General features: G+C 44.0%; 4 protein-coding genes across 9 annotated transcripts; 2 read left to right on the plus strand and 2 right to left on the minus strand.

Moving 5' to 3' along the window:
* Positions 1–7596: 7596 nt before the first annotated feature.
* PPP1R3B (protein phosphatase 1 regulatory subunit 3B) lies at positions 7597–28785 on the minus strand. 3 transcript variants are annotated; one of them, XM_084835055.1, is made up of 3 exons: positions 28581–28785; positions 27262–27362; positions 7597–11776 (listed from the first exon to the last, which is right to left on the minus strand). In XM_084835055.1, exons 2-3 carry the CDS (start codon positions 27264–27266, stop codon positions 10885–10887), a joined length of 897 nt encoding a protein of 298 aa, XP_084691181.1. In that variant the 5' UTR covers positions 27267–27362; positions 28581–28785; the 3' UTR covers positions 7597–10884. The 3 variants fall into 3 exon arrangements, with proteins under 3 accessions (XP_084691181.1, XP_084691183.1, XP_084691180.1); XM_084835057.1 differs by having other exon boundaries at positions 28417–28785; XM_084835054.1 differs by lacking the exons at positions 27262–27362; positions 28581–28785 and adding an exon at positions 13416–13810.
* Positions 28786–76021: 47236 nt separating this feature from the next.
* Positions 76022–190865, plus strand: TNKS (tankyrase). Of its 3 annotated transcripts, none has more exons than XM_084835058.1 (27): positions 76022–76985; positions 89938–90162; positions 92478–92573; positions 107772–107808; positions 108467–108542; positions 118915–119009; positions 121515–121581; positions 125813–125999; positions 128978–129099; positions 130158–130249; positions 130336–130414; positions 146033–146204; positions 148103–148182; positions 151465–151610; positions 154307–154472; positions 160999–161218; positions 161400–161509; positions 162813–163001; positions 165606–165843; positions 168179–168303; positions 174500–174620; positions 175405–175502; positions 176962–177036; positions 178445–178550; positions 180078–180264; positions 180955–181111; positions 185222–190865. In XM_084835058.1, the coding sequence occupies exons 1-27, from the start codon at positions 76433–76435 to the stop codon at positions 185306–185308; spliced, it is 3906 nt and encodes a 1301-aa protein (XP_084691184.1). In that variant the 5' UTR covers positions 76022–76432; the 3' UTR covers positions 185309–190865. The 3 variants fall into 3 exon arrangements, with proteins under 3 accessions (XP_084691184.1, XP_084691185.1, XP_084691186.1); XM_084835059.1 differs by having other exon boundaries at positions 168179–168261; XM_084835060.1 differs by lacking the exon at positions 185222–190865 and having other exon boundaries at positions 181001–181095.
* A 10382-nt stretch (positions 190866–201247) lies between these two features.
* DUSP4 (dual specificity phosphatase 4) lies at positions 201248–215188 on the minus strand. The gene is made up of 4 exons (XM_084835063.1): positions 214657–215188; positions 207875–208011; positions 204400–204619; positions 201248–202336 (listed from the first exon to the last, which is right to left on the minus strand). The coding sequence occupies exons 1-4, from the start codon at positions 215054–215056 to the stop codon at positions 201951–201953; spliced, it is 1143 nt and encodes a 380-aa protein (XP_084691189.1). The 5' UTR covers positions 215057–215188; the 3' UTR covers positions 201248–201950.
* A 563-nt stretch (positions 215189–215751) lies between these two features.
* Positions 215752–284943, plus strand: LRRC14B (leucine rich repeat containing 14B). Of its 2 annotated transcripts, XM_084835061.1 has the most exons (3): positions 215752–216013; positions 279116–279912; positions 282689–284943. In XM_084835061.1, the coding sequence occupies exons 1-3, from the start codon at positions 215849–215851 to the stop codon at positions 283332–283334; spliced, it is 1608 nt and encodes a 535-aa protein (XP_084691187.1). In that variant the 5' UTR covers positions 215752–215848; the 3' UTR covers positions 283335–284943. The 2 variants fall into 2 exon arrangements, with proteins under 2 accessions (XP_084691187.1, XP_084691188.1); XM_084835062.1 differs by lacking the exon at positions 215752–216013 and having other exon boundaries at positions 278942–279912.
* Positions 284944–288358: the final 3415 nt, after the last annotated feature.

Below are 288358 nucleotides of genomic sequence, written 5' to 3' on the forward strand. Positions count from 1 at the left end.
ATCTCTTTTTCTTTTCGGTTAACTTTACGTCTTTTGCAAACAAGGAGCCTGGCTCGACTGCCAAGATCCATGGAAAAACCCACATCGGTCCCTCTCAGAGCAACACTGGGGTCTAATGTTCCTGACCCGCCTCTACAGCAAGCCCCATGGCAGTGTTTGCAAATGTTTGTCCTCATGTGACCCAGAAACCAAAACACAAGGCCACTGACAGAGAAGTGCATCCTGGCTTCAGAGAGCAGGAGGGAGTCAGAGTTCTGTCAGAGAAATGACTCTGGAATGTGGGTGCTGGTTTGAATGCAGCCATGATTGCACAGATACGTAATGAAATACTTCTTGATCCAATCCTGCTCCTGGCACTCCAGGTGGAGGCAACGGTGAGAAGTGCCTGTTATCAGCTTCGGCTGATACGCCAGCTACGCCCCTTCCTGGAACATGTGGACCTGGTAAGGGTGGTGCATGTGCTGGTAGCCGCTAGGCTTGATTTCTGCAATGCGCTGTACTTGGGGCTGCCTTTATATTTAGTTCGGAAACTTCAACTGGTACAAAAGATGTTAGCCAGGTTGGTCTCTGGGACACCCCGTGGAGACCATATTACACCAGTTTTAAAATCTTTACACTGGCTGCCAATTTGTTTCTGAGCAAAATATAAAGTGTTGGTTCGTGCCTTTAAAGCCTTCCATGGTTTAGGTCCAAGGGCCTCAGGGACTGCCTCCTCCCCTATGTCCCAGTCCGCCACCTAATGTCCTCTGAGGGCTGTCTGCTGCGGCTGCCTAATGTGAGACTGGCAGCCACGTGCAAGAGGACCTTCTCCTTTGCCGCCCCTCAGCTGTGGAATGGCCTGCTGGCTGAAATACGCCTGCTGACCTTGGAGAAGGTTTCTAAGCAGGCGTTAAAGGCGCTATTATTCCGGCAGGCCTTCCCTTTTTAGAACTCTTGTTCCTTTTGCTGACTTTTGTATACTGTTTTTAAGAAGTCTTGTTTTATTGTTGGATTTTTAAAAAATTGTTTTCAGGTCAAAGTTGTTTTTAGTTATATGTTGTTTGTATATTTTGTCTGTATGCTTTTATGTAAATGGCTTTTAAACTTTGTATATTGTATTTTAATGTTTTAACTTTGCAAACTGCTGAGAGAGCTTCGGCTAATCATACATAGAGCAGACCTATTTAAATCAGTGGGATTTAAGTTAGACTAATTTAAACCCCACTGATAGCTGTGGATCTACTCTGACTAAATCTGGATCCAATCTAAAATGTATTAGCAAGTTGGAGAAAACAGCCAATCATCAGTCCAGGACATCACCAGCAGTAAAATCAATAGATTCCCCCTCATATGTTCTCTTCTCTGCTCCTCCTGGGACAGTGAGAAACCATAAGTTAAGAAGATATTCTGTTGCCCTTTCTTCCTTTGCCTTTAGTACACACTGGAGGAGCAAAAATGATGGAAGTTACACACAGTAGACATGCTAATATAGTACATCTAATTTGTATTTGCATGCAAATTACATTACCTCCGTTTGAAGGTTTGATATGGCAGCCCTATTTGGAAGACAAAGCTAGAGGCCTTCCCGCAGCTGCTGCAACCAAACTAATTTGACTGGATCCCTTTAGCATCAAATGTGAGTGCTGCACCCTATTATACACTTTAGATGTTGACCCTGTGCATTTAGTGATTCCTTGGAAGTGGAGTCCTTCCAGGGCAGTTTGGAGGTAAAAATATGCAAGTTGTCTTTATGTATTTCTCTAGTGCCATCAGTATATATGCACAGTGTTTTCCAGTTTCCTTTACGTGCCAAATCTATTGTGCATGTGTAATGCCCGTTTCCCCTTCATGGATCACTGCCTTGTTGTGGCAAAGGGGCTTGCGTAACTCAGCGAAGCCATAAGCTATGCCGTGCAGGGCCACCCAAGACGGACAGGTCATGGCAGAGAGTTCTGACAAAATGTGGTCCATTGGAGAAGGAAATGGCAACCCACTCCAGTATTCTTGCCAAGAAAACCCCATGGAACGTATCACAAGGCTAAAAGAGATGATGCCGGAAGATGAGCCCCTCAGGTCGGAAGGTGTCCAATATACTACTGGGGAAGAGCAGAGGGAATTTCCAAGTAGCGCCAGAAAGAGTGAAGCGGCTGGGCCAAAGCCGAATGGACACTCAGCTGTGGATGTGTCTGGTGGTGAAAAGAAAATCCGATGCTGTAAAGAACAATATTGTTTAGGAACCTGGAATATCAGATCAATGAATCAAGGTAAGCTGGAGTTGGTCAAACACGAGATGGCAAGATTGAACATCGACATCTTGGGAATCAGCGAACTCAAATGGACAAGCATGGGCGAATTTAATTCAGGTGACCATCATATCTACTACTGTGGGCAAGAATCCCTTAGAAGAAATGGAGTAGCACTCATAGTCAACAACAGGGTGGGAAAAGCAGTATTGGGGTACAATCTTAAAAATGATAGAATGATCTCAGTACGAATCCAAGGCAAACCATTCAACATCACAGTAATTCAAGTCTATGCCCCAACCACTGATGCCGAAGAAGTTGAGGTTGATTGGTTCTATGAAGACCTACAACACCTTCTAGAACTAACACCAAAAAAAGATGTCCTCTTCATCATAGGGAATTGGAATGCTAAAGTAGGAAGTCAAGAAATCACCAGGATAACAGGCAAGCATGGCCTTGGTGTACAAAATGAAGCAGGACAAATGCTAATAGAGTTTTGCCAAGAGAACACGCTGATCATAGCAAACACTCTTTTCCAACAGCACAAGAGGCGACTCTACACATGGACATCACCACATGGTCAATATCGAAATCAGATTGGTTATGTCCTTTGCAGCCAAAGATGGAGAAGCTCTATACAGTCAGTAAAAACAAGACCTGGAGCTGACTGTGGCTCAGATCATGAGCTGCTTCTTGCAAAATTTCGGCTTAAATTGAAGAACGTAGGGAAAACCACTAAACCGTTGAGGTATGACCTAAATCATATCCCTTATGAATATACCGTGGAGGTGAGGAATAGATTCAAGGGATTAGACCTGATAGACGGAGTGCCTGAGGAACTATGGACGGACGTCCGTAACATTGTTCAGGAGGCAGCAATGAAATATATATCCAACTGAATGCAGAGTTCCAGAGAATAGCAAGGAGAGACAAGAAGGCCTTCTTAAATGAACAATGCAAAGAAATCGAAGAAAACAACAGAATGGGAAAGACTAGAGATCTCTTCAAGAAAATCGGAGATATCAAGGGAAAGTTTTGTGCAAAGACAGGCATGATAAAGGACAAAGAAGGCAGGGACCTAACAGAAGCAGATGAGATTAAGAAGAGGTGGAAAGAATACACAGAAGAACTATACAGGAAAGATCTTAAAGTCCCTGATAGCCATGAGAGTGCGGTCATTGAACTTGAGCCGGACATCCTCGAGAGTGAAGTCAAGTGGGCCTTAGGAAGCATTACTAACAACAAAGCTAGTGGAGATGACAGTATTCCAGCTGAGCTCTTTAAAATCCTAAAACATGATGCTGTTAAAGTGCTGCACTCAATATGCCAACACATTTGGAACACTCAACAGTGGCCACAAGACTGGAAAAGGTCAGTTTACATTCCAATCCCAAAGAAGGGCAACGCCAAAGAGTGTTCAGACTACCATACAATTGCGCTCATTTCACATGCCAGCAAGGTTATACTCAAAATCCTACAAGCTAGGCTTCAGCAGTATGTGAACTGAGAACTACTGGAAGTACAAGCTGGGTTTCGAAGAGGCAGAGGAACTAGAGATCAAATCGCCAACATTCGCTGGATCATGGAGAAAGCAAGAGAATTCCAGAAAAATGTCTATTTCTGCTTCATTGACTACGCTAAAGCCTTTGATTGTGTGGATCACAACCAACTCTGGCAAATTCTGAAAGAGATGGGGGTACCAGACCATCTTACCTGTCTCCTGAGAAACCTGTACGAGGGTCAAGAAGCAACAGTAAGAACCAGACATGGAACAACCGAGTGGTTCAAAATTGGGAAAGGAGTACAACAAGGCTGCATATTGTCACCCTGCTTATTTAACTTATATGCAGAGTACATCATGAGAAACGCCATGCTGGATGAATCACAGGTCGGAATTAAGATTGCCGGGAGAATTATCAACAACTTCAGATACGCAGATGATACCACCCTAATGGGAGAAAGCGAAGAGGATCTCAAGAGCCTCTTGTTGAGGGTGAAAGAGGAGAGTGCAAAAGCTGGTTTGAAACTCAACATTAAAAAAACTAAGATCATGGCATCTGGCCCCATCACTTCCTGGCATATGGAAGGGGAAGAAATGGAAGCAGTGACAGATTTTATTTTCTTGGGCTCCAAGATCACTGCAGACGGTGACTGTAGCCATGAAATTAAAAGACGCTTGCTCCTTGGGAGGAAAGCTATGGCAAACCTAGACAGCATAGTAAGAAGCAGAGACAACACCTTGCCGAAAAAAGTCCGCATAATCAAAGCTATGGTTTTCCCAGTAGTAACGTATGGCTGTGAGAGCTGGACTATAAGGAAGGCTGAGTGCTGAAGAATTGATGCTTTCGAACTGTGGTGCTGGAGAAGACTCTTACGAGTCCCCTGGACTGCAAGGTGGTCAGATCAGTCAATCCTAAAGGAAATCAACCCTGAGTGCTCATTGGAAGGACAGATACTGAAGCTGAAGCTCAAATATTTTGGCCACATAATGCAAAGAGAAAACTCTCTGGAAAAGACCCTGATGCTGGGAAAGACTGAAGGCAAAAGGAGAAGGGGATGGCAGAGGAGGAGATGGCTAGATAGCATCACTGATGCAATGAATATGGACTTGAGCACGCTCCGGGAGAGAGCGCAGGACAGGAAGGGCTGGCGTGCTATGGTCCATCGGGTCACAAAGAGTCAGACATGACTGAACGACTGAACAACAATGCCCGTTTCCAAGGGCCTCAGAACGTGGGCTGAGTAAGGGGGGCGGCATGGAATGGAGAGTGGAGAGGTCGGTGTGAAGAAGGCAGTTGGTGGCCAGGAGAAAGAGGAGGCAGAAAGAGAGTAAAGGAGGAGAAAAGAGAAGAAAGGATAGAGAAACCAGCGGTGTGGTGGTGAAGGAGAAGGAGACAGTCTGCAGCTCAAGGAAGAGTGCACCGCCACACAAGGACAAGCAACCAAGGACTCGAGAACTGGGATAAGCAACTGTTGTTGGTCCAGCAACGATAACACTGCTCTTCACAGCGAACTGTGGCTTGAAATCAGAGTTGAACATATTTGGTTCATAGTTCTGTTAATTGTTTTCTTAATGTTATTATTCATCTAACTTTCTTAAGTAAATAATGTTATTTATTTGCCTCTGCTGTGATTGCAATCTGCCCCTCCTCATCCTACTTATAAACCAAAAGAAAACCTGAAACATCACACATGAACCACCTGACTCCCAGTGCCCTTGAAAAGGTATTATGTGGAATGCTGATTAAATTCAGAAGTGGGCGGAAAGGAACTTAATTTGAGTGAGTGCAGCTAAGGCACTTTGTGACACTTGCATAAGGGAAACAGGGGGACTCACAGCTGGTAGCTGCTGGTTAGCGGTAGTGTATATGAATGTCATGCCATTGTGCCTTTAGAGTGCTGGGATGGGAGAAGCAAAAGATGTCAAGGTGCCCATCTGTCTAGAAACTCCATCCTCTGACCTGGAGCCCCTTCCTTTTAATCTCGAGTGCATGATGTGTAGGGATTGCAGCAGCCTGAAAGGGAGGAGGGCAGCCAAAGAAGCACCACGGACAGATGTGCACGGGGGAGTGCCTGATGAACCCTGCACAGGCTGCACTGTGTCTTCACAGACTACTGTGCAGGGATGTTCCCTTCCTGGCTGCCACCCTGGTCACCTACGGCCACAGACAAGAGGGATCTTCTGTGTCTCATATGAAGCAGCCTTCTACTGATTCAGACCACTAGTCCATCTAGTCCTGGGCCAGCATCAGAAGTTGGCATCACTGGGCACCTGCCAAGGCCCCAGTGGAGGGCCCATTGCCAACCCCTGGAATCTTCTGGTCCTGTTTCTCCTTCTCCTTGCTGTTAGATGCTGACTCACCTGCTCCCTTGGGGTGCTTCAGCAATGAGAGGAGCAAGGAAAACAAAGGAGAAGCCACCTCTGCGCTCTTGGTCCTCTCCCTCTGGGAGTGAATTGGGCCAAAGGAAGCAGTGTGGCAAGCAGGAGCAGTGCCCAGGAAGGCCTACTGAACTTGTCTTGCCCAAAGTCACCTTAAAACCTGGAACCAACCTCAGTCAAGCTTAGTATGGTTTATACTCCCTGGCAGCTGCTCTTTAAGGCCTCAGGAAGAGGCCTTTCCCAGCCCTGCTACTTGAGATCCTTAAACATGAGATGCCAGCAGTGACTCCACCTGGGCCCTTCTCTGTATGAAGGATGTGTTCTAGTTGCTCCGAAGGGGAGGAATACGCACTCTGCCCGCGGGTGCTTTCATCTCTCCTTCAGATATCCTAGGGTCGAGCATTGGCATTGAGAATGTGCCAGGTCTAAGCCCTGGTACAATACAAGCCCCAGATGTGGGTGGTCCAGATTACAGAATCCCCTATTGAGAAGAGGTAGTGAATAATGAGAGCAGAGGGTGATGATTCACAACTGTCTGTGAACTGCCACAGAATTTTCTGTGTAGACAACCTTGAGCAGCTTTTAGGTTTGTATTAGATTGAGACCAGGATCATAGAGATCACTTGAGAATTTGCAAGGTGTAAACAGGTGCTCCCATATGCTCAAAACACTGCAGAATCTAATTTTCAGTGCAACTATGACAAATATTAAACTACCAAAAAAACTCCAAGTCTCCTAAAAGTTTCACTTGGGATTAATGTTTCCAGAGTCATAGAGCACAAATCCAAGTGTGTGTGCACATGTGTGCGCACGCGTGTGTAAAAGGAGTAAAGCATCCATCGTAAACAGGTCCCAGAAACAACCTTGCCAATAGAAGAGGTGGAAAAAGAAACCCCTGAAGGACAGGGGGCACAAAGCAGTTCTGACCTCAATCTAATTACGTTACTTTTAGTCTTGGCTTCTTGCCATCATCATGTGAAACTCAGTGATGATCTGTCATGCACAGCAATGCTGGCTTTCAATGAGATATTGTTTTCCCAAAAGATGGGTGAAAAACAATGCCGTTTGCCTCCTTCTGATTGTCAGTCAAGTGATAGAAGACACAGACAAATAAGTGAAGAAGTTTTCCGTCTCGTCACTAAGTTCTCATCCCATTGTGCCGCGGCTGGTACTATGTGCCTGCTCTGTGACTGCAGCTTGGAGGGTCTTGCTTTGTGCCAAGGGGTCAGACTAGATGGTCTTTGCTACAGTGAAATATTCCGTGAAGCCCAGCCAAGACAAACACAGGAGCGCAGGAAGCCGCCTCACACCGAGTCAGACCGTTGCTCCGTCTGGGCCAGTATTGCCAACACTGACAGCAGCGGCTCTCCTGGGTTTCAGGCAGGGATTCTTCCAGTCCTACCTGGAGATGTTTGGGATTGAACCTGGGACCTTCTGCTTGCAAAGTATGTGCTCCACCACTGAGCCACAGCCCCTCCAAGCAAGACACAGTGCCTCCTTGTAACATTTTATTATTTGATGTCGGATAAAAACAAAACCATTGCGATTTTTCAGAAGACACTACAGAAAATAAACCCACTGTGATTGTAAAGTGCATTTTTCAGTTGTGTACAAAATATCGTAAAACATGCAAGGCACTCTGAAGCGTAAAATGGAAGACATTATTTCCCAGTTACATTCATACAAGAGACATCAGAGACATCCAAGCAGTTAGTTTTAAAAACCACTAGGAGAGCTGAAATGAAAGTGCATTTGGGAGAAATATTCCAGGGATACATTTCACAGTATTACCTCTAGCCACTACCTGGAACGTTACACACACACACAGCCACACACACACACAGACACACACACTTACTTGTCCCCACCTCTCTAGGCACAATTTAGAATAATTTCACAATAAACTACTGTCCTGAAGTCACCTGAAGCTGGCTCCACATGCTACCAGAGGAAGCAACCCGAGCCACAAAAAGATATATTTATGGAAGACACCGGATTCTAACTTTTGAATAGAACAACCGAACTGATTTATGTACCGGCTTTGCTGGAGTTCTTCACTTCCAGATTGCTTCCCCAGTTAGTTCAGTCCTGGGTCCAGTTCCTCAGTATGTTGGTTTTACATGTAGTGGGTAGATCACATGAGCCAGGCCTAAATCTTAAGCCTCGCTTCACACATAAGATTCTTGATGCAGTCAGGGCATACGAGATTAAGGCACACTCTTGACCCAACCTCATATAAGGCCCACATATAGGGGAAAGTGTGTAATTCAGACCCTGGTCAATGGGTAAAGTCTCCTTGAATAAAAAGAAAAGTTTATTGGTTAATTGCAACTCAACTTTTCTACTGAACAAATTTAAAACATTTGACATCAATATCTAGGGCAGTTATTACAAACAGCTCAAGATTGCCATTTTGTTGGGGTTTTGCATTATGACTTCTACTCAAAAGTAAAGTGCAAAAATGGCGTACTTTCCCTACTAAGGTCAAGATCGCTTCCTCTATCACTCCACTGGGCTTCAAACAAACCAAAGCATTCAGCTGGATTACTTTCCCATAACAGAAAGAGCAAATAAATACAATAGAGCAGCATAGCCTTCAACCTCTTCTCCTCATAACAGGCTGCTGGAAAAGCCCATTGCTACAGAAGCCAGTATTCCAGATCAGCAATGGGGAGCGCACTGGGGGGAGGAGTGGAAGGGCTTCCAGCTGCTGATCTTTACTCTGCAAGGATTTGGGTTTTTTTTAAAAGCATCGGCTCACTTGGATACTTATGCTGAAATTGCCAATATGCAGATGTTTAACAGCTCTAGTTACCTTGCCAAGTACAAATTCAAGTTCAATGTATGCAAACTGAACACATGAAATGACATGACCCATTAGAGCGAGATAAGGAAATGCTGGCTTTTCAGCATTTTAAAGCTAATAATGGCACACTGAGAGCCTTTCCCATATTTGACTACAAGCGGCCATGCCAAGACAAGGCTCTTGCATCATGCTTAGGAAAGCCTGCATCAAGCTCCCTTTGTGGAAATCAGTGTCACTGCTGCTGATCTAAGAGGCACAGTATTGTATGGACTCCTGCATGTACCTTCCAAGTCAAGCGTAACTGAATTTGCTCATGTTTGAGTTGCAATACTCCACAAGTTAATTTCAGATATTTGAGTTGTCAAGTAATTCACTCGTGGTGGTCAGAAGGGATTAGGACAAACACATTTTGCCCTAGGCCGTGCACCCACAGTGCTGTGCCAGGCCAACTTTCTGGTGAGCTGGATTTGCAGCCCAAGAAAGAATATCTGAATGACTTTCGTTAGTGTTAAAGAAGTTACGCTGAGGGCTTTTAAATGCAGGTCCCCAATGAACCACTACGATTTACTGCAGCTGTCTACCGTAATTGCCAAAGGGCAAAGAGTTATTTAGGAAAAGAAACAATGATGAACTTTGTGGAAAACTACCAACCTTGTTTTGGATTGTTTTGCTTTGGGGGCAGCGAATGGTCTACTGTCTTTGGCTGTTCCCGCCGCTTCTCCCCTCACCTTTTCCCAGTCTACAGGAACGTAAGAAGCTGTCTTGTATCAGGTCATACTATTTATCTAGCCCAGTACTGTCTCCACTGACTGGCAGGCCATCTCCAGGATTTGGATATTCTCCAGCCCTACCTGGATTGAACCTGGCTTGTGCACTGCTACTGAGCTAGGCCCCACCTACTGCGGTGTGTGAACAGTGGGGTGGCTAATGGAAACTGGATGTAATGGATATTCTTTATATGTGATAAAGCTTTATTTGATTGTGTCAGTAACATCCAATTCATAACCACTTTATAAAATTCATGAAACAAAAAATAGTTTTAAAAAAGTTCTCTAACCAGACAACTATATCCACCAGACCCAAAGGAAGGTATATTATATAACATGGAGGCATGAAGAGTTAGTAAAAAAAAAATAGAAATCTTTATTCTTCACACCCCTGCCTCCCAACCAAAGATGTTGTCAAGGCACATGAATATGATAGCAGCCCCTCACCTATACTAACTAACACTTACTCTGAAGCTACACAATTACATGACTGAGCTACACAAGGACTCTTCCATTTCAGCAACTGCAAAAAACAAATTACACATATTGTACTCGTTTAGAAATAGAAAGCCACAGGCAGAATAGTGAGTAAGCAGCCTGGCATCTTCCCCCACATGAAGGCACTTCCTAAAATGGAAGGAGCAGAGACATAATTTAGCTAGAATTATAGCCGCTTCCATTTGAAAGTTGTGGTCTCACAGATCAGGCAACCTGATTAGGAAAAGAATGGGAAAATGTAAGCAAAGGTCACATGCAGGCTGGCTAGTCTCTCCACCATTACTCCTTGTCAGACACAGAACAGGTTTTTTAAGATGTGTAGCAAATTTAGACTCAATAATGCGACACATTGAGAGATAAAACTTTCCCTGCACAGCTCACAATACTGTGAGGTACTTCAAGACAACATGTAAGCAAAACTGCTTGCACCGAAGTTGCGAATGCTGAACTGGACCAGGAGACTTGGCAGCACTGTCCTCAGACAACAGGGGCATCTCCCCCTTCTTTTAGCCATTTAGATTCATAACAACCAGGATGATACAGAGACATCCATTTTTAAACCCTCTGCAGTCAGGAGTTTCAGAAGTCCTTTTGTTTCAGTTTCTGTAACTATAAACACAGACCTCCTTTGGCAATTATGACATTGCAGCAGACTCCCCAAAGTTTTTTTTTAAAATCCTGCACGGTAATTACACAGACCATGTATTTGATTCAGTAATAAGGCCCACGTTTTTCATAGCCTGAATAGCTTGGCCATTCAGGAAACAGGCCGTAGGAACACCTCGGGCTTCCAAACTGGTCAAAGGCAATTCCAAAGCCAGGTTCGTCCTGAGGCTGAGAAATCTCCCGAGCAGATCTGAGTTCAGACCGTATGATCCGGTAATTCAAGGCTTTGTTGCTGTCCCAATACACCTTGCCATCACACTCGTAACACACTGCAAACTCTATCCTTTCATGGGGTTGAACTCTTTCTGGCAAGCTGACATCGAAAGAAAACGTGTCCTTATCTGAACCTGCGTACGTGTCTTTAACATATTGGCATGGGTAGTCCGTGAAGGTTTTCCAGGTATCAAATGTCATCCGGATCTTCACGGCCTTCTCAAATGCAAGATTCCTGACTTTTACTGTGCCTGTGATGGCTTTATCTTTCAACGTGCAGTTTTCAAGACAGACATAGTCTGCTTGGAGCCGATTCCGGAAGTCCAAATAATCAGCAGAAGGCTGTACAAAATCCAAGACAAAGTCATCTCTGTCCACCGTTGTCAGACCCACAATGTTGTCTATTAGTTCTGTGATATTAAATGGAATATCTAGGGGGTTATCAAATTCTGAGAACACTTTGACCACTGTTAAAGCCAAGCCCCTACTGTCTGCAAAGGACACCCTCTTTTTCACCCTCTTCCTCTGCAGGGCTTTTACCTCAGCTCCCAGTTCATTTAATTCAGTACTGCTGTTCAAATGGATGCAGGGCCGCAAAGGCTTCTTGGGCTTTGGAGCTATTTTGCAGGCAAAACTCTCTCGTCGCAAAGGGGGGGTGCGCAGGCAGAGCTGCATGGCTACATCCACTGCCATTGTGGGCTTGTGAGGAAAAGAGTCCAGTATTCTGGTGGGGAGAAAAGAAAAAGAGGGCCATTTCAGAGATTATGCTGCTACAAACCCAGGTTTCAGATACACAACAGCAAGCCACACCCCATACCAGTTTGCCGATAAAGATACATGCGTGATACACAGTTTTACAAAAGATGTGTTTTGTCAGATGCACACGTCATATTTCTAGATGCTTCTTAAAAAAAAAAACAGCATAAAAAGGCTCTTAGGTATGACGGAGATGGTATGGACAACTGAATGGAGGAGAATCAAGAGTAAAACAAAACAAAATCAAATATCAGATTAAAAAACAAAAGATCTCTCCAGATATATTATGTGCCTATCTTTAAAACTAATTAACCCAGTTTAAAATGAAAACTGAATAGAATACAAACATCTTAATGTCCTTATGCATTATTTTGCAAACATACCTGAATTGGTTGTAGAGTTTGACAGCATCAGAAAGTTACTTTCCTGAGTGCTTAACCACTGTTTCTGGCTTGTGTATACATATTTCTTTTTGATTGGTATGATTTACTCATCAAGTTTTAAAAAGTGAATTAATCTTTTTTTTAAAAAAAAAAAAACCTGAATCCATAGTCCTCCAAATTAAAGCCTGTTTTTCTACAAAAAAGAATGAAACTGGAGGTGCAGTTGACTTTTCGAAATTAATCAACATATCATGTATTCTATTTATTTTCATGGATCTTGATGAGTATCTATGACACTAGCACGGAGAGTGATTGTTCATCTCACAGAGAAGCAATATTCTGTTCAGTAATTACAAGTTTTTACTCCTGTAAAGTTTGGTTCACATGTAGCACAATCCTAAGCATATTCACTCAAAAGTAAATCTCAGAGTTCCATTCAATTTACTCCCAAGAAAATATGTACAAGCCCTACAATGCAGACCTATACGTGTCTACTCAAAAATAAGTCCATTGAGTTCAATGGGGCTTATTCCCAGGTAAGTGGGTATAGGATTGCAGCTTCAGTCTCCAAATTATTAATATTGCTTAATATTCTTGGTACAGAGAACCAGAGAGAAAATTCTACAATTGTTCCTTTTGCCTCTAAGCAGATATAAAGTTCTGTAGTGAAAAAGGTATGGGCTGAATAACCAAAGTGTTTCAAATTGTGCCCTCAGGTAGTAGAAAGGCTCTATTTAACTGTGACCCAATATGTTTTGATTGTTCTGGCAACCAACTGGAACGCATACTTGTTCAAAAAGATGTGAATTATCAAATGGAGAAAAAGTGATGTGATCCCAAATTTTTCTTGATTTAAACCATTATTTAATTCACTAAAATTAAAATGATTTCAAATCAATGGACATTGTACAAACCCCTGCTATAATGTAGAACCATGCAATAATTTCGTAGGCAGCAATCTCAACCCAGACTTTCAACGTGGAAGACCCAAAATTCAAATATCTGCTCTGGCTTTCCCATATTTCCCTACATGTCTGATGAAATGCAATTGTGCACCTTCCCCATCCCTAACACCACTAACGCCACCGCAGAATAAAAAAAATAAAAATAAAATAATGTAAACATTCTTACTGAGATCCTTCCTCTAAAAAACCCCCAACTCCTCACTCAAAAGCATTCTCACAAAGCAAGTTGTCGAGCGGCATATTCAACAGCGTTGCTCACCCTGTAACCCAGAAGGTGCTGGATTGAAACCGCATTCCAGTCTGCAACATTCTGCACTGCTGGTATTCCAATACTCCAATACTGCTAGAGCAACAAAGCATAGACTGTCTCAGACAACTGAATGAAGAATAATTCATATGCTGCATGAGGCAGGGCTTCCTTCTGAAGCAAGTTCTCCACGCCCTAAAGTTCTGGAAACTTTCTTTGTACACACACAAACAGGAAGCTGAATAAACAGAAGCGATAACCAGCTGCACTGACTTCTTGAACTTTGCTGGAAAGGAAGCCACAGCAGACACGCACCCTGACACAGACACAGCTTACAGAAATTGAGTCATTTCAGGAATTTGCATCTCCTGAAACAGATCAAGAAATGAAGGCCACATCACTGCATTAATGAAGCCCCACCGCTGAATTCACTTCCGTTTTGGTTAAAACCCTGCCTGAAATCCAAGATTGAATGATTAAATGACCAATCACGAATGCAAAGAAATTCTGCCCACCAGGAAACTACCACACTCCTGCTGCAGATGTTACTACTTCCTAGGCCTGTTGGCACACTATTAGCGTGGTGATACTTCGTTTCAAGTTACAAGCAGTAATCTTTTGGAATTTGTCCATGGTTCACTTCTGAATAATCTATATGTCAGAGCAGTGTCATCATGCAGTACTCCAAGAAATGCTAGCAAATTCAATTTATGTAGGTAGGTAGACTGCCTCTCATTGTGCAGAAATATTTCAGACCATATGACACCATATGCTAGATTGTTACAAGCAGCTTAAATTTCCATTCAGTATGCAAAAAAAGAGTAAAATAAGGGTACAATCCTATGTATGTTTAGACAGAAAAAGTACTATAACTCCCAGCATTCCTTAGCCAGCATAGGAACTATGTACAAGATTGTGCCCTAAAACCCTCTCAGCAACCAGGTCCCAGTGACATGCAGAATCATAAAAAGAATATGGCCCCAAACACTGGAAATTGTGAAGGAAGCATGAAAATTAGTGTCTTCGCCCAAAATTAATCTAGGCTAACTTGGTGCTGATCAGGTGGCCGGGCATGCAGAAAGGTTTGGCAAGCAGTTGTAATGACTACACAAACACCACATCTTTAATAGTGAGGGAAACAAAGAAAGCCAGTGTGGTGTAGTGGTTAGAGTGTTGGACTAGGACTCAGGTTTCAAATCCCCACTCCCAGTCACTGCCTTTCAGCCTAACCTACCTCATAGGGTTGTTGTGAAGATAAAATGGGAGGGCAGAACCACACATGCTGCCTTGAACTCCTTGGAAGGAAGGTGGGATATAAGTGTAGTAAAAATAGTAGTCCTGGTGAGTATGGAACCCATGCCCAGTTCTTAGTCAAGCCAGATCAACTTCCTGCTTGCAGTTTTCGAGGGATGCATCTGACCATGGTTGCCTTATTGGTTTGCCATCACAAGGTTTATTTGTGTTTTATAACTATACCATCAGTTTAGATCTGAAGAGGAGGGTAAAAATAAATAAATCAGCAAATAGGATCCCTGCATTACAGTGGTAAATTGGGCTGCTACCCTTGGAAGCCTGATCAGCCAGTTCATTGCATTTAATTATAATAAACCCAGGAACCCAACCAAAACAATGTAATAGCCTCCAACAGATTCCCCAGCCTGGCACCCTCCAGATATGTGGAGTATGTTTCCATTGACCATTCTGCCCAGGGACGATAGGAATTGTAGTCCAGGGTGGGGAAGGCTGCTCTAGACCATCAGCCTTCTAGAGAATGAAGAGTCTCCAGCTACAGGAAAAAATGGAAGGCAAGCTTAAGCCGATCAAACTGAAAACTAGCCGTGAATCACAGTGTCCACATACATGGCAGATTTTTATAAGCCCAGGAATTTAGCCTAATTCAAAGCCAGTGAGAATTCAGAAGAACTTTTTGCAAACAGGAAGCTCTCTTCATGTACGTAATTCTGACTAACATGCCACAGATAAAGCCAACAAATGACATCTGACATATTTTGGCACACGCATTTTGTGGGATAACCAAACTTGTGCTCATTTCTGCTCCGCCTGATGCTGCCTTGACAACTGGGGTCTCAATACCACAGATCCTCACAAGGGGTCGTTGCGATACTAATGCAGCTGATCTGCACTCTTCTTTATATTGGTTTAGATGCCAGTTTCGAAACTGGGAGCCTTAAGATTCCCTGAAACCTTAAAGATCACTAATGGCAGACAAGCTGCCCAAAGACCGTTTGCCCACCACTATGCATGAAAGGCAAGTTGTTCTAGGCTGTATTCCCCATGGATGTGGAATGACAGCGAGGCCCGGCACACACTGTGTGCACTCCAGAACGTACTTCAGAAAATTCTGGAACATGTGAGGGTTCCATGGAAGATATTCATTAGTTCCTCAGCACACTAACCAAGTGGAAAAATTTCCTGAAGGTAGAAGGTTTGAAAGCCACCATGTTCAGACACTGCTCTTCACTATAATGCAATCAAATTGTCTGTACCTAAAGCTGATTTGACTGGGAAAAACTACTCAAGCTCACAGGTTTTAGAGCTGGCCATCTTTTGCACCATGCATTCCTGCGATTCCACATCCTGGCAATTTCTAGTATAGCCGTACACAGACACCCCCCCCCCCGCTCCGGATGCCACGTCAGACCCTCCTAATCAGCCTTGCTTCGATTTGGACCAATTTGGACCCCCTCCACTTCGACTCCGTTCCGGATCCAAAGTGAGATTCGGCTATCCAGACCACTCGATTTGGGCATTTTCCCATTACCTTGCATGGGAAAACACAAATGGCCATAGCTTTTTCAGTTTTCATGATAAATACATGAACCCTGGGGACCTCTCTGCTGACATGGAGAGGATCCCACCTGCCAAATTTCAGACAGTTCAGCCCAGTACTCTTTGTGCTAGTTGCAGATGAACTTTGAGTTTTTCCACAAAAACCCTCAAAGCAAAAAGCTACACCTCTCACTGCCGTGCTGCCACCGCCCCCCAACTGCTCGGCTGTCTATGGCCATGTTTTTGTCCATGACAACGGAAGGAGAAGCTAATGGAGGAGTACTGGATTTTAATTTAAAAGGAATCAGCTTTGCTGCATTGTGGTCCATGCAGGGCTCCATGAGCAGGTTCCCCGCACCAGTAAAAATCAGTTCACAGAACATACTTCCTGGTGGGGGTTGCAGTGAACATCTTCTGACTGGCAGGGGCTGCTCAACCAGTAAAAGAGGCTTTCTCCTTTCCCCTGAAAGTCCAGATGCACCTGCATTTCAGGAGCAAGCCTCACTGAGGACAGTGGGAGTTACTTCTGAGTAGACAGACATACGCTTGTGCTGGGAAAGAGAGCAGTAAACACAAAGTAAAACGAGGATCCAAAAAATCAAAAAGGGATCCTCCTGATTTCATATGATTTTTAAAGGGGGGGCCCCCACAAAACCACCATCCAATCCCAATGCATATCTGCCTCCATGGATTGAAGCAGAAAAATCATCGATCTGCCACTCGTGGGTGCAGCCATGGTGGAAAAAATGGGATTTGAGGCAGGGATCCTTAGAGATCCTCATGATTTTTACAAGAAAGATACCCCCAAACACCATCATATCACACATCCATGTCCACAGACAATGACAAAAAACATAAATTTGGAGGCTCCATGTTATAAAGCCATGGATAAGACACCCACTTCAATATGGATACTCAGAACACTTGGGTCCCCCCTGCCCACCCACCCCCATCAAAGCACAGAATTCATCTTTGTCCAAGTATGCACACTAAAAATCCCAGATCTGTTGCTTCCCATCAGATCCCAGACCTTCTGCTTCACCTCAAATGGTATGAAAAATCATATGAAATCAAGAGGATCCCTGCCTCGGATCCCTGTTTTTGTGCCATGGCTGTGCCCATGAGTGGTGGATGTGAGATTTTCCTGCTTTGGTCCATGGAGGCAGATGTGCTCTGTGACTGGATGCTAGTTTTGGGAATCTCCCCTTTAGGAACCATATGAAATCATGAGGATCCCTTTTTGATTTCATGAATCCTTGTTTTACTTTCTTCCAACACAAAGACGGAAACCAGCCCCCATTTTAACCCTCAGGATCTCTATAATGAAGGGGCACTGTGCCTTGTCAATTGAGGGGGTAAACTGCTGGTGGAAACATCCCCAAGGGCTGCTAGCAGTCTCCTGCTCACAAGGAAGAAACAGCTAGCAAGCAGCAGGGACATGCACCTCACCGCCTCCTCCTGCCTGGGCAATTCACAGCGCTTTGTGTGTATAAGCCTATGTGCACATAGACTTCCAATCACCACGTTTTTTAAGAACATGGCAATTGCAGAGGAGGAACCGGTGATCACAGCGGGGGGGGGGGGGGCTTTCCTCACATCTCATATCCCTCAGTAACATCACCAGAATGATCTCTGTCTCTGAAACACAACCGTTTTTCTCCAGTTATTCAATCTTCCCTTGTCCTCCACCACTGTCTCTGATTGGAGATTGCTGGGTTACGTTCAGCCCTGATTTGACAACTAGAGTTGCCGTTCGCCAAGGCTTCCTCCCTCCTCCTCCTCCATCCTTTGCTGAACTTTCTGAAGTTGATACTTTTGGCACCAGGCTGTCTGAGTTGCTCAGAACGAATCACCGAGTCGGACGAGGTGCTTCATATACAAGTTGCTTCACTCCGGGGTGCTTCGTTGCTATTCTGCTCCACTTTGTACCACACAGAGGCACCACCAAAACAGCCTGCTTCAACTTGTTATTCAGGCTTCGGACAAAAGCGGTGCACATCCCTAATTTCTAGTGTCATACAGATACCGCCCCCCTCCCCGGACAAAGCACTGATCAACTGCTACTGGACAGTTCACCGATTCCTTCCTCACAACTCACTGGAACTCATCCAGTTTTGCCCAAATTGAAATCATAGCCAAATTTTTTTATTTGTTAAAAAAAATAAAGATACCTGTGTGATGTTAGGATGCATATATAAAAACAGAGCTCTCATTCAATAAAAAGGGTGAGGTTTTATCTTGGCAGACACCAAACAGATTACCTTGTTTGGAATCCATTTTTAAAGATGTTGTGGGAAAGAGGCCCATTTTGCTCTCTGAAAGCAAAGAGCTGCCTGTGAATAGATGGAATTCTGGTGACCCAGGGTCTTGCCTGCAATAATTTATCTCCAAACTAAACTGCAATTATCTATCTCCAAACTGAATCAGACTAGCATGCTACTTTTGCTTTTATTTCCTTATATGCCCAATTTTATGTTCTAGTCAGATTACAAGGCCACGTGAAATACTTTTGTTACAATTAACTCCCAGCCCAAATGGAAGGTTTTGCTCTGGTTCAAACTTTGCACACTCACTCTCAAAAATAAAACTGCATTGAGTTATTTCTGCTGACAAGCCTAAAGAATGAAGCTTTACACAGGAGTGGCCTAGAACAAAGTTTGTTGAAGCTTTTCTATTTAGAAGATTTCTAGATCTGGTAGAGTAACTAAGCTAGTAGACGGGTTCATTGCAGAAGTCTGCAACACTTCAAAGAGAACACCTGTGTTTACATGCACAAATGTTACTTGTATGCTGCCCTCAGTTTCTTTGAGGAAGGGTGGGATAAAATGTAAATAAATAAAAATAAAAAGAACAACAAATTAGCACTGTCACTTTCTATAAAAATAGCTGTGAATGCCACTGAAGCAAAGGCGAACTCTAGCAGCCCAGTTTTACTTTAGCAAGTATTAACACAACACATATTTAATACACAATGGCCAAGAACTCAGAGGGTCTCCATAAAAAAAGAAAGAACTAGCCAAATTCGCTGAGGATAGATCTACCAATAGTTATTAATCATGATAACTAATGGAGTCTCCATGTTCAGAAACAGCATACACACACCTGAATACCACATACTGTGGAAAAGACAACAGGGAAAGCAGTCACTTTCACACCACACTTGGGAGTGCCCAGAGGCACCTGATGGGCTGCTGTTGAAGCCAGAGGGTAGTATCCGATGTTAACCCTACATAGAGGAGAACCACTGAATGAGACTTGTCAGTCACAACTAACCTAAGTCCCATTCATTTCAATGGATCTACTCTACATAGGACTAACATTGGATACTACCCAGAGAGCTAGACTATATGGACCCTTGTTCCGTCCTAGTAAGGTAATTCTTATAATTGTATTCTCTGTCTCAAGTCTTTCTTTTTTCTTACAGAAAATATTAGCAGCTTCCAACAGTTTAAGTGCTTCCAACAATAGCAACACAAAGGCAAAATCAGGCTCCTTTGCCTTTTTCCCTTTTGCAGTTGGCAAAAGGCTCATTTCTCTAAATTAATTTTTCCCCCTTGAACACTTTACCCAATCCTCTGCTACCACCAGACTTCCTCTCACCCAGTCCCCGTCACCGACAGTAAACCCTTCATCAACTCTTCATTTCCGTTATGATGAAAGAACAATTTCTCAGCTTTCTATAACCTTAAGACATGGGTGGGCAGAAGGAAGATTGGGATCTACTGGTAGATTTCTAGGCGATTTCCAGTAGATAAGCAAGGATTTCCGACACCCAATGGTTTAAGAATAGCAATAACAAAAAACTCTCTCTCCCTCCTAAAGTAGGCTGCTAAAATCAAGAAACCTACAGGAGTAGATTTTGCGTGTGAAACAATCTGTGTGCAAACTCCAGTTCTGGTAATTGGCAATCAGTTCTTAGTATGTGCTCAGATGCACCCTTCTTCCTCAATTCTGTGGGTGCCTTCCCACACTACTACTCTGCATCTGGTTTCACTTGGTGGACTTTGGGTTTCTAGTGAAAATTATTATTAATAGCATAGAGAAAGTGGCTAGGGAGAGATTTTTCTCCCTCTCATAAGGCTAGAACCAGGGGTCATCCCAGGAAGCCGATTAGTGGGAGATTCAGGACAGATAAAAGGAAGTAATTCTTCACACAGCACATAGTTAAACGATGGAATTCTCTACTACAAGATGTAGTAACGGCCACCAATTCGGATGTTTAAAAGGGGATTAGACAAATTCATGGAGGATAAGGCTATCAATGGCTACTAGTCATGGTGGCTATATATTACCTCCAGTATCAGGGGCAGTATGCCTATGTACGCATGTTGCTGGGGAACATGAGTGGGAGGGTGCTGTTGCACTTGTGTCCTGCTCGTTGGTTTCCCATAGGCAGCTGGTTAGTCACTGTGCCAACAGAACACTGGACAAGATGGACCTTTTGTCTGATCCAGCAAGGCTCTTCTTTTCTTACGAAAAACAACATAGATCCTAAAGTCTGCCAACCCCTGCCTTAAGCCACAGATACTGCAGATCACACAACAACTTAGTCCAGCCTGGAACCCTCCAGATGTGTTGGGACTACAACTGACCATGCTGGCTGTGGGTGATGGGAGTTGTAGTCCAACACAACAACAGGACATCAGGCTGGGGAAAGCTAGCTTAGCCTTTCTGGGGGCCTAGTCATGAGGTATGCGTAGTAGTTGTCATCTGAGGAGTGGAGATCCTGAGCTGAGGCGACACCAAGTGCGCTGCCTGCCCCAAGCTCATGTGGGTGGGAGAATTCTTACCCTTCCCCCCGGCCAATGTTCAATTACTGTATTGACCAAAATCTAAACTTTAATTCTTGGAGGTTACCCTGCATCAACAAAAGCATAATGGAATTGGTGATATGGATAAGTCTAGAGCGCAAGAGGAAGAGTGTCTTAATCAAACTGATGTTGGCTTAAAAAAAAAAAAAAAGCAAAAGCACGGGGCAGGATGGCTTTATGACCAAAAAGGTATTATAAGAGCATACAGATTAATCCTGGTCAGTAAATGCCCCAGCCATCTTCTACGTTATAAAAGATGGCTGGGGCATTTACTTGACAAGGATCAATTCAAATAATAACTTAATATCCAATCCCAGGAGTGCAAGCTGAACTGAAGATCAGCTTGCAGCCCGTAAGACAGGACAATTCATACATTACTTGAGTGGAATGGGTACTTTTGCAGATTTCCCCCAGAAACTGATTCTCACAATATGCTTTCCACAGTAGCATCAACAGCCCCAATTGAAGAGGATGCTAATGCAAGAGATGTACACCATCACGTGGCCTACTCATATAATACAAAACATTCTTGACTTGTTAGCATGGGAGCCAGCCATGAGGGAATGGTTCAGCCTACCACATCATAATAGTAACATGAACTGAAAGGCATCCAATTATAGGAAGTGACCGACACCGAAGGTATCCTAGCCACTGACGACCAAACTCTCAAAGTAGAGTTGCAAATAGACAACATAAAGGAACAAAGCAAAACACACCGTTGCTAAAGTATCCAAAGCCAGATCTATTTCTTGCTCTGTATGAAATAAGATTCTTTAATCGTTACAACCACAGCAATGAATGGGGAGCTTAATAAGCCGGATCCTGATATGTACACACATGAAAATACATTCTACTCATTTTAAATGGCACTTACTTGCCTGTAAGTGTGTTTAGTATTACAGAAGACATTTGAGCACCACTACAACCATGAGCCAATCAAAACCTAAGCAAAATTAAGTTAGCCTTAAAAAAAAGGCCCCCTTCATGGATCACTGCCTTGTTGTGGCAAAGGAGCTTGTGTAACTCAGTGAAGCCATAAGCTATGCCATGCAGGGCCACCCAAGACGGACAGGTCATGGTGGAGAGTTCTGACAAAATGTGGTCCACTGGAGAAGGAAATGACAACCCAGTCCAGTATTCTTGCCAAGAAAACCCCATGGAACGTATCACAAGGCTAAAAGAGATGACACCGGAAGATGGGCCCCTCAGGTCGGAAGGTGTCCAATATACTATTGGGGAAGAGCAGGGGGAATTTCCAAGTAGCGCCAGAAAGAGTGAAGCGGCTGGGCCAAAGCCGAAAGGACACTCAGCTGTGGATGTGTCTGGTGGTGAAAATAAAGTCCGATGGTGTAAAGAACAATATTGTTTAGGAACCGGGAATGTCAGATCAATGAATCAAGGTAAGCGGGAGGTGGTCAAACATGAGATGGCAAGACTGAACATCGACATCTTGATAATCAGCGAACTCAAATGGACAAGCATGGGCGAACTGAATTCAGGTTACCATCATATCTACTACTGTGGGCAAGGATCCCTTAGAAGAAATGGAGTAGCACTCATAGTCAACAACAGGGTGGGAAAAGCAGTACTGGGGTACAATCTCAAAAACGATAGAATGATCTCAGTACGAATCCAAGGCAAACCATTCAACATCATAGTAATTCAAGTCTATGCCCCAACCACTGAGGCTGAAGAAGCCGAGGTTGATCGATTCTATGAAGACCTACAACACCTTCTAGAACTAACACCAAAAAAAGATGTCCTCTTCATCATAGGGGATTGGAATGCTAAAGTAGGAAGTCAAGGAATAACCAGGATAACAGGCAAGCATGATAGATTTTATTTTCTTGGGCTCCAAGATCACGGCAGACGGTGACTGTAGCCATGAAATTAAAAGACGCTTGCTCCTTGGGAGGAAAGCTATGGCAAACCTAGACAGCATAGTAAGGAGCAGAGACATCACCTTGCTGACAAAGATTCATATAATCAAAGCTATGGTTTTCCCCTGTAGCAACGTATGGCTGTGAGAGCTGGACTATAAGGAAGGCTGACCGCCGAAGAATTGATGCTTTCGAACTGTGGTGCTGGAGAAGACTCTTACGAGTCCCCCAGACTGCAAGGCGGTCAAATCAGTCAATCCTAAAGGAAATCAACCCCGAGTGCTCATTGGAAGGACAAATACTGAAGCTGAAGCTCAAATATTTTGGCCACCTAATGCAAAGAGAAAAGTCCCTGGAAAAGATCCTGATGCTGGGAAAGATTGAAGGCAAAAGGAGAAGGGGACGGCAGAAGATGAGATGGCTAGATAGCATCACTGATGCAATGAATATGGACTTGAGCACACTCCGGGAGAGAGCGCAGGACAGGAAGGCCTGGCATGCTATGGTCCATGGGGTCACGAAGAGTCGGACACGACTGAATGACTGAACAACAAAATAAAACAGGCATATTTGCATTCTCGAAAGGATGACATATATGAAGGTTATTCCTTTTTATCCTCACAACAACCCCGTGAGGTAGATTAGGAGAGAGACAGCATAAGAACATAAGAACAGCCATGCTGGATCAGACCAAGGGTCCATCTAGTCTAACTTTCTGTTTACACAGTGGCTGACCAGCTGTCGACAGGAAACCCACAAGCAGGACATGAGTGCAACAGCACCCTCCTGCCCATGTTCCCCACCAACTGGTGTACATTGGGTCCCTGCCTCTGATACTGGAGGTAGGACATAGCCATCAGGACTAGTAGTCACTGATAGCCTGCACTTGTGGTAGGAAAGATGCTACATCTTGTGGTAGCAAATTCCATAGTTTGACTATGCGCTGTGTGAAGGAGTACTTCCTTTTACCTGTCCAGAATCTTCCACCAATCAGCTTCATGGGATGAATCCACTAGGTTCTAGTATTATGAGATATACTAGACATGATTACCCAGTGAGCTTCATGGCTAAGCAGGGATTCTAACTCAGGTCTCCCTGGTCCTAGTCCAAACATGTTACCCTTCCCCAATCTGGCATCTTTCAGATGTGTTGGTCTACAATTCTCATAATCCCCAGGTAGCAGGGTTGCTGGCCAGGGATGCTGGGAGTTGTAGTCCAACACAGCTAGAAGACACCAGGTTGGGGAAGGGTGCACTACACTAGCTTGGAATGGATGCCTCCCACCATATCCTGCAAGAGAGGCTTTGCTCACTGACTCAGCAGGTCAGTGCTCCAGGTCATGATCTGCCTTGGTCACATGCTGCCCACCCCCCGTTACATCAGAGGCAGGCCCTCCATAGGAAGATCCAAAGCACAAGGTGCCGTGGCCGAATTCTCACAAAAGAATGCGAGGCCCTGCTTGATGCTTGAGCGGGCTGTGGCACCCTGGCTGTGGAAAGAGCTCCCTAGTGAGGTTCGCCTGGCACCTACACTGTATTCTTTCTGGAGCCAAGTGAAGACCTTTTTATTTTCCCAGGCATTTTAGCTTTCTAGACTTTTAGCTTTGCTGTTTTAAATCCGTATTTTAAATCCCTGCATTGCTGCTAGGTTTTATTCTGGTTGTATTGTTATACTGTGGTTTTAATGTTTTATATATTTTATATTGTTTTATTGAGTGCTCTTTGGTTTTAATTTTTGTGAACTGCCCAGAGAGCTTCGGCTACTGGGCGGTACAGAAATGAAATAAATAAAGTAAATAAAAAGCCCTCCCTCACATGCTCCTCCACCGTGCGACTTGGAGCACCGACCTAGTAAACACATGAACTGAGTGAACATATGAACTGCTTCCAAACTCTGGAGGGAGCACTTTTATTTCACCGAGAAGTGTCCAAAGAGTCGTATCTGTCTCCTCTATATTTTGGGTAGATTGATGCTTTCTGGGAAGCCAAGAGTAACTGAGAAAAATATATACCCAAAGTCAGACTTCAGAGTATTCTACCGAACTCAAGGCTGAGCTGAGCAATGAGCTTGCACAATCATTTCGGAAGCCAAGACTACTCATGACATTGCACTGGACATGCTTCAAACGGAAAGGGGAATATCCCAGTTAAGTCCAGGGGCTATTGTAGATATAAGAACTGCTTTGCTCAATCAGACTAGCATCATTTGATTTCCAGCAGCACCAGCCCAATGCCTCTGGAAAGTTCCACAAGCAGGGCATGAAGGTGGCAGACAGCCTTCCCCATTTGTACACAGCAGCCTGGTTCATATGTAATGACAATCTTGAGTACAGGTTGACTTTATTTGTGAACCCTACAGTATAGCTTAACTATGGGTTGTTAACCATGAACAACCCAGGAAGACAAGCCATGGTTTGTTAACTACAAACAACTCAGTTCACAACTCAATAAACCATGGGTTCTCTTTCTGGTTTGTTCATGGTTAAAACCTGTAGTTAAACCATAGTCCAAGGTTCGCATGTAACAACAACCCATGATTCAACAACAACCCAGATTCAACCCATGCTCTGGGTTGTCATTAGGTGCAAACCAGCCCACCATCTAGTATTCAGGGGGTAGACTGCCTCTGTACATGGAGGCTCTAATTAGGTATAAACAGCTAAGAACTGCAGATAATGCCAAAAATTGTGCACCCCTTTCAGATTTCTCTTAGAGCCAAAACAGATGCATGCGTGTTTATTAAGTAAGTGTTCTCCAGTTAGACTATAAAGCGGGAGGGAGCAGGGGTTACCTTCTAACACTAACAGGGGCATGAGTGGGATGGAAGCAAACCCCATCCTCATCCCTCCATTACCTCCCAGCACTCCACTTCTTTATGATGTCTTATCCCTGCTGTATTGGAGCCAGGCTGGGGAAAAACATTGAAGCAGCGAAGCACTGGGAGGTAAGGCAGGGGAAGGGTGGGCTTTGCTCCCATCCCCCTGTTTGGTGGTGCAGTGGAGCCAGGGCTCACAGGGGCAGGGTGCTGGCATTTCTTTATTAGCAGGGATGCTGATATCATCTGCCACCCCACTCAGAAACCCCTGTTCCCTCTGAGCTTAGCTGCAATCCTCACAAGAGCTGGGGGGAAAATAGATTTTCCCTCCAAAAACTGTTTGTTCCCTGTTGAAATGCAAAGTATTTGGAGGGGTGGGGGGCCTTAGTCTTGAATGGGCAATTAAGACCCATTAGCTCTACAAAAGACCTGATCCTAGTGGAGATGAAAACTGCCAGAACTGGTTTGTTGATATGGGTCAAGAGGGCTGCCTGTATTTTTGTGTTCTTCTTGGCTATGGGGACTGTCATGAGCACCTGCACTTCAAAATTTACCACTACACCACTGGCCCTGATCCTCCATTTAGCATTAGAAGATCAGAACCTAAGAAGAGCCCTGCGGGGTCAGATCAAAGGCCTATCCAGTCCAGCATCCTGTTTCCCATAGTGGCCAACTAGACACCTGTGGGCATTACATTCTTCCCTCCCACTTTGCAGCCAGACTGGGAGGTGCGTGTTTAACAACCACCCCTGTGTCTGGTCTGGCCCTCAGAAGTATGAGAATGAATGAAAAATACTAGCATACAATAGAAGTTACTGAAGAAAATATAAGCTCACTCTCTCTGCATGAAAACTCTAGTGTTTTGAAATGGTAGCATCCACTAATAACTATGCAATCTCAGTTAAATTACCAGTCTTGTTTAAAAGTTAAATATTTATTTTATTGATATTTACTAAAAATAGTCAACTGTGTAGAATTACGTATGGGTCATGCAGGGGGCACATGCACTCCATCACCCCTCCCCCTCCAATAAAAACAGAACTACACAGCACAAAACCCACCCTCTCGGGCATCTGAAACAAGGGCTTTGGAAACTGTGTCACATCCAACTGGGACATACCCATACTACAGATGTGCAGCCTGATGCATGTTTACACAGGAGTACGTTCCACTGCGCAAAGGATTGCACCCTAAAATGGTTTAATAGTCATTTCTGCTTCCCATGATCTGTGACTCCGGGATGTAGGACTACAGATACTGAACAGAATTCTCAGCACCTCATCCAACTACCAGAATTGCCAGAATGCTTTGGGGCAATCCATAACAGGATAAAATTTTGTTATTTAGACATGGTTCAGTTCTATCCCTGCCCCTGCAATAACTTTTTAAGGCTGAAAACCTATATCCATTTAGCACAGAGTAAATCTCATTGAATTCAATGGGACTTACTTCTGAGTAGACACCTACAGGATTGTACTGTAAGTAGCCTTGGAAATATCAGAAAACGGACTCTCAAAAGATTCCTTCTGTTTGTAAAAAAGAGTAGTGCTATGTTTTACGTACCTCATAGGGACAAGGGAAGTCAGCTTTAAAGATGTTTTGAGGTGTTGGGAGCCAGAGATGTGCCAGGATTTCACATCCTACAACAGCTACAGATTCATTACCTAAAACAACAAGACATGGTGTGGTAAGACATCTCCTAAAAACAACTGCCAGTCCTCACCCTCTGCTCCTTTATATGCACGCCAAAGAAAGCCATCGTCCAAGCTGTACAGATAAAATATCTAGAGAGGCACCTCTATTCACACACCCAGCACACACACCCTTCACCCAGCAGAAGCGGATCCAGTGGGGAACTGTGCCTGGAAGAAAGACTGCAGGTTCGATCCCAAAACAAACTTTCTTCGGAATTAGCCCTACTTAATTCAGTAGGACTTACTTCCAAGTGAACAGTCCTACGCACAAGGGGTTTCATAGGTTCAAAGCAGCATAGAAGCATAGTCCTTCTGAATTTTAAAAGTTTATAGTCCTCATGGCTTCAAGCAAAAGCAAAAGAAGGTAACTGTAGAACAATTTGCACATTAAAAACCGCTGCCACAGGAATTAATTTAAAATGTTTAGGAAGAAAATGTCATTAGGTGCCTCCTCCTTAAAGACAAGATAAAACACATTTAATTTTAAACCCTGCCTTCAGCGTCCCGGTAAGGCAAAGTTCTTGCCCGGGCGGGTGAACCCCGGGCGGGCTACAGAGGAAATCCAGAGTTGAAGGTGAACAGACCTCTGATCCGCAGCTTGTAAGGTCGCTTTTGTTCACGGGTGACGCCTCCGCGCCTTTAGGTCCACAGAGAAACTAATGCATCCCTCGGCCGCCTCCCACTCCCCATTCCAGGGATCAAGCCAAGGAAGGCGAAGCGCCTCCGCTCTCCCGCTGTCTCGCAGAAGCCAGGTGCACAAGACATCAGCCCCGCGGGATTCACGCGATGCGTCGCCGAGTTAGCTGCAAGTTTGCCAGCTGAGCAGGGCTCCCCTTACAACGCGATCCACCTTGAGTAAATTCCGCCCGTCTCAACAGAGCTCACTCCCCACTAAGAGTGCACAGGGTCGGAGCCCGATCCTATTACGGTGACGCGGGATACGCAGAGCCTCTCTTTTTCCGCACGCACGCCCACCAGGTAAACGTGCCCAGAATCGTTACAGCCCACTGCTATGCATGCTTACCCGGAAGAAAGATTGCACCCTTAGCTACGATACCTAGGCCAAAAATGCTCTGGGACGGCTCATTTCGGGGCCGACCTCGGAAGCAAACGGTGGGGAAGAGATCAGCTCAGCCCATCCCGAAGCCAGGACACCTGGCCAAGTTTTCTCCAACTCCACCTCCGTACCTGGAGCACTTCTGCGTGTTTGGAGCCCCAGAGCCACCGGCTCTTTGCAAACAGCAGCTTTTATAGCCTCCCAATTCGGATTTGCCTGCAGAGCGAACGGCACTGGCAGCGCTAAGCCGCTCCGCCCTGCCCATGCAACCTCTCCCGGGTCATTCAGCTCCGGTTCCAGCGTGGATGTGCTTCGATCTCGTTACTTCTTAAGAATGTTCGTTCCATCGCGAACGCTCCAGCAGGGGAGGAAGCTGCGCCACAGCCAATGGGCGCGCTCCGAACCTTCCCGGCCAGCCAATGACGGCAGAGCTTCCTCGTGAAAGAGCAGCAGCCTGGCACGTGAACACCAGGCTGGCTATGTGGGAGTGACTGGAACTCCAACAAGCGATAAAACGCATCTGTAGCGCACGGCGGGCTGGAATGGGATGGAAGGAATTGAGCACCCCCGGACGGAGGGAGGAGATGGCGCTTGTTGCCGTCCTCCGTTCCCTCCCACAAGGACGGCGCTCCTGCGGCTGAATGTCCAGCAGTCAACTTTTCTTCCAGCCTAGCCCAGGCAGTACCATACCCGTCTTGGAAGCCTCCTGTTGCCACCCCCTCTGCACACACGAGGCCTCCTAGGTCTAGGAGCCTAGTTCAAGGAATGCCCTCTGGGCTCTTGTAGGCCTCCTTTAATTTTTATTTATTTTATTACTTTTTTATCCCACCTTTTTTCCCTCTCACAAGGACCCCAAGGCCTTCTTCCTCTCCATTTTATCCTCTCACAAAGACCTTCTCTCCATTTTATCCTCATAACAACCATGGTGAGGAAGGTTAGGCTGAGAGTCTGTGACTGGCCTGAAGTCACCCAGTGAGCTTCATGACCGACTGGGGACTAGAACCCGGATCACCTGAGTCCCAGTCAAACGCTCTAACCACTGCACCACACTGGCTAATTTTTCAAAGCTTTTAACACACCCGCAGGGTGTTAACCCTCCCAGCATGTCACAGGCCTCAGAAAGATGTGAAGAGGTCTGGTGCAGCCTGCGTCCAGTGACAGATCACTGGTGCGGCAACATCACACAGCCCTGCAGCACACTGGAGAGACCTAGACAGAGAGTTCTCTGGACAGAGGGACCTAGATGCATTAGTAGGCATTTCTGTGCATGCTTGGAGTAGCTTGAAGAATCTATTCTGGGTGCTGCAAACTACTCTGGGGTTTTGGCAGGGGGACAGATTAATTCTATGCTTCCTCCAAACTTCTTCAAGGAGAACCCAATGTTCCTGCCTATCATTAATTATCTCTTGATGTCAAATGATTAGCATGCACGAGTAAATCAGTCCTGTGTTAAAGAGCTGTAATTGGCAGTGGATTCCCAATCCAGATACACGCAAGATGGTATACAAGCTTTTTCCTGCTCCCATGCAGGAAAAGATCATGTGTGAAGCAGTGCTACTGTCCATCTATTCTGCTGTCCGGCAGGAGGAGGAGTATCTGAAAACCTAAACATTTTTCTGTTCTTTCCCAGCCCCTAGAATAGCTCAGCTAAAACATGCTGAGCCCTAAAGCGATTCGTGAAAGTTATTCCAAGGCTTCATTTGAGCAGGGCTCAGCCTAATTTTTGTAGGAAATAAAAGCAAATTATGTGTTGTTTTTAATTCTAGGGCCTTTATATATGCAACCAATAGCAAATATTAAAGTGCCTCTAAACGTATGCAGAGTGCTTTATCCTTACTCACAACCACAAATAGGCTGCATACATATGAGATGAAAGGATAGGCCTTCCAAACTGAAATTTGTGGCTTTGATGCAGGCTTGTGCCTCAGTTGGTACCTCTCTTTTTATTTTATTTTTAAAACCTGCCAAAGGGTGAATACACAAAAAATAAAGGCAGGACTGTTTTCAATACTACATCCAAAGCAGGATGTAGGGCTTCTATAGCATGCTGCCTCCCTGTCTGAGAGTTGCAGACAGAGGAACTTTCTTCTAGTCCTCAGCCACTCTGGAGTAGATTGCAGCACCCAGAATGGCCCCTTCTCCATGTCCTCTTCCTCTGTTCTCTCCTGGGTTGATTTTAGAGAGCAAGCTCCTATCCTCTTGTACATTGTAAAAATTCATCCACATGGATGGTGCTATATAAATAACTATTTCATCATCTTCACCCCAGGCTGCTGAAGAACCTAAGTTAGAAACCCACCAGTGCAGGAAGCAGTAACAGAAGTGTTCAGGCTAGAAGATGAATGATCCCCAGGACAGATGCACTCTATAGAAAACCAAAGAATCATCAGTAAGATGAACAAATAGCAGGGCTGGCCTGACCCAATAGGTAGTAGAGGTTGCTGCCTGGGGCAGCAGAATTCAAGAGGAATAGGAAAAATGCTAGAGGGGAAATATAATTCTTGCAAATCCAACTGTAGGGACCACAAGGACATGGCTGTGTAAGAGTGCCACATTCCCAAGAGATTCCCAACTTCAGCCTGAGCAGGGCGTATGGGGAAAGGACTACAATTAAGAAAATTATGCATGAAGGGAACACCACAGGCATCTCCACCTATGTGGTGCTGGGTTAGGAGTGGGGGATGAAGTTAATTTTTGCCTTAAGCAGTAAAAAAGTTGGATACGACCCTGACTAAAGGTTATTTTCAAATGTACCTAGAAGGCCTTGCAAATAGCTGCTCACAGGGCAGGATACTTGCTAAGAGAGAAGACAATTCTGTGCTGAATAGATTTGGTGCAGCTGCCTGCAAAGGTTTGGATATTTGGGAGGCAGGGTGTCCAGGTTCAAGGCTTGGCTCTCCTCAGCTCTGCTCATGCACATTCTCCCTCTCTCGTTCTGTGTGTGCGTTTGCATGTATAAGAAGGTGTGTGTGTGTGTGTATAAGAAGGATCCAATGTTGTCCAACTGCAAGTACTATTTGCATTGCCCTAGCAGAAACCAACACTTACTCAATGTTAATAATACTTGCTAATGCAACAGGTTTCCTGTGTGTGTGTGTCACACACACACACACACACACACACCAGCAAAATGTGCTAAGCTTAGAGAATATAAAAAGAGAGATCCCTGTCCCGAGGAGCTTACAATCCAAAATAATTTGACATTATGACTGGGTTCGGATGATTGCTGGGGTGAAAGAAGCCATTGTAGCTTCTTCCCCTGCCCCATGTGACTGCGATTTGCATAATGACCCACAATGCAGCATGGGTTCCTATGTCATTTGAACCTGGTGTGCGCTGCAGGGGTGGCTTCTGACCCATACCACAACCCATGGCTTGTAATAGGGGTTGTGGCATGGGTAAGAAGCCACCCCTGGGCTGCATCGCAGGTAATTATGCAAATCATGGTTGCATGTGTGGGGGTGGGGGAAGAAGCCACAATGGCTTCTTTAGCCCCCATGATCATCCAAACACAGCCTATGTCTCTCATGTAAGCATCTGCAGGATCACTTCAGTAGCCTAACCCAGGAGATGCCAGCAAAGATTGCATTGAAGAGAAAAGCAAGTAGAAGTCAGAGGACAGGGTGGACAAGTCAAGAAACAAGTCAAGTTCAGGGACAAGAAGACTGTAAAGTAAATAGGGAATGAGGGTAAGAGCTACAGGCTGGAAAAACAGGACAAGTAATCTAAAAACTAGGCAAGCTGGAGTATGCATGAGGTTCTGGAGTAGAACTGGATCAAGAATAATGTGCTAATTCCAAACAACTTTTCTCTTTCGCATCAGCTCTTTCAGTTATGAAACCAAATTTTTATCAGACTTTCAGGCCACTATCCAGGCTTTGGAATCCAGCTTGTTGTGATCTGGCCTTGACCAATTAGCTTCACTGTGTCTTCCGATGTTCCATCCAGGTACGATTGGTGTGTACTGTTGATAGTGTGCGCTGCCCTTTGGACAATGAAAATACCAGCGGCAGTGTGTTGGGATGGTAGGGTGATCCCTATGGTACAGTAAGGCCCAAACCGTATGTTACCTGCATGCAGGTGGGTGAATCTTTTTTCTGTTTGTTTGTTTTTTTAACTGAAAGCAGCCTCTGAGTTTCAGCAGCTGCTTAACCCTTTCCATTCAGGCTCTTCCCCCCCCCCCGTTTTTTCCCCCAGCTTTTTTTTTTTACCTTTTGCAGGGAAAGGATTAAAAAACAGGCAGCTGTATCTTCTGCCCCACAAGGCCCAAAGCGGCTCAGTGGGCAATTTTGAGCAGAAAAATGGCCAGAAGGGAAAGACTAAGCAGCCCCCCCTTGCTCCATTCTTCCACTGAAACTCAAAGCCTCTGAGGCTCCTTTCTGTTCGAAACAAGGAAACATCCAAGAAAAGACATACTGTGCTGCATGTAATGTGTCATATTTGGCCCTAAGTTCTAAGGCTGCCTTCCCCAACCCGGTGCCCTCTAGATGTGTTGAAATACAACTCCCATCATCCTAGACAGTATTGCCAATGCTGACTGGGGTGATGGGAGATGTAGTCCATTTCTGGAGGGCCAGCCAAGGCATTCTTTGCCATATGCAGGAATTATGCTTCCTTGTCCTGAAAAGCATTTGTGCCAAAGCCAACGTTTTAAGTGGCAGTATGCGCCAGTGATGTCATGCTGTAGGAAATCTCTCTGCTGTGCTCCCGGGGATGCTTGTAATGATGGAGATTTTTAATGGTTTTTGAGGTCATCTGTTGTGGCTGACTAAAAGGTAAATTGCATTACTAGGCCATCATTCTTCTCACTGTCCAGAGGTCATTAACCCCAGCTAGATTTCTGATTGTGCTCAGAGGTCACAATGCTCTCCTAATTTGGCTTTAAATGCATGCCCTCCTTCTTTTGCATAACCTTTTGCTCTGGGAGAGAAGTATTTATTGGCAACATGGCATAGATGGGCCCACTGGCAAATACTTCATATTTCTTCTGATTGCAAATAGCTATGGTTGCCAACTATTTTCCCGGCAGGTCTTTTGTGCCATTTAATAGATCCATAAATTCAACAGTGGAATCCTTTCTCAGCATGGAAATGAAGTGACAGAGATGAGAGAGTCAGTGTAGTGCAGTGGCTTAAAGTGGACATTGGGCCAGGAATTCATGAACTCACTAGGTGGCCTTAGACAGGACACTGTTCCTCAGTTTCAATCTGCAAAATGGGAATAATAATACTGATTTATTTTACTGGGTTGTTGTAAGGACTATTGAAAGAGATAGTGCATGTGACAGGCTTTGAATATTCTCTAATGCTATATAAATGATTATTATTGGCTGTTAAAGTGCTTCCTCATATTCAGCTGTTCAAGGTATAGAAAACCTGGGGGGAAAATGCTGGCTACTTTACAAGTAAATCAACAAAAATCAGGACATGCCTCACCAAAAAGGAGGACAAAAGAGGACACTGATTTGCGTAATATTTGCATATGCTAATTTATATGGATAGATGCAAATTTGGAAATAATTATTATAATTTAAATAGAAATACAGTTCATCTCACCATAATGTGGAGGACTGTGACCAGGTGACCTGTGTGCCTGCTCAGTCTGCTGCCCAGGGCTCCATCTACATGAGCCTTTTACTCCAGGGCGGTTGTGAGTTGAGGTCCCTTGGGACAAATGATGCAGGTGCCACTTCGTAGCCATCCATGGTTTTCTCTTGGAAAATGCGGATTTCCAAGGAGGCGTTTTGCTGTGACGTTTTTCATTTGCTGCGGGTTTCCTGTGGTTGCAAGCTGTCTGTCCCTTCCCCAAACCAACTTCGCATTTTGCTGTGGGTGTGTTGTAGGCAAGTATAGTGCTTCCACCACTCTGTGACGCCCCTTTACTCCCCCTGCCCCTTCGCAGATGCACAGTTACAGAGGCACAGAGAGGCGTTTTCATTTATTTAATCACACTTTCGCACATTTTTACAGCTTCGTATCTTCGCAATGGTTGTTTTGGACTCAGGGCCGGAGGCGGGTCTTGGGGAAGGACCAACTTTGTTCCGGCAAGCATTTCAGAGCAATGACTAGGCACGTACTGCTCATGCTTGTGAGTGCGAACCATCGCGAGAGTCTCAGGCTGGGGAACTGACAAACAGATGATACGGAAATGAAGGGACACAGAACACCCTAATTTTACCTAATGAGGGGCAGAAAGACACAGCAGAACCCCTAAAATACAAAACAGCTACTGCAGTGTCGCACCCCCATGCTCATGGGACTGCACAGCTGCGCATTAAAGTATAATGGCAAAAAAGGGCACGGCGGAGTCTGTTAGGGAAGTGCCCAGTAAATTGTGAGTGTATCGCAGCAGAAGCTAATTTGAAGCTGCAATGTTGTGCAGTTGCGATGGGGTAGGGGGTGAAAGTGGTGCCATGTAGATCGGGCCCAGGTGCTGTGGATGGGCACCTTCAAGGCCCAGCTCTGCCTTCTGATGGCTCTTTACCTTTAAACTGGATTTGGGCTGGACAGTCCTTCAAATAGAGGATGTCTTCAAAATAGAGAATACTTGCCCGGCAGTCCTTCAAATAAGAGGACTATCCTCTGTAAAAGAGGACACATGGCCACTCTATGTTACAGTGTGACTTACAAACCTGGAACTCAGGATTACTGAAGGGGAAATAAACCAGTGTTTTAACCCATGGTTTGAAGTTCCTAGGTTTTCTAAACTGGATGCAAAGCGGAAGCTCCCAGGTGACCCCAACCAACCAGGTCAGTATTGTCACCTTTCTTGCTGGCAAAGGTTTCTGTGTCATTAACAGCCACCTGACGAAGTTAAACTGGTGCAGCTTCTTCCAGTGCAGCAACGATGCTATGATGTGAAAGTTGCATCTGCTGTTAGAGGAAAGGCGCTTCTCCCAGGAAGCTACAAAAACCCATTCCTGTGCCTGTTTACATGCCCAAATGAGCAGTCTGAATGAGTGTGCCATATGATTGGATCTCCAAACCCAAAAACAGCACTGGGAGGGCCATAGCTCAGTAGCAGCTTCCCATACGTAAGGGTTCAAGATCAGGCATCTCCAGCTAAAAGGATCTCAGGGAGAAGTGCTGAGAAAGACACATGTGTGGCAGATCTTGGAGAACTGCTGGCAGAGAAGGTGGACAATCAGAACAGAGGACCAGTGTGGTGTGTAGTGTAGAGAGTGTTGGAGGAAGATGAGGAGCAGGGAGACCAGGTTCAAATCCCCACTGAGCTGTGAAGCTCTTATTGTATGATCTTGGGCTAGGAATCATCTCTCTGTAATCTCTTCACAAGGTTGTTGTGAGAATAAAGGGGGGAGGGTTTGGATGCTGCTTGAGCCCCTTGTAGGAAAAGTCAGATATGAATGTAAGACCTAATAACAGAGAGTACTGGGCGAGATGGATTTGTGTGCTGACCTTGGTTCCTTGGAGGCAGAGTGGGATACGCATGTAATCTGAAAGAGGAAATATCTTTCTGCCCTCCTTGACGGATTTGTTGTGCTCTGCTGCTGCTTTCTGCTTAATGCTTCCACCCTTCCAAAATGAAGAGGGGACTAAAGTTCCTTCACATCTGGCCATGACCAACCAATATTTGCACATTTCATCACAGTTAAAGAATTATCAGTTTAGATGGATGGGGAAATAAGATAAGAAGGTAGTCTTGAGATGTGGGAAGATAGAGATCTCTAAAGGATTGAGTCTTAAGTCATAAGCTACCAAAGGGCTATCTTGGCCCCTGGTTCTTCCATTATTTTATCAATTTTTTTTCTTCAGTCAGGTATATTTTATTTTATAATTTCTTGGCCTAACTCTCTGGATCTGTGCAAACAGTTCTCTCTGCATTGCATCATTGTGAACAAGCGCCTGCTTTCTGAAATTTGGCAGCTATTTAAAGGATGAACAGTTCAAACAGGTGCAATTACCTCCAAGTCACTGGATGTGACTGGAGAATAAATTTACATTGTTTAGGGTTTTATTCCCCAAGGTCTGTACTAAATCGGTATCTACGTGGAGGCTGATAAGTTAATTTTAAACAGGGGTTGCATAATATGAGAGTGGCTTTTAAGCAAACATTAGTCAGTTCTGGAAATGAGCTGGGCTTGCAAGCTGGAAAATCAAATATCAGCTTGCTCTGAGGCTTAGTGAAGGCAGCAGGCCAGGCAGAGTGGCACCTTTGCAGCTTCTCATTGACCTGGTGTCTGCAGTTTTCTAGCACACAAAACCACATCCAGCCACTGGATACAGCTAGTGGGGTAAAGAAAACCAGAGACATCTGACACTGGACAGCCATGGCCAGCACGGTTTATGGACAACAGCTTCTGAAAAGAAGCAGGCTACCCAGGCAGTGAAAAGACATTTCAGCAGCAGTACCCTTAAACTTGGCTGGTTCCAGTGGAGGCAGTTGAAGTGGAAACCTGCTCTTGATGTACAAATGATTAGTGATGTCAGCCTTTCCCACCCTGGTGTCCTCCAGATGGTTTGGACTTCAGCTCCCATCAGTCCCTGCTAGCATGGCCAGTGGTCAGGAATTCTGGGAGTTCTAGGCCAAAACATTTGGAGGATACCAGGTTGGAGAAGGCTGAGTTATGGCATTGCTTCCATTGAATCTTGTAAATCTTTCTCATACCACTGGGTATACCAGAAATACACTGGAAAAAGAGGGAACTAGCAGGGCCTGCAACAAACTGTTGCAGTACAGAGTACTCCTGTTTCCATTCTTTCTTCTGCCGGGTTTCCTCCCACCCCACCCCCTGCAAAAAACAGCCAGCCAGCATTCCATGGGCACTGAACACGATTAGTCCTTATTGGGCTGTTCCCCCCCCCCACACACACACACACATACACACCCCTTAGGGTTTAATTCTAAAGGGTTTTGTTTTGGGGTTGTTGTTTTTTTGTATTTCTGCAAACCTTGGGATAGCCTGCTGCTATCTCATTTTTGTGTTAATGGATCCACTTTGGCTACATAAAGACTGGCACTCAAGAGTACTGAGATTGATTATATGAAAGACAGAAAGACTAACAACAGAGTATTTTTTAAAAATATATTTAGAGTGAAACATTTTGGCCTCCACCCTTGTCAGTAGCTGCGCTGCTAAATGGATACCAGGAGTGGCAGTTTGGAATGCCTAGAGATAAAAGTTCCTTAAAAGAAAAAAAACTGGTATAATGCCTATGAATTGTCCTCCAGATTAAGGCCATTTGGATTAAGAGTTCTGAGTCTGTAGATCACAGCTTTCCAAACTGTGTGTCGCGACACATTAGTGTGACGCCGGCAGTGTGTAGGTGTGTCGCACGAAAATTGTGCGGAAGGGCACCGCGGAGTTCCCTTACTCACGTTTGCTTCGCTTGGTCCCTCCCCCGGAACTTCCTAAAGCAGGTAATGTTAAAGCAGCTTAGCTGCTAAGGGCTTAGGTGCTTTAACATTCGCGTGGCATCTTGACGCAGGACGCACGTGATTGGCGGTGTTGGAGCGGTACGGCAAGGAGTGTGGTAACACTGGCTGCACGAGGAGTGTGGAAACGCTGGTTGCACGAGGAGTGAGACATATATATTTACACCATTTTTGTTGGACTTTTGCTTCTCTACTTCATGTGTTTTTGCAGCTGAGCTCCTACCTGGACCTATGTGTCCTAATATGTATTATAAATACTTTAGTTAATTTTGTTTATTTTTCACATTTTCTCCTGGTCCTATCTTTATCTCACCTTATCGCTGTGGGAGTGGAGCGCAGGTGCAGTTATTTTCATAAAAAAAAAACAGAGAAAGATAAGCGCTAAAAACAGTCCTGTTATTTTCATATTTAGTTAATGCTAAAACCTACAAATAAATTTGCATAGATTTATTCATTAAATTGCAGTTGAATTACCCGTAAAATGGATACCTTTCTAATTAAGAAAAGGAAAGCTGGTGAAGATGACGTTTGCAATGAACAAAATGTAGCGGTTATAGAGGAAGCTACAAGAATCAACTGTTGAACGGTCTGTATTAGTACGTAAGAAGTGTAAAGGAACAATTTCCAAGCTTCGTTTATACAGTAAAGATTATATGAAACTGGGATTCACATTTTCTGGTAATGAAAACAATCCTTGTCCCCAGTGTTTAGTTTGTGGGGATATACTTGCAAATGAAAGTATGGTACCAAATAAATTAAAGCGTCATTTTACCTCAAAACACTGTCATTTGTCAGAAAAACCAGTAGGATACTTCACTGAGCTTTCAAAATCTATAAAGAAGCAGTCTGCATCATTCACAAAGAGAATGAAGACATCAGAGAAAGCTCAAAAGGCAAGTTACTTGGTTGCTAAAATAATTGCCAAAAACAAGGACCCACACTCTATTGCTGAAACCACCATAAAGGAATCTTGCTGTGCTATTGTTCGAACAATGTTTGGGCCTGAATTTGAGATAGAAGTTAATAAAATCCCTTTGGCAGATAACACAATCGGAAGACGTATTCAAGACATGTCTGATGACATGAAGCAGCAAATGAAGGATATTTTTCAAGACGATAATATGATCTTTACATTGCAATTAGATGAAGCAACAGATGTCAGTGGGTTAGCACAATTATTGGTTTTTATACGCTTCATTCATACTGACGGAATTATTGAGCAATTCTTGTGTTGTCTAGAACTTCTAGAACTTCCAGTGAGAACTAGAGGTGAAGATATATTTAAAACTTTTGATTGCTTCATGAAGGAAAATAATTTGCAATGGTTAAATTGTGTAGGAATATGCACAGATGGCGCACCCTCAATGGTTGGTTCAACAAAAGGTTTTATAGCTTTAGCAAAGAACGAGAATGAAAATCTTATAATTACTCATTGCTTTTTACATCGCGAAGCACTAGTCGTGCAAACCACTGGAAATGAATTAAGAAAAGTTTTGGAAAAAGTGGTTCAAACGGTCAATTAATTAAAAGTAGACCTCTTCAATCAAGATTATTTGCTCATATTTGTGAAGACATGGGGGCAAGGTTTAAAAAGCTTCTACTACACAGAGAAGTTCGTTGGCTCTCAAGAGGTCGAGTGTTTTGTCGTGTATATGAATTGAGGGAAATGATGCTTAAACATTTTGAGGAAAATCAGCAGAATGAATTCTGCGATCTAATTCAAAGCAAACTTTGGTGCACAAAATTGGCATATCTTGCTGACATATTTGAACATTTGAATAAAATAAACACCAGTATGCAAGGAAAAGGAGAAAATATCTTAACAGCGGTAGATAAAATTTGTGCTACGAGAGACAAAATAGCAATTTGGAAAAGGAAAGTGAAAGAAGGAAATTTTGAAATGTTTTCCAAAACTGCTGAGTGCCAGCTAAAATGTGATATCAGCTCACTAATTGTTGACCATTTAACATTGCTTGGAGAGAAAGTTCATCATTACTTCCCAAATGTTGAAATCCAAGACTATGATTGGATCAGAAATCCATTTCTTTCAACTGCAATGAGGAATTTTTCACTTATTGAAGAAGAAGAATTAGCTGACTTAAAAAATGATCGAAATCTGTTAATGATGCATGAACAGGGTGACTTAGACAGCTTTTGGATTCACATTTCAAAAATGCATCCAAACATAGCTAAAAAAGCATTAAAAATTCTTCTGCAGTTTTGTACTACATACATTTGTGAAGTATCCTTTTCAACGATGGCAAACTTAAAGACACTGAAACGTGGAAGCTTAAAAATGCTTGATGATGAAATGTGAGTGTCTTTATCTAATATTCCACCAAATATTGAAAAGCTGTGTTCATCCCATCGACCTCATACATCCCATTAAAATGGTAAGTAGTTATTGGTGTTATTCAACTTTTTAAAATTCTTGCACATATTTACATACTGTTACTCATAAATGACAACAATGTATGTTATTATCTTACAAATCATATATTTTTAAAAATATAAATGAAAGGTTTTCATGAGATATGTTGTATCCCCATACATTTCGTTATTACAATTTATGTATGTGTCCGTATCTCTTATAACGGGTTAGTTTAACCTCCGGTTTGCTAGTAAAACTGAGTTACCATGTCACGAAATGATGCATGTCTAAAAAGTGTGTCACCAACACAAAAAGTTTGGAAAGCTCTGCTGTAGATCCAGACGCTTTCCCTTTTGTCAAGCATGTCAATGTCTTTTGTTTGTTTTGTTGGAAGCAACTGCAAATCAGAGAGACTATGTGCAGGAGAGTTGGAACGTTTTGCAACAGGCTGCTGCAGGGTTATTGTTGTTGGATTTTTTGTAAGAATCATAGCCTCCCGTGTGGGAGAGCCCACTACCTCCCTAAGTAATTGGTTCTATTGTCATATTGCTCTAACAGTCAGGAAGTTTTTCCTGATGTTCAGCCAGAATCTGGCTTCCTGTAATTTGAGCCCATTATTCCGTGTCCTGCACTCTGGGATGAGATGGAAGAGATCCTGGCCTTCCTCTCTGTGACAACCTTTCAAGTACTTGAAGAGCGCTATCATATCTCCCCTCAGTCTTCTGTTCTTAAGGCTAAACATGCCCAGTTCTTTCAGTCTCTCTTCATAGGGCTTTGTTTCCAGTGCCCTGATCATCTTGAATGAACTTTAATGATTCATCTGATCATTAAAGTTCATTCTATTGTTTTCTGCCCAGCGCTCCAGTCTATCCAGATCACTTTGAATTTTGTTTCTGTCATCCAAAGTATTAGCTATCCCGCCCAATTTTGTGTCATCTGCAAATTTCATCAGCGTTCCCTGCACCTCCTCCTCCAAGTCATTAATGAAAATGTTGAAGAGCACGGGGCCCAGGACTGAGCCCTGCGATACCGCCCTTGTTACCTCTCCTCAGTTTGAGAAGGTCCCATTGATAAGCACTCTTTGAGTCCGATTCTGTAGCCAACTGTGGATCCACCTGATCGCTGTTTCATCTAGCCCACTTTGAGCTAGTTTGCTCATCAGGATATCATGGGGCACTTTGTCGAAAGCCTTGCTGAAGTCAAGGTATATTAGGTCTACAGCATTCCCATGGTCCACAAGGGAGGTTACTTGATCAAAAAATGAGATCAGATTCGTCTGGCAGGACTTGTTCTTGACAAAGCCATGTTGGCTTCGAGTAATCACTGCATTGTTTCCAAGGTGCTTACAGATGGATTGCTTTATGATCTGCTCCAGAATTTTCCCAGGGATTGATGTCAGACTGACTGGTCTGTAGTTCCCAGGTTCCTCCTTTTTACCTTTTTTGAAGATAGGAACAACGTTAGCCCTCCTCCAGTCATCTGGCACTTCACTCATCCTCCATGATTTCTCAAAGAGAATAGACAGCGGTTCTGAGATCTCTTCTGCCAGTTCCTTTATGACTCTAGGATGCAGTTCATCTGGCCCTGGAGATTTGAACTAATTCAAAGTAATTAGGTGTTCCTTGACCATATGCCTGTCGATCTCAAGCTGCAATCCTGCCCCTTCAGCCTGTACTTTGCCTTTGCCAGCGGGGTCATAGACCCTCTTTTGGGAGAAGACTGAGCCAAAGTAGGAATTGAGCACCTCTGCCTTTTCTCTGTCCTCTGTTATTGTTTTGCCATCCTTATTTAATAGCTGAACAACCATTTCTTTCCTCTGCCTTTTACTATGCACGTAGCTGAAGAAAGCCTTTTTGTTGTTTTTAGCATCCCTCACTAACCTCAGCTCGTTCTCAGCTTTAGCCTTCCTGATGCCATCCCTGCAATTCTGTGCTACCTGCCTGTACTCTTCCTTTGTTACTTGGCCTTCTTTCCTATATGTGTCCTGTTTTGTTTTCAGATCATCTCTGAGCTTTCTGTGAAGGCACACTGGCTTCTTCTGTTGTCTTCCACCTTTTCTTCTTGTTGGAATTGTTTGTAATTGTGCCTTGAGAATTTCCTTTTTTAAAAGCTCCCACCCATCTTGGACTCCTTTTCTCGCTAGCATCGCTTGCCATGGGACCTTACTGATCATTGTTCTGAGTTTATGAAAATCAGCTTTCCTAAAATCCAGGGTACGCATTTGACTACACTCGGCTTTTGCTTCCCTTAGAACCAAGAACTCAAGTACAACATGGTCGCTTTCCCCCAGAGTTCCTGTAACTGCTACTTTATCTACTAAGTCATCTCTGTTGGTTAGGATCAAGTCAAGGATAGCCAATCCTCTAGTTCCTTCCTCTACTTTCTGTAGGAGGAAGTTATCCTCCACACAAGTCAGGAATTTCCTGGAGGGGCCATGTTTTGCAGAATTTCTCTCCCAACCAATATCAAGGAAACTGAAGTCCCCCATTACTACTACATCATGCTTCCTTAAAACATTGGCTATTTGCTTTTCAAAAGTTTCATCCTCGTCTTCTCCTTGATTGGGTGGCCGGTAGTAGACTCCGACTATCAGGTTCCTTTTATTCTTTGCTCCATTTATTTTGATCCAGATGCTCTTGATGGGGCTACCAAGCTCATCCTTCTGTATTTCTGTGCAGAGATATTTATTTTTCACATACAGTGCAACCCCACCTCCCTTTCTGTTCCTCCTGTTCTTTTTGAACAAGTTATATCCTTCAATTGCTGTATTCCAGTCATGAGAGTCATCCCACCAAGTCTCAGTTATACCTATCAAGTCAGTTATACCTATCAAGTCCTGTATTAAGAGTTCAAGTTTGTTCTGTTTGTTTCCCATACTCTGGGCATTAGTATATAGACATCGAAGACCATGTGCTTCATAGTCTGGCTTCCTTCCTACATGTGCTGAAGACTATTATTGGGTGCTATTAGAGCTGTTCCCTCCGTTGCAGTGCATGAGCCTACATCCATTGTTATTTATTTATTTATTTATTACATTTATATCCCACCTTTTTTCCTCCAAGGAACTCAAGGTGGCGTACATAATCCTCCTCCATTTTATCCTCACAACAACAACCCTGTGAGGTAGGTTGGGCTGAGAGTATGTGACTGGCCCAAAGTCACCCAGTGAGCTTCCATGGCCGAGTGGGGACTAGAACCCGGATCTCCTGACTCCCAGTCCAGCACTCTAGCCACTACACCATGCTGGCTCTCTACACCATGCTGGTTCTCCCCAACTTTACATCTCCCTTACCCGTAGGATTCAGTTTAAAGCCCTCCTGATGAAGTTCTTCATGCTGTGGCCAAACACATTCTTCCCATCCTTTGTGAGGTGCAACCGGTCCCTTGCCAACAGCCCATCTTGCAGGAAGTATAGTCCGTGGGCCCAGAATCCAAATCTCTCTCGTCGGCACCACCTTTGTAGCCAGTCATTCACCCCGAGTATTTTTCGTTCCCTTTCTATCCCTCTTCTAACTACTGGAAGTATGGATGAGAAAACTATCTGGGCCCCAAAGTTCTTGAGTTTCCTTCCCAAAGCTTCAAAGTCTGACGTGATTTCTTCATAGCTCTGCTTGGTGGTGTCATTTGTTCCCACATGGATGAGAAGAAAGGGATACCTGTCAGTGGGCTTTATGAGTGCAGGCAACCCTTCAGTCACGTCTCTAATTCGTCCTCCCAGGAGACAACATACCTGGCGAGTCCACGGGTCTTTGCAGATTTGCATATTGCAGATTTGCATAGATAGATAGATGGATGGATAGATGGATGGATGGATGGATGATAGTGATGATACTGCCTCTGATCATGGAGGCTTCTTTATTTCTTTTAAAACATTTCTATCCTGCCTTTTGTCACTTGGGCATCCAAGCCATTTCATAGCTAATTTTTCTTAGGCTGCAGCAGTTGCCTCAGCAAATTATTTTCTCTTTTCCCCCCTCAAAGAACAAGTTCAGACTCAACCCTATGCATGTTTAGACAGAAAAAAATCCTACAACTTGGAGCCGTGGGACTTTTTTCTGTCTAAACATGCATAGGATTGTGCCTTTAATATTTTGGAAGTGAACCAGATGCAGGAACAGCAAGGTTTTACATTTTATATTGTATTTTATTATGTATTTTGTGGTTTAAATTGTTGTGAACCATCCAGAGAGCTTTAGCTATTGGGTAGGTTTGGAATGGAATGGAATGGAATGGAATGGAATGGGATGGGATGGGATGGGATGGAAGAAAGAAAGAAAGAAAGAAAGAAAGAAAGAAAGAAAGATGTTTCTGAAAACTGTAAAGAATAGGAGTGAGATTGGTTATGTCACTAGTGTGGCACAATCATGAAACTCCTTAGAAAACCAGGAAGAACAGTGACATTGCTCCTTCTTTTAACAGAACAGAATCAGGGCTTTTAACAGAACAGAATCAGAAGGTAGGGCTAAGTCAGCAAGCATGCCCGAATGCAGAAGACAATGTCGCTGTTCCCACACCAACCAGCCTTTCCAGTAGTGTTATTTAGCCTATGGAACTCCTTGCCCAGGAGGACCTGTTTATCCTTGATACTGCATGCCTTTCATTGCCAACTGAAAACTTTCCTGATAATTCAGGGCACTTTCAGAGGCTTTTAAGCTGGTTCCAATGGAATTGTACAGGGGGTCCAGATGATGACGCCCTCCACTTTAAATTCTCCCATTTTTCCCACCACTTCTTCCACCATTTTTTCTTTCCACACAAAAAAATCTGTAATGGAGAAAAAGATGGAATAGCTCCATAATGTCTTTTGCCTGGTAGCATGAGGTGACCTCCAACTGGAAGCATCCCCCAATATTTTGTAGGGACAGTGGGGATGATATTTGACTGGTCTTTTGAAAATTAACTGCCATTGTTATTTCTTTTGTTTCCACTTTGTATCTGTTTTACATTGGCTTTATAACTGTTTTTTGCAGGGCCGTCTCAAGGTATTTTGGTGCTCTAGGCAAGGTACAAATTTGGTGCCTCACCCCAACGCTACCTCTATTAATTCCTGAACAGCATGAAATGGGTTCATGGCAGGGGGGAACACAAGTTCCCTGGGATATTCATATCCTCTATTTTTAATTTCTTTAACATTGCAACATTTATCAGTGTCACTGTTACTATGAGATGCTTTAAACATTTGTTTGTAACACAGTATATGCATCCTTTAAACCAGTGGCGTTCAACCTGCCCAGACCGGAGACTGACCTGACTCCCAACCTGTAACATTTATTTATTTATTTATTTATTTATTGCATTTATACCCCACCTTTCCCCCTCTCGCAAGGAACTCAAGGCGGCTTACATTATCCTCCTCCTCACCGTTGTATCCTCACAACAACAACCCTGTGAGGTAGGTTGGGCTGAGAGTCTGTGACTGGCCCAAAGTCACCCAGTGAGCTTCCATGGCCAAGTGGGGACTAGAACCCAGATCTCCCGGCTCCCAGTCCGTCACTCTCACCACTACACTACACTGGCTCTCAAGCCTATAGCACCCGGTATTCCCAGGCGGTCTCCCATCCAAGTACTAACCAGGCCTGACTAACTGGTCCAATGCTCTCATTGGCTGAGCACTCCGCCCCCCCAAGTTAGTAAGCTGACAGTTCACTGCCTCTTACACTAGGGAAAATAAATATTGTGATTTAAATGGTATGCATCTGCAGCCTGAGACTGGCCAATGCAGCACTTTCCTGTACTGTGTGCCATGGTGCCCTGGATCTCTTGGCACCCTAGGCGACCGCCCACTTTGCCTCATCCTAGAAACAGCCTTGTTTTTTTGTACACTGCACTGTTGCATTGAGTCATTTATTGTAGAAATGTAATTCAAGGAGCATTATAAATACATGGTTCATTATTTAATCCAATTTGGAGCAAAGATTTCTTCATAATTTCAGTGGTCCACAAGCAGAAATCTCTAAAAGCGTGCTCAAATGTTACAAAGATGCTGTAAGTCTCCAGTGTTCTTTCATCCAAAGGAAAAGAACCCCAGTAGAGCTATGTCTGGAACATGTTGGTGCTTGAGGAAATGGGAAGCACCTAACAATGCCTTTATTAGGAGCAAACCAAAACCAAAAAATAGCGTGCAAGCTTTCGAGTTCATGAGAACTCTTCTTCAGGCTGGATGGTAAGCAAAACAAAAATAAGGAGGGTGAGAGAGAGTGCTAGTTGGGCATGCTGGAAGGCCTCTAGCTGCAATATGCAATAGTCTTAAAATGGAATGGAGGTGTTTTGCAGAGTGAATTATGATAGACTGTGCTTGGTACAAAATGATTTCAGGTTGCTGCAAAGCATGCCTAGACAAATAAGTAGTGGCTACTCTTCCTCTAAAGCTTTTATAGTCCTTTGTGAGTTCGGGTTATTTTTTAATAAAGGCATTGCTAGCTTTACTATCCCCTATGGAATCCTACAACACAGAATGGGGGGTAAATGCTTTCCTGACATGTGAAGTCACTTTAATTATTTACAGTAGGGCACACAGTTTGATCTAATAACTGATAGCGCAAATACTTTGCGTAAGCCCTAATGAGATAAATGAGGCTGTACTGTGGTCGAGTGACATTGGGTAGGATTCTGTTGCGATCGCACAAGCAACCACTTGAGCAACAGGGCTTTCATGCTTCTAAAACTAACCCACCCGAAACCAGCAGAAATGCTCATTTCCAGCATGCAGCAGGGTGATCCTGATCTGGAAACGAGCATTTCCACTTGCTTCTGGGGTTATTTTTAAAAGCATGAGAGCCCCATTACAAAAGCATTTGTTCGCACAAACGCACAAACGCAATGGTACCAGCAGAGGCAGAGGGCATTTCTACACCAGCCTAAAATCCTGCATTTAAAACAAGGCTTCCTGCTTCCGTTTTAAATGCAGGATCACCACTGACTCCCTTTACACGCGCGTCCTCCCCCACCCCCACTTCTCCCCGTATCTGAGTCTTCCATTATCTTTCATTGATCTGGCTCCTCTTCTTGCCTCTTTGAGTCTTTTCATGGAAGAAACTGAAGCGGAACACAACGGGGTAATTTGATAGTTCATTATCTGCAATCTATTGAAAAACGGAACAAAGGGCACTTAGTGCAGGAGACGCCTTGAAAGATCACGGCGTCGTGTAAAAAGCCTACAAACTTCCATGAAGGAGCAATCTCAATCACAGGATAAAAGCTCCGTGTGATGAAGCCCAGAGTTGAATGCTGCCCATTGTTAGAAGTAAAAAAGAAGAATTTTTTTTTGCTACAACTATTCATAAAAGTTTGCCAATGACTGGCTGAGGCAAAGACATGCCTGGTATGAAGTCAAACTTACCTCTTCAAGTACTGCAGATGGCAGCATATTCATCCCATATTAGTATTTCCAGTAATATGGATTGTATCCATTGTTTGTCATACTTAGAGTAGACCCATTGAAATGAATGGGACTTACATTAGACTAACACTGGAAACAACCCATTGTTACAGCTGTTCAATCAACCATGACTTCTTAGACTATTGCTATTTTTATAGCACAGAATGAACAGTTGATATTTTATCAATGCCAACTAACAATTAAGAGAAGTTTACCTGATAGTTGGGAATCTTTTGGCTAAGATACCAATAAAAGCTTGGGAAAAGTGACAAAAACCTCAGGTAAAGTGAAGAGACAGGTGAGGGGGCAGGTATCCCACTTTACAAAGGACAATCCTCTATTTTGGTGAGCTGGCACAGGACAGACAGTCCTCAGTTTGAAGGTGTCCTCTATCTGAAGAGGTGTCAAGTCCAATTTAAAGATAAAGAACCCTAAGGAGGGAACTTGGATTACCCATCAACATTAGCACCTGGATAACAACAGACCGACCAGGCACACAGGTCAGCTGATCACAGTCTTCCCTACTATGGTAAGATGTAATGTATTTCTATTTAAATTATACTTATTTCTAAATTTGCACCTATACATACCAAACAAGTGCCCTCTTTTTTGGTGACACGTTTCCTCTTTTTTGGCAATGCATAAGTGGCCGCTCTAGCAGGGTTGGGGGAGAGAGAGAGAGTTGTGAGTGAACTGAAGGTAAAGCATTTGGGGTGTGGACCTCTGCCTGGGGTTCTGATCTGGGGTAAGCGATCTGCTGTCTTGTAGAAGTGCCTGTTCAATTCTACTTATGCTCTCCTTGAACATTTGTAAACAAAGAAAATATTACAGAGACACAATATGTTGCTTGTGCTCTCTCATAGAAAGGAAACTAAATCCAGGTAACTGCGCCTCTGAAATTTCTCACTGCTCAGGGCAGTGAGGAGCACATAACTATATCACGGCTTTTCTTTACTTTGGACAATAAGGGCTTGTCTCTTGCCCAATCTTGGCAGCTCCTGCAAATTTGGGGACAAATCCTGTGGAGAACAAAGGATTATAACCAACGTTCTACAGGCAGTAAACTGCCCGAACTAGCCCTTTGTCCCTTATGATGAAGCCTTAGCCTCATGGATGTACCCTGGCTCCTTGCCATCTGTTCTCACTTCCTTAGGATTCTCCCCTCACACTTCTTTCCCTCATGAAATTTCTTGCTTACTCTTGTGCACCTTTCCTTTTCTCTCGTCACTTCTCCATGTTGCTATTGCCCTTCATATTTCTGTCAAATTTCAAAGCAGCGCTCTTGAGAAAGATGATATGATGGAGAGGCTAAAGCTTAGTGGTAGAGCACATACTTTGCACGCAGAAGGTCTCAAATTCATCTCCAGTTCAGGGATCTCAGGTAGCAGGGTAGAGTAGGCCTCTGCCTGGCATACTGTCAATACTGAGTTAGATGGATCAACAGTCTGTCTGAACTAGTATAAGGTAGTTTCATTAGTTCATATGATGCATAAGAACATAAGAAACGCCATGCTGGATCAGACCAAAGGCCTATCTAGTCCAGTATTCTGTTCACACAGTAGCAAACCAGATGCCAATAGGAAGCCCATAAACAGGACATGAATGCAACAGCACCCTTCTGCCCATGTTCCCTAGCAAATGGCATGCAGAGATATAGTGCCTCTGATACTGGAAGTAACATAAAGCCACCATATATAGTAGCCATTGATAGCCTTATCCTTAATGAATTTCTCCAGCTCCCTTTTAAAGCTGTCCATGTTTCTGACCACCACTACAGTTTTTGGTAACAAATTCCATAGTTTATGCGCTGTGTGACAAATTCTTCCTTTTATCTCCCCACCATTCAGCTTCATTGGATGAATCCGGGTTCTAGTATTATGTGAGCGGGAGAAAAACTTCTCCTGATCCACTTTCTCCACACCATGCATAATGAAATACACTGGTATCATGTCTAGAACTTAACCTCTTGTCACCACTATTTGCCTCATGTCCTCAGATTCCTTCCTGAAAATATCATTTCAGGCATGGATATCTGCCCTACATCTTCTGTAGTGAAGATATATATACAAAGAATTATTTCAGCTTCTTTGCACTCTCCTTATCCTCCTTTAGTACCCCTTTAACTCCACTGTCATCCAACAGTCCAACTGCCTCCCTAGCTGGTTTACTGCTTTTGATGTATTTAAATGATTATTTATTGTTGTCGTTGATGATATTAGCTATTTGCTCCTCAAAATATTTTTTTGCATCACTTATCGTTTGCTTGCATTTCCTTTATGCAAGTTTGTGTTCCTTTTTGTTCTCCTTATTTGGTAAGACTTCCAGGTTCTGAAGGAAGCCTTTTCTCTAATAGCTTCCTTGACACTGCTTGTTAACTTTTCCTGACCTGTGTTAGACATTGTAGCTCAACTCCTATTATTGTGGTTTTGAGTAATTTCTCAACATTTTGGAGAGATCTAACCTTTCTCTTTCAGCTTCCTTTTCACCAGTTCCCTCATTTTAGAGAAGTTTCCTCTTTTGAAGTCAAATGTGATGATGTTGGACTATCATGGCAATTTCCTACTTATATGTAAATTAAATGTGATAGTACTGTGGTCACTGTTTCCAATCAGTTCAACAATACTCACATCTTGTACTAGGTCCTGGGCAGCACAGAATTAGGATTAATGTAGAATTAAGTCTAGGGTCACCTCCCCTCTGGTCAGTTCCATGAAAAACTGTTTTAGAGCACAGTCATTTAGGGTATTGAGAAATGATACCTCTGTGTTGTGACCAGAACATATATGTATCAGTTTATGTGAGGACAATTGGAAGCCACCCATTACTACAACACTTTCTCCTTTGGATGCCTCTCTTATTTTGTTCTCCATCTCAAGATCACCCTAAGCACTTCGGTCAAGGGAATGATAGCATGCCCCTAGTACTAAAGTTATGTTGGGGGCTTGGTATTGTCACCTACAGTGATTCTGTGGAGGAGTCTGTTTCTTTTAAGGTTTCTAGGTTTTTGACGCTATTGACATACAGAATGGCATTACATCAAGTATGGCCTTCCCTGTCCTTCCTATAAAGTTGGTATAGGAAACCTTATAACCCTGCAGGTTGTGGAGGATTCTTGTTAGCCTCTTAGGGCTGCAGATCCTCTTTCAGTCAGAGGGCTGAATTCCATTTCAGAGAAGTGCTGGGTGGCCACAATCCAGTGGTGAGTGGGGCTGTGGGCAAAAGGGGCAAGGCCAAAGCAAACTGGGCATGGCCAAAATACCCAAAAAAAACTGTTTATTTTAGCTTAAAGCTCTTCCTGCCAGTAACTAAGCTTCACGAGAGGCATTTCAGCCTTTACGAATGGGGGGAAACTGCACAAAAGTTGGGAAACCACCAAACAAGCAGTGGTTGAGGGAAAGGGGGTGGGGCCTTTTCAGGAATCCCAGAGGGCTGTATTTGGCCCTCTGGCCTGAGGTTCTGCACCTTTGCTCTAACCCCTGAAACCGGGCATACCTATATGAGAGAATGATTTCAGTGAAAGATTCAGAAAATCCTCTGTAATCACTCTCTTGCATACAAGAACAGCACCATTTGTCACAAGATAGCTAAATGCCTCACGCAGCATATGAGGTCATCAGTAGGTACCCCATTGCAATGTCGCTGGAGCCCAGCAATGCACATACAATGCAGGCACAGGATATGCAGGGAAGGGAAGGGAGAGGCAGGTGAAGAGCCTGTTCCAGCGGGACTGTCCCTTCCTTCCCTCACAGGATTTCTACTATCCACAGCCCTGTGGGATGGCTCCTTTCGTTATTTTTAATATTGTTTTACTTGTAAGCAGCCTTGGTAGAATTTTATCCTGAAAAGCGGGATATGAATAATTGTAATAAATAAAAAATAAATAATGCTCAGACCAGTGGAGGCTGGACCCTATCCCAAAAATGGGTTCATCACCTTGGATAGCACCTTTAGAATTCTGGCTTGTTCTGACTGGAACCCAGGATGCATGCACAGCCCCACCAAAATCGGAGCCACCAGCCTCCACTGGCTCAGACCTGGCTCAAAGTATATACTGTACTATACAATCTATTATGCAGCCTGTGATGTTATTCAGGATCACATATGCAGGTGATGTAGTGTCTAGGCTGCCCACGTAGAATCCAGAGTGAGAGTCAGGATAGCACTGATGACAGTGGGGTGGGGTGGGGTGGCTGGCTGGCTGGCTGGCTGGCTGGCTATGTTCCCACTACTGAATTAATACAGTTTCTAAATGTAGTCATAGCTCCCCACCCCTGCTTTTACGCCTGATATGTAGCATACTGAAAGCTGGTGACCATCTTTCCACTGATATTATAAAGCAATCAGTCTGGAAGCACCTTGAAAACAATGCAGTGATTACTCAAAGCCAACATGGATTTGTCAAGAACAAATCCCGCCAGACTAATCTGATCTCATTTTCTGATCAGGTAACCTCCCTTGTGGACTGTGGGAATGCTGTGGACATCATATACCTCAACTTCAGCAAAGCTTTTGATAAAGTGTCCCATGATATCCTGATTAGCAAACTAGCTCAAAGAGGGCTAGGTGAAACAACGATCAGGTGGATCCACAGTTGGCTACAAAATCGGACTCAAAGACTGTTTATCAATGGGATCTTCTCAAACTGGGGAGAGATAACAAGGGGGGTACAGCAGGGTTCAGTCCTGGGCCCAGCGCTCTTCAACATTTTTATTAATGACTTGGAGGAGGAGGTGCAGGGAATGCTGATCAGATTTGCAGATGACACAGCATTGGGTGGGATAGCTAATACCCTGGAAGCCAGAAACAAAATTCAAAGCGATCTTGATAGGCTGGAGCACTGGGCAGAAAACAATAGAATGAACTTTAATAGGAATAAATGCCAAGTTCTGCACCTAGGAAAAAGAAACCAAATGCACAGTTACAAGATAGGTGATACTTGGTTCAACAATACTGCAAGCGAGAAGAATCTTGGAATTGTTGTCGATCACAAGCTGAATATGAGCCAACAATGTGATGTGGCTGCAAAAAAGGCAAATGCTCTTTTGGGCTGCATTAATAAAAGCATAGCTTCAAAACCCTGGGAAGTACTAGTTCCCCTCTACTCAGCACTGGTTAGGCCTCATCTGGAGTACTGTGTCCAGTTCTGGGCGCCACACTTTAAGAAGGATGCAGACAAACTGGAGAGGGTTCAGAGGAGGTCAACGAAGATGATCAGGGGACTGGAAACAAAGCCCTATGAAGAGAGACTGAAAGAACTGGGCATGTTTAGTAGCCTTGAGAAGAGAAGACTGAGGGGAGATATAATAGCACTCTTTAAGTACTTGAGAGGCTGTCACAGAGAGGAAGGCCAGGATCTCTTCCATCTCATCCCAGAGTGCAGGACACGGAATAATGGACTCAAGTTACAGGAAGCCAGATTCTGGCTAGGCATCAGGAAAAACCTCCTGACTGTTTGAGCAATACGACAATGGAACCAATTACCTAGGGAGGTAGTGGGCTCTCCCACACTGGTGGCATTCAAGATGAAGCTGGACAGCCACTTGTCAGGGATGCTTTACCTTGGACTTCTGCACTGAGCAAGGGGTTGGACTCGATGGTCTTGTAGGTCCCTTCCAACCCTACTATTTGATGATTCTATAAAACAGCCTTTGGGCCATGCCTTTTATTAGTAAACAGGATTTGGAGTGCCCTGTGCACTAAGCTATTAGTTACAGGATGTGCAAATCATTGCAGCTTCCTGCATGACAAAGCAGCAATCATAAGAGGAAGAGAGGTGAAATTGAACTCCAAAGAAGCAACTATGGCTTACAAAACAAATGAAAGCTTCCTCAGGCTTGATAAGAGAATGTGATGGAAACTAGCCAGAGTGTGCAGTGTAGAAAATTGTGTTGCCACATGATGTCTGAAAATACCAAACTGAGGAGTTTCAATGGCCATTTACAAAACATTTTCTTCAGTGAATACCAATCTTGATTTTCATGGTGTTCATTAACCCTCCTTGTCAGGTAGATCAGTATTAATGTTGCTTCTGGTTTCACAGTGGGAAAGCCAATGTTCAGAAGAGCCTAAAGCATTTGTAGATGCAGCAGGAACAGTTTTGGAACTGTCCTCACCGTGTTCTGTCCAAATCTATCCTTTCTTTTATCCTGGGGTGAGATCTGGGGGGGCGGGGAGATTCAGTCTGCAGCTTTTCAGAGTATTCCAGTTTAAAGCGGGGAAGTGAACTGTGAACAGTGCCGTTTGGCTAGTATTTGTGACATCACAAAGACGTCACAAACAAGAATCCTCCAACAGCTACTCTAGGTTTTAAAAGTGTTTGCAATTTTTAAATAAAGTGAAGGGTGAATGTACCCATCATTTTACATGTACTGCTTATAGCATTTTAAAAAGGTGAATCGCTTGCCTGAAGCTTGGAGTGGGGAGGGCCAAGATCAGTGGCTTCATTGATATATATGTATATGAGTCGAGTGATGTAATCAGATTGAAGTTAGGCTCACACCACAGGAATCCACTGTGAACATTTCATAAAATGTTATATCTTTACCCTAAGAACAGCCATATTGGGCTGGATCACAGATCCATCCATCCATCCATCCATCCATCCATCCATCCATCCAAATATTCTCTTTACAACAGTGGCCAAAAGCAGTAGCATCAGGCTGTTTTAAGATCACAGGATGCAAATACAGAAGTCTATTCTCAGTGGTTCATCCCCATCTCTAATCTTTAACATATTAAGAACACAGTAAGAAGAATGATGTCTTCAGTGTCCTATACACTAATTAGTCTAGCATTGTTTTTTTGCTTTTGTCTTTATATAAACAACAATTATATTTTGTCTATTGACAAGTTCCGTGGCTTTTAATGGTGAGTTAAACTTGTGCTTAATTATTTCCCACTGAAACTGAACAGACTTAAAAGGGTTTAACTTTTACCTGGGTTTGCCTAATACTCTTCACTATGCCTGTCCAGACACTGTGAAGAATGTTGTGGGAAAGTTAGTATTTCTTTAATGAGGTTCAGAGCTGGTCCTACTATTACATAGAGTGAGGCAGCTGACTCAGGCAGCTGATTTGGGTGTCATGAAAGAGCAGTAAATTGTTAGACAATGTATTATTGAGTTTTTCTACACAAGGCTGTTAATCCACTGTATCTACTTTCAGTTTCGTCACAGAACTGAGATCTGAGCACTACACGAAGAGCGTTTCTTTTCTTGCTTTTCTGCTGCATAATCTCTAGGTGGCACTGTGGTATAGCGGAATAGCGCAAAGGCACAAATGGAAATAGTGTTTTCCTTTGCTTTTTAAAAATAATACTGAATTTTCTCTGCTGTAAAAAAACTTGCTGAAAGTATTGTATAAAAACAGAAGCAAAACTGGAGGGTCATTACGTTGTCTAAACAACCTGTAAACAACCATGATGAGCACACAATAAATGCTCATGCAGAAAAACTCATTATTGAATTTTACTGCCAGGGAGGGGGAAGATGCTTGTTGGATTTTTTTTTCCCCTCAGATGCCAAAAAACCCTCGACTAGCATTGGGTATTATGCACCTTGATGGTGGTGGGGAAGAATCATTTGCTGCTCTGCCTCAGGCAGCAAATATTTTGGCTGCCTCTGTGTACTGAACTGGACAGCTAAAACCCAGAAGCAGAGCCCAAAACAGGGTCACTACTTGGAATTACTGGGAGAGCTTTGGCTATTGGGCGGTATAGAAATATAATAAATAAATATAAATTAAGATATTAAGTGTGGACTTTACCAGTTCCTTCTGGTATGTATTGTGACATGTCACAATCTGGTAGAACAACCACCAGACAGAATTTTAATTCATCACTGTGTGTCCCATCATTCTAGAATGGAAAAAAATGGATCTGCTAGTAAATTGAGACTTGTTTGGGGGACCACGGTCCTTGAAGGGGCACCTGTTCCCATATCGCTCCCATGGACCTTCAGGAGAGGTCATTCTGCAAGGACTGCCATCTTCTCAGTTTGGCAGATGATTAAAAGGGGCGAGGCCATTCTCAGTGGTGGTGCCTTCCTTCTAGAATTCCTTGTCTAAAGAAGTCTGATAGGCCTGCTCATGTCATCTTCATAAGTAATGCTAGAACAGATGTGGGTTGCCGCTGAAATAGCAGCTCCTTCTTTCCATCCCATGTCGACAGATACTCTCAACACATGACATGATGTCATCACACCATGAGTTTCCCCAACTCTGCATCATTTTATTGGCTTCTGGTTTCAGAGGCAAGGAAACTCCCAGTATGATGCTGTCATGTCATGCACTGAATATCCTTGGGGTGCTGCCAGATGGAGGGCTCACAGCGCTAGCAATAAGGTGCCAAATTAATTTAGGGTACAGTTCTATGCATGAAAAAAAAGCCCAACAACTCCCAGCATTCCCCAGCCAGACATGTTGGGAATTGTAGGACTTCTTTCTCTCAAAACATGATTAGGACTGCACCCTCACAGACTGCTTCACTATATCTAGAGAGACATCTCAAAGGGGTTTACAACATACAAAATTAAGATATAAAATGTCCACAGTTAAAACATTCAAAAATAGCAAATAGAAAACATCCCAGCTAAAAACATTTAAAGTTGAACACAAATTGAACAAATACCTCAATTAAAACATTTAAAATTAGAGAACACACTCAACAAACTGGGCAGCATGATCAATCAGGAAAGGCCTGGGAGAAAAGGTAGGTCTTTAACTGGCGCCTATAACATGCCACTGTTGCACCTCTCACATACCAAGGGGGAGGCCATTCCACAAAGTGGGGGCTGCTATGGAGAAAGTTCGCTTCTGGGTGGCTGCTGAATGGCAACCTGCAGGCTGCAGTACCACCAGCAAGGCCTCCTCTGTTGATCTGAGTGATCGAATGGATCTGTATTGGAGAAGGCAATCCACCAGGTCACCTAGTCCCAAGTTGTTCAGAGCTTTATATACCAGCTCCATAACTAACAGGCCGCCAATGCAGCTGCTTCAACACTGGTATAATATGTGCATGGCCAGGTGTCCTTGTCAGTATCCTGGCCACTGCATTCTGCGCTACCTGCACCTTCTGGAGCAAGCCCAAGGGTAGTCCCACAGATAGTGCATTACAGTAGTCTCAACATGAGGTTACCAATGCATGAACTATAGTGGCCAGGTGATCCCTGTCCAGGAAAGGGGGTAGGTGGCATACCAACTGAAGTTGGGAATAGTTGCTCTTCACCACAGAAGTCACTTGGGCGTCTAATGACAACAATGAATCCAGGAGCACCCCCAAACTATGTATCTGTTCATTCTGAGGAAGTGCAACCTCATCTAGAACAGGCAAACTCCTCAGTTCTCTGACCCAGGAATCACCCACTCCGAGAGTCTTTGTCTTGTTGTGATTGAGTCTCAGTTTGCTGGCCCTCATCCAACCCATCCTGTGACCAGACCAGTTCAGAAGATGCACAGCCTCTCCTGATTCAGTTGTCACAGAGAAATAGTGCTAGGTGTCATCATAATGACCAAATCTCCTAATGCCCGCCCCCAGGAGCTTCATATAGATTTTAGATCATTGGGGACAAGATGGTACCCTGCGGCACCCCACAGCATAGCTGCCAAGGTGCCAAGACACGGTCACTCAATGCTACTTTTTGGAATCATCCCTGGAAGTGGGAGCAGAAGCACTGTAAAACAGTGCTACCAATTCCCAGCTCACGGTGATGATCCAGAAGAATGCCATGGTCAACAGTATCAAAGGCCACTGAGAGATCAAGCAGGATCAGTAGAGTTGCACTCCTTCAGTCTCTCTCTGGCAAGTTGTCATCTGTCAGGGTGACCAAAGCCAATTCTCTCCCAAGGTGCGGCCTGAACCCAGACTGAAATGGGTCAAGGTAATCTGTGTCCTCCAAGAACATCTGCAACTGCACAGCCACCACCCCCTCAAGCACCTTTCTCCAAAAGTGGGTATTAGCGACCAGGTGATAGTTGGTATAAACCTCTGGATGTAGGGAGGGCTTTTTCAGGAGTAGATGCACCACTATCTCTTTCAAGGTGGCAGGCACCCCTCCATCATGCAAAGATGCATTCCTCACACCCTGGATCCACCCGGCCAACACCCCCACCCACCCCATAGGCACACACCTAGCTTGAATAAGCCAGGATGGGCAAGGATCAAGTGTGCATGTTTTAGGCCAAATTGCTACAAACGCCTTGTCCACATCCTCAGGTCTCACAAACTGGAACTAATTCCATATAATTAGACCAGATGGTACATTGGATACTTCACCAGTTACTGTTCTAAAAGCAGCGTTCAAATTGGCATAAAGATGAGCAATTATAGGGAAACCAGGAGAATAAGACACAGGGCTGCAACACCTCCTTCTACTCTGAGACCTTTTTGCTTAGATTGTTCCATTTATTTCTCTTTAACCTTTGGCTAATTTTATCACTGCTACTTTTCATCCAAACTTGCTGTTTAAATGGTTTAATTTGTGTTTTAGATATCATTTGAATTGTATTATGAGCCCTTGTAAGGCTAGTAGGAAGGGTGTGTGGTGTGTGTGTGAGTAGATATTCATGGCTGTTTGCCACCTATCACAGAAGGAGAGACACCCCCCCCCCCGCTATTGCTCATAAAAGTTTCATTCTCCATTCCTTTGTGGATAAATGGATACCTCATCCTTTTGCTTTGCCACATGGCCAAGAGTGTTAGTGTTCAACACAAAGCTAGGGGCAGTGTAGTGTGGCATCCTCTTGTTAGAGTGTTGTGATAAACTCTGCTCCCTATGTTGGTGTGTAAGGGAATGTCAATTGCATGCTTGACTTGTGAGTGTCCTGCTTGGAACCAAGTTCATGCTGCTCTAAATCATGCTAGGGACAGGAACATTTCTCAGCTTAGACTGTCTGGGATTTATCATCCCCCGAAACAGCTATCTAGACTTGCAGCTCTCTGAATCATCTGGGTGTGCCTTATTAGACATTCCCACTGGACGCTGGTATTGAGGCTTGCGACATCCAGAGCTGCAGGTGGCTCCGTTGATCCTAGTCCTACCCCAGTTTTTACCAGCAGCCCAGGTGTAATGATTCCTGATCCTTGCATATCTAGATGTCAAGCAGTGACTTGCAGACCATGTTTTCCAAAATGCATTAGCTCCCTTGACTTGTATGGACAAAGAAAGAGGTTGCAAACAGTAACAAAGTTAGGAGGGGGAACACACCATCAGTGGTTGACAGGGATTGGAAAGGTGGGCAAGTGGAGATTTAAGAGATCGAGGTGGTGATCCACTTGGAGGTTGTCCTAACCATTATTGCCAGCACAGGCATCGGTTGCCACAGAGACACTAGTTTTGATTGCATCTTGCTAGCATATAATGTGTGCTCTAACCCTGAGACAGAGAGCAGTTACTAAAAGTGGTGTGGGTATTCATAAATAGAGATTTCAGTAGCAACAACAACTGAGGCTTGCAAGAAAATTTTGTAATGTAACATTATTATTATTACACTTATATCCCACCTTTTCTCCTTTTGCAAGGAGCCCAAGGCAGCTTGCCCAATCCTCCTCCTCTCGATTTTATCCTCACAACAACCCTGTGAGGAAGGCGAGGTTAAGAGTCAGTGACTGGCCTGAAGTCACCCAGTGAGCTTCATGGCTGAGTGGAGACTAGAACCTGGACCTCTTGAGTCTCAGTCCAACACTCTAACCACTACACCACACTGGCTCTCTCTTGTTCAGGGTTCTAGCCAGCCAGCCAGCTAGCCCACTTGCCCACCCATGCTTTCCTCCAGGATACTTTATAATCTGCATAAGAGCTTTTCTATATGAGACATTTATTGTACACTCATGGTTCCTTACTCTTGGATGTTTACAGGTTCTTTAGATGACACTGTGATCCTCCAGTTTTGCTTCAGTTTTTTCAGAGCACTTTCTCAGGTTTTGTTAGAGTGGGGGAAATGGAGTATTATTTCTGAAAGCACTGTTTCTGCTTGTGTATTTGCACTTCTCCACTATCACACAGCTCCACTATCACACAGAGGTAATGTAGCAGAAAAAACAGGGAAGGAAAAGCTCTTTGTGTAGAGTTCAAATCTCAATTCTGCAATGAAACTAAAAATAGATACAGCAGTTAGCCTCATGTAGAAAAGCTCAAAGCGACGCTCAACATTCTATGGCTATTGGGCATGCTCAGTCCTGATTGGGTTGGGGTTGGGGTTGGGTCCCCCCCCCCCCGCCGCCTTTATGTTTTATGTTTTACTTTCTCGTACTTCCAGAAACCTATCCATGTTGATACCTCACTCTTGTTTCTTAGTCAGGGAAAGAAACATCCCCAGCCACCCACCCACCCCGCCTACTGGTGACTGAGCATGCTCAGTGGCCACAGAATGTTGAGAATGTTGGTGGGGCAGCGGGGATGGAAACAGGGAGAGGGAATGAAATGGACTGTCCTGGAAGAGGCTTTGCTGCTTGGCTGGAACCCTGAATAGTAGCACTCTGCAGTTTAATGTTTTGTTATAGGCCCTGTTTGTATTACAAATTGGCAAAGAAGTTGAACTTTACAGGAAATAATGAAATCTCTTCTGGGCTGGCTCATTAAGGCTGAACAAGATGGTCAACCACATTTTTTCCTTCATTTCTTTGGTCAGACTTATTCCATTGGTGCAGGAGAGTTCTGTTGGATTCAGGTTTTGAGTGCAAAACTACTCTTGGATGCAACTGGGTTCCAGATTCACATACCTCCATGCTGATTCAGCATTGCTTATCTAGTTCCCAGGAAGCCTGTAAACCAGCTTATCAATTGGCATACATTGTCCCTTGGTGCTGCCAAGTCTCACTGAGGAATTAATCTCTCCGTTACTCTGCCCAGATAAAAAGATACCTTCTGTCCTTAAAACTAAAAATCAGCTGTTACAAATTACTTACACTTGACATGAAAGTCATATGGTTGAAAGAGACCGAGTTATTTCTTTAACAGAAATAATCATGATTCATGACACCAACCCTGATGTTTCTGGCACAGTTCTTTTGTAAGAATGTAACCCCACCCTAGTTATGCAAGAGCACTCTAAATTATAGGTTTTCTGCTTCCTTGGCTGATATTTGGAGGGAATATCCCTTCAGGGGGGAAAACAGGCTGGTAAAAAGCAGTACTGCTAAACATGGCAACTTTTTCTCAGCTTTCTATGGATCTCCTTCATATACAGTGGAGGCTGGTGGCTCTGATGTCAGTGAGGTGGTGAATCCACTCTGGGTTTCACTCAGAACCAGCCAAAACTCTATAGGAGCTATCCAAGATCACACCTGGTTCTGACTGAAACCCAAAGAGGATTCACTGCCCCACTGACATCAGAGCACCATCCTCCCCCTGTCCATATGTTTGATTGATCATGGGAAGGGTGATAGCTCAGTAGGAGAGCACATGCAGAGGGTCCCAGGTTCAATTCCTGGCATCTCCAGTTAGGGCTGGGAAAGACTCCTGCCTGAACCCCTGGAGAGCCACTGCCAGTCAATAGGCAATACTGAACTAGATGGACCAAAGGTCTGACTTGGTATAAGCTCCCCATCTCCTTATATTGTTCCTAAATGTCTAGTAAAAGAAGTTGTGCAATGTGATGTCATTGTCATAAGAGATTCCCTGCCTCCAGTCCTGTTCCACTTCATTGGCTGCTGCTAAAAGTGGGCAGGAAACTTGGAGAACAATGGCCAGTGAAGGCTGGTGGGGCTGTGAATCCATTCTGGGTTTCAGTCAGAACCAGCCAGAACTCTAACAGAACTATCCAAGGTGCTGAACCTATTTTGGGGGTAGGGTTCAACACCTTGGATAGCTCCTTTAGAGTTCTGGATGTTTCTGACTGAAATCCAGAATGGATTCATAGCCCCACCATAATCAGAGCCACCAGCTTCCACTGACAATGGCATGACTTCACACATCTTCTTTTCCCTGATGTTACTGCGGAGGCACAGCAAGGAGCCATGGGGCTGCTGATCTTAGCATTCCTTATAATGGGTTAGGATGATAACTCCCATTATCCTGACCATTGGCCATCCAGCAACATCTAGAGGGCCCTCAGTTTCCCCTCCACCTTATATGTCTAGTTTTGCCCTTGGCTGCATCTGAAGAATTGTTGAGGCCACTTTAAATTGTCCCCAGTTTCCCTCCCTCCCTGCACACCAACTGATAGAAGCCTGTAATTTTCACAAATCTCCATAGCACTTTGAGGGCAACACTTCTAAGATTTTTAATTTGGAAAATAGACCCCAAAGAAAAGCCTCCAATCCCCAAGCTCTGGAGCCCATTTAAAAGAAAGCCTCATTCTGAACTGTATATCAGACAATCCCACAGAAGCTGGTCCATTTTTTCATCCACTCCACAAACCTCTCACAGAGGGGAATCAGATGTTCCCCAAACAGATTGCTATGTAAAGTACAGTGTCTACTCAAGACCTAGAACATCGCAACCCGTTGAATCTGGCCATGTTGGTCAAAAGTCCTAAAATCATCGAGGGCTGGGCAGAAAGAAAAAATTATCCTCTCAACAAACCCACTTTCCCACCAACTGGTTTCTGTCAATCCAGTTTGATTTCATACTGGACCCAGGTTTTAACCTCTGAAGGTGACAAAAGAAGTCTGATATCAATTACATCATTCTCCAATGCTTCCATGGCTGCTTGATCAGCCAGTTCATTACCACTAATACCCACCTGAGCAGGGATCCAGCTAAACCCAGCTGTAAGCCCCAGAAGATACAGTTCACAATTTAGAAGACATGTCTTGTTTACTAACTGACATGTGCTTCCTGTACTTCCTTGCTGGGTTGCCAAAAAACCTGACAAAGAATCAAGAGAATTACAAGCTCTCAACTGATGTCCCTAATCCATTCTAATGCCAGCATAATAGCTGTCAATTCAGCTGTCATTAAGGAAACCTACTCAGATAAGTGATGTTTTTTCTGTACCCCCTGAATTCAGGAACACAGAATGCAGCAGCAACCCCCCCATTATGGATACTTTTCAATCCATCTATATAGCTCTAACAGTGACTGCCCCATGTTAAAGATGAATATTCTAGAACTGTGTTTTTACGTTCAACACTGCCTATACTAGATTTCATTGCACAGCTCACACCCACAAGTGGAGGCAACCATAACCAAGAAAAGAAAGGACATACAGAAGGCCTAGCGGAAACCTGGTTCTGTAACAAATGGCCAGCAGGTAGCTAAAGCCAACTGAAGCCTTATGGAGGCTGACAAGACCTGTAGTGTGGTCTGCTCCTCCGCCCCTCCTGGAGTTGCTGACTGGATTGTTAAAGGGCCCTTGCCTGATTTTGTAGCCTAAGACTTCTGCGAAGCTAGAGAGATGGCGGATCTGCACGGGACTCATTCTCTGAGCCAGAGGACAATGGTAGGGCTGTATCCTCTGGCTGGGAGGACATGGCACTGGCTGTCCTGCCCCCGAGGGAGTAGCATGTGCTTCGTCCTCATCAGAGTCATTCTGCTGCACACTGGAAGGCCTGATCCGGGGCCCTCCCAGGTTGTTCCCTGCTGGCTCCTCCAGTCCCTGCTGGCTTCTTGCTGCTCCCTCTCGCTGCTGGCTTCACCAACACCCCAGCACTTGCTTTCTGATGACTTATCTGACTCCGGCCCCCAAAGCTGGCTTACTGCTGCTCTTCCTAGCCCCTCCCACTGCTCTCCCTTGCCCCCCAACTGCTCTCTTGGGCTTCCCCACCCCCAGCTTGACAGAAGTGGCAGGAGTCCCTTTTTCATTTTCCATCTTCTTTTTTTGATGGCTGGGTGCACTGCAGAGGAAAGTATTAACGGGCAGCCACCTGCCATCTTCATTTCCTAAGAATGTCTCTGAGCCCCAGGTATGGCCCAGAGGCATTCCTGGGAAATGAAGATGGCAGGGGCTGGAGGCCCTCACTTTGCTTTGAAGTGATCCCAGCGAGGACACCAAAGAGGACCTCTGGCCACCCTAGTATTTATAGCGCAATGGTATTTTTATAGAAGCCTTCATGTTGCCTCTCTGTCCTAAGATGCAGAGTTTTCCAGACTTGTCTCATCTAATAATAGCATTCAATATTATTGAACAATGAGGAAATGTTTGTACTAATATTGCTCAAACCCAGCTTGGGCAATCAGAATGTGCTCTGTGAACTAAGATGCAATGCACCATTTTGGACTTTTAGCTTCTTGGATGACTTTTCCCAAGGGGCTGTTCACACAACACGATAACCCAAACTCAGTGGTTGAGTGTGGGTTGATGTTGAACCATTGGTTGTTTGTTGAACCGTGGGTTAGCATGTTGTCTGAACCCAGAACATTTTCTGCAGGGTGGCTTGTTAACCACCCTGAACAACCCAACAACAAACCATGGGTTCTCAAGGTGGCTTGTTTGAGAAAAAATAATCCACACTGCATGGTTAACAAGCCACTTGTGGAAAATATCCTGGGTTCAGACAACACACTAACCCACAGTTCAACAAACAACCCACACTCAACCACTTAGTGTGAGTTAGTGCATTGTGTGAACCCAGTCTATGTCTGGGTGACTTCACCTTGACAATGTGGCACCCCCTAGAATACATATAATTAGTTAATGTGGGCTTGAGCAATTCACAAATGCACACGTACCTTTCATCAAGTCATATCTGTAAACGGTTTTATAAGCTTCCGCTGCTCAATCAAGGTTAATGCCATGGTAGCCATAAAGGAGAAATTAGGGCTGCAGAAATAATTGTCTCTATATATAGCAAGTGAGAGAGGTTTAAAAGTTGAAGACAGATGTAACATTTTAAGAGGAGCAGATGAGGTCTGATAGTGCCTGATAGTTAGAATGAATTTTTATCCCTCTATTTATATATCAACCAACTGAGGATAACACATTGTACATCTGATAAAGTGGGGTCTGGCCCATGCAAGCATATGCCATGATACATTTTGATATGCCTTCTTGGCTTGGAAAGAAACCCATGGGCCCAGTATTCAATATGCATAGGAATAAACCATTGAGAAATTTTAGTGTTACACATATGCAGTACAACAGCATGCATCAGCTTTGCTGTAGTCAATGGGAGACTTGTCAATGTAATTTTGGTAAATCACATATTAACTGGCCACTATTTGTAGATTTATCATTTGTGCTTTTTCTAACAGAAGTAGCAGTACATCGTATGGGCTGATGTGCATCAGGCGTTTTGAAAATAGGGCACCACTTTTGAATGTGGAGTTTGTTGGGAGCTGTAAATAGCTCAGGTTAGTTTTACAGACTTTACCAGCAGGCTATTCATAGAAAGGTATTTTAGCCACCCATGGGGGAGTGCTGTTAAGAGTAAAACCCAGTCAGAATACCAGTGATAACAGCTGGGAATGGCACATGCTACTTTCCTTTGGAGTCTTTGAAATACTTTATGGGTTGTCCTCCTTGCTCCATCTTAGAGCCAAATCTATGTATTCAGATACATTGCAGGAGATGAGAGTTTCTTGGATGGCATCATTTCAGACTGCAAGCAGCCCACTGGTTACTTGTATGTTTCTGGGCTAAATTTAAGAAGTTAGTTCTTAGCATTAGAGACCTACATGGCCCGAGTCTGGGACTACCTGTGGGAGAGACTTATCCCATAAATACCTCCCCATTTGTTGAGGTCCAGAAGTGGCTTCACTGTTCCAGAGGCACGATTTTCCTCAACCCTGAATAGATTTTTCTTGGCAGTAGGAAATGTCCAGGGATGGGAGAGCTTGCTCCTTGCTCCACTTCAGGGCCAGTACAGCCAGAGAGGTCACTGGCAATGGTGAGGGAGGGAGGCAACTCCATTGAGCTGTATGAGGAGTTCTTCCCACAGAGAGACCTAGATATGATTACTATCTGCTTCACTTGTGGATTTGGCCTGGGGGAAGTGGGTGCTTCTGCAGAGAGGTTTCTCTGTGCCTCACCAGCAACACTGAGACAAAAGCCTAAGTAGACACCAGGAGTTGTACCCAATGAATTATATCCAATGTTAGTCTAACTTATGTCCTATTCATTTCAGCACACTTTAAGTAGACTAACCTTGGCTGCAACCCTGAAGGAGTTTGTTGCTTTGTCCTAAGGTGGAAGTTCTACTTCTGGAATCCAAACCCTGGTTGGATTGTAAACAACTTTATTCAAACATATTTGCAAGATGCCTTGAAGGCTTACATGGCGCTAAATAAATAATAATAGTACCAGCTTGATAATGGACTCACACTTGTGGAACTCTCTGCCACTTGGATCTGCCAGATCCAGGAGCTTGATCTGTTCAAGCAGGCAGTTAAATAAAACTTTTTAATTTAAGTGTTTTACTTAAATTAATCACATGTTTAGGCAGACATTTGATATTTCAGAGATTACAGTTTATTTCTGCTGCTGCATATATTGGATTATTCCATCAATCGTGTGTTTTTAATACATTCATTATGTTTATAATGTTTTGTTGAACACCACTTCAAGGATGTTTTGTCAAAAAGCAGAAAATGATTAAAATAATTAAATAAATACATGATAAAATAAGACTTCTTAGTTATGCATAGGATGGTGCTACGTGTAAGGGAATATACATATTCGTTTATTCTTGTTTGTATTTTAAAATGTGTACTACCCAGAGGGTGTTATAGCAGTGGATGACAGAGAAACGGGGAAGGCAAGATAGTCATCTTGGCACTGTTTCCCCTTCTGGCCTGTCCTCCAGCCAGAGTAATTCTGGTGGCTTGGCTGCAAATCCCTCAAGCTTGAAGGTGCTGCTACCGAATGCCAGGCTAGACAATGGGAAAGTATCTACCATCAATTATCTCATTTTGGAGGAGCATGCCCATCTGTTCTGTATCAGTGAGACCTGCTTGGATGAACTTCCAAACGGGTGGGTGTGAACCTCTTCCAAACTTGTTGGCCTGGGAAACAGATGCGCCATCAAGCATAGCTTGAGGAGTGGGGAGGGGGGTAGCTTTGGTCCATCAAGATTCCATCTCTCCGGTCAGGTATCCTACTCAATAGCCTGCCTGTTTTGAATGCCTGTACTTGATGTTGAGAATACAAGATAGGATGTGGATTCTGTTGGTGTACCATCCACCCAGCTGCCCAACAGTCTTCCTGCCCAAGCTGACAGAGGTGTTCTCAGCTGTAGTGTTGAGAACCCTATGGCTGATGGTCTTGGAGGATTTCAGTATCCATGCAGAGGCCTCCTTACCTGGAGCGGCTCAGGGTTTCATGGCTGCTGTGACAATTAGGGGCCTGGCTTAATTGATATCAGACCCAAAACATGTATCTGGGTATGCTTTGATTCTAGCGTTTTGTTCAGGAATGGGGAAGATGGTCCCTGGGTGGGGGGCACCTTTGGTGGCATGGTTGTAATGGACAGGTCATTACCTGATCAAGTTGGACCTTCAGGCTGTGTGTAACCTTTAGTTACTCTTAGCCGGTAACGAAGCCAGCTCTCTACTCTGATGGATAGTTAAGGGTCTGGGAGTGAATCCCATTGAACTGAGTCAGCATGCTTTGGCCTGGGCTGCAATTTCTGAGCCAGCATGAAACAAATCATATGTCTTGCTATGTAAGTACTCTTGAATGACCATTTAGAATTTAATTTTGTGGAATTCTGATCTCAAAGACATTTGCCAAGGGAACGACAGATTTGTATGCTCTGGTGAAGGATGGAAATGGGGAATAATAAACCTTGGGGGCAAAAGGAAATGTATAACTAGGGCAATACACATCTAGACTGCAGATGTGAAATATATCCTAGAAAGCAAAATGTTAAGTCTGCAACCCTGTACCCACTTACCCAGGAGGAAGCCCCACTGAACTCCCTGGGGCTCACTTCTGAGTAAGTAAGGGGATTGCACTGTTAAGGTGATTTTCCCATAATTTCTTGGCTAGCGACAGGGAAGTGATGATTGTGTGTGCTTGAGAAGGGTGGATTTGGGGTGGAGAAAAGAGGCAGAGCAAAGGTCATTCAATAAAAATTCTGAGCTGCATACAAAAAGGCAGACCCAGACAAGGTTGGACCATCGTTTATAAATGCATCAGGGACTCTAACATGCAGCATGAATGAAGGGAAGGGATTGCCTGAGCTTTCACCGTGCCTACGCTAAAGGAATGTCTCAAGTTGCCAATCCAATATTTACCTTACTGTAACACCCACAGGCGTCATCATCCTACACTCTATGCAAACACGTAGCAAGGACCAGCCCATGTTGAGAATTACAGCCTTTTGAAGACTGGAATTGCTTGGTATATAATATTCCTGTTGTAAAAAGTGAGAGAGTACTCTCCTTGCCTAAAGTGGGGTGGGGAGGGAATATGTCAGACGATCAAAAGAATAACTCCTACATTACTTGGGAAACTGATTAGGGGTTAATGATACGGAAGTCTGCTGAGAAAATTATCCCAGAGTATACTTGGGAAGATCTAGTGCTTCCATTAAGAACATTCATGTCTTTGTTTGTTTACAGTGAGAAGATCATGTGTTTTGATGGATGCTGTGAACTAAGAATCAGAAGTTGAAAAAACAGCATGTTACTAGGGGTGTGTTTCAGAGTCAGCTGAATTCTGAATTGAATCGGGCTGATCCAGACAGATTTGGGTGATGTCCGAATCAAAGCAGTGCTCCTCTGAAGTGGATTGAATCCAAATCCTGAGCACTCCTGACAATTCGGGATTTGGAGGGACACAGACTATGTGTCTCCAAAAACTGATACATTTTCCCCCAACCTCCCCATATAAGGAAAACACCAGGGTGGGGTGAGGGAGAGGAAAGGGTGTAGTTTTGTGACCAGCACCTCTAGCTTCTAATCACAATGAGTGGTTTTATTAGGGTTGTCCAATCCCAGTGTTTTGGGGGAGGGATGGTGAAGTAATATATTGCAGGAGTGGTCTTTGCTAGTTCTCTCTCCCAGGAGCAGGAACATTAAAAGAAGCTTGTCATATGCACACGCATACACGAACTATGGAGGGGGATAAATGTGACCATTCCTCTTCCACAAAAAATGCCGCACCTATCCTTCTGACATGTTGCAGTTTTCTTAGCTAGAGGCACCTCTATGCTGTATATCATTTTCATAACCATTGCCTGCAACAAAAATATTTATTTATTTATTTTTACAATATTTATATACTGCTCCACACCAAAGATTTCAGAGCGGTAAACAACATAATAAAAGAATAAAACACCGTATTAAAACAATGAAAACATATTAAAAGAAACAGATTCCGAACTTAATAAACCGTGGCTAGTCACTCAAGGAGGTGACCAGTTGAAATAACAATGTCTTCAAGAGGCGCCAAAAGCAACACAACTTTGCCACCTGTCTGACCTCCAAAGGCAGGGAGTTCCACAGGAAGTGGGCCACTACACTGAAGGCTCTTTTCCTGGTGGACTCCAGCTGGACCATGGGTCCATGTGGACCAATGCCCTCTGATGACCTCAGTGACCAGGCAGGTTGGTAAGGGAGAAGGCGCTCTCTCAGGTATCCTGGTCCCAAGTTGTTTAGGGCTTTGTACACTAGCACTAATACCTTAAATCTGGCCCGGTAGCAAATAGGCAGCCAGTGCAGTTATCTCAGCAGTTACATGCTGAAAAGGGGCACCTCCTGGCAACAGCCAAGCTGCTGCATTCTGCACTAGCTCCAGCTTCCGGACCAGCCTGAAGGGCAGCCTCACATAGAGTGCATTGCAGTAATCTAGTCTTGAGGTTACCAATGCCTGTACCACTGTGGGCAACCTATCCCTGTCCAAGAGAGGCCATAGCTGAACCAGCGGAAGCTGGTGAAAGACACTCCGAGCTGGCAAGGCCACTTGGGCCTCCAGCAACAATGATGGATCTAGGAGTACCCCCAGACTACGGACCTGATCTTTCAAAGGGAGTGCAACCCCATCCAGAACAGGCAATGAGCCTATCTCCTGGACCTGGAAAACACTCACCCACAGGGCTTCCATCTTGCCAGGATTCAGCTTCAATTTAATGGCCCTCATCCAGCCCATTACTGAGTCTAGGCACTGATTCAGGACTTGCACAGCCTCTCCTGATTCAGATGTCACAGAGAGATATTGCTGAGTGTCATCAGCATACTGATGGCGTTTAGCTTCAAATCCCCTAATGACCGCTCACAGCAGCTTCATATAGATGTTAAACAACATTGGGGACAAGATGGTGCCCTGTGGCACCCCATAGCTCAATTGCCAAGGGGCCGAGGAACAGTCACCCAGTGTTACTCTCTGAAATCGGCCCCGTAGGTAGGACCGGAACCACTGTAACACAGTGCCTCTGATACCCATCCCACGGAGTCGATCCAGGAGGATACCATGGTCAATGATATCAAAAGCCGATGAGAGATCGAGCAGAATTAACAGGATTACACTCCCCCTGTCTCTCTCTCAATAAAGGTCATCCATCAGGGCGACCGAGGCTGATTCAGTCCCATAACCAGGACGAAACCCATATTGAAATGGGTCTAGATAATCAGTATCCTCCAAGAGCACCTGCAGTTGGTCCGCCATGACCCTCTCAAGGACCTTCCCTAAGAAAGGGGTATTTGCGATTGGATGGTAGTTGTCTAATACCACTGGGTCCAGAGTGGGCTTCTTCATAGGGGGATGAGCACATCCTTTTGGGAAACGTCCAAACTGTAAAGGCTGCCGTTGCACAAAACTCTGTAACATCTGAATCCATCTGAAACTTGGCAGGCTTGATCCCCTCAAAAGGGGCAACAATACCTGCAACTTTCATCCAATTTTACAAAGAAATTAAAAAGTTATTGGTAGTTAGCTTAAAAAAAATCAAAATATAAAGATGTGTAGCATAAAATCCCCTGGATATGAAATCTGGCAGGCATAGTCCCTCATGGGACTTTATACCTGCAAATTTAACTCAGTTCTGGCAAATTTTCCCAGTTCTGGGAAAAGGTTATAGTCATTTGTTGATTTTTAATGGTAGTCAATGGAAGGCATGAAGATCTGGATTTCTGAATTGAGATTTGGATTTCCAAATTGGGCTCCAAACCTAATCTTGTGGTTGATTCACAACTTCACTTGTTACAGATCAGGGAGGGGGATAACTTTCTTTACAAGGGTTCCCGAAGAATTACTGACAGGTTGCCACCAGTCAGGTTAAATCTCCTAGCATGTCCTAGTCTGTACAGCTGGGGAGTTAAGGCGTTCTGCTAAGGATCCCTTTCTTCAGCCTGCTTTAGGAAAAAAATAAAAAGACAACTGCTTTGTATTTTCTTGCCCAGAGCCCAGAAACACAAAACTTAAAAAAGAAACCTTGTGAAAATCCTAAGAACACAAGTAGTGTGCAGTCTTTCATATGGGGAGGGTTTTAGTGAGAAATTTCCCTTGAAAATAATGTAGCTAAATTTCCAAATATAAAAAGGAGTTTATTTGGGAAAAGGGGAAAACAGGAAGAACAAAGGAAGGCAGCAATCAAACACACATAATTTCAAATAAAATCAATAAAGTTATGAGTGTGCTATGAGATGACTGCTAGTATATCATGAGAAATAAATGAATTAAAGTCTCCTTTGAGTCTAAACCATCCACTGAACAGGCTGCCCTCTGTGTGTCTGCATGATTTACTACTCTTGCCTTGCCTCCTTCCAATCAGCCTCTGACTGGGGTGGGGATTCTGCAAAAATTACCAAATACTGAGTGCCAAATACTACCAAACTACCAAATACTGAGTACCATTGAATGTCAGCTGTCAGACATTTAATTCCATTGCAACTATCAAAAACTGTGAAATATCTGTAATTGAAGGAAAATGTCAAATATTACAATTTCATTGGATGTCAAATTCCAATATTAAAAAATGTCAGAATATTCAGAGACTATCTCGTGAATTTATTTAGCCTCAATTGTTCGCACCGGACAATTTGGGGGAGCAAATCATGAGAGAAAGACAGATTACAATCTAGTCTGAAATTACTATTTAATAATTTTGAAACGAATCGATGGGGAAGAGGCCATTAATATACATGCTGTTGAGAAATCTTATTTTTTCAGTATAAAACTGAAAAACATCATGTTTAGACTAGGAGGCCTTTTGGCTGGTGGACTACCCCGAGTGCTGGCATGTTTCTGGAATTCAGCTTAATGTATCACTGTTTTTCCTTCCCAGTTTAGAGCTGCAGAGCTGAGTGCTGGTTTTACAAGATATCCCAGGACCTTTCATGCTTGGAAGGTCACTTGACATTTTAAAAAAGGGCCTCCTTCATTCAGGAAGCTGAATTCCAGCTCCAACGCTGCTAGCTAGGCACAAAGAGAAAAGCAGCTTCGGAGGCATTTTTGTTCTGAAGCTCCGTATCTTGACTTTCTGCTATTATCCTCCTCCTCCTGTGTAACTAACACTGACCAGAGTGGGACTAATTCTTGGTTTAAGAGGGAGGTATCGAATCCCCACTTGTTAATCAATGAAGTGAGATGATAACCTCTGGGAAATTTCCCAAACTATGCTTTTCTGGGCTGCCTGTGACCAGTCCAGGGCACTTTAAATTGTCCCTCACTTTCAGTTTTCTATAAATATCCTCCCTAACAAAAGGCAGATTCATTTCAAACTGATATTTTCACGCAGTTCCCTTGGCCTGGACAAGCCATGTGTAATAATATGGGATCCCAAAGAAGAAAGAAACGCATATCCTCTTTTAGCATGAGATAGGCCAGGGCACTCTTCTAAAAATATATACTTCATCATCATAGGCATAAGGATACCTGATCTGTTATTGCCAAGTTAATTGAGAAGAGCTAGAAAAGCAGTTTTCTTTGGTCTTCCCCTTATTAGGGTTGCCAACTTTTCAACTGGCTTCTGTAGCTCTGCCTTTAAAAACAGCTTGATCTGCAGGAATTAGCAGGTGATAGTGCTTATCTCCAAGAGACTTTGACAAGCATCTCCCATTCATTCCTGCTGATCAAGCTGCTGTCAAAAGTGCTGCTTCTTCTCTGAACAGTTGGCAACACTACCATCCCTTCAACTTGTTCAGGTGCTGCCCCGCAAGGCAAGGCAGTATCTTGATAGCCCATCGTTGATAGCTCCCTTCTTCCTCTCGCTCAGGAAGTGTTAGGGCCCCCAAGTTGCTTAGCCCAAATTCCTGCAGCTGCCTCAGAACCATAGCCCAACCCATTCAAACCTGGACTGTCCACAACCTAGTCTTATGCACACAGCAGCCCTTGGTTCGGCCATTGAGCTGGGCTTTGAGCTAATTTCTCCACTTTTCCAACATTCTGGGTGGTTTACAAAATTATTTTCCCCTACCCCGTCTTGTGTGCGTAGGATGTGTAGGTTTTTGGTGATATATAAACTGGTTAATTCCATCCTGGAGTTCATATATAGCGGCTGTTAACAACCAGCGCACTCCCAAAAGGAACTAGTCTGCATACATTTTTATTCGTATGTGTTCAGTAAAAATTCTGCTATTTTGGAAGAAACGTGTGTGTGTATCATTGGGACAAATCTGCCAAGTTGTGCTGTGGCAAGGGTGCAGAACCTCTTTCAACCCAGGGGCCAAATTCCATTTTGGAGAAGCTCTCAGGGGCTGCATTCCAGTGGTGGCAAGACCAAAGGCAAAGGGGTGGGGCCAAAATGCAACCCCCCTGCCTATTTTAGCTTCAAGTTCTCATTGAGAGTAACTAAAACTTAGGAGAGACATTTCAACCTTTTAGAAGGGGGAAAAACTTCACAAAAGCTGGGAAACCATCAAACAACCAGTGTTTGGGAGAATAAGGGTGGAGCCAGGGGAAAGGGTATGACCTTCTGGGGAACCCCGGGGACCAGACTGGCAACCCTGGAGGGCTGGATTCAGCTCTCAGCCTGAGTTCCGCACCCGGCCGCTTCTGCCAATGTTAAAAGGTCCCTTAGAGACATGCATCTCTGAATGCCTATATGCACTAGCATGTTCAGAGAGGACATTTGTTAACCATTGTTCAATGAATGCTTGAGGGGATAGCTGGCCATACTCTTCCCATACCTATGTGCCTTCTGGCCATGTCCACACTGTTGCATATTGAACATTAACATGTATACAGTGTACTGGGTGACCGTAGGAGGTTTATGAGGCATTTTTCATTTAGAAGATCAGTAATGGCAGACAAGCTTCCCTGAAAGACAGCTAGCCCGTCACTATCCATTTTCTCCTAAAATATTTGGTGTATTTTAGGGTGCCCTCTTGGTTCACAGTGAGATCCAAGAGGCCTGGCCAGTGCTCTGAATGGACAGAGTATTCCCCCTAGACATGCCCCAGAATCCTGGCAGACATGCAGGAAGTCCTCAGCAGATGAGTTAATATGGAAAGGGTTCCCTGGAGGCCGAAAGTTTGAAAACCACTGTCCTAGAGTAACATTTCCCCACCCCGGAAAGATTGCTAGGTAGGTATAGGCTAGAAAATGCAGTGAGGCTGCCCCCATGTGGTCATCTAAATAATATACTCAATAATTATACTGATATTCCTAGAGAAATTTGACAGCATCACACACATGCTCCAACTTCTCTGATTGGTGAGAAGTCTCAGGGGTGCAGCGCTAGCTGGGTTTGGTTGCCTTTGGAAAGAGGTCACTGGAATCTTATGGTGTTCTATAATATTTGGGTTTATTTGCAAATATACAGTTTGGGCATGGGTGGAGGCACACATCTTAAACATTCCAGCAGACAGTCAAAGTCCACTGCTCCTACATCAGATCTCCAGAGAGAGGGAGAGATAGAGAGACAGGCAGAGAGATGGCACCCCCGAATCTCAAAAACCTAGCTCAGGTGTCTCTCCCCCCAAACTCCAGTCTGTTCCCTTTCACACACACACAGGTTTAGATTACATTATGCTTCCTTGGAAGGGGGTGAAATGCATGCTCCCTTTCAGGAGACTAAGGGCGCAATCCTATGCATGTTTGAACAGCAAAATGCCCTACAACTCCCAGCATTCTCCAGCCAGTTGTAGCGCTTCGTTCTGTCTCAACATGCATACGATTGGACCCTCAAGGAACATCTCTGTGAGAATAATTAGCCAGCCATCCTCCCTAAGATGTACCTGGCAACTTTACCAAGACTATTCACTGAGTCTCCAGCAGTATTTCTGGCTCCATTAACCCTCTCATGTAGAAACCCCCAAGTATTATAGTAATGATTAGCCTTAGAATGCCAGAAATGGAATCTGGGATGCAAACAATTCTTTGCATTCTGGAATAAGAACTACTGAATGATTATTGTCTTTGAAAAGCACTAAATGGGATCTGTCTTGCCCACAGGCAAGGCCTGCTAGAAAGCCTTTTCCAGATAGAGAATAGTATGTGTGTGGCAAGAGTCCCAGACCTTGTGACCTGGCAGCTATTAACACTGGCATCTACCTAGGAATGGTGAGGCGCTATGTTATGCCTCCCAGAGAAGAGGCCTGAACTCCTTCGGGGAGATGCCCAGCTACAGGAAGCAGATGGCAAACTTCTACAGGAACAAAAAGGAAGCCAAGTTTTGGAAGCAGAGGAATTTCAACAGGCGGGAAAACTTTCAAGATTGCACATGTCTATGGGTGGCTGTCTAATTATTTTCAGACATTTCTGTGTTCCTGGAGATGGGGAAACATGGGTCGTGTGTGCTTGGAAAAAAGAACAATCATATAATAACAGCAAACTGCATTCTCTGACTGACAGCCTTATATATCCAAAATGGAGGCAGTGGACTGTTGTCTGATATCAATGAGGTACTGGATGCAGGCAAACATACTAAAATTTCCAGACAAGTTGGAAGTTGTGTTTAAGATATGTGAATAGATCTTCAGCCTTTTATGGATGTAGTTACACTTCCCTTTAGGGAGCAGGTTCATAGTCTGCCATTGTTTCTGGAGCAAGCTTTACTTTTGGGCAAATAGGTGGCAGTTGTGACCAGAACTGCTTTTGCATAACTTTGGTTCACGCACCAACTATGACCTTTCCTGGTGAATGCACATCTGGCCACAGTTACACATGCTTTGTTTCTTCCAAGTTTGATTACTGTAACATGTTGCACATGGGGCTGCCTTTGAAGACTGTCTGGAAACTTCAATGAGTACAAAACATAGCAGCTAGACAGCTGACAAAAGTTTAAAAATATTGATTGTGTAACATCTCAATTGGCTCATATACATCGGCTTCCAATTTGTTATCAGGCCCAATTCAAAGTAATTAATCACTTGGGTCAAATATTTCCTCTGCTGATATGAACCTGCCTCCATTGGGCTGTGTGGGAGGCCCTACTCCGGGTCTCATGAGAGGTTTTGTTCGTGCGCAAGGAGGACAGAGCCTTTTCAGTCGTGGTGCTACGGAATTCCTTATCTTGAGCGATTCAGTTGGCTGTTTTTTAGCGCCAGTTAAAGACATCTCTGTTGAGGAGGTGTGGGCTTTTCGGTAATGCAGTTTATCAATCCCACGATAGCTGTAGTTTTAATTGTTCTGCTGCTTTTATGATTGTTTTTGTCTTTTAATTTTTTTAACGTATTGTTTAGAGTGCGATCCTACGCTTGTTTAAACGTACAGCAGTCCTACAACTCCCAGCGTGCCCCAGCCAGCTACGCTGGCTGAGGCATGCTGGGACTTGTAGGACTTTTTTTCTGCCTATAAACATGCATAGGATTGTGGCCGTAATGTTTTCATTGTGAGCTGCCTTTGTGGTCCTACTGCAGAGCTGGAAGATGCATTTTTTGCAAACGCCCAGGCCACCCCGCTGTCCCCGGACCGATTCTAGGCCCCGCGTAGCGAACCAGTTCCTACCCTTCCGTCGCCATCACAACGCCTGACGTTACCTCCCGCGGGTCGGGCTGTGATTGGCCGCGGGAGCCGGAAGCGAGGGCGGGTACTTCGTCCCCGTTGCCGCAGTGACAGGACCAGAGCGCTCCTAGGAGCTGGGAAATGGCGGCGGCATCATCATCATCGTCGTCGCGTCGCTCGCAGCAGCATCATCACCACCCTCACCCTCCGCCTCATCACCCGGCCCAGGCGCCCGTGTCGCCGCCGCGGAGTCCCAGCCTTTCCCCCACCGGAGCCTCCCCTCAGCCGCGGCCCACTCTGGCCGGACCCGAGGGCGAGGCCCCCGCGAGCAGCGGCCGGGAAGGGGCGGCGGCAGAGAGGCCTTTCTCCGCGGAGAGTGTCGGCGAGGGCGCTGCGCCTCCCCAGCCGCCGGGCTCCGGGGCCAGCAGCGCCGCCAGCAGCAGCAGCAGCTCCGGCTCCTCGTCGTCTTCGTCCTCCTCGGCTGCCTCCAGCCCGGCTGCCGCTGAGAGCCCCGACCCGCCCCCTCCGCCGCTGCAGCCGCCGCCTCCGCCCGTGGGAAGCGGCGCCTTTCGGGAGCTGCTCGAGGCCTGCCGCAATGGGGACGTGACCCGGGTCAGGCGCCTGGTGGATGCCGCCAACGTCAACGCCAAGGATATGGCCGGGCGGAAATCCACCCCTTTACACTTCGCTGCAGGTGAGAGTCCGGGGGGAGGCGCAGGGGCAGCATCAGGGGTTGGCACCGGGAGGCAGCTGCCTGGGCCGCGGGGCGGGGGGTGCCGCCAAAGCAGACCCCTGCTGCTGAGGTGAAGAGACGACCACATATGGCCGAGGGCCGTCTGGGATGAGTGGGGCCAACTCCTCTGCTGCGCCCCTGCCTGTGTGGGTGGCAGCATCAGTACCTCCTCTCCAGACTCAGAGGGCAGGTGGCATGGGGCAGCTGCTGCTCCGTTGCAAAAGCCAGCAACTGCGTTATGATGGCAAGGAACAGCCGCCTCAGATCACATATATTTCCCTTTCCACTGGGAGGTTCAGTAAGAAGGATCGGGCTCAACCAGGTTGCCCAGAGAGTACATAAATGAGACAAAGTTGTGACTGCTACTTCCAAGAGCAGCTTTTGTTTGCTTTCTCACCCTCTGTCTCTGGGCTGCACCAGTGCCCACTGACACACTGCCCCGGGGAGCAGGTGTGTGAGCATTAGGAGGTGGTGGTTGCTGGCTTTGTAGGGCAGCCACCTCCCGCTTTCACTTGTTTTCCCATTCTTTCTGGGTGGTACACTGGGGAGGATTGGGCCTAAGAGAGCAAGAGGTGGCGGCAGCAGTGACTGCTCCTTGGAAGAGTAGCCGGTGCCTCTGCCCTCCTTCTCTCTCTGAGGATCGAGCCTTTCCAAGAGTAAATGTTAGCCCTGCCCAGTCACTCATCTTCTCTCAGTGGCACAGCAGGGAGAAAGAGTGAAGATTTTACCAGCAATATTGCTCAGAGAGAATGCTAGCCCACAGTCTTTCTGTGGGCTACATAACAAGGAGGATTGGGCCCACTGAGGGGGCAGGGGGAGGACAGGGAGCCCTAAACTTGTGTGAAATTTCCAGTTCACAGAAGAGAAGGGGTTGTTGCAGCAGCCCAGTAATATAGAGGGTGTAGTGTTGGTTATATATGATACACTGATAAGTTGAAGTAGTACTTCTGGAGGTCTTAAAGTGGTATGGGAGGCTGACTTAGGTGTATCTATATCAGATGTAGATTGGGAAGCAATGTGGAGCAAAGCTCCCCTGAAAACAGTTTTGGTCTCCGTAAGACAGTCCATGCTCAAACTAATACACAGGTGGCATTTAACACCAGTAAAGCTACACTACATTAATAAAATATTCAACCCACTGTCTTGAAAAGGATGCAGTGAATGAGGTACTCTTATTCACTTGTAGCGGTCTTGTCCCTTTGTTAAAAACTTCTTGGAAGGCAGTATTGCCTCAAATATTGGAAATAACATGTTAAATTATATCATATTATCCTCCTTGCTCCTTTTGTTGATATTTACAAACACAAATATTCTCCAGAAGATCTGGTCACACACCTGTTAGCAACGGCAAAGATGGAGATAGCAAAGACTTGGAAAATGCCCTTGGAATAAACAGTTGGAAGTTGATTTACAATAAATGTAGATACTGCTCCTACAGAAAAGTTGACTCTTGGAGCAGCAGTAACAACAACAAAATAAAAAGTTGGTTAGCTAGAGGAACAACTTAAGTAGGATGGATTTCTGGTGACATAGTTCCCTTTAATTTATTTTATCAATAAAAATGTCTTGCACCCTACACCACCTGTTACTCAAAGTTTTCTCTGGAAAGACACACAGCTTATTTCATGTAACACCTCTGAATTTATTTTCTTGGCATAGTGGTGGTATAACAGCTGATACTTCAACTTTTTGAAATGTACATCTAATGTGCAGTGATATTTTTGTTAGATGTTATAAGTTTCCACATTCTTGTTATATGTACATAGTTTGAAAATCAAATAAAATTCATTTTTAAAAAAAGATGGGGTAAAATGGCAATATGATTTCTTGAGTTTGTGGAAGAGAAAGGAAGCACTTTCATGAGTCTGCTGCTTTGATGTTGTGCTACTCATGTGAATAGTTTGGCTACAGTGGAAAAGTCGCTGAAGACATCAAGACTGGATCATTGCTATGTGTTCTGTGTGGGGCTGTCCTCATGGTCAGTAAACTACAGCTAGTGCAGAAGCAGCAGCTCAGCTGTTGCTGGGAGCTGACCCTCTTCAGCATGTAACTCCTTCGCTGAGAACTGCACTGGTTGTCTGTCTACTAGTGGGGCAGGTTTAAGGTTCTGTTACTGGTATACAAAGCCTGAAACAACTTGGGAGCAGAGTATTTGAGAGAATGCCTTCTCCCTTACCAGCCTGCCCCTGGTCACTAAAGTCATTGGATAAGGCGCTCCTAGTGGTTCTGCATGGACCTGTGGTCCATTTGGAGTCCGCTCAGAGTGGAGCCATAGTAGTGGTTCCCTCTCTGCGGAACTCCCTGCCTGCTGATGTTGGGCAGGTACCGATGTTGTTTTGTCTTCGGCATTTGCTGAAGATGTTTCTTAATTAAACAAGCCCTCCCTGATTGACTAGCCATGATTTTATTGTTAAAATTTGATTTTAAATGTTTTAATGTTGTATTTTGATTCTGTTTACTTCTTTTCTTGTTCACGGCTTGGGAATTCTGTTGGATGTAGAGTGGTATATAAATATTGTAAATAAATAGATTGTTCACACAAGCAGTTATTCGTGGATGTGAATGGCTAGTTGTGAGAACTGACTTAGAGCGAGCAGTGTTTGCAGCTCCCAGCTGGGTGTATTCTTGTTGGCAGATTTTGGTTTGCTGCTGTGTAATGTGAGAATAGCCCTAATATTCACAGCACTAATGCTTCTCTGTTCTCTAAAGCACTGTTTATCATAGTTATAATTATGAAGATTTTAAGGTTTTCATGAGAGACATTTCAAAGACAGATCTACATCATATACTTAAAACTGGCTGTAAGGGAGGGTGGTCACATATCTAATCCAAATCTCAGTGCTTGTCTTGCCAAGCCACAGTTCCCAGGATTCTTTTGGAAAGGCATATCAGTTGTTAAACTATTTTCATTTATTTAAAATTATTTTTAGCTATTTAAGGGTGGAACCCTACCAAGGCAGCATACAAGATAAAAGAAACAGTACAAAACAATACAATTCAATGAAAACAGTGATTACTTTTTAAAAGAACAGTGGCCCAACAATTAGAAAAAGACCAACAAACCAGTATAAAACCAGTATGTTTGTATTAGACCCAAATGCACAGATTTATCTTGTGCTGTTTGGGTGATATCCAAAGATATGAGTGGACTATTTGGATAGAGTCCAAAGACTCCCCCCGCCCCCCGTATGCCCTCATATTTGCTCTGATAGGCACCACAGCCCCCTTGAGCAGACTTTGGGGATGTGCAGGGGGTTGCAGTGGAATGGGGAATCCATTCCAGCAACGGTATCTGGATTTCACTCTTTGTGTTGTACATGAATGTGGAAGATAATTTTATTCTAACTGTATATAAGGTGACAGGATTAGCCCTTTTAATTCTCTCACATTTATTGTTGGGGTGATAGTTGCACTGTAGTTATTGCTTGACTAGTTGCTAGGTCAAAGATTCTGTAATTTTCTCAATGTGAGGATGACATTAAGAAATCAGTCTTCTAGAAGGTATGGAGGTCCATGTTTTGCTGTGAATGAATATTTCTTCAGAGTTAGGGTTTGTTATGGTGATGTGTTGGAAAATGGTGTAATTAAAGTAGGGATGGATGGATTCCCTACCTGCTGGCCCAGGTGGGAATCCACCCTTGGCGGGAAGCAATCCGTCCCTCCCCCCGGAATCTGTCCAGGCCGGCTCCACTCCGCGGCAGTCCTGCAGAGGCGGCTGCCAGGTCTGCATCACTGGCGATACAGCCGGCCGCCATTGCCACGCCGTATCGCTAGGCTAACTCCTGACGCAAATGGCGTCCACTATGCCATTTGCGGCCGTAAAGCTGTTAGTTTAACCTAAATGCAGCCATTTACGGCTGCATTTAGGTTAATCTAACAGCTTTACAGCCACAAATGGCATTCACTACGCTATTTGCGTCCTTGTTTTTTCATGCGATAGGCTACACAAATTATATTTACTTAGATATTTGCATATCCTATCGTGTGAAAAAACAGGGATGCAAATGGCGTAGTGGACGCCATTTGCGGCCGTAAAGCTGTTAGGTTAACCTAAATGCAGCCATTTATGGCTGCATTTGGGTTAACGTAACAGCTTTATGGCCGCAAATGGGGTAGTGGATGCCACTTGTGTCCTGAGTTAGTCCAGCGATACGGCATGGCAATTGCGGCTGGCCGAATCGCCAGCGATGCGGACCTGGTGGCCGGCTCTGCAGGGTTGCTGCATGGAGGAGCTGGCCCGGATGGATTCTGGAGGGAGGCAGAGGTGAGTGCCCTGTTCCGCCACAGACTCCGGAGGCCAGATTCTTTGGAATCTGGCCTCATTGGGGTCCGTGGCAGAATTCTCCACCATCCCTAAATTAAAGTGTGTGAAGCAAGAGAGTCTGTTAGTCCACTCTGCACAGCAGAACAAGATTATTTACTATAGGTCTGTATCTGGCCTACTGAGGAAGAAAAAAGCTCCAACAGGCTTAAAAAAATATTTGAAAGTGAATGTAAATCCTAATTGGGGGGAAATCTGATCTTTATATGCAAGGTAGATTTCCTCCTTCAGCCCTGAGGTAAAAGGAAGCCCTGTTTGATTGGAAGATTCTCTGTTACTATTAGGGTTGAATGATTTAGAATTGCTGGGCCATGACAGTCAAGCTTCTTGTGCTAATAGCCTGATACGGTTTATCAAAGGTAATTCAGTTCTCTGAGTAGGTCAAGCTTTTCTTATATGTATGTCTTCTCCTATTGATGTATTTCTGGGAAGCAGATGAATGACTTTAAGTATTAAAAATGGGTTCCTTTACTAATACACTTGGATTGAACAGTGATGCACTTTTGCCTGTGTTAACACAGGTATGTGTCATATGTATACCAGTCTTGTATTTAAGCACTAGCCTGGTTGGTCTGCAGGTGAGTGAACAGGCTGATGGAGGAGGGACGGAGTGTTTCGTCCCTCCTTTGCATCTGTCATAGAAACCAAATAGGCTGCTAGAAGAGGGAAGACTCCTCCCTTGCATAGAAATGCAACTCTCTCCCTCTGCTGGTCACCAGCAGGCTAGTAAGTTTTTGTAGGCTAGTAACTTTTGGGGACTTATTTGCAAGGCTGGTGTACAGAGTCTCTGCACCAGGATCTTAATTGCTATTAGCACAGATGTTTGATAACATAACACATTTTAAGATATAAACATGTATCTAGTTGTAGTCTTTAAGGCATGACTTGTTCTGAGATGTCAGTGATTTATCTTGTGTCATATGAGTGTCTTGGCACTTTTTCTCATTGAACACTGATAAAACATTGCTGTGTTTCATTTTATATTTTTTGTATCATGAGACTGGAATCTGCAAGTATGTGCAACACCAAGAAGGGCATAGTTATTATCCTCATAATGAATACAGCACATTTCTGCTTCTGAAAACACTCTGACTATCTGAGCTAGCCTTCCCCAGCCTGGTGCAGTCTTGAATGATTCTGTATAGTTTGCAGTGTTGCACATTGAAATGAAGGCAAAGTTGTTTGTTCCTCTGTCCTTTATCTCTATTGCTGTGGGCAGATGGAAGCCTTGCCTTACAGAAAAAGGAAAAACATAATTGACAAAGAATAATCCATAATTTCATGTAAAATACAGTGGACTCAGTATCCCATTGTCTGGGTTATGCTCTTTTATGCAGAAACATTGGAGATTTCTTCAGTATGGAATCTTTAAATCGGGCTCATCCTGAGGATCGACTTTGTGCTTTTGCTCAATCTCCTAAAAAGTTTGCTGGCAAGAGACAATTAGGCAAACTGTAAAATAAGGAAAAACTTCGGCATGCCTAAACTAGACAGGAGTATTATGGGGGCTGTATTCTGGTAGTCTGTATGACACTTTTGAAGATGATCACATGGCTGTTTTAATTTTTAAAATTTTAGATTTTGTTTTTGTTTTTAATGTTTTATGATATTGATTGTAAGCCCCTTTGGGAAAACTTCTTGTTTTGAAGGGGAGCTTAACAATTGATAAATAAAGGCTAGTTGGAAAATCCTGCACAGATTTAAAATGTATTGTGCTTTTCTGAAATGAATAAAAACAAGGCTTACATATCAAAGGTATCTCAACCCCACCCAACACTTTCTGTCATCCTAGATACATGTTTCTGTTCTTGTCAGCAAACTGGAGTGAACTTGTAAAGGCTTGTATAATTCTTAATATTTGCTGTGCTAATCTAGAGCTGTGATTTTCAAACCTTGTTCCTGGGAACCTTGGGTAAGGCAGAAGAGGAGAAGTCCAGGCCAGGGAGTTTGCACCATCAGCTGTTGAACAGACCTTCAACCAGCCTCAGAGAACTATATTCTGGTGGTGTTTTTTTCATTCGCTAATATTTGTTTGTTTCAATACTTAAAAATTGTGAACCACCTTGGGTGCCTTGGCAGAAAGGTGGTATAGAAATGTATCGGATGAATGAATGAATTAATTAATTACATGGTCTATAATGGTGGACAAACTTTCCTGAAAGAAAAACTTCCCTTGCAACTTTAAAGGTCATTAAAAATGTGATGCAGGTCCCATTGGTGCTTACACTTGCATTACTTTGAGGAGCTTGACTTGGGCTTTGCGCTGGCTGGGGTAACCAGAAGCTGCAAGACAGCATGCAAAGTGACTATGCCTCTGTACCAGCTTATCTTTGTAGGATGCTACATGTGCTCCCTATTCTTTGAGGGTAGTATTCATGAATAGGAAGGGTGGCGTCTTTCCTCATATGGAGAGAAGAGATGCTCTATATCTCACTGCCCAATCACATGCTTATTCATTTTGAGGGGATCCTGGTTGGAGATGAATAGCAAACTCTGGGCAGTGAGCCATACCGCCTCTGCACCTCCATTAGCTTCGTCACATCTGTAGGGCTTGCTGCTAGTGCAGCAGGAACTAGTGCTTCTGAAAGCAACCCTAGAAATGAGTGAGCCCGGTTGACCTGCTCCATTCTGAAAAGTAGTGTTTCTGTTCTTTCTGGCTGCTTGAGCAAGTGCTAGCTTTCTGTTGTGTTAGTGGTGAGTGCCACTAGTGCACCGACAGCATAGGGTACTTCCCTCTGAGTCTTAGTCACAGAGATTGTTCATTGCTAAGACGCTGGGAAGGAGGCAAAGAGAACCGAGCATGCTTCACTAGTAGCATGCATATTCATTCCTCAACCTAGTAGATCTAGCAAACTTTTGTGTCTGTTTACCCACAAGTCTTTGCATACTTATGTGCTGATCGTATGCATGTTTATTCCAAAGCAAGTCTCATTGAATTCAGTGGTGTTATCACTGGTAAATATGCACAATCACAGCCTAAGAATCCATCGTATCAGCTGTGGTTAAGTTACTAATTTCTGCACCTCTTCCCCCATCTTCTACAAGCCTCTTAGCATCTTAAAAAGAATGCCCTGTGACCAGAGAGAGCGAGAGCAAGCCATGCTTGGAACTTTGCTCAGGCTGCCTCAAGGCAGGAGTCACGTAGCCAGTGTGGTGTAGTGGACAGAGCGTTGGACTTGGACTGAGCAGAACTGAGGTTAAATTTTCCCTCAGCCCTGAAGCTCACTGAGAGACCTTGACTGGTCACACACTCAGCTTAATCTACCTCATATGGTTGTTGTGAAATAAACCTTGGGGTGCATGTGTGCTGCTCTGAACTCTTTGGGGAAGGGATGGATCAAAATATAATAACTAAAGTATTCCCTGCACAACAGAGATGACTGGTTTCTTGGGAGGGCATGGATAGGCACATGATTTTTCTCTTTCACTGCCCCCTTTTTAAAATCCTGGTTTCTTTGCTAGCTCAGTCTAGCAATTTAACAGTAGGAAAACTAAGCAAGATTTTTTTCAAAATTGCTATTCCTCTTTCAAGGTAGGCTTCTCAGAAAGAGGTGGCCATGGCTCTGCTTTGTGTGTGTGTGTGTGCTAATCCTGCATGCAAACAAATAGGAACCAGTAGTTTTAAGCCTGCCTGAAAGAAATCCTTGTTGCCTCTCTGCCTTACGACTCTCTTGACAAGAACTGGAAGCTGCACTTTTTCCACTGCCCAACTATCAATACCTTGATGTCACTGAGACCTCTCCATGTTTGATAACAGCGTGTGGCAAGCCTCAGGTGAGACTGAATTGCTACACAAAAAACCTGCTTCTCTCTGCTGCTGTACACCAGCTCAGCTTGCTCTTGTGGTACATGTACGCATGCCTGTAAAATACCCTGAGAATGCTGATGGTTGTTAGAAAGTTGGTCTTGGTCATTGTGGATTATTGCTGAAGGGCGACGGACCCCTCTTCATTATTGTATAATTCATGGAAGACTTGGGTATGGGAGGGGGCTTGCAAGAGGAGGAGGAAACACTGACTGTTAGCTGATGAGAAGATTTGTGGGGTGCTCACATAGCTGTGACTAGAACTGGTGGATCATAACTCTGGGATTAAGGTTGACAAATGTGGATCCTGGAATATTTAAGATGAAAGACAAAAATGCATTTTAGGGAAATTTGGTGTATTCTGTACTTCTAGGATACCTGGAATGCTCATTAGGGCCACAAATTACATATTTGAATACAACTTTAGAGTTGGGCTTCCTGTTTGATTGTATCTGTCATATTGTGCTCTGTGTATATCATTCGTTGAAGATTTCATGTATCTAAGTCTCAGCCTATGTGAAGTGCTTTTTTGAACTTCTATTTGCTCACTTTGAAACATGTTTTTTGTATGCAGTTACAATTTTACAGATTCTTTTGCACTACTTTGTAGTGTTTCTGAGCAATCAAAATATGTGTATGTATTTGTGTGTGTGTTTACTAACAGGTTAGAAATAAAAATTCAAAGTCAAATTGAATACTAGAGAATTTAAACTATGTTCTTGGATTAATAACTATTTTGATATCTGTACTGGGCTTGTCAGCCTTGAAGGAGAGGGATCTGGAGATCATATCCACAAAGAAGGTATATGTTGTGAACTACCGAGAGAACTTCAGCTATTGGGTGGTAATAGAAATGAAATAATAAAATAATAATATACCGTATATCTCATTACTGAGTGTTGTAAATGTAGGGAGGTATTAATGCTATTATTCAAGCTGCTGGTGGGATCTCATTTTGCTATAATGTCCATCTTTACTCAATCATGTTCAGAAAGGTTGACGTTGGACTGTAACAAGTGCAAATAACAGCAGTTGGAACAACCGCTAAATGGAAAACCTGCCTCATGAGACAAGACTGGAAATTAATGGGCATCTTAATCCTAGTTAAAAGGAGGTGGGCTGTGTAGGGAGATCATTAGTACTCCACACTTGTGTGTTGTTTAGGTACAAGATATTTAGTGTGAAATTTAATGAGTACAAATTATCATTTTGTATTCAGGCTGAAATTGTGGATAAGCAGCATAATTTGCCACATAATCTCAGCAGCACAGAACATAATGCCTGCCACAGCCTCAGAAACAATGCTGACATAGTCAAAGAGGCTGACAAAGGAGATGCTGTGCTTATCATCAACATGTTAGACTATATATGAGAGGCTAAGGCAGTTTTCCCAAACTCTAGAGGAAGTTGTCTTTGCACACCATTAAGGAATTCAAAAAAGAACTATGCAGTGTCCTGAAGAAACTTGCCCTAGAAGCACAGAAGCAAAAATACGCCCACTCACTCAACACAGGAGCTTCAAGAAGGAGCCTTCTATTTCAGCCTTTCCTGACCTGCTGCCTGCTAGATGGGTTGGACCACAACTCCCATAATTCCCAGCCAACATGGCTGTTTTCCCTGTTGGCTGAGGATTATGCGAGCTATATTCAAACACATCTGGAAGGCAGTAGGGCAGGGAGGGCTGTTCTGTTCACTGCCCAAGTTCCAATCCCAGATTCCCTATTTCTCAAGCAATGGGATTCTCACAGCAGGGGTCTTGGTCTATATAAATTCGAAACTTAGGCCCTTGCTATGAGCACTCCTAGTTATTTGCAGGCTACTGTAGACCTCCTGAGTACTTGGCAGTTGTTTGATAGTCTTACAAAAAATACATTTCTGGCCCCATGAATATAGAAGCCCTATACCCTAGCACTTCTCAGAAATATGGACTATAAGCCATCCAGAATGTTTCTGATGCCACAGTCCTCCTGGCTGTTCTGCTTTGACTTTGTCCTTACCCACATTGTTTCAGATTTGCAGATTGTTCTGAATACCTCCATGGCCACGTAGTATGCCTTAGAACAAATGCCATCCTATACCCGAGGTACATCTATGAAACCGTCATCATCTGGACCCACGGGAAGGAGGCCTTTGAGAAATTCTTTCAGGATTTTGACAACTTGCAATATTAACCTGAGCCTTGACTAGTCTACACAGCAGGTTCACTTTCTGGACACTACATGATCCCTTGCCTACAGTCAAGGTCTAAGGTTTATAATTGCATTTGCTCCAGTTCTTAGGACTGGAGTAAACACTGGCAGAATTTACATCAAATGTTCTTAAAATAGAGGAAGTGAAGAAATAAATCTAGTCAGGTCCAGAAGAGCAAGTGACAGAGCACCAAGAGCACCCCTGGTTGCGACTTAGTGTATCGTGAAAAATTTGCAGCCTGTCCCGGAAGATGATGGTTCTCTCTCAGAGGCCTTGTGTGAAAAGTGTGTTGGGGTTTGAAAACAGCAGCTGCTCACTTGGAAGTTGAACCACCTAATAAGAGTACAGACTCAGGAAATAACCTCTGCAAAAATACCTAGTGCCGGTTCTGACTTTGTATCATGGAATGCAGCAACATGAGTAACATCATCAAGGTCTTACTAGCATATCCTTTAACGTGTTATGCCATCATGTGCCAGCAATGCCCTTCCACCACGTCCATAGGCCTAATTAGACTGTTGCTACACAAAAGAATAAATTGATACAATACAAATTGGACATTAAAAATGGTAACACTTGGAAATTGCTGGGTGGGGGGCAGAGTCCTTCAGTCTCCCTGGACACTCTGTAATTGACTTGAAAGTTGCTGTATTTCAACAAAAAATATTTCAAAGGTTGAAGCTGGCAAGTTATTGTCAAATCTGCAAATGAATTCTAGCAGTCAGGCTCATTAGAGATTGAGAGTGTCTATCTCACTTCAGAAAATACTTGTTCCTTATCAAGTGTTCTATGTATGCTTTCATCTTCACAGGTTCATTACTGTTGGGTCACCTCTGTACTGATTGAATCTTTTAACCGTAGAGCGCAAATTTAAACAAGATCTGTAGTAATGTGATATATTCATCTCTTGCATTGCTGGGCTTTCAGGCTTCACTTTGTAATACACCCTCCAACCACTGCCCTTCTGTGTCTGTGACCTGGTTTGCATGATCAGAATAAGCCACTGTGGCTTATTTAAGCCACATTGACTTATTTAAACCATGATGCATGCTGGGCTGTTGTAGGGTTATTGGAGGGTTGTTTCCCCCTCTAACAAACCATGCCGCTTGGGTTTGGACAACATGACAAGCTGCGTCCAAGCGATGATTATGGTAATCACGCCCTGCATGTGCTGTGATTTAAAAAAGCCAACATGGCTTATTTTGATTGTGCAAACTGGCCCTGTGTGTGTGTATCTGCCAATTGAAATTAACCATGAAAGCGTATGAGATGATGACCTGATTCACATGACATGATAGCCCACCATGGGTTAATTTACTGCTGTGGGTTGTCATGTAGTGTGAACTGAAGCGGCAGGGGTGGTTGTTGTCCTGCGAATCAGCTCAATAACATGAAAGCTTATGAGACAGTAAATTAGTTACTTAAAGTTAAGTCAAAATCTTAAAGACAGAGATAAATAGAATAAATTAAACGCCTTTGGGTATAGAAACACATCTCCTTTAAAAAGTTATTCTACCTAAATTTGATGTTCTTTAAAAAAAATCTGTGTCAAATGGAAGCATGTAGATGTTTTTCAAAAGCTTTTACTTAATTATGTTTCAAGAAACAAGAATATTTCCGAATTGAAGTATATAAGATTGAGTTTTTCCTTTCATTTTGTTTTTTAAAATTGATTTGCTTGCTTCACTTATGTAAATGTATCTATACAATTAAACAGTACAAATAAAATGTAAAATGTATTAATTACTTAGAATGTTTTTGTTTCATGCTTTATAGTTCTTATTGCTGACACTTATGTTGTAACCTTTAGATATATTAGCGTTCTCAGCCTCGCTGTGCAAATGATCATTGTAAGGTGTCTTATAGTTAAATTTTGTCATGTGAACCGGTTGGTTCACGACTGCCGACTTAGTCACTGAACCTTTATTAGCATGTACTAGAACCAAACTAGAACAACTTCAGTTCTAGCTGAATCTGAACTACATTCAAACCAAAAAAAGGTAATGCTTTGATTCCCTCCCCAAAACTACATCTATGGTAAATGTGCCCTTGCAATTTGTTTCTTTGTCTTTTGCTTTAAATAGCAGCCATAGGAAATCCCTGCACTGAACTGCACTGTGGATCCAGGGGTGGTTGTTCTCCCTCCTACTCTGCAGTCCCTGATGAAAATGCTTCCCCGCCAGCTGCTATTTCCCCTGGGAGGGAAGCTGCTAAAGTAGCAGTGGCGGGCATGGCGGCGGGGGGGGGGATTCCATTTGGATTGTGGTGTGAGGGAAAGGGTTAAAAAACCTGAATTTGTGCTATAGTCTTGATCCAGATTGTGTCCTCTTGTGAGTGGTTTTTAAAAACTAACTACTGCTACACAGATACCAGTGCAAAACCATATTTAATTATGTAGTTTGGCCCACAGAGTAGTAGGAAAGAGCTACACCATCAATAAGATAATAGTATTGTGTCTTCAATTTATTAAGGTGGCTAAGTCCATCTTAGTTTGCTGTACTCCTGTACATCATGTACTAGCATGGAATATATGTAATTTAGATTAAACATTTGTGTAAAACATTTTAATGGTTTAGCAAAACTGATTTTTTTTGCAGGTTTTGGAAGAAAGGATGTAGTGGAACACTTATTACAGACAGGAGCCAATGTCCATGCTCGTGATGATGGTGGACTGATACCTCTTCATAATGCTTGTTCTTTTGGACATGCTGAGGTAGTTAGCCTCTTGCTGTGTCAGGGTGCAGATCCAAATGCCAGGGACAACTGGAACTACACTCCTCTGCATGAGGCTGCTATCAAAGGCAAGATAGATGTGTGTATTGGTAAGTGCATCTTTTTAAAAGATATCACTATGGACCAATAATTGTATGGACCCATAATTATCCTGCAATAATAGCAAAAGCACATTCAGATGTTCCAACAAGAAGTCTGTACAGGCCTCTTAATTTCAGTTTATATATTTCAAAGGAAACTATACACCCAGTGCCTTATCTGTAACTAGAATATTACTAAAAGAACTAAAATATTACATAACACCCTGCAATTTGCAATCATAGAACTAAATGGTCTTTTGTCTAGGAGTGTTATAGCTAATATATGAAACTGAGGTGCTACAAATTAGTGATCAAGAGACAGACAGAACTTACTATTGTCTATTGCTGCTTTGCTGCTGCCACACTATTCACAGCAAAGGCAGCATAGATATTATAGTTTGAATATTGTCTAAGGATGTAATCCTACATCCTTAAATGGGCGATGCCCATAAGCCTCCAAACTCAGAAGCTTACAGGCATCCTATGCAGAGCGGGACGAATGGTGGAGGCGATCTTCACCTCCGTGCTCCTGCTGCTCTGCATTTTGGCTAGATGGGCTCTTTCGCCCGTCCAACTGGGATGTGTTGAAGTGGGAGGGAAGGAGGCTGGGGAGGCCTCGGGATATGTCGTATCCCAGCTTCCCCAGTCCCCTCCCTGCCCACTGGCACATCTCCTTTACCCCCTCTCCAAGGTTGCTACTGTAGTTCTCTCTGTGCTGGCTATGAGGGGGAGGGGGTGGGGAGCATGGATTCCTGGATCTGCAGTTGAGGCGCTGCCTCCGAACTTGGATCCAGGAATCTGAATTATCCTGTGGCCCCCAAGACTCTGTCTAGGGGCCATAGGACTGCTCTGTAAAATCCACAGTTGGACAGTACTTTTATTAGGACCAATCAAAATGCCACAAAAGATTGTGTAAGCTTTGGAGTTTTTCAGAACTCTTCATCAGGCTAGGTAGTAGAACAAACAGGGGATGGAGAAGGAACAGAAAAATCCAGAAGTTAGGCCAGATGTTGTGGCCATGAGTTCTGTAGTTTGGACCCAGTCTCTCAAAATGGAGATTGCAGACTGAATGAACATTGGTAGGTGTTGCAGGTACCAGAATGCTAGGTGTAATCAGATATGTGCAACATCTATCAGTGACTAATCCATTCAGTGCATATTCTCCATTTTGAGACTGGATTCAAACAACAGAACTCATGGTCACAACATCTGGCCTAATTTTTGGACTTTTCTGTTCTTCCCCATACCCTAGGTTGATCCAGGATCTGCCTTCTGCAAGAAGAAGGGCTCTGCTCATGGAAGGTTCCACTGCCTGATTTTGGGGGATCCCTCCCTGTCCAAACGGCTCACCCATTCAGCAGGGTCTCGTGACTCTCTGTGTAGCATTTTCAGGGGGCTGGAGGGGCTGCCATGGAAAGGAGGGGTGGGGAAGTCCACTTTCTCCAGCGCAGTTGATCTACCTTAAATCTGGATCCAACTCCCTGTTTTGTTTAACCACGTAGCCTGATGACGATTTCTGGAGAATTCGAAAGCTGGCATAATCTTTTGTGGCATTTTGGTTGTCTCTAATAAAGGTATTGTTCAACTGTGGATTTTGAATGTTGTCTGATAAGGCTGTGTTGCTTACTAGTGTTCTAGTGGAAGAAGAGAACAAAAAGTGTGTAAGATGGCTATACTCCTTGCTTCTAGATATAGCTTTGAAAATTAATACTTTAGCAGATTTTGGCAGCTATCCAGAGAACTGCATAGTGCCAAGTGGTATGTTTGACTTTTTTCTTTCTTTAAGCAGTAGTATTTTGCCCATGCCCATGGCAAGATATTTTTGAAAGAGATGTTTCAAAGGTAGTTTATAGGAGATAGAATATATGCACCTGACGGTGGTGTTTTGATGACTAGGGCCAGTCTTCTGGGTTTGTAAAACTGCTTACCAAAAAATAGTAATGCTCCCATTTGCAATTCTTCTCTATCCATAAGCAGGCTAGTAGGAGATTTTTTTCAGACTGCTAAGTTATTTACATGACTTGTTTGAAATGTCATGTAGGGAGGGGGCTGCTGGCTGGGGCGGGGGAGAAAAGTGCATGGGTTGGATCCAGTTGTCATATCTAGAGAAGAACACTGAAATCAATAGGACTTAAGTCCAACTATGACTAAATCTGGATCCAGCCCAATGGTTTGAAGAGTCTCTTGAACGAAAAGAACATCTAGGCCTTTGTTTAAAAGTAGGCAGTATGTTTTTTAAAAAATTGGTTAATGTGTATATTTATGTGCAAGGTATTCATTCTATATGCCAGAGGTTTGAGAGTCGTTCCTTTTTTCTTTCACAGTGCTGCTGCAGCATGGAGCTGATCCAAATATTCGGAACACTGATGGGAAGTCAGCCTTGGATCTTGCAGATCCTTCTGCAAAAGCTGTACTTACAGGTAAGAAGTATCTGGGTTCTGGTTACTTCAGTATGTGTAATTGGCCTCTTAAACTTCGTTGTCTAGTTTTTTTCTACTATGAGAACAGCAAAAATGTACATAATATTTTGTTTGTTTGTTGATTTGGCGTATTGTTAAGTGATGACTAAATCTTACAGGTATGAATTGCTTATTGTACTTATTTCCAGGCATTTCATAGCACTCTATGACTATCTTGTAGTTTAAAGTTATTGGTTGAATTGTGTGGTGCACACACAGTCCTGTGTGAAATAACTACAGTAGTAAGTACAGTAGTACAATAAGTACAGTAATACAATACCTGTTATCGTCTTTCTGGAGATTTATGTTGTAGTAATTTTGTATAAAGTATTTCATTCCTTCATAAAGTTAATGTACAAAGTAATTGATGTTATTGTGTGTACACCTAAACAAAAAGTAATGTATCTAAAATGCACAGGCCACAAGATGCTGACTGGAAAACTGAATAGACTCAGCAATATATCTTTAAAGGGGCTGGGGACGAGGTGTAGCAGGGGTAAAAGCTAAAACCAATATTCTTAGTTCAGTGCTTGATCATGATGTCACTGCCTTTCTCAAGAATGTCTTTCCTCTTTTGGGTCAAGAAAGGACACAGACTACTGAGAGAAATATTAGAAACATGGTTTATTTTTCTCATCTCTGTTCATTGACTCACTTGCAAGCAGAAAGGAGAACATCTGAGAATTGATGAATAGAAGTGAGCCTTTTATTTACATGAGGAAGGGGAGGAAGACTCAGATCAACATAAAGCCCAAGGAGCCATCTTATATCAAAGTCTAACTTGTCTAGTACTGTAAAGTCTGGCTGGCATCGTCCCTTGAGGCAGACCTTTCCTAGCCACGCTGAGATCCATAAGTAGAGATTAATTTGAAGTTTCATACTTTTAAAGCATGCAGTGTACCGTTAACCTACAATGTCATATTGCTAGTTTTTGTGATATCAGTGGATCCACTGTGAAAGTTATGTATCAGTTTTCATGCCAAAATGGTTTGAATTTCTCTTGTCTCATACAGGCCTGCATTACCATTTTCTAATGTAAACATTTTTGTGCTGTTAATTGTATCACCCTCCTGTTTAACTTCCCTTAATATTTTAACTAACTTTTTTTTAGTGTGACAGTTATGGCAAAGGAATGAAAATCCTAATAATGTGAATTTTAAAATGACTATAGCTGTTCACAGGGGCAAGAAAATGTGCATCCATAATAAAGTTTAAAAAGAAAGTCAAGTGTCCCCAAGGAAGAAATGCTAGGGAAAAAAAGAGCCCTGCTCAAAAAAGGACTTGCTAATTTTCCCCCAGCACACTCAGCTGACACAAGTGGCTAAAGGTCTAGCGACTTGTGTTAACATTAAAAAGACAGCCCTGTGGCATCTTTTAAAGACTAATAAGTTTATTGCAGCACGGGGGTGTCTTTTTAATGTATCAGGCGAACATGGCTACTTCTTTGGCATTTGTTTTAAACCTGTTGTGGAGATCTGGTGGGCTTGTTCCTACCCAGTCAAGACCTACATAAAAAGTAGGGATATGTTTTCGGAGAGGGAGGGAAGAGGGAGGGTTAATTGGAAGTAGTCCGCACCACTTCTGGCAGTTGCACCTCCCAGGGGAAATTCTCCTCACCCTTTGAGAGAAAGGGCTGTACATAAATCTCTACTCTAGCAAAAGGAAAATCATCTGCTTCAGGCAAACAGGAATGGGTTTGCACAACATGGGGCCCACAAAACTAAATGTAGCCCACCAGTCTTGTATTGTGGCCTTTTGAGTACATGCCCTGTATATCTGCCATCCCTGGCAGGCAGCAGAAAATGGGAAATTTACATGGCTGATAGGTAACAAGTTTCGGAAGCCCATTCTAAAAAGGGCTGCAGCCTGATTTAAAAATGTTAATTGATTGTCAGTTTTTTCATTGATTAATCTGTGGATTAAATTTGCACATTCATACAACTCCCCCACCCACCTAATGGTTTTGCTGACTGCTTTCTGAATCTGTAAATGAACACTCCTGTCTATATGAAAGATCGCCCCACCTTCTCTCATTCATTCACTCACTCCATTGCTTTCTCTCCCCCTGCTCGCTCTGTCTGTCTGTCACACACAGACACACACAGACATAGACATACATACACACGCGCACGCAGAGTGACCAGGTTTGCGTCACCACCGCAGCTTGTTGTGGCTTATTTGAGCCTCGATGAGCTAGGATACCTGTGGATGCCATCCTGAATATTCAGGCCATGGCCATGGCTTCTCGTATCATCTGAAACCGGGGTCCATGGTTTATTTGAGGGTTAAACAACCCATGGTTCCCAGGTTTGGATGATACGAATATTCAAAATTGCCACCCGCCCGCACCACAACCCGCTGTGGCTTAACTGTGGGCTGTTTAATCGTGCAAACCAGCCCAGTCACTTGCTCTCTCACACAGTGTCACTTTCACTTTCTCTCACACACAGTCACTCTCTCATACATGCACACGCATGCATGCACACACACAGCTTTTCACAGGCCACTTCATGCAGTTAGTTGGAATGCTTTCACTGATCAGCTCAAACATTATGTTTTAGACAATTTGTGTTTGTGTTATTAAAAAGAAGTGTGACATCCCAGCAGACCTTGAATAGAGCATTCAGTCCCATGCATAGGATTGTGGTTCAGGAGCTGAGAACATTTGTTCTCCTGCTTGTGAACATACATCTTTGTTTTGAGGGTGCACATATAAATTGTGTTCAGGTTGGTGAACACCGGTTGTTCAGGCCTGCTTTAGAATATTTAGCAAGAAATGTTTATTGGCTACATCTGAACCATATTGTCCACATGGCAAGTTTAGTGACATCTGGAGAACAGGATTCTTGGAAAACAGCTGCTTAAAAATAATTAGGAAAATCTGTTTCTTAATATTTTTCCCTGTGGAAGTTATATAAAAGTATCTATATGCTTGAAGATTGCAAGGTAGTTTATTTCTAAGATAATAAGCTTTGATTTGTTAAAGGTGGATACTTCCCTCCTGTGTGTGAACCAAGCTATTCACTAGTGGAGAGAAATAATAGAACATTGTTTTTGAACTCCTCGGGGTGTGGTCATCACAGGTTTTCTGGTGGCTCAGGGGTGTCTGTTTTGTTGTTGAGTTACTTAACTTTCAGTTCTTTGGATTGAAATCCAGCATTCATAAGGGCTTTTGGTGAGGTGTTATGAATACCAAACTGCTTTCCTGGATCAGACCAAGGCCTGGATCAGACCAAGGCCCTGCCGTTGAGCATTATGCCTCCAACAGTGGCCCATGAGAGGGCGCTAGAAGCTCATAAGCAGGGCATGAAGGTGATAGATATCACCTATTTAGTTCCCAGCATCTGATGCTCAGATGTATATTGTCTCTGCCCGTGAAACTAACTATTATGGCTATATCCTTGGTTAATTTGTTTAAATGTCTTTTAAAAGCCTTTAAAAATTAGGCTTTACAAAAGCAATACTGTTAATGTCCTTCTTACCACAGCCCTTTAAAAAAAAAATCTAAGCTGGTAGTCAGTAATAGAAACATATTCCACAAGTTAATTGTATGTTTTGTGAAGAAGTACTTCTTTTTTGTCTGTCTCCAAACCTACTGCCAGCCAGCTTTGTTGAGCAACTGCGAGTTCTTTTGAAGGATGGGATAAAAATTCTCTCCACTTTATTTTCCCAGACCTCTGGCTTCTCTGTCCCTTGAGTTATTAGGGGAGAGACAAGTCAGAGGTCTGAGTTTGGACACAAAGCTAAACAGCCCAGGGTGGAGTATCCGTGGGTTGTTTAGCTGCTCTCACTTACAGTAGGGCTGATCCATACACAACAACCCAACTTAAAAAAACCCTGAGGGGTTGTGACTTGCAAACTGGGTCAATATCTATCCTATTGTTCTGAGAACATGGAATTATTTATTAGTTTGAACAGCCCCATCAGTGTACAGCTACAATATACATGATGCTTTACAGAGTTTTATAGGCAAAGAGGTTCCTGTGAAAAGGAGGTCATCGTCTAAATTTTGCCAAAGGGGAAGCAACAGAGGGGTGGGACGAGACAAATGAGCAAATACAGTTACATGACCTTAGGCTTTGCTTCAGATGTGAATGAAGCCAAAGGCTTCATGGAAAAGATGGGGTTTGAGGAATGATTTGAAGGAAAAAAGACAGCAAAGCATTGTGTTGAGGAAGTGCATAATGTGATCTCAATAATGAGAGAGTAATGATGTTGTCAGTGGTTTGGATAGAGGTGAGAGAGAACTGAAATGTGAAAAGGGAAGACCTGAGAAAAGACAGCTGTAGCAGTCAAAATCAGAGATGAGCAAATCATGAACCAGAGTTTTAGCCCAAGGGGGCCAGATGTCTGCAGTATCATAACTGAGAAGCAACATGACTGTGCAGTGTATTGAAAATGGGGTGCAAACAGGAGAGACGAATAAAAGATAATGCTAAGGTTTCACACCTGTTCAGCTGGGTGGATGCTTAAGATTTCATTGGATCTGTAAAGTAGCTGTAGGTGGGAGGAAATATGAATAGTTCAGTCTTGGTGTTTTAAGATCTTCGAATAGGAATATCAGGTGGTTGGAAATGAGAGCTTGATACTGATGGATAAGAAGAGAGCCAGTTGAACAATCACAGAAAACTAAGCTGTGGAGGGAGTCAAGGAGCACACAATGACCAGATGTATCAAAGGAAGCAGAGAAGGTTGGAAAGATGAGGACATATGTTTAGATGTAGTGGAGGGCAGAAGCCAGATCGTAGCACCTCAAGAGAAGGCAGCAGGAAATGAGCACATTCCAGAACAAGAGGGGTAGTATATCAGAGGGTGGGGCAGCATAAGCTAAGGGTGGTGTGTTTGAGAATGGAAGATGCAGTGGCATATTTGAATATAGTGGAACTGGAGCAGACAAGTTGATGAGATAGTTGGAGTGGGGAGAGTTAATGGTGTTGAGAAGGTTCTGGGTCAAGCGACCATGTGGAAGGCTTTGACAAAGACCACAGGGAGTCATGATCTCACAAAGAACATTTAAAGCATTATTCCAGAGTAGTTTGTTTCTGTTGTTTTAGTGGCCCCTTTTCCTCTTTTGTAGGGTAATACTTTTTCTGTAGTCTTTACAGTTAGATTGAATTGAATTAAAATGTATTGCCCTAATAAGTGAAATGTCATGTGCATTTTGGAAACAGATGCTTTTGGAAAGGAGTGTATTTTATAGAACACTTTTCCACTTTACTATATTAACTTCCATGCAGATATTTATTTTTAAAGTAAAACATGATTTGCATTTACTTGCCAGTATTGCACTTTTCATTCATTTTAACACAGTGCTTGACTTGCAGGTTTTGTGATTTTTAGCACCTTCATAAAGATTTAAATGTAAATTGTTTGTCCTTCCCCACCACTTGTTTCTAAAAATGCAGTGTTCATAGAACCAAGTTGCTACTCTGTTTTTTAATGGAGTGCTGACTAAACATGGATTATCAGTGGACTTTGAATTCCATTTACTTTTCCTCAATCTTCATTTGTATTTTGCTTACCATCTGCGTTTTCCTCCAAGACAGTGATTGGTTGCTCATTCTCTCATCCCACTCCCACCTCACTATATCCCATGAAAATCTGAGTGCAGGATCATGGAATATAATGTAGACATAAGTAATTTATTTTGGAAGTGTGATCTAGTGGCTGAATAAAATATTTCTCTGATTATAACTTTTGGATAAGATGATTCACACTTGGGAAGGAAGATACAAGTGGGATACAAGATCCATATCTATTGGTTAAATAAGTAGATTGCTTCACTCTGCAAGTTTTCAGCTGCATGGAAGATAGACTTTTCCATGGGTATTTTGAAGCTGATATACCACATCTCTTGCATCCTGCTCTTGTAGGACAGGAGTTAATAATTTCTGTAATTGGTGACTGCATTTTCTAGATTCTAGATATTTATATTCTAGATACAATTACAAAAATTGTCTAGCTATTAGTCCATGGGCCAGAACATTCTGAGTTCCTTCCAGACAATTAGGATCTATAATAAAAGGAGGCATTGCCAGCAATGAGCTTTGCAGGTATGGAGCACATACTCTCAGGTGGCATGAGGACATTCATTAGAGTGGGGGCTAAAGAACAAATGTGCTTTTTGAAAGATCTCCCTAGGCAGTTTGGCAGAGGTCTTTTACCTTTCCACAATGTCTGTGATATACCAATACAATAATAGTTAGGTGAAATACACCAAGATAATAATTGTTTCTTTTTATTACAAGTGAAACTGACAAAATTCGCCACATCTAGAAGAAAGCAAGGCTGTACATCCTTATGAATAGCTTGAATATTTGGGTGACTTGTAGAATTGTTTTGCTGGGGATAGATACATACTTCTATCTTAGGTATAATGAAAACCATAATCTATAAATAAACACACACACACACATACACACACATGCACACAGAGAAATTTATTGGGGACCAAATTAAGCTAGTTTGGGCTAGATCTGGCTTGCAAGTTAGCCATCCCTCTTTTAGCAAAAAAATGTTCTACAAACAGGCTACAGGTAGCTGTTCAAATAGTGAAAAATGCAAGGCCATTGTAGTAAATTAGATTAAAATGTCAGATGTTATCATATGCAAATAACTGTAGCAGTAGAAGGCCAGTATTCCTAATTGACCTATAGACCCTGCCTGGATGCTGCTCCAACCTGAGCAGAACTTCAACCACTTGCTTATTAAAAGTGGTAATGGTTAGGAATGTTATGACTGAATCAAAGAACAACAGCTGATTTGCATGTAATTACAAAAAATTGTAACAGCTTGCAATTTTTTAAATGAGGTGATTGCTAGGATGTAGCTGGTGGGGATCAAGTCTATGCCCCAACCACTGAGGCTGAAGAAGCTGAGGTTGATCAGTTCTATGAAGACCTACAACACCTTCTAGAACTAAGACCAAAAAAAAGATGTCCTCTTCATCATAGGGGATTGGAATGCTAAAGTAGGAAGTCAAGAAATCATCGGGACAACAGGCAAGCATGGCCTTGGTGTACAAAATGAAGCAGGACAAAAGCTAATAGAGTTTTGCCAAGAGAACACGCTGATCATAGCAAACACTCTTTTCCAACAGCACAAGAGGCGACTCTACACATGGACATCACCACATGGTCAGTATCGAAATCAGATTGATTATGTCCTTTGCAGCCAAAGATGGAGAAGCTCTATACAGTCAGTAAAAACAAGACCTGGAGCTGAGTGTGGCTCAGATCATGAGCTGCTTCTTGCAAAATTTCGGCTTAAGTTGAAGAACGTAGGGAAAACCACTAAACCATTCAGGTATGACCTAAATCATATCCCTTATGAATATACAGTGGAGGTGAGGAATAGATTTCAGGGATTAGACCTGATAGACAGAGTGCCTGAGGAACTATGGACGGAGGTCTGTAGCATTGTTCAGGAGGCAGCAACGAAATCCATCCCAAAGAACAAGAAATGCAAGAAAGCCAAGTGGCTGTCTGATGAGGCTTTACAAGTAGCTGAGGAAAGAAGGGAAGTGAAAAGCAAGGGAGAAAGGGGAAGATAAATCCAACTGAATGCAGAGTTCCGGAGAATAGCAAGGAGAGACAAGAAGGCCTTCTTAAATGAACAATGCAAAGAAATCGAGGAAAACAATAGAATGAGAAAGATTAGAGATCTCTTCAAGAAAATCGGAGATATCAAGGGAACGTTTTGTGCAAAGATGGGCATGATAAAGGACAAAGAAGGCAGGGACCTAACAGAAGCAGATGAGATTAAGAAGAGGTGGAAAGAGTACACAGAAGGACTATACAAGAAAGATCTTAATGTCCCTGCTAGCCATGATAGTGCGGTCACTGAACTTGAGCCGGACATCCTCGAGAGTGAAGTCAAGTGGGCCTTAGGAAGCATTAGTAACAACAAAGCTAGCGGAGATGACAGTATTCCAGCTGAGCTATTTAAAATCCTAAAAGTTGATGCTGTTAAAATGCTGCACTCAATATGCCAACAAATTTGGAACACTCAACAGTGGCCACAGGACTGGAAAAGGTCAGTTTACATTCCAATTCCAAAGAAGGACAATGCTGAAGAGCGTTCAAACTACCATACAGTTGCACTCATTTCACATGCCAGCAAGGTGATGCTCAAAATCCTACAAGCTAGGCTTCAGCAGTATGTGAACTGAGAACTACCGGAAGTACAAGCTGGGTTTCGAAGAGGCAGAGGAACTAGAGATCAAATCGCCAACATTCGCTGGATCATGGAGAAAGCAAGATAATTACAGAAAAACGTCTGTTTCTGCTTCATTGACTACGCTAAAGCCTTTGATTGTGTGGATCACAACAAACTGTGGCAAATTCTGAAAGAGATGGGAGTACCAGACCACCTTACCCGTATCCTGATAAACCAGTACGAGGGTCAAGAAGCAACAGTAAAGACCAGACATGGAACAACCGATTGATTCAAAATTGGGAAAGGAGTATGACAAGGCTGCATATTGTCGCCCTGCTTATTTAACTTCTATGCAGAGTACATCATGAGAAACGCCGGGTTGGATGAATCACAGGTCGGAATTAAGATTGCCGGGAGAATTATCAACAACCTCAGACACGCAGATAATACCACCCTAATGGCAGAAAGCAAAGAGGATCTCAAGAGCCTCTTGTTGAGGGTGAAAGAGGAGAGTGCAAAAGCTGGTTTGAAACTCAACATTAAAAAAAACTAAGATCATGGCATCTGGCCCCATCACATCCTGGCATATAGAAGGGGAAGAAATGGAAGCAGTGACAGATTTTATTTTCTTGGGCTCCAAGATCACTGCAGACGGTGACTGTAGCCATGAAATTAAAAGATGCTTTCTCCTTGGGAGGAAAGCTATGGCAAACCTAGACAGCATAGTAAGAAGCAGAGACATCACCTTGCTGACAAAGGTCCGTCTAATCAAAGCTATGGTTTTCCCAGTAGTAATGTATGGCTGTGAGAGCTGGACTGTAAGGAAGACTGAGCGCCGAAGAATTGATGCTTTCGAACTGTGGTGCTGGAGAAGACTCTTACGAGTCCCCTGGACTGCAAGGAGGTCAAATCAGTCCATCCTAAAGGAAATCAACCCTGAGTGCTCATTGGAAGGACAGATACTGAAGCTGAAGCTGAAATATTTTGGCCACCTAATGTGAAGAGAAAACTCCCTGGAAAAGACCCTGATGCTGGGAAAGATTGAAGGCAAAAGGAGAAGGGGACAGCAGAGGATGAGATGGCTAGATAGCATCACCGATGCAATGAATATGAACCTGAGCACACTCCGGGAGAGAGCAGAGGACAGGAAGGCCTGGCGTGCTATGGTCCATGGGGTCACGAAGAGTCGGACACGACTTAACGACTGAACAACAACAAAGCTGGTGGAGAGTGTGTACTTTTTCTGTGATACATGTGTAATTCACTGTGTGAGACTAGACATAATGGATATTTTGGAGACTGTGATAAAAATTTGGAGTTTACATTAAGTTTTAAAAATTACAGCTTGAGTGCTAACAAATATACAGTGTAAACAGCTACACAGATATTAAAGTAGATGTCTTATGCAAATTTACATTATAATCTGCTGAAGGATTAGTATTCTTGAGAAATTAAAACTCTGTGGTATTGCTAATACTTAATGTTCTTAGATGTATGACCAGTGGAGATTCATTAAAGTGGCTTTTATTAGTCACTTGATTTAGCATCACATGTGGGCGCTGTTGATTTCTGGCGACCGACTTCCATCATATTTGCAAGCTTCTCTGAAGCTATGAAGTTATTTAACCTTTTTTATTAAACATTTTTAGAATTGTCACACACAGGCTTCAAGAGTGTGGATGGACATGTGAATGTTGGACTTTGTAGGCAGTGTCAACACTGTCCTCTTCCTCTTTAAAAGTCCTTTAAGGGCACAATCCTATGGCTGCTAGACAGCGTCTAGACAGCCATAGAATTTTTCGTTTTCTGGGAACCGAGCTCAGAGCCAGCGCTCTGAGGTCAGTTCCTGGCAATCTAACTCTCTACCACCTTGTAGGCGGCACAGTTTGTCTCTGGCTCCACGCTCATAAGAGCAGCTCAGAGTGTCCGAAAAGGGGGCTTTCCTGGGGGAGGGGAAGGGACGGTGGAAGCACTGTTATGATGCTACCTATGTGCTGTCTGGCCTCCCCCACTCCCAGCTCTGAGACGCCCTGACTAGACTGCTGAAATCGGCCGTCTAGCTGCAAATGCAGGGCAGCTGAAGCTCGGAGGAGAAGAACCCCTCTGTGCTCCACCTGCCCTGCCCTGGATAGTCAATCACCTCTGAGTTCAGAAGTGGCTGACTATCCCCATAGGATTGCATCCTTGCTTTCTTCATTCAACTGTATATTACTTCCCTACAGTCTCTGTACTGTTGCCTCTGGTTACAGCATACCTCTTAATATTTCTTTCTGGATCTGCACTTGTTGAACCTCTTTGGGCAAGTTGCTTTGGGCAAGTTGCTTCTAACAAGGCAGCCAAGGCCCTCTTGCACTCTTGATGTGAAAAACTCTTACATGACGAATGAGTTGAATGCATATGTTACTCCCAAATTATTTCTGTGCAACCACAGTGGTTTATAGTTAGGCTTAAAAAACCTGCTGGTGGTTCTAATTCCCTAAACTTAGTTCCTGGCTAAATTACTATAGTGTCATAGAATGTTTGCAAACATTTTTACTGAGCTTTGTAAATAGCACCTGAATGACCCCAGCCATTTACTGCCACCATCTTCTTCTGTCCAACTTCATATACTCCTATGCTTCTCTCCCACTCATCACTGTGTAGCACTATCTCAGTTATCTCTCATCAGTTTTTAACAATAAGATACACAATTTGTATGTTGTTGTTCAGTTGTTCAGTCGTGTCCGACTCTTCGTGACCCCATGGACCATAGCACACCAGGCCTTCCTGTCCTGCGCTCTCTCCAGGAGTGTGCTCAAGTCCATACACGATTTATATAGTCTTATACTAATAAATGCAGCACTTCAGAGGTGTCCCTGCCTCCTGTCTTGCCCTTAAAGGGGTGAGAAAGTTAGGTGAAATATTGCTACAATGCTCATTCCAGCTGGGGATAAGAAAGGAGGGTGAACAGGTCGGTATAGGGGCTGGTGGACATGTATTATCCCTTGAGTTTATATATGGCCAAATGGTTGCTTAGCTGATGAAGTTTAAAACTAAAACTTCTGAGTGAAGTTTTAGTTTTAAAACTAAAAAAACTAGTTTTAAAAACTAGTTTGCTGAGTGACATTGCTTGCTTGCAAAAGGTGTGGCCAGGATTTGTTCACCAATTCTTTGTAATTAGTCGATAGGTTGCAGAGGTGATGAAAACTGATACAACTGTTTTTAATGCAGTGCGTATGCATTTACAATTTATGTGGATGTGTTTGGCTGTACATGATATATTGTAAGTCAATGTCTTGCTACACAATAGAAATTGATAGAAAAATGCTTTCTCTTCTTAAGTTCTCTCTTCTTAAAAACATATTTAAATGATTTCTACCCTTCCTTTCCATAGTTTGAGGTGGCTCAGTGATGTGGGGTGGAAATTTTTCCAGTGCTTTATTTTTCTGATGAAAATTTTCAATTTCATGAATTTATTACTTACGATGAAACGATGCCAATTGCAAATCCAGTATTAGGCAAAGTTGTAGACTTTGCATATCACACACATTTCTTTGGGTTGCTAAAATTTATTAGTCTACCATTTTCAACATCGTTGTTTTTCTTAAATGTAAACAATGTAAGGAAATTACATGTTATTATCGTTAATTTTTTTTAAGTATTCTAATACAAATGTCTACATGATATAACATTGGGCAGCATCCAGTGCTGCCCATGTGCCAGTAGGACCCATCACTAGCACAATGGGGAGCTAGCGATTCTTAAGGCAACTGGAAATGAATGGAAATGCTAGTTTCTGGAATGGGGCAGGTGTCAATGGAGCTCACAGACGGGAGCTCCACTGACCTGTCCCAATCCATAAATGAGTGCTTCTGCTAGTTTCCAGGGTTGTTTTATGGAATGAGCGAAAGTGCAGCAGCAGTACTGGATACTGCTGATTAAGTATGCTTTAATCCCCACTCCCCCTCAAATATTTCAAGTGAAATACTTGCAGCGTACTGGGACAAAAAATTAACATGGGGTACTTCTTTTAGCTTTGTTTACTAAATAGAAGTAAAATAAACATACTAAATTAGATCACTCTCCAGGGCAGCCTTTCCCAACCTGGTGCCTTCCAGAAGTTTTGGACTACAACTCCCAGCATTCCTGAACATTGGCCATGCTGGCTAGGGCTGATGGGAGTTGGTTGAAAACTTCTGGAGGGCACCAGGTTCAGGAAGGATGCTCTGCAGCATCAGAAAATTTTCTGATGCAAATTACACTGTGCAAATTACCTTAATTCAAACTTTTCTGGAAAACCCACATTATTAATAGCTTACAACAAATTAAAATCTACTAAACTAAATTCAGTACCTAAAAACAAAACTATAAAATATAACTAGCGCAGTGAATAAAAAAAACAGGTATCACATTCCCTCCCACCTTACCAAGAGTGTGACCTGAGGTCCCCAGTGTGGTGCCTATGGATACCTCCCTTGATGCCTGCCAGGCTCCTTATCCCCCTGATTTTTTTTTTTTTTTAAACTAGGAGGCTGGTATGCTGCAAAGTGCCGGTCTCCAGCACTGGGCAGCGTCCAGTACTGCTGCTGGGCCTCCCCTCGTTCTGTTGCGTGCATGAGACCAACTGCCGCAGGAAGCTAGTGCTGCCTAAAGCAACCCCAGAAACAAGCTGAGGCACTAGCCTCCCACTGCGCTAGTAGTTGGTCCCACTGTCCAGCATACCATACTGTCCATATTTCCAAGAATGTTTCTGGGAATAAAAATGCTGAGTGGCTGCAGCCCAGAGCCTCATTTTGAAATGCACTCAAATGCCTGGAAAAAAGAATAAGGTAAGCTGGGGGGAGCACCTTGGAGGCCTAGTGGGAGTGGCAGGGAGCATTTGCTTGTGTTCTGTTTGTGTGTGTGATTTTGTTTTGAGTTTGTGCGTGTGTGGTGTGTGCATTAGCTGGTTTGTTTGGGTCTGGTGTTTTTTTACCTGGGTTTGTGTGTTGCTTTCATTTTTTGTTTTTCTCTGGGGCTTTTTGTGTGGATGTGAATTTTACCTGTATGTGTTTCTCTGGGCACTTTGTCATCTGTGAAATGAGTATTTCGTTGAGCTTTGTAAGGGCAAATATGTGATTTGGCATTTGGGGTTTAGGCTGACCTCTTCCTTGTATTCAGTTTCTTTGCCAAGTTATTTGTCTTTGAGCCTCATCACTTTGCCTTCCGTGAAATGGGTGTTGGAACAGAAAACTGGGTTCAAAAAAGGGGGGTTGTAATTTTGAGCTCAGCTCCCACATCTGCCTTGTGTTCAGGTTCTTGGGTGTGTTACTTTTATTTCAGCCTCAGTAGTTTGCCTTCTGGGAAATGCGTGTTTTAGGATTGGCTACTCCCACCATAGCAGTCATTTTTGTGAGAGTGCCCACAATATTCTCAAAATTCCAAATGTGCTCACCAGCCCAGAATGGTTGGGGACCCCTGATGTAGGCCTTTTAAACACATGACCAGGACATAGTGTAAACTAGGCACATGGTGCAGCCACTTTGCTGACGCTGAGTAGGTCTTGGTCTGGTCAGTCCCTAGAACCGCACATAAACCTCCTTGAGAAGAAAATTGCCTCCCCTCTTCCATTGGCGGGAGCCTCCTATGAGCAAAATTCTGCTGAGGGGATGCTGCCTCCATTGGATCCAAGCCTAAAAAGTGAAGGTGTTTAGGATTCAAGCTTGTGAGGTAAAGGGGAATGCTGTGGTGATTGTGTGTGATTATTTTCATTGTTATTTCCAAGGTGCTGGGTGACTCTCCCTTCAGTCCTGCTACTAACATTACAGTATGAGAAGGGGCCTTAGCTCAGAAGTAGATGACATATATATATTGGATGCAGAAGTCCTGAACATCTTCAAATAAAGGATTTTGGATAGCAGGGTTGGGCGAAATCTCTGCCTAAGGCCTTGAAAAACTGGTGAGCAAGCTTGCTCAGCCTTCCCCAACCTGGTGCCACCAGATGTGTTGGACTACTGCTCCCATCATCCCTAAACGTGGGGGGCGGGATTTGTGCAGATACCTTCAGTAGGTGATTTTAATAGACGTGTTGGTAGCCTTAATTTATGATAGTTTTGAAGTTTAATACTGCTGATGTTGTGCTGAGGGTGTTATGCAGAGAGAAGGGGAAGCATTAAGTACAGTAGCTGAGGATTACTAGAACTTTAAATCTCTGGCTTCATGGCTTTAAATCGAGGGGCGTCAGCATTTTAAGCAAAATAGAATGTGTAATTATCTACTTTAAAAAAATTAACATGTGTTTTTGAAGACCAGAGGGTTCATAAATTACTTTTCAAGGCAAATATGCTTCAGATACTTAGTGGAACACTTGGCAGTGAGGTATAGCTAGAGTTCAGGGCATGAATTTAGAATTTTGCCCAAAGATACAATAACAGGCAACCTTTTAATGGTAGATTTAAAGTGCAGCTGTCAGAATGCTTTTGCCCTTCCCCTACTATTTCATATTGATGCATTGGTTTCTTTAAGGCTAGAAACATAGTCTTGTAAGGCAGAGGCTTAAGAAGCTCTGATGTAAAATAATTCTTTTGTGAGGTACTCTTAAGCTAGAAATGGCTTCAGAACCTGGCTATTTGTACCTTTCCTTTTAAAAAGTCATTGTCTTGTAGATGTCAGTGTTTTAATGCTCTGCTAGTATGCTGTGATATTGAATAGGAAAAGTAGGGGAGGAGACATTGTATTCAGCTGCCATGCTGTTATCAGAGGGATTGTTTCTGGACATAGGTTTAGCATTCATTGGTTGCCTGAAGAAAGCCATTTCATCAGAGGATTGGACAAGAAGCTGCGTCAATTTGCTGCCCGTCTCCAAGGCACTGGTGATGCTGCCTCCACAAGGTGGCTAACGTCACAGCTCCATCACCCAGCGGGGTGTGGGCTTGCTCGTTCCCCCCCTCCCGTTCTCTCTTTAATTCTGTATTTGCTTCCTGCTGCATTTCTTAATCTGTCTTCTGCCAAATGCTAACAGCATGATATTTTGCAATCATTTAGGTGAATACAAGAAGGACGAACTCCTGGAAGCTGCTAGGTAAGTGCTGCTCAGAATACAGATTGTTTGTTTTTGAAGGGAGGTGGTAGAAAACGAGAGTGAAAAATGGGCTTTTATGATCTGTCATTACCTTTTTATGAAATTATGCAGATAAACAAGCCTTGTTACCATGAGTCTCTGAATTTTATCCACTTGCAAAAAGAAAAATACCGTGCTTATTTGTTATCATGCAGTATGCTGGGGTTGAATTTTTGACATAATGTACTCCAAATTTCATTTATATTTCTGGAGTGATCCTTTCATTAAGAAATAATGCATTAGGATATTTTCTCTTCTCTGTTTTACAGCTTAAAGGCATATTTTACATTTTCTTATTAAAGCCTATCATAGGAAACCTTGAGCAAAAGGTTTGAAGCTATTTATAGTGTCTTGGGGAATGTATCAAAAATAGATATTTGGGAACTGTCTTTCAGCACATGCATAAATCCAAGTAAAATATAAATAAAATATTAATTTAGTGTTACTCTTTACACTGGTATCATATTCTTAAAAAAATTAAAATAGCAAAAAATGAAATTTGACATGCATACTAGGTGGATCTTTGAATATGCAGTATACAGAGCATTGATGTGGAATTCCATTTCAAATATTCTATGAGAGATTCCCCCCCCCCATTTCTTATTTCTCAACTGTGCAGGAGTGGCAATGAAGAAAAACTAATGGCTTTGTTGACACCTTTAAATGTGAACTGCCATGCAAGCGATGGGCGGAAAGTAAGTCTCTGCATATTCAATCCGTTGCAATTTTTGGATAGCTAACTTGCATGTCTTGAGAGTATTCCTAATCTCACCAGTTTTATGGAGGTGTTGTAATTTGTGGCTCTTCACCATGAAATTAAATGATGATGATGTGTTCAGTATTGACAGTTTGTGACAGATTGACAGAGGACCATGTACTTGAGATCATGCATTTGTTCTAAATGTCAGCTACTGGGTTATGTTTCAGATTGTTCAGTAATAAAAATAAACAGTATCTTTGGGTTGTTAATAGGTGTAAAGGAACAGTTTGTTGATGGGTTTTTTTATTTTGTATTCTTTAGCTGAGGAAGATAGGATTCCAAGCCCTACTACCTGGCTTGTTATAGTTAATTCCAGACCAATGTAATTAGTACCTTCTGAATATTTTTAGGTTTTGACATTGTATGCTTTTGAAGTCTGGCTGCAGCTTTATGTAACCGGGATGTTGAATGAAATTGATAGGGTTAGAAGTGAGGGGAAGGGAAGAACATACGAAGGCAGGTGCTGGCCAAGCTTCATGACTTGTCCCCTTAATTTGCATGATATGCATTTGATCATTTAATTTCTTTGCTTATCTTTAAAATATTGTAATTTGGTATAATAGATTCTACTCTCATAGCCAACCTGTGTTCATTTAGCATAGTAACCTTATCCTTCAGTGGCTATTTTTACTGTTTGCCAAAATCTTCATAACATAGTCTAAAACAGGGATGAACAGCTGCTTCAGTCTGTGAAGGGCGGGGGAGGAGGGGAGACTTACAGAATTTAGGACAGATTCTACCTTGTGTGCTACCAGTTGCCTGTATTGGAGCTAAATCTTTTTGGAAAAAAAATTCTGAAATCCATATAGTGTAATCCCTTTGTTAGGTCATTTCAAAGATCACCAAAAATATGCAAGCATGTGCATGCGTGTGTGCGTGTGTGTCTGTGGGCATGGTTAGCCTAATAAAGGTATTAGTTGGACTGGGAGTCGGGAGATCTGGGTTCTAGAACTTACTTTAAGAATATCAAGAATTAAGAATAACTTGTACCATTACTTTAAGAGAGCCAGTGTGATGTAGTGGCTAGAGTGTTGGACTGGGAGCTGGGAGATCCAGGTTCTAGTCCCCACTCAGCCATGGAAGCTCACTGGGTGACTTTGGGCCAGTCACAGACTCTCAGCCCAACCTACCTCACAGGGTTGTTGTCGTGAGGATAAAATGGAGAGGAGGAGGATTCTGTATACCTCCTTGGGTTCCTTACTAAGGAAAAAAGGTGGGATATAAATGTAATAAATAAATAAATATGGGTTTTGGAATTTTTTGTATGGCCAACAAAAAATGTTTTTGTATGAGTTTTTAAATAAGTAAATTATTATTTCAAAGCAGAAAGGATCTGTTTAAATATTTTGGGCACAATCCAGACAAAGAGAAGTATATTTGTTTCATATATTTAAATATTTACAGCTCTTGAGTTTACAGCCACTTAAATTTGAAGGGGTCATGCCCTTTCTCTGTTAACAATATCATTTGTGTAATCTATACATTTACTAAAATGATTGTGACAGATCTTTGGTTTATATAAATAAACTTGTATTTCCTATTAAGGGGTGAAGAAAAGAGTATTTTATGTGATTGAACTGTACTGATTTAAAAGTTGGTGGTGTGCATACACACATATGCACAAATATATATATATATATACATACACACACACACACACACTCTCTCTCTCTCTCTCTCTTTTTAGATGCTGACTGACTTTTAATTATTATGTGTTAGAAATGCTTAAACTCTTTACAAATTGTCAGTAGCTGGGCACTTCTGAATCTCTTAGATCAGTCTGCATACGCAATTTGTATTAAAATTATTGAAATTGTATGTACTAGTCTTAGCCTGATAGTGTGGAGCACTTTTCATGTGTGTGTCTTTTAAAAAAGAGAGGCTTGTTGTGTATGGACTAAGCAGAAAATCAGTGCATTTTTGTGTACCTAAAACCCCAGAGATAGTTAAATGAGACCTAGAGCAGTATTTCATCAAGGGCACTATTGTTCAGTGTAATATAGCTAAATGCTCTGAAATGCAAAATATTTATAAGGGGAAGTGGTTCGGATGCTGGAGCATTTAATACAGTTGAGACGCAGCAGAATGTAAATTGGTCTAAAGGCTGCATTTCTATTCAAAGCAGAAAAACATACATTGTGATGATTATAAAATTATTAGGTTTTGAGGATATTATTGAGACCTCTTCTCAGTATTCAGAGCTGGCCCTTCCAGAAGGCAAGGTGAGATGGCCTGTTTCATATGGCAGATCTTGGGGTATCATTACAAATCAGCACATTGCCAATTATTTTATTATGGTGCCAGTTATTATGAGGGGCATCATTTGGTTTTCTTCTTTAAGCATCAGAATTACTTCTCTGCAGATATTGAAAACACACACTCCATGTTTCAGAACTCTGTAGGACTTTCTTCTGCTCACAGAACCCGACCTGTGTAGTCTTCCCTTTCTGTTGTCAGGGAATAATCCATGTATTAAATAGGGGATAATATGTATGCAACACTTTTGATCACTTAACCATGATTAAAGGGAAAGCCTGTCGGCTTTTGCATTCACTGAAGGAAGATGAGTTTAAGGCACTTCCCTTAACATGATTCATGTTGTGATAATATTGGAATTCATTGGAAAGTTTTTTCCACTTCCTTACTCTGGCACCCCTTACTCTTACTCTTACACACACACACACACACACACGCAACATAAAATTGCAGTCAAAGAAATAAAACAAATAAAATGCTTCTTGTCTCATATGCTTGACTTGGCTGATATAACAGGTAGGTAGGTTATGGGGCTACAGAATCACAGGGCCTTTCTGCCCTTCTGGCAAAATATGCAGTGTGGGACCAAGGGAGCATAGCTTCTTCTACCTACAGACTGAAGATAAATAACAAAAGGTTGGATATTTATGCAAGGGCATAACTGACTTTAGGAATAGTTTCCTGGTTTAGAATATAGGACAAGACAAGTCATCCTATCTATTGTACATTCGGTGTCTGCGGTGACACACAGAACAAGTGCTCTTTACTTTTAGAAATAGAGGCCGATCGTCCCATTCAGATAAATGTAGTTTTTTATATTGCTGTAACTTCTATAACCTAACATGTCGTATTCCTAATTTTCTGTGACAAATACTATGATATGCAACTAGATGTTAAAACTTTTCGGAATCCTGGTTAATAGGAGCTCCATTTGTCCACTGAAACCCCTAAATGTACACCAGAATCTCTGGAGCATAATAAATAAGTTGTTGATAAGTATGGGAAGGATGGGTCCAGAGTTACCCCCCTGTGCAAGGAAGGGCTCTTTCTGTTGGCAGAGGGAACCAGGATCCATGCTAGAGAAAGTGTTGGAGTGGCAATTTCACTGATTCCTCTTTCCCCAGCAACCCTCAGCATCATCGTTTTGGAGGGTCCCCAAACTGTCCAGAGATTTCCATAACCATAGGGGGCTACAGGGGGATTCGGCAAAAATTGCCTCCCCCTTTTCACCCATGGAATCATCCAGTTCATAGAGTTCTGCTCTCTGCAACTCTGAATCCTGCCCAACACATCTGTGTGCTTTAACTGGTATTAGTAAGCATGCCTAGTTTAATATATTGATAGGAAATGAGCGCACAAGCACACAACTGTAAGTGGGTCAGGTTATACTAGTATACTATTGTAACAATATGGAAATACACACAATAACATAGTGAGTGCTGGTAATCTATTTAGAATAAGATCGTTGTTAAAAAAGGTAAAGGTAAAGGTGTCCCCAACCAGTCGTGTCCGACTCTAGGGTGCGGTGCTCATCCCCGTTTCTAAGCCGAAGAGCCAGCGTGGTCATGTGGCCGGCATGACTGAACACCGAGGTGCACGGAACGCTGTTACCTTTCCCGCCGAGGCGGTACCTATTTATCCACTTGCAATTTCTTGCTTTCGAACTGCTAGGTTGGCAGAAGCTGAGCCTGAAGACGGGAGCTCACTCCGTCACGCAGCACTCGGGTCTCGAACTGCTGACCTGCCGACCTTCCAGTCTGCAGTTCAGCGTCTTAACCACTAAGCCACTGCGGTCCCCTTACTTACTTTCTGGTTTTCTGGACTTTTCTGGTTCTATGGATGTCAGTGTATCATTGCCACAGAAGAGAATGTGCTCAATAGTAGATGCAGTTATACTTACTTATATTATATTACTTACTTATATTAGTCAATGCTAATTGCCCTGATAATGCATTTAGTCTACTGATAATTCTACAGTATTCTGCAGAAAGAGTTGAACTCAGTTTATAAAATTTGGTTTATTACAGCTCTGTGTTGCATGAACCAGTAGAGCCCCAGTTCTGACTAGGGACATCTTATTACAAACATCAGTGACCATATTCATTTACTTGAGGAAGTATAGGTCTTGATGAGACATGAATCTCCTCCCCAGTGCAAGATAAGATTGGGAGTGGATCTCAGACTTTTGTACTTTCTCTCGCATTTCCATTATCATTCAGAGAGGATAATGCTCAACCCAGGAGATATATGTGCAGGAGTTCCCTTACCAGTGGTGGCTGGTGCCCATTAGGGCTGGTGGGACAGAGAACAGCTAATGGTAGGCGGAGCCAACTAGATTTCACACTAACTCTATTCTCTAGTGTTAAAGCATGGTAAATCAGGTGAAGTATCCGGAGCACAGCCTTGTCCAGTTTGGTGGATGAGTTTCAGTTGGTACAGCTCGAGGACGTTGGCAAGGTGCTTGGACAGGCTCGAGCAACCACTTCCGCATTGGATCCTTGCCCCTCTTGACTTATAAAAACCAGCAGGGAAGGAACAGCCAGCTGGGCCAGGGAGGTGATCAATGCCTCCTTGTGAAATGGAGTGGTCCCGAGCTGTCTGAAAGAGGTGGTGGGGAGACCACTCCTGAAGAAATCCTCCCTGGACCCAGAACATCTTAACAACTTTAGGCCAGTGGCAAATGTTCCTTCCCTGGGCAAGGTCCTTGAGCAGGCAAGAAGAGAATCCAGTAGACCAAGGCTATTGATATTGGAAACATAAGGATAAATTCTAACCTATGGAAGGTAATCCATTTTCATTTAGTTTTTCTTAGCACAAAATGACCAAATTACTAATCAGGGCATCTTAAAAAGCTACCATTCAGGCAGCCAACCTTCCATAGTTTTTCAGGAAGCTAGCAAAATAGTTCTTAAGCATGGATGACTAAGAGAAGAGGAGCAAATATTTCAGTCATTACAATTTTAAGGAATTAATTTTTCTGAAATTTATGTTTGCTGAAAGTAGGAGCTGAACATGAGTTTGAAACTAGTCACTGTTGCATTGAGTGCTATATCAGGGACTTTTCTGGTTCTATGGATGTCAGTGTATCATTGCCACAGAAGAGAATGTGCTCAATAGTAGATGCAGTTAGCAGAGCTTCCTTTCCAAAGGAAAGACCCCAAAAGATTAGAACCCCACGATTTTTTAAAAAAGTGTTAAAGAGGGGAATGAACTACAATTCTATTCAAAGGCTTCTATGTCAAGTCAGATGTCATGTCAAGCACTGCCACATAAAATTCAATAATTTTGTAAGCAGGCTTAGAGGGCAAACTCACACTTAAGGGCCCAACATTATGTGCTTGCTGCTTTTAGCTTTTGCACACAGGCGGCAGAAAGTTCTTTTAGTCTCAGTGCCAGAAGCGCAGTGCTTGCCGAATAGGCAAAAGGTTTCCTCAGGAAATAATGGCTGAGTAAGAAATGCCATGTCTTGAATTTCAGAGAAGAGAGAAGCTTGTATTGGCCACAAGTACCATACATCAGACAGACTAGCCTGTGCTTTGGACTGCCCTATAATTTTGAACTAGATTAGAGCTTTAGCTCACTAATCTTTTGCATTTAGGACAGTCCAGAGAAGTAAATTATTTGGGGGAAAGCTGGCAAGCCAGAGGCAGGGAGAAGAGACTTTAAAGAAAATACTGACTGCATGAAATAGCAAGAATGGTAAAGATTGCATGAAATAGCAAGTATGGTAAATCCTGGGGGTAGAATCAAGATAAATGTGTGCTGAAATAAATGGGAGACCTTTCCATATTTTAAAGCTTTCTTTAGGTTACCTGCATTGTGGAGGCTATGTTCTAAGTCTGCAAAGTTTGTTTTCATTGGGATCTAAACTGCTACTTAGGTTCATTCAAGGGGCCTGTCCTAGGCCAGTGGAATTCTGTTTTTAAAAATTGACCCTAACTCCAACCACTACTTCTGAATCTGAGGGGAATTTCAAAAACTGCTGTGCAGCATGGAGGGCTATAGTTTTGAGAAAAATAAAGTTCAGAGCTCCCTTTCACAGTTTTCAAATGAAAGCAGTTTGATGGGTCTTTACATTGTTCCTGAATCCATAAGTATAAGTGTTTCTCTCCCTAGTTTGCAGATTTGGCACATCTCTGTAGCCTGAAACTTAAAATACATTTTATGAAGGGTTATTCAGCTAGAGGAAATAACTCAAAAGCCACAGTCTCTTTAGCATCTACCATAATGGGTAAATGGCATTGTCATTTACAAAAACAAATTCTGCAACAACCTCTTATATCAAGGGGCTAACTGGATAGTAAATTCCATTGCTGTGGGAGTGTTCATAACAGAAAAAAAATCTTTAAAATATACTTTTTTAAAAATGCCATGGCAGAACATTGATCAGACCCATAGGTTTTAATGAACATCTTTCACATTTTAAAAACAATATGAACTGGTCATGTTTGCTGTGGAATCTTGTGCTGCATAAAAACCATCTGTGACCCATATAGTAAATACCAAGAAGAACCATGCAGAGAGTCAGAGACATATTCCTTGGGGATTCTGCATGGTCCTTCTTGTAGGAATCATATATGCCTTTCTAGTCAGTATCAGGATTTTGGGGTGCTTGTGCCATAGCACTGGTCATATAATCCCATAACTGAATTGAAGTCTTTGTTGTGTAACTGCACATGCTCATAGTTGTCTTCTTGATTTGCCTTGACGCTTTCTCTCTCTCTTCTGCTGTTCTATATTTAGCTTGTAAAATCTTCTGGGCAAGGAAAACCCCTCTTCTCATTTTAATTTTAATGTCTATATTTATATTTAATGTATAATTTGTTTCACTAATTCCATGCCTTTCCATAAAACAAGCCCAATAAAATCCACAATCAAAATAATATATTTAACAAATAAGCAATATCACAATAAAATCGAATAAGATCAGATAAAGAATAACAATTGAAACATAATTAAATTAAAATACAGATTAAGAAAATGCAGGGAAGCAGAGAGAACTAAATCAGCCCACTAGGCCAAGTGTCTTTTTAAATAAAAAAGTTTTAGCCCAGCCTTCCCAAACCTGGTGCCCTCTAGATGTGTTGGACTACAATTCTCGGCATTCCCCAGCCTGAACTGATACCTTCAGGAAGGGAGTCTGTGGAGCTGAGGCAAATAATGACGTTCTAGACTTCATTGACAAATTGAAAACCAACCAAGATTTCTTAAAGAACTCAGATTAGAAATTGTTGATCTCCTAAGATTGACCTCTGTACCAGAAAACTGGAAAGTGGTCAATGTAATGCCAATTTCTCAAAAGGGATTTTGGGGAGATAAATTACAGGCCCATTAATTGAATGTCTGTTCCTGGTAAATTGATGGGAAACTTTATTAAAAATAAAATGATCAAACATATAGAAGGACATGTCTTACTGAAGAATTAACATGGCTTTTGCAAATGAATGCCCTGTCTCACTAAACTTTTAGTGTTCTTTGAGATTGTCAACAAGCATGTGGATAGGGGCGATCTGGTAGATGTCACTTACTCAGACTTTCAAATGTTTTTTGAAAAAGGCTCTCAACAAAGACTCCTAAGCAAATGTAGTAGTCATGAGATAAGAGGTCTGCTTATGGATCCTGGTAACTGGTGAAAGTAGAATAGGAATAAATGGATAGTTCTCACAATGGAGGGATGTAAAAAGTGGGCTCCTCAAAGAACTGTATTGGAACAGTGCTTTTTAACTTGTTTTTAACTGATCCTAAGTTAGGGATGAATAGTGAAGTGGCCATGTTTGCTGATGACACCAAATTATTTAGGGTGGTTAAAACAAAAAGGAATTCTGAAGAGCTCCAATAGGATCACTCCAAACTGGGGAAATGGACATTAAAATGGCAAATGTGGTTCAACGTAAGCAAGCATAAAGTGATGCCCACTGGAGAAAAACAATTCCTAACTTCACATATACACGAATGGAGTCCGAGCTGGTTGGTGGTGACTGAAAAGGAAAAGGGTTGTGGTGCGTAGCTTGAAAATGCTGACCCAGCATTTGGCTGGTGTGAAAAAGGCAAATTTGAGGTTTGGGATCATCAGGAAAGGATTTGAAAATAAAACTGCCAATATTGTAATGCCTTTATATAAACCTATGGTGTGACTACATTTGGAATACCGTGTACATTTCTGGTCACCACACCTCAGAAAAGATACTATAGAGCTGGAAAAGGCAACCAAAATGATCAGGGGAGCAGCTCCCCTATGAGGAAAGGTTACAGTGTTAGGCTGATTTGTGGGGGTGATTTGTGGGGGGACATGATAGAAGTTTATACATGTGTGGTGAAAGTGAAGCCCTTTCTCATAATACTAGAACATGGGGTCATACAGTGAAACTGAATGGTGGGAGATTCAGGACAAAGGAAGTACTTCACACAGCAGATAGTTACACTATGGAATTTGCTGCCATAAAATTTAGTGGTGGCTGCCAACTTGGACAGCTTTAAAGGGGATTTAGATAAGTTCATGGAGGATAAGGCTATCCATGGCTACTAGTCACAGTGGCTAGATATTACTTCCAGTATCAGAGGTGGTATGCTTCTGAATACCAGTTGCTGGGGAACATGAGAAGGAGAGTGCTATTGCACTCATATCCCGTTTGTGGGCTTCCTGTAGTCATCTGGTTGATGACTGTGGGAATAGGACGCTGGATTGGATAGACCTTTAGTCTGATACATCAGGGGTCTTGTCCTATGTTCTTACAAAAAACATGAAAATAAATATATATATATATATATATATATATATATATATATATATATATATATATGTTGTTCAGTCGTTTAGTCGTGTTCGACTCTTCGTGACCCCATGGACCATAGCACGCCAGGCCTTCCTGTCCTGCGCTCTCTCCGGGAGTGTGCTCAAGTTCATATTCATTGCATTGGTGATGCTATCTAGCCATCTCATCTTCTGCCGTCCCCTTCTCCTTTTGCCTTCAGTCTTTCCCAGCATCAAGGTCTTTTCCAGAGTTTTCTCTTCGCGTTAGGTGGCCAAAGTATTTCAGCTTCAGCTTCAGTATCTGTCCTTCCAATGAGCAGTCAGGGTTGATTTCCTTTAGGATTAACTTATTTGACTTCCTTGCAGTCCAGGGGACTTGTAAGAGATTCAATGTATCGTTGGATCCCTTGTTTCTGTTAATATATCAATGAAATAATACACCATAATGATAGTGAATCATTTTGTTACATAATTATTGTTGCAAAAATGCTGAATATTGGAGAGAAACTAAATACTGATATTAAAAGAGTGCCTCGTGTACTTATCAGAAATTTGATCGTGTTTATTAACTTTTGTAAAGGCAGTCTTCTATATCCAAATATTCAACTGTGTTTTAATATGTTATAGTTTGCTTATGAACATCGTTACATAATGTTTGTGATTATTGACAAAATGTTTTTCTTTTTGTATGTATCATTACAATTATTTATGTAAAAAAACAAAGTAAGTGTGTGTCTCCAAAGCTATTTCGTTAGTTATACGTAATTAATTGGTTACTTTAACATTCATTTGATTTTAATTGGGTGACAGCCCTGCTCAGAATCAGGCACCTGCCGTAGCAAAGTTTCTATGTGAATATGACCATTGAACCTTAAACTGGCTTTTTTTTTTTTTTTACAATACAAATTTTTACACTTCTCTTCCATTGTGAAAGCAGAGGAACACCCCTGAAATGGGGACAGTAATTCAATAGTTAACTAATGGATAGAGGATGCATTTTGGACTGTCAAGTTAATAAGGAGCTATAGAGAAGGCAGTGGCCTGGAAGTATTTTCTTTGAGCCAGCTGGGAACAGAAAGCAAAGAAAAGGAGGATATTGCTGTATATTTATTCCCCACACCCACCTCAGGTTGCCAGTACATGCTGGCTATCCAAATGGTTTTCAAGCTGATGGTCATGTGAATTGGAAAGCATAGAATTAGTTTTATAATTGTGGCTACAATATCTGTCAGTGTGAAAGCTTGGTTCTTCACTGAAAAGGTTCTTAACTTTGTTCTTTTGTTTCTGTCTCTTAATACAGTCGACTCCATTACATTTGGCTGCAGGATACAACAGAGTTCGGATAGTTCAGCTTTTGCTTCAGCATGGGGCTGATGTCCATGCAAAGGATAAGGGGTATGTAAAATGGTACAATGAATGTAATGGCCTGGTTTGCGCCCTGAAAATAAACTCTGCTGGATTGGTTGTTTTCTTGCTAACCCATGTTACTCCCAACAGACGATCAGACACTCTGTGGCTTGCCAAGCGCATCCTCTATCCTTAGTCCTCCCACCTGCTCCTGGCATGTATCCTGTGGACTGCACAACCCCAGCAGCCAACTCCGCTAATGAGCACAAATGTGCTCATTAGCGTAGAGTTTATTTTGCAGTTTAGCGAATTTGCACAAATCGCCCTGAACGTTTTTTTAAAAAAAAGAGTTATATTTGCACAAATCTCCCCAAACATGGGGAAAAGGTTAAATTTGTGCAAATCTCTGTGAGGGTGGGAAAAATAATGTTAAATTTGCACAAATCTCCCAAAGGTGGGGGAAAAATAATGTTAAATGTGTGCAGATTTCCCCAAAGGTGGGGAAAAAAAGGTGTCACTGTTTGGGGAGGAGGAGTAAATTGACTAGTGTTATTTCAAGATGTAATACAGAGGGCATATCGTTAGCGAGATTGTGAGAAGCGACTGGTTTTTTTTGCCACTCTTGCCAGGTGGCTCTGTAGTCCTTTCTGAAAAGCCATGCACAAGCTATCACACTGGGTTTGTACATCACAACAAGCCACTCTAAAAACAAGCCACCCTGCACAACCGAACAATAAGACATCGGTTATCAGGGTGGCTTGGTGGTTAAGAACTGCCCAGAGAGGCTATTGGGCGGTATAGAAATGAAATGAATGAATGAATGAATGAGTAAGTAAGTAAGAAACCATGCTGAGGAAACCATGCCAGGTTTGGATGTCATGACAAGCCACCCTGAAACAAACAAGGCTAACAATCCACCATGGGTTGTTTTGTCGTGTGAACCAGGTCACTGGCTGGTAGTGGAGTATGGTGGTGGTTACAAGTAAAAGGACCTTTTCAGTACCGGCACCCATAGAAGTCTGGTGCTTCCTCTAATGTCATTTTAGTGCCAGGCAAAAACCTTTTCCCCCAAAGTCTTGTAGCTTTTAAACCAATGTCACTTTTCTTGATTTGTATTCTTTGCTCTCTGTTTTGTTCCTGATGTTGTTTTAATGCTACATTTTATCTTATTATATTGTGTATTTTAATTTGTTTTTATTTTGTAAGTTGCCCAGAGAACTTTCTGCTCTGAGGTAACTATAGATAATATTTATAAATAATAATGCAGTAATGGAAATCATGATTGGATTGCGGAATAGCATGGTCAGATTGCCTCTTTGTGTTGATTTTATAGTGAAAAACAAAACACCTCATATCTCTCTGTGTTAGAGCATTCTATATTCTGGTCAGGCTTTCTACACTGACTAATTAGCCAGGGAACCTAACCACTTCTGCCATAGAATCCCAGTATGTTGCAAAGGATTCTGGAGCCTGTTCTAAGGCAGGGGTGCAGAACCTCTTTCAGCTTGGGGTGGGGGCTGAATTCCTTCTTGGAAAAGCCCTCGGGGGGCCACATACCAGTGGTGGGAGGAGTTGAAGGCAAAGCGGTTGGGCAAAAGTGGCATTGCAAAACACACCAAAAATATCAGCATATTTTAGCTGAACACTCCTACTGCCCATAGTTAAGCTCTAGGAGAGTTATTGTAGAATGGAGAAAAATGACACGAAAGCTGGGAAATCACCAAATGATTGGTGGTCGGGGAAAAGGGGGTAGGGACAGAGGAAGGAGGCGTGGCCTTCTGGGGAATCCCAAAGGGCTGGATTGGAACCCCATGCGGGCCAGATTTGGCCCCCAGGCTTGAGGTTCTGTGCTCCTCTTCTAAGGCCATATACTGGCCAGGCTTGTTGGGTTCCTGTCTACCCATATGAACCAAGAATAAAGCCTAGAATACATCCAATACTTCCTGAATCTGACTGTTGGCGCAGAAGGTTACTTATGGTGAGCCAGCTGTCTTTAAGGGAATATGTCTGCTACCACTGCTCTTTTTCCTGAGAAACTCCTGACAAGTTTCCAAACATCCCAGGGTTTCTGTACAGGTTGGAAACCTCTGGATTAGAGGAATGGGTTCAAACCAGAGAACCACGCAGCTTAATCTGCATGTTTGCAAAGTTCTTGGCATAACCTTTTTGTCCAAATGGTATTCCTCCATGCTACATGGGAAGCCACTTCTGAAATTCTAGAGAGTTTTAAAGCCAGTTTGAGGTAAGGGGGAACAGTGGCAGTTGAGTTTTACTGCATATGGCAAGTCTATGGGTATGCCTAAAAGAAATCTCTAGAATGTGGCCAGTTAATAAAATGTATAGATAGAAGGTTATGTGTGCTGGTTCTGTTTACGTGCTCAGATTTTTATACACCTACAGCCAGCTAGAAACTATGATCTTGCCTTTTTAGAAGAATATTGTTTTACGATTAATTAGGATCTAAATTGTTAAAATGTCTCTTTCCTTGTGGTGAATATAGTTCTAAATTATTGTTTTTAGGTAATGCAATTTAATGTTTAAAATTTATTTTAGTGGACTTGTGCCCCTCCACAATGCATGTTCATATGGACATTATGAAGTTACAGAACTACTGTTGAAAGTAAGTTCAAAGGAAAATATTTCTTAACGATATATTGCATAATTGTGTGATGACAGTAATTAATATGTAGTGCTTTGTCCTATTGGCTATTCATGTGTTGTACTGTATTGTGTTGATTTGTATTTTAAGTTACATTTTGTAAACAGCTTTGTAGACTCTTTGGACCAAAAGGTGGGATTGTTGTTGTTCAGTCGTTCAGTCATGTCCGACTCTTCGTGACCCCATGGACCATAGCACACCAGGCCTTCCTGTCCTGCACTCTCTCCCAGAGCGTGCTCAAGTTCATATTAATTGCATTGGTGATGCTATCTAGCCATCTCATCTTCTGCCGTCCCCTTCTCCTTTTGCCTTCAGTCTTTCCCAGCATCAGGGACTTTTCCAGAGTTTTCTCTTCGCATTAGGTGGCCAAAATATTTCAGCTTCAGCTTCAGTATCTGTACTTCCAATGAGCACTCAGGGTTGATTTCCTTTAGGATTGACTGATCTGACCACCTTGCAGTCCAGGGGACTCGTAAGAGTCTTCTCCAGCACCACAGTTCGAAAGCATCAATTCTTCGGCGCTCAGCCTTCCTTATAGTCCAGCTCTCACAGCCATACATTACTACTGGGAAAACCATAGCTTTGATTAGACGGACCTTTGTCAGCAAGGTGATGTCTCTGCTTCTTACTATGCCGTCTAGGTTTGCCATAGCTTTCCTCCCAAGGAGCAAGCGTCTTTTAATTTCATGGCTACAGTCACCGTCTGCGGTGATCTTGGAGCCCAAGGAAGTAAAATCTGTCACTGCTTCCATTTCTTCCCCTTCTATATGCCAGGAAGGGATAGGGCCAGATGCCATGATCTTCGTTTTTTTAATGTTGAGTTTCAAACCAGCTTTTGCACTCTCCTCTTTCACCCTCAACAAGAGGCTCTTGAGATCCTCTTCGCTTTCTGCCATTAGGGTGGTATCGTCTGCATATCGGAGGTTGTTGATAATTCTCCCAGCAATCTTAATTCCGACCTGTGATTCATCCAACCCAGCATTTCTCATGTTGTACTCTGCATATAAGTTAAATAAGCAGGGTGACAATATGCAGCCTTGTCGTACTCCTTTCCCAATTTTGAACCACTTGGTTGTTCTATGTCTGGTTCTGACTGTTGCTTCTTGACCCTCGTACAGGTTTCTCAGGAGACAGGTAAGGTGGTCTGGTACTCCCATCACTTTAAGAATTTGCCACAGTTTGTTGTGATCCACACAATCAAAGGCTTTAGCGTAGTCAATGAAGCAGAAATAGACGTTTTTCTGGAATTCTCTTGCTTTCTCCATGATGCAGCGAATGTTGGCGATTTGATCTCTAGTTCCTCTGCCTCTTCGAAACCCAGCTTGTACTTCCGGTAGTTCTCGGTTCGCATACTGCTAAAGCCTAGCTTGTAGGATTTTGAGCATCACCTTGCTGGCATGTGAAATGAGCGCAATTGTGCGGTAGTTTGAACACTCTTTGGCGTTGCCCTTCTTTGGAAATGGAATGTAAACTGACTTTTTCCAGTCTTGCGGCCACTGTTGAGTGTTCCAAATTTGTTGGAATATTGAATGCAGAACTTTAACAGCATCATCTTTTAGGATTTTAAATAGCTCAGCTGGAATACTGTCATCTCCGCTAGCTTTGTTGTTACTAATGCTTCCTAAGGCCCACTTGACTTCACTCTCAAGGATGTCCGGCTCAAGTTCAGTGACCGCACTATCATGGCTATCAGGGACATTAAGATCTTTCCTGTATAGTTCTTCTGTGTATTCTTGCCACCTCTTCTTAATCTCATCTGCTTCCGTTAGGTCCCTGCCTTCTTTGTCCTTTATCATGCCCATCTTTGCACAAAACGTTCCCTTGAGATCTCCAATTTTTTTGAAGAGATCTCTAGTCTTTCCCATTCTGTTGTTTTCCTCGATTTCTTTGCATTGTTCATTTAAGAAGGCCTTCTTGTCTCTCCTTGCTATTCTCTGGAACTCTGCATTCAGTTGGGTATATCTTCCCCTTTCTCCCTTGCTTTTCGCTTCCCTTCTTTCGTGAGTTACTTGTAAAGCCTCATCAGACAGCCACTTGGCTTTCTTGCATTTCTTGTTCTTTGGGATGGATTTCGTTGCTGCCTCCTGAACAATGTTACGGACCTCCGTCCATAGTTCCTCAGGCACTCTGTCTATCAGGTCTAATCCCTGAAATCTATTCCTCACCTCCACTGTATATTCATAAGGGATATGATTTAGGTCATACCTGAATGGTTTAGTGGCTTTCCCTACGTTCTTCAATTTAAGCCGAAATTTTGCAACAAGAAGCTCATGATCTGAGCCACAGTCAGCTCCAGGTCTTGTTTTGACTGAATGTATGGAGCTTCTCCATCTTTGGCTGCAAAGGACATAATCAATCTGATTTCGGTATTGACCATGTGGTGATGTCCATGTGTAGAGTCGCCTCTTGTGCTGTTGGAAAAGAGTGTTTGCTATGATCAGCGTGTTCTCTTGGCAAAACTCTATTAGCTTTTGTCCTGCTTCATTTTGTACACCAAGGCCATGCCTGCCTGTTATCCCGGTGATTTCTTGACTTCCTACTTTAGCATTCCAATCCCCTATGATGAAGAGGACATCTTTTGTTGGTGTTAGTTCTAGAAGGTGTTGTAGGTCTTCATAGAACCGATCAACCTCAGCTTCTTCGGCCTCAGTGGTTGGGGCATAGACTTGAATTACTGTGATGTTGAATGGTTTGCCTTGGATTCGTACTGAGATCATTCTATCATTTTTAAGATTGTACCCCAGTACTGCTTTTCCCACCCTTTTGTTGACTATGAGTGCTACTCCATTTCTTCTAAGGGATTCTTGCCCACAATAGTAGATATGATGGTCACCTGAATTAAATTCGCCCATGCCTGTCCATTTTAGTTCACTGATTCCCAAGATGTCGATGTTCAATCTTGCCATCTCATGTTTGACCACCTCCAGCTTACCTTGATTCATTGATCTGACATTCCAGGTTCCTAAACAATATTGTTCTTTACAACATCGGATTTTCTTTTCACCACCAGACACATCCACAGCTGAGTGTCCTTTCGGCTTTGGCCCAGCCGCTTCACTCTTTCTTGCGCTACTTGGAAATACCCTCTGCTCTTCCCCAGTAGTATATTGGACACCTTCCGACCTGAGGGGCTCATCTTCCGGTGTCATATCTTTTAGCCTTGTGATAGGTTCCATGGGGTTTTCTTGGCAAGAATATTGGGGTGGGTTGCCATTTCCTTCTCCAGTGGACCACATTTTGTCAGAACTCTCTGCCATGACCTGTCCGTCTTGGGTGGCCCTGCACGGCATAGCTTATGGCTTCACTGAGTTACGCAAGCCCCTTCGCCACAACAGGGCAGTGATCCATGAAGGGGAAAGGTGGGATAGAAATGTCTTAATAAATTCACTTTGCTGTATGCAGCATGTGCTGGGGACAGGAATAGCCTTGTGGATGTTCCTTTCTGTTAAGATAGATAAATAAGCGAACAATGTTTCAGGGACACCCAGTTCCCCTTCTGAGAGAGCCATTTTACAAAGAGTCACATACATAACTCATGAGTAACTGAAGTATTTGTTTTTTGTGGCACAGCATTAAGTGAAATGTTAAATCTGTGAAAACACTTAGAGCTGTCTTCCACAGCCATTTTGCTAAATCACTGGGGCCCCTTTCAATAAAACCTACAGCCTTTTCTGTTTTATTTATTTTTATTTATTTAAAACATTTTTACCCCACTCTTTAGCCAAAAAGGCTCCCAGAATGACTTCAGATATCGCTAGCAAGACAGCCCCTACCGTAAGGCAAAGTGGTAACAGACTTGGCCCATACTCCACTGCTGTAAGGTAGCATAGTGATACCCCCATGTTACAGACATTTCTTGCCCCAGATCAACCGCTGTGTTCCTGGCAGAGCTGGGATTTGCAATGGGGACTCTTAACTGCTCTGCTATACCAGGTCTTAATGAAACTGATCTTTTTAGTAATCTCATGTGTTAATCTCATATTCTGAGATAGACTTTGACCTTTTAGTATACATCTTGAACAACAAACCTAGAACACATTTTTCCTATCTAGTATTTATGAAATTATTTGGACATGTATCAATCAATTCATTCTAACTGAGTTTCATTTAGTTGATAAAACCTATCCTGTTTATAACTAAAAATGATCCACAGTGCAACCTTTTACTCATCTTATATTCTTTCCTTATTTAGCATGGAGCCTGTGTTAACGCAATGGATCTCTGGCAGTTTACTCCATTACATGAAGCTGCTTCCAAGAATCGTGTGGAAGTTTGTTCTTTATTACTCAGCCATGGTGCAGATCCAACATTAGTCAACTGTCATGGCAAGAGTGCTGTTGACATGGCCCCAACACCTGAGCTGAAAGAGAGGCTCACCTGTAGGTATCATTAGTGTGCAAAATGTTGTCATTCATAATTAGATAGTGCATACTGTGATTTGTGAAAAAGGCACAGGATATATTATTGGCTACAGATTTCAGCTTCCTGAGAATTTCAGCTTTTAAAAAAATTCTAAAGATAGTTGCAATATCCCCTTTGGTGTGGAGAATCCTGGTGAAATCTTAGAAGCCAGAGGAATTGCTGCATAGGATTTTCAGCAGTCAGAAGGAATATGTTTTTAGTGCCTGCAGTAGCTTCTTGACACCTCCCCTCCCCCGACTGGTAGAAGGAAAATAAATGGTTCCATATAATAATGATAGAAGAAGAACATAAGAAGAGCCCTACTAAATCAGACCAAAGGCATCTCTAGTCCAGCATTCTCTTCTCACAGTGGGTAATCAGATGCCTGTAGGAAGCGCACAGGCACCTAGTAGAACCCTCGTGCTCGTGTTCCTGAGCAACTTGTATTCAAAAGCATCCTGCCTCCAAAACTGGAGGAAATACATAGCCATCATCACTAGTAGCCATTGAAAGCCTTATCCTCCATTAATTTGATTAACCTCCTTTTAAAGCTGTCCACGTTGGCACCCATCACTACATCTTGTGGTAACAAATTTCATAGCTTAAATATATGCTGTGTGAAGAAGAACTCCCTTTTATCTGTTCTGAATCTTCCACCATTCAGTTTCATTGGATAACCCCAGATTCTGGTATTATAAGAGGGAGAAAAACTTATCCTGATTCACTTTCTCCACACTTGCATACATCTCTGTCATGACTCTCCCACAACTCACTTTTTTTTCCCAGTGGAAAAGGCCCCAAACGTTGTGTCTTTTCCTCATAGAGGAGTTGTTCCAGCCCCTTTTCTGCACTTTTTCCAGCTCTACAAGGTCTGTTTTGAGTTGTGGTGACTGGAACTGTAAATAGTATTTCAAGTGTAGTTGCACCATAGATTTGTATAAAGGCATTATGATTTTGGCAGTTATATTTTCAATTCCTTTCCCGCTGATGCCCACGTATACTGCCCTTTTCACAGTAAAAGCACACCAGGTCAAGTTTCATTGAGCTGTTCCTCCACAGCCCCTTTCCTGGTCAGTCACAGCCAGCTCAGACACCATCAGCATATATGTATAGTTAGGGTATTTTGCCCCAATGTACATCACTTTATACTTGCTTATAGCATTTGTCATTTTAATGCCTACTTCCCCAGTTTAGAGAATGGAGATGTCCTTTTGGAGCTCTTTGCTGTCTCGTTTTGTTTTAATCACTCTAAATAATTTGGTGTCATCAGCCACCTCACTGCTCATGTTAGATTCTTTATGAATGAGTTAAAAAGCACCGGTCCCAATACAGGTCTTTATGGCACCCCACTGTTTACATTTCTCCATTATGAGAACTTTCCATTTATACCTAGTCTCTATTTCCTGTTCTTTAACCAGTTAATGGTCCATAAGAGGACCTGTCCTCTTATCTCATGACTATTATGTTTGCTTAGAAGTCATTGTTGAGGGTCTTTTTCAAAAGCCTTTGGAAAGTTTAAGTAAATGATGTCTACCAGATGGCACCTATCCACATGCTTGTTGTGGCTCTCAAAGAACACTAAAAGGTTAGTGAGATGGGGCACACATTTGCAGAAGCCATGCTATTTCTTCTTTAATAAGACATACCTTTTTATGACTCAGTTCGCATGTAACAGCAACCCATGGGTTATCATATCAGGGCTGTGCAGGAGTGAGCAAGTGTGCTCCTTCCCACACGTTCATCGCTTCTGCTTTGCATCCAGTTTCATAAACATCCCAGAAACGGGTTGTTTGATGTGACATCCAAACCTGGAAGAGACGAACAACAAAGAGTTTTAACTCAACAACAAGCTCTGGGTTGTTTGTTCTCAAACCAAATTTGACCCTTTTAGCACTTGGTAGCAGCTATGTAGCGCTAAAAGGATAAGATTTAGTGCCATTTTTAGGAGGTTTCCACTGCTGAATTTGGTGTGTGTGGGGGGGGTGGGGGCCACATGCAACCTGTAGGCCACAAATTGCCCATCCCTGCTCTAAATTTACATTGAGTATAAGCTTCAACTCCATACATGTAGCAGAGATATATGTGTGGAGTTTGCCACAACATTGCAGTTAATGGAGATGTTCTTATACAGTCATACAGTCATGAACTAAATGTGCATATTTGTGCGTGCATAAGGAGCCTCTGCATTGGGATGACATTAGGCGATCGATGTCTACATACTGTGTTGTCTAATCTGAGAATTAAAGTTAGAAAGACCTTTTTTTTAGGGTTCATTGTTCTCGTCTTCATGTGCTAACTTTGGCCTTGATCCATATTATGGGAATGTTGGGTTGAAACTAAATTTGCCCACTCAGGAATTTCAGTGGTTCAGCTCTTTATTTCAGTGTCAACTATTCATTCTTGAATTTGGCCAGGAAACAGAGCAAAAGTTATTCTTTCTGTGGCAAGCAAATACAGTACTAATCTTTAATCTAAATTCCTTCCATTGATTTGTTTGTGAGTAGTAGAGAGGGGCCCTCATTCAACCCTAAGAAACTTAATTACTGACCCAGGCATTAATCAGTTCAAAAGGCTTTCCCCTGCAAATGTTTTGTGTTGTTATTCCCCCCACCCCCATCAGTATCTTTGATAGGTATGATTTATAATATGAACTGGATTGGTTTACCTCTGTAGTTCTCCTTTTAGGCAGAGTATATACAGGCTCCTTTAAAAAGTCACAATAAACTAATTTTGCCTGAAAAATTATTTTTAATTATGAGTACCATTGAAAGAGGAACCCTGTTACCTCTCAGCCCAGGAGTATTCCTTTACTTTTACAAGTGTCATTTGGGAGAATGCATTAGAACAGTCCATATAGCTGACTAAGGAATTGTATTTGCCCTATTAAACATTTGGTTTTCTAAACTAATTGTTATATGGAGCTGACAGTTGTGAATATTATTTTATTCCCCTACAGATGAATTCAAAGGACATTCCTTACTACAAGCAGCAAGGGAAGCTGACTTAGCCAAAGTAAAGAAGACACTTGCCTTGGAGGTCATTAATTTCAAGCAGCCACAGTCCCATGAGACAGCACTGGTGAGATCATGAAGTCACTCTGCTTGCTTTAGGCATCACTTAACGTTTTGTATACATAATTGTGGCTAAAGTTATTCACAGTTAGACTAGCATCTCCAAGGTAAATTTAGTTCAGCCCATCACTAATCTAACTTGATGCTTGGCATGCCAGTGACTTAATACTGAGCTAAGGAAAAACCAGCAGCAGGCATGTCCTTCCTTGTTATCCAGTTTTTGCTGGGATGTGAGAATTCTGCCATTCAAAACTAAATGTTTTCCACTTGTCTGCTTTGAAACAAATAGTGCAATCCCTCAAATACATCACATATTTTTGCAGTTATAATTACTTCAGCACCTATCAAAATCTGCTAAAATAGGAAAAGGTCTGCTTATCTTTTGGAAAGGGATTATTTCAGAGGAGGCAGTTCAAATATAACATGGCTGGTCCCTCAACAGGGATCAGGCTAAGGAACCGTGCCTTCCAGTTTCCTTGCCATCCTTTACTACGATTAAGAGTTATGTCGGCACCACCTGTAATCATTGTTAGTATTAATCAGGATTGCATCTTATCCAGGATATGAAGCACTCCAGAAGAAATGGGCTACAAGGAGAGAATGTGTGATTCTGTAACTGTGAGCTGGTTTGCCCACTTCATGCCCTCTCTGACTCCAATATCTGCCTGACTGGCTGGTGGTGCAGGGCGGGGGGAGTACGTGCATGCACACACACACACACACACACACCACTGTGCACATAGCTGGAGCTTTGCTGATTTATAAGAGAAGTCCTCATTATTCGAGACAAGCCATTGGTCAGTTTAAAAAGCAGTTTGCTCTTTTGGCGCAGGGAATTGCCCTGATGCAGAGCTTGGGCTGCAAGCAGTTTTCTCCCACTTTTACACGTCCTCTCTTTGGATTCCTGACATAGTCCTGCATCCAGATAAGCAAATTACTTGTTATGTACTGTTATAGTAGAAGACTAATTGTAGTGTCTCAGCTAGTATGTTTGATATCTTCTTCAGTTTTGACTACCAGTGCTAGGCCTAAGTTTTCCTAAACTGTCATTTGCTTCTTTTTCAGCACTGTGCTGTGGCTTCTCTTCACCCCAAACGGAAACAAGTCACTGAATTACTGCTCCGAAAAGGAGCCAATGTCAATGAGAAAAACAAAGAGTATGTTCATTTTGCATTATTTGCATTTAGATGGCATAAGCACCCTTTGAAGGCTGTTAATTATTTCCGTTTGTTTTTCAATCTAGTTTCATGACTCCTTTGCATGTTGCTGCTGACCGAGCTCACAATGATGTTATGGAAGTACTTCATAAACATGGTGCAAAGGTAAATTATTGGTCTGTGCCTTAAATAATGGAGTGTGGGGGGGAAGTGATCTTGAGTGTTAGTCCCACAGGTATGAAATACAAGGAAAAGTAGTGGAAAGGGTGACAGTTCAGCACTGCCTATCTTCTCACACAATCAAATGTAGTTGTTAGTTTCGAAAGTATATGACCTTTGAAATTTGGAAGAAGTAATTTGTACATATTCCCTGTTCAGAGTTCTGAATGGACCTATGTGTCTGCTACTGTGTTTTTCAGGAGAGGTAAATTCTGCAAAATGGTCTCTGTTTTTGTAAAATCTGCTTTATATGATCTTGACAGAAGTCTGCCTTGGTTGTGAAGAATGTACTGGGATATCTATATATTGACTTTCTTGTATAATTTTCTGCTAAGCTTTTTAGTATTCAGCTCGATGCTTGCTTTGATATTAGGCATGAAATCATAGGATGCTTTCCTACCCAGGGTCTGCAGTCCAGGCCATATTGGATATTATGGGATGAGAAGAATAGTAGTATGTCTGTTTGCACCACACCTGTGGTAGCCCCTCAGCACTGAACCATCCTGAAATCAGAGTGCAATATTATGACCAATAGCTACCCACCTTCCTGTCTCAGTTTCCACCTGTTTGTTTCAGTCAAGCAGAGTGCAATACAGTGAAAATGATAATTAAAATTGCTCGTGATGTCTACATTTCCTGGCATTCATTTCGTTTCCCTGACTTTTTAAAAGATGAAACAACATTTTACAAAGCTCACAAGAGTAAATTCTCAGTGCTGAGGCTCTTGCTGTAGTTGCCCATTTCTTGTTAAATAGGGTTTTTTTTTCTTTAAAGGACACAGGTGCGCTTTAAATGCATAACTTTTGATTTATTCTGCTAGATACTTGGGATTACAAACTGAAAATGGAATATTTTTTATTCCAAATCATGTAATCTGTGATGAGGTGGTCACTTTCGTTGGTGCAAGCTTCCGAAACGGCAGTTGCATTGTAAGCCGAACGGTTAAATGTTTGTTTGTTTATTAATTAATTAAATTTATTAATCGCCCATCTGGCCAGCCACCAAGCCACTCTGGGCGATGTACAACAATAAAAACAGTTTATACAAGAAAATTCAACATTAAAAACATCACATTTCTAAAATTACCCTAGCCCACCCCAAATGCCTGCCTGAACAACCATGTTTTTAATGCATGGCGGAAGCTCATTAAAGAGGGGGCATGGCCGAGTTCCCTAGGGAGGGAGTTCCACAGATTGGGGGCCACCACAGAAGGCCCTCTCCCTCGTCCTCACCAGCCTAGCTGTCCTGGCTGATGGGACAAAGAGAAGGCCATCTGAGGCTGATATTGTTAAGTGGCCTATCTGGTGTTGCTGGAGGTGCTCCTTGAGATAGGCTGGGCCGGAACCATATAGGGTTTTAAAGGTCAAACCCAACACCTTAAATTTGGCCCGGAAAACAACTGGTAGCCAGTGCAGTACCTTCAGCACTGGAGTGATGTGATCTCGCTGGCGGCTGCCTTTAATCAGGCGAGCCGCCGCATTCTGTACCAGCTGCAGCTTCCAAACCGTCTTCAAGGGTAACCCCATGTAGAGCGTGTTACAGTGGTCTAAACGAGAGGAGACCAGGGCATGTACTGCTGATGGGAGCAGATGGTTGGGAAGGTAAGGGCGCAGCCGCTGTATCAGATGGAGTTGGCACAGCACTGTCCGGCTCACAGCTGACACCTGAGCCTCCATGGACAGCTGGGAGTCTAAGATGACCCCCAAGCTGCAGACCTCGACTTTCAAGGGTAAATGTACCCCATTCAACACCAGGTCAACATCCCCCAACCTCCTCTTGTTTCCCACCAAAAGTACCTCGGCCTTGTCAGGGTTCAGCTTCAGTTTGTTCCTCCCCATCCAGCCACTCACCGTCTCCAGACATTTGGACAGGGATTCTATGGCCAACCTTGGTGAAGATTTGAAGGAGAGGTAGAGCTGCATGTCATCCGCATATTGATGACACCGCACCCCAAACCTCCTGATGATAGCCCCCAGCGGCTTCACACAGATGTTAAATAGCATCGGGGAGAGGATGGAACCCTGTGGTACCCCACAAGTGAGCGGCCACGGGTCTGAAACCTCCTCTCCCAGTGCTACCCTCTGGTACCTGGCAGAGAGGAAGGACTGGAACCACCGCAATATGGTGTCTCCAATGCCCAACCCCTCCAGGCGGTCCAGGAGGATACCATGGTCAACGGTATCAAAAGCCGCTAGGAGGTCAAGGAGAACAAGGAAGGAGCATTTGCCCCTATCCAGAGCCCTCCTCATATCATCCACCACGGCCGTTTCTGTCCCATGCCCAGGCCTGAAGCCCGACTGAAATGGATCTAGATAATTGGCTTCTTCCAAGTGTGCCTTCAACTGCGTCGCCACCACCCGCTCAATCACCTTGCCCAAAAATGGCAGATTCGAGACTGGGCAAAAGTTGTTCAGAACTTGGGGATCCAAGGAGGGCTTTTTTAAAAGCGGTCTTATCACTGCCTCCTTGAGGGCTGATGGCATCACTCCCTCCTCAAGGGAGGCGTTCACCACCGCCTTGATCCCCTCACCCAGCCTCTCTCTGCAGCCCATAATGAGCCAAGATGGGCAAGGATCAAGTAAGCAGGTGGTCGGCCTTACAGATGAAAGCACCTTGTCCACTTCATCAGAAGGAAGAAGCTGGAACCGATCCCACAAAACCGCTTTGCCATAGACCGCCTCCTGCTCACTAACTGTATCCACAGCGCATGGAGTAACACTCCTAATCCGATCAATTTTATCTGCAAAGTGCCTTGCCAAGGCTTCACAGGAGGCCTTAGAATGCTCCAGCGGTTCTGGAGCAACTGGACCGACCAGACTCCGGACCACTTGGAACAGCCTCCTGGGACAGCACTCTGCAGACGCGATAGAGGCAGCATAATATTCCTTTTTTGCTGCCTTCACCGCCACGTGATAGGCTGAAGATACAGCTCTAGCCCGTGTCTGATCGTCTTTGGAGCGAGACTTCCGCCACCGGCGCTCTAGCCGTCTCACCTCCTGTTTCAGAGCTCGTAACTGCGGATTGAACCATGGTGCAGTCCGAGCCCTGTTCGGGGGAGAGGGCATTTCGGAGCCACCCGATCTATTGCCCCAGTGGTTGCGACATTCTAGCCACCCACCAGGGTCTCGACCGAGTGGCCATTGGCGTGCTCCAGAGAATCCCCAAGCAGATTCAGGAATCCATTCGGATCCATAAAATGCCTGGGGCGGACCATTTTAATGGGTCCTCCACCCCTGAGGAGGGGTTGTGGAACCGAGAAGTCCAACGTCGCCAGATAGTGATCTGACCATGACAAGGGGGGGGTGGATATACCCCCGACTTCCAGATCACTCCCCGCTTCTCCAGGAACAAACACAAGGTCTAGTGCATGACCGGCTACATGGGTGGGCCCAGTTGGAATATTGTGCAGCTCCCAGGAAGCCATGGTCTCCATGAAGTCCCGAACTCCATAGATGTTCTTCCATTCAGTAATTTTAAATGTCTTCTCCTGTGTTGAGCATAGATTTATTAGGTTTTTAATTGTATCATTTAACATGAAATTTCAGGGTGTTTTTTTTAAATGCAGAATTTAAGGTAGCTATAAAGATACGATGAGGATTTTGTACCTGCTTGGGTGCAGTCCGCAAGTGCTAGTACAGGCAGATGAACCTGCTAAGGCCCTGGTATCCCTAGGCTTCAAGATACTGTATGACCCACAGGCCTTGCAATAACTACCAGCCCTGATTCTGACTGTAGCAATTGCAGGGGCTCCCATCCTGAAATGGAGTGCCCAGGTTTACATCTCTTGGGTACAACCTATTGCACCTGCTTAGAGACTGTTGTATGGGCAGATATATCTGGGGTTGGGGGCGGGGTGAAGAGAGAAAGCAAGCACACAGAGTTCAGCAATGCCCAGCACATTTATGGTTTGGATCCAAAATATATTAAAACAGTAAAGCATTTCTTCTTTATTAGAGCTTATTACAAATGCAACTTTCATCAGCGGTGCTTTAATTAATTATGTGTAGGACAGGTGCATTATAATTTGGGAATCTATTATATAAGTGTTGTTCTCCAGATCTCTGCTTCTAACTTTGTTCCAAGCTGATTTAATAGATTGAAATACATTGATATACAAAGCCATGTATGTAGTGTGCCATTTTCTAGCATTCTGAGCCAGCTGTTATCTTTTTCTATTTTTCTATGGGGATGCATTTTAGAAAAGAGCCTTTGTACTTACTTGAATTGAAAAATAGTTACACAATTGTTTATTCAGGCTGTTAATTAAAATGTGTTTCCCAAATTGTCTTTTAATATGATATCTAAACTCTAGAAACAGGGATCTTGCTTGATGATTTAAACATCATGTTTGTCCACGGTTTGACCTGGGTTCCAATAAAACTTGATGCTCTGAATATTTATCTATTAACAGTGAACGTATAGCTTCATGTCTTTCTCTGAGGAATAATTCCTTGCTCCAACCAAGGGACACTAAATGTTGCACCGAAGACAATATGATCCCAAACCTTAAAAACTGAATAATCCCCATTTACTCCAATAGGGCTGATTCAGTTTTCTGTGTTTTTGGATCATGTTATCTTTGTACTGTTCAGTGCCCCTTGTTTGGAGTAAGGAATTCTTCCTCATGGGAAGACATTCTAAATTCGCTTAGTTGATGTGCAGCCCAAGCCTATGCATCTTTACTTGGAAGTAAGATCAATTCTTTTCCATGGGACTTCCTTCCAGTAAGTGTGCATGTGTTTGGAGGCTCAGACATGCATGTCTTTCAGATGAACAAAGATTCCAATAATCTCATGCGTACTAGAGATTAGAAGACCCTACTGTAATAATAAAAATATAACAATTGTAAAGAATATACATTTCTCAGGTTTTAGCAAAGGTGCAGATTTGTTTCTTAGACCATAATACTCTCTTCCATTCTTAAATTTTAAGAGTTGAAGTTATCATAAAATGCTATAAGGATTTATGTAAAGAAATTCAATTTAAGAATAATAGATGGGCTTGCTAAAGAGCCATTTGTTTATTCTCCCAAGGGTTGGTTAAGCTGCTGAAGAAGGGAACTTGATCCATGGTACTGGATGAATGGAGCAACTCAGTTTAGATGCAACATGTTTCATTTGTACATCAGATGTTTTGACTTGTATTTTTTTGCTGTTGGCAAATTAAGTATTCAAATGCTGCATTGGTGTACTGAACCCAAAGTACACTTTCCAGTTTGTAAGACGTGTTGTTGTACGACACTTGTGTCTTTCCTTTTAGGGCCAGGAAAAGAAAACTTGTTAGTATAAAGAAATGTAAAATCAAAGTCCCAGGGCCTCACATCCAATTACTGAGAACTTTTGGGGCTGAGAATTGTGATAAACTGGATGTGATCCTTTGGTGAATAGGCTTAGGCCACTATCATAGAGCTGTAGTAGTTGTAGCCCCAAGTACAATATGCACGAGGGACCAGCTGAGGTCTAGCAGCTCTTTGATTCACAACTCTTTCTGTCCTCAGCTGAGATGTTTCCATGTTCCTGTCTTCTTATACTGTTCCCTGGATAAATTTCTGGCAAGAATTCTATCAAAGAAACCCACATTCTACAAACATTATGCTTGCTTGTTTGCTTTCAATAAGATTACAGCTTTCATTATCATGGTTTGCTGTTTAGATGTAGAGATATTCTAACTTTTCAGTTTTGTTTAAATGTGGGGATTAATGAAGGGATTCTTCTTAAACCTGTTTTAAGCATTGCCCTTCTGCTGTTCTTAGGAAGAAGCTGTTTACTACTTAACATAGGGTCGGCAACTCGTGGCTATTGGGCCAAACCTACCACTCGAGCAATGCTATATGCTCCCCCTAACTGCTGGCCCAGATGGACTTGGCATTGAACTTTAGGCTGCCACCCTACCCCCTTGTCAAGGTGACCCTGCAAAAGCCTAATTGTTGGCCAAGGACTTAAACTATCTTTTGAAGTAAGAGATTTCTAAAGTATGCAAGATTCACTCAAGCAGTTGTTTTGTTTATGTATCTCTAGTTTTTCCTTTGGTGTATGATCTAGACTTGTAGACAAAGCCTTCTGTGCTGAGCAGTAGGCAAGATTTCAAAGTCGATTCACTGTTGCCTGAGATATAGGCTAGGTGACTCAATTACCATGGAATTCACCCTGCAAGTTACAGGTGCTTCATTGACTACTTTCCTCTTCCAGCCCCTTTCTTAATAGTAGTTTTAAATTTTTGATTGCTAGGGCCTGTGTTAGGAGAGATGTGAGGAAAAAAAGATGAGGCATTTGGAGAGAAGGTTCCCTGTTCTCCAAGTTTAGAAGCTCAGCTTCTTCCAAAAATCTAGGTCTACACCTCTGGAATCCCTGGTCTCCATAGCTTAGACACAGGTGGAGGAAGGCTTGGGGAGGAAGCCAAGCTATTGCCTCATATTCCACTCTCTCCCTTGTTGAACTACTACAGCCAGAGCGCTTACAGGTCTTACTGGAACCAAGTAAGGATGCCTTCCTAGCTAACATGCCAGAGCCCCCAGAGACAATGTGCTAGCTGGGATAAAGCAACATAGCACTGATTTTTAAAAACAGATTGGGGGAGCAGGAAACTACAGGCCGGTAAGTCTAATGTCTGTTTCTAGTAAATTGGTTTAAACCCTTCTTAATCTAGCTTTAATCATGTAGACAACAAGCCTTGCCTGGAGAGAATCAGCATGACTTTTTTTTGCAAAGAGAAGTATTGCCTCACCATCCTTTTGGAGTTCTTTGACAGTGTCAAAGAACTATCAGAGTGATCTGATAGATATTATATGTTTGAACTTCCAAAAAGTGTTTGACAAACATTTTCACCTAAGGTAAATGTGGTAGCCATGGGGATAAGTCCATGAAAATAAGATATAAAAACAGTTAGAATGCAAATGGAACAGATCCAGATAGCCATAAAAATACAGTAACTTAAAAGCAGAAAGATCTTTAAAAAAACAGACAAAAACAATCAGTAAGACAAAAATCGTGTTGAAATTCCTGGGAAAATAGAAACGTCTTTGCCTGGGCCAAAAGGGACAACAAAGAAAGCACCAGGCAGATCTCTCGGGGATGAACATTCTATCATTGGAATGCCACGTTTGAAGGCCCTCTCTCTAGTAGCCACCTGCCTTGACTCAGATGGCAGGGGAACTGGAGAAGGCCCTCTACTGAAGATCTTAACCTATAGGTAGGCTCATTCAAAAATAGGTAATTCTTCAAGTACCCAGGTCCTGATGGCCATGCTGGATGGGAATGATGAGAATTACAGTCTGCTGTACGACGCATGGGATGTGTCATACAGGCAGCTACGCTCTCCCCACCCTGGAATGCCCCCAGCCATGCCCCTTTCCGGCCGCTCCGTGCTCCTCTTGCAAGCGTGGAGGATGGGGACACATCTGGAGGCTACCATGTTGGGGAACACTATCTTAAGCCATTAAGGGAGCAATCCTATGGCTGCTAGACAGCGGCTAGACTGCCATAGGATATGCTGTTATCCGGGAACCGACCTCGGAACCCGCGCTCCGAGGTTGGTTCCTGGAGAACTGACCACCCCCCACTTCCGTGCTGCCTTGGAGACAGCAAAACAGCTCCATCCTCCACGCTTGCAAGAGGACTGCAGAGCGGCCAGAAAGGGGCATGGCTGGGGGCGTTCCGGGGCAGGGAGAGCGTAGCTGCCTGCATGACACATCCTATGTGTCATACAGCAGCCTCCTTCCCCGCTCCATGCTCCTGTGGCTAGACAGCTGCAATCGGCTGTCTAGCAGAAGAAGCAGGGCAGGAGGAGCACGAAGGGAACGATCCCCTCCGTGCTTTTCCTGCCTTGCTTTCAATAGGTGGTTGCCTCCGAGTTCGGAGGCAGTTGCCTATCTAGGTAGGATTGCACCCTAATAGTTTTAAAAGTCATCGGAAGCTGCCTTATCCTGAGTCAGACCATTGGTCCATCTAGCCCAGTGTTGCCAACACTGACTGGCAGTGGTTCTCCAGGATCGCAGACAGGATTCCTTCCTAACTCTAAATGGAGAAGCTGGAGGTTGAACCTGGGACCTTCTGCGTGCAAACCTTGTATTTTACCACTGAACTGTAGCCTGTCCTGTATCTTAATAAGCCAGCACTTTGATTTTGGCTTGGAAATGGGGCTGGAGGGAGTACAACTGGCGTAATATGCCCATAGCATATTAGTGCCAGTTAGTAATCCAGCTGCTGTGTTCTTAACCAACTGCAATTTCCGAACCATCTTCAAAGGCAATCCCTCACTGAGCATATGATAGTAGTCTGCACTGATGGGGTCTGAACTGGCAGTGACCAACGAGAAAAGATCTTAGGCATGTGATGGATAGCTCAGTAAAAATGTCAGCTAGGTATGCAGTAGTGGTGAATAATGCAAATTCCAAGTCAGGGATTGTTAGGAAAGGGATCAGATAAAACAACTGCTCTTACAATGCCTTAATATCTTATAAAAGACGATGGTAGCAAAAGGCTTATTAAGATCTACCAGACCAATTTTGCTCATTTTTGTTTCAAACTGAAGCTTGAGCAATGTAGACGTGCAGAGAATTTTGAAACTTGAAAAAACTTCAAAGCTGAAGCTTTGGGCAGCTCAAGAAGGAAGAGAGATGAGGCAAAGGGGACGTTCATGCATATGCCCCACACTGTACATGTAATATAACATATGACACAGTGTATGTTTGCATGTGGATGTAGTGTAACGTATACACTGTGCATATAGTGTAACATAATGACACAGTGTGTGTTTGGATGTGTAATAATGCTTATTCCTGGGAGCTCTTAGAGCACTGGGCCAATGAAAGGACAGGCACAGAATGTAGGGAAAGGGGCTGAAGAAAAGTCAATTGGTGATGGAGTAGGAGGAAGAGAAGGTGAGGAGAAAGAGCTGAAAGGACACCAGAGGGAGAAGAGAAAGAAGACCTTACATCACATGTTTTTGACCTCAAATTCAAGTAATGGTAAACAATCTTTTTAAAAAGAACATCTTTTTTTGTTTGCTTTCAACTTTGCCAGTTTATTTGTAGTACATTTATTTTAAAAGTGTGAAGTTGTTCAAGTCGCAAGGGAAACGGGCAAACATATTTTTATTCAATCATTCTCAGACTACTAGTCCCTGTGGCAACACAGGATTTGCACTAGTAAATCTATGGTGCTGCCACATTTGGAATACTGTGTGCACGTCTGGTCATCCCATCTCATAAAGGATAGAGCTGGAAAAGTTGCGGAGAATAACAACCAAAAATTCTCAGGGAATTGGAACACTTACTATATAGAGAGACAAAAGCATTTGAGCAGGTTTTAGTTTTAGGGTTTTTTTTAAAGACAGCTAATGTGGAAGAGGAAGCATGATAGATGAAAGATGCATGGGATGGAAAAGTGGTTAAATAACATTTTTCTTCGTCTCTCAAATTGATTGGCAGTAGATTCAGCATAGACAATAGAAAGTACTTCACAAGTACAACATATAATTAACTTGTGGAGATCAGTGCTACAGGAAAGGTGATTGAAGCTGGCTTAGCTTTAAATCCTTTAAAGGGGGATTGGACAAATTCATGGAGAATAGGTCTATTTGCAGTTATTAGCTAATATAGTTGTGGAAGGCTGCACGCCTCTGATACCAGTTGCTGAGGAACAACAGTGCATCCATACACTGTTGCTTTGCTTGTGGGCTTCCTGCAAGCAGATCTGACTGGCCCCTGTGAAAAACAGGATAATAGATGGGTCCTGCTGCATCTCCCTGCCACCTCTCCTCCAGCCATGGGGCAAATCTGGGTTAGCAGCAGGCTGGCTGCTGCATCCAGCAAAAGTGGTGAATGCTGCAGGCCTCCCAGCCAACCCAGAAGTCAGCATGTGCCCCTAAAGTGGCATAAGGAGGCCGGGGCGTGGCATGATGTAAACAAAGAGGCATTTAAACCCCAGCAAGCAAGCAGGGCAGCTGGAAGTGGGAGAAGGAGAAAGCCAGCAAGACAGAAAGAACAAATCAGAAGAGGAGAGCAGGCTGAAGGGCCCAGAAGGGACAAGATGGAAAAAGTAAGAGCAGTGTGGGCAGCATGAGTCCATACTGAGGAGTAGAGCTGAGGTGGAGATGGGAAAGTCCTGCACCAAGGAAGGAAGTGGGGAGAGGAAACCACCCCTAAAAGGCATGGGAAGGGGGAAAGACAGAGGGAAGAAGAAAGGGCTATAATATTACACCATGCTCAGAGGCATATCATCATCACTCCCTGCTGGATCCTACCTGCCACAAACAAGCCTTACTTAGAGACAAACATAGCCAGGCCAAGTTACAGAGGACCGTGTGCCCTCCTACTTATCTGCATCTAGGTTGACCCACAGCTTGCAGAATCCTGGGAAGCAGGAGTTCCTATATCTGCTAGCCCATCTAGTGAGTTATAACACTGTCAACACACCCAGCCAAGGCATGCAACAGCATTTGCCACTTTTACCTTTGTTTGCTTTCTTTGTATTCTTCCCTTAGAAATGTCAGTAGTGCCATTATGTGCCGATTGTAGGTCACTATGCCAGCCTGAGTGAGTGCCTTTTCTTCCATTCAATTCCTCCATCTTGAGCTTTAAGGGTGCCTCTCCTCCCTGATGCTGTCATAATGCTCTTTTGGTCTGATCCAGTAAGGCTGCTCTTATGATGTGAACAAGTTCCCTAGCTCTAGTAGTATCATCTAGTCCTCCTAATTATAGTGGGAAATGTGCTTTTCCAGTTTCTGATTAAGAGATCCCTATGGCAGGCTTATATATTGCCACTCAGCTGCCTGCCTGGAGTGAGTAAGAATTATCTAAAGGTCTCCTGAAGAATGTGGAGACATAAGGTACTTATTTTATATGCTGTAACATGATTTTATTTATTCTTACCATATATGGATAATGCTTTGGAATTCAATTTTTTCTTTTTCTTTTCTTTTCTTTTCTGATGTAGCTTTTGTTTTCTCTGTTTAGAAAACTTAACAAAATTTGCATTCAAAAAGAAAGCCTTTAGGGTGATTTGGAGAAGCTTCTGTAAAATTAGAGTTGTTTTCTCCCCCCTTCCCGCCCCCTTTTTTAGGCCTTCTGTGTGCCACAGGTGAGTAATATGGCTGTTGTAGACAAGTTGGCTAGTAAAAACTTTTGTGGCTGGTACCTTATTGTAGCCTTATTTGCAAGGCTGCTCTAAGAATTTTATTCAGTGGATTGAAGTTGGGTAGGTGGTCCACAAGTTGTCAATGAGAATAGTTGTAAAAGCACCAGACCCCCTCCCATTGTCTTCTGAGGCTGCTGATCAGCAAGAGAGCTGATGGAGGTGGGCTTCATCTGATACTCATGCATGCATGCCACCTTCTGCCGCTCTAGATCTGTCATGTTAGCTAGAAGTTGCTACCAAGGATAGTCTTGTGCTGGGGAGAATGATGTAGCCAGTTTGCAGAGAGCCACTTTTGCAAACCTGAGGATATCTGCTGTATTTGGTACATTCCTCAAGTCCAGATTAAACAACCAGGGAGACTTTGAGATAAATGTATTGGTGACTTTTCTCTCCATAGGTGAGTGACCTGCCCTCACAAGGGCTCCCAGAGCATGGGGCAGTGCTTCTGCACTGACAAATTCAGTGGTGTTCAGAAAGGAAAAGGGGGAGCTCAGCTTAATTTCTATCTTGATCCCTTTCATACAGACTGGAACTTGAATGTATTATGTGACAGTTCTTGTATTTTTGCCTTTTTGGTTTCATTGGCATTAACAAGTTCATAATGTAGCTTTAGAGTGGAAAGCTGCATTATACAGGGTTGAGTTCTGGGCCTCCTGTCTAGCTCTTAGGTGTTTGTCAGCCACCTTCAAACCTATCTTTTGACCTTAGTACAGAAGCCTCCATCCACAATTCCTGAGGAGAAAATTGACGGAGAATATAGTAGTGAATCTACTTTTTTGTTCTCCCCCTCTAGAAAGTGAGGATTTTGGAAACTGGCAGGAAGTCAGTAATACGAGACCCTGTCAAAATATTCTTCATTTGCTGAGCTATTACAGATGACAGACAGAACATAACACATAATTATAGGTGCTGTGTGCTGCATTGTCACAGAACAGTAATAAAGAGTGCTGAAGTAAAAAAAAAAAACACCCCAGCAACAACTGTTTTTCAGGGATGTAGAGAAATAGAAAATAATTCATTTCAATGGAAAATATGAATTTAGTAGGATAATATAACTTTGAAATGAATGCTAACATAGCTTATTATAACAGGCTTAAAACATGTGACAGTTGAATCTGGGTTGATGTCTGTCTGGTGGAGCTGACAGATCTGTCATTTTCTAAGCTGAGAGAACTCTTCCCAGTCTGCAGAGCAATTCAGAACTGCTTCATGCTATATAATGTGGATATGTGCACAACAACAATCCTTGTGGCTGTCAACAATATATTTGGGCTGGTGAAGCTTCAGTGAGAAGTGTAACTTTAAAGCAGTTACACTCCTAAACTCCACGTTTAGGTTTGTTCGGAAACTACCAATGGGTCATTGAATGAAGTTGCATTCCATACTCAGTAACTAGTGTTTGTTCTGTTAGCTCCCAATCTGTTCTATTTATGTCACTTGGATTTTAGTTTAACTTGAGTAATGACATTAATTTTGAAATGGGTAGAGTTATGATTTAATATATGTGAAGGGAAATTCTTTCAGTAGATTTAAATTTCATGTAGGTGAATGGAAAACAAGCAAGGAATTTGTTTTTGCTTGGTTGGGACATGTTCATATGAGAAAAGCAATTTGTTTTTACCAGGTAACACATTACAAAAATATTCTTAATTTGTAGGGTCTGATCCATAAGAATGGGGTGCTGTGCAGACATTCCCTGTGACAGTGAAACTCCATGTGTAGGATATGTAAACATGTCAGAGATGTTCCTTGCTGCTCAGAAGATGCCAAAGTAAGGGCAGGAAGCATCGTTTCCTACTCCTGCCCTCAGTGTGATTTGACTTCAGGATGACACTTGGTGTTAGTGCGGAAGAAGGAAGCATTGTATCCTGTCCATGTAGGAATGGATGGAACTTTAGGAAACAAACCAACAAAAATGATGCCCAACAACAGGGAGAGTGAGCACTGCTGCCACCACCAGGATGAAATAGTGGCAGCAAGAAAGGAAACCTAATTGTGTTACTTTCCATTTTAAAGGCACAGTGAAATGACTTAAATGCACATGGTTTCCAACTGAAAGGCATAGAGATCTGGCTTAATTGTGCATCATCCCCACTTTAGAAGTGAGTAGGCAGTCTTGTGCTCCACACACATGCGTGTGCATGCTCACCCTCCCCTGTGCATGTCCCTGATTCAAAGAAACATTGGATTGCTTTTGTGCGGGGTGCCATGCTGCTGTTGATGTTTGGTTCTTATTAAACTGTAGACAACCGTGCTGTTGCTCAGAAAATATCTACAGAAAATATTTTGAAAGCCTTGTGCAATAGCCGGAACACTTACTTGTAGCTGTAAATATGTGGTTTTCACTCCTGGGGAGGAAAAAATCATGAATATGTATTGCTTCCTTATGTGGAACAGCTTATATTTTGATGTTCGTAAGATTTTGCAATTTACCTGTACTTTAATATGAGTGACTTAAATGAATTAAATGTAAAGTTTTGTTGACCATCTTATTCTATTCCTTTCTAGGAATGTTTTACTTAGGGAGCTCACAGAGATGCTTCTAGTGTTCAGGTTGGCTTCCACTGTGTTTCTATTACATAGGAGTGTTTTATACAGCATTCTGGAAATGTCTGTTCCAGCCTCGTGCTGGGCTCCTATGCCTTACGGCCTGTTTATACATTCTGTACATCGTTTCAGTTGCTGTTGTAATGCATTTTTTGGAGGAAGAGTGTGGGGGACAAAACAATGAGGCAACAGATTAAGTCCAGGAAGCTATAATCAGGTTGCTGGCCAACAGATTTCTGTCCTGAACATCTGTTTTGAAAAGGTTTGCTCCTCAGGTTAATCTCTTAATATTTCTTGTTTGGAAATTTTCAGTTCTGTCACCTTTGAGGATGGGAAATGGCAATATTTCCCAGCTGTCTTCTGTTAATTATTTATACCTGACCTTTTAAGTTTTTACTTATACATTTATTTCTCCTCTCAAAGGGAGGAGAGCAGCTAACATTGGCATAATCCCGTCCCCCCAGTGGAGGGCTAGGAAGGCAATTTCCTTATTTGTGTTGGCAGGCTTCATCAAGGCACCTTGTTTCTTGCAAGCAAAAAGAAGAAGAAAAAAAACCCTGCCCTGGGTCTCCTCTCTGTCAGCAACAGATTGCTGAAAGGGTGGGTTGGGTTGCTGCCACATAAGCACCTTCCCAACATCACACAGAATGCTACAAACTCAGGCTAGTTGATGCAAACCTGAACCAACCAAGGGCTGCTTAGGGCAAGTAGGGATTAAAGTGATTTTTTCCTGATCAAAACAAGGGCAGGAAAAGAGCCCGGCAGAGGATGTATCTCACCCCAGGGTCATGGGGGAGGGATCCAGAAGCTGTCACTGGCTTGCCTACCTGTGAAAACCAAAGACAAAAAGAAGGCTGTACCAAACCCCTTGAAGAGGACAAGTGGCCAGTTAAACAATCCTGGCTATTTCGTCCTTCCAAGTCTTCATCTAAGTAATCTTCAGGCATTTCAAGTTCAGATGGCAGCAATACCAAAAGCCTAGACCAGAGGTAGGGAACCTGTGGCCCAGATCTTGTTGGACTACAATTCCCATCATCCCTGACCACTGTCTATTTTGGTTCAGGCTGATGGGTGCTTGAGTTCAACAGCATATGGAGGGCCACAGGTTCCCCATCTCTGGCCTAGACCAAAGTTCAGACAGACAGTCCAGCTTTCGAGCAAGACACCTTCCTCCAGTGTGACAACTTAGCCCAATCTCCTGGTTAGCTGGTCCCTTCATGGATATGGAAACCCAAACACACTTGACTAGTGATGAATGGGTACCAGGACTGGTTATCAAGGACTAGCACTCTCAGGGACACATTTTTCCTAGCCATTTCCTGCAACTCAGCCAGACGCCAATGGGTCTCCAGAGCTATCCTGCACCTTCTGGAAATCAATGCAGTTGAACCTGTTCTTGGCAGAGAAGGTGATATTGGGGCATTTTCTGTTTTCATGATTTTGAAAACAGTTCCTTCCACTGGGAAGAAAAATATCTAAATCCTAGCTGCCCTCCTTCTCCCAAAGAACAGAAATTCACAGAGTTGCAAATTCTCATCTTCATTTGTTAAAGCAGCTGAATATGATTTAATTTTCCAGCAGAAAAGACAAGCACATAATTATTTTACAGTTGAAGAAATTCTGGTAGCTCCCCTTTTACCGTAACAACTTCAGTTAGTCATCTACTTCATGTGAAATAAGCGTGCCTTCAGAGTAATAATTGGAAGAAGTTAATTGATCCTTTATTATCCTGCGGTGTTTATGTTACAACACAGCAGGAGGGCTAATGAAATTAGTATGTTGTACAATCTCACTTAACTTTGTTCCTTCCACCTACAGATTTGCAATGGAAAACATTGGTAAATACTACATATTGTGAAATAATAACTGTTTCCCCCCTCAGATGAATGCACTGGACACACTTGGACAAACAGCTTTGCACAGAGCTGCTCTGGCAGGCCATCTGCAGACTTGTCGCCTCCTGCTGAGTTACGGCTCTGACCCCTCCATCATCTCCTTACAAGGTTTCACAGCAGCACAGATGGGCAGCGAAGCAGTGCAGCAGATACTGAATGGCGAGTACTCTGTCACTCGATAATAAGAAGTTGCCAGAGAATGGGCAATGATGGCTGGGCTGTCTCTATCCAGAAGGGACTGCAGTTGGTGCACTAGCCTCAGTTGGTAAAAGGTGCCACACTTAGGCCTCCCAAAACAGGGCCATATCCTATAGTGCCTCCAACCTGTGGACCTAATGCTGTAAGGGGTAGTACAATTCCATCCAAAGCAGAATAGCGCGCTCTCTCTCTCTCTCTCTCTCTCTCTATATATATATATATATATATACACACACACACACACACACACACACACACACATATATGGGATTCCCTGAATATGCACACATTTTAATATTAGCCTCCAAATTAACACACTGACCTGGTTCACACATAATGGCTAGCTATACGTGAAACAATCCATAATTAGCCCTGGCCATGCCAGAGCATGGGAGTACTGCCTTCTGCATGCCTGCCACTTCCGCTTTCTTTCTGGATTGCCAAACAATCCAGGAACACCCATCTTCTTTCCAGATCTCCGTGAACAACCCAGAGTGCTGGGTTCGCATGTAACAGCAACAACCCAGGAACATTGAGTGCAGCTGGACAGATTACTGGAGGAAATGCTCATCTTGCCAAACTTTTGCATTGTGTTAATGCTATCTCATACTTTTCTTTCTAATGCTTTTTCCTGACACTATTTCCCTTCTTCTGTGCCCTCATTGTCCTGAGCCTCCTTTACCTAAGCTGTTGTTTAATCTGATTGGTTAGGGAGATCCATAGGAAGGCAGTGTGGGGAAAATGAGGCTCAATGACACAGAGAAGAACATCATTGAAATGTAATGTAATGTGAATATATTTGCAATAAGTGTTGAAAATTAACAAAAAAAACACCCCAGTAGACAGCTACAGTAATGCAGATCAGGCGGAAACTGATCTGGCTGCACACAGTAAGTGAATGACTAGGTCTCTCTGGGGGAAGGGAAAGGACATTGGCAGTTCACCCCACCCACCCTTAAAGAGAAACCATTTTTGTCTTGATCTTTCACTCATAAAGAGAAAGTTGAATATACAATTTTAGACAGGATGTAGGCATCTGCTTCCTACTGCCTGCTCTCCAGCCTGTTTCATAACGATATTGTACAGTTCTATAGGTGAGCACAGACCATGAATTAGAATTCTTTATTACAATGGCAGGAACTAAATTAAGTAGCAAAAATAATAGTCTTGTTCTTAAGCTTATTTTTGGGAATGAGTATAGGAAATGTTCTGGGAGCATTGTCAAATCTAAGTAGATGTGGTCTTGATCAGTCCCTTATATGAAAATGTTGGGGAGTCCATATAAGAGCAGGATATAAATGTGGTAAAAAAATACTTAAAGTTATGATGTGGGATTAGATTCCTGGAGTCATAAAGTTCCAGCTATGACAGTGAAACTTGAGCTGTAAGTTTGGCTGCACCTGTTAGGGTTCTTGTAGCTAACTTATGAAATAGGAATAATGTTTTCCTAATTCACTAAGAATTTGAGAATAAAATTAATAAACATTTGAAACCATATTTGAATCTAGAACTAGTATTGCAGTCACACTTTTGTAAGTAAGTGAGGGGCTGTGCTGTTTTACTTTTTCATACCCATTGAGATGAACGCAGTGTGAAAAACTAACACGGGATTTCTGTAATACTTTGATAATGTAATGTAATGGCAGATAGTGGCTTGTTTAAGACCATCCAGTGAGCTCACAGGAGAGGTGAGACTGAATCTCCTGACTTGTAGTTCAATCTTAATCACTATGCTACACCACCAGAAGGGGCAGGCACACTCTTACCTTGAGAGAGAACAATATTTTTTTCCAGCTTAGATACTTACGAGTTCTTTCTATAAAACCAAGATACTTATACATTTCTTGTGTGTCATGTAGAGAGCACTCCAGTACACACATCTGATGTGGATTATAGATTGTTGGAAGCCTCTAAAGCTGGAGACTTGGAAACTGTGAAGGTGGGTTGCAGCAATTAACTTCCATTGTGCATTGTATATTACTTTTATAACTTGTTCTATTTGCCTAGAAAGAGAAAAGTGTGATGATTCTGCTTTGGATGTATTCCATAATGCAGCTGGATAATGAGCAGGTACATTTGATTGCTTTGGAATCAGTGGGACTAAAGTGACTTTCCGGGCCAGTTTGGACATAATGATAAACCAGGATGGGAATGAACAGCAGTAAGCTTTGGACAGTCATCCCCCCAGCCCCCACTCACAGTTGTGAGGAGGAGATTGGAAGCTTTTGCTTCCATTTTTCATTAATCATAGTTTAGTCTTCTGTTCAAACTCTAAACTGTGGTTAATGTTAACTATGGTTTGTTTGAAACAGGCTGACTTCATAACCCATGGTTTGAAGTTGGCTTGTTTCAAACAAACCATAGTTTAGATTAACCACAGTTCATTGGATTTGGATGAAATGGCAAACCATGGTTAATAAAAAATGGAAGTGGAAGTTTCCAATCTCCTTGAGAAGCATTCAGCTCTGTGGAAATTTTTTCTTGTACTGATGCAATTTCTTATTTAGTTAACTATATTTGTATTATTACTTAGTAAACACTGTAGGATGAAACAGGATATAGATAATAGTTGGTTATGTGGTCTGTAGAGTAAAAAACAAACCCCTTATGTCAGAAATGTTATTTAAACTTCCTGTTATTGAACAAACACTTTATTTAATCTGATATTGGGGTCAGATAGAACCCAGTTAAGTTAGATTAAAAAAAGATTTGCCCATGTTTCTAATTTAATCAAAGTAAATATGGAATTGTATTACAAATTATTGTTTTTAGTAAAGAGTGCAGCTAGGCAGGGATGCTATTTGTGGTTTATAATGATTCACCATGTTAATTCTTATGTAGTCTCATGAACGTGGGGACTTCTTGTGCATTTTTCATTCAACTCAAATGTCTTCTGGAAGTATGAATAAGATCATGCTGACTGGTGAATGCTTTCCTTACCTTAACTGTCACTTTGAAATAAAGTAGCTCTTTGTGGTTTAAATGATTTTTGCTGTGTTGGGGCCTGAGGTCTTTATTTAATGCATTTGTATACTGCCCTTTTGCCAAGGAGATTTACAGTTGTAAAATGCTAAAACAAAAAAATGTTATGATGAGTAGAACGGAGTTCTCTCAGGCTGACTGAATATGCTTGTGGCATCTGTCTTCCCTCGGAGCCCACAGGTCTTAACTAGCCCCAGGGAAGGTGTGGGTGGGGCTGGCTACCCCAACAGTTTCCTCAGACTGCTTGATGGTCCCTTCAGTAGCTGATGTCATGAACACCCTGACCTGGGGTTTAGACCCCATTGACTTTGTGCGGTATTTGAGTTTTATCTCTGTTCACTGTATTTGGGGTCTAACTTACCCTAGTTATCTTTTTTGTTGAATACGTTGCATTAAAACACAGAAAGGTCTGTATAATATATAAACATTTTACATGTTTTTGTACCCACTTATGACCACAGGTATAGGAGAGCTAAACAGTTGACGCTTCTCCTGTAAATCATTGGACCAGTTTAATAGGTGACCCTTTAAGAGTTAAATGAGCATTGTGTTTAGGCTAGAACTCCTGGTTTCTCCTCATCATCTCTGAATGTAATTACTCTATAGTGACAGTCACCCCTGTCAAGGCTTTTTAATTTTAAATGTCATTAGTATGGCTACACGTTGCAAATAGTTCTCCTGTGCAAAATCTGAAGAGCATTAGAAATTGTGAGCTTGATGATGATGATGATGATTTTATTTTTAGTTGGAGGTAGAGTATAGATGCAGGCATACAGATGAAACCCGATATCTATCTTTTTGGTGCTGCATTGTATCAAATTGAAGCAAAGCACTATGTGGATCTCACACTATTGGAACCAGTTCCAGTTCTAAAAATAACAGTCCTGTGGCACCTTAACCTAAGATTTTATTGTGGCAAAACTTGTGCCACAGAGACAGTTATTATTTTTTGAATTGCCACAGGAATCTTTAGTATTGTTCTTACAACAGACTAATTATTTATTTAAGCCACAGTGGTGGGCTGTGGTGATCCTGTGAACCAGCAAACAAAAAGTCTTCAACTCAAAACAATAAGTTCAGATGCACTGACACAAATAAAACATGGTAACAAATTCCAGAAGCGGCATTGCATTAATCTGTTGTAGGAAGAATACTAAAGATTCCTGGGACAATTAAAAAAATATTTAAGCCACAGTGGGTTGCAGTGTATGTCGATAGCTATTTTGAATATTCAACTGCCAGCGGGGGGTTGCCATGGTTTGTCATGTCATCCAAACCCAGGCAGCACAGGGTTGTTTGAGGGTTAAACAATCCTCAAATAACCCATAGTCTGTTGTAGGGTTAAATAAGCCACGGTGGGCTGCAGTGATCATGTGAACCAGGTCAATATATAGGCTGTACTACATCAATTCAGGTCTTTTCACAGAACAGTTATGCATGTACACAAGGTCAATCAGCAAATTAGAGTAAGGACTAAGATTAAAACACAGGCTTCCTGGTCCTTTCTAATCCTCTCAACTACAGCAGATACTAGGAGCTATTGACATCTGGATTTGAATATCTTCCTTCATGGAAATTTAGAATATGGAGGGCGCAATTCTATGTGGAGAGGCGGCTGCCTCTGAAGTCGGAAGGCGACCGCCTATCCAATGCATGCCAGGAGGAGCTCAGGAGGGATCATCTCCTCTGCACTCCAGCTGCCCTGCATTCATGACTTGATGGCTGATTTCAGCTGTCTAGCCGCAGGATGTTGGAGTGCTGGGTGGGGAGGCCGGATGACGCATAGGAAGCATCGTACCAGCATTTATGCACTCCCTGCCCCCTTTCCCCCCACTCCGCACTGCTCTCCCAAGCACGGAGCCCGGGGATGATCTGCACCACCTATGAGGTGGCGGGGGAGGGGAAGGGAGGTGGTTCTCTGGGAACCGACCAATCCTATGGCTGTCTAGCCGCTGACTAGCAGCATAGGATTGCGCCCATAGCTATATACATTCTTTTGATGTTCTTTATTGCAAGAGAACCACTTGATAATTTAACATTTAAATGAACAGTTCAAGATTTTGCCTCCGTCTCAGGACATTGAAGAAGGAATTGAGACTAAAAATAGTGTTGCGTGTCATGAAGCATCATCCTCTCTCATTTTTACACTTAGGGTAGGAGGTAACTGCTTGAAAACGTAAGAGATCTTCTGTTGTGAATTTCTTTACATATGTTTTTCTTCTGCATTTTTTCCCCATAGCAACTTTGCAGTCCCCAGAATGTGAACTGCAGAGATTTGGAGGGGCGCCATTCAACCCCACTGCACTTTGCTGCTGGCTATAACCGAGTATCAGTAGTGGAGTACTTGCTTCACCATGGAGCAGATGTGCATGCAAAGGATAAAGGGTAAGTGGGACTCAGTTACTGTTTTATGTGTGGGTGGAATGGATTAATTAATTAATTAATTAAATTTATTAATCGCCCATCTGGCTGGTCACCCAGCCACTCTGGGTGATGTACAATGATAAAAACAGTTTAAAACAACAAAATTCTACATTAAAAACATATTTCTAAAAATACCCTAACCTACCCCAAATGCCTGCTTGAACAACCACGTTTTTAATTCATGGCAGAAGCACATTAAAGAGGGGGCATGGCGGAGTTCCCTAGGGAGGGAGTTCCACAGAGTGGGGGCCACCTCAGAGAAAGCCCTCTCCCTCGTCCTCACCCGCCTAGCTGTCCTGGCTGATGGGACAAAGAGAAGGCCATCCGAGGCTGATCTTGTTAAGCGGCCTGTCTGGTGTTGGTGGAGGTGCTCCTTGAGGTAGTCTAGGCCGGAACCATATAGGGTTTTAAAGGTCAAAACCAACACCTTGAATTTGGCCCGGAAAACAACTGGTAACCAGTGCAACTCCTTCAGCACCGGAGTGATGTGATCAGACTTTTAATCAGGCAAGTCGCTGCATTCTGTACCAGCTGCAGCTTCCAAACCGTCTTCAAGGGTAACCCCACGTAGAGTGCATTACAGTAGTCTAAACGAGAGGAGACCAGGGCATGTACTACTGATGGGAGCAGATGGTCGGGAAGGTAGGAGCGCAGCCACTGTATCAGATGGAATTAGAACAGCCCTATCCGGCTCATAGCTGACACCTGAGACTCCATGGACAGCTGGGAGTCTAAAATGACCCCCAGGCTGCGGACCTGGTCTTTCAAGGGTAGCCGTACCCCATTCAACACCAGGTCAACATCCCCCAACCCCCTCTTGTTTCCCACCAAAAGTACCTCGGTCTTGTCAGAGTTCAGCTTCAGCTTATTCCTCCCCATCCAGCCACTCACCATCTCCAGACATTTGAACAGGGATTCTACGGCCAACCTTGGTGAAAATTTGAACGAGAGGTAGAGCTGCGTGTCATCCACATATTAATGACACCGCACCCCAAACCTCCTGATGATAGCCCCCAGCAGCTTCACACAGATGTTAAATAGCATCAGGGAGAGGATGGAACCCTGTGGCACCCCACAAGTGAGTGGCCATGGGTCTGAAACCTCCTCTCCCAGTGCTACCCTCTGGTACTTGCCAGAGAGGAAGGACCAGAACCACCGCAATACGGTGTCTCCAATGCCCAACCCCTCCAGGCGGTCCAGGAGGATACTATGGTCAACGGTATCAAAAGCCGCTGAGAGGTCAAGGAAAACAAGGAAGGAGCATTCGCCCCTATCCAGAGCCGTCCTCATATCATCCACCAAGGTGACCAAGGCCATTTCTCTCCCATGCCCAGGCCTGAAGCCTGACTGAAATGGATCTAGATAACCGGCTTCTTCCAAGTGTGCCTCCAACTGCCTCGCCACCACCTGCTCAATCACCTTGCCCAAAAATGGCAGATTCGAGACTGGGCAGAAGTTGTTCAGAACTTGGGGATCCAAGGAGGGCTTCTTTAAGAGCAGTCTTATCACTGCCTCCTTGAGGGCTGATGGCATCACTCCCTCCTCAAGGGAGGCGTTCACCACTGCCCTGATCCCCTCACCCAATCTCTCTCTGCAGCCCATAATGAGCCAAGATGGGCAAGGATCAAGTAAGCAGGTGGTCGGCCTTACAGATGAAAGCACCTTGTCCACTTCCTTCTATCCAAGGCTTCCTTCTGTCCAAGTCTTTTTGCTTCTTTGCTTTCCAGTAAGGCTTGTAAATGACACTTGTGGCTTGGACTCTGCTCTAACTGTAGTGTCTGAAGCCTAGTTCTCACTGAAGCGGCAAACTATATCAGGGCTGTAGACAGGGCTTTTCGACTATAGAGAGGACTCCCGGGATGGAATTTTCCCTCAGTTAAAAAAAATGTCATCTATGTAGAAAGCTAACATGCCAAGGGCAAGCTGTGGCTCCTGATATGTAGCTTTCTGTAGATTTTTTTGTATGGAGGATCATTCAGTCACATGAACCCGCACTTGGAATCTGACGAGGTGCTGTCCAGGTATGGTTTTTACAACCTCAGTGGGAACTAGCTCTAAGTTGGGATGCATGCAAGTGATTTTATCTGCAATGTGACTTGCAAACAGGGGTTGCTTTTCACAGAACAATTTGTTTTTAGAGATATCAGAATAAAGGTTATACACATTGCTGCATAAACTCTGAAGAATATTGGCTTTTTATCCTTTTACTCTACTTCCATGTAGTCTGCCTGGTTACACATTATTGCATGAAAAGCTAGCCATGTCACATTGCCCTGTAAGTATCTCCAGGTGGGCTGGATTTAGGCTTAATAACTCACTCACCACCTAGAATAGCTCCAGTGGATAACTAGCAGATATTCTTGGGCAGAAAAATAAGACCATCTTTTGTTGCCCTCACAAACATGGCAGCATTTATGCAGTCCTAGAACTAGAAATGGTAAGTGTTCTGAGTTTTATCTCTTCTTTAGATGATTCCTTAGAATAGGCTACTAATTTAATGCATATCATTTTTAAGGCTTTCAGTTCTATCAGCTGTTAGAAAGATAGTTAAATGTCATCATGTGGGGAAAAAGAATGCTAATGATCTTGAAGGATAACTCCAATTTTTACCATTTTAGGTCTGTCTGTCTGTCTGATTTGTTTCTCTGTTTGATTAGTGGCTTAGTACCCCTGCATAATGCCTGTTCATATGGACACTATGAAGTGGCAGAGTTATTGGTGAGACATGGGGCTTCTGTCAATGTCGCAGATCTGTGGAAGTTTACACCACTACATGAGGCAGCAGCAAAGGGAAAATATGAAATCTGCAAGCTCCTTCTAAAGGTATGTAGTTCATAATTTCTTTATAATTTTGAATTGTCTTCTGTCAGTTTGCTTTTGCCTAGCAGGACCTATAGCACATTGTACCATATGTAACAGTTCTGTGAGCCTTCTTAAGAGTTGCACTAATGTTGTCATTAATAATAAATAACTATAAATAATATTATTATTTATAAGGAAGGCATTGTACCCTTGGTCAGATTGCAAACTGACATACCTTTGCAAATAAAAGTAATAGTTTTACCCGTGTAGTGTGCAATGGACACATGAAAAAATATTCTGAACTCTACTTATTATTGCGTTCTGTTCAATATTAGCTGCAACAATTGGGATAAATTTTCGGAAGTACTCCTGTTTGTAATCGGAGAGGTTGGGGAATGAATTTCTAAAGTTGGCTATCCCCCCCTTCGCTTTTAATACTGTGGCAATACAATAAAGGTTCTATGATTGCTGCTTCATGTATTACTCAAATTGCTGTTATTGTGAAGACAAGCTGAGGCTCTTTTAGATGTTGCACAGATTTGACTCTGGGCTTAAAGGAAATGGCTATGTTTATTTGCAGGAAAATAAGCATTGGGTCAAAATTTACCCCCCGAGTCCACAAAAGGTCAAAAATTATCTCTTGGGGCAACTTATTGCCACATCACTGGATTTCAGTGATTTCACAGATGAGCATGTGCAAGTGCTGAGCATGCCTACTTGAAGCAAAGCTGAGAAATTCCGAGTTAAGTGAATTAGAACCATAAAGGTTACCAGTCACTTGTCTCCCAGCCAGGATTGGGGAAACGGGAAAATCTTGAGGGAAGCTATTTGAATCCTGTCTGAGGAGAGGTGCAGAGGATTCTTTATGTTTGCTGGATTCTCTGCATCAGTGTTACATTGTTCACATGAACACAAGATGATCAGAACAATATTTAGTCCACCATTTTATTTCTAACAGTGGCCATGCACATGCTTCTGGGAAGCAAATAAGCAGGGCATAAACAGCATTTCCATATTCTCTTCCCTAATATGGAGGGTGGCAATACTGACCCACCCTGTACCATTCATCTTGTATTCCTAGATCACTGACCCTGTGAATTAGCCTTAGACTTCTCTGCTACTCCCACAGCCTGTAGAAGAGCTGACTTAGGAGCTCATTATGAACCCCATCTGTTTGGGAGCTATTTTTGCAGGAGGAATTGGCCTAGTTGGAGGCGGGGGAAAGATTGTCCCCTCCATCAGGTTGCTGCTGTCCTTCCAGTTCTGCCCTGATTTGTTTCTTTGGGGGGAAAAAAAGCACCTGTAATCCAGTTTATAGCTGATGCTGAATAATCTTTTTCTCAGGCTTCTTCCCAGTCGCTCTGGTATCAGATGTCTTTTCTGGAGAGTTTCTGGAGCCACAAGTTAATTTGTGGAAACGCCTCTGGAGGAGTCTGCGAAAGTTCTAAGATCTGCTTGTACTGCTAGGCCTATTTTACACTGCTAATACTTTTAAAGAAAAAGCAGTCACAATTAATTAGAAGAATGTTCCTTCTTTTCCCCTTTTTTTTCTTGGAATCCTTTGTGGAACAAAGGGTCTCATTTACGATATTCAGCTTAATCCACCAAAAGGGAGATGCCTGCATGGCGTTGACGGTGGATGTGTCAGTCTGGACATACAGCGCAATGCCAGTCCCACCTCCATTGAATTTAATGCCATACTTGGCGTGGGTGGTGATGCATGTCCACATCTGGGGCAACTAGTCACATGCAATAAAGCTTGACTAGAGCTGGAGGAGTGCCAGTTCCTTTTAATGCTATTGAGCTGTTTAATCAGGCTAAAAGACGGAAAAATAACTAAATAGCTTAAATAGGAGAAAGCAGATTTAGTTCTTTTCCAGGAAATGCATTTCAGGCAACCCAAATCTCACTGTTTAAGTACTGCATTTAAAGGAGATTTTCTTGACTTGTTCTGTCATAAAACAAGCAAGCGAAGGCTCAGAACTTCCAACAAAAGATATTTTGGGTGGTTAAGTAAGGATAAGTACTTGTAAGATGCAATATGGAGAAGATTGACAGTTACTGGTGGATTTGAACTTAATGTTGGACTTTGGGGGTTTCATACAGTAGTTCTGAAAGAGAGCGATTTTATTGCTGGAGAATTATTGACTGGAAATTTCACTGGGCTCATGAGCCTCAACAAGACATAATGCTTAATCACAGTGTGGTAATCTTGGATTTAAGAAATGAGTGATAGGGAAGAACTAGTTGGGTAGTGAGAAAGATAAAAATATACCTATCTTGAGTGTATGGGATGCATTGAAATAAGTTTCAACACATCCTGTACATATATATTTGTTTACATACAAGTAATATATATTTGTTTATTCTTCTGTTTGGAGAGTGTTACATTATTTCAGGTATATTATTAGATTTTGATTGGGCAGGAATAATTTTTTTGCCATTGCAATTGCTAACTGTCTGGCAGCTTAGTCTCCTTTCTTGGAAAACCTTTGCTAGGGAACATAAACATTAAGACTGTAACTTGTTTTAGTTTTGCGGATTGCAGTTGTGTATAAAATATTTCTGACCAAGTAACCTTATGTTTGTTTTCTAATTCTAAAATTTGCTGGGTGTGGTTTTGTGTAGTTCACTTTTAATACTGAAGGTTGCAGTCAGGGTTGAGGCTGGTTTGAATTTCCCACCAGTATTCCCCAGTACAAATAACCCTTTCAGTTGCAGCAATAGTTTCAACAACAGAGTAGTAGACAGACAGAGAACAAGCTGGACTTAGGGATAAAAGAAAAGGTCACTTGAAAGATGTGAAACTGTGAATAAGCCTGATCAGATCTAGAAGAAATGTTTAGAGCTGTTTGAATAAAAGATAAAAGCAACTATTCTACAGCCATTGACTGATCCTGGTAATCTATGGAGAGAATAGGGTAGATTGGATCTGTGTGGTTTTTTTAAAGCGTTTATAATTGTTTATTTGTTCTGTTTATTCTGTTTACCATGTTTATATATCGCCTTTCTGCCTGAGTACTCAAAATAGTTCATCGTTTTACATTGTTGACAACTTTTAAAAAATGAATAATATTTGCAGACAGGACAAGAAGTAGCTTGGCTCTTCTGCAGTAACACTTGCTAGCAGTAAAGATATGGGTTTCGTACACATAGGTTCTGTGTATAGAATCAATGTATACAGAACCCATACCTTGTTACTTCTAAGGACCATTTCTTGGTCACATCACTTTTGCAAGAGGTGGGTGTACAATTCCAAATCATACCAGTCCAAAGCTATGTAAAGATGTTCCCCTTTTTCCGGAATTTATATCCCACCTCCAAGGAAGTTTGTGATGGCTCAACAGTAATGTAATCATGCAGTATCTATCTACAGTCATGTGAAAAAGAAAGTACACCTTCTTTGAGTTCTATGGTTTTACGTATCAGAACATAATAAAAATCATCTGGTCCTTAGCAGGTCTTAAAATTAGGTAAATACAACCTCAGATGAATAACAACACATGACATATTACACCTTGTCAATATTTATTTTACAGAAATAAAGCCAAATGAAGAATCCATGTGTGAAAAACAAAGTACACCCTTACTGCTTCCATAGGTATAATTGATCATCAGCAAGTGTGACCACCTTTATAAAAGCCGAAGTCTCAGGTGTTTGCTGGTCCCAAGCATTCAGGTGTGTGTTAACACAATGCCAAAGAGTAAAGACATCAGCAATGATCTTAGAGAAGCAATTGTTGCTGCCCATCAATCTGGGAAGGGTTATAAGGCCATTTCCAAACAATTTAAAGTCCATCATTCTACAGTGAGGAAGATTATTTACAAGTGGAAAACATTCAAGACAGTTGCCAATCTTCCCAGGAGTGGACGTCCTAGCAAATTCAGCCCAAGGGCAGACCGTACAATGCTCAGAGAAATTGCAAAACATCCAAGAGTTACATCTCAGACTCTACAGGCCTCAGTTAGCATGTTAAATGTTAAAGTTCATGACAGCACAATTAGAAAAAGACTGAACAAGTATGGTTTGTTTGGAAGGGTTGCCAGGAGAAAGCCTCTTCTCTCTAAAAAGAACATGGCAGCATGGCTTAGGTTTGCAAAGTTGCATCTGAAAAAATCACAAGACTTCTGGAACAATGTCCTTTGGAAAGACGAGACCAAAGTGGAGATGTTTGGCCATAATGCACAGCACCACGTTTGGCGAAAACCAAACACAGCATATCAGCACAAACATCTCATACCAACTGTCAAGCACGGTGGTGGAGGGGTGATGATTTGGGCTTGTTTTGCAGCCACAGGACCTGGGCACCTTGCAGTCATTGAGTTGACCATGACCTCCTCTGTATACCAAAGTATTCTAGAGTCAATTGTGAGGCCATCTGTGAGGCCATCTGTCCGACAGCTAAAGCTTGGCCGAAATTGCGTCATGCAACAGGACAGTGATCCCAAGCACACCAGCAAATCTACAACAGAATGGCTGAAAAAGAAAAGAATCAAGGTGTTGCAATGGCCCAGTCAAAGTCCAGACCTCAACCCGATTGAAATGCTGTGGCGGGACCTTAAGAGAGCTGTGCATAAACAAATGCCCGCAAACCTCAATGAACTGAAGCAATGTTGTAAAGAAGAGTGGGCCAAAATTCCTCCACAACGATGTGAGAGACTGATAAAGTCATACAGAAAACGATTACTTCAAATTATTGCTGCTAAAGGTGGTTCTACAAGCTATTGAATCATAAGGTGTACTTAGTTTTTCACACATGGCTTCTCCATTTTGGCTTTATTTCTGTAAAATAATGACACGGTGTAATATATCATGTGTTGTTGTTCATCTGAGGTTGTATTTATCTAATTTTAAGATCTGCTAAGGACCAGATGATTTTTATTATGTCCTGATACGTAAAACCATAGAATTCAAAGAGCGTGTACTTCCTTTTTCACATGACTGTGTCTGTCTGTCTATCTATCTATCTATCTCCAGGAGAAGTTCACACAAACCCCATGGTTAGAGTTGTACAATTTCTGGAAATTTTGAAGCTGTGGGAAAAAACTGGTTTTTCCCAGCGGGGGGTTGGAAAAACATTTTTTTGGGAGAAATGGAAAAATAAGCAATACTTATTTTTTTAGTGCTCTTTACAGATCTAAAGTCACTTTGTTCCTTTAGGACAGCCTTCCCCAACCTGGTAGCCTCCAAATATTTTGGACTTCAGCTCCCATTGGCCTCAGGCAGGATGGCCAATGGTCAGGAATGCTGGGCACTGTATTCCAAAACATCTGTAGGGCACCAGGTTGAGGAAAGCTGCTTTAGGAACATAAAGCAGCCTTTATGTTTCTCAAGTTATATTATGTATAACTTAGTTTGCTCATGAAATTATCATTATATTTGCGTACTTTAAAAAGTGAGCTCATTTAGGAAATTTGTAACTATTGTTTGAATAAGCTATACTTTTAAAATATAATATACCAATCATGATTAATATTATGAGCAAACCAAGTTATACAGAGGGAACTTCAGCAAGTAGTCAGTGAAACATCTGAATCATCCTAGAAGCCAGAAGAAGCAGGACGAACTGGAGGGGGAGCAAGATAAGTCCAGAAACACAGGACTCTGCAGAACAAAATCCAAACTGTCAAGGATGTACATTGTGTTCCATATTATGATATGGTGACTATTCACATGTTGGGAAGCTGAGCATGACTTGGAGCATCCCAAAATGTTTATCAGTAATAGATACATTGGATCAATAATTTTAATAAGAAATGGAAGAAATAACTATGCTGAGTATCTTACAGAGATGATTTAAAAACATTTTTCCCCATGGCTTCATTATTTCCAGACATTTTACATCTCTAGTCTTTCCATAAAAGTCTTCTTATTACATAGTGTTTAGAAATCATTTTGGGGGAGTAAAGGCTTGGTAACAATATATAAACACCTTGTCTTAAATTCTAAAAGAAAGTATTTCATAATCAAAGCTGTTCAGTTTTTCCATTTTTTTGGAAGAAAACAAAAGGGTTCTCGGGGGAGGGGGGGAATAAAAAAAAAAACCCTGGTTTTTTTTCCAGATTTTTCCAGTTTTTTTCCAGGCCTTCATATCTCTACACAGGGTTAGTTGCACTTGAGCTCCTTTAACTTCAGTGGAATTTAAGTTCACGCAGTGGTGCCCTAGATGGATTGTGGCCCATACTTACAGACATGGATGTGATTCCCTCAGTGCGCATCTGTCCTTTTAGAGAGCAAGTGGGAGGGGCAGCTATGGAATGAAGTCTGCTTAAACCCAGGTACTGTTGGGTAACTGGCTTTTAGCATAGTCTCCCTTCATGTCCTCAATGTCTAAATTTAGATTGTGAGCTCCTTGGAGTAGGGACCTATCTTTTTTCTGCATATGTTACTCTGTAAAGTGCCATACATGTTGTTGGTGCTAGATAAATATTAAAATATAAACAGCATGTACTGTTCCGCTTTGGAGGCTTGGAGAGAGAAGGAGAGAGAAACTCAGCTAGCCTGCATTTAATTTTTGTTAGTAAACAGTAGACTTGTTTTTTGTAGCATGGAGCAGATCCAACTAAAAAGAACAGAGATGGCAACACACCCCTAGACTTAGTGAAAGAGGGAGACACAGATATACAGGATCTTCTTCGAGGTGATGCTGCCCTGCTGGATGCCGCCAAAAAGGGCTGCCTGGCACGAGTTCAGAAATTGTGTTCTCCAGAAAACATCAATTGCCGGGATACCCAAGGACGAAACTCCACCCCGCTGCATCTTGCTGGTGAGTTGTCAGGATTTCTAAATCACACAGTCATGTAATTTATTCACAGAAAAATATCTTAGACACAGTCTCAGCTACCTAAAGAATCATAAAATTAATTCAACAGGGAGCAAGAGTTTATGAAAAATGCAGGTGATTGCGTAAACTGCTGAGTTTTCTGTTGATCTTTTTCTTCATATAGCTGGTTACAATAATTTGGAAGTTGCTGAATATCTTCTAGAGCATGGTGCTGATGTCAATGCTCAAGACAAAGGAGGATTAATTCCGCTACATAATGCAGCATCCTATGGGGTAGGCATTATTTATTAATGTATGCATATTCAAGACTTGTATCCTAGCTTCCTATAGAATAGAATAACCAGTGCAGCTTACAGCACCAAGTATAAAACAATAAAAGGTAAAGGTGTCCCCAACCAGTCGTGTCCGACTCTAGGGTGCGGTGCTCATCCCCGTTTCTAAGCCGAAGAGCCAGCGCTGTCCGAAGACGCTTCCGTGGTCATGTGGCCGGCATGACTGAACACAAAGGTGCACGGAACGCTGTTACCTTTCCCGCCAATGCGGTACCTATTTATCTACTTGCAATTTCTTGCTTTCGAACTGCTAGGTTGGCAGGAGCTGGGACTGAAGACGGGAGCTCACTCCGTCACACAGCACTCGGGTCTCAAACTGCTGTCCTGCTGACCTTCCGGTCTGCAGTTCAGCGTCTTAACCACTAAGCCACCGCGGCCCGAACATAAAACAATACAGAATAATAAAAATAACAATAAATCATCAATTAAGAAAGCTAAAACAGCACATAAGTAAGTAGCAGCGTAACATCTGCAAACGTTTGCCAAAATATGTAGCTTCTAGTTAGTGCATTTTTCCCCGTAAGTTGGAATGTCTGACAAATGGACAACATAAAACATTTTTTCCAGGATTGTCCACTGAGATAGGATGAATAGAACATTTACCAACTGTTAAGTCTTCACTGCATGCATGTAATCATTTGGTAAACTAGTGAATATAACACACTTTAGCACCTAATCAGAAATCTGGAAAGCGGGGGAATGGTAAGATTCTTCTCACTACTTGCCAAAACAATACAGATGACTGGTTTTTAAGTGATGACATGAAAATACCATGTTAAGTTACCACTTGGTAAATAACCATCTGTATTTTCCTGTGGACTGTGGTGAACCCAGGACCAAGTAGCTCATATAAGGATGAGGGGTTCCAAGCCTTCTCTGTATCTTTCTTAATTGCAGTCAATAAGCCAGCCCTTTTCAATTTCTACGTAGGAAGATTGAAACAGACAAGCACATCCACCCTCATTAGGGAAGCCCCAAGTAATTGAAAAACTGCAGAGGCCCAATCTGGAGTTTTAGTGAACTTTTCATACTGGCTAATATAGTCCTGCTCTGTGCACATATATGTGTGTGTATATATATACAGATGTGCATAATTGCAGTGCAGTAATACATTTCCAGCACTGAACACATCCATCCATGTTGGAGTTCTAAATGCGTAATGAATCATTTGAGAATTGTTGCTTTTGTTCTTCCTATATTGGGAATTTTTTGCTACTATATTCTCTTTTTTAATTTCCCTCCAGCATGTAGATATAGCAGCTTTGCTGATTAAATACAATACCTGTGTAAATGCTACAGATAAATGGGCATTTACACCATTGCATGAAGCAGCACAAAAAGGAAGGACGCAGCTCTGCGCTCTGCTTCTAGCTCATGGAGCAGACCCAACAATGAAGAACCAAGAAGGCCAAACACCTCTGGATCTGGCTACGGTACGTTCCTTTTGAAAAGTAGCAGTAATTATTTCCATATTCCAATCCCCTAACTAGTGTGATGCCACATTTATTTACTTAATCAGCCACATGTATATCCTGACCTTGCTCTAAGGAGCTCAGGGTGGCATATGTGAGTCAGCCTGACTTTATCCCCTGAAACGACCCTGGGAGGTCAGTTAGGCATAGTGTGTGTGACTTGTCCAATATTACCCACCCTTTTCCCACCCTGCTGCCCATCCCCACTCCTTGCCTGCACACCCGGCGCTGCCCTCGTTGTCCTGCAGCACCAGTCACCCATTCAGGGCTGCTGCTGCTGGCCACGGCAGGAGCATATGGGGAGCTTGCCGTTGTCTGTTGCTCGTGCTTATGTGTGAGAGAGGGATTCTAGTGGGTTTGATGTGCAGATGTTAGCAGGGGATCATGTTTTAGCACCATGCAGTGAAAGGTTTTCACCTGCTGTTTTTTGCACATCAAATCTGTCATTCAAGGTGCAGGAGGGGGCCTGGGGTTGAATCCAACCCCTCTGGTTGACAGTAGGATCCTAGATTTGTGTCAGGGTGGAAACTGAGCCAATAGAACCCCAGAGCAGTTCTGATTCTGAGGAGGATCAGCAATCCGTGGGAGAGGAGCCAGCTCATCCCTCACAGGCACAGCAGCTGGCAGAGATTCCTCCTGCCGGCATTTCTGAGATAGATAGTGACCCGGGCAGTGAGAGAGTGCGGGAGGGGGGCTTGCTAGATGCTCGACGCAGACACAGGGAGCGACGAGCGATGGAGGGCGCGGAAAGGAGGCGTAGCGCCCGTTTGGCGCGCAAGCAACGGCCGCGTCCCGTGGACCCAAGGGAAAGAGGGAGGATCTCTCCCTAGCCCATAAGTTCAGGGTCTTCAAGTGATTCTCCTTCAAACGGGGACCAACTGCCTACCCAGAGCATAGGCTACTCCGCTGTTCATTGCTTAGTTGCTGGTGATTAGCATCTGAAAGAGTCATTAAGTTGTAAAAGGATTAAAGCCTTAAAAAAAGAATCATTTCGTCTGTGTCTTGAGTTGGCTATTTGGGTGTACTGAAAGAGGCCGCTAGGGCGCTCCTGACAGCTTGTTTACCCGGAAGTAAGTCCCAGTGTGTTCGGTGGAGTTTATGTTGGAGGGACTAGGGCCATGAGTCACTTAACCTGAACTTGAAGGGTTAATACGAGTAAGGTGGGAGGGGATCTGAGAGGTCTTCTGCCTTTTCCTTGTCTCCTCCCTCTACTTTCCTATCTTCTTCCTTCTTTCTCCTGCAAGTGATGCTGGTCTCAGCCAGCTTACCTTGAGATGTAAGTTTGTTATATCTCCAGTGAAAGTCTGTTCCTCGAGTGTGTTTTGTCTACATCCGTGGCTACTGACGGGGGTGGGGCGCTGATTCCTAATTTAGTTTTACTCCCCTAGTAAGTGTAGTTATGCTTGTAGCCTTGTAGGGCAATCCTACTTGTCTGTTCAGAAGTAAGTACCATTATATTCAATGGGATTTACTCCCAAATAAGCGTGTATAGGAGTGCAGCCTTCAAGGAGTTGTGGGTCACTACAGACTAAGTTCCATTTATTTTAATAGGGCATTGCTTCACACCTGGTTGCAATGGCTCTTCATAATAATAATAATTAATAATAAATATACTATGATTATATTATTATTACTACTACTACATGTTTCTTGAATTAAAAAGGACCCCACTGGAGGCATTCAAGATGAAGCTGGGCAGCCATCTGTCAGGGATGCTTTGACTTGGATTCCTGCATTGAGCAGGGGGTTGGACTCAGTGGTCTTGTAGGCCCCTTCCAGCCCTACTATTCTATGATTCTACCCAGTGAGTTTCAAACCTAGATCTCACCAATCCAAATTAATTACAACATTGACTGTCATATCCAAATTCTCTTCTTTGGCATCGTGGTCAAGGCAGAACAATGGAGTCTTTTTACCACCTGCGCAAATTGTACATCTTGGTTATGAACCCATCACTTCAACCAGGCAAAATCATGAAGCCAGTCTAATGTGTCTTTGGCTGCTACTTAATAATAGCTTCCCTCCTTAATTTAATTTGGTCCTGTTGTTGTTGTTGTTCAGTCGTTCAGTCGTGTCCGACTCTTCGTGACCCCATGGACCATAGCACGCCAGGCCTTCCTGTCCTGTGCTCTCTCCCAGAGCGTGCTCAAGTCCATATTCATTGCATCAGTGATGCTATCTACTTGAACATTATCGTCACCTTTAAAAACCAAGTGTTTGCATCTGGAACGTTAGTATGTGTGAACATAACTTAAGCATCTTTTTCTTCTAGAAAACCAGAGGCACATTAGAGAAACATTTGGGAAAATGCAAATTCTCATATCGCAATTTTTAAAGAAAAAATAAATGCCTTTAAAAACTTTTTTGGTATCTCCCAAAACAGTGAATGCTTCTACATTTTATGTCAAAGGCTGGTGTCTCAAGCGTTCACAAGTAGATAGCAGTTTAAAGAACAAACCTGTTATTAAAATTAGAGTCAAAATGATCTCTTTAAGGTATGTCTTCAATTAACAATTAATTACTGGTTTTAATTTTTTGAATTTCTTTTCTTATTCTTGTTTTCAGGCTGACGATATCCGAGCCCTGCTGATCGATGCAATGCCTCCAGAGGCCTTGCCAACGTGCTTTAAACCACAAGCTACTGTAGTTAGTGCCTCTATCATTTCACCAGCATCAACTCCATCCTGCCTGTCTGCTGCCAGCAGCATAGATAACCTTGCAGGACCTCTGGCAGAAATTGCAGTGGGAGGGGCATCCAATGCTGGGGATGGAGCAGCAGGAACAGAGAGGAAAGAAGGAGAAGGTAACTTCGCTGGCTGTGCGAAGACACTGAGACTGCAATTAGACACAGTTTCTGGGGAGGAGGCCCCTAATACATAGTGGGGCTTAACTTCTGAGTAAATGATGCATAGGATTGCTCTGAGTGTACTGTATTCTCTCATGTTATCCTTAAAGGTGTGTTTGGTCATGTCCTTTAAGACACAGTCCAAGTCTAAAATATGCAACATTTGAAGGAGCTGCATATTGACGAAGGATTTACTGCAAACAAATTCCATTCTGAATCGCTGTTCTTCCTGTGTTTTTGTTAGCAATCAATTCCTAATTTTGGATTTTAAAATACTGAAATGCATATGTGTCTGGTCCTTGTCATTTGTATAAGCAGCTTGATATAAGGCATATATGGAAACGTAGCCAAAGACTTTAAAAATGTTTATGGTGATCTTTGCTTAGGGGAGCAATACATCTGTGTGTGTGTCTATGTCTGTGTGTGTGTCTGTGTGTACCTCACTGTCAACCAGTGTGAATATGTATATGTATTTCTCACATGAGTGGTGTAGCATCACAGGATAATACTGATGGCAGCTCCTTATTTTTCTGTGAGTAACCTCCTCTGGCGTTGTGTCTCAAACGTATACAAAAAAGTTTGAATCAAAGCTTCTGAACACACATTTATTTATTTATTTATTTATTTCTATACCACCCAATAGCCGAAGCTCTCTGGGCGGTTCACAAAAATTAAAACCAAACAGCACACAATAAAACAATTTAAAATATATAGAACATTAAAACCACAATATAACAATACAACCACAATAAAACCTAGCAGCAGTGCAGGAGTTTAAAATACAGATTTAAAACAGCAAAGATAAAAATTTAGAAAGCTAAAATGCTAAAATGCCTGGAAAAATAAAAAGGTCTTCACCTGGCGCCGAAAGGAATACAATGTAGGTGCCAGGCGAACCTCACTAGGGAGCTCATTCCAGAGCCGGGGTGCCACAGCAGAAAAAGCCCTCCTCCTAGTAGCCACCCGCCTCACTTCCTTTGGCAGGGGCTCATGGAGAAGGGCCGCTGATGATGATCTTAAGGTCCGGGCAGGCACATATGGGAGGAGGCGATCCTTCAGGTAACCTGGCCCCAAGCCGTTAAGGGCTTTGAATGTTAACACCAGCACTTTGAATCGGGCCCGGAAATGGACTGGCAGCCAGTGCAGCTGGAAAAGTACTGGCGTAATATGAGCTCGCAGGCCAGTCCCTGTTAACAATCTTGCTGCCCTATTTTGGACCAGCTGAAGTTTCCGGACCGTTTTCAAAGACAGCCCCACGTATAACGCATTGCAGTAATCCAGACGAGAAGTTATCAGAGCATGGATAACTGTAGCTAGGCTATCTCTGTCCAGATAAGGGCGTAGTTGGTATACCAGCCTAAGCTGATAAAAAGTGCTCCGTGCCACTGAGTTCACCTGTGCCTCAAGTGACAGTTCTGGATCCAAGAGCACCCCCAAACTATGAACCTGATCCTTTAGGGGGAGTGCAACCCCCTCCAGAACAGGTTAAATATCACCTAGCCGGGCAGACGAACCACCCACTAACAGTACCTCCGTCTTGTCTGGATTGAGTTTCAGTTTATTAGCCCTCATCCAGTCCATTACCGTGCCCAGGCACTGATTCAGAACAGCCACTGCCTCACCTGGTTTTGATAAGAAAGAGAGGCAGAGCTGGGTGTCATCTGCATATTGATGGCACCTCAGCCCACACCTCCGGATAACCTCCCCCAACAATATACATAATATTGGAATCCATATTATGTATAACAAAACAGAAACATTCAGCAGAAATACGTGTTCTCTTTGGTGGCATTCCTTCCTTTATATATAAATTTTTCAAATTGATTTTTAAAACCAGTTTCTCAAAATAGCATTATATTTGCTGGTATTTTGTTTAAATTTGGGTTTTAGTAAACATTTGCTTTCTTAGACTTCATTGTGCAATGAGATGGATATTATGAGGCACTACAGAGGGCCAGTTTGCACAATCAAAATAAGCCACGATGGTTATTTAAGCCATCGGGGTGCATGCAGGGCATGATTTCCATAATCAGTGCCCAGGTGCGGCTTGGCGTGTCATCTGAACTCAGACAGCATGGCTTGTTGGAGGGGGAAACAACCCTCCAATAATCTTACAAGCAGGCAGTGATTGTGGAAGTTGTGCCCCACATGCACTGCAATTTAAATAAGCCACTATGTCTTATTTTGATTGTGCAAACCAGATCAGAGAGTTATGAATTGAAATTGATAGATTATTTAGAATGTGCTGGATACCTCCTGTGAAGAATGCACTGATATGTGTCTCTTATTATAGTTGTTGGTCTTGACATGAACATCAGCCAGTTCCTGAAAAGCCTGGGTCTGGAACATCTTCGGGATATCTTTGAAACAGAGCAGGTAGGACTGGAACATCTTTGGTGTATCTTTGAAGCAGGACAGGTAAGACCACTTCCAATCAGTGTTGCACATGTATATGTAGTTCAGTCTTATGCATTGGCTGGGTTCTGAAGAATCATGCAGCCAGCTTCCTGTGTCCAAGGGGGCTTTGGGCTTAGTTTCTCAAGCAGCAACTTCACATACAAAATGCTTTCCAGACTGAGACAGCATTCAAAAGCAGATGGTAATACAGTATTTGGAGGGGGGGGGGGGCTGCTTTCCCAGGAAATTAAATGAAGAAGAGCTAAATGAGATCTTTGGATCCCAGCCATTGGATTGAATCCAGATAGGCACTCAGTGGATGTCTGCTTGTGCCGGAGGATGGTGTGGAGTGGTGATTTTCACCAATTTCGCCTTCCCTCTGCAGCCCCTCGTGTCCCCTAAAAAAATTGCCCTGCCTACTTTTTCCGGTGGGGATCCCTTCCATTTGCAAAAGAACAAGTCTGCAACCCATTGTGTTTTGCTTATATTGTTGGAGTTTAAACACTCTTTCAAGCTTTAATACAGGATGAGAGATTCTAGGGTAGGAACAATAATCTGCTCTGACTTTTTGTTTCCTCATTTCTATTACTCTGCCACAGAGAAACTTGCCTAACTTAGTCCTGATTTAAAAACAGAAATGAATAACTCTTGGTTTAAAGAACGATGTGACATCTAACTTGAATGTCCAGCTTTTCTTCCAACCATTGGTTTAGCACAGATAACTATAACTAGAATTTTAAGAACTAATTGTGACACCCAGTTCTGCTGTCCAGAATTATTCCCTAAGCCAGGGATATGAAACTCAAATTGATTGGAGAGTTAGATTGCCAAACTCCAGCAGATACCCAGAGGCTCATCCATAATTTTTTCACCTCGTCCCCCCAAATGTCAACTTAATCAGAATTCAGCATGAAACCATCTATTCCTTTACAGTTAAGACAGTAAAATCTGAAAAAGTACATCTTTTTTCCTGCAGCTGTCCATCAAATGTTAGTTTCTTAAACATTTAATCATGGTGTGATCATAGAAAACTATTATACATATACACATTTGCCTTGGATGTGTCCTTGGGACACATTCCTTCCTTCCTCACAACAATTAGCTATCCATATGGGTATAGAAGCATTCATGTTAGCCTGAAGTTCCATAATTTGGGCAGAATGTGGTAGTCTGCGTTAGGGAATCTAAAAAGGCCTTATAAGGCCTGGATACCTTAGGTTTGATAGCCATTTATTAAATCTAAAATCTGTTTTGGAATAAATGGTATGAATTAGGAAAACAGGCCAGCTGAGGAGAAGAGGGGCTAGACACCTTATAGCTGCCCCCTCTTCTGGTTCTTCCCCCAACCTGATGGTTCCTGGTAGCCTTACCAGTCCGCCCTCGGGTCTGGTGGTGCTGCTGCTGAATGCCAGGTCGGCCCAAAATAAAATCTCCCTCATCCATGATTTGATTGTGGATGAGGGGGCTGACCTGGCATGTATTACTGAGACCTGGGTGGGGGAACTGGGAGGGGTCACTCTCTCCCAGCTGTGCCCTCCTGGGTACTCAGTGCAGCACCAACACCGACTTGAGGGTCGGGGAGGGGGGGTTGCCGTGGTCTATAGGAATTCAATCTCCGTCTCCAGGCTTCCTGCTCATTCGAGTGCAGATCTTGAGTGTTTGTACCTTGTGTTGGGTACCCGGGACAGATTAAGGATTCTGTTGGTGTACCGCCCACCCCGCTGCCCATCAGACTCCCTGCCTGAGCTGATGGAGGTGGTCTCGGACTTGGTGTTGAGGACCCCTAGGATGATGGTCCTGGGGGATCTCAACTTCCATGCCGAGGCCGCTGTATCCAGGGTGGCACAGGACTTCATGGCCGCCATGACAACCATGGGGCTGTCCCAATATGTCATCGGCCCAACATATATAAAAGGACACACGCTTGATCTGGTTTTCTCGACTGGGCAGGAGGATGGTGATCTGAAAGTGGAGGAATTAACATCTGTCCCTTTGTCATGGACAGATCACTTCCTGCTGAGGTTTAGACTCCTGGCAGCCTTCCCCCTCTGCAAGGGTGGGGGACCTATTAAAATGGTCCGCCCCTGGAGATGAATGGATTCTGATGGATTCCAGAGGGCTCGGGGGGATTTTCCTGCTGGTATGGCTGGTGCTCCTGTCGAAGCCCAGGTCGCTCTGTGGAATGCAGAGATGACTAGGGCGGTTGACATGATCACGCCCAAGCGCCCTCTCCCTCTGAGCAGAGCCCGGCCAGCTCCTTGGTATACACCTGAGCTGAGGGCAATGAAGCAAGAGGGGAGACGGCTAGAACGCAGGTGGAGGAAAACTCGTGCCGAGTCTGACCAAGCACAGGTAAGAGCCCACTATCAAGCCTACTCTGTGACGGTGAGGGTGGAAAAGAGACAGTTCTTTTCCACCAGCATTGCATCTTCTCAGTGTCGTCCAGCGGAGATTTTCCAAGTGGTTCGCGGCCTGTTACATTCTGGGTCAGGGGGAGAGACAGTGGAACCCTTGGTAGCACGCTGTGATGAGTTTGCACGGCACTTTGAAGATAAAGTTGCTCAGATTCATCATGAATTGGACACCACCATTAATACAGTTCCATTGGTAGAGGCGTTCAGAGCACCATCTGGTCCAGTTTTATTGGATGAGTTTCAGTTACTGAGGCCTGAGGATGCGGACAAGGTGCTTGGCCAGGTCCAATCGACCACTTGTGTGCTTGACCCTTGCCCTTCATGGCTTATTAAATCAAACAAGGAGGGGATGTCTGGCTGGGTCCAGGAGGTTGTAAATTCCTCCGTGAGAGAGGGAGTGGTGCCTTACACTTTAAAAGAGGCGGTAATTAGACCACTCCTGAAAAAGCCTAACCTGGACCCAGAGGATGTTAACAATTATAGGCCAGTGGCCAACATCCCCTTCCTGGGCAAGGTGCTTGAGCGGGTGGTTGTAGAACAGCTCCAGGCACTCTTGAATGAAACGGATTATCTAGATCCATTTCAGTCGGGCTTCAGGCCTGGTTTTGGAACGGAAACTGCCTTGGTCGCCCTGTGAGATGACCTCTGCCGGGAAAGGGACAGGGGGAGTGCGACCCTGTTGATTCTCCTGGACCTCTCAGCGGCTTTCAATACCATTGACCATGGTATCCTTCTGGACAGGTTGTCTGGGTTGGGAGTTGGAGGCACTGCACTACCGTGGTTCCGCTCCTACTTGGATGGCCAATTCCAGAAGGTGGTGCTGGGGGATTATTGCTCTGTGCCATGGCAATTGTGCCATGGGGTTCCACAGGGCTCTATTTTATCCCCCATGCTGTTTAACATCTACATGAAACGGCTGGGGGAGGTTATCCGGAGGTATGGGCTGAGGTGCCATCAATATGCGGATGACACCCAGCTCTGCCTCTCTTTCTCATCAAAACCAGGTGAGGCAGTGGCTGTTCTGAATCAGTGCCTGGGCACGGTAATGGACTGGATGAGGGCCAATAAACTGAAACTCAATCCAGACAAGACGGAGGTACTGTTAGTGGGTGGTTCGTCTGCCCGGCTAGGTGATATTCAACCTGTTCTGGAGGGGGTTGCACTCCCCCTAAAGGATCAGGTTTGTAGTTTGGGGGTGCTCTTGGATCCAGAACTGTCACTTGAGGCACAGGTGAACTCAGTGGCATGGAGCACTTTTTATCAGCTTAGGCTGGTATACCAACTACGCCCTTATCTGGACAGAGAAAGCCTAGCTACAGTTATCCACGCTCTGATAACTTCTCGTCTGGATTACTGCAATGCGTTATACGTGGGGCTGCCTTTGAAAACGGTCTGGAAACTTCAGCTGGGCCAAAACAGCAAGATTGTTGACAGGGACTGGCCTGCAAGCTCATATTACACCAGTACTCTTCCAGCTGCACTGGCTGCCAGTCCATTTCCGGGCCCGATTCAAAGTGCTGGTGTTAACATTCAAAGCCCTTAACGGTTTGGGGCCAGGTTACCTGAAAGATCGCCTCCTCCCATATGTGCCTGCCCGGACCTTAAGATCATCATCAGCGGCCCTTCTCCATGAGCCCCTGCCAAAGGAAGTGAGGCGGGTGGCTACTAGGAGGAGGGCTTTTTCTGCTGTGGCACCCCGGCTCTGGAATGAGCTCTCTAGTGAGGTTCGCCTGGCACCTACATTGTATTCCTTTCGGCGCCAGGTGAAGACCTTTTTATTTTTCCAGGCATTTTAGCATTTTAGCTTTCTAAATTTTTATCTTTGCTGTTTTAAATCTGTATTTTAAACTCCTGCACTGCTGCTAGGTTTTATTGTGGTTGTATTGTTATATTGTGGTTTTAATGTTCTATATATTTTAAATTGTTTTATTGTGTGCTGTTTGGTTTTAATTTTTGTGAACCGCCCAGAGAGCTTCGGCTATTGGGTGGTATAGAAATGAAATAAATAAATAAATAAATAAAATAAACAGGCCAACATTTCTTTTGCGGAATTGAGATTTGTTTGTAGTTGGAATTATCACTCTCTGTGCTAAAACGACAGTCTCCTGTTGCAGCTTAAAGGCTAACAAATGTATTATGGCATAAGCTTTCATGGATGCACTCCACCGCACAGAGAGTCTGAGGCATCTATTTGGCAGAGCTTCAGGATCATTCTTGAATTACAGTTCATGTTTCTGATCAGCATCTTACTATTAACATGAAATATGTGGCTTATCTTGGCTCACATTTCTGCCTGTTTGTCCACAAACGTTTTCAGAAAAGGAGTTAGATCAAGTGAAATTTTAAAGGGCGCACAGCATTCTTAAAAATAAAATGACAGAACCAAATTATTGGCTATGTTTATTCCATCTCTTTCACCTGTAATCTTTGATGCTGAAATGTATTGGCTTATCAGATTGTTTGAGAAATGTAAATTTGCATCAATGCAATAATTGAATGGCACGGTTAATACTTCTACAGGATAAAAAAAGCACCTGTCACATCTGAAGGGTAATAGTATAATAGTAGTCTTCTGATATCAATTTACGCACTGGCCCTGTTCAGATGCACATTGGGGAAAGGTGGTTAGGTTAACCATGGTGCAGGGTGGTTAGCGCTAACCACCGTGAGAGCCCCTGCCACATGTGCAGGTAACCACAGCCTGAAGTGCAGTTAGCATAACCATTCACTAACAACCATGGTTACCACTAAACTCTGCAGTCCTCCAGATGGGCCACTAAGCATCTCAGCTGCTGCCATTTTGGGGCCTCAGCGGAGGAAGCTATTGCAGGTGGCCATTTGGGGGTCTCAGTGGAGGAAGCTCCTGCAGGCAGCCATTTTGGGGCCTCAGCGGAGGAAGCTCCTGCGGGCAGCCATTTTGGGGCCTCAGCAGAGGAAGCTCCTGCGGGCGGCCATTTTGGTGCTTGGTGCTGCAGCAGTGGCCAGCAGCCATCTTGGGGTTTGGTGCTGCAGAAGCCACGAGTGTCCATTTCACGGGGGCTGGGGGGATGCAAGTTTGGGAGCAGGCGCACCATTTGAGTGACATTGCTTGGCCATCTGCCAGCTGGTTGGGGATGTTTTCCCTATTTGTGGTGGTCACAGATGCTTTGCCTGGGAGTGCTAAGTGCTCGATGTCACTGTGCCAATAACAGCGGCATGAGACCGAAAGCATCTTTTCTCCCCATGCATTTGTCCAATTCTCGTACTGTGGGAAGGACCGGAGAACAGTGAGGCTGGCTCTCAGCTCATGTGTTGCTAGGCAGTTTTTGACATGGAGATTTGGAGCGCTGGCAAAAGTGGCTGGGTGGATTTCAGCCGCTCTTGCCACAGAGCCCTATGTTAGCACTCAGTTAACCATGCGGGTTTGTTCAGACATCACATTAAACCATGGTTAGGGCCGCTTATGTTGCAGTAAGTAGTTAGTGAGTGTGGTTAGTCCATGGTTAATAAACCACCATGGTTGGGGAAAATGCCATTCAGATATCACACTATGCCATTATGGTTAGCTCAAAAACACTAACCATCATGGCTTAGCATGATGTCTGAACAGGGCCAGTATTTAAGCAAAATAGGTCCCTGCCTGGAGGAGCTAGCACTGTAAATGTTGACAGTGGAGGAGACAAAAAGGGAAGAAAGGGTAACAGAGAATGAATGCATCAAACTACCTATTAATGTACTTTAAGCATCTGTATGCTATCTTTCCAAGGCTCAAGATAGCTAATATAACATACCTATTTATTTTTTGGTGTGTCTGTCCTATTCAGATTACCTTGGATGTACTAGCAGACATGGGACATGAAGAGCTGAAAGAAATTGGCATCAATGCATACGGGCATCGTCATAAGTTAATAAAAGGTGTAGAGAGACTTTTAGGTGGGCAGCAAGGTGAGTCTGTTAATGCATCCTGCATTGAAAATCAATCTGAGTTTCAGCGACAGAGTGAGAGCCCCCTCTTTATATGTTACAGATCTTTCAGGGGGGACCTCAGGGAATGTATGACAGGTGAAACATTAGCGGGTTTAAAAAAATTAATTTGGTTTAGTGCATTTTGATAGCCTTGCCTACCTGCAGACCTTAAGCTGGATTACAGCAGTTTCTTCTGATGGGCTTGAAGGCAATAAAGAAAAATAAAAACATTAAAAATGTATTTTATAAACTAAAATGGAGTGAGAAAGTTTTATCTGTATACCTAGAGTCATTTTCTTTATTCTAGCCCCTACCCCAGATCTAACTAATACTCCTTCCCCAGTGTGGGAGCTCCACATGTCACTAGTTCTTTCCAGTTAACATAACCCTCCCCAAATTCCAAATTTTGGAAGATGTTTGTGTACTATCAAACCTTACCCCAAGGAGCCACCATTTCTGAGACCCATTCTCTTAACCATGATTAGGAAATCAGTAGATTATCTGCACTGATCTTGGCTCTTGTGCTATCTGTGGACAACAACAAAAAATGAGGGCCTTAGAATATAAATTACTGGTAGAATAGAAATTGCGTTGCAATTAAGATTTTTAAGAAGTCTCTGCTGCTTTGATCTCCTCTTGAATACTGCAGTTAAGTAATACTGACACTGGCAATAGTCCTTCAAAACAGAGATTTGTGCTCTGTTCTGCTCTTCATATGTGTGCACATGCAGATCTAATTTCCTGAGTATTTTCCCTTTTTCAGGCACCAATCCTTACTTGACTTTTCACTGTGTCAGCCAGGGAACTATTCTTATAGACCTTGCTCCTGATGACAAAGAGCATCAATCTGTGGAAGAAGAGGTAAAAAATATCTATCTACAAAAAGACACTTGGGACTGATCCACTTAGGTGGATCAGAATTATTAGAATACTTCCGCGCTAGATAGAAAGCTGAAATCCACCTTGATTACCAGATTGGTACAGTGACCAGTAATCTAGTCTACAAATTACCAGAATCTCCTGAAAATGACCCTTTTATGTCTCCTTTGAAATGTGGGATATGAAGTAATTTCCTAAGAGACACAAGTACTCCAGCACAGGCAAGCCAAGCCACATATGAGATGGAATGTTATAGGGTGGCAGTTTGTTTCCCCCTTCATATGCTTGAATCAGCCTTGGATTGGAGGGAAATCCCACTGACAAGAGAGGACCAAATCTATGCTTGTAAATGCAGCTTTCATTCTGCTAGTACAAATGCAAAATATCCTAGATTTAAATTTATCTCTGTCTTGGAAACTTGCACAGTTATATACTTTAAATGTGTTGGGGCTTAGAGCTATGTTGAGTGCTTCTTTTTTCTCACTAACTTCTAGAGATCAAATGTGCTTCTTCCTAAGGTCTCTGCTTAAAAAACCCAAAACACTAAGACTGATGGCTACCATTTTTGTTTTTAATGCATTTAAAATGTGTTTTGAATCAGTTTGGGGGCAGGTAAACAGCAGGCAGGAAAAAGGTTAAGCATCTCCGATCCTAAACACACTAACCCACCCTGGGGTGGTCTGTCCCATTTAGAAAGACTATTAGGTTACCGTTATATGCATTTATTTTCATATAGTGTATAAATTGTCTCTGACCAAAAGTGTTTATATATTGTGGGTATTTAGAATCTTGGGGGCTATGCCAGGCTTTAGGGAACAAGTCAGCAGTGGAATATTGCTATCACAACTGCATAAGTGCGAGATTCTCATTTGCCAAAGGCAAAAAACAAACACCTCAACATCTGTTGTGTACCTCTGGTCAAATATCCATACAACCCTATCAGGCTTTTCACAATCTGTTGCCCTGTAACCTTAGTGAAAGCAGGTAGTGCAACCTGTGCTCAGAGAAGGAGTTTTCTTCCTCCCATTTCTATCTCCCTAGTGACAAAAGGATTATGAAATGAGAACAGAAGCAACTGTTATTTAGTATGCTGCTGAGACCAGACATCCAAAACATGATTTCTCTTTCTGCTCCTTGTCAGAATATACTAGGCAGGAGCAAGAGAATGTGGGTTTCTTCTGTTTCTTCAAAGCTTTCTTCTCTTGGCTGAGGAGATAAGCACTGCTTCCTTATTCCTTCCCCCTTTTCCCTGCTTTCATAGGATGGAAAAGGCAATAGATGGGAGATGAGTGATGGATCTTTCCTTTTCGCTCCTTCTTCCAGATCCTCAGTTGTACCTAAATATCAGACCCACAGAATAGTCCCAAATTAAAATGTGTGCAATATTTCCGAAGATTCATATTCTGGGTATCTTACTCTATACTATTTGCCTGTTTTATAGATGCAGAGTACCATCAGGGAACACAGGGATGGTGGTAATGCTGGAGGGATCTTCAACAGGTATAATGTCATCAGGGTAAGTTTCAAAGATTTTGTTAGATATAAAACAATTGCCAATTTTGCTGATAAATTAATCCCTGCCTGGCAAGACAAAGAGGTGATCCCAGGAGTAATGACTGAACTCTAAACAAAAGGTTTGTTGTTCGCTTATGATTCTGGCTCATTTGGGGAGAGACAAGACAAAGCTCCCATTTCAGACACGGTAAACAAACCACAGACAGAGGATCTGTGGTTTGTTTAGCTGCTTCTACTTGCAGCTGGAGTCAAGCAGGAATGACTGGGCAGTGGGTGCAAGCTGTAAACGGTAAGCCAGGATTCTCTAGAACCCTGGTTTATTGCTGCATCTGAATGCAGGCTTGTTGTGGGGTGATTGAAGGAAGAGGGTGAAAAAGGGATATGAGTAAGTGGGTTAGTGTAGTCATTTATTCTCAAGATTAGCATACTTCTAGTTCAGGAGACCTGTTTCAGTTGTGAATTGTGGCACTTCACAGTTGGGAGAAGACAGTTTAATAGTGCTCATCCCCCAGATCAAAAAGAGTGCTTATTGCATCTGCCTCTTCTGGTCTTGAAAGGACAGAGAACTGTAGGAGCACTCCAGTAGCACTCCCTGCTTTTCCTGTTTAGAAAGCACACCGCAGCAGCCTTTCAAGGCCAGCAAAAGATTGTTGCCATGTGCCTCTTCTCCCAAGAGGCAAATATATTTTGGTCTAGGCGAGCAGGCAAATGGATGAATTTCATCTCTGAATTATATTTGTGTAGTAGGCAATCTGCTAGTATTTCTCTTTTGGCGTCATCATGGACAAATATATGGCTTAGAAAATAAGTGTATAGAAAAGGATAAACTTTTTGCAATGAGGTAGTATTCTTTGGTTTGGATCCAGTGTTACATGAGCAGACTTCCATTGGCACAGTGAGACCTCCCATCCTCTCTTCCCCCCTGTGCGTGCCCCAAATTTGCTCTAAAGGGTCCCCCAACCTTCTGGAACAGAGTTGGAAGGCTGCAGAGGGGAGGAGAAATCCATGCTACTGGTGGTTTCCATTCTGCTAGTGGATGACCAGCATTGGATCCAACCTTGTGCGTGTGTTTTTATAAGCACACTTCTTAAGCACTTAAATCCATTGTTTTCGCAATTCACATAATAGATGTGGCTACTTTTGACTGTGTACTCATGAGTAGCTACCTGAGACATGTCAACTTCTGTTTGTAAGATACATTTTGGAGGTTTAGCAACAGGAGGCAAAGCTGCCAAAAATAAGAAGAGCTAACCCTAAAGCATTGCTTGGGCTGTACCTGTCATATTTAGTAAACCTATGTATATTTTCCTTATAGAAAAACTTTTTATACTTTAAAAACACAGCTTACATGGAAACATTCTCTTAGGACTTTGCTGTTTCTCTGTTTCAATTAGTGCTTCCTTTTATAGATTCAAAAAGTTGTAAACAAGAAGCTGAGAGAGAGGTTCTCTCATAGACAGAAAGAAGTCTCGGAAGAAAACCATAACCATCACAATGAACGCATGCTGTTTCATGGTAAGTAGAGTCACCCTCTTTGAATTTGTAGCTACAATGTCACACACATTTTAAAAATCTACATAAATTGTACTTTTGCTCATCTTCTTCCCTGCTATCAGAGGTACATACAGATAGGACAGTAGTCTTGGATTATGGCTGGATTCAGAGTTGCTTGAGTGCCATCTGCCTGGGGTTTGTTTATGGCCCTCCCTGCACTGCAGACCATGCCACAGCCTATGCTGTTCTAGAGGATTCCCCAGCCCTCTGGAGAAATGGGGTAGGGGGCAGAGGGATCTGCATTTGGAAGCACCTGTGGGAAAGACACAACATGCAAGCAGCCTTCCATTCATACAACTTTGGATCCATCCCTGTGTTTACATTTATTTTCTGGGCATAATGGTTCTCTCTCTCTCACCTCTTGTCTCACTGAATGAGAAAAAATAGGATGTCAGAACAAACGGTGGGAGTGGCACTCTTCCACTGGAGCCACAAGCAAAGGATTTGTCCACAGATAGGAAAAAGCGTGTGCCAAACATCCTGGAGAGTTGTCTAGCAAATGTTACTCGGCAGTGGCCATAGTATAAGTGAACATCTTCACAAACATTGAAAAGGATTGTGAATTCATATAGGTGCTTGTAATGCACAGGGATTTTCCATATGCTTCTGGCAGTCCCTATCACCGAGGGCTTCTCTACACAAGTCTTTATTGTGCGCTTGTGATTGGTCTTTCATGGTTTTTTGTGGGTCCTTTACACTATATCATCAACCTCCAGGGCCCCTCCTATGCTTTCTGGCCATTATAGTGGCTTTATTCTCAACAGGGAAAATGTGATTAGAGATTTTATCGTGCTTTGAGGCACAATTAATTTCCGGTGAATTTCCAAAATCCTACTATATTGCAGCTATACTACAGCACCATCCAGTGGCTGTATAATGAAACATATAGAACTTGCCCAGAAAGAAAAAACTCAGAAAAAAACACATCTTAATTCTGCAAGGAATCAGGAAGCGGAAGCCCCGGTAAGGGTGTGGGGTTTTAGCTTCATGTAGAGAAGCTCTGAAAGGGTTTGGTTGAGTATTAGTACCAGCCATGCAGTCTAAATGAGCATCGTTCCATTGCGCAAGTGGGGACAGTGCAGAAAAGAGCCTTCTGCCTTCTGTAAGGAGTTCTTTCCATGCAAACAAGTCCCACCTCTTTCCAACACTGACAGCATGTCAGCAACACACTGAATACAAATTCTGACTAAACACATGAGTCCTGCCTAACCCCTGAGAATGACTTACAAAACTAGCCTGCTTTGTCTTTCTGTATATTCAACCACATTTGGGGTGGGGAGTATGGCATCTTCCTCAGATATATGGAAATCATAAATCCGTGTACCTGAAAACCTGTTAAATCTCCCAAACTACCTCTCTTACTTAGATCTGTTTTGCTTTCACGTGACTGAATTTGGATACATTCATTTGTATGCAAACATCAGGTGCTGGGGGAAGCAGAATTTTTATACTACACGCAAAAGTAAATTGTTTTATGTTCTATTCTAGGGTCCCCTTTTATTAATGCTATTATTCACAAAGGATTTGATGAAAGGCATGCATACATTGGAGGGATGTTTGGAGCTGGGATTTACTTCGCAGAAAATTCCTCTAAAAGTAACCAGTATGTATACGGAATTGGTGGAGGCACAGGCTGCCCCACACACAAAGACAGGTCCTGCTACATCTGCCACAGGTGGGTTTCTGGTGGGCTGAATTACCTCATAGGCCAGATATAATGTTTCATTTTTTAAGGGCAAATGGAAGAAAAAGAGGTGGCTGAGGGGTAAGGTAAAAATGGGGGGAAATGCAGCAAATCTTGTCAGTACTCTAAGCTGGAGGAATGTAAATGCCAGAATGTTTCTGTTATGTTAGAACTGCAGAGTCACACAAGAGACCATCCACAAACAGCTTCTGACACCATTCTGGTGATTTCTACTGATCGAACAGAGCTGTTGATGACAAGCTTTGGGCTTCAGTGCCCTTTGGCCGAAGTCCAACATTCAAGTAGCCATGACTTGAGGAGCCAGTTCTTGACGGAAGGCCTTGCTTTTTCATAAAATCCATTGTTTAGCCATGCATGCTTCCACAGGCCAGCAGTCTTTTGTTCCACCTCTCTTAAACAATCATTGATCCATTCACAGGAAAAGCCTGAATTTTCTCAGGGCTGTAAAAATTTAGGTAAATTAATCAGACCCAGTACAGGATCTGAAAAAAATACTTCCATATTTGTCCTAACAGATAAAGATTAACTTTTAAAAAGCTTTTGGAATTCAAAATTAACAGCTTACAAAAGTTTCAGATTCCTGTTTACCGCATGCACTTAATATTTTGCTACAAGTGAGATTCCTTAGTTCTCTTTTATGTTCCTCCCACCTTCGTTTAGACAAATGCTTTTTTGTCGTGTGACATTGGGGAAATCCTTCTTACAGTTCAGCACCATGAAAATGGCCCATGCCCCTCCAGGGCATCACTCTGTAATTGGCAGGCCAAGCGTAAATGGACTTGCATATGCCGAGTATGTCATCTACAGAGGAGAACAGGTAAGTGGGATACGAAAATGGTATACATCTTGTGGCATTGGTAGGCCCAAATATATATGCTAATTAACTGTACTAATTAATTGGTGTACAATGCTGATGAATCATCAACGTCAGTCAGGGTTGCTTCATGCTTTACACAGGAAAACCACATGCTGCATGTACCACCAGTATTTCCACAGCAAATGTATGAAGTATATTTTTCTTTTCTTGATTGGGCCAGGATGTATGTTTTCATTTTTGTTTCATTTATTATATTTCTGTACCGCCCCATAGCCAAAGCTGTCTGGGTGGTTCACAAAAATTAAAAACCATTTAAAATGCATCATACAACGTGCAAAACCATTTACATAAAAACATAGACAGCACACACACGGACAATGTATATCTAAAAACAATTTTTAAACAATCAACTGAAGACAATCCAGGACCTGATTAAAAACTGATAATATGCTGCCAAATGCCTGAGAGAAAAGATGACAATGTTGGCACTAGGCAGGCCTCCTTGGGGAGATCATTCCATAATTGGGGGCCCACCAGCAAGAAGGCCCTCCCCCTTGTTGCCACCCTCCGACCCTCTCTTGGAGGAGGCACATGGAGGAGGGTCTTGGATGCTGAAAGTAGTGTATGGGTTGGTTCATGCCAAGAGAGGCACTCCATCAGGTATTGTGGTCCCAAGCCATTTAAGGCTTTATAGGTCAAAACCAGCACCTTGGATCAGGCTCAGAAACATACAGGCAGCCAGTGCAAGCGGGCCAGAGTCAGTGTTATGTGTTCAAACCTTCTTGTCCCTGTTATCGGTCAGGCCGCCGCATTTTGCACAAGCTGCAGCTTCTGAACCATCTTCAAAGGCAGCCCCATATAGAGTGCGTTGCAGTAATCTAACTTGGAGGTTTATGGATGTTTAGAGACATGTGTATCTTCCATGCTTTACAAACCAAATATGTTTGCTACATGTGTTCTACCACAAGTGTGTGAAGTGTGGAACTGCCCCAATTCTGATTCTCTAATATGAGGAGCAAGTCTCTGGTATGTGTAAGCCTTGACACTGCCGAGCACCCTAAAGCTTCTTAAAGGATTCAAAAAAATGTTGTGCAATGAAAGGGACTTTTGTCTGTCACTGGAACATTTGACTGAGGTAAAAGTAAAAAATGGTCTGATGAGGCCAGCAGCCATTTACTTGTTGTGAATAAAGTCACCTGTGTTCTATATCCTGCATGCCACTTAGTATCCTTCCCACTCTTGCCTCTTTGGCAAGTGAAAGGGCTTCATTCTCCCCATGAGGTCCAGAGAGCAGCCTGAACGCCTAGGTTAGCTCCTCCTACTGACTCTGAAAACAGGGTCCAACTTCTGATTCAAGAGGCTTTTCCAAATCACAAACTGGGACTTCCTTGTTCTTCTGTAGCCCCATCTTTGAGGCTGGAAGCAGGAAGTCGGCAAGGTCCTCTGCAGACATCTCCACGATGGTGGTGCAGATAGGAAACACAGGGGCAGCATATAGGCACATGTAGCTTCAAGGCTGTATCAAGGGGGAAAGTTTTTTTAAAAAAATTTCTTGTTCAGGGGTGAGCAATATTTTGGCCCCTGAGGTCCATGTGTGGTGATGGGTTGGGGGGCCCCACACATGCTCCATTCTCTCCCCCCCCTTACCCCCTCCATCTCAGCTTGCAGCATGGGGTGATATTCCCCTCCCTCTGTGCTGAGAGCGTGCCCTGCCCCCCCGCCAGTCAGCTGGGCAGGGGTTCGGAGCGCAGTGCAAATTGTGCTTCCAACATTAGCCTGTTTCTACTGGGAAACAGAGAAGATGGGAATGACTTTCCTTATGTGGCCTGTTTCCCAGCGTTTTCCCCAATTGCTCTGGGCAATGGGGCACGCAAGGAGAGTCATAACTCATGATTTTTAGAAATTGGGCAGTTAGTAGTGGTGGGGGCATTCTCAGCAGGAAAATGATGCAGGGGAAAAGGTTTTCAAACACCTTCCCCCCACGCTGCAGCCTCAATGCAGACAGGGTGTCCTCATGGCTGCTTTTGGTAAAAAAAGATGTGGCCAGTCCCCAAGCATGGGATTAAAAATGTTACTGAAGTCTAATCTAATTTGGCCGAAAGAAATGTAAGGACAAGATTAAGACAAAAACAGAGGAGGGAGAGACTAATCAGCCCCACTCCTTTCATTCCCTCAGATTTTTATTCAAACATCAGTTTTTCTTACTAGGCCTTCATAAGTAAGTGGGGTGCTTCCGGAGAGGAACTGCCTCTATCCTTCTACCAGCCAGCCCCCTTCCTTCAAAGGAGAGAATAGAAGATGCAAACTTGGCACCAGCCCAGCCCATCTCCCATTGCAAATAGCATGCTGTCCTCAGCAGTTTGCAACTGGCACCTGCTGTGCCACCAGATGTATGGATGTTGGAAGCAGCGTTTGAGGGGCACATCTTAGAGCTAGCCAAGGAAGCCAGGAGGAGGCTTATAGAATCACCAGAGTCCAAAAATCCTGCTTAGACTCTTGACAGCTCTACAACACTTGGACATCTCAGTGTAGAAATGTCTCTGTTCCAATGAAAACTAGGGAACTGAGGGCCGTTCTAGATCTAAAGAGACCTAAATGGGTTCCTAATAGTGAAACATTTCAGGATGGAGACACTTCATATCTCAGAGAGACTTCCTGATTTATCTAGAACTTCTTGAACCATGTCTGCACTAACTATCAGACCCCATCCACAGGACTTCCTCAGGCCTGCATACAACAGGAAGCATTATCTTTACAGAGCACTGTCCTTCAGGCTCCTAGTGTCAAGGGCTCCTTGGAGGCCTCTCTCAGTCTAATCCAGTAGCCAAGTCCAGACACAGACAAAGGGATTCTTTTCAAAGCTTTATTCCACTTTTACAACTTAACAACTCTACTGTTAGCAACTAGATATGAGCAGCAGAGTACTTGTGCCCTAAGTTGGAACAGTTGGTCCCCGTTTGAAAGGGAATCACTGGCTGACCCTGAACTTAAGGGCTAGGGAGAGTCCCTCCCCTTTTCCCTTGGATCCTCTGGGCGCAACCGTTGTTTGCGCGCCAGCCAGGCACTACGCCTCCTTTCCGCTCCCTCGATTTGGCGCTGCTCTCTGCGTCGGAGTCGCGCGTCCATCAAGTCTGCTTCCCGCGCTCTGTCACTCCCAGGACTGCTGTCTAAGCTAGGAATGCTGGTGGGAGGAATCTCCGTCAGCTGTTGGCCCTGGGAAAGATGAGCGTGCTCCTCTCCCAGGAGCGACTCCTCTTTCTCAGAATCAGAACTACTCTGGGATTCTATGGGCTCAGTGTCCACCCTGACATCTAGCTGAAGGGATCATCTTCCACAAGGCTCATTTTTCTATCCAATCCCAGCCTTGCCCAAGCCAGTTGACAGACTAGAGGCTGAGTGGCAGGTGCTGAAGGCTGGAACAATCAGAAGCAGTGCTGGAGTAGCTAACCTTGGAGTAGAGCCTTCCCCCTTGACACCTTAAAGCAGGGGTGGGGAACCTTTTCCTGCCTGAGGGCTGGATTGCCACCTGGGAAACCTCTAGTAGTGGGTATGGCCACATCATTATAACACGCACACACCCTTCCCACCCATCCCTCCTCAGCTGATCTGTGCTGATAAGCTGAGGAGTGTGACAGTGTGTGTGTGTGGGGGGAGGGATTTTCAGATCCAGCATGCCACAAGGGGGATGAAAATCCTGGCTGAGTGCTAAAATAAAGCTCCTATCTTCAATCAGCTGCTGATTGGAGATAAGAGCTTCTCTCTGTTTAGGGAGAGGGAGTGGAGCCTGGGGAAGAAGCCACTCAAAACACGCTCCCACTATGCCACTCATCAACAGGAAAAAATGAACAAGTGATGGAAGAGTTACTGAGTTGTGGAGCGTGGAAATGAGCCTGTTACACATACAAGATACCATGTGGGGAGCGGTGGTCACTATCTGCACAGGGCCGTATTGATGCAGTGTACTAGAAAGGAACAAAAGAATCAACATCATGATTTGGGTGGGGCAGGGGGAGGGAATTGAGGGAGAGAAGTAATGTGAAAGTTGACTGAAATGGATGTTCTTCTTTTTGAAGTTCTTCCTTTAATTTGGATTTATCTGCTTATTTTTAGGCTTATCCTGAGTATCTAATTACATACCAAATTGTAAAGCCAGATACTCCCTCGCAGACAGCAACGGCTGCAGAGCAGAAGACCTAGTAAATACTGGTTTAGTGAAGCAAATTACACAACTTAAACTTACGGACTGGATGGATGACATTAGTTTCGAAACAGCATTGTATGAAATTCTTGTCACTCTGGAACTAAGCTGTATGTGTTTTATAAAGCATTGCTCTATAAACAAATATGAGTAATTGATACCTACTCAATTGCTACTATTCCTTTTGAGGAAATGTTTACAAAGGTTTGCCTTTTAACAACATATCTCAGGCTCATTTTCCCTGCATTTGCCACGTGTGTAACGACATCATTGCTTCAATCTGGGTGTTTGGGAACATTATTTAACAAGCAGAGCTATGCCATGACCATATTTTTTTTAAAGAAATTCTGATGCCACTATTCTTGTTACATGATGTGCATAGCTTGTATTGAACCCATGCCACCTTCTCAACATTCAAAGTTGATTTTATTTTTTAAAGTCCTTAGTTGACTATTTATTTTACTTTTTTCTTGAATGACAAAAAATGAGCCAGGCCCTTCTTGCGGATGTTTTTTGCACAAAGTCAAGTTGACTAAAATCAATTAACAATGCAGTAGGAATTTCTTATCCAAGAAGGTGTTAGAGATCTAGTTCTTCGGTCTGGGATTCTTTTTGCACTTTTTATGATCTCTTCTTTTTTTATGTTGCTAGAAACATAATTTTAGGGTAGAAACTCATCCTTTGTCCTTGCTGAGTTCTTCTTTCTCTAAGAGGAGTTCATACTAGTATTCATGTAGCAGCCTCATAAAAAGCTGTCTCTGTTCTTGAAATGTGCTCTGCTTTCTCCCAGCTAAATTACCAACAGCCCATTGTTAACACAGGAGGTTTAATGAGGGTGCTCAAGGAAGGAAACAAAATATACATGTTTTGAAAGTGTCTGATAAAATACCTAAGGAATTTTGATAGGATAAACATGAATAGACAAATTTGCCAGAGGAACCTGCATTGAAGGGTCTGTTTTGATCTGTTTTTCTCTTTGGAAATAGTGCAGGAGTGGGGCTTCAGTGTGAGACATTCCCTCACCTGCTCCTCCCACTATTCCCCTTGCCCCTCTCCCACTGCTCATGATCACAGGAGCAGTGAGCAAGTGAATGGAAGTCCCCATGGTTGCTTGAATTCAATGTCTCCTCCTTCCTTGTTTACTTCTCCCCAAGATGATGAGCAGTGAGGGAGGGGAGGGAGCAAGGCAGGAGCCTGCTCCAGATCTCTTGTGGGGTACAATCCAAGAGAAAACAGCCAGGCTGTTAGGATGTGGAAGTTGTCTGTTAAGCTTACTTTGGGCCCTTTCATTTCAACAGGAACAATTCATTCATTGCATATGGATTCAGTCACATGCTGTTTTAACAATAATCTACTGAACTGGCATGGAAATCTCTTCTCTGCAATGCAAATCAGTTTTTAAACACCTGTAAACCAAGGAGTATGTTTGCATTCATCTTATCCCAGAAGGCTGCTAGTTACTTTCTCTTCATTAAATTCGTCCCCCTTAATTTTGTTTGTGAAGCAAAATCTCCTCTGTTTGGGATCATCTATATCAGAGGTTAACAATAACACTATTTTTTCCAAGAAAAGCAGCATTTTTTTTTACAATGCAATAACTTTATGAAAAAAGGAAGAAGTTAAAAATTAAATAGTAATAGAGATTTATAAATAGGATATGTAACAGAGAGATATTGCAATGTTTTTAGAATGATAAATCTTTCAAAATCTTTAGTCAGAGGTCAACAGCCAAAGAAGGTTGGATTGCTCAAATTATAGTTCTTCCATTAATGTTTTTTTATTCCTTGAGAGTAAAAATAGCAGACTGTTGCAATTATTTTATGAAATATACTGGCATCTGCTTGGAAATGGGGGCAAAAATCTTATCTGCTGACACAGCAAGCACAAAAACAAAACCCAAAGAAGTTTCTGGAAAAATGTCATTGCCAAGAATAATCATGTAGATTTCAACATTTGTCAGATTCAATTCTTGATTCAGGCTGGCTGAATGCCTTCTACCATTACAGCATTACTGAACATTTTCTTTTTGTTTCTGTTGTTCATAGCCACTTGGTCTCATTGGGTTTGTTGGGTTATGATGTAGAGGCAAAGCTGATCAAGATAGTTTTTCTTTTAAATAAATGTCAAAGTTGGGAAGGTGTGTTGGGGCTTCACTATTAGAATTCAGATGAACATTCATATAGGGATTTATGTTTTTAAGCACAGCTGGTGGGATGTGCCAACTGCGGTAGAATTGCAAATAAATGTGGAAGTCTACATTCTGCCAACTTCATGTAGATGTTAATTGAACCCAACTGTTCTTCATAGTTAAGCCAAATGGTTAACATGGATGTGGAAATTCAGTGTTTCTTTCGCCAAGGAAGGGGTGAAAATGCTTGATTCTGTAGTTGTCTGTTTCCTCCAATGTGCTAGTTGAACTAATGGATGTTTTAGATTTCATCTAGAGTCCTAAACTCCCAGAATCTCAAACTGTGGCCCTGATCTTTTAAACTGCCAGTGTTTTGTAACTGATGTTTTGTGCGGAGTAAAAAGTGCTGTGTGAGGAATTCCATTTGCAGTGGCTTTTGTCTTGTAACGTGTTTCTGTTAACTCTTTCCTGGTCAGTTCTTGAAAAATGTGCATGCATGTTTGCTCAAGCCTTCAGAAATCCCAAAGCTGAACATGGGTAATCTCAGAAGAATAAAATGTAAATCTAGTATTCGCTGTCTTTCAGACCAACATGACAGCTACCTTTCTCTGAAACAGGAGTTGATATTTGCTGAAAAGAACTCATACATTTGATTTCTAAACAAAGTTATTTGGCATTAGCTCTCATAATTATTAATTCCGTCAAACTTCTCACTTGTTATGCTCTGGGGATATAAACTGATAAGTGCCCTTACTGTGAAGTCAAAGTACCACAAGGGTTGTGCTGTGTTTAAGTAAATACAGTATCTCGTTGGCCTTCCAGTAAAAATAATCATTTTTTCCCTCCAGGGTCAGATTGGATAGTTACTGAAATGCCATAAATGTGGTACAGCCAGTTCACTCATTAGCCTTGTCCCACACTGGATGTGAAGGATAGTTGCACATGAGAGCCATGGTTCATGTTCTGGGGTTGGTATTTCTCTCCAGAACTTAAAGTTAACAGGGCCTCAAGTGTGCTTGGCATCACAACAGTGAAAACAGCATTGCATTACCTGGGTAAGTGCTTCTCTTAAAAAAAAACAAAAAAACACCCTTCAGTTGGGAGCATGAGTACATTGGTCAGTTGGGGCTGCTGTGCACAATATGCAGCAGCAAACCCAGGGTTGCCACCAAGCATACACATTGATGGGGAACCATAGCCAATTCCAGCTCCTGCGCAAGGGCATTTGTATGCTGCACATGTGCGGTCTGTCCCGCTATCCCCCGCATACAGAGTGGCAGATACAACAATGGAGCTCTTCTCTCTTCGTGCCTTCACACAACAAGGTAAGCAGAACCCCTGAAGAGGGCTTCTGTCTGCCAGGATACTGAATTCAAATCTGCCACTGCTGAAATCTGTGACACCCTTTTCAATGCTGTATGGTATGCGGTATACATTGCAGTCACCATTTTAATACTGTATTCAATCATTATTGAAAATTATGGGAACAAAACCTCCATAATATCGTATACTTGTGTGGCTGCTAGATAAATACAGTAGATATGAACAAGATACAGTGGTTGACATTTACTACAAATGCAGTGTAAAGCATAACATTAAGCCAGTTTGGCGCCATTTGAACTCTGTGTCAGTTCACATTTACAGTAGCTCCATCAGTGTATCCAGAGACTGCTGCCGGACTCCATCATGTGGAGGTCCCGTATTTGCGACTGCTGCCGTGTCTGTGATACATTGGAGCACGAAGCCACTGACAGCACCCCTTCCCTCCTCCCACAGTGGTTGTGTGGAGGCAGTTGTAATGCAAAAGTAAATTGGTCATTGGCTACGACCACATTTTATGCTGCTTGAGCTTGCAGCTACCAACTTCTTGAGGTTGGTATTGAATATTAAAATGTCAGTATGAATATGGGTTCTAGTGTTTCCACACACACCATCGAATTGTAATGTATATATTATCAATACCTGTTCGCTGACTCCATCTAAACAGGGATATAAACCATGCATGCAAGAGGAGCTTGATTTGTTGTTATTGCTGAACCCCCCACAGTCAAATGACACAAGCCTTCAGCGGTTTGCAAAGGAATTACCTTAAATCTGGTTTCCTTGTGTCTAAAAATGGTCCCCAGGATTGCGCCCAGGAGGAGCGAGGCTCTGTGTATTCTGTGGTTCTTCAGTAGCACTGGACAAGTGCAGAATGCTTCCTGGCAATCTCACCATAACAAAATCACCATTTTCTAGTCCTTATAGTTGCAAATATCTTCTTGTAAGTGTGTGAGCAATGAGCCTGCTGAAATCTTAGACGCCAAAGGGCTTTTTGACTAAAGTTTCCCTGGGTTGGGGGCAGGGCTTTGTTGCACTTCATAGCTCCTTGCCCTCCCTGTGACTGGCAAAACTAGAATAAATTGTGCAAAATTGTAGAATTAGGTAACATAGTTAACAATTGATAACGGGAAATAATTTTAATTTTTTTAGAGCAGAATAGACACCCAGGTTTCAGTTGTGCCTGCTTAAGGATTTTGTGGAGCACGCAGTTTCCTTCATATGTTATTAGATGGGGAAAAACATGGCTTGTGATCCAATTATATAACTCAGGACAATTTCCAGAGGACTAGCCATGCATGCTTAGTCTGTTGTATAAGAAGCAACAGGATTTTGTGGTACCTTGAATACTAATACCTTTATTATAGCTTAAGCTTTTGTGGACCCGAAGTGGACTCTGGTCCACAAAAGCTTATGCCATAACAGAGGACATTATAGTATTTTCCTCTTTCTTTCATGTTCCTTGTGGTCTGTGGTTCAGAAGGTGGAGAAAGAAGACAAATCATGCATCTAACTGAAATGTCTTTATGCCAAATGAATAGTAGGTTCTGTAGCTTACTGAACACGGGGTAGATTTTTTGTGTACTGGTTCCATTCAAATTACTGGTAAAGGATTTCAAAGGCTGCTTGTTTACAATGCAATCTCAACAGATTTTTTTTATTTACTTCCAACGTCTTCAAAATTTCTGGCAGATTTTTAGAACTGGCGATTTGTTTGCAGTAGCCATCAGCCTATGTATACAGTCTCCTAACAATTTTGACACCTAGTTATTTCCATAGGCACTAAAGTACTAAGCTTTGCATTAAACATAATTCTTGTATAACTTGCTTGCATAGCTAGCCTTGTGTTCTTGATACCTATTGGCCATTGAAGAACATATGAAGTCCCAATATGGCCTGTCATTGTCTGGGACCTGGAGCTGGGATGGTGTTAGTTTCCCTCCTCTTGCTAAAAGAGGATACTAGATTCTCTTAACTTAACCAATGTGATGGAATTTTGCATAAAGCCAGTGTAACAACTAAGTTAGATCTTACTGTGCTTTGACTTAATGTCTGACCTATATATAGTACTTGTGACAGATTAAGATTCAATAAACACTCTTTTTTAACACTTGAATTCTGCCCTTTCTTTCATGTGTGAATTGTCAGAAGCAGTACCACTAACTTTCTGCAATGGCTTCTTCATTTTGTTTATTCAAAGGCTTTTTATTGCCAGGCCTGCGTGTTCACTGCTACTCTTTCCACAAACACAGCAAAATGTGCTATTGGACACAGAACTGCACACCTTAGAAGTTTCTAGTCCTTAGGGCTGGGAGATATTTTGCGTGGACGATACCTGCTGAAATTTCAGAAGCGAGGGAAATAATCTCTTATTTATTTAAGAGGTTAGGGCAAGGATCCATTGTCTTGTGTGGCTCCTTTCCTCTTTTCATGACTACTAAATGAAGAATTATGTAAAATAGTAAATCATAGGATAAATTATTAAATATGCTCAAATTGTACAATGCAAATTGTATTTCTATTACATGGGCACAAATTTATTTTTATGTGGAGAACGCACAGCCCCTGATGGTTGTAAATTATAGTAGACCAGTTTGTATTCCAAGTTCCACAAATGTACCAAAGTGTCATGCTTCTACTAATGAGAGCCCATTTCATATCTCCCTTCAACCATGATCTGATTGGGTGATTTTAGGTAAGCCAATGTGCCCAGCCTCCCGTCTGTTAGGAGTAAGGAATAAGGCTGGTCTGCTTTTAGTGTTATAAGGATTACTAAGGGAGTGAATATGGAGCACACTGGGAAACTGCTATGTAATATTATTTCCCCAATGTATAATATCCCTTTGTAGCATTCCAGCTGTCTTGCTGATGCGCACCACGATGCAGTCGTACGATGTTCTTTTCCTTTTCTGTCTAGGATTGTGGGTTCTTAGGAGCTCTGGAGTTGCTCACTAATGACTTGTCTCCCCAGGAAGACCCCTTATCTATCAATCTTCCCTTGTAATGTACATCTACCAGAGTATGGTTTGCATTTCAGGCTAGCTTGGCTGTTTGCACAGCAACAGCCAGGTCCAACAGCCAGCATCCCAAACCTGTCCTCAGCTGTGTCCAGAATCCTCAGCAAGGCACAACAACTGATGTGGAGGGTCAGCAGCTTGGAAAGCTCTGGCGTAGGAGAGGACAACCTTAAAAGGCTCCTCTGCAAAGATTAGATTAGGCTTTTAAAACGTCAGATGTAGATAAGGTGCCAGAACTCTGCCTTAGTATTTAAGTGCCAGGTTTCCTTGGCACATTTTAAAGCTGAGGAATGTGAGCTGAGGAGCTTGTGTTGGCCTTTTAACCATGTTTCAGTTTAAAAAGAATATATGATACTTAGCAGCAGTATAGTGCTACTGACTGTCAAATTGTTCACTAGATTAATCTTGTGATCCTTACAACAACCCTGTAAGGTAGATTGGTAATTTATATTGCAGATGGGCAAGTATGTGAGATTTGAAGTGGGAACTTCCTACTTCATAGCTCAATCTGCCCACTATCATACATCTGCTCACACAATTATTGTTTTGAGTGGTGGGTGGTATTTGCTCAATTACTGCAGTTTTAAGATGAACATGATGGGATTTGAATATTTTCTTATTTCTGTGATAGGCAGACCAGGATGAAAACCTGGCAACAGGGTCTGCTTAATATATACAGCTCCATCTAGTATAGAATAGCTACTCTGTTCTCATATGATGGCAGAAAAGTCCAGCCAGAGGCAAAACTGTCTCAGAAGGCTATGTGAGCTACTAAAGGGAGGGTGGGGGGAGCAACTTTTGACCCTTCAGATAGTTTGGCGTTCAACTTCCCATTAGCCCTAGCCAAGCATAGCCCATGGTGAGGGATGATGGGCGTTGTGGCCCTCCTGATGTTTTAGCCTAGATGTTGTCCACTCCTGTGCTAATGCCAACCTTTCAATTTCAGAGATCCTGCATCTGTAATAGTAGCGACTGTGAACGAGTTTCAACACGTACACCTTTTTCTCAAGTCACACCTGCTGTAATTCCTTCATCTACCCTAGTGTGAATGGTACAGGAACTCTGAAATGGATAGTAGTGAAAAGGGGATGTGGATGTCAATGCATGGTTTTCCTGTCTCCTCAAATAGTATGCTTCAACACAGCATGGTTTCTTTCCTAGGTTGGGAACACATATTTCTATATACTCAAAGTAAAGGCAATGCCTTTGGTTTTATAGAGTCAGTTTATAGACCTCTCCAGTTTGGCTCTGTATTTTCTTCAACTGTATTCCTATGTGCCTTGGTTACAAAAAATCAGGAGCAGTACTCCCCTTAAAATGAAACAGCTTTTCACTACCGATCTTCCCCTTGAAAGCTTTTGCCATGGGGGATGTTCTTGGGCACAGAATTGATTGGTGCAGAGCAAAAACAAGGCCTTAAGAGGCCTGGCATTTATTTCAAATGATGATATACTGAGTGTACCTTAGAATGTCCCCTCAAATACTCTGCAGCAGACAAAGGTGTCATATCAGAAGCACAGGGGATTTCTTGACAAGAGAAAGTGATGTGGAAAGCATTCCCTGAGGGAAATGTTTTTAAAAATTATCTAGCTGAAACACAGACCTGAATTGACTAGGGCAGCCTCCCCCCAACCTCATGCCCTCTAGAAGTGTTGGACTACAACTCCCCCCATGGCTATGCTGGTTAGCAATGATGGGTGTTGTAATCCAACACTTGGAGGAGGCTGGAGGAGGAAAACATCTTTCCCTTTCTGTTCCCCCTCTGCCTGTTTTCCTAAGCCTTACACAAAACAGCACTAAAGAGCCTCTTTAGCTAGTATGAAAGGAGATCACTGCTGAAAATTTATTTCAAATTAAAACTGTCAGGCAATAAATCAAACACACTGAGAAACTAACCCCCTCCCCCTGCCACCGCCTACACACACACTTCAGACATCGTATATAAAAATACAGAGAAGTGGGAATTGGGGGTATGTGGAGGCCAAGGCGCCTCCCTGGAGGCCTCCTGCCCCCCATCTTTTTTGGGGGGAGAACAAATTGGGCAGTGCCTCTGCGAACATCAACATTGGGAGGCATGTGAGAAGCCTTCTCAAAAGTACTGGATTGAAAATAAGCCAACGTTTCAGGTGGTCATATGAACACAACTTCAGCGTAAGCCGTCCATAGACAGGAGGCAAGGCTGCAGCACAAAAGGGTGTGTAAGGCCCCTGCTCCAAGCAGCAGATTGTGTGTGTGTGTGGGGGGGGGGGGGATCAAAGGGCACTTGCACTCCCTGTCATGGTACAGAGGAATGAACACCCTGGCAGCTCCTCCCTCCATAAGAGGAATGGGCCCACACTCATCTGCTAGCACCTCCTCTGGCTGGACGTGGTTCATAAGATACATAAATACTGTAAATAACATAAAAAAATAAATAAGGCAAACCACAGACACGAGTCACCTGCAAATGGAGGAGGCTGCACCACTTCTGGTTTTCCTAAGACAGGTGGGCAAGGTGGGGCGCTCCAGATGTTTTGGCCTACAGTTCCCATCATCCCTCACCATTTGCTCTACAGGCTAGAGTTGGTGGGAGTTGTAGGCCAAAACACCTGGAGCACCCCAACTGCCCACCCCTGTCCTAAGAGGGCTGTTCTCAGGCTCACCATGTCCCCTTCCGTATGCTGTAGATCCTGGATAAATCCTTGTAGACTTCCTGGAAAGAGAGGATGCCGCATTGCCTCTTTCATTTTTAAGCACCATGTGAAGGAGATGGTTTTTCTAGGGCTCCTTTTAAACTGCTGCTGCCACAGGAAGTGGCAGGACTGAAAGCAGTGGCAGCTGGTGGCTAACCTGAGTGGTGGCGCAGACAGCAGATCAGCATAGGCAGAGCTGAGGGGTGACTGGAGGTGGAGCCAACATTGTGCAGAGGAGCTTTTAAAGAAATAGAAGTTGGCCATCCACCCGGCACAGGGGTTTTTAAAGACATAGGCCAGTTTATTTTTCTAGACTCACAAATGCATTGTAAACCAGCCCATGATTTTTACAGAGTCATGAATGAAGTGTAAGCCAGTTTATATAGCTGTTGTGGACTCACAAATGAATTCTATACCCCTCCCCTATTAAAACAAGTTTACATACCAGGATTGTGCAGGTCTGGTCTGTCTCCTCAAAGAAAACAGGAAAATAGCAAGCAAGCAAGCGAACTCCCTCCCGCTCCTCTCTCCCTCCTTTTCCACCTCAAATTCAAAGGTTGGATTGGCTTGGATTGGCTCAGCCAATGAGCCAGCCAGCAATGCAGCCCTGGGCAAGCACCCCTTCATACAGTAGACCCTTCCCTTTCGGAAGGAAGGGGTGTTCTTCTATTGGCTAGCTTAGGCTAAGAGCCCGAGCTGAGCCATTTTTTTTTCCCAGTCCCTTGATCTGAGGAGCACAACCCACTGGGCAGCCTTGAAAAACCTTTCTCCTGCGCATGTGTGGAAGTCCATGCATGCAGAGTTCTGAAAATGATGTTCCTGGTCCCAGCATGGTATGCAACAGTAACTGGCCACCACAACAGGAGAAGCTGGCAGCGGCACAATGAAGATTTTAATGAAACAACAGGTGGACAGGTGAGTGGGGCGGGAGAGGTGGCGGGGGCAGGGAGGCACACGCTGAGCCTCCGATTGGAGCCATTACTGATTGTAAGAGGCAGCAACTGACCATCACACCTGAAGCATCAGAAAGGCTATGGCTGGCTTCACCTAGGTTGGGAACCAAAAGGTCCCTGGCCATGTGGCAAGACCCTGGGCCCATTTCTTCCTCTCCAGAGGATTCTCGAAAGGGGGTTATAGAATCTCTCAGGAGCTGTTTTTCAGGTGGTTTGTTAGGAAAGGAGGCCCCAAGTTCCTTGCACCATGCTGGATTTCTGCAAGTCCCATTAAAATCAGTGGAATATACGCACATCACTTCCTCTCGATTGTAGCAGGACAAGACATTGTTCTGATAATGGAAACATTACAAGGAGTTTTTAAATAGGGCAGGGAAGAAAGTTCAAAATAGGCTAATGTGAGCCCCCCCAGTATTACAAATATTGCTGAAGGATTGTATGTACGTGGAATTGATTATAGCTGGTCCAGGACTGACAAAAGGAAGCAGTTCTTCACACAATGTAAAATTACCTAAGAGAATCGAAGACTCTAGCTTAAATTACTCTGAAAAGGCTTGGGAAAGTCATAGACTCATAGAATAGTAGGGTTGGAAGGGCCTATAAGACCATCAAGTCCAACCCCCTGCTCAACGCAGGAATCCATGTTGGCTTCGAGCAATCACTGCATGTTTTCAAGATGCTTACAGACTGATTGCTTTATCACCTGCTCCAGAACTTTCCCAGGGACTGATGTCAGACTGACTGGTCTGTAGTTCCCAGGTTCCTCCTTTTTACCCTTTTTGAAGATAGGGACATTAGCCCTCCTCCAGACATCTGGCACTTCCCCTGTCCTCCATGATTTCTCAAAGAGAATAGACAGCAGTTCTGAGACCTCTTCTGCCAGTTCCTTTATTACTCTAGGATGCAGTTCATCTGGCCCTGGAGATTTGAACTCATTCAAAGTAATTAGGTGTTGCTTGACCATATGCCTATCAATCTCAAGCTGCAATCCTGCCCCTTCAGCCTGTACTTCGCCTTCGCCAGAGGGGTCATACACCCTCTTTGGGGAGAAGACGGAGCCAAAGTAGGAACTGAGCACTTCTGCCTTATCATTTTGCCATCCTTATTTAATAGTTGAACCACCATTTCTTTCCTCTGTCTTTTACTACGCATGTATCTGAAGAAAACCTTTTTGTTGCTTTTAGCATCCCTCGCTAACCTCAGCTCGTTCTCAGCTTTAGCCTTCCTGACACCATCCCTGCAATTCTGTGCTGCCTGCCTGTACTCTTCCTTTGTTGCTTGTCCTTCCTTCCACTTCCTATATGTGTCCTTTTTAGTTTTCAGGTCATCTCTAAGCTTTTTGTGAAGCCACATTGGCTTCTTCTGTTGTCTTCCACCGTTTTTTCTTGTTGGAATTGTTTGTAATTGTGCCTTGAGAATTTCCTTTTTTAAAAACTCCCACCCATCTTGGACTCCTTTTCTTGTTAGAGTCGCTTGCCATGGGACCTTACTTATCATTGTTCTGAGTTTATTAACATCTGAGTTTAGAACAAAAAACTCAATTATAAGATGGTCGCCTTCCCCCAGAGTTCCTGGAACTGCTACTTTATCCACTAAGTCATCTCTGTTGGTTAGGATCAAGTCAAGGATAGCCGATCCTTTAGTTCCTTCCACCACTTTCTGTAGGAGGAAGTTATCTGCCACACAAGTCAGGAATTTCTTGGAGGGGCCATGTTTTGCAGAGTTTGTCTCTCAACAAATATTGGGGAAATTGAAGTCCTCCATTACTACTACATCATGCTTCCTTGAAATATTAGCTATTTGCTTTTCAAAAGTGTTATCATCTTCTCCTTGATTGGGTGGCTGGTAGTAGACTCCGACCACCAGGTTCCTTTTATTCTTTGCTCCATTTATTTTAACCCAGATGCTCTCGATGGGGCTACCAAGCTTATCCTCCTGTATTTCTGTGCAGATATGTATTTTTAACATATAGTGCAACCCCACCTCCCTTTCTGTTCCTCCTGTTCTTTTTGAACAAGTTATAACCTTCAATTGCTGTATTCCAGTCATGGGAGTCATCCCACCAAGTCTCAGTTACACCTACCAAGTCATAATTTCCCTCCTGTATTAAGAGTTCAAGTTCGTTCTGTTTGTTTCCCATACTCTGGGCATTAGTATGTAGATATCGAAGACCATGTGCTTCATGGCCCAGCTTTTTTCCTACATGTTTGTGGAGACTATTATTGGGCGCTATCAGAGCTGTTCTCTTCATTGCGGTGCATGAGCCTTCTTCCATTGTTACCCCCAACTTTACATCTCCCTTCCCCGTAGGATTCAGTTTAAAGTCCTCCTGATGAAGTTCTTCATGCTGTGGCCAAACACATTCTTCCCAGACTTTGTGAGGTGCAACCCATTCCTTGCCAACATCCCATCTTCCAGGAAGTATAGCCTGTGGTCCCAGAATCCAAATCTCTCTTGTCGGCACCACCTTCGTAGCCAGTCATTCACCTTGAGTATTTTTCTTTCCCTTTCTATCCCTCTTCTAACTACTGGAAGGATGGATGAGAAAACTATCTGGCCCCCAAAACTCTTGAGTTTCCTTCCCAAAGCTTCAAAGTGTGACGTGATTTCTTCGTAGCTCCATTTAGCGGTATCATTTGTTCCCACATGGATGAGAAGAAAGGGATACCTGTCAGTGGGCTTTATGAGTGCAGGCAACCCTTCAGTCATGTCTCTAATCCATCCTCCCGGGAGACAGCATATCTGACAAGTTCATGGGTCTTCGCGACATACTTGGGTTTCGATCTCATGCAGCAAGGAGCTCCCACTACTACTACACTTCTCTTCTTGTTGTTGTAGGCCTTCGTTTCATTGCCTCTGTTTGGCTGACCTTCAGCCTCTTGCTCGCTCTCATGCAGGTTCCCCTGTAATTCTTCCTCTGCAGGCTGTCCTCCAGTCTCATCCTCAAGAACCTGGAAACGGTTCCATAGCTCCACTGCTTCCATTGGTGCAGAGTGGCTTCTAGTTCTTCTGCTCCTGTCACCCTTTTCCAAGGAGTACCCTGTACTGCATTTTTCCTCACCTCATCATTTCCCTCTTCTTCCTCAGCCTGCTGTTGCTCTTCAAGCTTCTGTTCTTCACTTTGCTGCTATAGTTCCACTGTTCTGTCCAAAAACTCTTTGTGTTCTCTTATTCCCTGGTGGGTCGACAGTCACCGCTCCAGTCCTCTTACTTTTTCTTCCAGCAGCATGATCAACTTGCACTTGTTGCAGGTGTAAGCCATGTTGTTCTCAGGCAAGAAAACAAACATGGCACACACCTTGCAGGTTACCACCACTGGAGAGTCTTGTCCTTCCATAGCCTCGTTTCCCTTTTTGTGTCTAGCATTCTGATTGTTCTAGAGTAGCCTGTGCCTGGTCCTCTACTCACCGGAGGTTAAAAACAGAGTCCCACTCGTGTGGAAGTGTGTGTTACAAGAAAAATAATAATTTTTAAAAAGTTTTTTAAAAAACGTCCCCCTTGACCTCTCCTGGCCAACTCCTGTTTGCTCTCTCTGATCACTCGCTCTCTGGGAGCTTGCTTGCTCCTATAGTCCCTAGACCAGCTGGAGCAGCTTCCTCTGCTCTGCTCAGCTGGAAGGCAGGAAACAGACTGAAACGTCCCACCCACACAGCTGCTGGGAGAATTCAGGCCACACACCCTCAATTCAATTGGAGCTCTCAGGAGCACCTGGTGAGCTCACAGCCACTCAGAAGGAAAACAACAGCCCCCTGGGCTTACTCCAGCCCACTTACCTCTTTGCCTGGTCTCCTTTGTCTCCTCTTCCACTGCAACTCCCCTGGCCAACTCCTGTTTGCTCTCCCTGTTCACTTGCTCTGATGGCTTGCTCTCTGGGAGCTTGCTTGCTTCTGTAGTCCCTAGACCAGCTGGAGCAGCTTCCTCTGCTCTGCTCAGCTGGTAGGCAGGAAATAGCTATGGATCCAAGTCGTGGATAATGATGACTCAAATAGGAACTCCATGTGATGCAATAGTGTAACTCTACTAGATGTTGACGGGAACAGGCAGGGCGAGCTCCTTTATGACGTCCTGATGGCTACTACCCTATAGCTATTCCTCATACCGTTCAGATTCTGTGGTGTCAGAGGTCTATTTGTAAGGTTCAGTCAGGATAATGTGGTTCCTAGGCCTTTCCTCCATGGGTATGTATCCCTTAGCAGCACAGCTTCTATCAATACTACCCTGCTGCAAGGATAAGGAAGTGTCTGGAGCCACTTCCAGAATTCCATTAGTTTTCCTGATTGCTGCAAGAGACATTGAAATACTTTTAAAATTCTGCCTTAGTTTTAGGTGAACAAATCTTCCAGCCTTTCCCAATTTGGTACCCTCCACATGTTTTGGGCTTTAGCTCCCATCATCCCTGCCTACTGGCCATGCTGATGGGAGAGGCAGTCCCAACGCATCTGAAGGACACCATGTTGGGGAAGGCTGCATAGGGTTCAGCCTCAATTGATCGACTGACTAGCACCACCTCCCTGTCCCATACAGTAAAACTGCCTCACTATTTGACATGAGATTTGTGAGACTGACGAAACCGTCCCAAGAGGAGTGAGGAGGGAATCATACTTCACGTCTCTTTGTTACAGAAAGGCCCCAACGGCACAAGTATCTCTTGCTAGCCAGGAGTGGAAAGGACCAGGGAGCCTTCTCCCAATCCTCTCCCTGGACAGAAATGATTTGGACTACACAGCACCATGCTCAGTTCAGCTGTAGCCAGGATCTCTGGGCACCTGCTCTCAACTCCTGCTCCTCTTGGAAAGAGAGATACATACCATGTCTGCACCCCCACAGAAGATGCTGTGTTCACACAACACACTAACCCCACACTCAGTGGTTAAGTATGGGCTGTTGTTGAACCATGGGTTGTTTGCTGAACCATAGGTTCGCGTGCTGTCCGAACCCATGACATTTCCCATAGGGTGGCTTGTTAACCACCCTGAACAACAAACCATAGGTTCTCAAGGTGGCTTGTTTGAGGGGGAAAAAAGCCACTGCATGGTCAAGAAGCCACCCTGCAGAAAATATCCTGGGCTTGGACAACATGCTAACCCACAGTTCAACAACAACCTACACTCACTGAGTGTGGGTTAGCATGTTGTGTGAACCCTTCGGGGGAACATTAAGAAATCTGGTAGCATTGAGGACTGAACAGACAGCATGAAGCTGCCTTTTTTATTAAGTCAGAAATTTACTCTGGCAGGAGCCCTCCCTGTGTAAGTCTTTCCCCTTCAGCTCCACTCTATGATTGGTTTGATACACATAACTATGGCTAGATTTTAGTGCTGATTAGAGTTTGTCTTTTAAGCAGTACTACTAGATTATAATATACCTGATAAGAATGTTCCAATGGGGGGGGGGGGGTTGAGAGATTGATTTACCCTCTTACTTGAAAGACAGCTTTTAAATTGCATAAAGAATAAAAAGGGAGGAGTGCAGATCACAGTTTTGGGGAGATCTTAAGTGCTGGTGAATCCTGTATTGTAATGGATCATGCATCATTTTCCACCCAGGGGGAAAAGGGGCAGGGAAGCCCACACACAAACATCAAACATGTGGCTTACTCCTCTCTAGGACCACGGGTGTATGCTTATACTACCAGCTATAGAAACTCAAATCCAGGGGTCAAGTCAGTTTTCCAGATGCACACAGGAAGGGTACTGCTTTTGCAGGTACCCAGCAGTGCCGAACATGAGGACATCCCCAGGGAAGGGGGTGGAGGGCGAGAATGCCAATTCGCGTTCTACAGTAGCATGTCCTAGTGCCCCTAGGATGAGGGTGCTTGTTATGTGCAGTAGAAACAGACCCATTTTTATATTATTATTTTTAATCAGAGCTTCTTCAACGGTTGCATTTATGGAGTCTGAGAGTCACTTCACAATAAAACATCCTTTCTCTTCCTTTAAGCAAACCCAGCTTTGTTTAAAAAAAAATAGTGGCAGTTTGCAATTTGTAACATAACCCACCAAGAAATCAAAAGCCAGGCACTTTGGGAAATGGTGGCCCCAATCCAGCTGTATTTGTGAGCAACTAATAACGTGCGACAGCCAATCATGCCAGATGCCGGCACACATCCCCATTTGCATTCACACGCACACACACACTCATCACTTCGGGAGGGTCTGGATGAGCATCACGAAACAGCTCAGGATATGCAGCCACATTGGCAACATACACAGGTCTCTCCTGCCGCATTGCGGCATCTATCTTCCTTTCACTCTCTTCCCCCACGCACACCAAAATATTATTTGGATTTCACAACTTCAAGCTTTTTATATTATATTAAAAAAAAAAAATGAGGTAAGGCATCCTGCCAAGAAAGGGCATGCTGGAACCTCCTCCCCACCCACCACAGGTTCTGTTCCAGCTGCAAAACCAGCCATTATTGCTCCGTCTTTGGGTGGATCCCAGTTGGTTGCGGGGGGGAGGGGGAGTACTTTATTGCCATAAGTAGCAGCCCATGGGGCTGCAGGGTTCTGTTCTTTGTCCTCCCAGAGCGCAACCCACAGAGGCCGCGTCTAGCAAGTGGGAGAAGTGGTGATGGGGCTATGCAGGTAAGGAAGGGTGCCTGGGGTGGAATGCACTGCCACGGAGACTGGGAAACTGAAGACAAACTGGGATGTCGGGGTGGAGGAGCTCTTCCCCCTCTCCCGCAGCGTTCCGGAGGGGCTGGCAGCCTCAGCAGCGCACGACGGGGCCAGCACCTGGGACTCGAACTGCAGCAGCTGTCCCATGAAGCTGAAGTTGGGGGAGATGATGCTGCGGCGCTGCTTGACAAACTCAAAGGCCTCCTCGAGCTTCACCCGCTTCTTCATGATCAGGTAAGCCAAGCAGATGGTGGCTGATCGGGAGATGCCGGCTTGGCAGTGCACAAGGACCCGGCCGTGACGCACCTTCACAGAGTCTGGGAAGAGCAGAGAAGATGCATCAGCACATGGCCAGAACATCGGACGAGCCCTGATGAAACAGACCAAGGGCCCATCTGGCCCAGCATTCTGTTCACACTGTGGCCAACCAGCTGCCCACAGGAAACCCACAAGCAGGACACAAGTGCAACCGCACTCTCCCACCCACGTTCCCCAGCATTTTCTTGTTGCTGATTGTAAAAAATGTTTTAGATATACGTGTGTCTCTATGTGTGCTTTCCATTTATATGTTTGTATGTAAATCGTTTTTATTATGTATTTTAATGGTTTTAATCTTCGTAAACCACCCAGAGAGCTTCGGCTATTGGGCAGTATAGAAATGTAATAAATGAAATGAAACTGGCATACAGAGTCATACTGTCCCTGATACTGGAGGCAATATATGGCCACCATGACTAGTAGCCATTTATAGCCTTATCCTTCATGAACTGGTCTAATCCCCTTTTAAAGCTGTTTAAGCTGGCAGCCATCTGTACATCCTGTGGTAGTGAATTCCATAGTTTAACTATGCGCTGTGTGAAGAGGTACTCCCATTTATCTGTCCTGAATCTCCCACCAGTCAGCTTCATGGGATGACCCCGGGTTCTAGTATTACCAGAGAGGGAAAGAAACATCTCCCTATCCACTTTCTCCACACCATGCAAAGCCAAATCCACGTACCACAATTCAACAAGCATGCAGAAAAAAAGCTGCGGAAAGTGGTACTGACCACTAGGGATGACCACTAGGGATTTTGTTAAATCCATTCTGTCTGTGTTTCGCAGACTGTCAAGCATCTTCCTTTCCATTGTCCAATCATTGATGGAAATAGATATTTTTAGGCATATACAACAATTTCATTCCTGTCTGCAAAAGTGCACTGGCATAAAACTGACAAAGCGTTGTTCGTTTTTATTGAGGGGTGGGGGTGGAGGTAGTATTGTATGTCCAAGCCAACTTCTGCTAGCCCTGCTTTCACTTAAAACACAACAGTGTTGGAGGGAAAACCGGACCACCTGGAGGCAGCAGAGATAGATAGCAATATGCTTTCTAAAAATATAACCTATGGCAGGCACATCGTTTAGAAATATCATTTTGTCTCTCATACCTACTCTGAAAATCAAAATTGCTTCATCAGACAAGGACCTATAACTGTAATTAGACAACAGTACTGACTAGTTTTCCAACACAATATTTACCAATATAAATAATGCAACCTATGCAATTAGATAAGCATGAATGATTACCCTGTGGCTACAAGAAGCCCTTGAAGGTGCAGTCCTGTGGTTCCTGGGAGGGCATGTCCTAGGGCCATAAGATATCACAGATGTCTCTCCTTGCAGGAGAAAAAGGAGGCCTGCCATCAGACATCTCCAGGGTGCAGCGGAAAAAGATGGCTGGGACCCCCCTGCCATGTTCTGTGGGCAGTGGGGGCCAAAGCAGGGAGTGTCAGGGAAGGCCCAGGATCCCCCTATATGCTCCCAAAGAAGCCCCATGACTATCCCAGCCATGAAGCTGGCATAGTGAATTCCCTCCCATTGGTTTCAATGGAAAGAAAACATTAAAAAAGAAAGGAAAAGAAACACCAGCTCAAAAACTGCCAAATTCCTACCCAGGCTGATGTGAGGAAGCAGGGCTTTGGATGCAAAGGGCACTCCACTGCACATTCACCCACACTCCACACCACTAGGGAAGTGTGATTGCTCCCTCTCCCTCTCTCTGTTTGGGCTACTGATGCAGCAGAAGCACAGACTGCCTGTAATTTGGAAGGTGACAACTCTAGGCCCAAAGGGGAATAGAGGTACAGCTACCAAAGGACAAAAGAGCTGTTATGGAAATTGAATGATGGAACTATCTTAAAAAGTAAAAAAACACACAAAAAAACATGAGATGGAGTAATGCAACGGAATGATCAATTTTACAGAAATCACTGATATTTATGCCTGAGTCGAAGTGGATGGCCTCCAAATTGGTCCAAGCCAAACTGGGCTGTTTTCCAAATCATGGAATCAGAGGCCTGAACTGAATCTTGTGGTCACAAGTGCGCACCACTAAAACATACCTATGTATTCAATGGCTTCCATGAACCAGGAGCTGATGTCAGTTTTGTGGTTATCTTCCACTGGAATGCATTTGTATTGAAAGTGTCCTTCGAAGTGGTTTGGGCAGTCCGATGAAACATTTAGCAAGGCTGTGATCCCCAATGTGTCCAGCATGTCTCTCCTAGCAGCATGATGTGCACTACCGAGGAAGAGGAAAGGGAGGATTTCCACAGGTCCACCCTGTTCCAGGGGAGAAGAAGAAAGAAAGAAAGAAAGAAAGAAAGAAAGAAAGAGGAATCACTATGACACAGGCAGGAACACAGCAGTATCAGAATGAAGAGAAATGTGCTAAGGCTAATGGTATAACGACTGTGATAATCTTCCCCATTTCTTCCTATAGCATCACCCTGATTATTTTCAGGCCTCTAGGCTGGATGTATGTCCAATCTCTTTCACTGGGAAGTCCACTTTTCTAACCCCACTTGTCTCCTTACAGAAACAGGTAGTATTTTTTTAAAGCTTTCTTATTTCATTGAGCCCTTGGGAACTCGGCTCTTCAGTTGCTGGATGCTGCTGCTCAGTAGGTTTTGTACATTTTAGCTTTGATTTTGCTATGGTTTTTTAAAAAATCTATTTTTCTCCTTTGAGAGGTCTTATATAAAAAAGCAGTATACAGTTATTGTAAATGCAAAAATACATGTGGTGGTGGTGGGAAAAAATAGCGAGTCTTATTGTGCATGTTCAAAGGCTGCTTCTATACACAGGGCTGTGTACACTGTGCTGCAAAATAAACCGAAAATTCTGCAACAGGGCAACCCACATATTGTGCCAAGAAGAGCTGGATTCTGCAGCCAGCAAAAATTCTACAGATTATGCCAATTTGCCTACATTTTTGCAGGTTATTCTGCTAGTCGGAGGGAAAGGCAGGGAGCTATCTGGGGCACTCAAGTCCTGTTACCTTAGAAAATACTGCCATCCCCTCTGGCTTTTAAAATTTCACTAGATAGGCAAGCACTGCCCACGTGCTTTCTAGCTTCTCTCCCCTACAACAATACGGACTAGAAACAGGTTTCTTTTTAAAAGAAAAAAATGAAAGCAAAGATTTCCAAGATGCTGAATTCTGCACCTACAGCCAAGTTAAGCGTTTTCTGTATTTGAACAAAATCGCCACATCTTGTAACAGAGGGGTCCCCAACCTTTTTGACGCATGGGCACAGTCAGGAATGTGAGAGACTGCTATGGGCACCACAAAAAAATACCTAATCAGTGGATCATCGCTTTGGCGTCTATGTGTCTTATGGATCTGTCTTTTGGAGGCTACTTATGGATCTTAGGCTGTGTCTTATTCAGCAAAAAAAAAATGTTTCATGTCTATTGGACAGTGTAACGTCTCTTTCATAAGGGACTGTCTAATTCGACTAACTGCTGGCGGTGCAATACAGCTAATGCTTCTTTTAAACATATGTTTTGGCGATGTCGAGCAGTTGCTTTGGGTGGGGGGGTATTACAAAGATACATTTTGTACTGGAACATTCTTTAATATTCACTGATGTACATGCTCCTTTAAATTATTTACCTGCTTCATGGAAATTAACCGATGGTCAACGTAAATTGATTCTCTGCACCCTTTTGACAGCTAAAAGACTGCTATTACAACAGTAGAAGGATAAACATTCACCTCCTATAATGCAATGGATTGAGCACCTTACAACACTTTCAGTATTTGAAAGGGTGGTGTATAGACACCACCTTCAAGTGGATACTTATTTGGATATTTGGTCCACTTTGTTGAGCCCTATGTATAATTGCCAGAAAGTTGTATGCATTTCATACAAATCCATGTACATATATTATATGGGAGGAGTTGTGGCTCAGTGGCAGAGTACCTGCTTTGCACGCAGAAGGTCCCAGGTTTAATCTCCGGCACCTCCAGGTAGGGCTGGAAAAAATTCCGCCTGAAACTCTGGAGAGCCACTGCTGCCAATCAGTGTTGACAATATCGGGCTAGATGGACCAAAGGTCTAACCCACTTCTGATGTTCCTGTTTTAAAAAGTGCAAAAAAAACCCCACTGGGTGCCTGTGGGCTCCACACTGGGGACCCCTTTACGGGTGCCACTGGAGGTGCCCACAGGACCCCTGTTGTAACATGTACAGTCCAGAGCTGCAGGTAAATCCAGAGTGCAGAGACTGCTGGGATTATCAATCCCAAACACATTGTGTCTGTCCAAAATAGAGATACGTTTGTGGATTGTCCACAATCACTATTGCCTAGTGATTCTCTGTAGTCTCCACATTTTCGATATTCACAATATCATCATATCTCAAGCTTTCTGATCCTATTGTGGGACTCCAGTTATCCCTTTGAGTGTGGATATACTTTTAAACCATATTGCCATATTCTGTAGACTTAAGATGACAGCGCAAAACTGGTTGAAAGAGAAAATGCCACTCCGGATTGCATTTAGGGATCCAATTAGTGTCAGTTAGTTTGCTGAGTCATGGCGAATACACAAGCTCTAATCAGGTTTTCGACATATTTCTCTACGAAACATAAACTGCTGTCCTAGAAAAGATTCCATATCACTTGGTGACAGCAAGAAAAAAGTGTCATGTGAGTTTACTATCTTTTCTTGACAGACAGAAATGTGCCTGCATAGAGCAAAGTTGTATGGATTTAGAATTATAACACTTTTATGCCAAGATACAATTTTTTTTTCTTTTCTGACTCTTTTACATCCATCTCCTTTCCGCTGAAAAATCTTACTCTCTCAATAAATCCTGGTTCTTCTGAACTTTGCAACTACATTTGCAGGTTTTTTGTTCCTCTGGTTATCTGCTTTCATGAAACTGGAAGCGTAACAGTTACTACTCCTACGCAACAGAACATCACTAAATTCCAACAAAAACCCCGCAAAAAATACTTATTCTCAAATTGCAGTTGTATCACTGTCAGCATGCCAGAGCATCAGTACACAACTGCCACTTCGTGACCTGCTAGAACAGAAGCCATCTTCCCAAAGTAGTCGCCATTTCCATTCTTTGGCCAAGACAGGCACAAGCTTCATCCAACAAGGGAGCTTGGTGCACAGAAGCAGATTCCGTGCATTTTTCTTATCGGACTGAGATCCACATGCCCAGATCTGATGCAAATACACAATGCACATCTAGACCACGTTAGAGCAGTATCATTTCAGAAAGGAGGGGCGAAAGGGAGAATGACTGTGGTCAGTACTGTTGCTCTGCACTTCCACATTGGGGCAGGTCATTTTCCCATTTCCAAAATGCTCCAATGGAGAACTACCCAGGGCACTATGCTCATAAATCGCTGTTGAGGAAAAACTCTGTTGTTTTGGTGGCAGAGCAAAGAGGCTGCTTCGATGCCCACAGATAAGGACATGCACCCACTAGACTGAATTCATACCGCCACATCATCGAAGCCTTGCGCTTTTGACAACAGTCAGGGTTTAAATGGGAAGAAGCCTTGGAAAGCCAACCTGATCGTGTTGAGGTGTCCCACAGGAGCTGCAGCTTTGCTCGAGGTGTTCCACACTGGCCAGCGTCGATGAAGTAGCAGGAGATGTCGTCTTTGCACAGAATTCTGGATATTCTGAATGAAACCTCTCATAACCACCTGAAAGTCAAAGACAGCGAGCGATTACTCCCCAAACTGCATTAGCCAATGACAAAGCATTCTGTGGCACACACAGAACCAGTCATATAAGTGTGTGTGAGGGTTCTTGCAGGGTCCAGTTAGTCTTAGTTTCATAGCTCCCCCCTTCCCCATGCCCAGTGACCAGTACTCCATCCAGTCTTTGTATCTCTTCCTTAGACGTCTGTCTTCTCATCAGCATATCATGCACAGTTCTTTGGGTTGCTAAAATTTCAGTTTTCAGTTTTGTTTTGTTTCTTAAATTTAAACAATGTAAGGAAAGTACATGCTATTATCTTTAATTTTGTACAAGTATTCCAGTAAAAAAATCTACATAATATATCATATTAAGGGTGCAATCCTATGCATGTTTAGACAGACAAAAGTCCTACAACTCCCAGCATTCCCAACATAGCTGGCTGGGGAATGCTGGGAGTTGTACGACTTTTGTCTGTCTAAACATGCATAGGATTGTGCCCTAAATGTACTTTGATTTCCCCCCTCAAATATTTCAGAATATTTGCTTCCAAGTGTGAGGAATGTGTGTACCCTCCCTGAGATGTATTAAAAATTAACATGGAATACTTTTTATTATTTAACCTTTGTTGTTTACTAAATACAAGTAAAATAAACATGTTAAATTGGATCATTCTCTAGGGCAGCAGAAAATTTTCCAAAGCAAACTGAAGAATTTCCAATGCAAATTACCCTTGCAAATTAACCTAACCTTTTCCGATTCATTTTTTAAAAATCCAAATGACTAGTTGTAATTCAGCAGTTTCATATTAGAGTTTCCCTTTCAAATCTCATGTTATGGGAACACAGTTTGCATCTGGATCTATTACAGGGTTTGGTCCCTGTATTTAAGCCTTTGTTATCTTGGTAGTGGGTAGCTGTTTTTTTTTTTTTAGGCTAACACAATTCATCAATAAGTTCTATTCTATTCACTTGGGTCTGAATAGAAAAATGGTTTCCTGTCTCACTACAAATGATCATAAATTGTGATAACATAATCTAAGTTGCTTGAGTTAATACCTATCACTCCTTTTCTGAAAGGTCACTGTGCTTATTTTGCAGACATTCAAGCTTTAATTCAAGGATACTCAGCCTGCATACAGATGCCTAAGGATTGCGGGATCAAGGTCAGAGATGGAAATATGAACAGGAATGCCTGGTTACCAAGTAGAAAATTCCCAGTACTCAGTGTCTAATGAAGGGTGCTGGGGCTCCATCCTCCCTAGAAGAAATTACACCCCCTGCCCTACCCAAACATCAGATGTAGGGAATTTGGTTACAGTTATTCAGTGGTGTATGGTACTTTGCATATGCTCAGGTAAAGCCTTCTTTCACATATCTGAGAGCTGAGCTCTGGCTTTAAAATTAGGTTCCCAGACTAACAGCATAACCCTATGCATGCTACACTGTGTTCAGTGGAGCTTACTCCTGGTCATCAGTTCCTGGTCGTAGGAATGCTGCCTTAGCCTCATTGAAACCAATGGGACAAAGTCATGGCTAACCTAAATCCCACTGGAAGCAGTGGGACAAATTAACTACACTTAGCCAAACTGGGGTATTCAGTGATTCAACAAAAGCATCTCAGCTAAAGGAAAAAAAAAAATTCCTTTGTGCCAACAACAAAAGCCAGTTCAGTTGTCAGCCTTGTGCATGATGGAAGAAATATTTCAGATTTCTAGATGCCAGCATCACCAGTTTTGTTTTTTCACAACCTTGAAGCATTTCTACAAGAAAGTCCATTTAAAACATATTGGTTCATATTTTCCAGAGAAAAATAGATTTCCTAATAATCTTCTCCTCCATAATTTCTGGGGACAGCATTAATTGTGAAGGCTGTAGCGGACAAAGGACAAACCTTTTAATAGAATCATTGCAAAAATGCACTGACATGAGTAACAAAGACTAAAAATAAATTGCAGTCAACTGATGACGAGAATCTATCCACTTGCCAATTAAAAAGGGAGCACACATTTAAGCAGATATAAACAGGGATGTCTGTATTACTACACACTTAAAGAGTTGTATCTAACTGTGTCTGTCCCTCAGAAGAATGGATAGTGCTGGTGGAACTAATTCTTCCTCTCTTCCAGCAGCCTCCCTGTACACCCCCAAAATCTGCTCTGGGGGGTTGGGGGACCATGAGGAGCAGATTTGGGAGCACAGGAAGAGGAAAGGAAGTCCAGTTGCATGGGCAGAAGTTCACACACATGGCATTGGATGCAGCCCATAAAGATCATATTTTGCACCTAGACAAGCTGAATTCTGAACCCTATGTCAACTGTGCCAACTGGGTAGAAGAAAAAAGCAATCTTAGTTGATTAATAATGAGAATTAATTAGGGCCTCATTGGTTAATCAAACACATTTTGATTAACATTTCATTGGTTATTCAAACATTTCATTGGTTAATCAAACACATTTTGATTGATTAGAAAGTTATCCCTGACAGTATCACAACAAAACATTACAAAAGCAACAATGACAGGAAATAGGGTAATATTAGGAGGCCACTAACTCCAGAGGCTTTGATAAGAGTAAAGGGCTTTTCATGGCAGAAAATATAGGTTCTGCTTAGTTCAACTGCTTTCAGCCCCAACAAAAGTTAGAATACAAACATTTAGAACAATACTACAAGCTGCACAATATATTTGCCACATCAAAAGAGCAGGTGCTCTCACACCTGTCAATATTAATAAGCAAATGTACACATTTAGAAGAATAAACACTCGCCAAAACAATACAGAACAACCCACTCCACATCAGAAGCCATTAGTTGATCTCAACTGATTCCTTCAATTAGAATGAGATTTAAACATGTGTTTAATTATCGCAGTCACTCAAATCAATGAAACTCACAATACAATCCCACACGTCTACTCAGAAGACAGCAGCCCCATTGAATTCAATGGAAATTAACTCCAAGGTAAACGTGTAAAGGTTTGCAGCCTTAAAAGAGTTTATGTTTGGCTGGATCATGTCCTCTTCTTCAGTATTATCCACTATACATCAATCCACATACGTACACCTTAAATCATACCTATTAAAATGTTTCTTCTGTTTACCACTAAAGGCAACCTTACTACAAAGCAAGGTCTATCAGGCGGTAGATTCCAAAAAGGGGGTGTCATTTTTCCTGCTTGCAGTTTCCACCTCTGAGTTGTTGAAAAAAAACCCAACCCGGAATGGGAGAAAGAATGCAATTTTGACGTTTTGCTTTGAAGTATCCAGAAGTATCTAAGACTGGGACCCATCACCACGGTGGCGTTTCCAAGCTACAGATAATGGCAGCAGTTTAAACAAGCTAAAATATATTCCTAGTGGCCTATATCTAAATTGTTAAGACTCATTTAATTCCCTGTTTGGTTGAGGGAATGCTGGGTTTACACCCACTGAGAAGTACATGTGTGCAGACTCCACAAGGAGTGCCTGTTTGAGGCAGGCCTCCATGTGGTACCGCTAATCCTACTCACTCTGGAAGATTTGTGAGTTTTCAAATCACTCTCCACTTGGTCTATCCCAGATCTAGCATCATTATTAAACATTTTCTTCAGACATGCATAGAATGGTTGCACCACCATGCTTTCCCAGCATGTTTCATCCATTCATTGCCATTTCATAATTTTCCAGCAATCACAGACACATGGTGCACTCAGTAAGACTGAGTCAAAGGACAGCTAGAGAGGAATTCCACACAGTAGTAGAGGAATATATTTGGTTCATGGGTTAAGTGACAAATCCATCATCTATCATCCTTGAACAGTGGCCTGAATCATCTAGGCCGTTCAACTGACTGATCAAATATAGTCAGCTGATATTATTTCACAGCAAATATTCCAAGAAGCCATGATGCCTGACAAACAGGCCTGCTGCTTACTTAGCACAAATGACTTTAAAAATGAACTTTTAAAAATAATTGCTGTAACTTTCTTTGACTTAATTTCTCTTTTTTAATTTTGTAACTTTAGGCTAACCTAGAGATTTTCTAGATTTTCCAGGATAAAAGTCAAATAGAAGAACTGTTCAGTGAACCATTCCCACTTATAAAGACCTTCCCTAATATTGTTAGACGTTATAACAATACATTTGAAAAAGTTAAATATCATTATATCAATTTGACCAAATTATTTTGGCTGGTCAAATGCCCAACCCTAGGACCACCAGTAATCTCCAGTGATACATTCAGGTGGACCCCAGCACTTCAATAAAAATTACAGAGGAAAATGCTGGATATCTGGAGGGCTTGTTTCTTTTGCCATTTCCACCACTTGCTGAAGAAGCAAGCCTGCTGTTTTGTTTTAAATGTAAAAATATAGAACTGAAGAGCAGCTTGCCTCTTCTGCAAAATAAACTGATGCAGTGAAAGCTCTAAAGAAACCCCCGGTTATCTGCATGTACCACATATAGCTTTATTGGAATGCTTTGCAGCCATAGAGGATAATTCAGAAGGCATCCTTGGCTGGTGGGAAAGCAAGAAAATGTGGTTGCTTGTCCTTTGCGAACTACCATAGTGATTTTCAATACGTACATTTGTTGGGAACCACTTAGCTTAAGATGTTTGTTGATCACAACTAAACCTTGATTTATTCCAAACTTTTTAACTCATCTTTCTCCAAAAAAATTAAGGAAGGAAGCAGCGACACAAAGGAACTCACAACACGCAAAACATGGAGAGGTGCCATAGCTTGCATTTGGAAGATCCTGGGTTCAATCCTTGGCATCTCCAGTTAAAAGGGATCTTGGATAGCAGGATGGGAAAACTCTGGAGAGCTGCTGCCAGTCAAAAGATGACAATACTAGACTGGATGGACCAGGGTCTGACTCGCTATAAAGCAGGGATAGGCAACTGAGGGCCAAATCCAGCTCCCCAAAGGTTCTCTTCTGGCCCCAACAAAGCTCCTGTTCCCAACCCAACCCCAACAACATTATGTACCTCAGCACGGAGCATCCTTCCCTTATGGACCTCAGCTGCTCAGTCGCATCACTTGCGCAAGCCAAGACACAATGACCTGCTGAGATGCACCAAGCAGGGAACTCTGAGGAGGCCTTTTGACACGCTGGGGGGAAGAGGAAGGCAAGAGAGCAGCCCTCTTGGCCTGCATCCTGCCTCGTGGGCATGTAAATCAATGTGCGGGCAGAAGTTACTGACCCATCCAGCACCTGCTCAACTCAAACACTGGCCTGTGTTCAAGGTGAGGCGCTGCCCAGGGTTATAAAGCCAGCCTCATCTGTTCCTACAACCTAAAGAGTAATTAAAACTCACAAAGCCAGAACATGCAATCAAACGAGGACACTTGTCAGCCAACAGCAAGGCCAAGGAAAGCAGAACTGTGACTTTCAAGCCAGCCTTTAAAGGGGGAAGAAAACCCTGGCCTGGAACATTTCCTCTTGGGACATTGAGAACACAGTGCTACGAACTGTGTCATAAAGAATAATTTTCCCATGCCAATACAAGGCTATTGCCAGAGGCTTTTCCCAGAGAGCACATGCTGCGCACGCGCCCACACACACCTCACTGGGGCATGGCATTAGGGCTATAAATGGACTTTAGGGCTGCTCCCCCCGCTTGCATCCATTAGGCCTTTAGGGTGCATTCCTAAAGCGTGTGCGGGGAGAGGCCATCCACTGAACAATCAAGCAGGAGCTGCCACCCTCTTCGCTTCCTTCCACCCGCCCAGGGCTTCTGCAGTTCAAAAGGTCACCAGCAGCCCACACACACACACACACACCAGCTGACTGGTCAGATGGGCAGGAAACAACCTCTGGATACAACGCGCACCGCTCCTCAAGGGCCGTGCGAAGACGGCCCATCCCAAACCTTCCCCCGCTCTTCACGGAAATGAGGAAAGGTGCGCGAAGGCAGAGCAGGCGGCGGACAGACAAGTCTCTGTAGCTCCTTTCTCCCAGACGCACGTCGAGCAACGGCCCGCGAATACGCCGAGAGCGGGGACCAGAGCCCAACGCCCTCGCGGCTGGCTCTCTTCCCCAGCGAATGCTAGCGAGGTCTCAGCTCCGTTGATCTATTTGTACCCCGCCTTTCCTCCTGCAAGGCTGCTTACATCATGACAAATTTAAAGAGCGACCGAACACAACCAAGGCCCCGGGGAGGGAGAAGGAGCAGGAGACAGTTCACAGCAACTAACGGTGGAGGTAGCGCAGCGTGCGGTGCAATATACAGCTTAGAAGTAAAATGGGCCCTGCCCACAGGACTGTCTCCGTAATCTCCCCGCATAGGGAAGGAATTGCCGGTCAGCTCGGAGGCGAGGCGTGCGCGCCCACTTCGCAATCAGCCCGAGTCACCAACCAATATCCCTGGAGAGAGATTTGCCGGGGCTCAGGCCAGCCAGGAACAACGTCCTCTCATGCGGGAGACAGACATGCCCAGAGGCACTCTCGTCGTCACGCAGCCCGAGGCAGCGTCCAGCCCCCTGCTAAGCCCTTCGGTTTCACAGAGCTTCGGGGCTTGAACTCGGTCGCAAGGATTATCGGGGAGGGCTGGCCCGACTGTCCCCTGGTGGGGCCCGGTCAAGCCGGCCGAAGGAAGGGCTCCGCCTCGGGACCGAGTCCCCACGCCGCGTCCTCCTCGCCCGAGGCCCCCCCATCCCTCCGCGCTCACCTTTCAGCAGGCGGATGTCGGTGTGCTCCGCGTCCCTGCGCAGCGCGCGCACCACCAGCGACACGGTGCTGTCCTCCCGCAGAGACTCGGCCCGCGGGCTCCGCTCGTCGTACACCACCACGGCCGAGTACAGCCCCGAGCGGAGGCGGGCGCGCACCTCGTCGTCGGCCGGCAGGATCTGCTCCAGGCTGACGGCGCCTTTGGCCCGGCGCCGGACGATGGTGTTGCAGCGCACGTTGAGCGCGCCGCGGATGTAGCCGGCGCTGTGAGCCAGGAAGGGCCGGCAGTCCAAGAGGAGGCACTTCCCCGCCGCCGGAGCGGCAGCTGAGGCCGAGCCGCCCTCGCCGCGGCGCAAGAGGTGCTGGAGCGCGCGACAGTCCATCTCCCGCAGCTCCACCATGGCCGCCAGCGCCACGCAGCCTCCCGCCGCCTCCTGCCCCGGGAAGCGCCACGGCCTCAGCGCATCGCGCCCCCGTTTCCGCGCAGCACCGGCCGCTCCGCTCCAGGCGCGAATAATGGCACCGCCGCTGCTGGCGGCGGCGGGGCCGGCGGCGCGCTCCCCCGAGTGCGTGGGAGGGGCCCTTTCACTGCCTCGCCCCGCCCCCCACATCCTGCGCCCTCCGCGGCTTTCTCCTCTTCCCCCCGCCGCCGGGCCCCCCGCCCCCCGCCCTGAATGCAATGCGCCGAAGGCCGCCGACGTCACAGCGGAGCGCATGGAGACGGCGCCCGGCGCTTCTGCTCGCGTTCGCTCACGAAGAGAAAGCAAGGGCGCGCCGCGCGCCCGTGCGCGTCCTTGGTCACAGCGGCCGCTGCGCCTGTCGGCGGCCCCGGGCGTCGTGCAGGGGGCGGGGCGAACCCCGGGCGAATCCTGCCGCTCGGGGGCTGCTGCCTCCACATGGCCGCTCTCAGCCCGCGTTCTGGGGAGGCGTTAGCCGCGGCTTCGCGTATTCTTTGCGACGAAGACGGCCAGTTAGGCGTCCCGGAGGGCATCCAGGACCTGAGGGGTCTGTGGCCGAGGGCGCACAGCAACGGCCCCCTGGCTTGCTGAGGAGAGTACCTGCATCACGCACGTTTTTCTAAACACGTTTTCCTCATGACATTTACAAATGATATGCTTAGGTGTGCAGGTCAACTCTGTGTCCACACCTAAAAATGCGCTGTGCGAAGAGGCCCCTACCGAGGCCCAAGCGACATGGCACAGAGCTCAGTGGCCCTGTTGAAGCAGAAAAGGCCAAGTCCCGGGAGGAGGACGTTCTTAACCTTTCCTCTGTCCATGCATGTAAACCCCTGCATGGGGAAAGCTGCCCTTGGCAATACGGAGCGGGAAACTGGCAAGCAAGGCTCAAGCACCCCAACTGTAAGTAGCTTTGCCTGTTTTAAAAGGGCTGCCACTCTAGCATCACAGGTATTATTTGCAGGCAAGGTGCACTTTGGGCCTCTGTAGTTTAAAGACAACAACTGAAAACCTGGGTGCTGCCATGGGGCACTGGAGTTTGCATCAAAGGTTATGGCAATATAGTTACATTTAATGCAATAATGACAAATTATGTAGTAATTTCCAGCGGCCTAGCCATGTTAGCCTGTTGCAGCAAAACCATCCCAGAGCCTTGTGGCACCTTAAAGACCAACACATTTATTCTCGCATAAGCTTATATGGACTTCAAATTGCCAGATTCTGAACTCTTGTCAATGGCCTTACAGTGGCCATTCTTGAATAAAGGAATTGCAAAGGCAGAGATCGAATGCAAAATTGTGGATTGTGACTCTGACCATTGAACAGGCGATATCCTTCCCACCTGCCCCCCACTCTCCCTTGAGTGAGTGTGTGTAGCTGTGTGTGGATTTTATTCCATATGCCTTGGGTGAGTATGTGGGTATGTATGGATATGTTTTGGCCATGGCTGAGTGGATTCACCACCGGCACCACTGTTTTGTTGTTGTTGTTCAGTCATTAAGTTGTGTCTGACTCTTCGTGACCCCATGGTCCATAGCACACCAGGCCTTCCTGTCCTCCGCTGTTTCCCGGAGTGTGCTCAAATTCATATGCATTGCATCGGTGATGCTATCTAACTATCTCATCCTCTGCCGTCCCCTTCTCCTTTTGCCTTCAGTCTTTCCCAGCATCAGGGTCTTTTCCAGAGAGTTTTCTCTTCGCATTAGGTGGCCAGAATATTTGAGCTTCAGCTTCAGTATCTGTCCTTCCAATGAGCACTCAGGGTTGATTTCCTTTAGGATTGACTGATTTGACCTCCTTGCAGTCCAGGGGACTCGTAAGAGTCTTCTCCAGCACCACAGTTTGAAGGCATTGATTCTTTGGCGCTTAGCCTTCCTTATAGTCCAGCTCTCACAGCCATACGTTGCTACTGGGAAAACCATAGCTTTGATTATACGAATCTTTGTTGGCAAGGTGATGTCTCTGCTTCTTACTATGCTGTCTAGGTTTGCCATAGCTTTCCTCCCAAGGAGCAAGCGCCTTTTAATTTCATGGCGAAAGTCACCGTCTGCGGTGATCTCAGAGCCCAAGAAAATAAAATCTGTCACTGCTTCCATTTCTTCCCCTTCTATATGCCAGGATGTGATGGGGCCAGATGCCATGATCTTAGTTTTTTTAATGTTGCGTTTCAAACCAGCTTTTGCAGAATAAAGCACGGCTCCAAAAGAGTGGTTTTGCGTGGATGACGATTGGTCTTATTATATTACATGCAAAAGGCACATGTTGTCAGATCTCCTGGCTCGGTTCCAAGCATCGTTTTACTGTACGGCTCTGAGATGATGATTTTGCGGCCTCAGCAAGCCAGGGGGCCGTTGCTGTGCGCCCTCGGCCACAGACCCCTCAGGTCCTGGATGCCCTCCGGGACGCCTAACTGGCCGTCTTCGTCGCAAAGAATACGCGAAGCCGCGGCTAACGCCTCCCCAGAACGCGGGCTGAGAGCGGCCATGTGGAGGCAGCAGCCCCCGAGCGGCAGGATTCGCCCGGGGTTCGCCCCGCCCCCTGCACGACGCCCGGGGCCGCCGACAGGCGCAGCGGCCGCTGTGACCAAGGACGCGCACGGGCGCGCGGCGCGCCCTTGCTTTCTCTTCGTGAGCGAACGCGAGCAGAAGCGCCGGGCGCCGTCTCCATGCGCTCCGCTGTGACGTCGGCGGCCTTCGGCGCATTGCATTCAGGGCGGGGGGCGGGGGGCCCGGCGGCGGGGGGAAGAGGAGAAAGCCGCGGAGGGCGCAGGATGTGGGGGGCGGGGCGAGGCAGTGAAAGGGCCCCTCCCACGCACTCGGGGGAGCGCGCCGCCGGCCCCGCCGCCGCCAGCAGCGGCGGTGCCATTATTCGCGCCTGGAGCGGAGCGGCCGGTGCTGCGCGGAAACGGGGGCGCGATGCGCTGAGGCCGTGGCGCTTCCCGGGGCAGGAGGCGGCGGGAGGCTGCGTGGCGCTGGCGGCCATGGTGGAGCTGCATGTCAGAACCCAGATCAGACTTGATTTGGACCTGTGATTGAATAATCTGTATTTCTGGCTTCTGCCAATAAAGCTCTGGATAAGATGATTTAACACATCGCATAATTTAACTGAAATGCCTCATGTTCCTGGGACAGCTTTCGATACTTCGATTTCTGCTTTAACGCACGCTGAATCCTAGGCCGGGCCTCTTTCGTGAGCGAGAAGGCTGAGTCACATGACTACAATGATTTAAAGTAGGCAGTTGACCTGTGAAGGGCACTATCCTATGCATGTTTAGAAAGGCTGGCTGAGGCATGCTGGGAGTTGTAGGATTTTCTGTCTAAGCATGCATAGGATTGCGCCGCAAGACTTTTTTTTGGACATCTTGAAAGTTGTGTCTTCCCAGCAGGCTTCTAGCTTGGCATCTTTTTGCAGAATTGTTTCATGGATGAAAAATGAACATGGGCATTATCCAAGTACTTGGATTCCTCACATGAAAATCAGTAGGTCTTAAAAAATACCAAACGGATTGGCTGAATTTTGTCCCACATTGAGTTCAACAGACCCATGTTTCTTCAGCAGCTATAAACTCAAACATTTCATTGTCGGGTTAAAATTAACTGAAACCTGAAATTGCTGCATGTCTGGCCATTTTCCAATTACCCTATTCTACTTCACCAATCCTAACAAAAAACCCACAGTATAAATGTTCTCCTTTGGAGTGTTGAACAAACATGTAGGCGCACAAACCTTCCACAAATGTCAGCTAACACTTTGAGGAATGACTGCTATCAGGCTGACCCTTGTATCATAACCTCAGTGCACGTGGGGATGTTTTCGGCACCTGTTCTACAACTTCTGTCATAAGCTAGGGTGTGTGTTTTTTCCTGAGGGTGCAACTTTGACTCAGAGGCAATGGGAAAGTTCATGTCGATTTGTAACAGTTACGCATTAGAAAGCCATGTGAATTGCAACAGCAATACGTTACTCTCTTGTACACCATAAACAGTAATTAATTTGGGGACTTGCACTGAAATTTCACAAAGTGAGAAGTTTCCATTCTGCACCTAGTAATTACAGTGCCGTGCGCTCATCAGTCTCTCAGGGAAAGTAAAGAAAGGTGTGTGTGGGAATATGGGACACTTCACCAGTGTATAATGAAGATGAACCTGTTGAAGTTCCCAGTTTGAAAGGAACGCATTCAAAAGTTTTTCTTGAAAATGTATCGAGTTAGTTGAAGTAACAAAAATTACTTCAGTTGCTATGACATTCATGTTAAACACAATGGGTACAAGCAACCCAAGAGTAAATGCTTTAAATTCCTATTGATTTCAGTGGGGGGAAATTAAGTGTGTGTTTAATTCTTCCATTGAAATCAAAGAGATGTAAAAACATTCAGGTTGGTTTGGCTAATTTTTTTTTAATTGCCCTTCCATTTATGAGTCTGCTACTTTCAGCACCCTCATGGATCACTGCCTTCTTGTGGCGAAGGGGCTTGCGTAACTCAGTGAAGCCATAAGCTATGCCGTGCAGGGCCACCCAAGACGGACAGGTCATGGCAGAGAGTTCTGACAAAATGTGGTCCACTGGAGAAGGAAATGGCAACCCACTCCAGTATCCTTGCCAAGAAAACCCCATGGAACGTATCACAAGGCTAAAAGAGATGATGCCAGAAGATGAGCCCCTCAGGTCGGAAGGTGTCCAATATACTACTGGGGAAGAGCAGAGGGTATTTCCAAGTAGCGCCAGAAAGAGTGAAGCGGCTGGGCCAAAGCCGAAAGGACACTCAGCTGTGGATGTGTCTGGTGGTGAAAAGAAAATCCGATGCTGTAAAGAACAATATTGTTTAGGAACCTGGAATGCCAGATCAATGAATCAAGGTAAGCTAGAGGTGGTCAAACACGAGATGGCAAGATTGAACATCGACATCTTGGGAATCAGCGAACTAAAATGGACAGGCATGGGCGAATTTAATTCAGGTGACCATCATATCTACTACTGTTGGCAAGAATCCCTTAGAAGAAATGGAGTAGCACTCATAGTCAACAAAAGGGTGGGAAAAGCAGTACTGGGGTACAATCTTAAAAACGATAGAATGATCTCAGTACGAATCCAAGGCAAACCATTCAACATCACAGTAATTCAAGTCTATGCCCCAACCACTAATGCCGAAGAAGCTGAGGTTGATCGGTTCTATGAAGACCTACAACACCTTCTAGAACTAACACCAAAAAAAGATGTCCTCTTCATCATAGGGGATTGGAATGCTAAAGTAGGAAGTCAAGAAATCACTGGGATAACAGGCAGGCATGGCCTTGGTGTACAAAATGAAGCAGGACAAAAGCTAATAGAGTTTTGCCAGGAGAACACGCTGATCATAGCAAACACTCTTTTCCAACAGCACAAGAGGCGACTCCACACATGGACATCACCAGGTGGTCAATATCGAAATCAGATTGATTATGTCCTTTGCAGTCAAAGATGGAGAAGCTCTATACAGTCAGTAAAAACAAGACCTGGAGCTGACTGTGGCTCAGATCATGAGCTTCTTGTTGCAAAGTTTCAGCTTCAATTGAAGAACGTAGGGAAAACCACTAAACCGTTCAGGTATGACCTAAATCATATCCCTTATGAATATACAGTGGAGCTGAGGAATAGATTTCAGGGATTAGACCTGATAGACAGAGTGCCTGAGGAACTATGGACGGAGGTCCGTAACATTGTTCAGGAGGCAGCAACTCAATCCATCCCAAAGAAAAAGAAATGCAAGAAAGCCAAGTGGCTGTCTGATGAGGCTTTACAAGTAGCTGAAGAAAGAAGGGAAGCGAAAAGCAAGGGAGAAAGGGGAAGATATATCCAACTGAATGCAGAGTTCCAGAGAATAGCAAGGAGAGACAAGAAGGCCTTCTTAAATGAACAATGCAAAGAAATCGAGGAAAACAACAGAATGGGAAAGACTAGAGACCTCTTCAAGAAAAATGGAGATCTCAAGGGAACGTTTTGTGCAAAGACGGGCATGATAAAGGACAAAGAAGGCAGGGACCTAACAGAAGCAGATGAGATTAAGAAGAGGTGGAAAGAATACACAGAAGAACTATACAAGAAAGATCTTAAGAGAGCTTTGGCTATTGGGCGGTATAGAAATGAAATAAATACATAAAAATAAATAAATAATGTCCCTGATAGCCATGATAGTGCGGCCACTGAACTTGAGCCGGACATCCTCAGGAGTGAAGTCAAGTGGGCCTTAGGAAGCATTACTAACAACAAAGCTAGCGGAGATGACAGTATTCCAGCTGAGCTATTTAAAATCCTAAAAGATGATGCTGTTAAAGTGCTGCGTTCAATATGCCAACAAATTTGGAACACTCAACAATGGCCGCAAGGCTGGAAAAGGTCAGTTTACATTCCAATTCCAAAGAAGGGCAACGCCAAAGAGTGTTCAAACTACCGCACAGTTGCGCTCATTTCACATGCCAGCAAGGTGATGCTCAAAATCCTACAAGCTAGGCTTCAGCAGTATGCAAACCGAGAACTACCGGAAGTACAAGCGGGGTTTCGAAGAGGCAGAGGAACTAGAGATCAAATCGCCAACGTTCGCTGGATCATGGAGAAAGCAAGAGAATTCCAGAAAAACGTCTATTTCTACTTCATTGACTACGCTAAAGCCTTTGATTGTGTGGATCACAACAAACTGTGGCAAATTCTGGAAGAGATGGGAGTACCAGACCACCTTACCTGTCTCCTGAGAAACCTGTACGAGGGTCAAGAAGCAACAGTAAGAACCAGACATGGAACAACCGAGTGGTTCAAAATTGGAAAAGGAGTACGACAAGGCTGCATATTGTCACCCTGCTTATTTTACTTATATGCAGAGTACATCATGAGAAACGCCGGGTTGGATGAATCACAGGTCGGAATTAAGATTGCCGGGAGAATTATCAACAACCTCCAATATGCAGACGATACCACCCTAATGGCAGAAAGTGAAGAGGATCTCAAGAGCCTCTTGTTGAGGGTGAAAGAGGAGAATGCAAAAGCTGGTTTGAAACTCAACATTAAAAAAACTAAGATCATGGCATCTGGCCCCATCACTTCTTGGCATATAGAAGGGGAAGAAATGGAAGCAGTGACAGATTTTACTTTCTTGGGCTCCAAGATCACCGCAGACGGTGACTGTAGCCATGAAATTAAAAGATGCTTGCTCCTTGGGAGGAAAGCTATGGCAAACCTAGACAGCATAGTAAGAAGCAGAGACATCACCTTGCTGACAAAGGTCCGTCTAATCAAAGCTATGGTTTTCCCAGTAGTAATTAATGTATGGCTGTGAGAGCTGGACTATAAGGAAGGCTGAGCGCCGAAGAATGGATGCTTTCGAACTGTGGTGCTGGAGAAGACTCTTACGAGTCCCCTGGACTGCAAGGAGGTCAAATCAGTCAATCCTAAAGGAAATCAACCCTGACTGCTCATTGGAAGGACAGATAATGAAGCTGAAGCTCAAATATTTTGGCCACCTAATGCGAAGAGAAAACTCTCTGGAAAAGACCCTGATGCTGGGAAAGACTAAAGGCAAAAGGAGAAGGGGACGACAGAGGATGAGATGGCTAGATATCATCACCGATGCAATGAATATGAACTTGAGCACACTCCGGGAGAGAGCGCAGGACAGGAAGGCCTGGTGTACTATGGTCCATGGGGTCACGAAGAGTCGGACACGACTGAACGACTGAACAACAACTTTTAGCAACCAGCTTCAGAAAAGGGTCCTCTATGGCCCATACAACATGAGATCTGACAGTGTACTTTTCAGAGCAATTTAACAACACAACAGAACACATTGATTGATTGATTGATTGATTGCCCATTTGGCTGGTCACCCAGCCACTCTGGGCGATGTACAGAATATATAATAGAACAGTTTCAAACAATAAAATTCTACAGTAAAAACATCATTTTCTAAAAATACCGTAACCCACCCCAAATGCCTGCCTGAACAACCACGTTTTTACTGCGTGGCGGAAGCTTATTAAAGAGGGAGCATGGCGGAGTTCCCTAGAGAGGGGGTTCCACAGAGTGGGGGCCACCACAGAAAGCCCTCTCCCTCATCCCCACCAGTCTAGCTGTCCTGGTTGATGGGACAGAGAGAAGGCCATCCAAGGCTGATCTTGTTAAGCAGCCTCTCTGGTGTTGCTGGAGGCGCTCCTAAAGATAGGCTGGGCCGGAACCATATAGGGTTTTAAAGGTCAAAACCAACACCTTGAATTTGGCCTGGAAAACAACTGGTAACCAGTGCAACTCCTTCAGCACTGGAGTGATGTGATCTCGCCAGCGGCTCCCTTTAATCAGGCGAGCCGCCGCGTTCTGTACCAGCTGCAGCTTCCGAACCGTCTTCAAGGGTAACCCCACATAGAGCACATAACAGTAGTCTAAACGACAGGAGACCAGGGCATGTACTACCGATGGGAGCAGATGGTCGGGAAGGAAGGGGCGAAGCTGCCGTATCAGATGGAGTTGATATAATGCTGTCTGGCTCACAGCTGACACCTGAGCCTCCATGGACAGCTGGGAGTCCAAAATGACCCCCAGGCTGCAGACCTGGTCTTTCAAGGGTAGCCGTACCCCATTCAACACCAGGTCAACATCCCCCAGCCTCCTCTTGTCTCCCACCAAAAGTACCTCGGTCTTGTCAGAGTTCAGCTTCAGCTTATTCCTCCCCATCCAGCCACTCACTGTCTCCAGACATTTGGACAGGGATTCTACAGCCAACCTTGGTGAAGATTTGAACGAGAGGTAGAGATGCATGTCATCCGCATATTGATGACACCGCACCCCAAACCTCCTGATGATAGCCCCAGCAGCTTCACATAGATGTTAAATAGCATCGGGGAGAGGATGGAACCCTGTGGCACCCCACAAGTGAGCGGCCACGGGTCCCAAACCTCCTCTCCCAGTGCTACCCTCTGGTACCTGGCAGAGAGGAAGGACTGGAACCACCGCAATACGGTGTCTCCAATGCCCAACCCCTCCAGGCAGTCCAGGAGGATACCGTGGTCAATGGTATCAAAAGCCGCTGAGAGGTCGAGGAGAACAAGGAAGGAGCATTCGCCCCCATCCAGAGCCCTCCTCATATCATCCACCAAGGTGACCAAGGCCGTTTCTGTCCCATGCCCAGGCCTGAAGCCCAACTGAAATGAGTCTAAATAATCGGCTTCTTCCAAGGGTGCCTTCAACTGCATCACCACCACCCGCTCAATCACCTTGCCCAAAAATGGCAGATTCGAGACTGGGCGAAAGTTGTTCAGAACTTGGGGATCCAAGGAGGGCTTCTTTAAGAGCGGTCTTATCACTGCCTCCTTGAGGGCTGATGGCATCACTCCTTCCTCAAGGGAGGCGTTCACCACTGCCCTGATCCCCTCACCCAGTCTCTCTCTGCAGCCCATAATGAGCCAAGATGGGCAAGTATCAAGTAAGCAGGTGGTTGGCCTTACAGATGAAAGCACCTTGTCCACTTCATCAGAAGGAAGAAGCTGGAACCGATCCCACAAAACCGCTTTGCCACAGACCGCCTCTTGCTCACTAACTGTATCCACAGCGCACGGAACAACACTCCTAATCCGATCAATTTTATCTGCAAAGTGCCCTGCCAAGGCCTCACAGGAGGCCTTAGAATGCTCCAGTGGTTCCGGAGCAACTGGACCGACCAGGCTCCGGACCACTTGGAACAGCCTCCTGGGACAGCACTCTGCAGACACGATAGAGGCAGCATAATATTCCTTTTTTGCTGCCTTCACCGCCACGTGGTAGGCTGAAGATACAGCTCTAGCCCGTGTCTGATCATCTTTGGAGCGAGACTTCTGCCACCAGCGCTCTAGCCATCTCACCTCCTATTTCAGAGCTCGTAACTGTGGATTGAACCATGGTGCAGTCTGAGCCCTGTTCAGGAGGAGAGGGCATTTTGGAGCCACCGGATCTAATGCCCCGGTGATTGCAGCATTCCACCAGGGTCTTGACCGAGTGGCCATTGGCATGCTCCAGAGAATCCCCAAGCGCGTTCGGGAATCCATTTGGATCCATAAGACGCCTGGGGCGGACCATTATAATGGGTCCTCCACCCCTGCGGAGGGGCTGTGGAACTGAGAAGTCCAACATCACCAGATAGTGATCTGACCATGACAAGGGGGTGGTGGATATACTCCCGACTTCCAGATCACTCCCCGCTTCTCCAGAAACAAACACAAGGTCTAGAGCATGACCAGCTACATGGGTGGGCCCAGTTGGAATAGGGTGCAGCTCCCAGGAAGCCATGGTCTCCATGAAGTCCCAAGGTGCCCCCATGAGGACAGCCTCTGAATGTATGTTGAAGCCCCCCAACACCAATAAGTTAGGGGACTGCACACACACATCAGAGACCACCTCAAGCACCTTGGCAAGGGAGTCAGTCATGCAGCGGGGTGGGCAGTACACGAGCAGAATCCCCAGACTGCCCTTCTGGCTCAACCTCCAGTACATTCACTCAGCAACCTTGGTCTCCCGGAGAGGGGGTCTGGTGAAGACCAAGGGCTCTAGGTAGATAACAGCCATTCCCCCTCCCCGATCCCCAGCCCTCGGCTGCTGTGCATACGAAAACCCAGCTGGGCACATGGCTGCCAGAGTTGGAGTAGCGGCCTCAGCCAGCCAGGTCTCCGTAATACATGCCAGGTCTGCACCCCCATCCAGGATCATGTCATGGATGAGGGAGGTTTTCTGGGTAACAGACCTGGCACTGCAGAATAGCAACCGAAGGCCAGAGGATGGAGTCACACCTCCCCCAGCCATCCTTTGGCTCCGGACAGGCCCGGAACAGGGGACAGATATTACATATCTCTCTCTTGTTCCCCTTACCTGGCGTGGTCTGCCCCCAGCGCTCTGCCAGCACCTGCCGCCCAGCCTCGGTATGTTCTGGCCCCCAACATTCCCCCCACTGCCTCTGTCAGGTGGACACATGCCCCCTCGCTCCCACCTGTCAGGCAGGCTACCCACCCCTAAAAATGCAACAGAATCCACCACCCCCTTTTTTTTAAACAATCCCCTTTAAAAATACTGCCAGGCAGGAGTCCACGGTGGTGACAGTGGTGGCGGCAGCAGCACAGCAGCAGCAGGTACAGCAGGGCTTGATCCAGCCAAAGTTAAGTGTCTTATATGAAGCTTCCATTGATTTTTAGTAATGTGGCTCAATCCTATGCATGTTGGCTCAGAAGTAAATCCTACTTAATTAAATGGGATTTCAATGCATAGATTTGGAACACATGCTTAAAGCACGTGCTTAATTTCTCCCTACTGAAATCAGTGGGATTTAAAAGAGCATAACTTTGGCTGGATCATGCCCATTATCTGGCACCCAAGACCTCAGCTCTTTGGACTGGCTTAAGCCCAACCACATAATAGTGACTTGTTTTGCCGCCTCCATAGAACCATTCTATGCCAGGGAAACAGGGCAGAGCTAATCACCCCTGCCCCCTTTCCCAGAAAAACCCTACAAGATCCTTCCTTTTATCTGTAGCCAGTACCAATAAGTGCCAGCCTCCAACACACCTATGAATAAAACGGGCCAGTGCCAACTCCAGGGTTCCCCCATCTCCTCACCACAATCATCTCTGCCCATTCACTGGGTCTCTCCCTCTGGCCCCAGCGTGGCAAGTGCTCAGAGGGAGAGTACAAAGCAAGTGACAAATTCTGCTCCATCTCTCCATTCTTGTCACTGCTTGTATGCTTGGAGAGGGCAGCTGCACAGGCAGTGACAGGGAGGAGGAGGAGGAGAAAAATCAGGAGGAGGGGAACCAGGAGGCTCCAGGGGTCCACACTGGGCCCTCTGGATTTGTATGGGCCTCAGCAGGGTCCCAACAATGCCAGCCTCCATGCCAGACCTGAAAAGGGCCACATAAAGGTATTCAAGGAAGTGTGTGTGGGGGGATGGGGGTGAGGAGATCCTGTCCTCCTCTGTCCCTGCCTGGAGGTGGGGGTGGCAGATGGCACCACTGTCCATGTTTTTTCTGGTTTGACCAGAAAAAAACTCTGGCCGGTACCAGTTGGGCTGAGAAGACTTGAGACTTAACCTTGAAAAGATGTTTTTCTGTTGATTCTTCCTCTGGAACCATGAGGTTGATGACCCACCATGAGGTTCATGATCCAACCGTGACCCACTCAGACTCTGCCTGGTTCTGTTCTTGAGCTGGCCAATTTGACCAGGTTCTGTCCTGACTCTGCCCTTTGCCGTTTCTAAGGATGGGAGACCCAGTGAGGCTTGAGCTCATAGAAGTTCTCCGAGTTGCACCTCGAAGCATGGTCTGCCTCATCCCTGTGCCCAAACGTGAGCTTTGGCTGTGATTGTTCAGACGGGGAAAGTGCACAATCAGGTGCCTCTTTTTTAAAAGCTTGCACCCAAATGCATACTTTCCCCCCATTGACTAAAGCATGAAAATGTTCTTTTCTTTCAAAATGTGCATTTGTAAAGTGCACACTTTCCTAAGGAACACTTTTTGTGAATGCGATTGCAAGCTTGGGAATATGCAAACTTTGCCCAAAAAATGCATTCGGGTTTAGGGGTGTGAAGAATGCAAGTTCTGATGTTTAACAAATTCTAGTGAAATCTTCATACAACCCTAGCCTCACCTGTCCTTGGCTCCATCTTCTAAAAAAATCAAATGTTGGTATCTAAGCAGCATCTTGTCAACAGAAGCACCTAATCCTTGAGCTCCTGGAGAACTGGTTCCACTTGTTTGCACACTGCTGATTGGCTGTTGGCTCTCATGTCACAACCCCCTCCCCCTCTGGACCAGTTTGACAGAGAGAGAGAGAGAGAGAGAGAGAGAGACTCCAGAGTTGTTGATTTCAGAAATAAGGTAATGAACAGCATTTCGATTGCTTAAACATACAAAATTTTCTTTAAAGTTGTTGTTGTTTTCTAAGTGGACACATATAGCCAGTAGTGTAGTGGCAAATTCAGAAGTGCAGGGTCCCTTTCTGACAGTCACAGCCAGGCCCATCACAGCCACACCCCTTCTAAGATTATACAACCTTGTAAGATATGCAGCCTTCAACTGGGATTCAAAAACAGTGCAGCTGAGAGTAAGGCAGTGGTATTTCTATTGGACATCTGAGGAAAAAAATGCAGGGGTGTTAAAACCTTTTTCACCCACTCACTCACTCAAACACAAACATTTTAGGCTTTCAAAATATGATAAACTATGGAAGCTTCACCCCCTCAACTCAGACCTCATGGACAGATCCCTTCTAATTTAAACAGCCCCCTTGCACACTCCCTTAGCACCCCAACATTACCCATTAGCCTTCCTTAAGCTCCTTCATTATAACTCCCCCCTCCCACTCCAACAGAAACATCTGCACACCCAGCTGGATTGAACTTCACTCACGCACACACGCACACAGAGTGGTGTAGTGGTAAATTTGGAAATGCAGGAGCTCATTGTGACAGTCACCAAGGACAGACCCAAAATTTCTGGCAGCAGTGTCAATCCATATCAACAAATCAGTTCTAGGGGTTTTCATCTCCACCAGGAGCACGTCTTTGGTAAAGCGAATAGGTCTTAATTGCCCTTTCCAGACCAAGTCATCCTAAATACTTTGCATTCCAACATGGAACAATATATTGTTGCTTGGAAAATTCATTCCCCCCACAGCTTCAGTGAGGATCGCAGCTAAGCTTAGAGGTAACAGGGAATTCTGAGGGGGTGGCAGGTGACATCAGAGTCCCTGCTAATGAAAAAGTGCTGGGGCTGCGTCCCTGTGAGCTCTGCCTCCACTACACCACTGCACATAGCCATTAAATGAAGCATGGGCTGTGTAAAGAATGAGCACTGAAGCATCATTTGATCTGCTGACCAGTTTGTAAGTCAAATACTTTTTGAACATGGGGGAGAAGACAGGCTCAAGCTGTAAGAAGGGGGCGGGGGGCAGCGGGAAGGTGACTTCTGATTTTTATGCATATTTCTATCCACTCCTAACTTTATTTTCACATCTCATATGAGCAGCTTCTCTCTTATTCCAGCGGGGTGGTGGTGGTTGATGTATATTCCTTAAGGGTGCAATCCTATGCACATTTTGATAGAAAAAAAGTCCTATAATTCCCAGCATTCAGCATGGTTGGCTGGGGAATTTTATTAGTTGTAGGACTTTTTCTATCTAAACATACATAGGATTGCACCCTGAGCCAACTTTCCTCAAGGTGATGCCCTCCAGATGTGTGGGACTACAACTTTCAGCATCCCCCAGCCAGCGAGATTGGGGAACGCTGCCCTAAACAGATTTTGCAATAACAATGAAATAGCCGGGAGCTAAAGTTCACTCCCCTTTTTGCACAAAGCACACCTGATCACTTCTGCTGTCATCTTGCCATGTGTTTAGTGGATGTGTACGTTGTGAAATTGTCCTTGTGCTGGTTTATTCCAGAGCGCTTTCATGACACCTGAAAGCACCTTGCCTTGACCAATATTGCTTTTACGCAAACATTTGCATTTTCTCATACCAAACATAGAGATTAAACTTGACGCCTGTGAGATTGGGCCAGGAGTTCTTGTCTGGACTTGATTGTACATTAAGAAGGTCAACACTGAAAGTGGAATGCAAGTAGGTAACAAGATCTAGATACAACGCAGTCCATTTTCCCTTTTCAACTTTCTCCACGCATACAGTGAACCCGTGGAGCCGAGCTGTGTGCCTCCTGGCCCCATTTCTGGCATCCTGGTGGCTTTGCCCTCAACTATTACGCATAGAGCCAAAGGCTTGAAAGGGGGCACCAATGCATATTCAGCTGGATAGGAGGTGCTCTGTGCAGAGGTGCTCTGTGCAGTCAGGAACTTTGCACGATTGGGGTCATGGATTATGCGGAGCACTTCCATGCATGCAGCTGTACACATGCTGGTTGGCTCTACGTGTGAAGGGCAGAGGCTGGGGCCTGCAGGGAGAGGGATATCAGGGTGGGGCCAGCAGACACAGTCCCGTTCCTCCATGTGCTTTGTTTGTTTGTTTGTTGCTTGTTTATTAAATTTCTTTACTATCCAACTGGTTGATGCCCTCAGGGCAGTTCACAATTAAAAAAAAAAAAGCCCCAAACAACAATAAAATAATATTCAACAACGAAAATATTAAAACATTAACAATATTTTTAAAATCAAACAGCCAACAGTATGTTCACTCTTCACGTTATGTGTAGAGAAGGTGGGGAAGGGACTTGTCTTCCCCTTCAGGGAAAATTGATTCAGCATCAATGGTAGGCATGGTTGGGTGGCTGCCAGGGGGCCCCCTGGACTTGCTCCTCCTCTTCACCATTGCAACCTGCTTGCTCACCTGTCTGTTGCTCTGGCCCAGACAATGTTGGTGAAAAGGAAGAGTGATAGATGCCACTGCTGACTTTCTCACTGGCTCTCTTGTCTGTCAAGCAAGCCAAGTGGTAGCAATGATGAGAAAGAGGTTGAGGCGCAATAGCAGCTGGTGACAATGGCAGTGAGAAGGTAGATTCACTGAGGGAGGGGGCCCATTGACAGTGTCTTGCCCAAACAATGCAGATACCACGTACTCACATTCTTCGCCCTCTTTTTTGGAGCATGGAGGCAAGTGGAAGAGGGGGCTGCATATCAACAGAGACTTAAAAAGGCCCAGTAGTGACAGATCTCCCCCGTCAAGACTATGAAGGGACACTGATTGCGAATCTGACCAACAGGGAATTAAGTTCACATGAAAAACAGGTTTTAGATAAAGGTTTATCTTTTGTACACACTTGACCTGGCACAAATTAGAACAGACTTGTACCATTACTTTAAGAATATCAAGAATTAAGAATAACTTGTACCATTACTTTAAGAGAGCCAGTGTGGTGTAGTGGCTAGAGTGCTGGACTGGGAGCTGGGAGATCCAGGTTCTAGTCCCCACTCAGCCATGGAAGCTCACTGGGTGACTCTGGGACATTTACAGACTCTCAGCCCAACCTACCTCACAGGGTTGTTGTCGTGAGGCTAAAATGGAGAGGAGGAGGAGGAGAATGTAAGCCGCCTTGGGTTCCTTGCAAGAGGAAAAGAAGGTAGGATATAAATGCAATAAATAAATAAATAAAGTCATTAAGACATTATTTTAGAGGCACTGTCTAAAAATACACAGATTCCAAAGTCAGTTTTAGACATCCTCCTACATTTTTGCCTCCCAGACCTACAGATCTGGCTATACAAACCTTTGAACCTTTGGTCAGTTTTACAGATGTTAATACTCAATTTGACACACACTTCAATTCCAGTAAGATTCCCTTTTTTTTGGATTTGACTATAAGAAAATCTGGTAACCATCTATTTACATCCTTCTATAGAAAACCAATAGAAAAACCCATTTATCTAAGATTTGATAGCTCACATCCCAGATCCCTTAGTTGGTTATAAATGTGAACTAATGTTTTGTATTGTCCACTTTTTGTACAGCCCCTAAAGAAGGCCCAGAAATATATGGTACAGGTCTAAAACGCATTGGGCTACTCCAAGGAATAAAACCTTATTTTTAACATCCTAGGACTTTGTCTCTCCTATTCACCATTTGATTTTGGATGTTTTCCAGTTTTGTTTGACTTTGGTTCCCCTGCACCATTCAGCCCTCCCTACTACTATGCATCAACACTTAAGCACATCAGAAAAGCCCTGCTGGATCAGACCAAAGACCTAACTAGTCCATCATTCCATTCACACAGTGGCCAACCAGCTACCCCTGGGAAACCCACAAAGTTGACTTGGGCACAATAGCGCTCGCACTCATGTTCCCCAGCAACTGGTATAAAGAGGCATACTGTCGCTGATATTGGAGGTAATATACAGCCATCATGACTAGTAGCCTTTGATAGCGTTATGCTCCATTAAGGTGCCATTGATAGCTTTATCAATCTATTTATGACAACAGTGAACACATTCAACTCTACATTATACACAGGAATTCTCATTCTCTAATGCCATCGATCAGGAATGGGGCATCCATAGCCCTCCAGATGTTGTTGGACTACAATTCCCATCACCCCGATGATGGGCCATGCTGGCTGGGGATGGTGGAAGCTGGAGTCCAACAACATCTGGAGGGCCACAGGTTCCCCATTTTACACACGCATATATATACACACTTCACACATTGTAAGTGTGAAAACATTGCCTTGAAGCATTTCACTCATGAAGCATTTCATTCCAAAAAAGAATATTATTTCATAGGAGTTGTTCTCCACAATGCCATTTTTTTCTGCTGGAAAAAATGAAAAAGCAAGTCCCACTGAGTTAAATGGGGCTTACTCCCAGGTAGGTGGGTATAGGATTGCAGCCGTAATCTTAGGGGTAGATATTTATCCAAGCACTTTGAAGAAGTCTTTGTGCCAATTACAACAGCTGCAGCCTATATTGTATTTGTAACCTGCCCTTCCTCCAAGGGTCTCAGGGTGAGACATGGAAGGTCGCCAGGTGAGACTGAGGATGCAGAGCCTGATAGCTAAGTGGGCGGAGCTTCATAGATCAGGGGGTAGATCCTGGGGCAGAGCCTAGTGAGGACAGGGGACCACACCTGGCAGTTTAGGGGTCAGAGCCTGGCTGTGCCTGCTGCTCGGGATGGAGCCTGAGTGAGGAACATGGGGCAAAGCTATTTGCAAAAGCTCTCCTCAAGCCAAAGAGAAAACAGCCTGTCCCTTTGATTCTGGCACCTCATCTGGAGATTTTAGTCCCTCTCCTGGAGATCTTGAGAAGGAGCCTCAAATCCTGAAAGTTCAGGTCACACCCTGCGACCTGGCAACCCTACCTGGGATTACTCCCATTTTATCTTCAGGTGGCAGATTTGGCTGAGAGATGAGGCCATTTCATGCATGATGTCCCTGAGAGTCAGTGTCCACTGACTTGACAGGAAGCCACAACAAATCCCAGGGGAGTGTACCTGTATTATATGAGGGTAGCTGTGGTTGTTGCATCCATCACATTTTTAGGTAAATATCTAACAACTGACATGTGCCCATAAAAATCGAATGTGTGAAGAGGTCCTTACCGGAGGTTACCACGCACATTTTAAGGCTGACTAGGGTTTGAACCTAGTTCTTCATGGTCATAATCCAGGACTTTCACCACTGCACCAGCCTTTGGCATGCTGGGAGTTATAGTCCAACACCTCTGGAGGACACCACATTGGGGAAGGCTGCATTACCCAGCTGACTATTATCCTGTGATCACTGAAGAATCAGGCCTAGTGTGAGGGGAGCACGAAGACCAGCGCTCCTGCCATTGTTTTAAAAATGATCATTTACACAAGCCCTAACTTTTTAAGAGCCAATGTGGTGTAGTGGTTTGACTGTTGACCAGGGCTGGGGAGACCTGGGTTCTAATCCCCACCTGGCCATGGAGCTCACTGGGTGACTTTGGGCCCGTCACTGACTCTCAGCCTAACCTACCTCACAGGGTTGTTGTGAGGAAAAAATGGAGAGGAGAAGGACCATGTAAGCCACCTTGGAAAAAAGTCCAAGGAAAAATGCTGGGATACTAGTGTAATAATAAATAAATTAATTAATTAATAAATAAATAAATAAATAAATTGATCTGAGTTCTATTCGCAATGATCACTATTTTCTACAATTTCTGATCTGACTGAGACTGAACAATACTATTCCATTTACTCCAACTGTTTCACTAGTCATTGCCAATTGAAGTTTCAGGTATTTCCTAACATGACTGGTGGAGTTATTGCTATAAGCATATTGTGTAACCTGGAACTCAGGCAATCTGGAGGAGAAGGAACTGAATATTCTCATATGGAGATGACTGACTGAGCAGTAGCAGGGAAGCAGTCGATGAGAAAATGAACCAATGAGAAAACCTATTTACAGCACAATTCTATATTTGTCTAATCAGAACTCAATGGTGCTTACTCCAAACTAAGTGTCTATAGCAAGGGTGGGCAACCTCAGGCCCAGGGGTCAAATCTGGCCCTCCTGAGGTCCCAGTCCGGCCCTCCAGCATTCCCCTGATGGCCATGCCCCCTTTCCCTGGCCCCATCCCCTTTCCCCAGATGATTGATAGCTTGGTGGCTTCCTGGCTTTTGTGCTGTTTTTCTAGGGATGTACGAATCCCTTACTTGGCTCCACGCAGGGGCATCCACGGTGGGGGAGAGGCGCTCCGTCCCTCCCCCCGGAATCCTCCCTGGCTGGCTCCGCTCCACGGCAGCTCCACAGAGCCACCAGCCAGGGCCATCCTCAGCCAGAGTTCCGGCTGCGGCCGGGCTGCTGAGATAGGCTACGTTAAGTATTTAACTATTTTACATTAAAGGCAGCCACACAAATGGCGTAGTGGCCACCATTTGCATGGCCGCCTTTACCGTGATAGGCTATGTAAATACTTAAGTAGCCTATCACAGAAAGAGCAGGGGCGCAAACGGCGTAGCAGCCGCCGTTTGCGTCCCTGCTCTTTGCCTTGATAGGCTATGTAAATATTTATGTAGCCTATCACGGCAGCCTGGCAGGACACAAATGGTGGCCGCTATGATGGCCGCCATTTGCGGCCGCAGCAGCCGGCCAAGAGACCAGCCGCCGCTGCCGGAGCCACATCCGCCCCAGGTAAGCTTCGTCCTGGGGGGATTCCGCGGGGTGGCGGGGGGTGGGAGGCCATTCCGCCACGGGTTTGGGGGGGCTGAATGCCAGTGCATTTGGCCTCACTGAAATCCGTGGCAGAATTCTCTGCCATCCCTATGTTTTTCCCCACTCTTAAAAGGTTGAAATGCATCTCCTAAGGTTTAGCTACTGGCAATAAGATCTTTAAGCTACAATATGCTGGGCTTTTTCTGGTATTTTTGCCACACCCCTTTTGCCTTTGGCCACACCCCTTTTTCTTCAACCCTGCCTTCCGCTAGAATGTGGTCCTGAGAGCTTCTGCAAAATTGAATTCATCCGTTGAGCTGAAAGAGGTTCCCCACCCCTGGTCCAAAGGATTACAGCCTGAATCTAGGACCTAGATTCTAGATGAATAAACTTACTTACTGGAGAAGAGTTTTTTACTGCCTAAGTTGCTGAAGCTTGCTTCTCCTTTCCTGCCAGGAAGAATGCTCAGCTCTAACTACCACTTGCCCTGGAGCTGCAGATGCAAGGGAAGGGCACTCTGGCCTCTGCCACCAGCCAGGGAATTAGGGGGCCCCATGGAGGTGCACCACCTCTATCCAAGCAAGAACACCAGCCAGGGAAGTTCAGTCTGGCCCCAACTGGATGCAAATGCTACTTGAGGTGGGGTGTGGGGAGCATCATCCCTCTGTTTTTGTTCACTTGAATGTTTTGTGTGCTTTTTCTTAGCTTGTAAGAGGCTTGTGTCTTAGTTTTGGGGGCCACTTTGGAAGACAATGTCTGTAACGTAGAATAAAAATATAATACAAAAAAAATTGTGCAAGAACTCTTTTTAAAATCACATGCATTCTATACCCACCACTACCGTTTAGAAATATTCCAGTAAAAGTTCTACAGTAGGGTGTGTTTTTTTTCATACAAACCCTAATGAGCTAGCACTGAAATGTTACCAAATCTTTGATAGATTCTTTATTAGAATTGAATCTGGGATCTTTTGCATAAAGCACAAAGTCTGTGCTCTTCTGCTGAGTCACAGCACCTCCCACCTTATTGCTAGAATGTGTTTTAGGAATCCAGGGCTCACAGATACACTGCCTCTGAAGTTGGGGGTTCAATTTAGTTCTCATGGTGAATCATCATTGATAGACCTGTCCTCCAAGAATCTCCTCATCTGGTTTAAAGCTAGACAGCATCCTCTTATTATGTCAGTCCTTCATCTTTGTTGAAATTCTACACCACTAAAAAGCTTGTGTTACACTGGAACTTGGAAATACACAAGTGCACATGTATGTAGAACAATGAGGCATGGCTTCGTATTGTGAACACTACAAATGACATAATGCAGGTGACCTGATATACAAAACTGCATACATATTTTGCAAATCAGGACATGCTGCATCATGTGATTTTTAGTGTTCACAGGTGATTTATAGTGTTTGCATGTTCAATACTGGAGCTGCTGAATTCCTAGGCTGATTGAAACATTCCTGAGACACATTCCTATGACTCCAGCAGAACTCAGATCAAATTTCTCCCAAAAGATGTGGAGCAGCACTAATCTAATCCTTGTAGCAGAGAACTTGGTAAGAAACTTGATAGAAGGCATCTATCAGAAACCACTCAAGGTAGGTTCCCAGCGGTGTCTTTACCTTGTAAAAGAATTAGGGGGCATTTACAGGAAAGGATGGGTAGATAGGATGTTGATCACCCCTCAGATTTTTCCAGTGCATGCTCTTCCAGGCTCTTTTTATCTGTTCCCTCCCCGCCAGCCAAGGTCCAAGAACAAGAAATAAACCTGAAATAATATGAATTGCTCGCTTTGTACACCTTCCTTCAAAGTCAATCTGCACCTTATGCATACAGAGTTATGAAAAAGGCTCCCTGCAAGTCATAAACTAGCACATCAGTGAGAACGTCTTCGCAAACCAATATCTCTGATATGTTAGTTTGTTATAGGCAAGGAGGAGTCATTTATCCAGGGGGAGCATTCAGAACTGTAATACATGCAGAGTCTGAAGGCAGAGACCATAATTCTGCCACCCCGTTCTCCATGATGTGCAAAATGGCTCCCAATTGATCTGTGGAGCTCTCGACTCTTGGCACCCCTCAGCTTCACCAATGGGATTGTATGAGGAATTCCCGTGTGTCCACAACAATCTCTTTGTCCTCCAGCTGAGAAAAGGCTTTCAAAAGGTCATCCTGCTCACAAGGCTGTAAACCCAAGCAGCAAAGGAAGCGGAAGTTTCCCTTCTCCGGAGTTTGGGTGGCAATTAGTGGAAAGGAAATGCCTTTTTTATTTTGTCTGAAAAAGTGCTGAAGTGCCACAAAAAAGATCCAGTGAGTGATCTGGGTGCAGCTTCATCAATAGAAAGTGTTTACCCTGTACATCTGTCCCTAAATAGTCTTCCTGACTTTCCCCAGCTCTCAAAGCATGAAGAGATATTTATTTGCCCAAAAGGGCACCCCTGTAGTGCCAAAAAAGCTACCCTAAAGCACAACTCATTTCCTTTGCAACAAATCCAAAGAGCTGTCTGTTATATTGCAGCTGCCAGGGAGGCAATCAAGGAAGACATCGGGGGAAATGAATTGTCAAGGCTGGCAAAGATTTGTATGATGAAATGTCAATAGATCCCTTGAATTAAGGCAGAGAAATGGATGCGGTTTGTAACTGACAACCTGATTCACAGTCAAGGACTTGGGCTGGCTGATGGGCACCTCAACCTGGCTGCCTTTACTTGGATGCAAACCCCCTGGATTTCAGCAGAATTTATTTCCATGTATTAGAAATGCAGCTCCAGTCCTAGCGCGTTGGCTTAAATAAAATTCGTGTCTTGTTGTAAATTCTAGAGCCAGTCTAGGATCGAGAGACATGCTCCTTTTGCCCTCAGTGTACATTTTAGAATGTGATCTGAACTGATATTAGCACAGACAAGCTGGCATAGCATGAAAATGTATGCTGGAAAGTCCCAGTTCAAATCTTGAACTCACTAGATGGCCTGAGACAAGCTACAGTCATATCACTTCTCACAACCTCACCCTGCCCCGCCACTCCTTTTGCAATGTGATAGTCATCCTGGCTTACTGAATGGGACTGTTTTAAGGATAATAATATACGTATGTGAAGGGATTTGAAATAGGCTATATCAGAGCCTCTTCACACATTACATTTTTAGGCAAGTGCCTAAAAATGTGGAGTATGGGGGCATTTCTACACCAGGCTTTTATCTTGCAATCCAGATTGATTACTCATGAAAGTTGGTGGGTCTTTTACATGACGTCATCAAGCTCCAGGGCCATTCCATGCTTGCGACCACTTCCATGGCTTTATTTGTAGCAGGGAAAACACACTATTTTAAAATGGCAATTTGAATTGCTCCATGTAATTACGGAGCTGCGCTATAACGGCAGCTATAACACAGCCATCTAATGGCTGTACAATGAAACATACAGAACTTGAAGAGAGAGGAAATCCTTGGGGGGAAATAGGGAAGTGTGTGTAAAGGGCCAATCTTAATCCTGCAAAGAATCTGGAAGCAGAAGCCCTGGTAAAGTTGCGGGATAAAAAGCTTGGTGTAGAGGAGCCCTGGATGTGTTTGGAGACATGTTTATCACACAGGTATGTGTGTCAGGGAGCTGAAATTGGTGATGGCTCCCGCTTGAATGTCTACTTGGTGGCAAGCCTGACTTTGTTCTGTATAATGTGTGGAACAGCTGTAAACATTACACAGCTCAGGGCCAATGCTTACATCCAGTGTTGCACTACATGCCAAGAATCTTGAGATCCTTGGACCTCACTCACACAGACAAAGGTAAAGTGTGAACCAGGTGAGCAGCATTCAGAGGATTTGCTCAGTTAACACATTATGGTAGACATGGGGATGCCTCTGCAGCAATGTGCAAGGTTGCTTGTATGCAGAAGGAAACTTTTTGTGACAACTGTCCCTCAGTGTTATTGGCTTCTTTTAGTATAGGACAAGATATGGGGAGTTCTAATTCAAGATTATTATTATTAATAATTATTATTTTCAGAGCAGTTGTAGTAACTAGGTGCTGAATATAAATCAAAATAGGGGTGCAGGCAAACAAACCTACAGCTTTTCTACATGAGGCATTTATTGTGCACTCACCATTCCCTACTCACAGTTGTTTATGGATTCTTTAGACAATATCATGACCCTCCTGCTTCACTTCTGCGTCTAAAGAGCACTTTCAGGGAAGTTTTTTTTAGAGCAGGGAAAATACATAATTTTTTTTCTAAAAGCGAATGAAAACACTTTTTTCACTTGTGTATTTGTGCTATTCTGCTATATCAGGGTGCCGCCTAGAGGTTATGAAGCTGAACAGCAGGAAAGGAAATGCTCTTTGTCTAGTGGTTGGATCTCTGTTCTGCAATGAAACTGAAAGTAGATGCAGCAGATTACCAGCTGATTAACAGCCTCTTGTGGAAAAACTCAAAGGCACATAAGGGAAGGGGAATGAGGGGAGAAGGTAGAAGAGGAAGCACTTTGCAAATGCCAGAGTGAATTGTTAACAGGCTTCGAAATCCATTTGGGAGGCCCAGGCTAGTCTTCCCCTTGCAGGGGTTTTTCCCGCTAGGAAGGGGATGTGACCTCCCAGCATTCCTCTGTCCTCTGTTAGTGACTGGGCCAGAGTGTCCTTCCCCACAGGTCAACTGACTGATCATGGCAAAAGAGGGAAGGGGAAGCCAGTTCACTGCACACGATGGTCCAGGCTGATCTTCTGGGCAGGAGGCAGGACACAATGGCGAATGTGACAGGGTAGGGTGGCAACACACTGCTTCTGTTGAAACGTGGTGTGTTTTGCCATGAGACTTCTCTTATGCTGTTTGATCTGGGATGATTCTTTCACACATGCAGTTCAGGGCCTGATATTGCAGACATGAATGTGTGGAGTTTGACAGGATCCAGTTTACTGGCTGTTCAGACCGCAATACTGGTTACCTGACTGAGCGTCAAGGTTTTACTACTATGATAGTGGTTAGCAGCTCCGACTCCTGTCTCCTGGCCTTTAAACACAGGAAGTGGTTGTTGCTTGCTCTCCTCTGGACTTCCTCTGCTTCAGTTATCTGAGACCTGCATCGTCACAGCCCACATCAGCCTGTCCAAGTCACTGAGCAGCCCAAGGAAATTCCCATCTGATGAGCGTAGAACGGTTAAATAAAACTCACCCCCTGGGGTGTTAACACCATCTCTGCAGGTTACTCTGGCATAGTAATTGAGGGAAGTGCTAATGACGTTTGTCTGGGAAAGTAAAGGGGAAATTACACGAGGCAGAAAGTTAAAAAGCAGGGGAAATGTAGCCCTGAATATTGTCTCAATGGCCTGGTTCACACAATCACAGCAGCCCATGGTGGGTTGCGGCACCTGTGACCTCAGGTGCCAATCCAAGCCCCACTACCATGGCTTCCTGTTATGTGCAATCATGGCGAGGGAGCGTTGTTGGGGTGGTTGACCCAGAACCCATGGGCTGTTTTAGGGCTGTGCCCGTGCCGCACCCCAAACATTCAAAATGGCAACTGCTGTTGTGAGAAGCCCCACAGGAAAGTTAATCCATGGTGGCTTCGTGTTATATGCGAACTGGGCCAAAGCATTACAATTTCTTCACTATTTTCTACACTTGATCTTAGCCAAGGGGCCAAGAAGCAATCTCTGTGACATTTAGATCATTTCCGCAAGTCACTCTCAAACTGGTTTTGGCCTTTCGCGCAAATGGCGGGGGCGGGAAGAGAAGCCACGATGGCTTCTTCTCCAGATGCGATTGTCAGAACCCAGTAAGAGACAAACTGCACCCATACGCACATGCACACGCACAGTGGAGCCTGGTGGCTCCAATGTCACTGGGGTAGTGAATACGAACTAGGTTTCAATCAGCACCAGTCAGAACTCTAAAGGAGCTATCTAGGGTGCTGAACCCTAACCCCAAAATGGGATCCACACCTTGGATAGCTCTTTTAGAGTTCTGACTGGTTCTGACTGAAACTGAGAGTGGATTCACCACTCCACTGACATCAGAGCCACCAGCCTCCACTGGAACCAGGGAATCCTGCTTCACTACCATTCTTTATTTATTTCACTTCACACAGCATGTAATGGGCACTTTTGCAGCGTTAACAGTTCTCAAAGCAATGTACAATCAGGAATTCAAATCAATATATTGAAACAATAAAAATGGCACAAATCAATCTTAGTAAAAGCTAGTAAGAAAAATAGAAACACTGACAGCCGGTCTAAAAGCCAAACCCGCAAAGGCCAAAGCCCTGACATAAATTTTAAAAAATGCCTTTGCCTGCTTTCAAAAAATAGCAAGGGGGGAACAGAGCCCGACCTCCTGGCGAAGGGCCATCAAGGGCATCCCAAACTTCCAGGGACTGGACTGAAAAGCCCTGCTGCTGCTGCGATATACATTAACCTGACATCTGAGAGCAGGGGACCCTGGAGCAGCACACTGGACTGTAAAATCTCTCTTCTGCTTTGTTTGCTATATCAGAAGTGATGCAGAACAGAGCAAAAGGCGCACCCACCCTCATTCGTAACGGGTGACTTGGAGCTTTCCTAAACAGAGATCTGGAAGTTCAAATAATTGAATTTTACATGAGCTCAGGCAACAATTGTGGGCCATCTGCAACCCAAGCCCAAGGCTGCGGATGGTAATTATATGGCAGCATATATGATCTAATAAATCAATGATTGAATTACTAAAGGAAATGCCTCTCCCCATCGCTACAACAGCCGTGGTCATTTTCAGCCCTTCATTTTTGTGGCTTCTCACATGAGGTATAGGTCCAGTCTCTTAGGCTGACCTGATGGAATGGCAATCATAGATTACAAACATATGGGCTGCTGTTAGTATGGGGTGCAGAGTTCACAGTATTGTCCTTATGGTTTTCTTCTTTTGCTAAGCCCCAAAGATACATCACAGACCCCTCCATCAAATATGGCCCAATCCCATCTCTCATGCATAAAGCCTTTATACAACTCCATGGTGCAACTGCACTTGGAATACTGTGTAAAGTTCTTGTTACCACACCCCAAAACAATAAACTGAGGAACTGGAGAAGGTGCAGCAAAGGGCAACCAAAATTATCAGCTCCCCTATGAAGAAAAGTTACAATGTTTGGGGCTTACTTCATGTAAGGCAAGTAAACGGGGGACATGATAGAGGCATATAAAATTTTTCATGGTGTGGAGAAAGTGGACAGGGAGAAGTCCCATCCCCCCTGTCTTCATAATACTAGAACCCAGTGGGGTCATCCCATGAAGCTGACTGGGAGGAGATTCAGAACAGATAAAAGGAAGTATTTCTTCACACAGTGCAGAGCATAGCCAAACTGTGGGATTTGCTATCACAAGATTTAGTGGTAGTCTATAACTTGGATGGCTTTAAAGTGGATTAGAACAATTCATGAAGGATACGGCTATCCATGGCTATTCAATTTCACAATCCAACATTGGTCTCCTCAAACCCAATCCAACCAAAACAAAGACCCACTGTACATACTCAACATATTTACTTAACTCAACATATAATGAAGAATGAATGCAAAAATTATACACACACACACAATTTCATCATAAGTGAGAATGCATACTAGAGCACTATATTTCAGATCCCCATTACAGTTATGGAGTACTGGTAAAAATCCATTTTGACTATGTTGAGTCTTTATCAAGTCACTATGAAGAAGAAGTTTAATAAAAAGAAAAGAAAAATCTTTTCTTTTTGTTTGGTTCTGATTGAGATTGCCAGGTCAAGATCCTCCCGTTCTTTTGGTGATAACAACAACAACAAAATCCTCCAGTTGTTCACACCCTTCCACAGAACATCGAATGCTTCTTTATCCCATATAGGTTGTCTCAAAATCCACTCTTCTTTCCACAACCCAAGAAGAGACTTGTGGAATTCCCTCTCAGGGAAGCCCATTTGGATAGTTCAGCCTTCGCCCAACCTGGTGCCCTCCAGATTTTTTGGACTATGACTCCCAGTATTCCTGACCATTGGCTATGCTGACTGGGGCTGAAGGGAGTTGAAGTCCAAAACATATGGAGGGTACCAGGTTAGAGAATGCTGGGATAGTTAATTGGGGGCTTCCCCATTTAGGGAGTTTTGTACAGCAGCAAATGCTTGCTTTAAAAAAAATAAAGAAGTTGGCTAACTTTATGATTGGCGGCTATGCTTGTTTTGCTTGGGATTGCTTGACATTTGTAAGCCACCCACTAGAGCTAGGACAGGTAATAGATAATTTAAAAGGAAATAAAAGACAACTAGTGGATCCTGAGCCTGAGCCTGCTTCTGCCCCCGCCCACAGGTACTTAAGGCGGGGCTGCCAGAGGCTGCTCGGGAAGGAGCCTGGGGAAGGAGGACCAGCCAGCAGCTGCACCAGGTGGATCCTGAGCCTGAGCCTGCTTCTGCCCCCACCCACAGGTACTTAAGGCGGGGCTGCCGGAGGCAGCGCCTCGGCGTCGCACCAAGTGCGACGCTAAGTGCGCACTTAGCGTCGCACTTGGAGTCGCATAGGATCTGAAGACCCACCCACCTGCCTCTCCAGAGACACCAGCAGCCACAATACCAGCAGCAAATAGCAGCAGCAGAGGGCAGCAGCTTTAAAGACAAGGGGAAAGGGGCAAACGTGGACTTTATCTGCTCCTTCTTAGCTGCTGTTCTCTTTTATCTCTTTTATCTTATATATTCTTTTAAACTGTTGTGCATTTTATATCCTAACATTTTAATATCTGCCTGGGAGGACTATTGGGCAACTCAGGGGGTGGGGGAGGTGCCACCATAACTGTGGTCACGGGCAGGGGGAGGTATGGCGTTGGGGGATTAACAGGCCAGCTGAGGAGAAGAGGGGCTAGACACTTTACAGCTGCCCCCTCTTCTGGTTCTTCCCCCAACCTGATGGTTCCTGGTAGCCTTACCAGTCCGCCCTCGGGTCTGGTGGTGCTGCTGCTGAATGCCAGGTCGGCCCAAAATAAAATCTCCCTCATCCATGATTTGATTGTGGATGAGGGGGCTGACCTGGCATGTATTACTGAGACCTGGGTGGGGGAACTGGGAGGGGTCACTCTCTCCCAGCTGTGCCCTCCTGGGTACTCGGTGCAGCACCAACACCGACTTGAGGGTCGGGGAGGGGGGGTTGCCGTGGTCTATAGGAATTCAATCTCCCTCTCCAGGCTTCCTGCTCATTCGAGTGCAGATCTTGAGTGTTTGTACCTTGTGTTGGGTACCCGGGACAGATTAGGGATTCTGTTGGTGTACCGCCCAACCCGCTGCCCATCAGACTCCCTGCCTTAGCTGACGGAGGTGGTCTCAGACTTGGTGTTGAGAACCCCCAGGATGATGGTCCTGGGGGATCTCAACTTCCATGCCGAGACCGCTATATCCGGGGCGGCTCAGGACTTCATGGCCGCCATGACAACCATGGGGCTGTCCCAACATGTCATCGGCCCAATGCATATAAAAGGATACATGCTTGATCTGGTTTTCTCGACTGGGCAGGAGGATGGTGATCTGAAAGTGGAGGAATTAACATCTGTCCCTTTGTCATGGATAGATCACTTCCTGCTGAGGTTTAGACTCCTGGCGGCCTTTCCCCTCTGCAAGGGTGGGGGACCTATTAAAATGGTCCGCCCCCGGAGATTAATGGATTCCGATGGATTCCAGAGGGCTCTGGGGGATTTTCCTGCTGGTATGGCTGGTGCTCCTATCGAAGCCCAGGTCGCTCTGTGGAATGCAGAGATGACTCGGGCGGTTGACACGATCGCGCCCAGGCGCCCTCTCCCTCTGAGCAGAGCCTGGCCAGCTCCTTGGTATACACCTGAGCTGAGGGCAATGAAGCAAGAGGGGAGACAGCTAGAACGCAGGTGGAGGAAAACTCGTGCTGAGTCTGACCGAACACAGGTAAGAGCCCACTATCGAGCCTACTCTGTGGTGGTGAGGGTGGCAAAGAGACAGTTCTTTTCCACCAGCATTGCATCTTCTCAGTGTCGTCCAGCGGAGCTTTTCTGAGTGGTTCGTGGCCTGTTACATTCTGGGCCAGGGAGAGAGACGGTGGAACCCTCGGTAGCACGCTGTGACAAGTTTGCACGGCCCTTTGAGGATAAAGTCGCTCAGATTCATCATGAATTGGACACCACCATTAATGCAGTTCCATTGGTAGAGGCGTTCAGAGCACCGTCTGGTCCAGTTTTATTGGATGAGTTTCAGTTACTGAGGCCTGAGGATGCGGACAAGGTGCTTGGCCAAGTCCGATCGACCACTTGTGTGCTTGACCCTTGCCCTTCATGGCTTATTAAATCAAACAAGGAGGGGTTGTCCGGCTGGGTCCAGGAGGTTGTAAATTCCTCCTTGAGAGAGGGAGTGGTGCCTGCCGCTTTAAAAGAGGCAGTAATTAGACCACTCCTGAAAAAGCCTAACCTGGACCCAGAGGATGTTAACAATTATAGGCCAGTGGCCAACATCCCCTTCCTGGGCAAGGTGCTTGAGCGGGTGGTTGTAGGACAGCTCCAGGCACTCTTGAATGAAATGGATTATCTAGATCCATTTCAATCGGGCTTCAGGCCTAGTTTTGGAACGGAAACTGCCTTGGTCGCCCTGTGGGATGACCTCTGCTGGGAGAGGGACAGGGGGAGTGCGACCCTGTTGATTCTCCTGGACCTCTTAGCGGCTTTCGATACCATCGACCATGGTATCCTTCTGGATAGGTTGTCTGGGTTAGGAGTTGGAGGCACTGCACTACAGTGGTTCCGCTCCTACTTGGATGGCCGATTCCAGAAGGTGGTGCTGGGGGATTATTGCTCTGTGCCATGGCAATTGTGCCATGGGGTTCCACAGGGCTCTATTTTATCCCCCATGCTGTTTAACATCTACATGAAACCGCTGGGGGAGGTTATCTGGAGGTGTGGGATGAGGTGCCATCAATATGCAGATGACACCTAGCTCTACCTCTCTTTCTCATCAAAACCAGGTGAGGCAGTGGCTGTTCTGAATCAGTGCCTGGGCACGGTAATGGACTGGATGCGGGCTAATAAACTGAAACTCAATCCAGACAAGACGGAGGTACTGTTAGTGGGTGGTTCGTCTGCCCAGCTAGGTGATATTCAACCTGTTCTGGAGGGGGTTGCACTCCCCCTAAAGGATCAGGTTCGTAGTTTGGGGGTGCTCTTGGATCCAGAACTGTCACTTGAGGCACAGGTGAACTCAGTGGCACGGAGCACTTTTTATCAGCTTAGGCTGGTATACCAACTATGCCCTTATCTGGACAGAGATAGCCTAGCTACAGTTATCCACGCTCTGATAACTTCTCGTCTGGATTACTGCAATGCGTTATACGTGGGGCTGCCTTTGAAAACGGTCCGGAAACCTCAGCTGGTCCAAAATAGGGCAGCAAGATTGTTAACAGGGACTAGGGATGGCGGAGAATTTCTCCCCGAAACTTCGGGGGGCCGAGCGCCAACGTGTTCGGCCCCCCAAACAAGTTTTGGGGAGAAATTCTCCACCCCCCCCCGCACCCCGCACCCCCCCCCGGGACGGGACTTACCTTTGCCGAATGTCCCTCCCGGCAGCGGGTCCGGCCGGCGGTTCGGCGGGTGTTCGTGCGGGGCGGGAGCAGCAGCCGGTCTTTTGACCGGCTGCCGCTGCCGCCGCCATTCCAATGAAAGAAAGAAAAAAAAAACGCCCCGGTGATAGGCTACGTGACGATTAACGTAGCCTATCATGGCTGACTTTGCAGATCTAGCTGTGATAAGCTACGATAATCGTCACGTAGCCTATCACGGGGGCGTTTTGTTTTTTTAAAAAAAACTTTTGAGTTCGCGGCTGGGCGAGGCGGGAAGCCTCCTCCCCGGCCTGAATTTCGGCCGGGCGAGGCGGGAAGCCTCCCCCCTGGCCTGAATTTCGGCCGGGGCGAGGCAGGAAGCCTCCCCCCCCAGCCTGAACTTCACGGGGGGAGCAGCGAAGCGCCTCCCCCCCACCGCGAACAAGCTTCGACGACAGGTAAGTGACTTTCGTCCACCCCTAACAGGGACTGGCCTGCGAGCTCATATTACGCCAGTACTTTTCCAGCTGCACTGGCTGCCAGTCCATTTCCGGGCCCGATTCAAAGTGCTGGTGTTAACATTCAAAGCCCTTAACGGCTTGGGGCCAGGTTACCTGAAGGATCGCCTCCTCCCATATGTGCCTGCCCCGACCTTAAGATCATCATCAGCGGCCCTTCTCCGTGAGCCCCTGCCAAAGGAAGTGAGGCAGGTGGCTACTAGGAGGAGGGCTTTTTCTGTTGTGGCACCCCGGCCCTGGAATGAGCTCCCTAGTGAAGTTCGCCTGGCGCCTACATTGTATTCCTTTCAGCGCCAGGTGAAGACCTTTTTATTTTCCCAGGCATTTTAGCATTTTAGCTTTCTAAATTTTTATCTTTGCTGTTTTTAAATCTGTATTTTAAACTCCTGCACTGCTGCTAGGTTTGATTTTGGTTGTATTATTATATTGTGGTTTTAATGTTCTATATATTTTAAATTGTTTTATTGTGAGTTGTTTGGTTTTAATTTTTGTGAACCGCCCAGACAGCTTCGGCTATTGGGCGGTATAGAAATGAAATGAAATAAATAAATAAATAAATAAATAAACTAAAAGAAATAAATGATCATGTATTGGTGCTAGTGAAACTGAGCTGCAGGAATTTGTCTATCAAAATGTTCGATTCATCGTTTTCTTTATAGTGTTGGGTTTTCTACAGGTAAGAAAGTGTTAAACCCATTAAGAGAAAGGATGGTGTGTGGTCTCTTCAAAGGAACAGGCTATCCTGACCTTAACATTCATGCATTTTAAGTGTCTGGTTTAGGTTTTCCCTTGACACCACAAGGAGAAGAAAAACAACTTCAAAAAATAAACAAACCTGAGCATCCACATCAGCCTGCAAACCAACAACTGGTAAGGCCATAAAAGCAATCATTTTCAAATTAGCCAGATGGCAAGTCTGTGACATCCCGTGCAATACAAGGAAGGTAAAAAGAAAAATGCCAGGAATGGAAATATTTGCAATGGTTCAAGGAAAGGCCATAGAATGGTTCAGGGAAAATATTATAACATAAGAAATCAGATCTCTTCACACATTATATTTTAAGTGTATACCTACACATTTAGAATATGAGCGTGGCAAATGCATGTATCATATAGATGCACTCACCAGTGAGCCAAAATTGTCTGACTCTAGCTTGGGAAATATTATAGTTGACGCCAGTTTAAGAACAGCCGTGCTGAATCAGACCAAGGGCCTATCTAATCCAGCATCCTGTTTCCCACACTTGCCAGCCAGATGCCTTTGCAATGCGCAATGCAGCCATCCTGACTAGTAGCCATTAGATAGCTTTATCCTCCATGAATTTGTCTAACCCCCTTTAAAGTAATCTAAATTGGTGGGAGTAGTCTAAATTGGTGGGCATCACTACATGTTGTGGTAGCGAATCCTGTAATCTGACTATGCCCTGTCTGAAGAAGTACTGTCTTTTACCTGTCCTGAATTTCTCACCATTCTGTTTCATGGGATGATCCCAGATTGTAATGTTAAGAGAGAGGGGAAAAAACTGCTCCCAGTGAAGGCTGGTGGTTCCGATGTCAGTGGGCTGTAAATCCGCTCTGGGTTTCGGTCAGAACCAGTCAGAATTCCAAAGAAGCTATCCAAGAGGCTGAAAGATTCAGTACTTTGGATAGCTACTTTAGTGTTCTGATTGGCTCTGACTGAAACTTAGAGAGGATGCACAGCCCCACTGACATCAGAGCCATCAGCCTCCACTGATCCACACCATGTATAATTTTATAAACATCTATCATGTCCCCCCCAAAGTCACTTTTTTAAGCTAAAGAGCCCCAAATGTTATAACTTTCCCTCGTAGGGAAGTGAGTTGCCCAATCCTCCCATCCCCATCATTTGCTTGCCCTTTTTTGCATCTTTTCCAGCTATACAATATCCTTTTTTCAGAGTGCTGACCAGCATTGTATATAGTATTTCAAGTGTGGTCACACCATAGATTTGTACAGAGGCATTATGATATTAATGGTTTTATTTTCAATCCCTCTCCTAATGGTCCCAAACATGGAATTCACATTTTTCACAGTTCCCACACACTGAGTTGACATTTTCATTAAGCTATCCACATGACCTCATGGTCCTTTTCCTGATCAGTCACTGACAGCTCAGACCCCGTTAGTCCAATGTCTAATTAGGATTTTTTGCCCCAATGTCAGATCACTTTACACTTACTTGCATTTAACTACATTAGCCATTTTAATTCCCAGTCACCCAGTTTGGAGGGAATCCTTTTGGAGCTTCTTATACGAAACCAAAATATTGAAATAGCAGTTAATACATAGTACAGCAGAACTCCTAAGTGCATAGGCAGCCACAGAAGTTTAAATCCATTGGCACATTAATACAGAGAGTTAATATAAACAGGTGCATTATTAGGAAATCAGATCACTGGGGATCCAAAATATTTTTTTAATGTTCCATAAGAACTATCTGACTTATAGGGTGAAGATACACAATTGCTTGAGTTAAAATGTTCTAGGTGTCCATTTTCCAAAAACAGGTTCCAGAGTGTAGGAGTCAGGTCTGAGCACATGTTAGCCAGGAATAAACGAAAGAGCAAACAGGATATTTGCCCCATAGCAGCAGAAAGGACATCTGTCCCAGAAAACTAGAATCCTGCCCTTCAGGATTGGGGAATGGTGTCAACCCACTGTGTGAAGTTAAAATTCTTACAAGACAATTGATCATGGATTCTATTCTTTACACATAACCTGAAGACTTTTTTTTTATTTTCCCAGGCATTTTTAGCATTTTAGCATTCCAGTTTTTTTTAGCTCTGCTGTCTTAAATCTGCTATTGCATTTTAAATATCTGCTCTGCTGCTAGGTTTTACTCTGGTTGTATTTTTATCCTGTAGTTTTAATCTATTATATTTTATATTCTATTTTCTGTTGTATTTTTGTGGTTTTAATTTTGTGAACCACCCAGAGAGCTTTGGCTATGGGGCAGTATAAATGAAATAAATTTATTAGGCTTCCATTCTTTATGCTAATAACATTTTGATTAGAATTAAGCACAGTAAGTATTGAACCAGTGGTTAGGCCAGGAAGGACAGACTTTCTAAATTACACCCACGTTCCTGGCAGTGGAGGCTGTTGGCTCCAATGTCAGTGGGGTGATGGATCCGCTCTGGGATTCAGTCAGCACTCCAAAGGAACTACCTGAGGTGCTGAACCCAATTTCAAGATAGGGTTTAGCACCTTGCATAGCTCCTTTAGAGTTCTGACTGGTTCTGACTGAAACCCAGAGCGGATGCACTGCCCCACTGACATCAGAGCCACCAGCCTCGACTTATTCCTGTTATAATCCGACCAGTTCCCTCTAAAGTATTCTGGGTACTCCAGTTTGATTGAAAAGCCGCAGCTTTAAGGGGGGAAGACTAGAAGCAGGCCTTGTTGCCTGGGTGACAGACAAGGAAATACACATACCAATAGGACTGCTTCCCTGGCTGCCAAAGTGGAATCTGGGGCACTATAAAATAGCTGGGCCTATATCAGCAGGCCAGGCCCATCACAAGGCCTAACCACAGGGTTAGGAAACCGTCCCTCAAAAACTTGAGTGGAGCAGATCATCTTCAGTTTTCTTTTCTCTTCCTGCAAGCCTCTCTGTGTGAATTTGATTGTGCCAGGATGTGCTCAAATTAGATGTGTTAGTAATATGGTGAAAGCAATTTTCTGCTTCAGATTCCGTTTCCTCCATTCCTGTCATAGTCATCGTTGACTGTCTCATCGTATGTTGAAAGGTCAATTGTACTCTGCCTGGAGCTCATGATGGATCACAGGGATACGTTGGAAAGATCACACTGGAACTCATGATTTTAAAATCTGATTTATTATTAGATGATGTTGTTAATTAGCTTTATGGCAAGGGCTGTAAGTGAACATTTGCTGTAACACTTACTGTTAACCTCCCTTTACCCTGCTTTTTAAAAAGCTAATAATTCTCCCCAGTGACTAAATGGCTTCATTCTTGGAAACTTCCTGAGGTTGTCAATAATTATTTGAAATATGCAAGGACATAATCCAGCCAAACGTAAGCAGTTTATGTCACACTGATCATGATAGACAAATTAAGCACAGTCTTAACTTACTCCCTCTGAAATCAATAAGCTTCAAAAGTGCTTACTTTTGGATGGATCATGCCTGAAATTTGTTGAAAATCTTAGCATCTTCTAGTTATTATAGTATTTTTTTTAATGTGACTTTCAAAGACTGTGGACCAGTTCTGATTTATCATAAAACCTCCCTTGCCCACTTTTACTATTTTAGTAATAGTGTATTGTATCTTTTCCTTTTTGTTAAGTTATTGAACAAGCAAATGAGCAAACAACAATACAACTTGGGAAAGAAAACTTGGAAAAGGAAGGGTACAAAAAGGCATGGTAGGAAAAAATTCAAGGGGCAAAGAAAGGATTATGATTATGATTGTTACTATTATTAATTACATTTCTTTGGTGCCTTTAAAAAAAAGCAGAAGGTGACTTACAGCAAAAATTAAAACATACACAATTTAAAACAGTTAAAACAAATATCCATAAAATACTAAAATACAATAACCCCGGTGACAGAAGGAAAGTAAGAAAGAAAGATGAGTGGATGTAAGCAGGAATCCAGAATGATAAGATCAAGAGTCCAGGTAACAAAGCATTTCAGTCTCTTTAAGGCTGCAATTCTATACATCAGGTGTATAGAACCCCAACTTTTTTGGACCTGTGAGCATATTTAGGAATTTGAGAAACTGCTGTGGGCACCACCACAAAATAGGTCCCTTGGAGGATGTGGGTAGTCACATAATGGCTCCCATGGCTAGTCAAAAGATGTGTGTGTGTGTGTGTGAGAGAGAGAGAGAGAGAAATAGTGAGGTTAGAGGCTGGGTGGGAGGGGGAAATAGCAAGGCAAAGGGATAGATGGGAGAGAAATAGTGAGGCTAGAAGTGGGAGTGGAGAGAAACAGCAAGTTATGGGGGGGGGGTGAGTGGAAGAGAAAGGGCAAGGCTAGGGGCTAGGAAGGGGTGGGAGAGAGAGAACAAAGGGGAAAGAAGATTGGGTGGGGCCTGGAAGCAACTCATTCCTTCCTGCCAGCTGATCAGCGGCAGGTTCAGGAACAGGAAGGAGACCCTGGCACCCGAATGTTTTTCAAGTTTTTAATTAAAAATAATGTTTGAAGAAGGCAGGGAATGGAGAGCTTCGTGGAACTGTTGGAGGTCCCTGCTATTCATACTTTCCTGGGAGTAAGCTCCATTGAACTCAGTGGGACGTACTTCTGAGTAAACGTGCATAGGATTGCACTGCTAGTGTTTTTTGCTTAGATATATTCTGTTTAGGTTGCAAACAGTAACAGACACCTCTGAACTGGGCTGCTGAAGAGTGGTACATGGTCCAGGGTCAGCCCTACCACTAGGCCGAGTGCAGTGGCTGCGTCAGGCAACAGATGCTGGGGGACAGGTGAGGTGTTGGAGGACAGTGCTATGTGTGCCATACGGCCATCCCTATGCTCCCTAAGCTAGCCTGATGCCTTTACATTCAAGGCAGGATGCTGTCCCGTAGCCAGTATTGAAGCCAATAGGCAAAAAATGGCTGTCCCAGGCCTGAATCTGGAAAGGGCCCAATCGAGCCCTCAGTGGATACACCACCACTGCCAGTGTCCACTAGACTGCCTCCCCTACCCACACACCCACCCAGAGAAATCACAGCCAACAGCTGTTATAAGCTGCTGCAGGCCCCAGCTCTGCCTCCCTGCCTTTGAAGATGGTGATTACAGAAATGTTTCTTCACATGTAAGTACTGGAGCAGTAAGTATTTGACTTTAGTCTGTAGTTGTACAGGATTTCCTCATAAATAGCCAGCCCAGACATCTCCTCAATACAATAGTTGATTTATGTCTTTCCAAGTTTGTAATATTAGCCTTTTGAAATGAAATGAAATCTATGACAGACATATATCTCCAGGCTCAACCCAAAGTGCTGGTTATGACATTTAATGCTCTCCATGGCTTGGGACCCAGGAGACCTAAAGGATTGTCTTCTGCCATATGAGCGTACTTGCACATTAAGACCATCAGTGGCGGCCCTCATGCATGTCCCACCAAGGGGAGGTGCTGTTTGCTGATAGGAGGAAGAGGGCTTCCTTGGTGGTTGCAACCAGGCTCCGGAACTCCCCACCTTGTTGCCACTTTGGTGGCTTTCACCCAAAATATAAAAATGTTTGTATTTTAGAAAGGCATTTGACCTCCCAATGATACATGTTGTTTTTACTTGCTATGTTATTTGGTGCTGATTCTGAATTTTATCTGCCAGCTTATCTTTTAGGTGCATTTTAATATTGTGATTTATACTTGTTCTACTGTTTTTAACAGGTTGTTAGCTGCCTTGGATACCTTGTGGAAAGGTGGAATAAAATTTATTTAAATAAAACAAACCACATGATGTGCTAGTGAAAAGCTAATCTTGATTATGCCCCACCACTAAGCTGTTTTCTATCTATCTATCTATCTATCTATCTATCTATCTATCTATTACATTTATTACACTTCTATACCACCCAATAGCTGAAGCTCTCTAGGTGTTTCACAACAATTAAAACCACAAAATACAGCATGAAACACAATATAACATTTAAAAGTTAGAACTAAAGTATAAAAGTAAAACTAGAATAAAACCTAGCAGCGATGCAGAGATTTAAAATACAATAACAGGTTTAAAACAACAGAACTAAAAGACTAAAATGCCTGGGAAAATAAAAAGGTCACCTTGCGCTGGGAAGAGCACAATGTAGGTGCCAGGCCTTGGAAGCTCATTCCACAACCAGGGTGTCACAGCAGAAAAGGCCCTCTTCTTGGTAGCCACCCACCTCACTTCCTTTGGCAGGGGCTCCCAGAGAAGGCCCACTGAAGATGATCTTAGGGTCTGGGCAGGTACATATGGGAGGAGACGATCCTTCAGGTAACCTGGAGCCTCCCTCTTTCTGAGGTAACATATACATATGGGTGACAGGGCCTGGCTGAAGCTATGGGTAGGTGCCCAAGAAACTAACTTGGAGGACCTCCTGTCAAGGGCTGAAGGTGGGGCATGGAGTCAAAGCTGTAATTAGAGCAGAACTGAAGCTGAGCCTTAGGGTAGGGGCTGAGGTATCTTACTGTTAGGCCTAGGTTAGTAAATTATTTAATGCAAGTATAATCTTGACATTATTGGTACTGGATATTGTTACCCGACCCATTGATATGGCTTGTGCTTATTTAAATGTTCAGTATGTTTTAAATGATCTGTAATTGAGTAAATATTGTACTCTAATTACAGCTATTGACTTTTTTTGTGAACCGCTTTGAGCACAATATACAGTGGGGAATGTGGTATACAAATACGTAGACACTATGAGCCACCAGTGACGCAGAAGGTACTACTTTATTGACCAGGCAAGGGCAGAAGGCCATGCTTCTGTATACGCCAGGTCTGGCCAATCCAGAGATGTCTTACTGCCTGCCAACTGCTCACCCTCATTTCCTTCTTTACCTGTCAAGGGCTCTTGTATCCTGGGTGGCTAACTAGGCCTAGGCCTAGTGTCAGTGTCAGATCATGCTTTGAACTTCTGATCCCTGACAGTGGAAAATGTGTCAGCTTAAGGGGGAGTGCTGAAGCCAAACGTGGGCCTGTGCCCAGCTGGGTCTGTTGTAAGCAATCCTGGGGATTGTGACCTAGTGTAGGTGCTATCACAGCCTGTACATGCAAACAAGAAGAAACGCATCAGTGTGTTTTCCTAAATGTGCACTTATGAAGCAACTGAGAAAATAAAGGCCTAAAGGTAAGCACTGAGGAGATCCAATCAAGCCTAGAATGATAAGGGATTGTGTTGCTTTACCTATGAACCTAGGAGCTACTCAGCTGCATTGTTAATTGCATATTGGTAATGGTGAATCATAACCCCATGGCATTTTTAAAAGATGACTGGCAGCAGAAGATTGAAATAAGGCTCTCTATCTTGGGGCAGAGGCATGTGCTTATTTTCTGGGGTAACGTGGTTTTAAAATATGAATATCATTTACTTCCTCTTGAAGGGAAGCAGAGTGTGATATATATTATTTGTTATCTTTATCAAATTTAAGCAGGAAATGAACCTAACCTTCTTGCTGCAGATGCTTCTCCCTCTCCTGCTTTGGTTTTAATGCTCTTTCCGTTTAGGTTATAGCCGCTGAGCATGAAACACTATTGCTTCAATATCATCCATGAATGCTTTGTCACAGGACTATCATTTCCAGTCTTTCTGTCTTCAGGTAGGAATATAGGAAGCTGCCTTATACTGACTCAGACCATTAGTCCATCTAGCTCAGTATTGTTGACACTGACTGGCAGAGGTTCTCTTGGGTTTCAGGTAGGGGCTTTCCCTGCCCTACCTGAAGATGCCAGGGAAGGGCAATACTTTTCACATCAGTTTTTGTGCTTGCTAACATAACCTTGAACAACTGCCACAGAACTCCTGGGGGCATGTAATAGAATGAACACTCAGATCACTCAGGGCACCAGCCAGGTTTGTTAGGACTTGACATTGCCTCTTGTGAACTGAGAATGCACCCTAGAACATGCCTAACATTTCTCTTGCATCTGCATATTGAAGGAAAAGATTGGGAGTGAAAGGCAAGGCATCCTTCAGAGAAGCTTATTATTAGGCTCACATTATTGTGTTAGGTAGCACAATAAGCTTCTGAGAAACCCCAGGGTTCTCTCAAGCGCAGTTATAAAACCACTGGCCTAGGAGATTTTTTAAAGTGAGTATATGATTATGATTAAACTCATACCTCTGCCATTGGCAACTAACCTTATTTGTATGAAATTCAGGGGTACTTCTCACATGACTCTTTTCCTTCATTAAGATGTCCTCCATGTTGTTGTTGATGCATACGCTATCATGTGCAAAGGCTGGCAGAGTGTAGTGACTAAGAGTATGAGGAAGTCATTGGTTCAAATCTCGCCTCACCCATTGCCTGATTTGGTGGTCTCAGGCAAGCCCAAGCCAAGCCCATCTGCCAGATGGAGATAATCATACTGGCTTACCTTACAAGGTTGTTATAAGGATTACTGAGATAACATATGTGAAGTTCTTTGAATACTGAAAAGTGCAAGAGTGTGGCCAGGTGGTGGGATAAAGCCACATGTCACAGTTCTGTCACTAAGTGTAGCAGGTTTGGCTCTGTAAACTGCCTGGATGAGAGTTTATCTGGAAACTGCAGATAAGCCCCTCTTGAGTTTCAGATAAGTATTCTTCTTATTAAAATCACACAGTCAATTTTGCAGTTGTTATTATTATTATATTTACTTAGAAGCTGTTGCCATTTGGAAGAATTGTTTCCCATTATTACTGTACAGACAGTCGAGTGAATGCACACATAGGTCATTTACATGTATACGTGTGATTGTCATGTGAAGACTGATCATATGACCTGCTAAGAACTGCAGATCCAGTTGGTGTTAAAGGCGTGGCTACAGGGACCAGTTCAAAAGCTGGCAATGCTACTGTGTGATTTCTTATCATGCGGTGGGCAAATGAGAGCATCCAGTGACACCTGAATGGGCATACAATTTCATTCTTGTTACAGCTGTCTGTTCATCCCACGGCCCAGCATAAGCCAACCTGTGTGCAAATGTTTGGTGGTGGTGGTTGGAGTGGGGGCGGTGGATGTTCTTTCTTGGGCTTCCTGTGAGGCAGCTGTGCTCTCACTGCCAAAAGGTTGTCTTCAGGGGAGGGGAGGAAACACATCAGAACCTGATTCTTAGCAGCTTGTTGGAAGGTTTATGACATTCTTTTATTGCTCTCATTTCCTGAAGGTGTATTGAAAGCTACAAAACACCAAAGGCCAATTAAGTAAACAACCTGGAGTAGAGAGGCAAGTATTCATCCGGAACAAAGCGCCCCCCCGCCAATGTCTTAAATTAAATTAGATGAATCTGTATTTTGATGCAACAAAATGAATACAACCCAGGTGAATTCCTGTGGCTAGATTGCTCAAGCTACTAAAAGCATCTTTTAAAAATAAAAATAGAAAGATTTTATTTATTTATTACATTTATATCCCACCTTTCTTCCATTATGAAACTCAAGGTGCCAACATGTGGTTCCCAGGTAGTCTCCCCTCCAAGCACTGACCAGACCCAAACCTGCTTAGCTTCAAGGTGGCTGCCTTATGTGCCTTCAGACTATACCCTGGGAAGATGAAATATAATGGGTATGCTACGGTGTCATGTCAAGTGAAGAAACATCTTTTGTATAACCTGATTCCTAATGGGTACTGATGGTCAGCCCCCAGAACTACTTAATGGTCCATAAGAGTTATTCTTACAAACCCTAAAAGTAAACCCCCTTGGATGTGAAGTGTGCTTCCAGTTTTAATTCAGAAAAAAAGGTGTGGCTCAGGTATCAGTAGTTCTGGAAACACTGGTGTAGTGGCTAAGACTTGTGAACTGGGATGTCCTTGTTTCAAATTGCATGTCAGTCACCAATTCACTAGCTCAGGGGTCCCCAGTGCAGTGCCCACAGGCACCCGGATTTTTTATTTTTTAATTATTTTTCCATTTTTTTTAAATAAACATGCATGGATTTGTATGAAATGCATACAGCTTTCTAGCAATTATACATGGGCTGCAAAAAGGTAGACCAAATATCCACATAAGTATTCATTTGAAGGTGAGGTCTATATGCCACCGGTTCAAATACTGAAAGCATTGTAAGGTCCTCACTCCATTGCATTATAGGAGGAGAGTGTTTATCCTTCCAATGTTGTAATATCAGTCTTTTAGCTGTCAAAAGGGTGCAGAAAATCCATTTACTCTGAGCATTTATTAATTTTTAAATTTCTGTGAAGCAGGTAAATAATTTAAAGATCATGTACAGACTGTCCCAGCACAAAATTGATCTGTGTAATAACCTCCTCCCCAGAAGAAGCTACTACTGGACATTGCCAAAACATATGTTTAAAAGAAGCATTAATGTATTGCATCACCAGCAATTATCTGAATCAGACAATCCCTTATTAAAGAGACGTTGTGTTGTCCAGTCGACACGAAACAAACATTTTTGCTGAATAAGATGCAGCCTAAGATCCATAGAGGTGACAGGTAGACACCAAAGAGGCGATCCACTGATTAGGCATTTTGTGGTGGTGCCCACAGCACTTTCTCAAATTCACAAATGTGCCCACGGGTTCAAAACATTTGGGGGCTCCTGCACTGGCTGACTTTAAAGGCACCGCTGTTTCTAATCCTCAGAAACCCCTCCTGCCCTCACCCCCCAAGCAATTTGAGGATAAGGGTATCACAGAGATCATGTGAAATGTTTTGAAACTAAGTGAAACACCCTGCTTATCATTCAGAGCAATACTTTTTTAGAAAATATTTTCCAAAAATATTCATGCCCAGCTAGGAGATAAATAATAAAAACCATGCAAGAAAGATCAGTGCAGAGCAGTGTGTCAATGTAGCATCGTGATTCCACATTGTCCTTGATCCCAGCAGTGGTTCCTGGATGTCAATGCTGAGACCGGTTCTACACCTACCCTCTCATAGATACCAATCTGGCATGCTTAAGTGGATTCAGATGAACCTCTGGCACTTCTCCAAGCATTGATTTCGGCCTCCCTCAGCAGTGTAATCTAACAAAGATCACTTCTCTGATACACACAGCCTCAACAATTGTAGAGCTTCTGAGCGCTATGTAGTCACAAGCTAATACTGCATTAACTGGTTTATTGTTGCAGTACAAATTGCATTTTGGTGACCTTTAAGCAGAGAAAAGGGAGATGGCGTTTCTTAAGGGGAAGAAGTGGGAAGACAGCAGCCTAATTTTGCCAGTTTCAGGTTAGCTATACTTCCTGTTCTCATTGTAATCATAGGTGGGATGATAGTACGAACCAATCTGTTTTGTGAGCGGGTGCTTCGAGCAAAGCGGCTCTGAGGAACACCAGCAACCATTCTGAGATCAGTTGTAAGAGTTTTAAGTACCACTTTTCTGAGGCATCATTCTTTAGATTTTGCAGCAGCAAGTGTTCCAAAATGCATTTTGAATGAGGGCAACTGTCCAGTTATGTTTTCCTGGTTTTTGTGTGTGTACTTATTTTCAATTTTTAGCATATAACACTTGCAACTTTAACATAATAGTGGAGGAAAACTCTGTTTCAAGAATGGGAAAAATTTAGGCACAGACGTTTGATCAAGGAATTGTCAAAATATTGTCCAAAACCTTATTTTGGAGCAGTGTTCAAATTAATGGCCCCTTATCTTTTGTGATGGCTCCCTTAGCTACTGCTATTATTATTATTATTATTATTATTATTATTATTATTTGCTTTTTTTAGCCTACTTTTCAGTCCTGTTGGATTCCCAAAGTGGGGCACAATGAAAAGATGTTGACAATACAAATAGAATTAAATAAAGATGACGCGAGAAACATGGGAGGGGCCCTGGAGTCAACCTTTACCCTGTTCCCTCCAGTCAAATTTCACCCTGTTCTTTCTTCTGGAGCTAGCTTTAAATTCAAAGAGCACACCACAGCACTTTCTGTTCAGAGGTAGGATCAACTTCTGGATGGGGCAGATCTTTAATGTCCCAGACAGGCAGTACAACAACCGTGGAAGATGACACAGATGGAGGAAATCAGCCCTCACTCTGTTCCCTCAAGCTACTCTCTTCCTCCTGGGGCCGGCTTTTAGTAGGCTGCAGGGTGGCATGATTTGGCTAAAATTGGGGACTTGTGGATTCCATTAGAGGTCTCCCTCCCTCCCTCCCTCCCTCCCTCCTATAATTTGAGCATTGTTTTGGATAGAGAAGATGGATGAAGAGGGGGGTAGGGGAGAAGAGAAAGGGACAGAAAAAGATATACATAGAGGACTGATCTGATGCCATTTTCAGACACTTTCAACTATCTAGGATTCATACGTTGTTGAGACAGGATTGGGATTGCAGCGGCAGATTCAGCCCTGACCTTCATGCGTTGATCAGTTCTGCATGCAGAAAGCCTATACTTGTCCAAGTTGTCCAGGCATAGGCTCTTCCTGTGCAGTCCAGCACCCTGAACATACAGGAGCCACTGAGCCCATCAACAAATGGGGGTCAGGGATGAGGTCTGCCAAAGCAGCCCTGATGCCCTGTGCATGCATTAGTTTGACATAGTAAGCATATCTGAGAACACCTCTCATGAAGGCAAAAGCAGTGGATGGGGCAACATTCAATCAATGAACATGAGGGACACTGGTATACTTGTAACACTCCAGTTCTCCTGCTTTGGATCACTGTTCAAGGGCCTCTACTGTTTGTTGCCAAAGATGCATATGGTTCCCCATATGGAAACTATCTAGGTTTCCTTTTTTTAAATAAAACTGAAGAAAGTTTAGGGCACAATCTATGTATGTTTAGATGAAAAAAGTCCTACAACTCCCAGCATGCCCCAACCAGCATGGTTGGCTGGAGCTTGCTGAGAGTTGTAAGACTTTTTTCTGTCTAAACTTGCATAGGATCACACCCTTAATTTACAATTAAACATCTGGGTATACTCATTAAAAAAGAGCTGCACTCATACAGTGCAAACCCCTGCATGTCTACTCAGAAGTAAGCCCCACGGTGTTCAATGGGTTTTGGTACCAGGGAAGTGTGTATGGGATTGCAGCCTTAAACACTTTGCAATCCTATCCACACTCAGGTGGGAGAGAGTCCCATTGAACCCAGTGGGAAGTACTTCTGAGTAGGCATGCATAGACAGGACTGTGCATTAAGAACATTCTTAAAAGGCCCAACATCGCCCTCATAAGTGAAACAGGGACAAAATACTGCAAGTGACTGACTAGGGACAGGGATCAGAAAATAGGGACAATCCCTAAACAGGGAGAACTGGAGCATATCTATAAGGTAAAAATTAGGTGCAGGTTCCAAGGCCGAAAGGTCTGAGCCAGGAAAGGCTGAAAGCCAGTGTTCTAAATACATCTGCTCAGTCATACCAACCATTTCATACCCCAGGTTGTATCATGTGAGTGTGGCCATTGCTCTGGTAACAGTGTTTGCATCCATCCATAGTCTTTGCCAATGGATGTGATTTGGTAATGCTTGGAGTCTTGTTAACTAGAGCACAGTTGTCATATGGTAGCCTTGTTTAAGAGTGAAACTGTACTCCTCAAATTGTTCTGCTACTGAAAGTACCTTTAGCTTTAATTGGACTTGCACCAATGGCATGCTTTAAAATTAAATGGAGGCAGAGGAGGAGGATTGAGAGTTCTGTGCTTAAAACCAGCAAAACAAAGACATCTTTCGTTTTTAGGACTGCTCAGACATTGTAATTATGTACATCGAACACACATTGTGGGGAGGGGCAAGGTGAATCATGGCCACTGGCCTTCTGCCTCCTTTGGCCAAAATAGCCCTGCCCAGGTACGAGCAGGGTTATGCTCCAGCTCAAAATCACTCCCCCTAACCTCCAGTCAGTGCTGCTTTCTGGTCAGGATTTGAGGGCAGCGGTCCAGGGCCCACTCAGCAGGATGAGCAGGACCCCCCCCCCCAATTCAGCAGGGCTAGTTGACTGCATTTTGAAGTCAGTGAAGTAATATGCATGGCCATCTAAATAGGGGGGGTGGGGGTGGGGTTGCTAAGTCCAGAATCTAAAGTTACCTAACTTTATTACTGGCTCTGGTGTGTGGGGGGAGGTAGATGTTGGAGGTCCCTCCACACAGTGTTGACTCCAAAGCAGAGTAAGGGGTTGTGGGTGCTCCCCCAAAACATTTCCCACAGCCCCATTTGCTCTCCATCTTCCAGTCACAGACACAATGTATTATTTCTATATAGGATGGATGAGATCCCCCCCCCCAATGATCTTTGCCACCCCTTTGCATCCCAAAACCACTTTTAATGCAGCTGCCCTGCTCCAAGCCACAAGTGAGAAAGAAGCTTGGGAGGGTGATTTTGAACTGGAAAGAGACCAGAGGAGGGAAAATTGGTTACAGGAGGGCACAGGGAAAAAGGGGCAAAGCCAAAGGCCGGCTCGCTGGCTCGCTTATTCGTTTGTTTATTTATTTAAAGCATTTGTATCCCGCCTGATATTATTAAGATCTCAGGGGGGGGGGGCATACAGATAAAATCAGTTTAAACAGTATAAAACAATAAATAATGTAAACACCTAAAACATATTAAACCATTAAACAAGCTAATACCAATTAAAATCTAAAACAATAAAACAGTTAAAACAGTGCACTACTTTAGGGAATGATTAGAATAGGTGACTGTTGGGGAGAAATCTGAAAGAGGGCAAAGTGGGCACTACGTTTGGGGGGGGAATACCAGGCACAAAGAGCAGCAAAGAAAGATGGACAGATTTTTTTAGGAAAGTGGAGACCTTTGGGCAGGTAAGGTTGCAGGAGCAAAGGTCACAAGAAGGGACAAACTAAAAACCTGGACAAAAAGAGGGGGGCATGTCTTTGGAGAGTTTTAAATATTTGCTAGGCTGGCCATCAGTCCTCCACCAGGGATGGTTCTAACTCTCCTTAGTATCATATCATCTTCTCTCCTCTGAGCAAAAGGAAACCATTTCTACCTGATGTTTTCAAATCAACCTTGTTAGGTATTTATGTAGCACATCTGAATCCCCTGTAGAATTTCCATGAACGATTTATTGTCATCTCTCAATGAAGAATGACTAATTGAGCTTTTGGAGTAATTCATTTAGCTTTATTCATTACCCAGCAAGCCATAGCAACAGCTAATGACCCTCACAGGGCCATATCTAATGATTCAACCAAGCATAGACAAGACACCAAATTAGCATCTTTAAACTGGCTGTTAAGAAGTGTACAATTTCTACACAGCAGAATATAATTCTGGTATTCGCTGTCTGGCAACCTGATTCCGTATGGTAAAAAACAAAACCCCGATTTCAGTGCAAGCAAAGTGTGACTAAAGGCACTTGCTGTGGCTGCTCCCTCGAAACACAATGACAGCATGCAGCAGCAGAGCCAATGAGAACGTTAGAAAGGGCAAATGAAGCCAACTGTTTTGTCCTCACTCTGAAACAGTGGAGGCTGGTGGCTCTGACGTCAGTGGGGTAGGAAATCCGCTCCAGGTTTCAGCCAGAACTCTAAAGGAGCCCCTTCAGAGTTCTGACTGAAACCTGGAGCCGTTCCATTGGCCCACTGATATCGGAGCCACCAGCCTCCACCGCTCTGAAAGGAATGGAGAAGAAGGGAACACATTCCTGTTACTGGGACAATTGGACCAGTGCTCCTGTGTTACCATGCTGCACGCTGGCAATTTCATTGGCCACCCTCACAACATACCGTGCAAAGTAAGGAACATCGGCACGTTCATCTCAGGAACATGGGGACACGAGGGCAGGCATGAACTTGCGCTGCAGAGGGCAGCAAGACAAGGAGTGTTGGCCCAGTTGCCTCAGCAATGGGAACATACTAGTAAATATAATCATGCCCTTTCAAGCCCCTCTCCCAACCACCTTTTTGGGGGGGGTGATTTTAGTTCCCCATTTTGGCTCAGCTATATGCAAATGTTGGCATTCTCATTTGCCTCCCCTTGGGGGATCAGCAAGCATTTACAGTAATACCTGCACTGATCCCTGGAAATGCTAGTCTCTGGACTGGTAGAGCTGCAACTCTACCAGCCCAACAAGGAACAGATTAGATGAGAGATGCCAGGGAGGATTTGCAACAGTTGCTTCCTCATGGGCCTGAATCGTGGGCCAAGACTGGGACCTAGCTCAGTGTGCTTTGACCTCAGGCACTGAAGGGATATGCAACATGGGCCTCCTGTGACTGGCAGGCAGCACAAAATCTTTGGATTGGCCTGGTCTGGTATAAATACTGGAAGCCTCATCTTCACCCTTAGATTGGCCAACAGACAGGTACCTGCTACATGCTCCACTTGAGACTCCAGCCACAGACTTCAGGGACTTCTCTTTAGCTGCATAATACAAAGGGCAATACCCAATACATTTGGTTCGCATATGCTGTTGATGTACCGCTAGTGTAAGCGGTCTCTGGCAGTATACCAATAGCGTAAGCTGGTGTGCTGAGTTTCCCCAGAAAACATGTTGTGCCAGCTTACATTTTTTGTGTACCACTAGAGTTTCCTTATGCAAGCAGTATGTCCATAGTGTAAACAGACTGGCAGTGTTGGATACTGCCCATACGTTATTTATTTAGTGTGCAATCCTATGCATGTTTAGACAGAAAAAAGTCCTACAATTTCCAGCATTCCCCAGAGGAATGCTGGGAGATCTAAGACTTCTTTTTGTCTAAACATGCATAGGATTGCACCCTTACTTATTTATTTCTGTATTTTTATCCTTTTCAGACAACTATTGTGTCCCAAAGTGGCTCACATCGAGAGAGAGAGAGAGAGAGAGAGAGAGAGAGAGAGAGAGAGAGTCAGGTCTTGCCATCAGGGATATAAACTAAAAAGACAAGGCACAGAAGGGAAGGGAAGTGGAGGCAAATCAGTTCTTCAAAGCCCGAACAAAATGGTGAGCTATAAGGGAGCATTTATATCCAGTTCAGGCCCGGCTGATGATCTTCCCTTGCTGGTGTTCTTAAATTGAGCGGCAATTGGTAGCTCTTGTTCATTTGGTCAGCACATGGAGCTGGAGTGTTCTTTCCCCTTACTTCTGCAGTCCCAGGGCAACAGGTACTTAGAGCTGAGTTCTTTCTGGTGAAACTTTAGGAAACGAAGACTTTAGAAAACTTAAGGGTTGAATTCCAGAATGGCCACTGATGGCAGCCTAGGGTGTGTTAATTACTGAAGTAATGTATGCAAAGTGATTCCAAAAGTGTAATATAAATGCTATTATTGTTATGTATTAATTTGATATAGGGTTCTTGAGTATCAAGGGTATTCCTTTTTGTGACACAAACTGATCCAGATGATATTCAGTTCCCTTCTAGTTGTGTGATTTTGTGATGCTAGGTCATATTTTGGAAGTGAAAGATGCTTTTAAAATCTAGCAAGAGGAAGTATCACAAGATCTGGCTAGCTCAATTATGAAAACTTAATAATTCCACTGAGAATCTGTTGGGAAATGACTTAGCTGACCAGGGAAGGATCTTCATGACAACAGAATAAGAAGCATGTTGGAATATTGTCCAGATTTTCATGAAATCGACTTTGGTCCATCAGGGACATACGAAACAAAAAAAAAGGTTTCACAGGTCACACAGTGCTTGAAAGCAACATACTTCTGGGTTGGGTGGGGGGAGTAGAACTGAAAATCATCAGACTGGCAGGGGCTGCTCAACCAATGAGAGAGGCTTGTTTCCCATCCCTGCCAAGGCTCCCTCCTGCTATTACATTATTATGAATGGAGAGTAGCTAATTCACAATTCCATTCCAGCAAACTGTCATGGAGTTAGAGCTCCCCACCTTTTCCCCAGTGTGTGCGCTTTTGAATGAAGAAGCCAAAATCCCCGATTCTCCAATGCAGCATCTGAAGGCTCCCTATGAGAATGCCCCACCACCCACATTTCAGCAAACTGTCAGGGAGTTATTCCTCCCACCCCTTTTCCCCCAATGTGCACACTTTTCAGTGAAGAAGTCAAAATCCTCAATTGTCCAGTGCAGCATCTGAAGGCTCCCTATGAGAGTACCCCACCACCCCAATTTCACCCCATTCCAGCAAACTGTTGCAGAGTTATAACTTCCAACCCCCCTTTCTCCTTCCATGGGTACTTCTCCCTGCGCCCAATTAGAGGCTTCTTGGCTCACATGTCCCCGAGACCATGCTAGATTGCTACAGCGATAAAGCCCTTATTCTCATCAGAGAAGCAAAATAATGCGACATCAGAGAAGTTACTTTCCACAACATCAAAGAAGTGACTTAACACAACAACAGAGAAGCAAAGTAACTCAAACCAGAGAAGTGCATAATCACAGTGGCTAGTTACTCCCACTGGCGAAAAGGAAGTGCAGCACAATTCTGAAGGCTGGAAAGAGCACTCTAGTGCTTTAATGTGTTGGAAAGACAGGCTAGTTACTTTAGTTACTTAGGTTACCGAGGGCATGGCCAGGTGAAAGACACACCCCTAGGAATGTCCTGATTCTACCGAACTTAAACCGGTGAGATGGGCACACAGCAGCTGAACTGCAGGGGAGCCAAATTAAAGATAAACAATGGAGTAAAGTACTTTGCAAAAATGTGGTTTCCCCACAGGTAAACTTAGGGATGTACGAACCTCTTACCTGGCTCTGCGCCGGGCAATCCGTGGGGGGGGGGAGGCGCTCCGTCGCTCCCCCTGGAATCCTCCCCGGCTGGCTCCGCTCCATGGTGACTCTGCAGAGCCGCCAGCCAAGGCCGCCTGCAGCCGGACATCTGGCCACTGGGCTGCACAGGGACGCAAATGGCAGCCCCCATAGCCGCCGCCATTTGCGTCCGTGTCTTTAGCCATGATAGGCTTCGTTAATATATATGTAGCCTATCACGCCTAAAGACACAGACACAAATGGCAGCGGGTACGGTAGCTGCCATTTGCATTCCTTCCTATTGCCGTGATAGGCTACATATATATTTACGTAGCCTATCACGGCTTGCCAGGGACGCAAATGGCGGCCGGCGTAGCAGCCACCATTTGCGGCCGCAGCCCGGCAGCAGCTGGAGCTGCCGGAGCAGCCACTGCCGCTGGAGCCACCACCGCCGCCACAGCCAAGTAGGCTCCATTCCGCGGGGCTTTCGCGGGGTGGTGGGGCGGGTTGCTCCATTCCGCCACAGATTCCAGGGGGCCGAATTCACTGGAATTCGGCCTCCCTGGGATCCGTGGCGGAATTCTCTAACATCCCTAAAACTACAGGGTGACTGCAGACTGGCCATGAAGTCATGTGCCACAAAGGACCTCCAAACAGTCCTAATGCGCAGCAAATCACCCAGGAAGAGAGGGCCCTAGCTGCTGAAATACATTGTTTTGGCAACCATAGCTCAGTGGTAGAGCACGTACTTTGGATGCAATCCCTGGTATCTCCACTTAAAAGACCAGGTAGAGGGGTATGAGAAAGAACATTTTCTGCCTGAAACTTTGAGGGCTGCTGTCAGTCATAGTACAGAATACTGGACTACATGGACAAATAGACCAATGTGGGATGAAGCAGCTTCATATGTTCCCTATCACAAGTCTTTGAATTAAAAACTAGATTTTAGAGCTGTAACATTTCAATTAATCCATTAGCATAATTGATTAAAAATGTGCTGCCTGATTAATCAGGGGAACATTTATAATCAGTCACAAGGTTTTTAAGAAATTGCTATGTTTTTAATGTAAATATTTTTTTGAACAGCAAGTGGCACGCACCATTGTAGAAGAGATATTCTCCCTTCTCTCTCACACACAAGAGGGCATGCCTACTGCAACAAGAGCCTGCATTATTTATTGTGGGCAGGGGGAGTGTGTTTTCTTCTTTAGAATTCTTATATGCATTTTTATGCCGATTTAATCAATTCATTGACTGAAACTCTTAGGATGAATCATCCAACATTCCAGAACTGTTTGACAGCCCTACAGGAAAACATGTTTTCAAAGCAAACATGCTATTATCTCAATTGAGCTTAGGGGGAGAGCATTATCTCAACCAGCTCTCCCCAACCTCGTGCCCTCCAGATGTGTTGGACTGCAACTTCCAGGCTGGGAATGATGGGAGTTGCAGTCCAACACATCTGAAAGGCACCAGGTTCAGGAAGGCTGGTCTATATACGATGCAAATCACTATACAGCCCAGTTCTATGCTGCCATTTCAGCTGTTTATGATACAGAAAAAGCAGCAACCTCCCTTCCTTTGAACACCACTCACAACCCCTTGTTCTTGTGATGCTCGAGGACAGGACCAGATTCCAGCACCAAAGCCAAGCAAAGAACTGTCCTCTTCCAGCAGTGCTGGATGAGCAGGCCAGGTGACTGTTAGATAATCAATTATCTTTCATTAATGTCTTTGCAGCTGTTCATGCACAGCAATTAGGCCTGCATACAAAGCTATGCTTTGCAAAAAACAACAACCCAAACCATCCAAAAAGATTAGTTACTGTAAATTCCTAGAAAACTCTAGTCATGATTTTGAAAAGAGTCACTGTCAGAGAAGATATTACTATGGTATTTCAATATGCATGGCAATGAAGCTTTTTCTGGCCCTAATTATGCTGAGTCAAAGGGCTTCTAGCAAACATGGAATATCCTCATTAAAACAGATCTCTGGAGATTTTGCTTTAATTTTAAATGCTTCCTGTGCTGCAAGGATTTTCCTTGGAAGTCTTATTCAATTTCCACCCAGATCCAGCACTTCTGAACTGATTGGATCTGCCAAGTGGTCCCGGGGGCCATGCTGACAAGCTTCCCTCATACAGAACAACCCATTGTTCTCACATGGCTGGGGGAATTATTTTGCTGTTACCCTTTTGTTGCTTGATCTACAGCTGTAGTCTCTGGGCAGGAAGAGTTAGTTATGAAATCAGTGGGGCCTCAGCTTAGCCATTACTGGGCCCTATTCCACTATCAATAGGAATTAGTTGTAACTCTGGCTAGATCGGGCCTTATAGTAAAAACATATGAAAACATACTCTGGTTGGTAGAGGTGGTGGGGTTGAGATAGAGATACTTGAGTGTTTACATAGAATCATGTAATCATAGAATAGTAGGGTTGGAAGGGGCCTATAAGGCCATCGAGTCCAACCCCCTGCTCAATGCAGGAGTTCAAGTCAAAGCATCCCTGACAAGTGGCTGTCCAGCTTCATCTTGAATGCCTCCAGCGTGGGAGAGCCCACCACCTCCCTAGGGAATGGGTTCCACTGTCGTATTGCTCTAGCAGTCAGGAAGTTTTTCCTGATGTTCAACTGGAATCTGGCTTCCTGTAACTTGAGCCCATTATTCCGTGTCCTGCACTCTGGGATGATTGCGAAGAGATGCCGGCCTTCCTCTCTGTGACAACCTTTCAAGAACTTGAACAGCGCTATCATATCTCCCCTCAGTCTTCTCCTCTCAAGGCTAAACATGCCCAGTTTGTCTGCATCCTTCTTAAAGCGTGGTGCCCAGAACTGGACACAGCACTCAAGATGAAGCCTCAGCAGTGCTGAGTAGAGGGGAACTAATACTTCCCAGGATTTGGAAGCTATACTTCTATTAATGCAGCCCATTAATAACACATCCGGAGGGCTTTCCAACTGTGCATTTGGTTTCTTTTTCCTAGGTGCAGAACTTGGCATTTATCCCTATTAAATTTCATTCTGTTGTTATCTGCCTAGCACGCCAGCTTATCAAGTTCACTCTGAATTTTGTTTCTGTCTTCCAGAGTATTAGCTACCCTGCCCAATTTTGTGTTATCTGCAAATTTGATCAGCATTCCCTGCACCTCCTCCTCCAAGTCATTAATATAAATGTTGAAGAGCACTGGGCCCAGGATTGAGCCCAGTACATCACTCGTTATCTCTCCCCAGTTTGAAAAGATTCCATTGATAAGCACTCTTTGAGTCCGACTCTGTAGCCAACTATGGATCCACCGGATCGTTGTTTCATCTAGCCCACTTTGAGCTAGTTTGCTAATCAGGATATCATGGGACACTTTGTCGAAAACTTTGCTGAAGCCAAGGTATATTTTGTCCACAGCATTCCCACAGTTCACAAGGGAGGTTACTTGATCAAAAAATGAGATCAGATTTGTCTGGCAGGATTTGTTCTTGACAAAGCCATGTTGGTTTCGAGTAATCACTGCATTGTTTTCAAGGTGCTTACAGATTGATTGCTTTAAAATCTGCTCCAGGATTTCCCCAGGGATTCTAGGGGTGCACGAAAGTCCCTTACCTGTCCTCAAAGCTTTTCGCGGTGGGGGGGAGGCGCTTCGCTGCTCCCCCTGCGAAGTTCAGGCGAAGTTCAGGCCAGGGGGGAGGCTTCCCGCCTCGCCCGGCCGAAATTCAGGCCAGAGGGGAGGCTTCCCGCCTCGCCCGGCCGAAATTCAGGCCGGGGAGGAGGCGCCTCGCCTCGCCCGGCTGCGAACTAAAAAGTTAAAAAAAAAAAACGCCCCCGTGATAGGCTACGTGACGATTAACGTAGCCTATCACGGCTAGATCTGCAAAGTCAGCCGTGATAGGCTACGTAAATCGTCACGTAGCCTATCACGGGTGACTTTAAAAAAAAAAAGCACGTACGCAAATGGCGGCCCCCATAGGGAGCCGCCATTCGCGTTCCTTATTTGGTCGCTGTAGTCTACGTAAATCTTTACGTAGACTACGGCGAAAATAAGGACAACGCAAATAGCGTTGCCCTTATTTTCACCGTAGTCTACGTAAAGATTTACGTAGACTACAGCGACCAAATAAAGAACGGGAATGGCAGCTCCCTATGGGGGCCGCCATTATCCGTACGCGCTTTTTTTTTTTTTTAAGTCACCTGTGATAGGCTACGTGACGATTTACGTAGCCTATCATGGCTGACTTTGCAAATCTAGCCGTGATAGGCTACGTTAATCGTCACATAGCCTATCACGGGGGCGTTTTTTTTTTTTCTTTTATTGGAATGGCGGCGGCGGCAGCCGGTCAAAAGACCGGCTGCCGCTCCCGCCCCGGACGAAGACCCGACGAACCGCCAGCCGGACCCGCCGCTGGGAGGGACATTCGGGAAAGGTAAATCCCGTCCCGGGGGGGGTGGCGGGGGGCGGGGGGGTGTGGAGAATTTCTCCCCGAAACTTGTTCGGGGGGCCAAACACGTTGGCGCTTGGCCCCCCGAAGTTTCGGGGAGAAATTCTCCGCCAACCCTAAGGGATTCATGTCAGACTGACTAGTCTGTAGTTCCCACGTTTCTTCTTTTTACCCTTTTTGAAGATAGGAACAATGTTAGCCCTCCTCCAGTCATCTGGCACTTCACCTGTCCTCCATGATTTCTCAAAGGGAATAGACAGTGGTTCTGAGAGTTCTTCTGCCAGTTCCTTTATTACTCTGGGATGCAGTTCATCTGGCCCTGGAGATTTGAACTCATTCAAAGTACTTGTGTGTTCTTTGACCATATGCCTATCAATCTCAAGCTGCAATTCTGCCCCTTTAGCCTGTACTTCGCCTTTGCCAGGGGAGTCATAGACCCTCTTTCGGGAGAAGACTGAGCCAAAGTGGGAACTGAGCACTTCTGCCTTTTCTTTGTCATCTGTTATCATTTTGCCATCCTTATTTAATAGCTGAACCACCATTTCTTTCCTCTGTCTTTTACTATGCACGTATCTGAAGAAAGCCTTTTTGTTGCTTTTAGCATCTCTCGGTAACCTCAGCTCATTCTCAGCTTTGGCCTTTCTGACGCCATCCTTGCAATTCTGTGCTACCTGCCTGTACTCTTCCTTTGTAGTTTGTCCTTCCTTCCACTTCCTATATGTGTCCTTTTTAGTTTTCAGGTCATCTCTAAGCTTTTTGTGAAGCCACATTGGCTTCTTCTGTTGTCTTCCACCGTTTTTTCTTGTTGGAATTGTTTGTAATTGTGCCTTGAGAATGTCCTTTTTTAAAAAAACCCACCCATCTTGGACTCTTTTTCTCTTTAGAGTCGCTTGCCATGGGACCTTACTTATCATTGTTATGAGTTTATTAAAATTGGCTTTCCTAAAATCGAGGGTATGTGTTTGGCTACACTTGGCTTTTGCTTCCTTTAGAACCAAGAACTCAAGTATAACATGGTCACTTCCCCCCGCCAAGTATAACATGGTCACCTCCCGCCCCCCGTAATTGCTACTTTATCCACTAAGTCATCTCTGTTGGTTAGGATGAAGTCAAGGATAACCAATCCCCTAGTTCCTTCCACCACTTTCTGTAGGAGGAAGTTATCAGCAATACAAGTCAGGAATTTCTTGGAGGGGCCATGTTTTGCAGAATTTGTCTCCCAACAAATATCAGGGAAATTGAAGTCCCCCATTACTACTACATCATGCTTCCTTGAAACATTGGCAATGTGCTTTTCAAAAGTTTCATCCTCGTCTTCTCATTGATTGGGTGGCTGGTAGTAGACTCTGACCAACATGTTCCTTCAAAGTATGGTGTTAAAACATGACACATTTAGAAATTCTGAAAAATTCTCCTCCTTAAAAACATCCAGCCATTTTTTAAAGATTGTCATTATGGTGGGGAAAGCTATTTTCCAGTTCTCCCTATTTTCAGAAACAAATACTGAATTGTTTATACAGTTTTATCTTAAGAGATGCATCAACATAAAGTAGTGATTTTATTTCAAAATTACGATTTAAAAGGACACCTTGTGGGAGTCCTTCAGACCCCAATTCCTTGGATGTGGTACGTTTCATTCCCTGCCTCCCAGTCACTTCAAATGACCTACTAGTCAATTGACCTACTAGTGAAATCCTCACATTTTTTTTTAAAAACCAGCCACACTTTGACTGGGTTCTCACAACACACTAACCCACACTCAGTGGTTGAGTGTGAGTTGTCGTGGAACTGTGGGGTTCATTGAAACATGAGTTAGTGTGTTGTCTGAACCCAGGACATTTTCTGCAGGGTGGCTTGTTAACCATGCATCATGGCTTATTTTTCTCGAATAAGCCACCTTGAGAACCCATGGTTTGTTGCCAGGTTGTTCAGGGTGGTTAACAAACTGCACTGCATGGTTGACAAGCCACCCTGCAGAAAATGTCCTGGATTCAGACGACACGCTAACCCATGGTTCAACAAACAACCCATAGTTCAACAAGCCACATTCAACCACTGAGTATGGGTTAGCATGTAGTGTGAACATCCCCATTGCGGGGAGAGGGGGCTGAAACACTGCAGGGCAATTGACCCCCTTATTGTAGGAGAATTATGGGGAAAGTTTTAGTATTTTTTCCATTCTCTTTGGAGGGCAGTTATGAACCAAAGTGTATAGGAGGGTTGAGATCTTGCATGTTGCAAACTTTCACCTCATAACCTCTGACACCCTCACCTCCTAACATCTTATGATTCCTTTTTACTTACTTCACTACCATTTCCTATGGTTGCCGGCACTGATCTCTGCTTTATCATGGCTTTGGTCTGCAGATAGATCGACTGATGAGCACATATTGAATCATGTACCCAGAGGCATGGAAGATCTCCAAAGCTATGCCCACATTTTGCTGCACCTTCATACTGAGCAGTTTACTCAGGGGATAATCACTCACTGCATTGTCTTGTTGACTTGGTATAGAGGTCCAGTCAATCTTTGCTGTCAGGGCTGTCTTCATACTCAATGATCTCTGAATGCTGAAGGCTGAGTATTGTCAACTGATACAATTTTTGGCCAGGAATTGGCAGGTGTGGTGGCGGAATTCAATCTTCTGCACAGATTTACAGGACACTTGGCACATTTAATTCTAAATTAGCTGCTACGGTTTGAGGGATCTAAAGACAAGAAGTGAATCATCTGAGAGGACGATGGCATAGAAAGAGTGTGGAAACAAATTATGGGCACAATTCTATGCATGTTTAGACAGAAAAAGTCCTACAAATCCCAGCATTCCCCAGCCAGCTTTGTAGGACTTTTTATGTCTAAACATGCATAGGCTTGCACCCTAAGTCTATCAGAAATCATCACAAGTAAGGGGGCCAAGTTGCAACCTGGAGGCTCTCCCATTACCTTCAAATCTGGCTGAATTGGGAGATGAGACAGTCACGGCTTAAGAAAAAGAATAGCCCTGCTGGGCCAAACAGTGGCACTAGACTCCCTGCTGAGAGAGGCTAGGTTGCCCCCTTGTCCTTCCTCCAGCAGGGAAAGACATGTTTATTTAGGCAAGTGTTTGGCTTCTAACTGGCAAGTCACCTTAGGGGGTTTTAATTGGTTGGTGCTGTTTGTTTCTTTTGTTGTTGTGTTTCTAATTGATTTTTTTGCTGTTTTAATGAAGGTTTTTGTTTTTAATCTGGATTTCATTCTTAGCTGCCTTGAGCACCATTTTTGGGGGGGAAAGACAAGGTAGAAATGAAATAAATAAAATAAAGCCCACCTAGTCTAGCATTCTGTGTCCAATGTTGGTTTTAATTGTATAAGTTTTAACGTTGTAAAGCCACCTTGAGTCCAAGTATTGGGAAAAATGCGAGATATAAATAAATATAATAACAACAACAACAACAATGCTGGACCACCAGATATTTCTGGGAAGCCACCAAGAGGCCATGGAGGCAACAACCCTTCTGCAGCATACGTTCTTCGGAGGTACCCAACCACAGTGTCCCTGAATGATTTGCTGCTCCAGCCTTGGCTCCTTCCATTCAGCCTCTACTGAAGGCAGTCATTCTGCTGTGAATGAATGTCTCTGCATTGGGTGTGACTGAATCAATCACCCCTGTGATGCAGAGACACAAGAGGACTGTTCACTTGCAGAGGAGGCTGTCTGTTGGGCTTATGCATGAGTCACTGGGCATGTGTTCTTCCAGTTAAGAGTGTCTGTCTGTCTGTCTGTCTGTCTGACCCTCACAATAAAGTAAGCACAATCAGCATCTGTTTATCTGAGATGAGAGAGGAAGGAAGGAAGGAAGGAAGGAAGGAAGGAAGGAAGGAAGGAAGGGCATCTAGCATGATATCTGGCATTTACAACTGGACTGGTGCTCTGGAATCTCTTGTTTTAGAAGTCAAGTGCTAAATGGGGATCATGAAAAGCAGGCGCAGAGGATGGGGAGGTGGTGGTTGAGGACTGATCCAGAGAAAGCCAAAGGTGCTGGAGGAGCAGGCTTGGGGATTTTGGGAATGGGGGAAACAGGACAGAAGGCTAGAACGGAGTGTTAGGCAGACTGGGAAAAGGGCATTGAGAAGTGTGTTTGTATTTATGTACGGGACCTGAGGGGAAGCAGAATTTAGCTGGGAGATATTTATGGAGAAATGGAGATGTAGGATGAGTTAGGAAAACTGGAATGCAGCAAGCTGGGGCTTGGATGCAGGGGGTGGGATCGGAGGTCAAGGAAGCCCAAATGTACATTCAGTTCTATAAAAGACAGTTCTTTAAAAAACAGCACCTTTTTCCCTGCACTCACCAACCTTAGCCCTTGCTAGGAATAAAAGGACCTCTGAGCCTGACTGTGTTCCCTACAGGAGTTTATTTGGTAGGCGGTTCATAGCTCCACCTGCCCTCAACATCTAAGGGTAGAGAAACCAATGTCATTCTGTGGGACTGAAGTCAGAAGAAAGGGCTACTGAGGTTACTAGAGAACCTGCAGCGAACCATCGAGTGCCATTGTTCTCAAGGGCGATGGCCCATGTTGCTCTTTGAGCACGTGTGGGCAAGTGTCTGTAAGTCACATTAATGGTAAACCCACTTCCTAGAAACCAGCCTTGGTTTGGTTTCTAGGTGGAACTTCTTTACATATTTGTAATATGGAAGGGACACAGAAAATGAGGTAGAGTGAAGGGGGAGGGAGAGGTTAGCTTTATTTCACAGATATATACAAGATTTGTCAGAATAGCAGTCAGGGGCTTAGTGAACCCAGTAAACTGTGACAGGAACTGACACAGGGGAAAGGGGGCTCTACTGAGGGTGGGTAGTCTTTATCCTTCCACATGCTAACAATAAACCTCACAACAGAAACAGTGTGCTTCTCATTTCAGTTCAGGAAAAAAAAGTGTGCCTCATCTATCAGAAGCTCAGGAAACCCTGTCATAGGGCAGCCAGTAGGTGCCAAGTAGGATGTGGCCCCAGTGCCTTCAAGAGCTGTGCAAGACAAAGAGGGGATTTCAGCAAGGCTGCTTTTCACATCCTTTCATGGCAAGAACCCACCTACATTCCTTCTTCTGTGCAACAGTTAAAGGTACAGGAGCCCTGTCAGCTTACATCTGGGCCGCCTAAAAGACAATGGAACATTTCCTGCAAATCCCTCGAACCTTCTTCCTTATGGTAAAGTGCATGGAAACAGTACTGTGGTAAGTGGAGCATTAGAGCCTTTCTACACAAGGCTTTTATTATGTGCTTGTGCTTCTTCACACAAAGTAGTTTGCAGGTCCTTTACATGACATCGTCATCTTCCAGGGCCTGACCCAACCATTATCATGGGGCTTTTTTTCTTCCTAACGGGAAAGTCTATTATGTTTTCTCAGTGGCGTTAAGAGAACCCTCATGTAATTGCACAATTCTGCTATACTACAGCTCCACCTAGCTTTTGTGTAATGAAACATATAGAAAGAGAAAGAACACCCTCCCCGCCCCCTGCGGAAAACACACGTAAAGGAGCCGATTTTAATTCTACAAAGAATCTGGAAGCAGAAGCCTTGGTAAAGGTGCAGGTTAAAAGTTTCATGTAGAAAAGCCCTTAATGTTTGTAGGAGAGACCATCTACTTCCTAAGGGCGGTGTGGGAACTGGAAGAAGAACTCATTTTGTTGTTGTTGTTACTGTTACTTTTAACATGCCTGACTGTGGTTAGAGCCTCTAGGCCTCCACTGTGTTTTTATCTTAAAATAAACACTTGTGTTCATTCATAAGAAGCCATGTCTGTACTCTGTTCTTAAGGGAAGCTTGAGAAGACCTCTGAATATCTATTGCAATACATTTCCCCTCTGTAGTAAGGAAAATGTAATGGATGAGAAAAATTCTTGATGACTGGTTACAGGATCTCATGAAATCCATTTAGTATATATGGCTGGCCATTTCTATCATAGAAAAAAATGGATTCAGATTACATGAATAGCATTGCAAGGTTTACATAATGAAGTGGACTGTTGCCTATGAAAGCTCAAGCCACAGAAAACCAGTTAGGGCCTCTCAGGTGTCACAGAACGGTTTCTCTTTTTGCTTCAGGTGTTAGGAAATACCTGCCTAAATGAAGAGTGGAACCACTTTATCCCCTCTGTGGCTCTCTAGGGAGTAATGGTTAGAATGTCAGATTAGTACTGCAGCGAGCCAGATTCAAATCCCCACTCAGCTGTGAAGTTCACTGGGTGACTTCAGGCCAGTCACCAGCTCCCAGCCTAGCCAACTTCACATGGCTGTTGTGGTGAGGATGAAATAGTGCAGGTAGAACCATGTACGCCACCTTGAGCTCCTTGGAGGAAAGTTGACATATAAATGCAATAAATAAATAAACATGGGGCAAAACTACATGTTTGAACACAGCTTCATGTACCATTAGCCCAATGGGGGAGTGCTCTCCGGGGGAGCAGTCAGTGCGGGAAGGCCTAAGCACCCCTCTCACCACTGCTTCTCTGCAGCAAAGTGCTCTCTCCTAAGAACGCTTTGCCTCAGAGAATCGGCCATTAGACAACCGACATCAGACTGACATAATGGTTTCCTAGCCATGATCACCAGTGGGCTGCATCCTCCTTAAATTTGAGGATACGATAAGATAGACTATTTTATTGCATGGCACTGTTACTGTTGGGCCTCTTTTACCCACGCAGAAGCACAGGAGCTGCTTCTGCATGGTGCAGTCCCACGCTGTAGGGGGCATGCAGGCGCATGACTAAGTGGCCAGAGCCAATTGTATGTCTTTTCCCAACACAGCTGACACCTAACCCTGTGGGAAAGACCAAAGCCATTGCCCTGGGACTCATGGCTATGACATGTGGGATCACATCATGTAGAAGTAGCTTCCTTACGGCTAGCTAAACACATGAAGGCCATGGGTGGGGTTGAATACATGTGTCTTTCTCAACCAGTTGGGTGGGAAAGACCTGTGTGATTGGCGCAGTTTGTATTCATATGCATCTCCAGTCAGTATAACATCCCTTTAAATATTACATCTGTCTTCACCCTTTCTTTGGTTTGGTCCTTCCGCATTGAACACATTCCTCACCCCCTGCATCCAGGGAGTAGGGTTTCAGAGCTGAGCTTCCCAAAGCTTGCCCACATAGCTGTCTACGTTGTTCCAGCCAGGAGTCTGGTATTTTGCCTCCCTGCCCAATCAGGTGACACACAAACTGGGCTTAGAAGGACTGAAGCCTCTCTTAGAGAGCATTTGTTTTCTCCTAGAGAGACCAGCCACACACTTTCAGAACTGAGCATTTATGTAGAACTACATATAAAAACATAGCATTGTTATGCTATAGTCATTTTACTTTTGGTAATCAAACATTGCAATGTATGACATCTTTTACCCATGGTAAAAAATAAAGGAAACATTTGTATCCTCTTTTACTACTTTAGCATATATTTCTTTTCTTCATTCTTTAAAATGCAAAATATTTGTGCCATCAATTCAAGAGACTTATATCTTGCTTAGATTACTTTTTAAAAGATCAGCAAGTTCAGGGAAGACATATCAATGGCAATTAAACCTGATACCTTAATAGAACCTCCAATGCCCATCACGTGCAGTGTAGCCCAATATACCAGGTACTGGAGTAGGGGAGGGGCTGTTGCATTCATGTCTTCCGTGTCGGTTTCCCAGAAGCATCTGGTTGGTCATTGCTGGAAATAGACTGCTGGATTAGATGGACCTTGGCCTGATCCAGCAGGGCTCTTTATCTTCTTATCCACATGACATGAGGTATTTTTAAGTCTGATGATGACATCATGACAGGCTTTCAGAAAACGGGCCCTAAAGATCCATTTGGTTATTATTGCCTTCTCTTGTGGTTTTAGCTGCAATTATTTATTTGATTATTTATTGTTATTTTATTCATTAATTTTTATTATATTCATTGAAGTTCTTAGTCACCTTTCTCTTAAAAAAAGACCCAAGGCAACTTGCAACAAAACCAAAAGAGATCCAAAGGAACTTAGAACAGATTGTATTTTTTTCTGGGGTACTGACATATTTTGGTGTTATTGTTGGCTCTTATTAATTATTAATCATATTAATTTGGTGTTTAATGTTTTAAAATGTATTGTTGTTTATATATTGTAAAAATGTATGTTGGAAACCACCTGGGGAGCATTTGCCCTAAAAGGTGGCCTATAAATATTTTAAATAAATGGTGTTGGTTCGACTCTCAGGGTTAAAAACTTTCATTCACAAAAGGTTATGCAAATGAGTCTATGCATGTATAAATTGAATACATTAGAGGTGTAAGATAAAGGCGCAATCCTATGCATCTTTAGACAGAAAAAAGGTCCAGCATGGCTGGCTGGGGAATGCTGGGAGTTGTAGGATTTTTTCTGTCTAAACGTGCATAGGATTGCACCCGAAGGGTCTGATACCAGAACAGTAACTTAAGTTCAGCATGTGACTGCTCAGTTTACCTTCCCAAACACTCTTCCCCTATTCCCCACAGAAGCAGCTGCAGCTAAAAATAGAGAATGATAAGCAAGAGACAGAGAGGGACTGTTAAGCACAAACCCTGAATAAGAGAAAGAACTGGAAGGCAGCAATGCACTCACTCCGGTTCATAAGTGCTGAAGCTTTGGTATCCAACACACAGCTTGTCAGAGAGAATCTCGGCAGCCTTGCGCACAACCTTTTCCCTCTTCTTTTCAAGGCAAGTTACTTACAGGAGCAGGGAGAAGTGCTTCATGGCCTGGTGGAAAACTGGCCACTGCCGGAACTCAATGTTGGAAAGCTGTTGGGGAAGACGGCGGATCACCAGGAAGACATCAGTAGTAGAGCCTGCTCCGTGTGCCTGGCCAGCTGCCTAAGTGGTCTGAGAGACTATGTGCTGAATTGTTCGGCTCCGTATGCAAAGAGACTTAAAATGGTGGACTTAACAGGTATAAAAGATGTTGAAGTTCAGCTCTGCAACTGCAGGAAGACCATGGGACGGTGGGCCAGGACTGAGCTGCTCTCAAAGCTCTGCTATGAATTGCTTGTTGACATGCAAAGGCTGCCGTTCAGTCCAGAAGTGTTCGAGATTTCTATCGATGTCCTCATTGACATCTTTGTTACTGAACGAAACTATGAGCTGGTTGTCCAGGCCTTGCTGATGAGGTGCCACTGCCCGCTAAAGATTCACTGCGCAGCCTTCAGAGTGGACAACCTGGCCCTGAGGAAACTCTTCTACATCATAAAGCTTGCAGAACCCTCTTTGTTGCGCAAATTTGAAATGGTCCACAATGTTCGGTTGGAAATGGAACATTTGCAAGTGCTGCTAAATAACGTCCAGTTTCCTCAGCTGACATCACTCACCCTCCCGGCTAGGACATTTGATGTGAGAAGGTTCACACAAGAGGATGAAGCCACTCTGGCAAAAATTGGAGAAAAGCTGAGCCAGATGACTCAACTGACTGAGCTGAGCCTGGCGTTTTCCACACTCACAGGAAGGATCCGGAAACTGCTCAGGTAGTGTGTTCCAGATCATTCTTGTTAAGGAGACAAATTGCTGTGCAGCAAAACAAGAACACTAGGGAAATATGAGGGTATAGTCATGGAGTAGTGGGGGAAAGCTATGGTGATGTAACAGAGCAATATTTGCAAACAATGATATCCAACATCAGAAAAGGAAGGCATGTGAAGCTGCAATATAGTGAGTCAGTTTATTGGTCCATCTAGCTCAGCATTGGATCAATAAACAAATAGTCCTCCAGGGGTGGGCAACTTGTGACTTTCCAGATGTTTTGGCCCACAACTCCCATCATCCCCAGCCAGCATAGCCAATGGTGAGGGATGATGGGAGTTGTAGGCCAAAACATCAGGAGGGCCACAAGTTGCCCACCCCTGCCCTAATCTGACTGGCAGTAGCTCTCCAGGTCATCTTTCCCACCCTTAGGGAGGGGAGTTTCCTAGATAGGATCCTTAGTAATGGGAGATGCCATGGCTTGAACCAGGGGCCTTCTGGATGCAAACATGTACTTTATCCAGGATGTGCCCTCCATTACCAGGACTGATCTTTATTCTCTCTGCACATACAATTTTCCCATGAGATGGACTGGTAGAAGCTACTGCACACCGTGAGGTAGAGAAGATAATGTCCTTTATTTTCTGCTTTTATATAATAGCACAATGCTATCACTTCAGGCTCAGCATGCTTAACTCAATATCTTCTTTTTTACTTTGTTCATTCGTAAAAAAAACCCACTCACCCAAATAATTCCTTATTTCTTCCGTGTTACTGAAGAAGAACTGAACCAGATTAAAAAATGACTGGCCCAAGTAGTGTCTCTGGCTGAGCAGGGATTTGAACACATATCTTCTGGGGCCCATGCCAATGTTTTATCTTGTGGATGAGACGGCTATGGTATGTTCCTATGCAGAAAAATATCCACAGCCTGCTTGCCATGTACAGTAGGGGCTAGACTGTACCTAAATGTTTTGAAACTGCAATATACAAAATTGCAAATATATATCTGAGCCTTTTTATGTTTTTAGGCTCTATAACATTTTCTGGTGATCAGTTGCTCTAAGCAGAGACATACTCTGGGTGCATTTTATACTGTGTGCAAGAGTGTGCATGGGGGTAAGGTACTTAGGTTCCCTTTTCTTTGTAAGTGCCTTTGTCTTTCTTCAAGCCTTTATCCTCTTTATCATTTTCTTCAGCTTGCTGATCAATCTTAGACATGTCTGCTCAGAAGTAAGCCCCATTGAGTTCAGTTGGATGTACTCTTAGGTAAAGGGTGCACAGGAGTAAAGCCTTATTCTGCTAAAGGTGGCCTTTTATAATGTGTAAGCAAAACTGCATTAATTTTTGAGGATTTTATTTCATTTTTGCTCTAGTATAACCGAAAGTGAAGGATAACCCAGGTCAAAGGTTACATCAGCAAGAAGCCCTATTCTTTATAGACAAAACCAGTATTTCAGTCTTAACTTGGTTTCAAGAACACTTGTCTACAATGTCTAAATTTCTCTGCCACTGAAATCTGCTATGTTTCATTTACAAAGTAGTTTCATTGCCAAAACACACGAGGCCTGTATTAATTCTCGGTATAAATAATATTATTATTCTTGCCATGTCTGAGAAGGAAAGAAAACCATCTGCCAAAAGCTAGCTACTGAATCCTTGGTGGAGACTACAGATCATGAACATCAGGGGTCCAACATTCTGGTGGCCATCCTGGCTTGGAATACGTTTCTTCAAACATGGTCCCAAAGTGATGCAGGACTAAGCAATTCCCGGTCACTTTATCAAGAGTTAAGGAGGGATCTGCCCTCTGAGGAGGAATGGGACTTTGGTTGGTGCCATTTTCTGCTGAAGCACAGAAGATAATTTTACATTTGGAAGTAGGGTGGACGTCTAACTTGTAGACTTCAATGGCATACTAAGAGCTTTCCTACATGAACCTGTGAGCTTTTTGTGCACTTGTGATTCCTTACTCATGGTTGTTTACAGGTTTTTTAGGCGACACTATGATCCTCCAGTTTCACTTCTGTTTTTTAAGAGTACTTTCCGAGATTTTTTTAGAGTGGGGAAAATGGAGTGTTATTTCTGAAAGCGAGATAAAAGCTATTTTCCTACTTGTGTATTTGTGCTATTCTGCTATAGCACAGCGCTACCTACAGGTTGTGTAGTGGAAAAGCAGGAAAGGAAAAGCTCTTTGGGTAGATCTCAGATCTCAATTCTGCACCAAAACCGAAAGTAGATACAGCGATTATCAGCCTCGTGTAGAAAAGCTCTGTTGACTGACACAGAAGCCAAACTGGAGGGTCACGACGTCATCTAAAGAACCCGTAAACAACCATGAGTAGGGAATGGGGAGCACACAATAAACGCTTCATGTAGAAAAGCCCAAGGTCTAAGTGTTCCAGAGTATGAGAAAGCAGGAAGGAAGTCTTCTCCCAAGCTCCATCATCATGGCTGTGGAGATTGTGGTTTATTGCCTTCCTCTTTTTTGCTCTTGTTCTTTACAGGTGACATAACATTTTGATTTTATCATATTGCTTTATTGATCAACAATAATTAAGGAGGGTTTAGGTGCAGCTGGCTCTAGCTCAGTGTGACCATGTTCACCATAGCTATAATCCCCCCCTAATTTTTCATGCAAAAATGCTATTGAAGTCAATGAGACTTCACCCATCTACACATGAGAACACGCTTGCATCCATTATTTGTAAAAACTATTGGGTAACTACCCAATGGTAATTTGTGTAATTATTTATTTTGCTTTTATGTTTAACTCTCCAGCCCATTGAAATCCCCACTGAAAGTTCTAGATGTTTCCAGTTGCTCCTTAAGCCATGTTGATATGGCTTACTTAGCCAATAGCCTCCATTCCAACCACCTCGAAGCCCTTGATATCAGTGGACATGATGTGGCTGACCTCTACCCATCCACCTTCTTCAAACTTCTGAACCATTCATCCTACACGCTGAAGAGTCTCACCCTTGAGGAATGCAATATTCAGGACATTCACATTAACATGTTGATTTTGGGCTTGGTCCCCTGCCGGAAACTAGAGGAATTTAAGTTCCTTGGAAATCCTCTATCTTCTCGGGCACTGAAATGCCTTTTTAACGTTTTCATTGATTTTCCAAGGCTGAAATACATTGAATTCCCAGTTCCGAGAGACTGTTATGCAAGTGACATCAGCTACCCAATTGGTGAAGCTGATCTTGCAAAATTTGATCACCAGAAATATGAGAGAACAGCAGAGGAACTTAACATGATTCTGCTGCAGGCAAAGCGGGAGGACATAAAGGCCTCTACACCCCTCTTTGGAGGCTATGATGCGGCAATTAAAGAAACAGGCAATGAACTGGGATCCTCCTTGCTGAAGTCTTTCAGAGATACACTACAAAGCTTCAGCCTGGCTCTTCAGGAAAAGAGCTGAAGTCTGAACTAAACCGTGTTTTTCAGATTCATTAATGGAATTCAAGCATTCATTCACTGGAATTGTCTAGGTTGTACATTTCGGGCACACTCTGCTCCTGGGGCATTCTCCTGGGCAAGCCCCCATGAAATAAGGCACAGCAGCATCCCGCTCCCCTGCAAGGAAGACTGTAGGTTGCCATGCAAAGCAACCAGTTGCAGCCTTCCCCGTTCTCCACAACAGATCTTTGGGAAAGGCTTCAGCTTCCCCTTGTTCATGAAAACCTGCAACCTGTTATATGAAGCAGCAAACCGAAGCTAGGGATGTACGGAACACTTACCTGCCATTCCAGGGGGGGGGTCTGCAGCGGGGGGAGGTGATCCGTCCTGTCCCCCCCCAGAATCCTGTCCGGCCGGCTCTGCTTCATGGCAAGTCTGCGGAGCCGCCAGCCGGGGCCACCCACAGCTGGACTTCTCTCCGCTGCCAGGTTGCGGCTGCAAATGGCGTCCAGCGTAGGGGATGCCATTTGCGTCCCTGCCCTTGGCCATGTTTGGCTACATAAATATTTACATAGCCTATCACGGCAAAGAGCAGGGATGCAAATGGTGTAGTGGATGCCATTTGCATCCCTGCCCTTTGCCGTGACTGGCTACATAAATATTTACGTAGCCAATCACGGCCAAGGGCAGGGATGCAAATGGCGTCCGCTACTCTGGATGCCATTTTGTTCCACAGCCCGGCAGCAGATGGCTGTGGAAGGAAGACATGGACCCGGACCAGCCGCCGCCAGGTAGGGTCTGTCCCGGGGGATTTCGGAAGGTGGCGGGGGGGGTAGTCCGTTCCACCACGGACTCTGGGGGGCTGGATGCTAAAGAATCTGGCCTCACAGGAGTCCGTGGCGGATTTCCCCGCCATCCCTAGCTGAAGCCCTTCATTTGCAAGTAAAGCACCAGCATTGATGCTGAACCGATTGTTGCTCTAGAACAGGGTGGGCAACTTGTGGCCCTCCAGACGTTTTGGCCTACAAGTCCCATCATCTCCTAGCTGGGGATGGTAGCTGTTGCCGTCTAACACATCCGGAGGGCTCCAGGTTGTGGAAGGTTGCTCTAGAATCACATATCCAGATGGAATTCCAAAGTACATGGTAGTTTCTTGTTTGAAGTTACAACAACTCCAGACACTTTTAGATGCTCAAACTTAAGGTGAGGGTTTTCTGGCAACCTCTTCCATTTTGTTAATGGCCCCCACATTTCACCATAGATAGGTCTACACAAGGACTTCTCCCAACATGTCTGAGAGAAGGTGATGTCCATGCACAGAGATGGTTGTGTTCCTTTAGTATGGTGTGTGTGGGCCAAAGCAGCCATTAACTTAAATCTGTGCCTAAAACTGGGGGGTGGGGGAAAAAACCTAGCTGCTACACTCAGATTGAAATTAATGTCTGTTTTAGCGCGGGGTTGTTTGTGTGTGTGTGCATCAGATCTTAGGCACAGTGTATGTGTTGAGCTTACACAAGAAATATAGAATGGTTTAGTTGACTTTCATCCAATATTTTCTCCTGATTTTGACCTGTTCTTTGTATGTTTGAAGATACCATGGCATAATTAAAAGCAGTTAACAATTAAAATCGAACATACTGTCTCTTAGAAGTGTTGCTTTCTGCCTTTTCTGGTTCTCTGGACATCTTAGTTGCAAGTAGTATGTAATTATCTACATACTAAGATTCACATCCAGAACTAAATGGGAGGGAACACTTGACAACACTCCCTTTCTCTGGTGAAAATACTGTTGATCAACACTGATAGGACTGAACAGGGCATGAGAAAGGGAATAAGAAAGATTCCCATTCTAACCCCACTGGGGGAGGAAGGAAACTGATAAGCAGGAGAGAGCCTGTCTGATGTCAAGGGCAGGCATGGCTGGGCCCCTGCCGGGAGTCCACACCCCAGCAGGGGCCCACTAACAAGAGCCCTCTGTAGTTGCTCCTCCTCCTTCCCATTGCAACCTGCTTGTTCACCTGCCTCTCACTCTGGTTCAGACAAGGGTGGTGGTGAGAAGGAGCAGCGGCAGATGGGCCTGCCTCCTGGCTCCCTGGCTCTCTGCCCATCAAGCAAGCAAGGGGTAGCAATGATGAGAAAGAGGGAGAGGAGCAACAGCAGCTGGTGACAATGGGGGTGAGAAGGTGACTCACTGAGGGAGGGGGCCCATTGGAGTGTTTCGCCCAAAGGCCCTCAAAAATTTGGAGATGGGCTTGGAGGTGCACTGGGAGATGGCCCCGTCCATCCCTGCACACACAAACACACACAGCCCTCTGCTTCTGCTCAGGCTCTGCTGGCCATCCCTCCTCCTCCTCTCCTCCTCCTCCTCTTCATCTCCACTCCAGTTACAGACATGGGGTGGGGTTGGGAATGGGACTGGCCAAGCGGGAGGCAGAGGGCACAGTCCCTGCTAGGGACTGCAGCAGCCTCTGTGGTCTCTCTTCATCCTGCCACCTGCCTGCTGCTGAGCTTGCTCAAAGGCTTGGCAAATGCTGCCCTCAGCAGTGAAGGCAGTGGATCCTCTGAGTGCCTGAGGGCTGCAGCAGATTAGCACAGTCCCAGCTCCACTACCCCACTGGCCTCTGAGCAGAAGCGGTTTCCAGGCTACTAGTCCAAGTTGTTGGCCTAGTAAGACTGCTCTTATATTCTTAAGGCCAGGGGAAGAAAACCAGTAAGGAAAATGAGAATGCAGAAGATCAGGAGGAAAGATGGGAGATGAACTGATAGCTTCCCAGGTAATGCTTACGTGGTACAAAAACAAAATGTTCTTCCCACACACCATAGAATCTTGCTAATATCTTACTAAATGCGTGTTTGAATCAATTACTGGTGAACAAAGGGATTGTTATTCTTAATTACGCCCCCAGTCACTTCCTTAACAAAAAGGAGATAGCACTGCATATAAAGTAGGAAGGCATGCCTAGGGACCTGCTTTTAAAATGCATTGTTCCCTGAGTCATCATTTAAACCTAAACAAAGTGGATAGAAATTTTGGATGGCTCAGGGGGCAACTCCGCAACAGAAGCAGAACTGAATGCAGACACTAAGCAGAGCTATAGTCCATTGGCTCACCTCAGACAAAAGTATTGCCTGGGTAGGAACGAGGAGCATGGGCTTTTTCAGTTTTGCACATGTGCACATTTTTAAGATAGGTTGCTGAGCTTTGTTGCAGCAGCGAATAACCTTAAATAGTATTTCCAAGGTATCTGTACTTATAGGCTGCTGGTTCACTCCCATCACATTTTGTGATCCTTTGCACCTGGGTGCCTGAGCATGATATAAATACATTGACTGGCTTTAAGGGTGGGCAGTGGGTGGGGAGGAGGAGTGTATCGAGATGGATCGCTGCTCCCTACCACCAGAAGCCAGGATTGATTTGGGCAAATCTGGAATGCCCACCAGCTTCCTGTTACCCCCATACTACCACCACTGTTGTCTTTTCTTGCCTCCAATGGGAAAACAGCATTCAAGCTGGTGCTAATATATATAGAGCAGGGGTGCAGAACCTCCAGCCTGCATACCTACTCTGGCCTATGGTGGCTCCGCATCCGGCCTGCAGAGGCTTCCGCCACCTTCACAGGCCCCACCCCCTTGGAAAGCCACACAGGGAGTGTTTCATGGGGGAAAGGGTCGAGCCAGGGCTTCTGAGCAGAGGAAGAACAAGGACACAGCTCCTCCTGTGGAGTCGTGCGTGTTCCGGTCTACCCTAGTAAGGACCAAACTAGATGTTAAGCTGCAGCTGCCCTGACGGCCCCTTCCCCGTTGCAAAAGGGCCCTTATGAAGGAGGCTCTGCAGTAGAGAAAGGGTCCATGTACTTAACTGTTCCTGCCAGCCACTGTTCCCCTGCAACTTCCCCACCCTCCTGCAGGGTTCTAGACCTGCATTTGTTAGGTAGACATGGGCCCAGAACAGCGGCAGGGGAGTCAAAGCAGCTGGGGTTGGGTGGGTGGTGACACCTCAGGAGAACCTCATAATGATATCTTACTTGTCTTCAGGATGACTAGATGCAAAGGAGCTTAAAGGGCTCCTTTAATACTTGTGTAGATGAGAGCAGCTACAGGTTGTCATGCAGGGGTAAGAAAAGTGCATTGGATGAGGTTCCCTCTTGTACCCAGCTACTAAAGCAGGGTGCAGAACCTTTTGCTTGTGGTGGGGCAGATGTCCTTGGGCGTGGCCATGCCTACGAACATCATCCACCCCCTACTCCTGAACATTTCAATTCTTCCCGGAGCTGAGCGAGGCACGTGCCGCTGTCATCGTGGAGAAAAGGACTCTGCCGGTGTGGGGGAAGAGCAGCCGCTGTTCCTGCTGGGGCAGAGTCCTGGCCAGGGCTGGTGTCAAGGGCAGGCATGGTTGGACACCATCCGAGGGCCCACACCTCAGTAGGGGCCCACTGACAAGAGGCCCCTGGAGTTTCTCTCTGCCTGTCAAGCAAGCAAGTGGTAGCATGGATGAGGAAGAGAATAAGGAGCAAAAGCAGCCGGTGGCAATGGTGGTAAGGAGGCAGACTTGGGGGGGGGCGCGCTCTGCGGGGTGTCTTGCCCAAGGCCCCTCAAAAACCTGGAGCCAGCACTGGTCCTGGGCTTTGCATGGTGCCGGGGATCCCCAAGGGGGTGCCACGTGTGGCGCAAAGTGGCTCTGCTGGCATGAAGAAAAGCAGCTGCTCTTCCCAGGACTAGCAGAGTCTCCTGCCACCCGCATTCCCACCTCCTTGAGGAACCCCAGAGGCTCCGAGAACTAGACAGGGGAGCCTGGCAGGCTGGATTAGGCCCACAGGCTGAGGGTTCTGCACCTTTGCATCAAAGTGACCAGTTGCAAGCAAGAACTATTCCTTTGTCTGGATTCTAAGTCAGCTTCCCCAACCTGGTGCCCTCCAGATGTTTTGGACTTCAACTTCCTTCAGCCCCAGCCAGCATGACCAATGGTCAGGAATCCTGGGAGTTCTAGTCCAAACACCTGGTGGGCACCAGGTTGGAGAAGGCTCTTCTAAGGTAACCATTGGTTTA

The sequence above is a fragment of the Heloderma suspectum genome, chromosome 2 (genome assembly GCF_057233095.1).
Source record: "Heloderma suspectum isolate Gila_16-S chromosome 2, 16-S_ref, whole genome shotgun sequence".
In the NCBI taxonomy this organism is placed as follows: domain Eukaryota; kingdom Metazoa; phylum Chordata; class Lepidosauria; order Squamata; family Helodermatidae; genus Heloderma; species Heloderma suspectum.

Excerpts from the sequence above, each read along its gene's own strand:
- DUSP4 (XM_084835063.1), bottom strand. The coding sequence starts at position 215,056 with ATGGTGGAGCTGCGGGAGATGGACTGTCGCGCGCTCCAGCACCTCTTG. Across the intron at positions 208,012-214,656 it reads CGACATCCGCCTGCTGAAAG|GTGGTTATGAGAGGTTTCAT; the intron begins GTGAGCGCGGAG and ends TTTGACTTTCAG. Across the intron at positions 202,337-204,399 it reads GGAAGCCATTGAATACATAG|ACTCTGTGAAGGTGCGTCAC; the intron begins GTATGTTTTAGT and ends TGCTCTTCCCAG.
- PPP1R3B (XM_084835054.1), bottom strand. The coding sequence starts at position 13,561 with ATGCAGCATATGAATTATTCTTCATTCAGTTGTCTGAGACAGTCTATG. Across the intron at positions 11,777-13,415 it reads AGCACCTTCTGGGTTACAGG|AATACTGGACTCTTTTCCTC; the intron begins GTGAGCAACGCT and ends TCTCCCCACCAG.
- TNKS (XM_084835058.1), top strand. The coding sequence starts at position 76,433 with ATGGCGGCGGCATCATCATCATCGTCGTCGCGTCGCTCGCAGCAGCAT. Across the intron at positions 130,415-146,032 it reads TTCATAAACATGGTGCAAAG|ATGAATGCACTGGACACACT; the intron begins GTAAATTATTGG and ends TTCCCCCCTCAG. Across the intron at positions 180,265-180,954 it reads TCCTGCTACATCTGCCACAG|ACAAATGCTTTTTTGTCGTG; the intron begins GTGGGTTTCTGG and ends ACCTTCGTTTAG.
- LRRC14B (XM_084835061.1), top strand. The coding sequence starts at position 215,849 with ATGGCACAGAGCTCAGTGGCCCTGTTGAAGCAGAAAAGGCCAAGTCCC. Across the intron at positions 216,014-279,115 it reads AAGGCTCAAGCACCCCAACT|GCAAGTTACTTACAGGAGCA; the intron begins GTAAGTAGCTTT and ends CTTCTTTTCAAG. Across the intron at positions 279,913-282,688 it reads AGGATCCGGAAACTGCTCAG|CCCATTGAAATCCCCACTGA; the intron begins GTAGTGTGTTCC and ends TTAACTCTCCAG.